The following is a 230,085-nucleotide window of genomic DNA, read 5'->3' as shown; positions in this document are numbered from 1 at the left end:
GCGCACAATTGTCCCGGTCCCCACCAGCAGGAGCAAGAGGGACAGCGCCAGCACGGAACTGCTGAGTTCAAGGACATGTGTGATTTCAATGTTGGTAGATTATAAATGACCTCTAAAAGTTGTACCAAATAGTTAGAAGTTGAAGGAAGAAGAGAGAGAAAAAGGAAGAGGAGTAAGGGAGGGAGGGAGGGAGGGAGGGATGAAGGAGAGAAGGAAAGGAGGGAGGAAGGGAGAAAGGGAGGGAAAAGAAAACTAGAAGGGGTCAACCACACTTCTTGGTGAGGCTTTGAGCACATTTTCCCGCAGGCTGCTAGGGATGGGTTTTGTCTTGTTTGCAAATCTCCTGACGTCCTTTCCAGAGAAACCGCTGCTGCTTCTCCAGAACCCTGAGCTCTGAGCTCCTCTGGGGCCTGGAGAAGGTGTAGCGGGGACAGGACTCAGCTTGGCCAGCCTCGTGTGCTCGTAGGAGCACAGGCACTAGCTGGGGGCTAGGATGCCTCATATCTGCTCATCTGTCACTGGGTCCCAAGGATGTCTGGGGTGTCAGGCAGCCAGCCGAGCTGAGGCGTGAGGCTTGCAGCTGCCAGGCCCTGCTCTCATCTCCTGGGGAGCACTGGGGGGTCGGGGAGCCTTGTGGGGGGTGGTCTTGTGCACTTCCCACACAGCGTGCCAATTACACTTTCTGGCAAAGGAAACAGCCAGGAGCAGTTTCTTTTGCTTCCCCTTCCTTGTGCTCAGCGTTTAGATGTCAAATCATTATAGGGCCAGAGGGAAGGCACCCTTGGAGGCTGCGGGAGGAGGGGAAGGCTGCAGGAGGAGGGGAAGGCTGCCTGAATATCAAATACCGTTTCTGTCCGTTGCAGCCACTAATGACCCCAGCTTCTGTGAGGCCGGTCAGCCCTCAAGGGAATGAAAGGGGACTCCTGAAAGGTGCTCAGTGTCAGTGGACCATGACACCCTCAGACACCTTCACCTGCTCATTGAAGCAGGGCCGCACCCAGCAGACATGCTGGGGTGGCATGCCCCAAAAGACCCCACAGCAGCCTTGCCCTTGTCCAATCCAGGCCCAGCCTCCACCCTCCCAGCCCTGCCTTGGCTCTACCCCCAATCCCGTGGGCGTGGCCAGGCTTCCCATACGCACCTGCTGTGTTTTGCAGAGCTAATTGCTTTAGTGACTCCTAAAAACTGTGTGGAGGGCACCCTTCCCCATTCATTAAAGTTTCATCACTAGCTTGTTAGGGGCTCCGATCTGGTTTTTGACTTGTCACCTTCTCCCAACCCCAAAGGCCGCTGAACCTCACCCTCTTCTCAGGAGATTGTGCCCTTGAATGACTTTACAGATCAAGACGGATCTTTTGTCTCCACAAAAGACTTTCTGACCTCGACATCTTCCTTTAAAGTGAGGCGGGGAAATGAGTGTGAGACCCATTTCTAGTAGCAGAAGCTGACCCCAGGGAATAAATGACTCTGAGCCTGGTCTTGATGCTCCCAACTCCTGCTGACCCTCCTCTGGGCTTTCTTCCCCTCCACTTTCTCTCCCCAAAGGGGAAGAATCCTGGTGCTTTCAGCCTGTGAGCCTGGTGGGGAGAAAAGGGCCTCTACCTCAACAGGAGACCCTCCAGACGTGACTCGGGCATAGACCACGTGGTAGGGAGTGGAACCATGGGGAGGACAGAGTGGAATGTTCACAGCCTCTAACTCTCATCCCGAGTGTTTCACAGTCACCCAGGGAGAGTGTTAAAAGTTTTAAAAATCCCAGTTCCAGGGCCCACCTGCCTCCCATGATGCTGGTCTGGGGGGACGGCTAGGTTTCTGCTCCCAGTGTCCTTCTGGTGAGCCAGACTGAGAACCCTGAGCCTTGCATTTTCTCCAGATGACCTCATTCGAGGGAAATCCCTAACCTCAATGCACTATAAGCTTCTCCCAGGGAACAGGTTAGATGCAGATACCCAGCCCCCCCTCCCCACCTAGAGAGTGAGATCATATGGGTCTGGAATGTGATGGCAGCAGGCATGAGTGCCCTTGACTGCCTCCCACCCAGGGAGTGCCATTGCACTTGGACCCAGGGACCACAGTGTGAGAAACCCAGCGGCCTATGCCTTGGAGCAAGCAGGGTGGAACCCTGGCCTCCCCTACCTTCAGGAGTGAGTGCACTGAGCCATGAGCCTCCAAAAAGCCTCCTATGTTGGAGCAAGTGGCCATGGCCACACCAGAGGGCAAAACCGGATAATCCAGTAACAGATCTTCTGGTGCAGGCCGAGTTCTTTTCCTCATTGCCCTGCCACCTAGACCTCAATAACGCCCCACCCGTCCCCTGGTAAAACCCCAGGCCCCCAAGGACAGCCAGCTCTAGTGAGAGTCCCAGGAGTGTCTTCTAGCAGGGATGAGTCCACAGTGACCCCTGGTGTGTGGACCACATACCTTCCTCCCTTGGCTCTTCAGGGAGACGCAAGGGGCCTCTTCTCCATCTTCCCACTTCGGTTTGGTTTCCTTGCTCCCTGTGGGAGGCGCGGGTGTCCTCGGTCAAGGCCAGCCTTCGGGAGTGGGGACTTGGTGCAACCACCAGCTGATCCTCTTTGCATATCTGTAGCCCCAGGCTTGGTTATGGTCAAGGTTACAGTGCCCTGCTCAGCCCCTCCAAGGGTCTGCACTGGGGGCCATGTCTGGGCTGACCCTTTGGAGAGCCCTTCCTGATCCCCCATGTCTCGGGGCAAGAAGTACGCAGAGACAGGCGTTAGAGATTTAGAATGACCTGGGTATGAGAATCCAGCCACGGAGTAACTGCCGGGATCTGAGGAGGTCCTGGAGGAGGTGAGCAGACCCCCCCTCAGACCCCCTCCCCGGCCCAGGCCACCGCTAAGATCTCAGGGGGCAGAGCAGGATGAAGGCCTTAAGGAACTGTGAGCGCTACAATAAGATTACCACCCCCAACTGTCTACTTCACCCCAAGCTTTGACTACACCCTCCCCGAACCGGCTCCACTAAAATAACTCTTTTCTAGATAGTTCTCATCACAAAATTCTGGATGAGTTCATCAAAGCTAGCTCTAGGTTTATCTTGAACGAGACCTCACTTCTTGGAACCAAGTTAGCCAGTGCCCAGAGAAAGGACTTGTGTAACTGCCCTTCCCCAGAGCATGCGCACGGTAGGTGTGACTAAAGGGGAAAGAAGGAATGTCAGAGAAAGGAAGGAGGGAAGGAGGGGATTGCACATCCTTTAGCGACTGGAGGGTTTACGGGTGTCCTGCCATGGAATCCTTGACTGTGGATTTGGGCAAAGCAGTCACAGTTCAGATAAAAGTCCGGGAAAGCAACACAGCATCAGTGACTTCTACTTTTGTTAAGTAAGAATGGAAAAGAAAAGAAAACTGCAGTCTTTTACTGTTTAAGAAAAAAAATTGAGCTTTATTGGAAAAGAACAACCCCTCCCCTCACTGTGTTTGTGTCCCACCCCTTCCCCCACCGCTGCAAACCAGTGAACATTTGGCTGAATGTTCATCGTGTTTGTGAAAAGCCACAACACAGTGGCTTGGGCAGGAGTTCGTGTCCCCATTTTAAAGATGAGAGAACTGAGTCCGGAGGAGGCAGGTGCGGTCCGTATGGACACTCCTTCCTGCAGCTGAGTCCCAGCTAGCTCTTGGGGCCCCCTTCCAGTCTGTGGCCTCAGCTGCCTGCTGGGGGATGTTGGGATGGGGCTGGCGTCTGTGATGTCTTGGGAGAAGGCTTCCACTGCCTCAGTCACGGGCTAGCGACTCTGCAGGGGCCATTTTGGTGATCCTGCTTGCGTAGACAAGGCTTGGCTGTAGCCAGACTGACAGAGGTCTGTCACTGCAGGTCCAGTGGTCAGCCATCTACGGTGCCTCGGGGGACATGGTTTGGGACTTGGAGCCACTCTCCCTGAGAGCTTGTCACTCTCCCATCCTTCTCATCCCCTGCCTAGTCTGAGCCTCCCCGGGCTTCCTCCTCTACCCTCTGATCCCTCCAGCTGTACCCGACACACGCCCCTCAACATGGCATGATTGACCCATCTTGGGTTTCAAAAAAAATTTTTTTTAAAGATTTTATTTATTTATTTGACAGAGAGATCACAAGTAGGCAGAGAGGCAGGCAGAGAGAGAGGAGCAAGCAGGCTCCCTGCTGAGCAGAGAGCCCGATGCGGGGCTCCATCCCAGGACTCTGAGATCAGGACCTGAGCCGAAGGCAACGGCTTAACCCACTGAGCCACCCAGGCACCCCGGGTTTCAAAATTTTTGAATTAATTTCCCAAATCTAAAGATGTCATCTAAATATCTGGATTTTGAGCTTTTCTCATAAGGATTAAAAAAAAAAGCCATTCCACCAGACCCACCTTCCCAATATGGCAGCGATTCCCGGGAGCTACAGTGATGCCCCTTCTGTGGTGCGCATGCCTGTCCCTGTCCCAGAGCCCTGGCAGCCGGGGGGCTGTGCTCCTTCCCTGGCTCGCCCCTGCAGCATCTCAGCTCATGTCCCCGAAGATGCTCAAGCACCTTTGGGGACCAGCGATGCCCATGAAAACCTGGGTCTGTTCGAGGCAGAGTTTTAGACGCTAATGGGGCTGTTTCAGGCACGAGAGGATGTTCATAGAGAAGATCTTTGAGGCCAGTTCTAGAAATCCACTCTGAGCACATGGCCTATTCCCCCTTTAGCTGGGGTGGGGTTGGCTGGGGATCCCCTGAAGAGCGGGCCAGCCTGCGTGAGACCCTGCCTGTCACTGTGAAAGAGGCAGAGTGGGTGGGAAGAACCCCAACTCAAAAGACTGGCTGGATTCCATCAGGCGGGGCTACTTTGAGCTGTTGGCCATGGGCCTGTGATTTCATGCTCAGAGACTCAGTTTGCTTTTCTGTAAAATGGGCCCAATGAGATCCGCTTGGCTGTAGCTCCAGGGTCTTGGGAAGTGTAAGCAAGGGGAGAAGTACAAGGGGAGACTCTTGCGCATGACATTCCCTGAGCAAATCCCCGCATGACTCAGTTCTCTTGGAGGGGGCAGCAGAAAGGCTTTTGACCGGGGATGGGTTCTCAGGTTGGGCCTTTGGGGAAGCCCAGCACTGCCCTGTGCAGGCCTGGCACCGGCCATGACTCCTGCTTCTCTGGGCTGCGTCTTACCGTTCAGGTTAGGCATTCGCCCCTTCCCCATCTGCAGTCCCAGGAGGCTGTGGCTCCAGAGCCTCTCGATGGGACATCCTGGACCCTGCACCTCTGGTTTGGTGGATGAGATTTGAGGAGGTGACGGGACCCAGCAGCCAGGCCCCCGAATGCAGGCTCAGGGGCTCAGCTCCGGTGGTTGAGGGTATGGGCTTTGGCGTCAGGCAGGCCCTAACTGAGACCTGGGTCTGCCACTTCCCAGCTGTGTGACCAGTGGGACCACTATGGGCCCAGCGGCCCAACCGCTCTGTGCCTCAGTTGCCTTCTCTGTAACATGGGGTTAATCAGAGAACCCACTTCCCTGGGGTATTGTAAGGATCAGAGTAAATGATCCAGGGGGTACAAAGTGCTCGGCTCAGAGCCTGGCACACAGTAGGCCCTCAAGAAATGGCAGCCACTGTTATGAGAATCTGGCCCCCCGGGACTCCCAGGGAAGGAAGTGTAGTCTCGAGGGCCGCCCTACCCCCAGGTCCGCTGCAGAGCCCCCATGGGTCAGCTGCACGCTTGAGGGCTGTGCCACCTGCCCTATTACTTCTCCTTTCCACATTTGGTGGGGTTACTCCATTCCTTCCAGACCTGACCTGCAGTGTGAACTTGGGCAAGACCCCCGCACCCCCTCCAGCGACCAGGCCTTAAATCTCATTTGCATAATGAGGCTGCCTGTGGTCCAGACAAGCTGGGCCTTGGAATGGCAGCTCTAGACCCTAACCAGATGTGGCAGCGGTAGGACTGATACCCTAAGAGCCATGCCCAGCAGTTCCTTCCCCCCCACCAGTGGGGACACAGGGAGTCTTTGGGACAGTTCTTAGATGCTTTGCATCTGGGACTCTCCTTGTCCTCAGGCCTTGAGCCCTGGTATCACTGAGGAGTCTAAATCATCACACCTATCATTTGTGGAGCACCTCCTATATGCTTAGCCTGCATTTGCTGACATCCTTAGGACACCCTTGCGAAGCAACCATGTGATTTTTCTGCTAAGTGACTTATACCAAGGTCACAGTTAATGTGTGGTAGGGTTACACACAGAGGGACACCTGAGGAGAGGGCAAGCTGTTAGCCACCTGACTCTCCCTTCCAGGAGCCTTCAGACACTGGCAAAGATGAGCAAAGACCAGTCCTACCCTCTCCTCTACCATCACCCCAGCCAAGTTCGGGCAAATGTGACTGAAGGGGAAGCTCTGGGAGGTGGGCCTGCTGGCCAAGCCTGAGGCCCCAGCTGCAGCAAGATGGTGCCCTGCTGGTCCCCCTCCTCATGGCACCAATCACGTTCACAATTACAGTCGAGTCCTGTTACGTTCTGTAAAGTCATTGCTAACAGTGAATTAGCACATACTGAACCATCGCTCCTAGGGGACGTAAAGGGTTAGGTTCCTGTGAGCCTCTGGTTGCAACATTTTCGTCTACCAGTCAATACCTCGCCTTATTGTGTGCGTTTCTGTTTGAAGACACCTGATTGATGATATTTTGTTGATTCATTAACATCGAGCTCACGGCCAACAGCAGCGTGATTCTGAACGTGCTGCCCAAACGAGACTGATCGAACACGCGTTTTCTCTGTGAGACACATCACAGCTTTCTGGTGCCTCTGAACGCTATACAGCATGTCAGCACCACATTGGGGTGCATTTTAAATGGTGAAATCAGCAACACAGGGCACAAAAATACAACAAGTGGGGCGTGAAACAGACTACAGCAAGGACACTTGTTCATAGCACAAGAGCTGAAACAAGAAGGCAGAACATTGCCTTGTTTGACTTCAGCCGGAAACCCGCACATCTAAGTGGCTTAAATTTCTTCCTGTTACACACATAACTACGATTGACTGTGAAAGCGCCGTGAGTATCAATTTGGGGGTTACAAATCTCTGCATTTTAGACATCAGGCAAACTCATAAATAAAGACTCTGTGAATAATCAGAATTGGCTCTATATACTTGTTTGTGCCTCTGATTATTTAGTTAACGTCCATGGCCACCAAAGCATGCTCTTACTCACCAAAGATTATTTTGTAATCCCAAAGGCCCTGCAGAGATAGACACTTGTTGGAGCGACTGAATGACAATGCCTCCTGGCTTCCCCATGTGGCCCGTGGCCTGGGCTAGGGCTGGCATAGGGCCCTCTCTAGTGCTCCAGGATTCTCTGCTGATGGTATTCAAAAGGACAAGTGGGCAGGGAGCCTCCCCGCTCATCGCATTGTGCTCAGGTTCATTAACATGTTGACTCTGGGGCACTTGGGTGGCTCAGTGGGTTAAGCCTCTGCCTTTGGCTCAGTTCATGATCTCAGGGTCCTGGGATCGAGCCCTGCATGGGGTTCTCTGCTCAGCAGGGAGCTTGCTTCCCACCGCCCCCCACTCTCTGCCTGCCTCTCTGCCTCTGTGATCTCTCTCTCTCTCTCTGTCAAATAAATAAAATCTTTAAAAACAAAAAACCATGTTGACTCTGCCCTCGGGGATGGGTAGTGGCATTTGGATAGACTCAAAACCAGGAATGTACTTGGAATGCTTTGGGTAACATGGGAGAGAGGGGTAACCCCTCTGGCCTTGGCCTGTGGGCTCCCAGGATAGTCCATGGGACCTGGGTGACTTAGGGTGGCTCTGTCCCCTGGCCAGATCCTCCCCAGATAGCCATGGTCGCCTGATTTCATTTCCTCTGACTCTATCCTCAAAAAGCAATGTCTGATTCTAATTTGTTCAGAAATTCCTAACCAGAATAGTCTAGCGCTGTCCACGTGACCTTATTTCCTCCCTTTCTCCCTTATTTCTTCTTTCCTTCCTTCCCTCCTTCATTGTGGAGAATTTGGCATTCAAGTATCTCACTCAGCCTTGCCGTGTGACTTAATTACTGCAGGTCTGTCTCTAGGAGCTGACCACTCCAAAATTGAGCCTGGTCAGAGCAAAGGGTGACCCAGACTTGGTACTCACTGTTCAGAGAGGTTCCTCTCAGAGGAGGCTGGCCTTTTCCTGGACCACACCTGTCCCAAATTCATCTCCAGATTCCTCTTTCCATCTGTACTCTCAAATATTTACTGATCAATTCTTATGTGCCAGAAGCCATGCTCAACTCCAAATAGGATAGACATCCTCCCTCACTCCCTTCACAGAGCTTTCAATCTAGTAGGGGAGCAACTGTCACACAAAAAATACATTGTTATCAATTTCTGGGGGAGATATATGAGGGAATAACAGAGGAGACACGATTGAGACCAGGGTTGGAGAGGGACTCTCCAGGAAGCCACATTCAAATGGAGACCCTCAAGGATAAGGAGGAAATAGCCAGGTGAAAAGCTAGAGGAAACATCTTGTGCAAAGGCCCTGGGGTGGGAGAGAGTGTGGGCCATCAGATGAATGGACGGAAGACAGTGAGGCTGAACACAGACAGCAAGATGGAGGCCCAGGGAGGGCAGGGCCTGGGGGCTCATTACTGTGAGGACACATCAAAAAGTTGGGAGATCAAGGGCAGGGAGGGCAATTAGGGTGTGACCGTCTGGTCACTTAGTGGAGATTGTAAACAGTCGCCTGGAGAGGGGGCTCTCATCACAGGACACAGTGGCAGCCTGTCGGACAGAAGCTGCTTGTGACACTCTTACCCACAAAAGTACTAAGGATCCCCTTGTTGGTCTACACCAGGGATCAGCGATACCTTCCTTGCTTTTGAACAATATCTTCTTAAGTGGGTGAAGGAACAGAAAGTAAAGTTGGGAAAAACAAGAGGGTAAAGACGGAGGCTGAGAGAGAAAGAGGCCTCAATTTTCCTCTCTCTGGGGGTAATTGCTGAATTGGTGCTCGTGAAGGCAGAAAAGGAATGGCTGACTTATGTCCCTCCACCAGAAGAGGGGAAAGAAGGGAGGCATGATATTGACTTAAACGCGGGGGATTTAAAAGGCCCCCATGTTCCCACTTTGTGCTTTGCTTCTAACAGACAGCCTGGGACCTTTGAAGTCAGTCTGGCCCAGTGGGGAGCGGGCTTCTGTGGAGACAAGATGCTAACAGGGGCGGGGGAAGGGGGCCAGGGGGCGGCGGAAACTCTATTAGGCATGCTCTAGCAAAAAGAAAGGCAAATCCAATGATAATGTACATCTGTTTCAGGGAATTTATAAGCTTTGAACATTTTTTATGGGCAGATAAGTGGGTCCTTTTCTTACCATAACTTAGAACTTCAAAGCTGAGTGTGTGGATAATGCAAATTGCTGAAATATGAGATTTTCCCTACAAAGAGGTTTCCAAAAAAGACGAGGAGGAAAAAGAAAGGGGGAGAGAGAGAGAGAGAGAACTAAGGCTAATTGATACCACAGTTTTTTTATGTACATGGCAAAAACGGGACAGAAATAGATTTTTATGAAATAAGAAATTGATGGGAGAGACAGGGAGAGGAGGAGGCCAGAGGCAGGTGTGAGGGCGGGGTCTAGGCAGGTCAGGTCAGCCTAGGCTGTGGGTCAGCTCTGGGGACACAGACCCCTCAGTCTTGGAGCCCTCACCCTTAGTGAGGAAGACAGGACAAATGGACATAAGGACACTTCAGAGGCAGCCAACGCAGTATCAGCCCAGCACCTGGTCCATCCAAGTTCCGAGGGGGGCACAGGGACAGGGTAGATCCTGGACATCCTGGAGAAATCGGGGGAGGCTTCCTGGAGGAGAGTGGCTATGCAGAGCAGGCATGATCCTGGATGGCTGCGAGGGTGACAGGTGCGTACCAGGTGACGAAACAGCTGAATCAGGGGGTCCGTAGGTTATGCCTCTGCCACCCTGTCATTTGCACACTCTGTGCTTTTCTTGTCTGCCCACACCGACCCCCAGCAAGTAGGCTGTGAGCTCCTTGAGGCCAAGGGCATAGTAAACACTCAATATATGTTGGAAGGAAAGAAGGAAGGAAGGAAAGAAGGGAGGGAGGGAAGGAAGGAGGGAGGGCACGAAGGATCAAGGATGTCTTTTCACTATTTCACGTTTTAATATTTATAACATAGCCAAATATGAATATCTGAGCTTCGAAAGTTGTTCTTTGGGCATTACGAATTTTGGTTCTTTTTTGCTTTCTTTTTTCTTCTCCCTCTCCTCCTCTCTTCCTCCTTCTCCTCCTCCTTCAGCACTTCCAGAGAAGCAGGAGACCTTCTGTATTAATTTTACTATTTGTCCAAGCCACCTTGGCAAAGCCCTCCTCTTTGCCAGTGATTGGCTCACGGCATGTCATGTGACCCTACTCTGGCCAATGGGATCTGAAGGGAAGTCTGCGGGCGGGCTTGCGAGATATCACGGTGGCAGCCATCTTGCGAGGTGATTGGAGACTGCAGCGCGGAGACAGAGCGCCCGGGTCCCGGAGGACATCGCCTGGTATCACTCCTACAGAGCCTGGCAGCTGCTCAGCATGGACACTCCAGCTGCTTGGCTTTTCTCAGGAGAAATTCCTTGATTTGAAGATTTGAGATCAAGTCGTTTCTTCCGAAGTGATCCTGGAAAATGCCAGTAGGGCAGTGAGGAAGTGAGGCAGGGACGCCGAGCCGTGTGGACGGTGGGGGCTTAATCCTGCTGGGAGCCCCGGGAGCCCACGTAGAACACCCCCCAGAGTTCCACACGCGCGCAGCAAGGGCGCCGGGGCGTTTATCCACCCAGTGCTGTCCGCCGTTCGTGCGCCGCTCCCGCCGGCAGGCAGAGCAGGCTCTGGTGCAGACCGACCTTCCGCAAAGCCTGGGAGGTGCCGCAGGTGGGAAATGGACTGGCCGACGCAGAAATGCTTTGCATGGGGGGACTGAGGGCACCAGCATCGTCTGTCCCTTAGGGTTGTCAGGCCCGTGCCGGGTGATCACGGAGGGCCTTTGAGGAAGAAGAGAGGGTTGGGACCTTCTCCTGGAGACCCACGGGCAAACATAAGGTTCGGGGCAGGTGTCCACGGGGGCCCTAAGAATGTGAAAGTGTTGGGGTGGCTTTGGAGGCGCCTGGGTTTGCGCCAAGGAAACTCAGTGTCTGCCTCCATCTGACATCTTGCAGCATCCTTGGGGGATTTCAGCACTCAAGTGGACACCCACGTCCTCCATTTTGTAACCTCCAGCCCTCTCCCCAAAGACCTCCTTTCCCCCGCCTTCTTTAGCCACCCCCCTTGCTGGCCTTCTTGTGGGCCCAGAAGTGCCCCACCTCAGAAGCCACAAAAACTGCCACCTCCCTCTGCCCTCCCTCCTGTCCTTCTCACAGTCCCTCTTGGTTCTTCCCAATACACCAGTGTCTTTTCTGGACTTTGTCTCCACTTCCTGCTTGCTCTAGAGTAGCTCCTGGTCTGGATTGCTACCATTCTCTCTACAGCACCTTCAATGCCATCACCTCTGTCTTTCGGCCCCACACACCTGACAAGAGCCAACTCTGGAGAAGTAGAGAACTCGGGATCAAGGGCTCTGGACTCAGAGGGACAATTGTCATTATCCTCACCAGGTTGCCATTGACTTTTCTATTCCTAAACCCAGTGGCTATTTCAGTAGCCACCTTTCTTGACTTCTTGGCTGTGTTTCATGATGGTGACCACATTCTCTCCCTTTCATACTCTCCCTCCACTCTTGGACTCTGTGCACCAGCTGTTTGTTGCTCCCCTGTACGCATTCTCCCTTTCTTCTTGGTAGTAGAACCTCTGGTTTTGAGTTCTAAGAATAAAGGCTATGGTTCTCAACTCTAATACAACTCAATTTTTTCCACTAAATTCTAGTCCGAAGGAGGACTAGCCCTGGGGATCTTTTTGAAGAGCTAGCTTGTTTATTCCCATTGTGCCTTTTCTCCTCCATCCCCTCTTCCATTCTGCTGCCTGGAAAGCCAACGCTTTGGACTGTGAGGACAAGGGCAATGCCACAGAGAAGGTAGAGTGGCTGGAAGAAGCCTGTGTTCCCGAGGAACCGGACTTCTCCAGCAGACCTAGACGCCTGCAAAGTGAAATCAACTTTTCACTTGTTTAAGCCACTTTCTCTTGCAACCAAACTGAGTTCTCAGTGAAATGACTTTCTGGACATCAAGCCCTGTTGGACATTCTCTAGCCCCTCTGGACCACATTTAGCAGGACCACTTTGGACCACTTTGCTGAATCCTCCTTTAAAAATGACTGCATTGAGGGACGCCTGGGTGGCTCAGTTGGTTAAGCAGCTGCCTTTGGCTCAGGTCATGATCCCAGCGTCCTGGGATCGAGTCCCATATCGGGCTCCTTGCTTGGCGGGGAGCCTGCTTCTCCCTTTGCCTCTGCCTGCCATTCTGTCTGCCTGTGCTCGCTCTCTCTCCTCTCTCTCTGACAAATAAATAAAATCTTTAAAAAAAAAAAAAAATGACTGCATTGAAACTGGGTACATGGGACCTCTCTGTACTGTCTCTGCAGAATCTGTAAGTATTGGCAAAATAAAAAGTTTCTAAAATGGGGGCATTGTTGCAGTCTTGATCCTGGCCCCCTTTCTTCTCCATGGCCTCACTTCCTAGGATCTCATCCATAGCCATGGCCTTGATGACCATCTCTAGGCTGTTAACAAGGGATCCCAACTGCGTGCCCCCAAACAAACTCGCCATCCTACCCCAAAACTTGTTTCATGCTTAGTAAAGGTCAAGGGGCCAGCTATCTCCCACCCCAGCCTCCGTGAGGTCCTCCTGCCTGCTTCCGGCCTCACCTTCCCACACACCCTCACTTCCCTCCCCACCCTGTACCACTGTACCTCCTTGTCCTCGAACAACCAAGGCCTCTGCTCCCCTTCTGTCCTGGGAGCTGCTCTCCTTTCCCTGCTGAGCCTTTTGCCCCTGCTCTTAGCCTGGCTTCCCTACCTCGGAGCCTGAGACAAGAGCTTGAGGGCAGATGACGTTTTGGCAGAGGGATGCCAGCAGAAGCAGTGAGGGGACAGGAGAGTGAGCTGCAAGGTGACAAGCTGACACGAGGAGGCACAGAACTCTACAGATGTGTACAGAGCCCAGCACTCTCAGAGTGTCCTCCTGCGAGATGATCTAGCCTCCTGATCTGCGTTTCGGGGGGCTTCTCCCCAAAAAGCCACCAGACGGGTGCTGATGCTTCCCAACCCCACCCATTGGCAGGCTGTGTGCTTGCAAGCAGGCCCCTACAGGCCTGGAGAAGGCCCGAGGTCCTTGCAGGAAGACTGGGCACAGCATGGGAAGTGATTCTGCTGGGGGGCAAGGCGAGTCTCTGCTTGAGGGGCTGTCCCTGACCGCAGGCCAGAACAGCAGGGGTCTGTGGGTCTATGCTGCCTCCTTCGAGACCAGATTCTCCAGGAAGTCCTCCCTTACCCCCAAGCCTGGGACAGATGTCCCTCTCAGGCTTCCCCACACATCCCTCGGAGTGCAACTACTCGTCTTTTCTGCTTAGCTCTAAACCACTTTAAGGCACAAATGAGATGAGGTGACAGGACTTAAAATAAAGCTGTGGATATGAAGTCACAACAGAGCAAGAGAAGCGTGGAGCTGCTTTAAATGTATAGAAAGCTGGAATTGGGTTTTAGGAGAGTCTAGACAGGCTTGGGGACCCACAGAGTTGGGGTGCGGAAGCAGCCTGTTCCTTGCTCTGGGCACTCTGCAAAGCCACGGTGTGAAAATCCCCTTGCAGGCAAAGCCCTGCACATGTGATCCTCCTGCCAACTTTGTGAGATAGGCTTTCCATCACGCCCATTTTACAGATGAGGAAGGTAAGCCTCTCTATTCCGCCCCCCTCGCCCCGCCCTGCCACACACACACATACACACGTTGATTGCAATCTGATTCCTGATGACCTGGGATCCAGCTTGACCAGGCTTCACGGCTTCCCATCTCATGGCGGATGGTGGCATGGGGCAGGGAGGGGTGTCAAGCTGGCCGGAGGACAGGCAGGTCTTCCCCTCACCAGTTAGACAAGCATCACGTACCGCCCGCCCCCGGGAGGCTTCAGATGCAAGGATGATGGAAAGCGAGAATACAATTTCCTGATAAAATAGAAGAGGCGATTAAGTTAATGAAGGATCATTTTGCTGGTTTGAAAACTATAATTAATAGGCATTAATTGTATATTTAGAATTTGAGCGTGGCGTGGGCTCGGGAGCTATCTCAAACACAATGACTCTGTACGCTGCATAATAAAGACAGGACCCAGATGGTCCTCAAAGCCCCTAACGAGAGCTTGGCACGGGGCTGCTGTAATGATAAAAGATACCACTCGCTGTTCTGCTCTTCCTTTAACGACATCCTTTCTGAGACGATGCTTATCATTGGTACTTTCATCTTCAGTTAAATAGCATATGGCCCCAGCTGATTAAAACCCCCTCCTGGTTTTAATCAGCGACTCGGGATCAGGTTTCTAATGGTGGCAGTGGTGGCCTCGCTGGGTCCCGTGGTAAGCTTTTGAACGACATCTAAGTCTGGAGCGGGGGAGATAGGAGGGGGATGAGGGGCTTGGAGCAGACCCTGTCCGAATCCTGGGTGTCAGCTGGGCCACTCTGGTCCTCCTGGGATGACCTGAGCCAGGAACCAGTTCCAAGGATGCCTCAGAGATCAGGCTGGGCTGGCTCAAGTTATGCTCAGGGGACCAGGCCTGGTTAATGTTGGCTGTAGCAGGGAGACTGGGCTGTCGGATCCCCTCATTCTTATAGAAAGCTTAAAAGGTTTAGAGGCACCTGGGTGACTCAGCCAGTTAAGCACCTGCCTCTTGATTTTAGCTCAGGTCTTGATCTCAGGATTATGAGTTTGGGCCCCAGGTTGGAACCCCACACTGGGCCTGGAGCCTACTTAAAAAGAAGAAAAAAAGTTCAAGGGACACTCTGCAGGGGCCACTCACCCAGGGAGGAAGAAGAAGGACCCCGCAGGGGACCTGAAGATGAGAATCAGACAGATGGCATTTGACTCCAGGCCCCACTGCCCAGGGTTGTGAGGTATCATCAGTCTGAGACTCACTCTTCTCATTATTATTGGATGACTTCTGTTCATTGATTTATGCCCATTGTACAGATGGCAAAACTGAGCCTCCGCCAAGGGTTGAAACCTGACTAGACTTGGTTGATGAGTCAGGAAGGATGGCGGCATAGAAATATGGGTCTGGGGAACATTTGGGAGGATCTGCCTGATTTTCCAGCACCCCACTCTCTACCCACCAGCTCCTGAAGGACTGGAACCGTATCTGTCCTGTGTATGTTCATCCACATCCACGCTGCTTACAGTGTCTGGTTCTGTCGATCCTTAGTAGGTGTTTTTGAAGAAATGAGGGATCCCATGGGCAGTGGCAGAATGGGCAGCTGCTGGGGTGTCCAGCAGGTAGGTAGCGGAGATTTCTATCAATCGCCAACTCTTCACATGCTTCTGGTGTGTCCCAGCCCCCTTGAAGCTAGCTGGAGCCACGAGGCTAGTTTTGGCCAGGGGACTACCAGTGGGAGTGACATGGGTGGAAATGCTGAGTCTGTGCATGTCTTTGCAGTTCTCTCTGCCCTGAGATAGCAGAGCCATGAGAGCCAAGCAGCCTGGTCTGTGGAAACATTGCGTTGTCCTAGAAAGTCTCCCGACTTGCTCTGGGCTTTGTGAGAACAGGAAGGTAACACGTCATGTGTTAAGCCACTGAGATGTCAGATGAGTTTGTTACTGCCACAAAATGCAGCCTTATCCTTACTACCTCGAGACAGTTACTGAACTTGAGTTAGGGCAAGGGTGCAGTCAGAGAGCTGTATGACCCTAGAGTTCAGGTTAAAGTTCATCTGGTCAACCTCTGCCCTCACTCACACCCTGTGGGCCCTCCCTCTTCTCTGGGTCAGTCCTGGCAGGCTGCTGCATGGGGTGCCCAGAAGGGGGCTGAGACAGATGAGCCGGGAGGGACGTGGAGGTGGTGGCTGTCCCTGACCTTGCTAGCTGGCTTGGTGGGCCCATGGGAGAGGCATGGAGGTTACTGTACCAACTTCTGGAGCTGCTGAAGTTCCCTGAGACACTTGTGAACCGGAAAGATCAATTGCTGGGCTCTGGGGTCCCCACATCTCTTCTTAATAAGCATTACTTTCCTCTCCTCGCTGCATAGAGTTAATCTAAATGTCTAAGCCAGTAGTGTTCAAACTTTATGCAGCATTGGAATCACCCAGAAGGCTTGTGAAAATCACAATGTGCTGGCCCAACACCCCGTTTTTGGTTCAGTAGGTCTGAGGCAGAACCTGAGAGATTGCATTTCTAACAAGTTCCCAGGTGACCCTGATGCTGGTCCAGAGACCATGCTTTGAGAACTGCTGGTCTTGGCATCTATGGCCTTGTTTCCTGAAGACCAGGCCCTCTCCCAGGGGCACCTTGCCCTGGCATTTGTGTCCATCCCATGAACTCTTGTTGCCACCAAATCTCCACATTACCAGACTCCCCTCCCACTGCTTCCAGGGGCTCTAACCCACCTAGATAACTGGGGATGTCCATAGAATGCCTGAACTTTCTAAGACAGGTCTTCTGAACTCTGGGGCTGGCTGACTAGAGTTGTTCCCTTTGTTCTAGACATATGGCCCCTCCGAGATTTGAATGCAGCTGTATAATCAGGACTCTTTTGGTTGTAAGTAACAAAATCCTAAAATAAATCTTAAAGAAGGAATTATCAGCTCTTGAAAGATCCAAGAGAAGTTCTAGGGCCTTCAGGCATGACTGGATCCAGGAGCACAATCAGTGTTGTCGGTGCTCAGTCTCCCTCTCCCCTAGCTTCAAGATTAAGTACTGAGTGTGTGTCCAGATAAGGAGATGAGAGTTAGAGGAACATATTCCTTGTTGCTGCTGCCTCAGTCCCTGAACCTATAAAATGGGATGGTTAAGTCAGGGAAAGTGATAGAGGTTGTGGGCATCATAGGGCTGTGAGGACTTTTGATCCATTCCTCTAGACTGTCTCTTGGGTGGGAAGATACCCAGGCATAGAGAACTCCAGAGGTGTGACTTACCTTAGGAACTCTCTATGTGGTATGCACTTGAGTGAGCCTCAGTTTCCCCATTTGAACTTGTGCCATTCAACAGAGACTCTTGCAGTATTGGTGTGTGATGAGCCTGGAAGGAACTGAAATTGTGCCTAGAAATGCGATGGAAGAAATTGTATTTGTCAAATCCTTGGGGTTAAGGAGGGATCATAGTAGAGAGCGAGGCACCTAAAGTCACATGTTCGGGTGTTAAAAGGATGATAGTGGGGCATCTGGGTGGCTCAGTTGGTTAAGCGTCTGCCTTCAGCTCAGGTCATGATCTCAGGGTTCTGGGATCGAGCCCCACATTGGGCTCCCTGCTCAGTGGGAGCCTGGTTCTCTCTCCCTCTGCCTCTCCCACAGCTTGTGCTCTCTCTCTCTCTCAAATAAATAAATAAAATAAAACAAAAAAAGATGATCGTGAAATTGTCATCTTTTGTCAGAATGAAAGAAAAATCCTCAGGAGTTGAAGTAAAAAAAAAGGGGTTTTTCTGCATCCGTACATAGGTGTGTTTTGATCTAGGTGCTTAAGATCATCAGGGCTCAGTGGACCATTTCTCCCTCCATTTTGGGGGCTCTATTTCCTTAGTCCCTCTTGGGCAAGCTCTCCAACAGCTCCAGGCTTGCATCCCCATCCCACCGAGACCAGTTGGAAGTGCTGTCCTCTCTCCTAGCTCTCGGTCCAATTAGAGCCCCAAGATTCCTTCTCCATGGTTCTGATTGGGTCATATATCTACCTTGGAGCCAGTCTCATTCACACACACAGCCCACAGCTGGGGCTGGGGCCATGCCTCCCGAATTAAATGACGCTGGAGGCATGGTGGTTTATTCCAAAGCAAAATTGGGATGCTCTGCCCAGAGAAGGAAATGCATGCTGGGAGGCCCACCAACTGATGTCAGCCACTGGCGCCGAATTATCAGCCTGCCTGAGGCCCCCTCCTCCATCCCTGATCCAACCTCTACCCTTATCTCTCCCCTGCTTAAATCTTAAATGCCACCCAGCCCAAGAAGCTCTGCCCTCTGATCCTCCTTCTTCCAGGAGAAAGGAAGGGGGGGGGGCGGTGGCGGCAACCACATTCTCTCATTAGTCTTTCTGACATCTTTTGTCACCTATCAGGGGAACAAGCAAGTCCTTTGATCACAGCAAAAGGAGAAAGAGTATTTAAAACACGGCCTGTGAAGATTTGCTGAGCAGAAGGTGGGAAAGGCAGTCAGTGGCAGTTTTCAAAGCAGAAACATGATTTCCAGTCTCTAGACTAGCTTGTCTGAAGATTGCTAAGGAGGATTTGCCTGCCGCCTGGGTTTTTAAATGGGCCAAGGAGCCCCGAAGTCAGGGGAGGGGGGTCGGACTTGGTGGAAGGGGGTTTCAGGAAGCAAAATGGCAGCCCAGGCTTTGATTCGTCATGAACCACATATGTTAAGGCTGAATTGTCAGCTGGAGGAGAGCACTGGCGTCACCACAGACCCTGTATGGGACTTCAGACATGTCCCCTCCCTGCTCTGAGCCTCAGTGTCCACTGTGTATGAGTGCTGGGACCAGAGTTCAAGAAATGCCCCCTTTCCCTCAGGATCCCCCCAAATGCCCCCCCCATATCCACCCCACCTTACTATGATTTACAAAGATTCCCTTTGCTGTAATGCTTTTAATTGAATAAGGAATATTTCTGTCACCCACATAAATGGGGGAAAATGAAATAATATCTGGTCCATACAAAGAAAAATAACCAAGAAAAGAGCATGTCATCATATCATCAAACCCTAGCTAGGTCATGTTGCCCACTGGAAAGCCCCGAGAGGACAGACAGACCGCTGCTCCCTTTGTAAAAATCCGGGATCGGCAAAAGGGAGGTGGGTTTCGGGTGGAGGCTTTCTCCTGGCCATGACTGGAAGGAGAGAAAGGGGCTGACATCACAGCCTGGTTCAGGTGGTTTAAAGAATGAGCTCACTGGGTGGGCTGCACCCCAGTCTGGGATGAATTGGTTCCAGGAGCGGGAGGCCCCGCCTACTGCTGGTTGCACATGCGCAGCACGGTCCTCCCTGCAGAAGGAGTGAGTTCATCCTCTAGGTTCCTGAGGGGCCTCGGGGATATCTGGGAGATTCCTGCAGCCTGTCTCCTACCCCCCATCCCCACCAACAGCCCCTCCTGGTTGCAGGGCTCTGCTACTGCTGTTTCTGAGGTGTCTTCAGGGAGCCAGGGAAAGACGCCAGGGATTTAGGGTCACTTTGTGTCCTACCCTGCCCCCTCCTTTCTCTGCAAGGGCTTCTACGTTTAAGGTTGGGTAGGGTCTAGGCTGGGTTTTTCAGAAGGAGATTGGAGGTGGGTAGGGAGGGGGCGGTGGGCAGGGCACAAGATTTGCTTCCCCTCCAACAAGGGGTACCTGCGACACCATTCAGTAATTATCCCTTGAGCACCTTTTATCTACCAGACACCAGGCTAGGCCGCGTGACTTAGAAGGCCTGGTGCAAAATGAAAATAGGGGACCCTTGTTCACAAAGTACTGAGAAATCTGACAGTGACAACAGTGACAACGGAGACTTACACCCAGCCCGAGGCCCTTCTGGGGAGGGGTCATGCGAGATTGCCCAGGTCGACCCTCCATGACACCAGCCCTGCCCCACCCTCCTCGAGGTGTCCAGGGCAAGTGCCTGATGAGCTGTGCCCCAGAGGGACTCCCTCACAATGAGAGCAAGCGCCCCCAAGATGATGTCCCATGGGGCCCTGGCTATTAAAGAAATACATGGAAGATCAGGAACCTCTCAAACAGAGAGGTGGGCTTTGAGGTGGGGAGTGAGATGATCCACCTCTGCGCGGAAAGTTCTCTCTGAGTGCAGTGTGGAGCGAGCAAGGGAGGAGGCCATGAGAAGCCAGCAGGTGCCGGAGCTGTCAAGGGGAGCTGGGGTCAGGCAGGAATTGGGAGGCAGAGAAGGGGTGGGGCCCAGGGCCTATGGGGAGGGCAAACTGAAAGGAGTCCCAGATGGATTCAAGGCCTGTCGTCTGCTCGCTCAGCCCCCAGGAGTGGCATCAGGTGCCCAGGGTGGGACAAGGAGGAGATAGACCCATCCCCACCACTGAAAAGAATAGCACAAAGGACTAGACACCTGCTTTTGGGGGGCCCATGCAGGGTGCAGTGGGATCCTGTGATGGCCCGAGATGGGATGATGCTGGTAAGCTGTCATTTGGCTCAGTCCTTGCACATTTATTTCACAAAATCCTGGGATGCCACTACCCAGTATGCCCCTGACCCTCTTATGTCGGGAGCTGAATTTCGTCCCCTGTAAAGATAGGTTCACATCCTAACCCGTGGTACCCAGGAGCATGACCTTGTTTGGAAATTGAGTCTTTGCAACTGTGATCAAGTCAAGATGAGGTCCTATTGGATCAGGAGGCGTCTGAATCCAATGACTGGCGTCCTTCTGAGAAGAAGCGAACTCGGACACAGACGTACGCAGAAGGGACAATTCTACGTGAAGATGGAGGCACAGATGGGAGTGGTATCTAGAAACAGAGGAAGCCGGAGGGGTGCCGCCTGAAGCCAGGAGCCGGGCACAGAGCTGGTTCCCCCTGGAACATCGGAGGGAACGTGGTCCTGCTGACACGTCAAGTTCACACTTCCGGCCTCCAGAGCTGTGAGAGAATTCATTTCTGTGGTTTTAGCCATCCGGTGTGTGGGTGTGTGGTGAGGTGCGGCGCGAGGAAATGGATACAACTTACAAGCAGAGAAACTGCAGCTGATTAAATGGGGTGGAGGGGAGGGCTGGCTAGAGGACAGCTGGGGCTTGAGGACAGCCGGCGCTCAAGCTCCCCCAAACTACAGGGACTGCAGTCAGGGAGGAGAACCTATCCAGAGGAGAATAACCAGCTGCTGTTTCCAGAAGCAGCCAGACAGGCAAAACCCAGAGACACTCAACGCTGGGCTCTCAGCTTCTTCCCTGGCCTCTCTGGCTCCCTCTGGACCCTGCAGAACATTCCGGAGCATCTTCTCACATCTGCAGATCCCTGCAGCCTGTCTTGTGGTTGCAAAGACACCAGGGAGAAGCTGCTCTTGTGGGTACCTGCTCTGCAAAGAGCTGGCTGCACAAGGGCTGCTCAGTAAAGTGAGAGGATAAGAGTCAAGGGAGACGATCCCGAGGAAAAGGGCCCAGGGTCTTAGTGGACCCCCAGCTAAACATGACCAAGTGATAAACAGGGTCTTGAGATTTGATGGCTGAACAATTCTATCCTAGTGACTAGGTGAGAAGCCAAGTGTACCATTTTGAAAAAAAGGATGTTAAAAAACATCAAGATTTATGCCTTTCTTTTTGGAGTGAATGCTTTTTTTTTTTTTTTTTAAATTCTTGAATGCTTGGAACAGAAGAGCAAGTCCAGGGATGCAAGGCAGGAAATCAGTTCAAGTCTTGGCTCTTCTACGCTAGTGCTTTGTGACCTTGAGTTTCTTTCCAGTCAGCAAAGTGACCTGACTGGTTCACCAGAGTGGTTCTCAAACAGTGCTCCTTCGAGCCCCACAGGTACCCCACGTTCTGAGGTAGAGCCCCCTGGCCTCCCAGCCTGAAGAGCTTGGCTTCGGTCTTTCTCATGTATTGGGTTTCTGTATCAAATTTCATTTGAAAAAGCCTCTGTGGCTTTAAAAGAAAAAAAAAAAAAACAACAAAAAAAAGACTTTGAAACCTGAACCGGACTAGCTCAGGAGTCTCCTCCAACCCCAATACTCCCAGATTCTCTGTCAGAATGACAAACTCTGTTCCTGTACACTCCATCCTGTTTAGAAGGTATTGCAAAGCGTCCTCTCTGCTGTTTCCTGTAAGCTGGCATCTTATTTATCCACAGGAGCTATGTTCTTCTGGGACAGGATTGCTGCTGAACACGATCTTCCTGCTGGGGAACTGGGCGGCCCTGAGGACCTGGAGAAGGCAAGCAGAGGGAGGAGGGTGGTCTTCCTGAGAGCCTGGAGGCACTGCGTCCTGCAGTTGGGGAAGCGCTCCTAGGGGAGCGGGCGGGGATGGGCAGGAGGATGGCACAGGAGAGAAAAGTGTGGGCTCCGACATCAGATCTCAGCTCCCTCTTACAAGCCAGTTGACCCTGGGCTGGCCAGCTGACCTCTTCATCTCAGCCTTCTTGCCTGTAAAGCAGGGGTGGTAAGAGCGCCTACCCCATAGGGCTATTGTAAGGGTTAAGTGGGATAAGAATGTAAGGGGCTAAACCAGGCGCCTGGCAGGAGTGCTCTCTGTGTACCAGGCACCAGGAGCCTCAGTGGTGATGGTGACATTGAGGCTGCTTGGAGCCTGGATGAGAATCCAGCAAAGGCAGGGGTAGTGGGCAGACTGGCCTTGATCGCTCCCCAGCCCAGGCATCTCCTTTCAGGACCCTCTTCCAGCAAGCGCCCCAGATCCTACAGCTATCTATAGACAGTGTCATAGTTAGCACAAGAAACACTGAATTCATACGTGTTGCATCCATCCGTTCCTTTACTGAAATATTTTTATCGTGAGATATAATGCAAATAGACAGCCCCTAAATGCAAGTGCACAGCTGAACCATTATTACAAAACAAATATCCTTGTAACCACTGCACAAGACTAAGAACAGAACACTCCCCACAGGCTGAGATCTGCAGTGTTCCCCCCATATCGCCCCTTCTCCGGAAGTAATAACCGCTATCTCGACTTTCATATTAACCCCTTCTGCTTTTTTCTTTCCTTTAGGGGTTTCGCAATCTAAGGAAGCATCCTTAAACAACCATCATTTTCTGTCTCTTCTTCTTGAACTTCATTCAGTGGCGTCCCACAGGCTTTATTCTCTCGTGTCCGACTGCTCACACTTGGCCTTGCTTGTGAGCTTCAACTGTAGATGTGTAGATGGTGTATTGTGGTAGTTTGTTTTCATGGCTATATAATATTCCAACTTACAAATATGAATGTCAATACCCCCATCTACGGAACGGTCTCACTGTTGATGGACATTTGGGTTGTTTCTAGATGGGGGATACCCTGGTGAGTAGTCCAGCTCAGAAATTCTGGTTTGTGTCTTCTGGTGAACATGCTTGCCTCTCTATCTGTAGGACATGCTCCTAAGAGGGCACAGGATGGGTCCTCCTGTAAGAATTTATGCTCAGCTTCAGCAGATGGTTTTCCTAGTGCTTGTACCCATTGCCACTCAAACAAGCAAGGTGGATTTTTTTCTTTCTCCTCCCACTCTCTCTCTCTCTCTTCCCTCCTTCCATTCCCCTATCCATCCAGGCCACTGGTTACCAACAGCCTCTGGAGGTGGCCTGGGTAGGTTAATTCATGGTGAAAAGAAGTCAAAGTGTGTGGTTATTCTCCCCCGATTCAGTAGGCAGATGCATGAGAACCCTTCAGCGCCAGCCCCGGCCGAAGAAGGTCGGAGGTTGCACCCCAACCCTCCCTCCTGGGAAGCCTTGTGGTGGGGCTTCTGAGGGTGCCTACGCCCCTCCCCCATACCTGGGAAAGGGCCCTGCCGCTGTACAGACGGAAGCTTACTCCAGCCCCGCCCCCAGAAGCCAGCAGGTTAAAAAATGTCCCACCGCAAGGGCAGGCCACCCTATATTTTTAGGGACCTTATTTTGTTAGCAGTTGCGGTTTCATTCACTTCCTTCTGAGAGCCCCTGGAGGTGGGGGGAGCGACCACAAGGGGGCCTCCTTCCGCCCCTTGGGGTCTGTGTGCTGCGGGAAGAGGACCCCGGAGCAGAAAAGGTAAGTGAGGTCCTGAACCCCAAGTGAGGGTCGCCTGGGGACCCCCAACCAACACTGGTGGGGAAGCGAGGGAGGGAGACGGGTGGCAGAAAAGGACGCAGCGAAACGTCAGCGTCTTCCCAGCGAAACTTTCTTCTTCGTATTATTTCAAACCCCTTCGAACGGTTTTTCAAAGTCTTTTTTTTTTTTTTTCCTTTTTGGAGAAACGCTCAATTTCCCTCCGCTTTTTTCCCCCCTCTTCTCCAGCATTGCGCGGAAGCTCCAGGAGCCGCCAGTGTGGCGGCGCCATCTGCCGGCCGCTTCTTAAATTGCGGGGTGAGATCCGGCCTCTGTCCCGCCTCCTTCCAGAAGTATCCGGACGCAAAGGGGGAAAAAGAACCTTTCAATAACCTTCAGTACAACAACAGTGAGCCAAAACCTACACTGGGTCTCCAGGCGTTTGCTGCAGTGTTGCCTGTAATGAGGAAAATTACATTATAAGATGGTTAAAATAAATTAAAAATAATATGAAAATTGTCATATATTATAGGAAAGTGCTCATGATAGATAAAAATTTAATCAAACTCGAATCATACTTTAACCTTATTGTCCACGTTATGATACTATCATGGTGGATACATGTCAGCGGGGGTAAGCGAAACACCAAGAGGGAGCCCTCATGGAAACTATGGACACTGGGTGATAATGACGTGTCCATGCAGGTTCATCAGTTGTGACAAATGTTTCATGCTGGTGAAGCATGTGATCATGCTTGTGTGGGGACAGGAGCTATGAGGGAAAGCTCTATACCCTCCACTCAATTTTTTCTGTGAACTGAAAACTGTTCATAAAAAACAACAACAACCACAAAGTCTATTTTAAAATTTGAAAAGCGGCTTACAAAACGATATGTTGAGACTTCTTTCTGTTGAAGGCTGGGCAAGTTAACTGTGGTGGCCGCACTTTGGGGACAAGATCTGCCTGGCCTGGCCCCTCAGGAAAGGACATGGGGGTGTTCGGTATATATCCTGCAGACGAGGGGCTTCACAAGTCCCTTGAGGGGGAGCGATTGGGGTTGCCCAGGAGGGAGCCTAGGAGCCTGGTGTTGCTAGAGCCATCTTGTCACCAGGAGGAGAGCTTGTCGAGAGAAAGAGGCAAAGCAGGGAAGCAGAACAGAGAAAGCCAGAAAGTGAAAGTTAGAGACCAGATGACAGGGTTTGATTCTTCGGATCCAACTTGGCTTGAAGCTCGTCTATTCCTAGACTTTTCCCATAATAAATTCCTCCCCTGGGTTTCTGTTGCTTGTAACCAAAAGGGTCTGTGCTCCCTAAACACAAGCTCCCAGCTTGCTCACTTTGCAACGAGCCAGTCACTGGAGATGGATGACGGCACAATGTGGCTTGCCAGGCATATCTGGCAACACTTGGAACCCTTCCTTGCAGTGGGTACTGCCTGCGTGGCACATCAGGGAAGAGGCATCCTGGGCCTGCCCCCTTTCTGGGCTCGGACCTCCACTAAGGGTCCCCAGGGACAGAGGGTCTCCTGCCTTGGGGGTGCTTCTGTTTTCCCTCTGCCTAAACTTCTCCCCTCCCCATGCTGCAGTGGCCGCCTCCCTAGCCTTCCCTGTGGCTCCCTTAAACACCTCCTCCTCTGAGAAGGCTTCCCTGACTACCTGGCTGAGGGAGTTCTGTCTCAGCTTCTGTTTGCTCAGTGAATGACTCCTTTCTAACCTCAATGAGGTCAGCCCTGGGGCTGTGCCATTCACCACTGTGTCCCCAGCTCTTGGCAGAATGTAGCAAAATAATAGGAGTGTCGTCAGTCACCGTTTACTGAGAAAATGAGAATATTCACAGAGAGATGGATAAGGGCCAAGAGACTATTCTGGGTGCAGACCATGAGGATAGGGCTCTGTGCAAGTCCTCCGTGGGGGAGCAGTGTTTTCTTGTTCATAAAAGGGGCACTCACAGTGACACCAACCGGAGGACATACTATAAGTTCACTAGAATTTTCCTTCCAGTTGGAGGGGGAGGCTCTGATCTGAAATCGGTTATGAAGCCACGAGCTGGAGTGTAGGTTTTGCCTCCCAAGTGAGGTGTTGAAGGCCGAGGATGTCAGGGCACCTGGGTGGCTCAGTGACTTACGTATCTGCCTTAGGCTCAGGTCTTAGGCTCAGGTCGTGATCTCAGGGTACTGAGATGGAGTCTGGAATTGGGCTCCTTGCTCAGCGGGGAGTCTGCTTCTCCCTCTCCCTCTGCTGCTCCCCCTGCTTGTTCTCTCTCTCTCTGTCAAATAAATAAATAAAATCTTAAAAGAAAAAAGAAAGAAAGCAAGCCAGCCAAGGATGTCAGTCAAAGTCAAAACCAGGCCCACGACCGAGGAGCTGGAAAGCCAGAAGGGCTGAATACAGGGCTGGGGGTTGGGGGACCAGGGCCCCAGGCCCAGCAGCAGGGAACAAGACCCAGATAGGAGGGGAGAATGCACAGACCACAATTAACAATCCAGTCCACATGGTCAGAAACTTGTTTCCTCTTGCGGTATTTTCCAGTCCTTCTGAGTAAATCAAAGACAAGTCTCAGCTTGGTGATGACAGGTCCCTAACACCTGTCTCTCTGTTTCTTTTAACAAAGAACCTCTGGCAGCCTCATGTTCAAGGCCCGTCGCAGACAAAGGCCTGTGAGGTGTACTAAGGGCAATAGGTTTCATTGTGTTGACTTTTAGAGCTACCTTTCTAATTATAGCAAGTGATTCTGATTTTCCATTTAGAGTGGTAATCAGAAGTTTCGTTTTCAAAGAAATTTCCATAAGCGTAAGGGGGACTGCTGGAAGGAAAACGGCAAGTGGATGATGGAACAGGTGGCGGCATTGTGGGGCCCCAAGGGGAGGGGGCGTGTGGCTGAGCTGGAGGATGCTGGGAACGAAGGCGCGCTTGGCTGAGTTGCTGCAAGGAGGGACAGGAAGCATCTGGAGAGCCTCTGAGTAAGTACCCCTCCCCCACTAGCAGGTGGGATTGCAACTGGGTTTGCTGCAGGGCGGGGCGGAGTTACAGCCAAAGGAACTTCCAGAGCCCACCCCGAACTGAGCCTCCAGGCCAGCCGGCCCTGGCCCAAGGCTCCAGACTCCGGGAGCACCCCCAGGTCTGGCTGGGTGACCCCCAATGGCCTCTTGGAATTCCAGCCCTTATTCTGTCTGTCCTGCCTGCCAGACCATGTCACTTGGATGCGGACATCGGAGACCTGGTGCTGAAGCTCTCCCTGTCTCCTGTGTGACCTTGAGGGAGTTCTTTCTCCAGGCCTGTTTCCACCTAGAAACAGAGATAAGTGAAATGATCTTGAAGGGCCCTTAAGGATGAGAGGACCAGGAACATACCCTTAGTACCTCCTCTCCCCTCTCCCCTCCAAAGTCGGGCTCAGTGAGAAAGGCACGGGGGGGGGGGGGGCAGTGTCACACTGACCCGAGTTTAATTTCCTGTTCTACCCATTGTGAATCGTGGGACCTTGGGCATGTTACTTCACTGTCAGGGTGTCTGTGTCTTCATCAGTAAGAAGGGATAAGAATATCTCCTGAGCAGAGCTGCACCGCAGTGATGAGGAAAGCCTGGGACACACAGCTGGGCTCTGAAAGCACTGGGGAGCTCTGGGTTTTCATGCACAGGCGGCCTGTGGCAGTGCCCATCCTCCCATTCCGGCTTGGGGTCAGGCAAGAGACCCACATCCCGGGCACAGGGGCTCACCGAGTAACCTGACCCCAGCCTACAGGAGGCCTTCATGGGAACAAGCCCCCTCAGGCTTAGGGCACCAGTGCCCAGAGTGGGGTTCCTGGGTGTGGGTGAGGCTGGCATGGTGCTCCCACCTGGAGCTCCCTGGGTCCTGGCTGGGGACACGTGGATGGGAAGAAGCCTGGGTGGAGAGAAGACGGGTGGAGCTTATGACCTTGTAGGTTCCTTCTACCCCATATTATAGGCTTTTAAAAAACTTCTCTCTATATACTACACACGCATATCACACATCTATTAAACTGCCTGTGTTGGGCACTTTTTCCTTCTGAGTGACTGTGTGGGGCACCTGAGATCGATGGCGTTTTACATTTGATGAAATGACTTACAGTCAGGAAGATCTTCACCATTGCAAATAGAGCCACAGCCTTTTATTTTTCCACAGAACACTTTAACCTTCTCTCTCAAGATGTCCAACATCTCCCATTCAAAGTGTCCTTCTCCCGGAATAAACTGAGAGACCCGAAGCTTTCTTTGTCCCTAAGTGTCAGGTTGGTTTCTCGCCTGCAGAGCAGAGCCTGGTAGGGCCATTCCAGCTTCTGCCACATGGTGTCACTGTTGAACCCATTCTGGTGCAGTTTGGTCAATGCCTGTTCACTACTAGAGTGGTCTCTTTGTCCAATCCAATTCCTACATGGGTCAAACTGGTGCCTCACACGAAGATGCGGAGAAACAGCCTCTTTATTTCACTCTCATAAGCCCAGCCAGATGGTTTAGGTTTTCAGGGACCTCCAGCCTCAAATACATATTGCCCCAAACCAGCCTGGACCATCGGCTTCAAGCCCAGTGTTGAACCTAGGTTATCGGTCTGGTCTCCCCTCCACTCTGGGCTCCTGGTGTCCTTTCCTGACAGCAGACTTCAGTCAAGGGCATTCCAGCCCATCGGAGAGGTTCCAAGAGCATTGTCCTTCAAATGCGGGAGGTGTTAAGCATTCAGTCTCACCCTGCTGGGTATCACTCCCCTCCCTCAGGGCCATGTCTGTGTAACTCATGGATCCTCGTCAAGGGCCACGTGTCTTATAAATGAAAACCCACCTGGACTCCGATACAGCATCGTGACCAGAGAATTGTTGGCCAATTCCCTTCCTACCAACGCCTTGTTTCACAGACTCTTGTGACAGGATGATGTTCTAGCCCAGAGTCCTCCCACCCTTGAAAGGGCGACATACACCCCATCCCAGGGACAAAGCTGGCCTCGAAGAGCCGTGGGTGAGCTTTTGTTTAGCCAAGTTGGGTCTACACACTAAGAAGGAAGAGCTGGAATGGTTAGGACCATGGTGGGGATCTTGGCAGGCAACCTCGAGGGAGGAGGAGCAGAAAGGGAAGACAGGGCAGCTAGTGAGAGCTGTCTGGAGGAAGGGGCTTAAGCTTTGTCCACAGCATGCAATGCAAACCACCCCCTCCAGCGACCCCCGAAAGCATCAGAAAGCTGGATCTCACTCTCCAGCACTTCAGCAGCTGGGTTTGTGGTTTCCAGATGAGGTGAGTCTGACATCAAAGGCACCCAGGACACAGGCAGAGGCTTCTGAGGACCCCCGGGGGTGGGGGGAGCACACCTCGGATGCAGACATGGAGGACCAGAGGAGGGGCTTGTCCAAAGTGTCACCCAGCAAGTTCAAGCCTCAAGTGGCTCCTACCACTAAACACTCCCCCGCAACAGTCCGTGTCCCCTCCCCACCACCCCGCCATGGCCACGATCCCCAGTCTCCAGCCTACCCGCCAAAGGGACTCAGTACAGATACTCCCGGACCGTGAGCTCCTTCAGCGTGAAGCCCCAGGGGCTGGGCTGGCGGAGCTGGCTCTCCTGCAGCTTCTCCTGCAGCGACACGAAGTCCTTGCCCAGCGTGTAGGCCAGGCGGATCATGGCGTCCAGCAGGGGGGCATAGTAGCGGTGGCCCTCCCGGGCCTGCAGGCACTGCAGTGCCCTCTCCCCGGCCGCGAAGGCCTCGGCGGGGCTCTCCAGGTCCCGGTGGCACACGAGCATGGCGCAGAGCGCCGGCACCATCATCACCGGGCAGTGGGCCGTCAGCTTCTCCTGCAGGGGCACCACGCGCACCAGGATGTCCAGGGCCCGGCCGTACTGTCCCCCGCGCAAGCAGCCGAACGCCTCCCGGAGTTCGGGCCGCGTGAGGAAGTCGATGAACTCGCGGGAGCGCCGCACACAGCGGATGGCGTAGAGCAAGGTCAGGTACTCCTTGAAGGCCAGCTTGCGCTCAGAGATCATCTCCTCGGTGAAGTTGCCTACCAGATGCTTCTTGGGGAAGGCGATGTCTTCGATCTCTTCCCTGAACGTCTTGAGGAGGTTTTTCTGGAGCATCTCAAAGTCTGAATAGCGCCGTTCCAGCACGGCTTTGTTACTGTCAAAACTCCCTGTCTGGATGACGACGATTTGGTACATCTGTGTTGCAGAGACAGAGAGAGAGAGAGAGCGAGAGAGCGAGCGAGCGCATTTGACTACATCCTAATGGGAGACTTTTCACTGGCAGAGTGAGCCCTGGCAAATAAAAATAATGATGATCATCATTTAAAGCAGACCCCGAAAATGGGTTATCGTTCTATGTAATTCTGTTGTAAATTGCCATCAGCATCCGCCGAGCTATAAAAGCGATCGGTGACAAGAGGCCACCTGAGAATAACAAACCCAGCCGCTCGGAGGCATCTCGTGGGACCAGGAGCACGGAAGCAGGGGGCGCGGGGGGGCTGGGGGTGCTCCAGGCTTTCCATCGTAAAAATGGGGCCTCGGGTTCCTGACTCAGGGAGCTTGGGTTTGAGCTGTGTTTCCCCAGCGAACAACCCGTGAGAGATGGTTTGGGGCCGTAGGCGGGCAGTGAAGTTCTATGGTAAGGAAATGATTGGTTTTCTGGTCTCTTTCAGTTAGAGAATCCTGATGAAGGGCTCGGGTTCCTTGGGTTATAATTCCAGCCCTGCTGCGATCTAGCTGTGCGATCTTAGGCGGGTTATTGCACCACCGCGGGCCTCAGTGTGCCCATCCATGAAATGAGAGGGTAGTCATGGCACTTCCCTCGCTGGGTGAGGATGGAATGGGTTAACACTGGGCACCCATGGGGGACTGGGTTCAACCTGCAGTCAGCACTTTAGCACCCACTGTTGGCATTCTGGTCCCAGTTAAGGGGCCAGGTGGGGAACGAAGGTTGAGCCTGGCTCCTACTTGGACCTGAACACCGCCCCCACCGCAGGCTCAAATCCCATTTTAACAGAGAGTGGCGCCCCCAAGCCCAGAGGTTGCGGCCAGCCCTGGTACAACCAGCTAGAATCTAATGACAGCACTTAGCTTTCCTTGGATTTACTTTCAGGATTACCTTTTCTTTGTGCTACGTGATACTGATTTCCCTTTGGAAGATACTGACTTCGTGTTTTTAGAAAGCGATCTGATTTATAGAAAAAGAGGTTAATTGTTATTACCTATCATTTTATGCAATATATAATTAATGATTGGGGATATCAAAAACTGTTGAAAGGACACAGATGGCAGGTTCTGGCTGACATGGAATAAATCTGGGTTAGTTCCTTCTCGGGATCGGCGATTGTGACTCACTGCTCTCCAGTTCTCACAGTGCTTAACACCATACCCAGCGCGCGCGCAATCTTGCTTTTTGACCGTTGTCTCCCTTAGAACTCTGTTGGTCAGACTGCACCGGCCCATTTCACAGTGGGGCAAGTTGAGGCCCAGGGCCTGGAAGGAAGTGATGAAAGGCTCGCCCTCCCCGCCCTATCTCAGCTTACCACAAACTTGGAGACTTTTCTCTCCTCGATGCGGGCGGACGCGACCTCGAAGAGCAGCTTGACGCGCCTCCAACAGCGTTTCTCCTTCCGCCAGTACTCCTGCAGCTCCCCGGTGGTCATGCTGGAGTTGGGGCTGGGGCTGCCCGGAGCGTCTGGAGGGACGGCACCCGTCAGCCCTTGCACCAGGTCGGGACGCTTTGGGGACGAGGGGCTGGGGACAATGCTGGGTCTGTCGGGGATGGGAAGTCCGAATCTGGAAGCGCTGTGCCTCGCCTCCTCCCCGGCCCCGCCCACCCAGACTCTGGTTCCCGCAAACCCGGCTGCAGCCATCCCACCGCCGGCAACCTGAAATAGCCCCGCGTTCCCCAGCTGGTTTCTCCATTGCGACACGCAGACGCGTGTGTTGCACCATCCACTTTCGGCCTGCAGATCAGCCACTGTGAGACCCATGCTCCTGAAAAGCAGGGATGGTGGCTTGTTCCTTTCTGTACTCCCTAGGGCACTGACACAGTGGTGGGGGTTGGGGAAGTGAGCACACGCATCAGCTACCAGAGGAGGGAGCTACTGAGAATGCGGGGCTCCTGGCTCTGCCTGGTGGGCCCCTCCCCGCTCTCTCAGCTCCTTTTCCACATTTCCTGCTTTTGCTTGCACGTGCTACTCCTTATGCCTTAAATGCCACCCTCCTATCTCCCTACCTGGAAAACTCACCGTGTCTCTTAGAGCTCACATGCACCCTGAGCCATTGTGATCATCTCGGGAAAGATGAAAATCCTTCCCCACCGAAATGCACTGATCATTGTGCATGTGATTTCAAGAGATATGGAGACTTGGGTGGGGGGTGGGGTGGGTGGGGCTTCTCTACTGGTGTCCTTCCAGATCCAGGCCATAGGTCACTTCTACTGCCCCCTGGCATTAGAGTTAGAGCCTCCCACCTTGTCCCTACAACCTTTTGGGTGACATCTTGAATTATTTTTCACAGATCTGTTTCCCCACCAAACTTGAGGGCCAGCAGTGTTGGGCTGGTTCCCCCACCCCACCCCCGCGGGGCTAAGGACAGAGCAGACCTTTCATAGGGAAGTATGGAACAACTGCCTGAATGAGTAAATACATTTGCTCCAGGAGATGGCGCTCTGGTGGACACTGTCAGCGCTGGGCAGTGCTGCTTGGCACTCACTGCTCAGAAATATCCCCACTGGCTTCCTACTGAAGGCACCTAGGGCTCTCATGCTGGGTCTTTCTTGAGCTAAATCACGCTGTTCTGGAGCTGCTCTTGGCGGATGAAGGATGGGACTGGAGGGCTGGTGAGTAGTAGCCTGGCCTCCTTGCCTCCTGAATGGGACAAGTCTGAGATATGTTCTATAGGGTTTGCGGAGGACCCTTGCTGGGACCAAGCCCAGTTGCCCAAAGCAGTCGTCAACCCTTGATACTGGCTTCCTGCCCTTTCTTTCTTCGCTCCTTTCCTCAATGTACCCCTCCCCGGCTATGATTCCTGGGACCATCTCCCAGAAGAACAACGGACATCAAATACTTGTGCCAAGTTGAGAAAGCTGCTCTCTCTCCCGTGGCCCCCGCTGAAGGACCCAATATTTATATTTTGAGTGTCTTCCAATCTCTATCTCTGACCACACTCCAAGCCCACCTAAGTGCCCTTCGGGTCCTGGACACGGGAGGTCTCGGCCTGTGGCTGATGCTTTCTGCCTGGTCCCTGCTGTGCACTTGGCTGTGGGTCCTGTCCATCCAGGGCTCCCGGGGTGCTCGGGACTGGCCATGCTCCAAGGCTGCCAGGGGGACAAAAGACAACAGTGAGTTCCTGCTGACGTTGGGGTTCCTGGAGGGTCCTGGGGTGCTAGGATCTGTGTCATAGTCCCCATGGCTGAGCCCTCCCCTCCCCACTTACCTGTCCACCCAGCTGCCACATGCGAGGCTTGGGTCTACTGCCCCTTTGCTGGACTGATTGGTCCAAGGCCTTCTGTTATTGTTACCATGCTTCTATGATCAAGTTCTCTGAATCTTAAGTGCGGTGATTTCAAGCCAAGGTAGTGGCTTTAGGGATTACTTGGGAGAAAGATGCCAACCTATCCTGAAGAACATCCCAATATCCCATTTATGTCCCCTGTGTAAATAAAATCTCAGTGCCCCAAGTGAGGGTCCAGGGACATATCCTTCCCTTCTCTCTCTCCCTCTTTAAGAAAACACTTACTGACAGTTTGTGGAACACACTTCGTAGGCACCTAAGTGCTTCACACCCCCTTAGTTCACACCCACAAAAATCTTCTGTGAATCCCAATCACAGAAGAGGAAACTGAGGTTTAGCCCAAGGTGATGAGGCTGATGAGCCCGACCCACGAGCAAAGCTGAAAGTCTGTGACGTGTCAGTGCGCACGCTCTGCCCTCAACACCCACTCGCTCAATTAACCAAGTCTGTGTGCAGGAGGAGTTTTACCTCCATCTTATGATAAAGTAACCAGGACTTGGAGCTGCCTACGATCCGAAGGCTCCTAGGTGATGCTCAGGACGTATGTGGTACCCTCCTCGGGGCCAGGGGGAGGGCAGCCAGCTGGAGTAGGGGGAGGGAGCTAGATTATGCTGTAACTCTGTCTGCAAACCAGACCCGTGAATGGAGAGGACCAGGTGCCAGCAATTCTCTGTGCCTCAGTTTCCCATAAAATGGGTCTAAGAATGGAGCCTGCCTTCATGAGGCTGGCGTGAGGGTTAAGCTGGGGAGACCATGCTCGGGCTCTGCACAAACCAGATGCTGTATCATAAATAGTCCCTGCTATTGATATGGGACACACAATAGTCCTTGCAGAAATATTTGAAGATCAGTGACTCTCCACTAAGGTATAAATTGGAATAGAATTTAACACGTCTGAGACAAATTAGAAATAGGATGATGAAAAGATTAGCTTGGATGGAGTCAGGAGCTGGGGCAGCCCTTTGGCAGAAAAATCCAAAATCAGGGCACCTGGGTGGCTCAGCCAGTTAAGTCTCTGCCTTCAGCTCAGGTCATGATCCCAGGGTCCCGGGATCGAGTCCCACATCGGGCTCCCTGCTCGGTGGGGAGCCTGCTTTCTCCCTTTCCTTCTGCTGCTCCCCCTGCTTGTGCTCGCTCTCCTTCTGTGTCAAATAAATAAAGTCTTAAAAAAAAAATCCAAAATCAGAAGGGTGAGATTTGAGGGAGCTCTAAGGAGCACATGAGGCAGAGCTGGGAAACAAACTCTGGTTGGCCCGCTCTGCCCTATTCCTGGCTCCGTGTCTGAATCCCCCGCATGTCTCGACCCTTCTGCTGACTATAGCCTTGAGGGGTGGGACTCCTGCTGCTGTAATGGAGTCCCAGGTCTGTCCCTGGGCATGACCGAGCCCATCCCAGCTCCATGGCTGTGGCGCCCCCTGGACAGGCCTGGCTTGGGGAGAGCTGAGGTCAGCTGGGGCCAGGGTTCCTCCTTCGGGGGACAGCTCTTGCTTGCTCAGGTGAAAGGAACCCTGGGCCACGCTCCAGGTGGTTCTGTGCTGTTGCCCAGTGCATGTCTCTCCAGGACCCTTCCTCCAACTTACTTTATATGGATGGGAAACTGAGGCACAGAGCAAGGGCATGGCTGGCCCAGGGCTGCACACACTTGAGCCACTAGGGCCTGCATGCCTCATTTGCTGCTTCTCCCCTTAAGGGGTCAGGACTTCCATCCTGACCAGCTGTGGGTCTGTATGAAAGTTACTTAGTATCTCCAGGCCTCAGTGTCCCCACCTGAGAAGTGTGGCTGCAGGCTCCATCTTGCCGACTAGACATGGAGGGTGGGGGACGCGTTCTCTAGAGCCTGATGGGTGTCCAGGCGGGGTAGTGAGTGGTCTTCATGCTCTATTACCTAATGGACTCTGGGTGCCCTAGGTTCTTGGAAACCCAATGCTTCCTGTGGGCACTCCTAACTCCTCAGTGGCTCATCTGTAGAATGTGTGATGGTGAGCCTCAGTTGTCCCAGCCCTTCCAGCTCTGCTCTCCTGTTCAGGCAGCTGGTGCCAGGTCAGAAGAAGGGCACAGTTTTCCCAGAGACCCTGTGAGACCCCAGGAATCATGGCCTTGGCTGAACGCACCAGTCAAGACCTGGAAAAGCTAAGCACGAACCCAGGGCTTTGAATAAAAATCAAATTCAGCAGTCAAAGCCACTTCACTTGTGTTTTCTCTTATAGGGTTGTCTGGGAGTCACCATGAGGGGAGTGAAAAGGAGAAAGGTATTCATTCATTGGTGCATGCACAGAGTCTTGGTCATCTTCCCCTTCCTCTCTAGGCCTCAGTCTCCTCATCTGTGAAATGGGGAAAACAGCCTGTCACTCCAAAAGCTCTTTGGGGACAACCACACATGGGGCTTTGTGGATACTTCTCTCCTCTGTCCATACTCTGTATAGCAAAGATTTCTAGATTTCTAGATTTGACTAGAAAATCCTACAAATGTTGGAGTTGGGTAAGGGTCCTGTGCTTGGCCCAGGAGACAGAAAAGCTTCCCAGCCCCCTCCCCATCCAGCTGTGTGTGTAGACATTCTGCTCCTTCCCTCCCAGGCCTCTCCTCCCTCTGAGGGCTTCCTGCCATGGCCAGGCCTTCTTCTGATGGCTATACCGGGCCACCTTGAGAGCCCATGCTACCTTCCTGAGGGGGCTGCAGAGGACTTTCCATCAGAGTGAGGGATCCCGGACACTGGGGGGCACACTCACATTTGGAACTCTCCCAGGTGCTGGGAGCTTATAACAAGCAGGTTCCCTGGCTCTTGACATAGGAGAGTCCCACCCGGCAGGTCTGGGAATGGGCCCCGGATTCTGCATTTTGCACAAGTGGCCAGAGGCTATGCTGACACGGGGGTTCCCTGGCACCACGTTTTGAGAAACGCAGGTGTGGTGACTTATTCCCCTGCCTCAAGAGGGGTCATAGAAGTAGCTCAAAAGAATCGAGGTGATGGAAGTTCGGGGAACTGCTTCCTGCTCTAACCCAATGAGCTAAGGAGAGCCCCACACAGAGCAGCTGTCACCAACCCTTCCCTACCCCGCCCTGCCCCCAACAGGTACTGAAGGAGGGCCGCAGGGGGAGGGGGCTCAGACCACAGTGAGGGCAGAGCCCCACTGATCAAACACTGACCTGAAGCTTCTCTGGTCCTGTGTGGGTCCAGGGGTCCGGGGGGGAGTGTCACATGGCCGCCTTCAGCCCCCCTCGGTTCCAGGCTCCAGCGAGCTGCTACTTTTAAGTTCCCCGTTTGAAAACAGGAAATAGGCTATGTGACCCGCTCTTGGTGCCCCAGCCCATTGGCTGATGACAGACAGTATATGAACCCCACTGACAGGTGGCCTCACAGGGCAGGGGTGGGGCAGGACGGGGCAAGGCAGGGCCAGCCCCAAGGGATCCAGTTCTGAGGGATCTAGATGGGCCTCACACAGCCTTGCAATGAGCTTGGCTGTCCCTCAGAGTCGCAGATAGTCTCTGGCATTCCAGCAGCATCCCCTATCCTGCTTTAATATTCATTATCCTCCCCTGCGAGCTAGGCCTGATGGGAGTCTTCATGCTCCACTGACAAGTGCAGAAACAGAGGTTTGGATCACAGAGCTGCAGGGATCAGAGCCAGTGCCTGGTAGGGAAGGGAATTGGGGTAAACTCACAGTTCCACTTGGTGCCTTTCTCTGGGCAAAACTGCATTCAACTCTCCCAACAGAAAGTACTGGGGAAGTCCGAGCTCTGGGCTGTGATATGATTCACAGCCACAAGTATTTGTGACCTTGAGGGTAGGAGACTGGGACAAAACAAAACAAAACAAAAAAACGAGCCTTGCCAAGAAGGCCATCATGTATCTCTTCTGAGCTAGGATCCCCTCCTTCCCCATTAGAGGCAGTCCCACTCAGAATTCTAACTGGGGTCCCTTCTTTGCTTTTCTTTGTAAATGACAACCTATGAACAGACCCCGAAACAACAGAGCTTAATTGTACCTACCTTGGAATTTTATATAAATCGAGCCACGCATAGAGTTTGTAGCTGTCTTGTTTCCTTTGTTCAACATTTCTGTGCGTAAGACGCATCCACTTGTGTGTGTGTGCGTGGCTGGAGTTTTTTCATTTTTGTTGTTTGTGTTGCTACATTACTTGAATACATCATTATTTCACCTTTTTTTTTTTTTTTTTTTTTTGGTCTGTGAATGCACATTTGGGTTGTTTCTGGTTTGGGCCACTGTGATCAATGCTGCTGGGGATAATCTTCCATGTTTATCCAAGCGCCCATGCTTCTGAAGGTGAAATCCTTGGGTCTTAGATTATGAACCGCTGAATAGCTTTGGACTCTGCTGGATTACGGCAAACGCTGCCCGCCCCCCACCCCCCGCCCCCCACTCCCCGTGGCTGTGGTTTTGGTGTTCCCAGGCACCACCCCAGCGCCTGTGACTTTTAGGTGCTCTGCGACGCCCCCCTACACTGGATGCGGTCAGTATTTTTTTTTATTGTAGTCCTTCTAGTGGGCGTGTAGTGGCGTCTCATTATGATTTTTTTTTTTTTTTAGTATGCTATAATTTATTTAGCCATTTTATTGTTGATGGACATCTGGATTGCTTCCAGTTTGGGACTGTTAAAAGTGCTGCTGTGAATATTCTTCGTATGTGTATTCCATCACATTTATATCAGTTTCTGTATGGTATATACCTGGGAGCTTTTTCTAGAGTGTTATACTCACTCCAGCCATGTATGTGAGTCCCATTACCCCCCACCCTCAATCCCACTCAGTATTCTCATTATGATTTTAAGTTGCCTTTCTCTAATGAGGAGTGACATGGAGCATCTTTTCGTGGCTTAGTTTCTATCCTTCTATCCTCTGTTCCATTGCTCATTTTAAAAGAAGAGTGAATTAATGAATTAATTTAGGGGGCCGGGGCAGAGAGAGAGAGAGAGAGAGAATCTCCAGCAGCGGACTCCATGCTCAGTGCAGAGCCCGACTCGAGACTCGATCTCGCGACACTGAGACCATGACCTGAGCTGAAATCAAGAGACAGACGGATGCTTCCCGGACTGAGTCTGTCCACGTTGCTCATGGCTTCTTTTCTTCATGGTTTGTAGGTGTTTTTCATGCGTTCCTTTGGATCTACGTGGTTTTCAGTATTCTGTCTCATCCTGTGGCTTGCACTGTACTCTCTAACTCTCTAAATATGGTCTTTGGATGAACCCAAGTTGCCACCTTGAAAGTATTCAACCTTATCAGTCTTGGCTTTCACAGGGCATGTGGTACCTTAAAACCGTGGAGAGATTTCTCTTCCATTGTTCTTTCTCGTTGATTCTGCAACACCTTGGCAAGCCACTGGGAGGTTTAAGCAGAGTTGGGATGCAGAAGGCACTTCAAACACTTCTGGTCCTTAGCAACCACGGAAGGTGTTAGCCCCTTCTGATGCTCTCAACACCTTTCCAGTGTGCCTTTCTCATTTGGGGTTCTTTAATGCCCGTAGAGTAGTTGTTCATGTATGGCGTGAGGTAGGAGTCCCTGTGCTTTCCCTCCATGTTTACCGGCCTTGTTTATTGAAATGGCCACCAGGTCCCGCGGCTGGGCAGTGCTGTCACTATGGAAAGGGTATCCATGTATGTCAGGGTGTGGGGCGCTCGAGGGGAGTAGTCTGAACTGTGTGCCTCTGGCTGGCGGGCCGGTGAGGGGCCATACCTCACACACCTCTGCCCCCCACCACCCCAGAGAGGGCCAGGCATGGCTGGGGGATGCCGGCTCTGTATCCTTCTCCCATCTGCCTGGGCCTGGAGTCTTCGAGCCTCTCACCCAGCAGCCAGCCGATGTGGGGGAGGGGTGTGTGGAAGCTGCTACTTCCTCTTCTGGGCGCAGGAGGTGTTCTCCGGAAACCCCCGAACACGCAGGGGTGTCTGGCTGGTGTGGGAAGGACTGAGCTGGCCCAGGGTGGCCACGGTTGGCCCCCGGCTAGCTGTTGGCTTCCGTGGGCCACACAGAGCTGTGTGCGGTAGAGAAGGGCAGGCGAGGCCCTGTTAACATGGGGGCAAAGACGGGGTGTCCCCCCACTGTCGGGCTGACACCAAAGCCTGAGGAAAGGGCACCACAGGAAAATGCTGGCATCTCAGAGTCTGGGTGTCTCTTCCAGAATTCAGACAACTTGGACCTTTTCAGTGACTTCCTCCCACAGGCAGAGCTAAGTCCAGACTCCCTCTGGAGGCCTCCTGACCTGCCACTTGCTCACTTCCTGACCTCGCCCTGTGCCACGCCCAGCATTACCACACGCCAGCCTGCCCGGGCTGCTCTCTTGACCTCAGCCTGCCTGGTGCCCTGTCCTCGCGGTCCCTTCAGCCAGCAGCAGCCCTCTCTTGGTTCTTTCCACAACTGGTTCTTTCTCATTCTATGGCTCGGTTGTCCCTCCTTGGCGTGACCCTCCCTGAGCCCTCTGTTAAGACCTACCATTATTTTGCTTCTTTGCCAGTCTCAAATGCCATGATGACGGGGACTTTGCATGTGTCAGCATTGTGTCCCCAGTGCCTTCCCCAGTGCCTGCCACATAGGGGGCGTTCGGCAGTAGTGCAAGACACGGGCGACTGGGTGCCTGCAGAGAAGGGGTGACTGGACCCATGACTCACGTGTGACCTCGGCAGGCCACCACTCCTCTCTGAATCTGCTTTCCTTAATTGCAACCTGCACCACTCCTAGCACCACTGGGCAAGTAACTGAAGGGGGGGCACTACCCCTCACCACGGCTCCAGGTGTCTGATGAGCTTGATACTCCAACACTGACATGCCCCCTTTGATAAAGGTGTGTCCCCACAAGGGTGGCAAAGAAAACCCGAACTGGTGAGGTGTTCATGGGTGATGCAAAATCGGGTCATGTCTATCTTGTTTTCCTGTAGCTGGGTGAACACACAGAAACCTTTCAAAACTCTCAAAGGTTCTGGGTCACCTGGGTGGCTCCTTTGGTTGAGCGTCCGACTCTTGGTTCCAACTCAGGTCATGATCTCAGGGTCCTAAGATTGAGCCCCATGTTGGGCTCTGTGCTTAGCTTGGAATCTGCTTGAAATTCTCTCTCCTTCTCCTCTGCCCCTCCCCTGTTCACACGTGCTCTTTCTCCAAATAAATTTAAAAAATAAAAAACAAAAAAAAACCAAAACCAAAAACAAAACTTCTCAGAATTTCTGCTACCGTATGATCCAGTAATTCCACTTCTGGGTATTTCATCAAAGACAAAGTGCTAATTTGAAAAAAGACTGGCATCTCCATGTTCACTGCAGCATTATTTTATAACAGGAAACAACCCAAGTGTCCGTGGACGGATGAATGGGTAAAAAAAATGTAGTACCAAGATATAATGCAATATTATTCATCCACAATAAAGAATGAATTCTTGCTATTTGCAACAGCATGAGTCGACCTTTCACATACTACATGGAATAGATCAGGCAAACACTTGGCAATGTCTTACATGTGGAAATTAACAAGGAAACAAAAGCTCATAGATACAGAGAATGGATTGGTGTGGGGGGTGTGAAATCAGTGAAGGGGGTCAAAAGTACAAACTTCCAGTTATAAAATAAATAAATCATGAAGCTATAAAATACAGTTAATACTATATATACTGTATACTGTATCATTTATTGGGATGTTGTTAAGAGAGTAACTCATCACAAGAAACAATTCTTTGGCTATGTTCTATGACTAGACTTACTGGGGTGATCATTTCATAAAATATACAAACACTGAGTCATCATGTTGTATACCTGAGCCCAATATTATTATAAAAATTATTTTTCAGAAAAAAAAAAAACCTTCAAAGGGGCTTAATACTTTATTTATTTATTTATTTATTTATTTATTTTTTAGTAATCTCTGCACTGAATGTGGGGCTCGAACTCATGACCAGGAGATCAAGAGTCAGTGCTCCTCTGACTGAGCCAAGCAGGTGCCCCAATACTGTGGGATTTTAAAACTGGGGACCACAGACTGGGCGGGGGGGCTTGCTATGGGTATTCTGAGACATAACAGGTCACGAAGATTCACACCTATATTTACTTCTAAGAGTTTTTTATTTTAGCTCTTACATTTAGGTCTTTGACCCATTTTGAATTCATTTTTGTAGATATGAGGTAGGGGACCAATTTCATTCTTGTGCATGTGCTTGTGGCAAATGGTGCAATTTTCCCAGCACCATTGGATGAAAAGACTACTTTCCCTCCTTCGCTCGTCTTGGTGTTCCTGTTGAAAAGCAGCTAACTTTTTAAATTTAGCCATATACCATGGTGTCTCGCTCTGCTAAAAAGCATACCTCTGTAGCATCTTTTAAAAATAAATTTCTATTGAAACACAACGAGCGTAAAGGAAAATGCAAATATTGTAAACGTCTAGCTTGATCAGTTTTCACAAGGAATTCACACCCATGTAACAGCCACTCAGATACCAAAAAAAAAAAAAAAAAGAGCAGTACTGGCACCCCCGAAATCCCCTTTGTCCCCACTGCTGGTCACAACCTCTAACCTCTTCCCCTGTTGTAACCTCTATCCTGGCTCCCATCACCCTACCTTAGATTTTCCTGCTTTTGAACTTTATATAAATGTTATCAGAGAGTATGATGCTTTTGCATCTGGATTCTTTCATCCAACATGATGTTTATGACTCTGTGACTCTTGTGGGCTCCAGTTTCATCCACTTTCCTTGGTTATTAGACTAGAGCATCATTGTTGGTACATTCACTTAAATATTTATCGCATTCCAGTTCTTGTTCTAGGCCTTGAGATAAGACAGGGACCAAGACAGAAAGGTTTCTGTTACAGACTAACATCAAAGACAGTGAAACAGGAAATATACACAAGGTGTTGTATGCAGAGAGCTGCGCTGGAGAAAAATGCAAAATAAAGCAAGGAAAGGTGTGCAGGGGGAGGGGTTGCCGTCGTACTTAGAATGGTCAGAGAAGGCATCCCTGAGAAAGTCACACTTTTAAGTAAAGGCCTGAAAGAGATGAAGGAGGGAGCCATGTAGATTTCTAGAGGAAAAACATCCCAGGCAGAAGGAATGGCAAATGCAAAGGCCCAGTGGTGGCAGCAGGCCTGGCATGTTCTGGGAACAGCCAGGAGACCAGTGTGGCTGGAGCAGAATGAATGAGGAGGTAGTTCAGAGAGGGAACTGGGGGCAAACAGCAATTTCAAGGACCTCCACTGGCTTTTCCTCTGAGATGGGACTCATTGGAAGGGTTTCAGCAGAGGAGTGATATAATTTCACTCTCGCACACACACACTCTCTCTCTTTTTTTAGACAGACTCCCTGCAGCTGCTGTGTTGAAGACTGTAGCTGGAATCACGGACAATGGCTGGGAGCTCTTGCCATAACCCAGGGGAGAGACAACGGCGATGTGGTCGTGGTGGATAAGGTAAGAAGTGGCTGCATTCTCTGTTCTGAAGGTCAAGCTGAAAAATGTGCTCCCAGGTTGGCCATGGGATAGGAGAGAAGATGAATCAGTTCAGTCGCTCTGTCGGCATTCTTCAGTAATTTCATCGTTACAGATAAGAGGGTGGTCAACATCCTGTAGATAGATCTGTGGACCATCAGAATCATTTCCCTGGGGTAGAGGCAGTCCTTCTAACTCAGCAGCCATCCCCCACCCCAGGCCACTGCACGCTGCCTGTGCAGGTATATACCTAGAGGCAATGCGGGGTGGTGATCAGAGCCAGAACCTTGGTGCCGGACACCCGGGAGCAAACCTTAGCTCTGCAGTCACTACCCATGGGTTAATTAACGTTTCTGTGCCTCAGTTTCTTCATCTATAAATTTTAAATAATGATAGCCAGTATCCCGTAGCTGAGATTGATTGGATTAATATAGGTAAAGCCTGGTGCATAATAAGCATCATGTAAAAATGTCAGATATTTTGGTTTACATGAGAAAATTTCCAAATATGAGCGTTTTTTTTTTAAAGATTTTATTTATTTGTCAGAGAGAGAGAGAGAGAGCGAGCAAGAGTGAGTACAAGCAGATAGAGTGGCAGGCAGAGGCAGAGGGAGAAGCAGGCTCCCTGCTGAGCAAGGAGCCCAATGTGGGACTCGATCCCAGGACGCTGGGATCATGACCTGAGCCGAAGGCAGCGGCTTAACCCACTGAGCCACCCAGGCGTCCCCAAATATGAGCGTTTTAAAAGGAATGTCTTAATACCTTCAACGGAAAACCAGTGTCACTTGCTCGGAAGAACTGGAAACCATAAAATGAAATAAATGTAATTTAATGGAAACAAAACAGCGCTGTTAAATTCTAGTTAGACATCCTAACAGAGCCGAGTGGACCGGGCAGTGGTAGACATTAGTTCCAAACACCGAGGGCTTGCTCCAGCTGAAACACAAGGTTTGCAGAGCTTTAAATGCTCGCTCTACTCTCACCTGACATGTAAACCCATCACACTTTTGAAAATACTGTTCTGGGAGTTCTCAGTATTTAAGGCTTTAGATGACTATGGGCTTACTGGTTGTCAAAGGGTGCGGCGGTTAACTCTGGCTCCCACAGCTTTCCTAGGTTTTCCTTCCACAGGATGTATGGGGCGTGTTTCCGGAGCGGGTCTCTGGTTCCCTCTAATACAAAGGTGTCTCACTAAGTGGGACACAGTCCGGGGTCCCATTGACTTGCTGCCCAGGCCTGTTCCTGTTCGCCCTCCTGCCTAGTCTCGGGAAACCTCTGGTCAGCCCAGGGTTGGGCGCGGGGCTGGGCCCCCCGGCCGGGACTAAGGGAGGGTGTGGCCCACCCCGCAGGTTGGGTGGGCCCATTGCGGGGCGGGGCGCCCGGGCCGGGGTTGTGCCCGTAGGGCGGGGTGGGTGGGTACAGCGCGGGGGAGGGGCGCCTGAACCCGGGGTCTAGGGCGTGCGGGGCGGGGTGTCGGGACCGGAGGGGTGTGGCCCGCCGGGCGGGGTGGGTGGGCAGAGCGCGGAGGCGGGGCGCCGGGACAGAAGGGGCGGGGCCTGAGAGGAGCCGGGGTGGAAGTCCGAGCCTTGAGGGTTGTGCCCAGACCGCAAGGCGGAATTGGGGCGCAGGTGATTGTGCGGTGAGTGCCCCTCTACCCTGCACGGGAGCGCAGGGAGCTGCGCCCGGGACTCGGACACTTGGCTTTTGAGCTGTCCCAGGCGTCGGGCTTGCGGGGGGGGATACCCTGGTTTTCCCTTCGGGAGTCCTGGGGTCTAAATGGAAGGTCGAAGGAAAAGGGGGAGTCTCGAGGTAGCGGAGCCCCCTGGCGGACAGCGGCTACAGAGGATGAGGAGGCTTGGGGGCGTGAGCAGGACTTCCGGGCCCCCTGAAACTTTGAGGTCTGGAGAGAGGCTGTGTGCTGCGATCCTGACGGGTTTGGAGGGGGAGCCTGCAGAAGGAGAAGTTCCGAGGCACAGGGCTGGCCTGGGAATGAGATTTCAGTTCTTAGAGGAAGCCTCCTCAACGCTCAGTTGAGACTCCTCTTTTTGGGCCGCAGTTTCCCCATCTTCATCATGCCTGTGAATGGGTGGGTATAGGTAGCACTGCCTGGATGGTCTCCTGCCCATATGGCCTTGTAACTCTTAGGGGAGCCTCCTGCCTCCTTCCTTCCCTTGGTGGGTGTGCAGACCTCTGCTCATCCCCATCCCTTCCCACAGGGGCCCACACCGGAGCCTGCCCAGCCTCGCATCCTCTGTGCCTTCTGCCCTGTCCTTTGGTCCTCATGTCAGGGAGCAGCCATCCGGTCCTACTGTTTGCTTTCCAGGAAACTAAAAAGCCTCCCCAGATCTCCTCCCACAGCTGGATCCCTGGCTGTGTGTCTGCTCTTGGTTGTCTCCCTCTTTCTGACCCTGTAGGCTTCTCCTTTGTGTGGCCTTGGTCTCCGCATGGACTGTTCTTGTCTGCCATGTCACCTGTCCCCTTGGTGAAGATCAGAGTGACACTCCCGTTGCCTCTGCTCTCCTGTCCCCATCACTGTGCCCTTAAGTTCGTTGGTTACTCAGATCCCCTTTGCCAGTTGGGGAGCTGAGGCTGGAAGGGACCCCTATTTAGGCCACCCACCTCCCACCTGGTGCAGGACCCCTCTGGCTGCATATGGTCAGTGATGATGACTTATGGGGGTGCCTGTTCATCGTCCTGCAGCTCTCGTTACACTGAGCTAAAATCGACGGCTTGCAGATTTCCACCGCTCAGTTCCACTTCTGTCTCCTGGAGCCATGTAGAGTCAATTCACTTTTTTATTCATTCAAATGATCTTTATCAATACACTGGGTGAGACACTGGGCTGTAGCAATAAAAAACAAAAAAAGTCCGGATGAAACTCCCTGCCTTAATGGATTTCATATTCTAGAAAGGAGTAGGACAGCAATCAAATAAGTATATACATGATCTATCAGGCAGTGAGAGGTGCTGTGGAGAAAAACAATGCAGACAACGGGGGTGAGGGCTGGGCTTGGGTATTGCAGGTTTATAAAGCATAGTCAGGGAGGGCTTCTCGGAGGTGGTGACAATGGAACAGAGCCTTGAAGGAGGTGAAGGGTGAGCTATGTGAACATCTGAAGGGAAGGACAGAGCACCTGTGGAGGAAAGAGCACAGAGTCTGTGCGAAGGCCCTCAGGCAGAGGCATGCCTGGTGGGAGCAGGTCCAGCTTGTTCCAGGAGCAAGGAGGAGGTCAGTGCGGGTGGAACAGGATAGGTGAGGAGTGTGGGGGTGGGGTGGGGTGGGGAGGTTAGTAGGAGATGAATGCAGAGAGGTAAGGGGTCGGGAAGTGGGGGTCCATTGCCTGGGGCCTTGAAGGCCACTGTGAGGACTTGGGTTTTTACTCCGAGTGCATTGAGAGCCACTGGAGGACTTTGAAGAGAGGAGTCACCTGCTTTGAGTCAGGGCAGGAGGTTGAGGGGGAGGGTAGTGACCTGACCGCCATTGCCATTCTGGGGAGAGACCCTGGGGGCTTGTATGCACAGCATAGAGGCCATGGGAAAATATCAGATTTTCCGATTTGGGGTCAAGTTTGAAGGTAGGGTCAGGAGGATTTGGATGTGAGAGAAAGGTGGAGTTGGGGATGACTTGAAGGTTTTTGGCCCGAGAGTCTGGAAGCTTAGAGCTGCCATCTCCTGAAATGGGGGCTGTTTAGGGGGAGGAGCTGGAATGCTGACTTGTGCCTACTATGTCTGAGATGCCCGTTATGGGTCCACGGGCAGGTGCCTAGGGGCAACTGGGAAAGTTTAATAGGTGGGGTTGGAGCTGGAAATAAAATTTGGGGCTGGCATTTAGAGCTGTAAGAGCCGGCGAACTCACTTAGGGAGAGAGTGGTACAGAGAAGAGAGACCCGACCTGGGAGCTCTGGGGCTCCCAGCAGCAGGAGCCAGCCAAGGAGACAGACAGACGGAGTGGCCAGTGGGATGGGAGAAGTCAGAGATGGGGTGTCCCTGATGGCAGGGAAGAGCGTGCTGCGAGGGGAGAGAGAGCCGTTCTGATAGATGCCTTTGGCCTAGCCAGCTGGTCGAGGGCTGAGAACCCAGCTGAGACAAGGACAGTCTGGGGGGCTGTGCCTGGAGGGGACAGGTGGGAAAGAATGGAGGACAGCAGTACAGACAACAGACGGGATTCCTGCTGTGATGGGAGGTTGGAGAATTTGGAATTGGAGCTGCTAGAGGAAGAGAAGCCTCTGGGTGTTGGTGGGAAATGGTCTGAACAGTTGATATAGGGGCAAGAAACAGGACTTTAGGGACAATTTTTATGAAATAGGGGATGATTGGTCATCTGTTTTCCCTCATGCCCAATTGAAGCCAAAGCAGGAGAAACTTAAGTTGGACATGATGGTGAACTTCCTGAGCTGGTTGTTTGAGGACCGCAGCAAAGCCAGGTTCTCCCCCAGGGACGTTTACAGCAAGAAAGGACAATGCCTGCTCAGAGACAGGGTTTTGACCAAATGCATCCTTGGGGATTCTTCCTGCTTTTGAGGTTTCTGGAAGGAGGCCAGGGAAGAGTTGGGGCTTTCCAGCTGCTGAGGGGGACAGAGCATCAGCCCTTAGAGCTCAGGCCTGCCTCTCCTTCCTGGTGTCTGCAGATCCTTGATGTCACTGGTTGGATGTGTGTGGCTCAAGCATTTTTCAGTTGCTCCAGACTTGGGGTGTTTGGGAAGGACTCCTGCTTACTCTCCCAGGTTTTCCCCGGGGGTGAGCACAACTGGAGGGTGTGTCTCAGGTCCAGGGAGTGGCTCAGTGCAGGTCATGGTGGATGCACAAGGCTTTACAGCAGAACTGATGAGAAGGACCTAGTTACGGCACAGTAGCTTGGCCAACTCTGGCTTCCAGGCCATCCTTCTGGGATTTCCCCGGGAAGTGGGGTCTGGGTGAATCCAGACCTGCCAGCGTTGTGCCACTCAGCCTTGGCCTTCCTGCTCAAGGCTGTGCCTGCTCCATCAAGCCTAATGATCTTTGCAGGGGGAGAGTGTGGTCTAGGTTCTCTGGATACAGAGGAGGGAGGAGCTGTCCATCCTCAGGCATCGGCTAGGTAAGAGGAGTGGGTATTGTCCGGTCTCATGTGAACTTTGCAACATCTTTATTTCCTGGCTGCACGCCTGCCCTCCAGGCATGGGGTCAGAGGGAGAGTGCCCACCCCATGTCTGGGCTCTTCCCAGAGGGTGGTGGTTCTTTTCCCCAGGTCCTGGGCAGGAGTGGCAGTGGTGTTGGGGTTTCCACAGCCAAGAGTCATGCCAGGGCCAAGCCCAGAGGTCTTCCTACCTGTCCTGTTCTTCCCTCTCCCATCTCTCCATGTCTGCCCTCCTGACTTCTCTGCCTGGCCGTGGGCCCAGGGCGGAGGCCTGCCTGGCCAGAGAGAATGGCCCTATAGAAGCCTCTAGATGGGGAATGCCCTCCCGAGCTTCCAGACATGCAGGCAACTTTGCCTTACCTTGTCTCCTCTCTGGCCAGCCCAAGGCTTCCAACCTGAGTGCTGGCAACAGTCTGAGTTGGAGATGACTCCTTTCCCTTCCCTTGGCTGGCATAGGAGGGCAGGCACAGAATGTTCCAGGCCCTCCCCTTCCTCGGTAGATTTTTGACTCATGAGCATTCCCACCGTGCCTCCCCGAGGCTCTGCCCTGCGCCAAGCTTAGGGATGCCAGGATGAGTAAGACCCAGGCTTCTACTCTGGCCGAGAAGGGGGAGAGACACATAAACAGCATACAGGAGAGAGACAAAGTCTCCAAGGGCCTTGGCGTCTCCTCCCTTGAGTAACTCAGAATGTCCGTGTTTTGGAAAAAGAAGGAGGTGTTCCTCTTCCTCTAACCTTTTGCTTTCGCTTTCTCTGGGCACTGTACCCGTCCATGTCCCTGATCCCTGTGACAGTCGCGGCATGGACCCACCCGAGAGACTTTCTCTGCTGCTTGGGGACCCTCCCGGGGCCTGGAGCTCAGAGAAATCAAAAACTTCCCCTCAAACTCCCAGAGCCCAGAGCCTGAAGGCTGAGCCCAGAGTAAGCCACCGGCAGAGACGACAGCATAAAATGTGTGGTGGTGAGAGAGTGGGAGGGAAGCGAGGGCCTGGGCCGCGAGATAGTTGGGAAGGAGGCGGTTTCAACTGGGGTCCGTGCTCCCCCGAACTTTGAACTGACTTAGTGTACACTTGGATTTTTGCTTCACCTGGGCTGAGATGTTTATAGCAATGTTCTGGTCTGCCCCCTGGGGTTGTGGTGGGTTACCCTAGCAGGCATGGGCTTAGGGGCCCTGTGGGGGATCCCAAATGTGGGGGAATTAAGGGCATGGATTCTGGAATCACACTGCTTGGGTTCAAAACCCAGCTCCACCTCATCTGCCTGGGAATCCCTGTACAAGTCCCTTGGCCTGTCGGTGCCTCGGTTTCTTAATCTGTAAAATGGGTCGATTGCAGCACCTGCTTCAGAGTGGTTGGGCGGGTTGAATGAATTCACATGTGGGAGCACTTAGACCAATTGGCAGCCCTTATGTGCTTAGTAAATATCAGCTGTTACTGGCGAGAGCACAGCCCTCAGCCTGAATCCAGCCAGCAGGGCAGAGCCTGCTCCTAGGGACCCAAAGAGAGTTATTTCCAGATCCCTTGGGAATCCTTGCTCTGACTATCAGCTCAAGCCTTACCAAGGCTTCTTGAGCCAGGGATGAAGTGCAGATTTGGAAACCAGGAGCCTTGCTTGAACTCCTGGCTGCTTCAAACTCTCTGTAGGACCCCGAGCCCATTTTTTGCCTTCTCTGGGCCTTATTCTGTACATCTGCACAAGGGGGAGCTTGGAATCCTGGACTGGGTCATGTCCCAGCAGAGCCATGGCCTCCTCAGAGTTGGGGTGGGGCTGACTCGTCACTCCCCACCCCTGCCCCCACTGCCCCCTGCCTGCCTTCAGAGGAGTTCTGCACTGACCTCACTCTCCTCCCCAGGTTATGAAATGTGTACCCAGGAGGCTTTCCAGGCTCAGAGGAGCCAGCTGGTGGGGTTAATTGTCTCGGGGTCCCTGGAGGGCTTCGAGAGCATCCTGGACTGGCTGCTTTCCTGGGAAGTCCTCTCCTGGGAAGACTATGAGGGCCTCAGCCTCCTGGGCCAGCCGCTCTCACACTTGGCCAGGCGCCTCCTGGACACTGTCTGGAACAAGGGCACTTGGGGCTGTGAACAGCTCATCGCGGCCGTCCGGGAGGCCCAGACCGACTACCAGGCTCGGGAGCTGTCCAGCTGCTGGGACCCCCACTCGCCCCACCCAGCCCGGGACCTGCAGAGTCACCGGCCAGCCATCGTCAGGAGGCTCCACAGCCACGTGGAGGGCGTGCTGGATCTAGCCTGGGAGCACGGTTTCATCAGCCAGTATGAATGTGATGAAATCCGGTTGCCCATCTTCACGTCCTCCCAGCGGGTAAGGAACTTGGGTCTTGGGTAATCAGAATTCACGGGAAAAGGGTGCTTAGTCACCAGGACGGATTTGTCTTGGGGGGGGTGGGCTGGCCTTCCCCCTAACAAGGTCACCCGGCAGGTAAAAGTTGTTCGGGACCCGTTCTCTGTGTCTTCAGGACTTCTCTGCGGAAACTCTCCCTCCTTAATCTCCCGTCTCTTCTCATCTGTGAAACATCAGTAAGGTTCTCAGGAGAAGTCAGTGACTTGATTCGTGTAACCCTTTCGGCAGTGTCTAGTGCATAGGAACCACTCGTTATCCGTCCCATTGGCCACCATTAGTTGTGTTACGACGATACTCTGTACGCTTTTTGACGGTCTTAAATTAACAGCTCAACATCAGAATTCATTAAGTTGTATTTTGTAATTAATTATTACATTATATTTAGTAGATAATTTAACATTTAATTGCTACTCGTTCATAATTAGCACACTGTGGACCAGTGCTGTTCACTTGTCTACGTTGGATTTCTGATACGAACTTGCTTTTGGCTGATAGACATTCAGAGCTGGGGTATAACTCCCTCTGAAAACACCATTCCATGAGATCGGAAAAGTGTCTTTTGGGTGGTTTTGAAACTCTTTATTCATTTTACCCTAAAGAGTGACCCTCAGAGCTCTTGAGATACAAATGGAACCGTCACTGACATCCCCTTTTATGTACTGGAGAACTAATGCCCAGAACAGTGGTTTGATGGCAGGGAAGTCCCGTGTTGGACCTGGTACTTGACTCCATTGTTCATTGTTAATGTATGCATTCATTTATTCAGCCAGAATCTATTTTTTTTAAAAGATTATTTATTTATTTGAGAGAGAGCAAGCACAAGTGAGGGGTGGCACAGAAGCCCAGGGAGAAGCAGGCTCCCCTGCTGAGCAGGGAACCTGATGAGGGACTCAATCCCCGGACCCTGAGATTGTGATCTGAGCCCAAGGTAGACACTTAGATGATGGAGCCACCCAGGCACTCTGTTGGCCAGATTCTGTTTAGATGCTTAGTATGTGCCGGGCTCTTAAAGCTTCTTGAAATAGACACTGAATAAATACTCATTGATGGAACACCTCAGTTATTGAATGAATGAATGAATGAATTGGAATTAAATGGCAGTGTGAGGATGAACCGAACTGGGGAATTTTCTAGTTTTTATTTGTCAGTTAAAAAAATGTCTTTGGTGATTAGGTGAGTCTAGGTTGGGACCGATGGGATAAGCCAGCGTGTCCTCAAGGCTATTTGAAAGCTGGCTCAAGGAAGCTGCATGTTTACAGAGCGCATATGCTATGGGCCCCTCTTGTTACTCATCAGTGCAGTTCTACCCTGGGCCCAGCTCCTCAAGCCTGGCCCTGTGGGGATTCCAGAAAGCATGTTTGTCATTGCACCTGCCCTGGTGTCTTTTGTGATCCGTTATGGAGAGTGAATCAGCCCCTTTGGGAAGTTCAAGGATTGTGTCTTGTCATCTTTGATCAAGTGTTCAACAGTGTAGTCTGGCGTGGATGCTCTGAGGGGTTTAGAGAAGGTAGCCTCGAGCCTAGAGGGGATAGGACATGCATCGAGGAGGTATTTGGATTGATGAGAAAAGGAAATAGGGTAATCATGGGCCAAAGAAGAAATCATAAGGGAAATCAGAAAATAATTTAGAACCAAACAATAATGAGAATCTGATTTATAAAAATGTATGGGGTACAGCTAGAGTGGAACATAGAGGGAAATTTATAACCTTAAATGCTAATATTAGGAAAGAAGCAAGGCTACATTTTAATGAGCTAAAACTCCATGTTAAGAAAGGGCTGGGTGGAAAGCAAAAGCACCCGTCGCTGGGACTGTGCAGAGCATGTGGCGGACAAGACCTCTGAGGGTTATAGGCATTTCCCAAGGGACTGGGTGGCCTGAGGTTTAAGTTTCTGGAATGCAGCTTCTCTCTAAGCTTTTTCTGAGCTCTCTGATTCTCCAACTTGATGGGTTGCCTTCTGCGGCTGAATTTCTGATTCATTGTGGCTGGCATTTGTGGTATGTCCAACTGACCTATCCCCCCAACCCAGGACTGCTTTGTTTACTCTCTAAACTGAACTTGTAATTTTCTAGAAGGAGGCGGTTGTCATAGATTGCAGGTTGAGGACTGAGAAAATGCTTCAGTTGAAGAACTAGATGCAGTGTTGCAAGAACTAGATCCAAGTTGTAGAACCAGATCCCTTAAAGACCCAAACAGTAGTTTGCTGAGTGAGTGCCTACCATGTGCCAGGCATGGTCCATAGCCCTTGAAGGTTGTGATCTCTATGCTACACTACAACCTTCTCGGTGTGTCGTGTTGGTTCTACTCTTTCTTAACAATAAAGGAACTGCCCAAACCACCCATCTGGGAAGTGGCCCAGCTAGAGTTCCAATCCAGGCCTGATTGTCCCCAGAGCAAATGCTCTTCTCTTTCTGACATGAAATGTGGGGCTTCGTGTGATGACCTTGCGCAGTTGGGTGTAAGAGTTGTCAGCAGACTTGAGGCTATCAAACTAGCAGCCCATCTGACTCATGTACCTGCTCAGGCTGCTAGGCCAGGGTCAGACTGAATAGCTTGACTCTTTTGTGATATTAACTGCAACACCTTTAACTTGGGAAATGTAGCATGCCTGCAAGAAAGTGTTTAATTTCATATGGTGTGATTTCGACATGTTCCCATCACCCACAAAAAGACATAGAATGTTACTAGTACTTTCCTCCACTGCTACCCGTAGCCTGACTTTCGTGTAAAATCATTTCTTTGCTTTTCTTCATAGTTTTGACACCTTATGCAATAATTCTCCAAACAATGTGTTTTGCTTTGAAAAAGTTCTAGCAAGCACAAGCATAACAGTGTCAAGGAAAGAGATGTCCTGCCTCTCCTTCTTGGATGCAGGCTTCCAGGGGCAGGGAAACTGAACAGGGCCTCAGAGACTTGGTCTTGGCTTTACCATTTGGAGGCTTTCTAAGGGCTCCTGCTGGGAAGTCAGTGGGCAAGGTCATTGAGTGAGTCCTGAGAGCTGGAGGGTCTGGTAGGGCAACGATGAGTCAGAGGCTGGATGTCCAGGAATAGTCGGAGGAAGTGGGCTGCTCTGTATGTTCAGTTGTAAGCTTCTCCAAGGCTCTTCCAGCTCCCAGGAATAGGGAAGCCAGATACTTCAGAAGGGTGAAATGGGTGTCCTCAGCTGATCCAGGCCACAGGGGTTGAGAGAAAGAATGATATTAGCCTGTGGTGCAGACGAGCCAAATATAGATAAGGATTAGAGCCAGGTGTGCCTGGACATCTAGGAAATAATTCCCCTGAACATGTGTGACTCTTAAGTCACATTGCTCCAATCTCCTTCTACTTATGGTAGAGCCATTATCCTGAGATTTCCCTTCCCTTCCTCTTGTGTTGGTTTTCCTCTATCCTGAGTTATCTAGTCTTCCTTTGTCTTGGTTTGTTCTATTGTGGGAGATGATATCTTCCAGAATCTGTAAAATGAGTATCTGGGAATTAAAATTTTAAGCTTGCATATAGCTACAAGTTTCCTTGCACTTGATCAACATTTTGGTTGGGTATAAAATTTGGGGTTGGTCATTATTTTCCCACATGAGATGCTTTCTTTGGGCATATGATGCTTCTTAGTTGGCTGCTCATGACTGAAATAGACTCCCTAAAACTTACCGGAAACTCAGAGCCTATAGGTGAAACCTGTCTACTTTGCGTTTCACTGTAGACGTTTAGGAAGTGATGGTATTTGTATCTTTAGACCATTCCTCCTAGGCTGGTCTGACTGCCAGAGTTGTGGGACCCCAGTGAGTAAGAGGGCTGGCCGGTGATTGTGGTGGAGAGAGGTCTCTGCGTTCAGTACTCATTGTGCACATGGTCATTTAAACCTTCTTTTGGGGGCATGATGCCCACGTCCTTTATTGTGCCTGCTACCTCCCAGTCCGGGGGCCCTGTTTTAGCCTTTCCAGATATAAATCTCCATATTCTGCCATGGCAGGGCAGGAACAGTTGCTGTTGGCTTGGAGTGGGTCAGGGGAACAAGAGATCTGTTTTTGTTTTTGTTTTTGTTTTTTAAAGATTTTATTTGTTTATTTGACAGAGAGAGATCACAAGTAGGCAGAGAGGTAGGCAGAGGGAGGGGGGAAGCAGGGGAGTCCTATTTGGGGCTCTATCCCAGGACCCTGAGATCATGACCCGAGCTGAAGGCAGAGGCTTAACCCACTGAGTCACCCAGGCGCCCAAGAGATCTGTTTTATAAACCATGTTGACTCAACCCTCCTTACTTGAATCATTTCCTTTGGTTCTGGAGGTACCTGATGCTCTTAATTCCAGAGATCTTTATAGAGTCTGAGATACATGTTATGTGGTTTTCAACTTGCCTACTGTTGGCTTAGGGTCCGGCTTTCTGGGCTCTTCTAAGTCCATTACTAGTCATTCCTTTGGCAAGTCCTTGAATGCATGCTCTGTGCCAGGCACTCTTCTAGGTGTTGAGGAAACAGCAGTGAGCAAAACAGACAACAATCCTCATCCTGGAGAGGCTCATGTCCCGGTGCAGGGCAATGGACAATAAGCAAAAGGAAGCAAATGACTGGGCACGTTGGAAAGTGATGTATGTGCTGTAGAAAATAACTAGAGTGGGTCTGGGGCTTGAAAGTTACAGGAAGTGGAGGTAGTGATGGCAATTTTAAATAGAGTGTTCGGGGAGTTCTCAAGAAGGTGATATTTGAGCAAAGGCTTGAAGGAGGTGAAGGAAGGGGTCATGTGGACAGCTGGAGAAAGGGCATTCCAGGCAGAGGGGACAGCCCCAGCAAAGGCCTGGATGTGGGAGCATGCTTGATATTTCCAGAAACCCTGAGGCTGGTATTCTGAGTGGAATGAGCAGGGGGAAGAGCAATAAGGGGGGAGGTCAGAGAAGTTAAGCAGGATCCCGAGGGTCACAGACAGCACTTTGGTCTGTTTGGAGCCTTATAGGTTACTGTTGACCTTGGGCTTTTACTCTGAGAAAATGAGGGACATGCTGGGACATTTGTAACAGGAGAGGTATGATCCGACTTTTAAAGAATGACACTCAGCCTGTGGTGTTGAGAATAGATTCTGGGGACAGGGACAGAAGCAGGGACACCAGTTGGGCAGCATTTGCCATTTTCCAGGTGGGCACTGATGGCGGCTTGGACAGTAGCATAGAGGAGGGGACAAGAAAGGGCTGGGCTCTCTAGCTGTGTGTCCACTGGGGTAGACACTGGCCACATGTGGCTATTGAGCACTTGAAATGTGGCCATGGAGTTAGGAATTGTGGTCCATGATGGGGATTCTGCTCTGAAGACCTAATATGAAAGAAAGAATGTAAAATATCTCAGTAATTTTTTATATTGATTACATGTTGAAATGGTAATATTCTGGCTATATTTGGCTAAATAAGATATATGATTGAAATGGATTACACTGGTTTTTACTTTAAAAAATATGGATACTAGAAGATCCAACATTACAAATACGACTCACCTTTGTGTGTACCCTCTGGGCAGCGAGCGTTCTACTTCTGTTGTGCTGTTCTGGTTATGTGTTCGTGTTCAAGCCAACAGGATTTGTTGGGCAGATTGTAGGGGAGAGCTTCCAAGGCGATTCTGGAAGTCTGGGGCAGAGCAGCTGGAAGGGTGGCATTGACATTAGCTTGGGAGGAGGAAGGCTGTAGGTTTGCAGGTGGGTGTAGATGAGGAGTCTGATTGTGGATATGTTAAGTCGGAGGTGTTTTGGGGACATCTAAGTGGAGACGGTGGGCAGGCAGTTTCGGGTGGACATGCGTCCAAGGTTCAGGGGAGCAGGTGAGGTTGGAGATGGAAATGTGGGTATCGTGCTCAGGGATGGTATGCCAAGCCTCACGGCTCCATGCAATCACCTGTCTTCCAGATGAATTCTCACTTCCAGAATTGTTTTTCCTATTCTTGCAAGCTTACAGATTTATGGCTTTTTTTTCTTTAAGTTGTTCCTTTTTAGTGGGAGCCAGATCGGGTGTGTGTGCGCTCTAGTGTTCGCTTCATCACGCAGCGTCTAGTGACTTCTTTAAACTCGTCTTGCTGTTTGGGGGTTTTTCTGGCCTCTAACTGTGGTGGAGAGGGAGACACCTATGAAACTCTAGTGATCAGTAGAAACCTTCCCACACCATCTCCATCCGCCTTTCTGGAAAGATACTTTTTTTATGTTATTTTGCTCTCCCCGTAGGCAAGGAGGCTCCTCGATCTTGCCACAGTGAAGGCGAATGGGTTGGCTGCCTTCCTTCTACGTCATGTTCAGAAATTGCCAGTCTCGTTGGCCCTGCCTTTTGAAGGTATATACTTATATGTTCTTCTCCGTTCATCAGAAAGGGAAAGAAAGGCTTTACAGAGTCCTGATTAAGAGCAGAACTCTGGAGTGAGACGTGCCTTTAGAATTTCACTTCCTGGCCGTGTGGGCCTCCTTAGAACTCAGTTTCCTGATCTCAAGGATAACACCGCCACTAGGATTAAAAGGATTACCATGTGTAATATTAGCGTTAGCTTTTATTACTTCTGGAGCTGGACAGTGATAACTGGAGCTTCACTAGCCAAACTCTTATTATCTGTGCTGCAAAGGGTACATTTTGAGATAGGGCTGTTATCTCTTGATTTCTGCAATTTACTGCTCACTATCAGAAACTGCAGGACCCAATGGATTTAGATAATGTGGTGTCTCTCCTTGCACACAGCCACCAACCCAACCCAACCCAGGGACGGGAGGGGCTTTGGATCCCACAGGTGGAACCTGGCAGACATCCTTGAAAGGTGCTTTATTTATCGTATCTGTCCTTGATGGCAACCTTGAGAAATCAGTGTCATTTTTTCCAATTTACGGATGTGAAAACTGGGGCAAGGAAGGTAGGGGTTGAGGTGGGGAAGATGGGTCTGTTTTCAAACCGTCTTCACCGCTGCTTCCCTTTTCGTTGGGAGAAGAGAGATCATCCGTTGTAAAGAGCAGGCACGAGCCTTGTATGTCTTGTTCCCCTGTCACCATAGGGATTGTTCATTGGCAGTGAGGGCCTCTGAGCTGTGGGTGGTGCTAGCGGAGAGATTTACTACTCTGAGCTCTACCCTCTGGGTGGCAAGCATTGCCTGCAGGAAGGATGGCTAGAAGCCGGTGCTTGGCGCCTCGATGTGCACTGTTTCCCTGAAAACGGGGCACAGACATCAGTTTCCAACTGGGGCTGCATGGCACAGAGCACGGTTCCCCGGGTTGGGCCTTGGTTAATGTCCACTGTTGATATCACGGGTCGTAACTCTGTGACATGGTGTCAGATTCCCCAGGGTGACCAATCCGAGGTTGACAATTGACCGGTGTTTATTTTTAAAATGAAAGATCCTTGTTTTTCTGGAGAATTTTATATTGGTGGTATCTGGAGAACCTGTGTTAGATCTCAGGGTATTTGAAAGGAAGGTGTATATTTTATGTTATCCATGTTCTGTGCTCCTGGTATATCCAGAGGGCTTTAAGAGCAATGATGCTCATCAGCTCTGGGCACAGAAGATGGAAGAGAAACACGGGACAACTGCTTTGGAGGACCATGAATAGAGCGTCAGTATGCTAAGTGTGCTCTGGGAGAATTACTTGTTAGCTTTTGAGTTGAGAACAAGGGCGCTGATCTTTGGTGGGAGCAGTGAACCCGTGATGCCCAAAGGTCCCCCCACCCTGGAGGCCCTGGACTACCACTTCCCCATTCCCTAAAAGGGGAACCGACTCCTGATACAGAAAGTAGTTTGCTTACGTTGGTTATTAGGATGGTAAAGGAAAAGCAGCAGCCTTGTGGACACACCCCATGTGTAAGAGGGTTGCCGAGGGTTAAGTGAAGAGGATGGGGAAGTGAATCTTGATCAAGGACTCTTGTCCAAGTGCTTGACCCCGGCACCCTACTGACCCTGACACCAAACAGTGCTAGGTCCACCTGGATTGTCCAGGATAAAATCCCTGTCTCTTTAGTTTAATCACATTTATCTAGTCCCTCCTTCGTAAGTAAGGTAACATATTCACAGATCCTGAGGATTGGGACATGGTACTACTGTTATGCCTACCAAACCCATCAGTATCATGATAACAAACACCATCTTTCAAGAGTTTACCATATGTCAGACTTTGCTCAATTCTACTGTATCTTGTTTCCTCCTGTAACAATCCTTCAACCTGTGGATTGTCCCTAATTTTGAAGATAAGTATACTGAGAAGGGGAAGGTTGAGTGGCTTGCACAAGGTAATGAGGGAGCCAGCTTTCAAACACAGGCATATCTGACTTCAGAAACTGGGCTGCCGGGCTCTTATACCTTGTGTTTTTCTTTAGAAAGATGCAGCTGAGGTTGAATGGCTCGAAGGCCATCCTAACCAATTCGGTTGGACAGGTGTCGGCAGGCAGGTCCTCTGACCCCAGCCTGATGCTCTTTTTTTTTTTTTTTTTAAAGATTTTATTTATTTGACAGACAGAAATGACAAGTAGGCAGAGAGGCAGGCAGAGAGAGAGAAGGAAGCAGGTTCCCTGCTGAGCAGAGAGCCCGCCCGATGCGGGGCTTGATCCCAGGACCCTGAGATCATGACCTGAGCCGAAGGCAAAGGCTTTAACCCTCTGAGCCACCCAGGCGCCCACCTGATGCTCTTTCTAATCTACAGCTCTTTTTTTTTTTTTTTTTAAAGATTTTATTTATTTATTTATTTGACAGAGAGAGAGAGAGATCACAAGTAGGCAGAGAGGCAGTGAGGGGAAAGCAGGCCCCCTGCTGAGCAGGGACACCCCCCACCCCGCCCCCATGCAGGGCTCAATCCCAGGACCCTGAGATCGTGACCTGAGCCAAAGGCAGAGGCTTAATGAGCCACCCAGGCATCCCTAATCTACAGCTCTTCCTGATGTCAGTAGTAATAATAATGCCACTAGCAAATATCTTTGGAGTACTGTGTTAGATGCTGAATGAAGCACTTGACATGAATTATCTTAATTGTTCCATGTAAATCCTATAAGGTAGGGACCCCCATTTTCCCACTTCAAGCCTGGGGGTGGGTGAGGGGATTCCGAGGCTTAGGAAGGTTATGCACCTGTCATCAAAGCCCATAGCTTGCGATTGCAGAAGCCGGGGCTGGCACATGCCGGCTCTTCTCTCCATGTGTAACGTCACATGCCCTTGTGCAGCCCTCGCTCTGCCAGAGCCCATCCTCCCCACTGTCCTACCTCATCAGCCTCTTCTTCGGTCTTCCAGATGCTGCATGTAAGAAATATATGTCCAAGCTAAGGACCACGATATCTTCTCAGTCTCGCTTTCTGAGCACCTACGATAGGGCAGAGAATCTTTGCCTGGAGGAAATATACACAGAGAATGTTCTGGAAGTCCGGACAGAACGGGGCCTGGCCGGACTCCCACAGAAGAGCCCTGTGACGCTGGGCCTGGAGGAGCTCTTTGGCACCCGTGGCCACCTCAATGAAGATGCAGACACTGTGCTGGTGGTGGGCGAGGCGGGCAGCGGCAAGAGCACACTGCTACAGCAGATGCACCTGTTGTGGGCCTCAGGGCGTGACTTCCAGGAATTTCTCTTCGTCTTCCCATTCAGCTGCCGACAGCTGCAGTGTGTGGCCAAGCCGCTGTCTGTGCAGACGCTGCTTTTTGAGCACTGCTGTTGGCCTGACCTTGGCCAACAGGAGGTCTTCCAGTTCCTCCTTGACCACCCCAACCGTGTCCTCTTAACTTTCGATGGCTTTGATGAGTTCAAGTTCAGGTTCTCGGATTGTGAGCGTCACTGCTCTCCGACCGACCCCACCTCTGTCCAGAATCTGCTGTTCAACCTTCTGCAGGGCAACTTGCTCAAGAACGCGCGCAAGGTGCTGACCAGCCGTCCGGATGCGGTGTCCGCACTGCTCAGGAAGTACCTGCGTTTGGAACTCCACCTCAAGGGCTTCTCGGAAGAGGGCATCGAGCTGTACCTGAGGAAGTGCCACCGTGAGCCGGGGGTGGCCGACCGCCTCGTCCGCCTGCTCAAAGCAACCTCACCCCTGCATGGGTTGTGCCACCTTCCTGTTGTCTCGTGGATGGTGTCCAAATGCCACCAGGAACTGTTGTTGCATGGTGGCGGGTCCCCAAAGACCACCACGGATCTGTACCTGCTGATCCTGCAGCATTTTCTGCTGCATGCCTCCCCACCAGACTCGGTGCCCTGCGGTCTGGCACCCGGCCTGCTTCAAGGCAGGCTCCCCTCCCTCCTACACCTGGGCCGGCTGGCTGTCTGGGGCCTGGGCACATGCTGCTACGTGTTCTCAGACAAGCAGCTCCAGGCAGCGCACATCGACAGCGAGGACATTTCTCTTGGCTTCCTGGTGCATGCCAAGAGTGTTGTGCAGGGGGGCACAGCCCCCCTGGAATTCCTGCACATCACCTTCCAGTGTTTTTTTGCAGCCTTGTACCTTGTGCTTAGTGCTGACTTGTCGCCGTCCTTGCTCAGACAACTCTTCAGTTGTCACGGGCCACGCAGCTCGCTGCTGGCCCGGCTGCTGCCCCCCATGTGTGTGCCACGCTCAGAGCACCAGGAGGGCAGCATGGCCGCTTTGCTGCAAGAGGCTGAGCCCCACAACCTCCAGATCACAGCAGCCTTCCTGGCGGGGCTGCTGTCCCGGGAGCACCAGGGCCTGCTGGCTGGGAGCCAGGTGTCCAAGAAGGCCCTGCTCCAGCGTCAGGCCTGTGCCCGCAGCTGTCTGTCCTGCAGCCTCCGCAAGCACTTCCACTCCATCCCTCCGGCCGTGCCGGGGGAGGCCAAGAGCATGCACGCCATGCCTGGCTTCATCTGGCTCATCCGGAGCCTGTACGAGATGCAGGAGGAACGGCTGGCCCGGGAGGCCGTGCGGGGGCTCAAGGTCGGGCACCTGAAGCTGACGTTTTGCGGCCTGGGCCCCGCAGAGTGTGCTGCCCTGGCGTTTGTGCTGCGGCACCTTCAGCGTCCCGTGGCCCTGCAGCTGGACCACAACTCTGTAGGGGATGTTGGTGTGGAGCAGCTGCTGCCTTGCCTCAACGTCTGCAAGGCTCTATAGTGAGTGTTGCTCTCAGCCAGTGGCGCTGGCTCGGTGTGGGGGAGTGCCGGCGCTGAGATGCATTGTGGGAGCTCGGCACTGGGCCCTGGGAGTCTGGGCCCCACCACCCCTTTCTAAGCAACTCCAGCCCAGTCCCTTCCCCAGTCTGGGCCTTAGTTTCACAGTGATGATGACCGCATGCTTATGGAGTGTCCTGCCTGTCAGGCGCTGTGTTACTCACTTCCTACAATTAACTCCTTTCATCTCGGTGAACACCCTGGGCTGTCTCCCCGTTATCCTCTGTATGAGGCCCAGAGAAGCAAAGTCCTTGGTCTACCATGACATCGGAGATGGCAGAGCTGATTTGAACAAATCACATCTTTCTGGTGACAAGTCCTTACTCCCCATAACCAGCCTGCCCCAGGGATAGATTTTGGGGGCTCCACGAGAACCTTGAAGTGACACGTCCTGTTTTGTGTATTATGTGTGAGTTATTAGGAACCACCCACAATTTAGAGGTGACTGAGTCCCCATGAGAGATTTTGAGATCACAATGAGATGCGAATTTAGGGATCCAAGAGCTGGAAGGGGCTGCAGAATGGCACCTGCCCTTTTATCCCTCATATGGTGTGGCACCCCCGTGAGATGATGCCATCATCTGTACTGCTTCTGGACCCCCTTCTGGAGGTGGGAGGTTCCCCCTTCAGGACGTCTCTCTTGGGCCAGGTGCACGCAGAGGGCATGCCCAGGTCTGGCAGCCAGGAGGCTGCAGGCTCCTCCACTTCCCTCCCTGCCGTGAAAGGGCATGTCCTGCTCCCTATTTAAAACCTCTGAGAAAGAGAAGTGGTAGCTTAACGTTAAAATCGACTCACAGCCTTCTGGGGTTTTTGGTCTATCCCACATGATGTTAATTTGACCCTAAGCAAGGGACAAACCTCTCTTTGAATAGATTAGGATGGCATACCTTCCCTGAGCCAAAGCAGCCAGATTTTCTTTTTCTTTGGAGCAAACATATGCATATCTGTTAGAAACTATGGTGGCCTGTGTTATCCCTTATATAGGGTCCATGCTCATAAGTTTATAAATATAAGGTAATAATAACACAATATGTAGCATATTTTGTAGGTGAACATGTATATTATAGATAGTATACGTTAAAAATATATCAGGAAGAAATAGTCAACACATTTAAATTGAGTGATTTGAAGAAAGTTTAATAAAGGGACTGTTTTGGGGTGCCTGGGTGGCTCAGTGGGTTAAAGCCTCTGCCTTTGGCTCAGGTCATGATCCCAGGGTCCTGGGATCGAGCCCCGCATCGGGCTGTCTGCACAGCGGGGAGCCTGCTTCCTCCTCTCTCTCTCTGCCTCCCTCTCTGCCTACTTGTGATCTCTGTCTGTCAAATAAATAAATAAATAATCTAAAAAAAAAATAAAGGGACTGTTTTCAGAGGCTTGGGTAGCAATTAGGAAGAGCCTAAAGGGATACAGCAAGGTCTTGGGGCCAGTGACTGTGGGGTGGGGGTAGGGATGGGACTGTCACCCTCTGTAGGCCTGGAGAAGAAGGGCTTGGGGGGCAGGTGTGGAGAAGGCTCTCTGATAGGAGTAGAGGCTATAGAAAGCTGGGAGAATGGGGCCCTGTCCCTTCTTCCTCTTTCTACTCACGCCTTGATCACCCAACCTGGAGTTGGGTGGCTGCTGCTGTCATCCGTGGGCATCAGCTCCTCAGGACCGAGAGCCAGGTAGAGAGGGAAAGTGGATCTGGCCAGGCAAATGAAGATGATTCTGTTTCCCCAGGAAGGAGGAATCCCCATATTTTCACTCAAGAAGTCTGAGGCCTGTCTGTGGGAGTCATTTTCCTGACAAAACATGAACATTTTTCTGGATGGTGGACCTGTCATTCTCAAAGGGGTCCTCAAACCCCAAGAGGTCGGGAACCACTGGCCTGGTTGATCTTTATAGACCAGTCCACCCATAGAATGAGTGGATCCTCTCTTTTCTCAGTTAAGGAAAGCCCGCGTCACTCCTGGGATGTGTCAAAGGGCTGAGGGGAGGCTCAAGGTCTGTTTCTATTTTCAGAGGAAGGTGAGGAAGGTCTGGTTCCAGTGCTCAGCCTATAGGTGCAGAGGAGCTTCTGGAAATGCAGATTCTAGGACCTGTCCCCAGTGATTCTCATTCTGTGGGTCTAGGGTGGTCTGTAGGAACCAGCTTGATTTTCCACGAGCCACAAAAGATCTTGACCAAGTTCTACTGCTCTTTACTCTCTGTACCAAAATTGCCAGCGCTGTGTGGGAGGGGAAAGGATGTGGAGGTTGCTGCTTGGGCCTTTCCTGTGTGTGTGTGTGTGTGCGCGCGCGTGTGTGCCAGAGAGAGACAGAGACAGAGGCTAGTGGATGGAGGTGGGTGGGCTCCTCTCCCCCATAGCCACACTGTCTCTCTCCCACTTGAAATGTTTCCATGCCAACAGAAACGCTCAGGCTCCAGGAAACGTGTCTACAAAGTGTCCCCATCTAGGTTTCTTTCGACCCTTGCTCTGACTCCCAGCTGTGGGCTTTCACGGTTTTTTGGCTGTGACCCACCGTGAAAGAGAAGGTACAAGCAGGCACACAGCCATCTAAAAGTGAAACAAAAACTTCACAAAATGGCTTTCCTGTGTAAACTCAGATACATTTCTGCCCTTTTCTGTTCTTTTTCCCTTTTAATAAAAATGCTGCTAGACCTTCAGAGTTGATTTTATGACCCACCAACGGGTCACGACCTGCAGCCTGAAAATTGGGGCTCTAGAAGCCCATAGAAGGCATGAGGGGGAGAGAAGCATGTGATGTCGTGCTCAGGGGTGGGCTTTGGGGCCAGACTTTCGGAGCCTTGATGCTTTAGGCGCTGAGCGACCTTTGCGTGGTCACTCCCCTTGTCTGTGCCTCAATTTCCTTCCCCTGAATGACATCATAATAGTACCTACGCAGTGAGCTTTCCTGAGGATTAAATACCTTTACTTTTGGGAAGTGGTTAGGTGAGCACCCACGCATCGGGTGCTGTATGCACACGAGCTGTCCTGGTTATAGGGAAGCTTCTACCCGTTTCGGGTGCTCCCAGGACTTTACGTGCACTGTCTCTTTAAACCTGACCTCCACATCCAGGTGGGGCTGGGAATGCCATCCTTTCCCTTTTATAGAGGAAGGGAACAGCAAATAGCCCAGATAGAAATGGCTGCTAAGGATCCGAATTTCCACTGAGAGATCCCAGAGCCCAGGTCGTTAAACTTTAAGTTAGGGTCTCTGGGATCTGCCTGAAGATGGGGATCATGGGCACAGCTGTTACCATACACAGATCCTGGGGCCCCACCGTCCCCCCCGCCACCCAGGAAAGGGGTCTGAGAGTCTGCATTCTAGAGATGCTTTCTGAAGATCTGGTGATCAGGCGAGTTTGGAGGGGGGGTGTTGCCCTTCAGTACCCACCATCACCTTCTGGGGGAGGCTCTGGCTAGTGCCCACCCACCTTGGAACCTTCCGGAAACTTCCTTCCGTGAGGCTGCTGTGGAGATCATTTCTGTGTTACAGAGCTGAAAACAGTGCCTCGGGCAAGGCCAGTGACCACCCCCCCCCCCCAGGGTCCCAGTGTTCTTTAACAGGAGCCATGGGCGCCCAGCTTGCTGGGCCGTCCCCCACCCAGGGCCTGACGTCGGCACCCTGACCAGGGATGGGGCTTTTCCCAGTTCTGGGGTGCTCAGGGCCTGTGGTGTTTCCCAGAAACCGGCCAGACGCCGGCACTCTCGGGCCTGAGTGAAAATCTCTTTGGGGGGGATTCTTGCTTCTTTGATTTTTCTCTCATCCACTCCCTTTTCAGATTTTTTATTTTGTCTTTTTTTCAGCTTGCGGGATAACAACATCTCAGACCGAGGCATCTGCAAGCTCGTGGAGCGTGCCCTGCACTGTGAGCAGCTGCAGAAGTTAGCGTAAGTCGGGCTTGGCTGGGGACATTGGTCGGGGCCTCGTGCCCCCAGCCATGCTCCAGGTTATGCCATGGGGGCAGTGGCTGTGAGCTGCGCCAGGGGTGTCCCCCTGGTCAGAGGGTGCGGGTGGCTCCTGTGCGGAGGGAACCGACCACCCTGGGCTTGGGTGGTCACTGACCGCTGTGCTTTGTCACCACGGCTCCTCTTTTTCGGAACCTTCCAGACTCTTCAACAACAAACTGACCGATGGCTGTGCACCCTCCATGGCCAGGCTTCTCTCGTGCAAGCGGAACTTCCTGGCGTTAAGGTGAGCACTGGCCTTTCCTAGTCCCTGGAAACTGCCTTTCTTCTGCTCAGCTGAGCCCACTTGGTCTGGTCTTGGCCCCGGGTTGGCCTCTGCTGGGCTGGCGATCTCCTGGCTACAGATAGGGCGAGTGTGCCCTCCGAGCAGAGCTTTGCCAGCGCTCTGACCTCCCCAGCAAATTCCAGACTGGCTCTGCTAAGGGCTTCCTGACCTTTGACCTTCAGCCCCCGGGGCTGAAGAGGGTTTCTAGGACCTTTTCCTTCCCTGTGTCGAAGAGTGTCATGAGCTCTCTGGGGTTACAGAGCTGTGGGCAGAGGCGTGCACAAGTCCCCTGTCATCACGGCGGTGACAGCCAGTCATCGAAAAGCTCTCAAAGGGTCCTGTCAGCGCTTGGTGGGTGCCGGCTTTGTACTCCAGTCCCTGACGTCTGCATTTTTGCTGCTCTTGGTCCTCCCGGCTGAACTGGAGTCTCTCTCCTGAGACCATGAAATCTCCTCTCCTGTTGGCCACTGGCTTGGCCTGGCTTCACTCTCTCTCTCTTTCTCTGGGAATGCCTTGCCTCCTGGATTTACGCGGCCGTGAAGGAAGGCAAAACCAAGAATTGCTTTCATCCGTTCGTTCTTTCTACGGCTTGGGCTGGATGTGGGGATGGGAGCTGCCATTTTAAAATTGCTAACTGTGGAGTTCAGGCTCAGGCCGGGCTACTGAGGCCAACCCCAGAGGGGCCTTTCTGTATAAAGGACCCTCTTCTGCCACCACCACCTGCTCCCGGAGACTTAGAATCCTGAGACCTGCTGTGGCCAGAGGCCAGGGAGGGCCGTGGGGTAGCGGGAAGGTGTTCCATGCAAACTTGAGGCCTGGGTTCTAGGCTAGAATAGCAGGAGAGTGGAGAGCATGGGGCTCTGGAATGAGACCAACCGAGGTCTGGGTCCAGGGTCCCTGAGATTCGAATCCTCATTTGCTGCCTGACCTTGGGTCTGCCCAGTGTCTCTGTGACTCTTTTTCCCCTTCCGTAAAATGTGGATAATAATGATAGCTTCCTCATAGGTTGTTACGATGATGAAATGAGTTAACATATGTAGAAAGCTGACAGAATAGAGTCAATATTTCAAGTAGTGAGCTCAGTGGCTAAAAGATGGAGTATCATCATGAAAGTTCTCTGTATGGATGTCCATCGGTAGTTCAGGTCTCTGAGGAGGGATTAGATGTGCCAGAAATTTGTCGGGGAAAATGCCAATGAGGAGCAGCAGGGGAGGGTGCTGGGGGAGGCTGGGGGAGTCAGCAGACCACAGGGCAGGTCTGGCCCTGAGTGAGGGGGAGAGGGAGGGAAAGAGGGCTGGGAGGAAGTGTCATTTTCCGTGCAGTTCTGAGAGCAAAGATGGCGGCAGCCAATCTTCCCACCGAGTTTGCCCAATGGGTCTCAGGTCTCCCGGTCACTGGCTGGGAGCCACCTGTGGGAAGCGGGCCTTGGTACAGAGGCGACCTTGTGTTTCCCAGCCCAGCAGCAGGGCCCTTAGTTACAGGGCCTGTGTTCAGAGGTATGAGAGGCTACCACGCTCCTTCTTGAAGGGGATGATGCTGCCTTCCTTACGACATTGTGAGCTACAGTGGCTTCAAAGGTCTGAAAGTTCTCTTGAAAGAGGAAAGTGTTTTATTAATTCCAGGAAGCCTGGGTTGTGAGCAAGAGTTCTGGGGCCCTCCCTGAAACTCTCAGAGTAATCTAGATGTGGCTGAAGCCTCCCCCCTCCAGCCCCTGATCAGCGGGTTCCCCTTCCCTCTCCCAGCGGCCTGGGCCTGCCCTCTTTCCAGAACAGGTGAATTCTCCCACCAACCACAGTGGACCCAGGAAAGCTGAGGGAACACAGAGTCTAGCCCCAGCCTGTGGCTGACACGGGAGGAAAAGGTGTGACAGTGAGTCACCCTCCCTCCCCTGGGGAAACCACCTCTGAGGACACCAGCCTATTGTGCCTCCTGCCTGTACCTGTCACACTGCTTTGCAAAACAGGTTTCCCCCACTTCTTTCCCTTTGCAGCTGGGAATTGAAGTAGCAGGAACCATTACTAAGTTCCCCCAAACGGGAATAGGAAAGCACAGACACTCCCTGTTGGGCAGGCAGGAGCGAGAGGACAGGATCCTGAGTCCTATAGGGAGGTCCTCAAAGCTTTTCTCCATGTTCTGTGTCTGGGACACATTTTCCCCACCAGTCCCTGGCCTTCTGGGCACTCACATCCCCCTGTCCCGCACTCTCTTAGCCTCCCTGCCTTCCCTTCCAGGCTGGGGAATAACCACATCACTGCCACAGGAGCCCAGGTGCTGGCCGAGGGGCTCAGAGCCAACGCCTCCTTGCAGTTCTTGGGGTAGGTCGGATTCTGGGTCAGAGGGACCTGCATTTGGATGGGGGTGGGGGGGTTGGGGGACTTAGAGGTAGGTGACATATTTCAGCCAGAAGGCCCCAGAGGTTGTGGGAGAGAGTGGGTGGCCCTTGGCTGCTTTGGTGTTTGTCTTTCACTCAATAAACAGGAAGTTCAGGATGTCAGCTGGCGGCGGTGGTGGGGGTTGGTGGTGGTGGTGAGCAGTGCCCATGAGCCGGTGGCCGCAGGAAGCCCTCTGGGCCTTGCTGGGGCCAGGGTCGTGGTTCTCATCTTCGTGTGTCCATCAGAACCACTTGGGAGCCTCCGAAGAATGCCATTGCCTGGGCCCCTCCCTAGACTGATTAAATGAAATTCCGAGGTGTGGGGCTTAAGAATCGGTCATTTTAAAAAGCTCCACAGAGGCTATGCAGCCAGAGATGAGAAGCAGGGAAAGAGATGGAGGTGGACGGGGCTGGAGACTAGCCCCAGCGTGGGAGAGGGGCTTCGCCAGGTCCTTCAGAACAAGCGTTGCCATGGGGCCGGGCCAGGCCTTCCAGGGAGGACAGATGAGTCAGATGCGGGCTGGGAGGGCTGTCCCACAGAACACAGGTCCCCAAGAGAGTGTTGCTGGGGTGGTGGTGGTCGGTGGGGAGGTGGTTTCCTTTGGTTGCCAGGCAGAGTGACCATCCCCCCAGGAGGGCATCCGCACAGCAACCCCCTCCTGTCCTGCCTCCCCTGGCATGAGCTAGGGTCTGTTGGATAAGAAATGGGAGTTTGAGGACCCAAGGCTCTAAGAAGAGAGACTAAACCCTTAGGGCCCAACCCATTTCATGCCCACAAGCTCGAGAGATCAGCTCCTTTCCAAGTTGCATGCTGAGCCCCATGGAGTCCAGCACAAAGGCAGCCCCAGCCCTACCAAGCTCTCTGGGCTTGGGGTCACAATTAGTGGATTGGAGGGAGGGGTGCATTCTTTTTCAACAGGTGTTTCTTAAGGCACCTGTCTGGACCAGGCACTGTGCTCAAACCTCCCGATGCTGTCCTCTGATGCGAACTGTTCTCAATATTGGTTTTTTTCTTCTTGCTTAATGATAATCTTTCATACCCTAATGACCTCATTTTTGAAAGACAAGCTGCTTAGTATTCCCCGGGCTGGATGGCTATAATCTATTTAACTGGGGCTCCTGTTGAGATGCACTGAGGTTGTTCCAGGGTTGGTTTTTTTTTTTTTTTTTTTTTTTTTCTGTTACAGGGTTTTCTGCAATCTCCCTGGGGCACAGAGCCGTGTTGGTCCATAGCCAGGGCTCAGGAAATATCTACCCGATGACTGAAATTGCAATGAACCTCTTAGTTTGGCCAGCTTTGCTCCCGTGTGCCCAGCCAGGTCTGGGCTCACTTTCCGTGTGTAAAACAGCCAGGTCGCAAGGTCTGAGCTGGGCGCCACCTTTGAAAAGGGACACATCCATCCCAACCCAGGGGGCCTGAGGGGGGACGACCGTGGAAGTGAAGGAGTTTGGTACCATTTAGGAATGGGGAATGCTAGGGAGGAGCAGAGAGAGAGCTGGTTTGTGGGAAAAGAGTGAGACTTGTTTTGGGTGGTCCCGGAGGGTAGTTCAGGGCCTGGGAGTAGCAGTCACTGGGAAGCTGCTTTGACCTAAATCTGAGGAAAAATGTCACAACCCTTTAAGTTGTTACTGAGAGGGAGTTCCCTGTCCCTGAGGGCATGCGCTCCTGTTCTGTAAATCTGACGGTTTGTAAATCTGGCTGAAAAACGTCTAAATGTAGTTTGGCCATCCTTCCAAAAATGTGGAGGTGGGTCCACTGTGCTGGGACCTAGGAGCCCCACTGAGACCCTTCTGTAATTGGGTGGTCCTAGCCCCTCCGGCTGGGGACGTAGAGGGGGAGGGCACTCCTCATGTGGGTCTAGAACACATAGCAGTTACTCACGGACTGACTGACAGAATCTGTTGCCCTTTTTAGGTTGTGGGGCAACAAGGTGGGTGATGAGGGGGCCCAGGCCTTGGCTGAAGCCTTGGGGGATCACCAGAGCTTGAGGTGGCTCAGGTAAGCTTCGGGATCTGCATGGCTGTGGGGAGCCAGCATGAGGAGGGAGGAGGAACCTGGGCCAGATTTGAAAATCCTTCATTTGCTTCAACTTTATTTTTACCCCCTCCCCCCCACCCTAAGAAAAAAAGACCCTTGGATTTGGAATCAGGACAGTTGAGTCTTTCTGGGTGACTTTGGAGTATCCCTTCTCCTCTTAAGGGTCTTGATTCTCAAGGGCAACTAAGTAGCTCAGTCAGTTAAGCATCTGGCCCTCGATTTTGGCTCAGGTGGTAATCTCAGGGTCGGGAGATCCAGGCCCATGTCCAGCTCTCCACTGAGCATGGAGCCTGCTTAAGATTCTCTCCCTCTTCCTCTCCCCCTCCCCATTCTCTCTCTCCTTCTCTCTGTGTCTCTCGCTAAAAAATTTAAAAAAAAATTCTAAAATGGGTCTTGATTCCTTATCTATAAGTTGAAGATTTGGGGCTGCCTCAGATGTATCTCAAGGACCAACTCCCGTCCATTTTTAGTGGCTGCCCAGGACATCATGTCGGGAAGGAGTCTAAGGCTGCTTCCTGGGCTTCATGAAGGAGAGCATGGTAATCAATCAGTCATGTCCGAGGTGAAATGGACTAGGGATTAGGGCCATACATGGTGTGCATCTTGCCCTTCTTGGCTAAGCTTATCTCTGTGGTCCCTCCCCGCCCTGACATGTTTTCGATCCTTGATTTCGTTCAGCCTAGTGGGCAACAACATTGGCAGCACAGGGGCTCAAGCCTTAGCGTTAATGTTGGAAAAGAACGTGGTGCTGGAAGAACTCTGGTGAGTTGGGGGGTATCCCCTGCTTTGGGGAGGCATTTAACAGCCTTTCTTCATTCCTGGGTCTCCTCCATGGAAACGGAAAAAACAGGGCTGGATAATCGATCAGTTGGGCTTTTGGGATTGTCTTTCTCTCTGTCCCCGGTGGCATAAAGCATATGGGTTTGTGTCCTTCCTCCGTGTGGCATAATGGAGGGGAGCAGAGACTCTGGAATCCAGCCGGCTGAGCTTCCAGGCCCGCTGTGATCTCTGGCAAGTCATCGAACAATCCCTGCATCCCAGGTTTCTTACCGAATGGATCTGGGGACACAGTAAAATGAGGGGATGACTGCTTCGAATGGTAAAGCATATGTTATTGTATGCAAAATGTCTTTTTTTTCATTTTTAAAGATTTTATTTGTTTATTTGATGGAGAGAGAGGATACACAAGCAGAGGGAGAGGGAGAAGCAAGCTTCCCGCCGACTGGGGAGCCTGGTGTGGGGCTCGATTCTAGGACCCCCGAATCATGACCTGAGCTGAAGGCAGTCGCTTAACCGACTGAGCCACCCAGGTGCCCCTGTTTTGTTATTTCTTTTTTTAAAAATTTTTTAAATTTTTAATTAATTAATTAATTAATTAATTTTAAAAATTTATTTGATAGACAGAGATTACAAGTAGGCAGAGAGGCAGGCAGAGAGAGGGGGAAGCAGGCTCCCTGCCGAGCAGAGAGCCCGATGCGGGACTTGATCCCAGGATGCTGGGATCATGACCTGGGCTGAAGGCAGAGGCTTTAACCCACTGAGCCACCCAGGCGCCCTGTTTTTCTAAGGCGAGTATCTAAGAACACTGGAAAGTAGAGTGAGGGTCACCTTGGAAGGTGGAGCGGGGTTTGGAGCAAGTTAAAAGGTGAACTGGAAATTGTACTTACATTGCTGACCTGAAATTGATTCTAGGTTTCCCGTCCTTTAGATGCCACTAGTCTGGTCTTCCTAGGATGTGTTCTGGGCAGTCCCTGGTTATATCAGGGAGATCAAATGCTGCTTTCTCCAGGAAGTGGAAGGGCATTGAAACCTCTGATCATTGTCACAAAATGGATATTTTAGTGGCCTTGGCGGTCAGCAGGGCTCCATAGCTCTGCTGACATCCCATTGGTTATATCCTGATTGACTGTACCCTTTGGAAATTCTCATTAGAGGCAGGTCTTACCCTTGGGTGTATCAGTTATGATGACATGGCTGGGCTGCAGGGCAGGAAGAACTCCATGTCCAGGGGCTCAGACCAGTAAAGGATTTATCATCTTCACCTTGGACCAGTCTGGAGGCAGGGGGGCGTGGAGCTGGTGTAATGGCTCCAGCAGGCCAGCAGGGGCCCGAAGACGCTTCACATCCTCAGTCTGTGGCTTCAAGGTTGGTGACCAAGGTTGGTGACCTCATGGTCACCAGATGGCTTCTGGTACCTGCAGCACTATTTCTGTGTCCCCAGATTCAGTCTGTATATCCAGGAAGGGTAGGAGGCACAGGCAACCGAGGTTTCTGTCTTGGAAAGACAACTTCCAGAAGCCCCATCACCAGCACTTGGCCATGTGGACATCACTGGCCAACATGGCCATCGTGGGGAGTGGGAAATGCAGCTTTTTTTGGTTTGTTTGTTTGTTTTTGAAACAAGCACAGGGCTGCCCAAATAGAATAAGGCTTCCATGAATAAGAAACGGAAAATGGCTGTTAGGTCACTGGGACATGAGGAAGCCTGGGGTGAATTCTCTCCCAGAGACACCCCCAGAATGAAAACCTTCACCCCCAACTCTCCCTGTTCTCACTTTTTCTGTAAATGTAGATTTTTCAGAAGTCAGCTTTTCTAACTGGGGGGGGGGGGGGAAGCAGATTAATCCTTATTGACATCCTCTTCCCTAATAAACGTTATTGTATCAACCGGGTTTTCTCTCTTGCTCTTACCAGCCTGGAGGAGAACTGTCTCCAGGATGAAGGTGTGTGTTCTCTTGCCGAAGGACTTGAGAGGAATTCAAGTTTGAAAGTTCTGAAGTAAGGACCCTTTGAGCAAGAGCCGGGATGACAATGACTGGCCTGGTAGGGGGCTGGGGGTGGGTGAGTAATCTGGGTAGCTTCCCACCCGGCTAACTCAGGGATCCCCCGGACACAGAGGGGGATTCCAGTGCGAGTTGTTTGCTGGGGAGGTGGTCCCAGCTCACGATGCTGAGAGGTCAGTGACATGACATGGGGGAGGACACGGACCCAGGAATAAGGGTGTCATCAGGCAGTTATGACCCTGCTTATCACCGAGGGCAGTGGGGGCTCAGACCTGCTAGGGAGCTCCAGAAACCCCTCCCCAGCCAAGGAGCGAGGCAGCCGGGATATTTATCCACCAACTGCCTGTCCTGCGTCCATGTGCTTGTGGGAATATGAATTTTCTAGAGCTTCCGGTTTGCCCTGCACATGGCTGAGTACACGCTGGGGGTCTGTAGAAAGTCCTCCGGCAGAGAGTGGAGGTTTTCCCAGCAAGCAGGCCCTGGAGTTAGAGGGGAAAGCTGAGGGCATATGGATGGGTTGCTGATGGCATCTGCTATGGGATTTACAGGACTTGCCTGCCCCCTCTCTGGGGGCGAGGGTCATCTCTAGCTCAGGCAGATGTCTTCTTCCATCATTGCCAGTGGTTTCTCTTATGCTGTGCAGGCAGGCACACTTGCCTTTATTCATGGGTGCATTCATTTATTTCTTTGTTGTGCATCCATGCCTACATTCATCCATTTATGTATTGATGCAAGAAATATTTCCGGAACACTAACTGTGCCAGGCACTATTGGAGGCCCCGAGGATAGAGTGGTGGAAAGAACAGAGCAGGCTTCATCCCCCTTAGCTCTTCGGTTCTAGTGGGAGAGGCAGATAATGAACAAGTAAGCAGATACACAAGATGATGTATAAGGGCTCTAAAGAGAATTCAAGGGAAAGATGTGTCTGGGAGTATCTGGAGGGGCAGGGTTGCAGCTGCCTGGGCAAGGCCTCCCTGGGAAGGTGGCATTGGAGTTGAAACCTGAATAACCAGAAACATTATTGTTCTTGTAATGCTGAGGTCTCAGGAATGTGCACCCCAGGTGGACCAAACAGCAAGTGCAAAGGCCCTGTGGCAGAAAAAAGCTTTGTGGTTTTGGGAAGGGCAGGCAGGGCCTACATGGTTGGGGGGGAGGGTGGAGGGAGGAAGGGGCAGGGTGGGTGGGGCACATAGGCCTTAGAGCCATGAGAAGGATCTGGGGTTTTATTCAAGGGGCATTGAGAAGCCTTGGGAGGATTTTAATCTGGGCAGTGACATGATCTGATTTACATCACAATGAGATCATACTTGCTGCTTTGTGTAGAACAGATGGGAGAGGGGTAAGATGGAAGTGGGGAGACAAGGCAGGAGCTCCTGCTCTCTTCCAGGCGGGAGATGAAGGAAACTTGGATGAGGCTGGTGGTGGTGGAGAAGGCTGGTGAAGGTGGGTAGGCTCTGGTTGAAGGTCCTGCGGAGGGTCCAGGAGCCACTAGCTGGAAGGCGGCAGCCTTGGCCAGAAGTGGTGGCCACCCCTAGTGGTGGGCTCGGCGGGGCCTCCCCTCGCCCCCTCAAGAAAGGGACAAAGGATGTGAGGAGGAGCCCAGGTAGGGGTCATCACCGGCTGGTGCATGGGCTTCTCGAGGATGGAGCCGTGCCTGCTGGGGTACCAATGGTCTTACTGGAAAGGGACAGCCTCAGACAGCTCCTTGTGTGACAGGAAGGGTGGCATCCGCCCTGGCAAATGTGGCCCATGGAACACGCTCGGCTTCAGAGGCGGGCAGACAGCTGCCTCTGGGAGAGTGTCTGCTTTGCTGCCAGCCCGCCAGCCACTCTGGCAATGCTTGTTTGTGTTGCTTTGCAGGGGCGAGGAAGTTGCCAAATGTTTGGGGGAAAACACTTCCACTTGTCACTTGGGTGAAACCGAGCTGGGAGGACTGGGGGATGCCTGGATTGTCTAAGGGGGGACGCCAGGCTTTGCACATGGGGGAGGGATCTGGCAGTAGTACCTTAGTTAGTTTAGTATTAACCAGGTGTGGACCTGGCATGTTTGTCCTCCGTCACCGACACAGACTTAGCCCAGGTGACCCCAAGGGCTGCCAGGGATAGCAGCCGGTCTTGTTCCCCGCTGCCTGGTAGAATGAAGCACCCCTGAATCCCATCATCCCTCATGGTTTCCCCATTAAAGCGAGCTTCCTGGGGCAACTGAGTGGCTCATTCAGTTAAAGCATCTGAGTTTGCCTCAGATCATGATCTTGGGGTCCTTGGATCGAACCCCCATCAGGCTCCCTGCTCAGAGAGGAGTCTACTTGTCCCTCTGCCCCTTCCCTCTGCTTGTGTTCTCCCTCAAATAAATAAGTAAAATCTTAAAAAAAAAAAAAAAAAAAAGCAAGCTTCTTATGTATCTTAAGGGGGGAAAAAAAAGGAAGAAAAAAAAAAATAAAAGCCTGCTTCCTTCTTTTTCCAGGCAAAGTGACTACCAAATGTTGGTTCAGTGTAAGGGCTCCAGTACCTGATGGGTTGTGTTTGGACCCCGGCTCCAACATTACCCACTGTTTCTCTGTGGATTTGTGTTTCAGTGGCACTGAGCGTAAAGGAGGGTAATAATGGGACCCTGCTCTTAAGGTCGTGAGCGTTACTGAGCTGACGGAGGTATTGGGCTGGTGCGTTGTAAGAGTTCAGCAGATACTGGCCCTTGTTATTATCAGTGTTGGCTTTGGGGCCACTTCCTGGATGGTCCTGAAATCCTGGAGGAGGCCTACACTTCCTGGAGATGTCTCGAAGGCCAAGCTGTGAGCTAAAAGAACAGCAAAGGGTAGTGGCTCTTCCCCCATTGTCCCTAACAGGGTGCCTTCTCCCCTCCCAACTGCCAACCTTGTATTTGCTTAAATTCATGTCCTTGTGTCCCTCATCTCCTCCCCAAATGGAAATATTGCCGTCTATTGATTATTTCCCGTGAGTTGAGTACGGGGCCAAATGCACCACCATTCCTTTTTGTTTGTTTGTTTTGTTTTGTTTTAAGATTTTATTTATTTATTTGACAGACAGAGATCACAAGTAGGCAGAGAGGCAGGCAGAGAGAGAGAGGGAAGCAGGCTCCCTGCTGAGCAGAGAGCCCGATGTGGGGCTCGATCCCAGGACCCTGGGATCATGACCTGAGCAGAAGGCAGGGGCTTTAACCCACTGAGCCACCCAGGTGCTCCCATTCCTTTGTTTTAACTCAAACTCCACAAGGTAGGTGCTCTTTTAGGTCTTACAGAGGAAGACCTAAAGGAAGTTGGCATTAATTTGCTGGAAATCCAAAAAGGAGCAGTATAAGCAGGATTGGAACCCAGGGAGTAAAACATACTTAACCTCTCATGCCAGATCGCCTTCCAAAGGGAGTAGCTACTTGACTAGATACACGAATCCGGGGAATGGGGGAGAGAGGGGTGCATTTCCTTGGGGGCCTTGAGCCTTTGTGGATGAGTTCTTTGGGAATCTCAGACAGAAGAGGGACATGTCAAGGGGGCAGTTGGACTTCTGTAGGCTGGCCCCCTCCCAAAGCCGCCCAAGAGGAGAACCGAGCATCCTTGAAGCTCACCCTTCCGTCTTCTTCTTTAGGCTGTCTGACAACCGCATCACCTACTTTGGGGCAGAAGCCCTCCTGCGGGCCCTGGAAAGGAATGACACCATCCTAGAAGTCTGGTAAGGCCCTTGGGCCATCCCCTTTACCTCGTTGAGCCTCCTTTTTCCAATCTGTAAAATGGGGCCAGGAGAAAGAGGGAACCTGAGCAATTTCCCTCTGGGCTCTGACATCCCATGCCATTCTGCTTGCAGTGGATCTAATTTCTGTCTGGGGAAGATGTTTTCCCATTTCCCAGCAGGGACCATGTGGTTCATTTTTAAACCCTGAGTATTCAGGAAGGTTTCCGTTCCCGGTGACAGTGTAGGAAGGGGTGTGGGAAGATGGACATGGACACATGAACTTGCGAGCATTGCACCTGCCTTCTCAGGTCAGGGCTGTTGTCTCTGGGTGGAGGTGACATTGGGGGGCGGGGGTGGATGGGGGGAGGAAGGTGCTGCTGCACAGTGTTTCCAGATCTTTATAATTAAAAGCCACGTTCCTTCATGTGTTTGGAAAAAACACTGAGTCTCACCTTCAGAGATGTATGTTCCTTCCTTCCACGGATGTATTTTTCACTCCCAGAGTAAGTACAAAGGTTTCCCCTGGTTTGGCGTGTAACAAGTGAATGTCCCACTGTACATGTTTCAGGCACTGAGTTACAAGCCAACTTTTCAAAACTAGGAGATTCCCCCATGGAAATCTTTATTTCTGAGTTTTCTTCCCAAGGCTTCCAACTCTGGGTCCCCACGGGAAATGCCAGCAAGTAAGCAGAGTAGAGTAGGGCAAACTCCACTGAGCTGGGCAGAGCAGCTCATGCCGATCGCATACCCAGCAAGCCTGGTGCCCTGCACCAGGCTCCTTTGACTGCTCTATGTGGCCTGTCTCGTCCCTGCAAACTTGTAACCCCTGCTTTGCATATGCTGACGGACCGGTCCCTCCCTCAAAAATCATATCAAGGCAACAGCAACAATACATACTGGATGATGAAGTTAAAAATAAAAACTTGTCGGAGTCTACCCCAGGAAGAGATTTTTTCCTTTCCGTATGATTGCATAAGCCTCGTAGACCGTGAGTTCCTCGGGTCCTGGGCAGAGCGTGGGTTTTTGTTTCTGTGTTTGTATTAAACCATCACATGGTCATAGGAAATGTCACATTCTGCGTCGAGGGGGAAGAAGCCAGCATCGGGTTGATATTTTAAGGGTTCTGATGTTATTTGCCACCTGTTGGCAGGACTTGGGAGGGCATGAGGGTTTGCTCATTGCATTCTTGGTAGATTCTGTTGTTACCTTAAAAAGAATCGCGGGCCTTGGAGAGTCTGGGCCGGCCGGGGCCGGTGCGGATTTTCTCTGCAGAGTCACAAAGTCTTGCTTCATCACACACAATGATTTTGTGAGCTACCCTGGGTGGACCGAGGCTAACGCCAGCAAGGCAGGGCTGCAGCGGGGCCCAAGGGCCAGGCCATCGAGGCCCAGGTTTAGAAAGTAGCAGCCTCCCATTAAAAGCACCATCCTGGGGCGCCTGGGTGGCTCAGTCGGTTGGGCATTTGCCTTCGGCTCAGGTCATGATCCCAGGTTCCCGGGATTGAGTCCCACATCGGGCTCTTTCCTCCAACGGAGAGCCTTCTTTTCCCTCTCCCCCTACTTGCTGTTCTACCTGCTTGTGCTCTCTCTCTGTCAAATAAATAAATAAAATCTTTAAAAAAAAAAAAAAAGGCACCATCCTGGCTCAGCACTCATCTGAACCTCTCTTTGCTTTGTCCCCTTTAGGCTCCGAGGCAACTCATTCTCTGCTGAGGAAGTGGAGAGGCTCGGCCAGAGAGACACCAGATTCTTGCTCTGAAGCCTGGGGGCCAATGTTGATCTCAGCATGTTTGTGAGCAGGCTGTGGGTTTGGACCCCTAAAGCTGGATTACAGAGCCGTGTCCTGCCCAGGTCAGGGCTGGTGGAGTGGGTCATCTCTGTGCCAGCAGAGGAAGGAGCAACAGGGTCCTTCAGAGCAAACTTTTCTGCAGCCGATTTTGCGTCCGGTTCTGCCCAAGATTCAGTCCACGGAATGTAGCAGAAGGGCAGCTCCTCCCTGCCTCCTGCTGATCTGACACAGGACAGCGGGGCCCATGGATGTTATCGTATCCTTGTGGATTCGAGAACTGGATCCGCAGGAGAGGCCCCTTCCTGCCTGACTCACAATGAGGAGGGGAACTCAGAACGCAACTTTCTGCCAGGTTTTCACTCCTGGGTGGTCATCTCTCCAGGCTGTTCCCCACATCTGGGCCCTCCCCCCATTCTGGATCCCCCTGCACGTGGGAAGGATTCAGAATACTCGATGTTTTCAGCTTTGACATTTAGAGCCACAAATGCAGGGTGGGAAGGGCTATAATTTACCTGCTGTCCTTCCCGATACTTAAGACATTATTGAAAGGGGACACGTGACAGCCACTTAGTTCCCCCAGACATTCTGGATTTTCAAGGAAAATAAGACCACACTACAGCTGATATCGCACACACACTTTTATTGCTGGGGAAATCAATTAGTCTTCAGTTAAGCTTTTGGAAACCGCTCTCCACCCAAACGCAGTGTTGTAGAATCAGTCCTGGCCAGGATTTGGAGCGATTCCCCCAGGGCTCTGGCTGGTGCCTGGGAGAGGGACTCTGACAGCAGACTTCCAAAATAGATTCAGAAGAGGTGGTTTGGTGTTACGTGATAGAAAGTTATGGATCAGAAGTTTACAGGGGCAAGATCAAAGACTTTTCCTTATAAGACAGATGTTTTCCTGGACTTTTTTTTTTTACCCCCCCCAAATGATGCATGTTGAAGCTTCTGTATGAACACTGGTTAATATTTACAAACCACTTTGTTTTATTCTCCCCAGTTTGTTTTTTATAAAAAATACAACCACGGATTTTACACTGTAAATAGTCATAGCGAAGAAAACGGTGGAGAACCCTCCCCCCACCCAAGCTGTCTTCATTGTGACCAAATATTTAAAAAAAAAAAAAAAAAAATCCTGAACGTTGTCAGATATTAAAGCAGCAGTTTTTTACTTGGAGAGGGAAGAATGATGTTTGGACCAGAACACTTATTGTTTAGGGCAAAGGCAATTCTTAGAACTAGGCCCTGCAAACAAAACGGCTCTGGGCTTTGGCTTAGAAATGCCTAATGCTGCGTGAAGTCTGAGGCTGTGCGTAAGTCTCATGGTGCCCTGTGGGGTGGCAAGGCCAATGTGGGCTCCAGGAGTCTTTAGCAGGAGAAGGATGGAGAAGGTTCTGGAACAGCTCTTCTCAGCAAGCAGCCTCCTGGGAAGGTCTTGCTGAAATAATTCTCAGCTGCATTTAATAAGCTCAGGGGGCTCCTCACCAAAGTGAGATCCACTCCCTGGCCAGGTTTTGTGGGCTTGGCTTGCGAAATGCAGCGGCATGTCCGTGGGATCCCGCGTGTGGGCTTGCCTGTGGGCTCTCTGCTCGTGGTGTTCGTTTCTGTCCAGTCCACTGTTCTGAGACAGAAGATTGGGAGGGAGGTGGGGATCGACTAGGCCAGCTTTCCCTGAGGAGTCAACACAGCAGTCTGTGCATGTGGCAGCATCATGGATTGTAAATTTCATTTTCCTGAAATTCCTTCAGCAATGATTTATGGGCCAGATATGGTAGGAGCATCGGTGGAAGAACAACAGAGACACAATCCCGGTTCTCAAGGCACTTAGGTTGGTGAGGAGGGGAGAGGTGGGCAGAAAACTAGTGAACTGGAAGATACAGAAAATAAGGTCCACTGTGGTAACTGCTAGGAAGAAAATAAACAGAGGCGCCAGGGTGACTCAGTTGGTGAAGTGTCTGCCTTTGGCTCGGGTCATGATCCCAGGGTCCTGGGATCGAGCCCCATGTGAGGCTCCCCACTCAGTGGAGCACCTGCCTCTCCCTCTGCTCTTCCCTTCCACTCACGTGGGTGCACTTTCTCTCTCAAAAAAAAAAAAAAAAAAATGAAGGTTCAAGATAGAGGGGAATCTTCAGATTGGGGATTGAGCAGAGACATGTAAGGGTTGGGACCCTAAGAATGAGGAGGGGCTGGCCTTGCCAAGAGTCAGGGGGCTTGTTTACCAAGGACAAGCTTCAGGAAGACCTGTCATGGAGAAGAGCCCAGTACATGTAGTAGCCTGAATAACGGCCCCAAATATTTAACTCCTCCTTCCTTGAACCTGAGAATGTTGCCTTATGTGGCAACAGGTACTTTAAAGATATGATTTAGGGGCGCTTGGGTAGCTCTGTTGGTTAAGCGTCCAACTCTTGATTTTGGCTCAGGTGATGATCTCAGGGTTGGGAGATTGAGCCCCACATCAGGCTCTCTGCTTAGTGGAGAATCTGCTTGAGATTCTCTCCCTCTCCTTCTGCCTGTTCCCCCTTAAGCTCTCTCTCTCTCAAAAAATAAAAAATAAAAATAAAGATGTGATTAAGATGAGGATCTTGGCTGGGGCACTGAGTGGCTCAGTTGGTTAAGCATCTGCCTTTGGCTCAGGTCATGATCCTGGGGTCCAGGGATCAAGTCACACATTGGGCTCCCTGCTTCTCCCCCTGCCTCTCTCTCTCATGAATAAATAAATAGAATTTTTAAAAAAAAAAGATGAGGTTCTTGGGATGGGGAGATTTTCCTAGATTATCTACATAGGCTGTATTTGTAACCAAAAGTGTTTTTATAGGAGAGAAGCAGAGGGTGATTTGACACAGAAGAAGAAGGCGGTGTGATCACTGAGGGAAGTTGCTAGACTGCTGGCTTTGAAGGTGGGAGATGGGGCCCCATGGGGGCAAGGAGTGCAGCTCTGGAAGCTGGAAAAGTCAAGGACAGGGAATTTCCCCTAGAACCTGTGGAAGGAACAGCCCTGCTGTCACTTTGATTCTGGCCTCCAGGACTGTAAGAGAAGTAATTGGTGTCATTTTAAGCCACCAAGTTTTGGATAATTTGTCACAGCAGCCACAGGAGACAAATACATTTAAGGCAAACTAAGGGGCGAGTGTCACTACATGGGCTCGGAGAGGTAGGTAGGATCAGTTCACGAAGCGCCTAGTTGACCATGGTCAACGGCTTGGGCTTGATCTTAGAATAGTGACCAGCATTGCAAAGTTCTAAGCAGGGTCAAATGTGACCCAATGACATTTAAAGAAGACCTCTTTTGCTCCTGGTTGGAGAAGGGACTGGATGGCATAGGGGAGGGACGAGCAGAAAAAGTAGACAGAACCACCTAGAAGCTATTGCAGGTGAGAGAGGCAGTTGTTTTAATGTGGTGTCAGCAAAGGTGGAGAGAAGAGGACGGATTCCAGAAACATCCTAGGAGTTGATTCCCAAAGGCTAACAAATGGAATGGATGAGAGAAGAGGGGGAGGGGAGATTCAAGTCCCATCGATTTTTGACTTGAGTCACTGGGGCACACCATCTTGGAGGTCAGCTGGGAAGACATATGGGAAGCAAGCTTGGAAGTGGGAGGGACTTTGTTTTGGATTGTCTAGTTTGGGATACCTGAGCGACATCAAGTGGAGACACCAAGTTATGCCCTGAATCTGAAGCCCATGGGAGAGGTCATTGCTAGGTTTAACAGCATGGGTGTCCTCAGCCTCTAAAGGGGGATGGGCTCATTGGGCCCGGATGTTATAACCCAGGGAGAGATTATGGAGAAGAGTTCAAGAGGGCTCAGCAAAGGGTGCCACTGGGACCTAGATATGTCCTTGCCGTCAGAGCTCAGAGTAGAAGCTTCTTAAATTTCCAAAGTCCAGCAGATCCACCAAAAGCATTCTGGGCCCAAGCAGGTAACTTGCGAACAAGTTAGTTCGACTTCCAGAAATCACTTTGCAGAACAGGAACAGATACATTCCAGATTTGTGGCTGAAAATACATAATTCTTCTGTGCAGGGGAAAAAAAAAGGTACCAGAGTAGGAGAATTTTTTTTAAAAGAGCTTCAGAGTTTCAATTATATTCACCATCATCCTAGAAGAAAAAAAAATGTCAATCTGAGTGTTACCCCCCCCCCCCCCCATAGTGCCAAAACCAGATACTGGAACGAATATACCCCGCAGAAAGTGTGGGAGGTGGAATCACATTCCGAGCAGGCTGAGTTGAGACTACATACAGCATCATTTCATTATTGCACCAACACATCTTCACGCCTCCATCCCCACTCAGGAGATGGGCGCAGCCCAGTGGGCGAAGCACACAGCGATGGCACACGCTGGTAGTGCCGGCACGCCAGGGAGCACAGAGGCCCGGGCCCTGGGTAGCAGGTTTCCCCAGGTAAGCAGCAAGGTCATGAATGACCTGCCCAGGATGCCCCTTGGAGAATTACATGGGGAGAGCCTTCAGCTGACTGATGGCAGACTGGCAATCCCAGATCATTGGATTCTCCTAGATTCCTTTTTTTTTTTTTTTTTTTTTTTGGCTCCAGATTTAATCCCACCTATCATCACTTCTGGAATAATCCACAAATTCAATCCTCTAGGCATCACCACCCCTCTGTTATCAATCACCGAGAAAATCCCTCCTCTCCCATTTTTACTTGGAACAACATCCTTCTTGACATCTTCAGTTCCACATACCTGTCCTTCTCACCGTCTCCCCTCCACCCCCAGGAAAGAAGGGCATCCTAAGGGGTGCACCCTTGCCTTGCCTGGATTACTGCATTAGTGTCTTAACTGGCTGGCCTGTAGCCCACACATGAGCCTGTTAACAGGTAAGTCAGATGAGCCACTGCTCTGGTTGAAATTCACCAGAACTTCCCAACTAGCTCAAGGTGAAAGTTAAGGTCCCCTGGTCCGCCCCTGGGGTTTTCATGGACTTCCCCTTTGCCACTCAGACACCCGTTCCCTGCGCTCCAGCACACGGCGTCTTTGCCGCTCCTTGACCATGCAAACTGTGTCCATACTTTTGCACCTGCCTATTTCCTCTTATAGGAACACTCTTCCCTAGACAGTGGCCTGGCTGGCTTCCTCAGGTCTTTGTTCAAATGTCAGCTCATCAAGAGACCCCTTCCCTGAGCCGTCTACCTCCAACAGTAGTCCCCAACCACTCTCTGCTCCCCAGCCCTGCTTACTAGTGTCCTCCCAGCACAGGCCAATTGACATACGTGTGTTTCTTCCTTCCCCTAGAATGTCAGCTCCATGAGAACAAGAGCTGTGCTTGCCGCAGAGTCCTCTGGGGCTAGAATAGTGCCTAGTGCATAACTGATGCTCAAATATTTCTAAACCTAACGGAGAATCGACCTGCTTAAAGGAAGCAGAACATAGAAGTTGGGCAAGATTATAAAAACAAGGGGTGCCGGGCGCCTGGGTGGCTCAGTGGGTTAAGCCGCTGCCTTCGGCTCAGGTCATGATCTCAGGGTCCTGGGATCGAGTCCCGCATCGGGCTCTCTGCTCAGCGGGGAGCCTGCTTCCCTCTCTCTCTCTCTCTGCCTGCCTCTCCGTCTACTTGTGATCTCTCTCTGTCAAATAAATAAATAAAATCTAAAAAAAAAAAAAAAAAAAAAAAAAAAAAAACAAGGGGTGCCGGGGTGGCTCAGTGGGTTAAAGCCTCTGCTTTCTGCTCAGGTCATGATCCCAGGGTCCTGGGATTGATCCCCTCATTGGGCTCTCTGCTCAGCAGGCAGCCTGCTTCCCTTCCTCTCTCTCTCTGCCTGCCTCTCTGCCTACTTGTGATCTCTCTTTCCGTCAAATAAATAAATAAAATCTTAAAAAAAAAGATTATAAAAACGAATTGCCTTTCTCCTGACACCATCAGTGTCTCCTTCCTAAGGGAGGAAGTTTTCTTGCCACGTGAGATCATTTTTAATGTGTTTACTGTCCCAAATGGGATCCCAGAGGTAGCACAGAAGTCCCAATGAAGAGCCTTAGACCCCTTTTCTCTGTGGGTATGTTTTTCAAATCACACAGAGATCATTTATCATTGATAACAGCAAATAGCTCCAAGAGAGGAGCAAGTATTTTTAGTTCAGCAGGATTAGGGGAAAGATGATTAAAGTAATCACTTTTATCTTATCAAAAAGAGCTTTTGGGTGACCGGAGTAAAAGCCCCCAGAGAGCATGTTCAGTTGCACCTGGAGACCCACCCCCCAACCACCCCCACTGCTAAGAAACAAGCACATCTTTGGAATGGCAGACTCTCTACCCATCCATGGACTGAAACACCAGGCCGGGCTGTACAGAGAAAAGGCCCATGCAGTCTCCTTGCCTGTGGGGACGCCTGGTGCAGTTAGCCCTGTGGTTCAGAGCTCATTCATTAGTCCCCTGGTTTGGAGTTATGCTGAATGCCCCTATCCCAGGAACAGTAGGGAAATGCCTGGAAGCATGGGAAGCTGCATGAACAGGAGTTGCCATTTCCTGGGATGGGGAAGGCAGAAGGACTTCAGGGGGAGTGGAAGAGTATCAGGAGCTCCCTTCTGGCTCTGTGGGGTGGAGAGGCTAACTAAGCAGGCAGTACCATCTGCAACACTGAATTTTGTGAGGCTGGAAGTAAGAGGTAGCCTGTGGTAGCCATTTGGGGAGCACGGGGTAGGGTCTCAGAAATGACAGTTAATCGTGTTACTGAGAAGGTTTGCTGGGGATCTGCGTGGGTGTTACTCCAAGTCATAGGTCCCTCCCAGGCCACCAGGTTTCCAGCTCTTGGGAGAAAGAGCTCCATTTAATCCAATGGCTTTTGGTTGGGTTCCTGCTGTGTACAATGAGAGCTATGCAAGATGGTTTAGAATCAGCGCTAACTACCCTATTAAAATCCTTCAGTGGCTGCATAGTAGCCATCAAAAGAAATGAAATCTTGCCATTTGCGACGACATGGATGCAACTAGAGGGTATCATGCTTAGCAAAATAAGTCAATCGGAGAAAGACAACTATCATATGATCTCCCTGATATGAGGGAGAGGAGATGCAATATGGGGGGTTAAGGGGGTAGGAGAAGAGTAAATGAAACAAGATGGAATTGGGAGGGAGACAAACCATAAGTGACTCTTAATCTCACAAAACAAATTGAGGGTTGCTAGTGGGGTTATGGACATTGGGGAGGGCATGTGCTATGGTGAGTGCTGTGAAGTGTGTAAACCTGGCGATTCACAGACCTGTACCCCTGGGGATAAAAATATATTATATGTTTATAAAAAATAAAATAAAAAAAAAAATCCTTCATCAGGATCCTGTTCCTAAGCTAAAGACCAAAACTTGACTCCCAAGGTCCTACCTGCCGGGCTCTTTTGTTCCCCCATTCACTGTGCTCTGCCTCTTTCACTTCCTTCAACGTGGTCATGCACAGCCTTGTTCCCTTTGCCCGAAGTGCTCCCTTTCCCCCTGGGTTGCTCGTCATCTTCCTTATTTCATCTTATAGGTGACTTCCTTGAACAGGCCTGCCTTCAGTGCCCGACTGCCTCTTACGTGTGCTCAGAACAGTTCTCGTTCTGGGGCTCACTCCACCCTCGGTAGCTCAGGAAGTGATCTTGGAGCTAGTCCTTTAAGGTCTGCCCTTCCTTGCCAGAGGGTATGGGTGGAATCTCTCTCAGACACCCCTGTGTTTCTTGGTCCATGCTCGGTAGTTCAGCCAGCAGTGGAACAGGCTGTGTGGCGGTGGAGGGGATCAACAACAGGGCCTCGGGCCATCTGCAAAGACCCTTGGAAGAGGGTGGACTTTGGTTAGGCCTGAAACAAGGGGAGGATTGGAAAGCAGAAAGGAGAGGCATTGCATTTGGAGAATTTGTTCCAACAGAGCTGGAAAGATCCTGACTCGAAATCAGGAGAATCAGGGTCTCAGCTCATCTCCTGGGTGACCTGGGACAAGTTATTTTCCCTCTCTGGACCTTAATCTCCTCTCTGTAAAAGGAGAGGCTGGCTTAGCAAGGATTGCAAATAATAGCACCATGACACTATTCCCCCATCTTATCCCCTGGCAGACATCTCTTTTCCCCGGAGAGCCTGAATACAGTTTTAGAATTGTTTTCAACACAATGTTCTAGGCAGTCATTACCAATTGATGGGAGATGGTAATTGAGATAAGCCTTGTTTATCGGGCCTGGCTTGGAAGAATATCTCTTGGATGAAGTCAGGCTTTGACACTGTCTGATTCAAGGAATGGGTCACAGGAGGACTGAGCAAGGGCTCTCACAGCTGGCGGGTAGGGCAAAAAGCAGCAGGCTCAGCAGCACCAAGCACGATCATCAGAAAGAGCTTCAAGGGGCACCTGGGTGGGTCAGTGGTTTAAAGCCTCTGCCTTTGGCTCAGGTCATGATCCTAGGGTTCTGGGATCGAGCCCCGCATCGGGCTCTCTGCTCAGTGGGGAGCCTGCTACCTCCTCTCTCTCTCTGCCTGCCTCTCTGCCAACTTGTGATCTGTCTGTCAAATAAATAAATAAATAAATAAATAAAAAGAAAGAGCTTCAAGACGTCTTCATCCAGGGGTGGCAAACTGACCTTTTGGGGGCCAGTAGAGAAAAAGGAGAGAAATGTGCCAGGTGAATAAACTACGGAATGGTGAGCAGTGTGACAAACAGGGGAAAGGGAGACTGCCCTGTCTTAAAGGATTCAAACTCTTTCTCTCCCACTCCACTCCATCTTCTCCTTCCTCCTCCTCACTGTACAGGTCAAGCAAAAATCGTCTTCAGGCTGAATTGTTAGCCCAGACAGCCAGATGGTGACCTCTGAGTCCTCCTGACTTTACTGGAGAATCTAGAGCCAGGAGGCAACAGTGTCGCCTAAGGCCACGCTGTGAGCCAGGCCTGTTGATTTCCATTTTATTGCTTTCTACATCACTGAGGTCATGAAACTCAGGACATAGGATAAGGATGAACGAGGGAAAGACAAAAGTGCATTGAGGCTTAGGTTTTCAAAAGATGTCCGTTTCATCCTCAGTGCTTAGGGCCAGGGAGGTGGGTGGCCTGTATACTAGTACTGTTAGTAATCACTCATGTGACTTCTTTTATGTACTTGCTGGTTTAAACTGCCCAGATCTTTAGAAATGTCACTTTCCATTGGGGAAATTTTCCCTCTCATGATTAAATACACACACCCCTCTTCTTTCCTCAGTATTAATCACCTTCTCCTATAATTGGTACTTAAAATGTCAAAGGAGAAGGAATTAATTAACAGGAGTATCCAGTGCAGCAAGGCATGCTCTGAAGCAAGGCTCTGGGACTGATTATAAAAAGCACTTCCTTAAATATTTTGAGCACTTTTGGGAATCAGAAACCTCCCTTCTAATTGAAGGATCCTTAACTACACCCCAAGTCCTGGCTGGTGGCCAGGGGTGCAGAGCTGAGTGAGGCAGCGGGTGGAAATCCCTTCTTCGCCACCCTAGGGAGACCTCCCTTCAAACTGGGATAGGTGGCGACAGAGGTTTCGAAGCAGCAGAGGTCCCGGGCAGAATCTGAGGGAGGAGAAGAGATTCAAAACGACTGAGCTCCTGCTGTGTATCGGAAACTTTACCTACAGGGTTTCACAGCGGTTCTGTAGGATAGGTGATGACTGTCATCTCCATTTTACAGATGGGGATACTGAGGCTTAGCGTGGTCGTGAGATTCTCACGTCAAGAGGCTACTAATTAAAAGCGCAAAGCATTCACATTTAAGTCTGATTCTAAAGCTTTGCTTTTTCATGGAATCCTATTCCCAGCTCGTGTCACCCCAGACCCAAACTCCCTGCAGGAGTTTTGACAGCTAAGTCAAGTGCCAGGACCCGGGCCTGGGAGGTGGAGCCGGGAGTAGCACGGCGCCCCGCCTCGGCTCCGGTGTCGGCCAATGGTGACGCGGCATCCGCAGCCTCTTGTCCAATCAGCCAGAGCTCCGCGCCCACCTCCCCCGCTCCTCCTTCCCTCCCCTCCGCTTTCCCTTTTGCTCGACCGAGCTTGACGGAGCGGAAAGTCCCTTCAGCCGGCTCCGGGCCGGCAGCCATTGGAGGAAGGTCTGTCACAGGGCTGCCCAATCAGAGCGTGCACAGGAACGCATCTCGGGCTGCGATTGGTCAGTTCGGCGGTTGCCCCTCGCCCCCGCTCCCACTCTCTCTCTCTCTCTCCACCTCCCGCCCCGGGAGGCTCGGAGGCGGGGCAGGTGGGGGCGGGCCCAGGTAGCAGGTTCGGCTGCGCCCGGGCCGCGCGTCGGAGGTAAATATTAAGGCGGTGGGTGTGGGGCGCCGGAGCCGGACTGGGACGAGGGCTAGCGAGACTGGGGAAGGGGCGACGCCCCGCTGCCGGAGGTGAGTGAGTGAGCGGGCGACTGAAGCGGCGAGAAGCAGGCGGCTGGGTCCTCTCGGGCGTCCCTCCCTGGCCTCGGGGCGCCTTCGGCCGCCGCCGCGGCCGTCGGGCCCTCGGCGCCGGCCCGTTAGTTGCCCTGGCCGGGAGCCGGCCAGGCCCGCGGGGTGCTGAGCCCGCTGACGTCAGCCCGAGCTTCCCCACCCCCGGGGCTTTCCCCCGCACCCCCCACTCTGAGAGGGCTCCCGAGCGGTGGGAGCGTGGTCGCCGCCGCCGGGACCTCCGGAAGACAGAGGACTCGGGGTGGGAGCCGCGCAGGAGACCGTCTCCTCCGTTGGCCCCCATGTACAGATGGGGAAACTGAGGCACGGGCCTCCCCTGTTGGCCTCGAGAGCCTTGGACTGTAATATCTTCTCTCTCGTAGCCCAGGGGCATATCGATCGGTCGCTTTGGGGGGTGTTTGTGGCTCCTGTCTAGGAGGAGCTGTCGGGGTTCTGGCCTCGTTAATGGCGTGTTCTGCTTTTTCTTTCAGTTTCCCCCTTCCCAGGGTGAGGATGGTTCTCTACAACAACCTGGAGTTGTTTAGTTGAAAGGTGTGCTCTGTCGAAACAAGGTATTCTTTTCCGTCCTTCTGTTTTCCTTTTTCATCATGTAAACGATCTGTGGGGAGATCAGGAAGTCTTGACAGAAGAGAGTGTTCCTGGATTTGTTTCTCAGCTGGGTCAGCTGCCCGGTTATTCATGTACTTGGCATCTTTTCTATTCCACCCTGTGGCATTTGCATGTTTCAGGATGGTTGTCATCTTTCAGCCACCGAGCCTTTCAATCTCTCAGCCCCCACCATCCCCGCCGCCATCCTCTCCCCAGTTCTCCCTGGAAAGTTGTATCCTTAGCTCAGCTAAGAAGCATTCCTTACCTTGCTTTTGAATTCGGGCTAATAGAGATCTTAATAAGATTGTTCCTTTGGCAGTCGTTGGCTCCCCGAGAAAAATCCGGGCCTTGAGGGAGGGTGTTCATTCAAGGGTTGGTTTTCTGCACACCCCCTCACGCCCCAAGTAGACTGAATGGCCCTGAGGATTAGGCTGCCAATTCCCCACTGCGTGGTGGGTGGATTGGAACTAGAACAGTATTAGGAGAAAACGATTGCTGGGAATTCTTGTGGAAGTTCGTGTACTGTGAATGTTGATATCCCCCAGAACGTTCTCCAAGGTTCTGCTGCAAAATGTTATGAAGAAGCCCTCCTGTGGATGGTAACTTTTGTGGAAAGCTGATAAGACCAGGGCACTATTATATAAAGCAAACATTCAGCAGCAGTGATTTCTTATGGTCCGACATGCCTGAACTGTGATTTCGCTTCACTTGGCAAAGTCCTTATCATAAGAAGAGAGAAAGGAGTAATTATCCTATTCATCGAATGACGAGTATTTTGTTCCTGATTTCCACAGTTTCATCTTAAATTTGTCAAGGTATTTTCCCTGGTTACACAGAATTTATAGGCATCACACATGGTGTGAAGACCTAGGAAACCAGCTTCAGAGGAACCTCAAAACAACTTGTTTTTGTAATTGTGAAATTTGTCTTGTTTTTCTCATGTGTGTAACAATGCAGTGGGGGTAAATATTAACCGTGACTTCATTTATTCGAAGTTTTATGTATGTATGTATATATATATATATATATATATATATACACACACATATATATATATATATATTTCCTTTTTTTTAAGCTGGAAGATATGCTTTTAATCACTTAAACAATTAGGATGAGGAAATGGATTTTTGGCTTTCACTTTTATCACCTGAGTTAAGCAGATCATTCGTTCATTTTACACGTACTGAATGCCCATTACATGTTAGGCAGTGGTTTGGCACTAGGAATACGAAGATGAAGGACTTGTGGGAGTTCCCAGTTTGGAAGTGTAGTGGCGGGGCTTAACTCTAGGGAGACTGCGGGGTTCCCTGTTCTGCCGTGAATATACATGCAGATACGGGAGCCAGACTCTTTTTTTAACTTTATAAATCCCGCTTGTTTTAGGAACGGGATACTTGTGCACTTGGGACATAGTAGGTGAGGAAAGATAAAGCTGACTCTTTTCTGGTCATGGAATCTCTGTTTTTCTGTTTTTAGCTGTTTAGTGGTAGAACAACTTATTCTTTTAGTGAGAGAGATTCTTCCTTAAAATGGTGATTATTCTGGCTATCTAGAAGCTTTTGGAAAAAGACCTGTGTGTCTTCTTTCTTTGGCGTTCACGCTGACCTTCTGTCTCTTTGCCACTTATAATTGGGGGCAGTATTTTCGTACTGTAAGTTTTATTCTGATTTAGATAGTCTTCTGTGGTTTTAGTTGGGATATTTGAGAAGATGCAAAAATGTTCTTGAATTAGATCTGTCTTTGTTTTCTCTAGTGAGGTTCTTTGAGCAGTATAACCTGATAGCTTGGGAATTAAAAAGACATTGTACTTTCTAGATAACCATTGTCAGTTGTATGTAGCTAATGCTGTTTGTGTGTACTGTATATTATCTTTTAGAAAGTGGTAATTCTGACCTTTAATATTTTCGTATAAAACATATTTCTTGACCATCTTTTCATTGCATTGATAGGAAACTGATGAGTATTTGTGTCTTGGTTTAATGGCTTTATTTTAATACAGTTAAACTCTCCTTTGTTCAGAATCCAGACCCTCAACAAGCTCTGATAACCGGATATACTTTCAAGTCTTTGTGACCCTGAACCAGTCCCTCATCTCCAATGTTGTCAAAGGAAAGGCCTTCTTCTGTTCCATATGGTTTAGGGTTAAATATATCATTGCATTGCTCTTCTGTGGTAATTTTCATTCAGTACTTAGAGTAATGATCAGGATATTCATAATCACTCAATTTTCCAGCCTGAAATAAGTGTGAAGGCATTTAGATGAATCACTTGTGGTATATTTACATTCAAAGTGTAATTAGAAGCAATTTTAAACCAATTAGACCTGAAAGGTAGTAAGAGAACATAAAGTAGGGCACTTATCATACCTTAAAAATGCCATACTTCTCAGCGTCTAACACTGTGCTGAGTGCACAAAAATACTAAACAAACTGAGAAACCTTGATCGATAAAGAACTCGTTGACAATGGCATTTGAATTTTTCCTGTGTCGTCTTTAGATTTTACTGCTTGGGGTTCTTAAGACTCAATCTAACTGTTGTGCATATCCAGTGAAAGAACGTTGTCATTCTACTCATTTCTGCAGTGGAGGAAAGTCTCTTTATTAACCTGTTTCTGCTGTAATGGCAGTATATTGAGATATTCGCTACCATTAAATTTATTATCTTGTATAGCTCTGGAGTCATAAAATTCCCCATTCACCTTTCTCAAACTATCAGTTGCAATGAAGAGAATCAGTGTTTAACATGGTAATTCTCTCTTAATGTGTGCTTTCTAAAAGAGGAAAGACCACAGCCTTTTTATTTTTGGATAATGCTTTTTACATGTTTTATAAACTTTTGCTCTGGCTGCTCCAGTGGTCTGACATGACCCCTGCGCTTATTAAGGTGAAGGCCTCTCCCCCTTCTGCAAATGCAGGTTAGAGCAAAGCTGCTCCCGTGTGTTCGCTGTAAAATATGGTTCTTAATAATGATTGGTAAATTGCCTTCCACCTTTTTTTATAATCCAAAGGAGTTATATTAAATTTTACTGTGGACTGTCTCTTAAACGATTAGCAAAAAACACTTCTGTAACCAAATTCATATAAACCATAGCATCCTAATGCATTACATACAGTAATTTAATTTCGTCTTGGTCATATTTCATTACCCACTGGTGGGTTTTGTTTTCCATCATGACATGACTTGTTAAGCTAGGGAACCAACGGAGTAGAAATCATGGGCATATAATATTAAGATTCAGGGATGTTCCTATTATTTGAAGATATAATTTTTAGGAATTTTAAGAAGTAATTTCTTTTCTAAAGAGAATTACCATACTTGAAAAGCAATTTTTGGCCAAAAATATTCAAATACATTTATAAAGAGAACAAAACAACTCCCTTTTTCAGAAATTTCTTTGTGATCATCTCAGCCTTCTGGGAGTAACCCAGACCCTGTCCCTGGAGCCAGGCCTCTGCGCTTCACTCCTGAAAGGCTGTTCCGAATTTATGTATACCTCTTTCAGTTATTGTTGTTTGTTCATCCCCTGGCTTCTCAGAACTGGTTAGAAGGAGTAAGGTAGAAAGCAACAAGGCCATAGAATGAGTCAAATGCACCCTGTAGGAAACCACAGAAAATGGCTGATTGCAAGGGAAAATCAGAGACTATAAATCTGTAGAAAGCAGACCCAGAAACTCAGAAAGCATAATGTCAAGCCTTTTAACAAATTCACAAACATCTTTGCGTCTTGAGAGTCACATGAGAGCTTATATTCATATTGATAATTTGATGATTCGGAAAAGAATACTTGTTGGCATTTGAGAAGAATTTTAGTCAGAAATAACAAATCCTTCATTTTGGCACTTTAAAGGAATGCAGCCAAATTAAGGGTTTAGGTCTCTGGGTAGCTTTCAGTGAGGGATTTCGGGGTTTATGATGGTGCCAAGATAGGGGTTTCCACAGGTGTTTTATGTAAGTGGCAGATATAAATTGATTCTGTTCCTGCTGAAGTAGACAGTGCCCTCAAGTGGAATTAAGACAAACACATTATAAAGAAAGGGGGGGGAAAGAGCGAGAGAGAGAGAGAGAGAGAACCACTTTACACCAGCTCTGCCCCTGCCTTTACTAAATGTTACACAGATATTTCAATAATGTTGTTTTAAAGAGTTGCCAAACTTTTCATCTTGTCTCGGGTAACTTGCATGTCTCATTCTGGGTTGTAGGGGGACAGACTTTTAAAAGCACTTGACCAATTCTAGAGTACATCATTATCTAAGGACGCATTCCACGTATAGATTTGCTGGATTATTTAATCATTAAGTTCAAATATTAAACTCAAAATGTGGTTCTTTAGTTTTAGGAGTATTTATTTCTAAATTCCAAGAATAAAATAGATAAATATGGTAGTGCTGTCAACCGCTGGTGTGAAATGGAATGGAAATGGATACCTCTACCTCAAAGAAGGATGGAGGGGCACCTGGGTGGCTTAGTTGGTTAAGCGTCTGACTCCTAATTTCAGCTCAGGTCATGATCTCAGGGTTGTGAGATTGAGCCCTGCATCGGGCTCTGCTAGGCATGAAGCCTGCTTAAGATTCTCTCTCTCTCCCTCTCCTCCTACCCCTCCCTGCCCCCCTCCCCCAAAAGAAGGATGGAATGAGTAACTGTATTTAGAAACTAAATGGCCACACTCATGTGACCGAGAATACATAAAAAATTTTTTCAGTAAGATAATTAACTAAATATTAATTTGATTTGATGAAATTGTATCATTTTTAACCATCAGTTAAAGTAGGGTTGAGAAGGTTATTTTAATTGTGAAAGATTAGTATTGTAAAAATTTTAGATGAAAATTTGAAACTGAGTAATGATCTTTTTGTATTTGTTTCAAGGATGACATAGTTAAAATTGTGGTATAAAAAGCTCGATATTTGTTACTGTATTACAGTTTTATTCCTTGTTATGTAGTCCAAGTTTTAATGGCTACAGAATTGATTTTTAAAGACATCTTTACTATAATCAGATTTAAACTATTTGAGATTTTGAGAAATTAAATGATGGCTCTGATTAATGTGATTAACATCTGCTTATCTAAGGGCAAAATGTGCATGATGAAGGAAATGAAATTGGAGAGCAAATAAATGATCCATTATCGAAATATGGAACATAGATAAACGAATCATGGTTAAGCTTTCAGAATATGATTCATCATTTTTTTGATAAAAGATGTTTATCATAATAATTAGGGTCGGTAACTTTTTACTTAAACTGTGTGTAGAGAAATAACAGCCTTTTTGATTTATGTGTGTTCTACCAAAATACAAGCTTATTCATTTAAGTTAGGCAGGATCTATTAAAAATGCTATTTTTTAAAGTTAAAAAAATCTATTTAAATATGTATATGTTATCTGTTATTCAAATTTGGTTTCATAAATTTCATTGCCTTGGAAACAAACACTGTTGTATTGTCTTTGAAGATACTTTACAATTGGCTTTTCTTAATTAAAGATGCAAAATTATGGTAGATACAAGTACTGTATGTCTTTTAACCTTTTTAGGTACTTTTGGAAGTATTTCATTTATGTGTGTGCTTTTACTAATAGATGAGATCTTAAGAAGTCTTTAATCTTAATTTTAGCTCATGTAGAATAAAGTGTAAAGTTTCTCTTTGCTTGTCCTCCAGGCATTTTGCTTTGCTGTCTTTTTACAGCATGGACACCAAATTGCTAAAAACGTGCTTTGGGACTGCCAGTGAATTTATCTTTTGCGGTTTTACTACAAACTTAGTAGTTCCATTTTTTTTGAGTTAATATTTTGGAGTTAATGTCACAATGAGTTCAGGCTTATGGAGCCAAGAAAAAGTAACTTCACCCTACTGGGAAGAGCGGAATTTTTATTTGCTTCTTCAAGAATGCAGTGTCACAGACAAACAAACACAAAAGCTCCTTAAGGTACCAAAGGGGAGTATAGGACAGTATATCCAGGATCGTTCTGTGGGGCACTCGAGGATTCCTTCTGCAAAAGGCAAGAAAAATCAGATTGGATTAAAAATTTTAGAGCAACCACACGCAGTTCTCTTTGTTGATGAAAAGGATGTCGTAGAAATAAATGAAAAGTTCACAGAGTTGCTTTTGGCAATTACCAATTGTGAAGAGAGGTTCAGCCTGTTTAAGAACAGAAGCAGACTAAGTAAAGGCCTCCAGATAGATGTGGGCTGCCCTGTGAAAGTACAGCTGAGATCTGGGGAAGAAAAATTTCCTGGAGTTGTGCGCTTCAGAGGACCCTTATTAGCAGAGAGGACAGTGTCGGGAATATTCTTTGGAGTAGAATTACTGGTAAGTTTGATAAACCATTTTAGTGGGCTGTGTGTGTGTGTTTGTTTCTGTGTATATTTGTATGCCCACGTGTATTGTTTTTTCCCCTTTAAATACAACAAAAACGTTTTCCAGAAATCTTCTGTAATTTTTAATATTCATAATTCTTAGGATTTACTTCCTAATGATAAATTGAGATGATGCAAAGATGATACATTGAGAACTTTTTATAAAATGACCTACTATAGTAGGAAATACACCGGTCGTGTAATTATTCAAGGCTTTCACATCTTAGAAATTTTAACATTGTCTGTGTTTAAAATGAACTCTACCAGTTATAATTGAATTACTCACCTCACAAATTGTTAATTATCTTGTGACATTAGCATCTGTAGGTTTCTCAGTTTTTCTTAGTGTGTGTGTGTGTGTGTGTTTTAAGATTTTATTTATTTGACAGAGATCACAAGTAGGTTGAGAGAGAGAGGAAGGGAAGCAGGCTCCCTGCTGAGCAGAGAGCCCGATCCCAGGACCCTGAGATCATGACCAGAGCTGAAGGCAGAGGCTTTAACCCACTGAGCCACCCAGGTGCCCCAGTGTGTGTGTTATTAAGTAATGAAAAGTAGCTGTAAGATTTTAGAAAAGTAAGGTGCAGCTACTTGAATGTGCTTTGGTCGTCCCTCATAATTATGTGAAAATCATCTTGGAATTTATTTCTACTAAAGAGAGAACTAAGGACTCTGTGATACATTTCCATAATTAATATTAATTCTCAAGAACTTAAATGTTAGTTACATTTTTACATTCTTGCATATAGAATCTCATGTCTTATTTAGTGATTAAATTTTTAAAACGGTGATTGTAAAACAATCAGAGGTTTGAATCCCAGTTATGCTATTTAATAGCTGGGCTGCCAGGTTACTTACCCAACCTACTTCTCTAAATCTTTTTCCTCATCTGTAAAATAGCAAAACCAGTACGTAACTGGTTTTGGGATAGAGGAGGTGTTTTTGTGATATGCTGATTCAAGAGTTAGCCTGGTGGTGGGCATATAGTAAGTACTCAGTAAATGGAGCTAATATTATTGTTCTTTTAAAGTAAAATTTTCTTTTTATGACAAAATTATTGTTCCAATCACAGTGTAGAATCTAGCCAGGCTCTCTCACAGTGGGATTATGATTTTAAATTTAATTAATTAGTTAATTATATTTCAGCATCAGATACAGCTTCCTCTTTATTCTTTTTTAGACACTCAGTTCAACAGCAGCTGCTAATAATTATATTTCTTGTATGTGTCATTTAGAATTTTCCCAGTGATTTTCCCGAAATCCCCAGAGTGGATCTTTTTTCTTATGGGTCATCTTCCTCCATCTCTTTATCTATCAATCATTTTTTTTTCCCTCTCCTTTGAAAACTAGGAAGAAGGTCGTGGCCAAGGTTTCACTGATGGGATATATCAAGGGAAACAGCTTTTTCAGTGTGATGAAGACTGTGGCGTATTTGTTGCGTTGGACAAGCTAGAAATCCTAGAAGATGATGACAATGGATTGGAAAGTGATTTTGCAGGTCCAGGGGACACAATGCAGATGGAACTTCCCCCTCTGGAAATAAACTCCAGAGTTTCTTTGAAGCTTGGAGAAACTATAGAGTCTGGCACAGTTATATTCTGTGATGTCTTGCCAGGAAAAGAAAGCTTAGGATATTTTGTTGGTGTGGACATGGTAAGAAACTTTTGGAGTGTATTCTCTTTGTGGGTCTGTCAGTTTTATGACCAATTTTAGGTACAAATTAAGCACTCTGAATATTTAAAATGGACTAATTTGGAGTAACTTAAAAAATATCTTCTAATTTATCTTTGGTAAAGGAACATTGAGATGGGACAGGAGTCTAGATATAGAGTTACACTTACTCTTTTTTCCAACTTGAATAAACTGGAATAATGTTTCAATCCTTAAATTTGTTCTATGATAGCTGACCAGTAAACAGAAAAAAAAACCAACAAACCAACCCACGGAAATGTGTTATCCGATGCCTTTTTTAAAAATTTTTTTATTTTGCGAAGGTTGTTTTCTCCCCCCGGCTAATCTGTGGTTCTCTTTTTATAGTATTTGCAAAATCTTATTGGCTGATCTGATTTTAATGAGTAGTGTAAACATCAGTTATGGAAAATAACCTGCGTAGAGGAAGAGCGCATTGCTTTAGAGGAAAAGATGATTAGAGTATCTCACTATCTCTTTTCATGGTGGTAAAATATATGTAACATAAAATTTACCATTTTCACATTCACAGTGCTGTGCAACCATCACCCCCATCTTCAGAGCTTTTCATCATCCCACACTGGAACTCTGTCCACATTAAATGCTACCTCCCATTACCCATCTCAGCTAGTAATCTGCTGGTAGCCAGGATTCCACTTTATGTCTCTGTGAATTTGCCTTTTCTAGGTTCCTCATATAAGTGGAATCCTATGGTGTTTGTCCTTTTGTTCATTGTTTTGTGTCATTTTTAAAGTTACCTTACAGTCATATTTGTTCATAATGGAAACATTCCAATAGGACAAGTTGAATGTTAACCTGTGGGCATGAAGAGAAGGAGAAGAAAGAATCTGAGAACATTTTTATCACAGATTGGAACTATGGACAAGAGTTTGTTAGGTAGAAAGAACGAACTCAAACAGAATTTTTAAACACTAGAATGAGTTAGGAGAGATCGTGACTAATAGACTCTTGTACTCACGATGTTTTTGTGATTATTTTTATCTACTCAGGCATACTGTTTGGTAAGTTATAAATGTTTAGCATCAGTTTATCTGGTGCTTGGAAATTCTAGGAAATGCCATTTGATACCCATTAGACAAACATTACTCTGTTGTTTAGACAAACATTTACTGAACGTTTGCCATGTGAAAAGTTAGAGACAGAGGAAAATGTGTGGGTCCCTCAGGACAGTTAATGATAAAGCACACCTTTCATATTTACTTGGAGAAGAGATTGTGAGCTGGGTGGGGGGAGGGTTAGAGAAAGAAGCCACTGGTCACTGGGGTTAGTTTCCCTTGCTTCAGGTCGTTTGGACCTCATACTTGGCGAAAACCCTGTAGGCCTTCCCCTTCCTTAGCTGGCAGTCCTGAGGATCACCTCATCTCCTCGGGGCAAGCTGCCTAGAGCTTTGCCCCACCAGCTTCTCCACTGCCTCTGTCTGCCCTTCAGTTGGCCTGTGCAACTGTACATTCCCAACCCCTCTAGTATGCTCCTTGAAAGGAAAGTTCTGGCAAACGCAATATTCTTCATCTCCATGTATTTCTGGTGACAGCATGTTGTTATATACACATTGGTGCTCAGGGCACTTGTCTGACTGGCCCATCTCTTAGTCTAGCTCTGTGAACAGCACTGTACTACTACATGCTAATTGGAATATAAAAGAATTAAATGTAAGAATCTGTTTCGGAGGGAACTCTTGCATATCCTTACAATGTCAAATGTCAATGTCTAATGTCAAAAGAACATTAAAAAATAGATTTTCTGTGTACAGAAGGGCATGCAGGGGTTCAAATGGAATATTTAAGTGCTCAGGGAGTGTAATAGTGATTAGAACAAGCTAGGGTTAATTGGAGGCAGATTTCTGAGTGAAACAATGTATTATTAATCAATCTTCCAGTGCAGATGGGTGTTATGTAGACTAGCATTTGTTGTAAAGTACGATGAATACTTTCCATTTCTTGCTCATCTGTGAGCTTACTATAACTTGATTATTCTTGGATCTCATTTTTACTAAAACCAAAACAAAAACCAAATAAACAAAGACAAACCAAAAACTTTATTACTGTGACAATTATTTCTGATATATTCTTTTTTCTTTTAGGAAAGATAGTTAAAATTGGCCAGAGTAAAATCTTTTGGGAGATCCTTTTCCGGAGAACGTAGATGTTCATACTCATGTTTTATTGAGAAGAGTTTAAAACTTTATTCTATTACTTGATTTCTAGGATAATCCTATTGGCAATTGGGATGGCAGATTTGATGGAGTACAGCTTTGTAGTTTTGCAAGTGTTGAAAGTACAATTCTCTTGCACATCAATGATATTATCCCAGGTATGTTTTCTTTGTGTTTTATATATTATATATATATTAATACAAGGCAAGGTTTCTAAGCTGTTTATTGTTATGAGAATGTAAATACAAGCTTCAAGATGCATTTTTGGAACTGGACTTTTTATATATTATGGAATTGTTATTAAAGAGAATATCCTTTCTTACCCCCAAGTGAAAACAGCACTTACAGATTTTTATTTCCAAAAGTAGGTGAGTGTGGGTTCGCATTTATACATTATCATTAACTTTTCATCACCTGGTTATTCTAAGTGGGAGAAAAAAGCCCTTTCTGATCATTAGAAGGGTCAGATAATATAGCGAGTGAGAAGCTGGTTTAAACTAGAAGAGCTTTAGGCAGAAGTTAGTCATGTAATGTGATCTGATCTACTGGGGAGAGGATTCTTGCTGGAGGTCCTATGAGATTTCTTCCAGTTTTGAGATGGTGTAATTGATCGGGCCTCATGGCTGTATAGTCAGAAATAGATCACTCATCTTTATACCTTAAAAAAAAAAAAGTTAAGGAGCGCCTAGGCAGTCAGTTGTGTCTGACTCTTGGTTTTGGCTCAGGCCATGATCTCAGGGTGGTGAGATGCAGCCCTGCCTTGGGCTCTGTTCTTGGCATGAGTCTGCTTGAGATTCTCTCTCTCTCTCTCTCCTCTGCCCCTCCTGCTCATATTCTCTCTCTCACTCTCAGATAAATAAGTAAATCTTTAAAAAAAAAATACCCAGACCATCAAGCAATCTTTTATTTTACCTCAAACATAGGGCACCTAATAGCTGCTGTCAACCAGTTAATAAATTCCTGTTGATGGTGAAATCAATAGCATCTTCCCTCTGCTCTTAGTAGGATCCCATTTACAGCCTAGTCAGCTGCTAGTAAGTTACTCATGAAACTGACAGGCATTCAGAGGTGGTGCCTTTTACTGAGCATTATGCAACTATGAGTAAATGTTAGAAAGCCTACATTCAGTAGCCACCAATGTATGAATCCATGAATTACATTCCTGACAAACTTATAAGGTCTTAATCATTCCCATTTTGCTGGTAAAAAACTGGGGCTTAGCTAGGGCTAAGACTGGCTAGGATCCAGTAAGTGGTAGAGCCAGAATTCAAATCCAGACCCGTCTGATTGTAAAGCTCTGCTTTTTAGTACCCCCTCACCCCACATCCTGTGTGTACACTTCGGATGTGAAGTCTTGCATAGAAAAGCATACTTCTCAGCCTCACATGGATACTTGGGAATATTGTTTCCATGGAAATATATTTTGTCTCTAATTCTATAAAAACTGAATTTTACTATAGCAGGGATCATAGCCAAAAAAAATGATTTTTCTGCTGCCATTGTTTTTCCCTTCCTAAATTTGACACAGAACACTTTTGGGTTCCCCACAGGTCATTTCAGGTCCTCAGTATCTTTTTTGTGAAAACGAAGGGGCCAATGCTAGATGATCCTTAGGATTCCTTCAAGCCTGTCCTGTTTGCCCTTCCTGTTCCCCACTGGCTTGGCAAATAATAAATGCTTGCTTTTGCTTAGCTGGGAAATGCTTTCTACTACAGCTTTTAGTTTTACAGCCAGAGTACATTAATTTATTTGGATGTATAGAATCCAGATAATAGCTTTATTTCAATTTTGGTTTGTAAAAGTCCGCCATACTTGGCTTTTCTTGAATTTTAGACAGAACATTCCTATACCTACCTCCAAGATTCTACAGTGAACGTTTTATTGTACTTGCTTTCTCATGTATCCATCCCTCTATCCAGGCACTGATCTGTCTTATTTTTGTAAGTATTTCAGAGTAAGCTACAGACATCAGTATACTTCCTCTTTAAAAACTTCACACTTATAATTAACTAGAGAAAAGTTTAGGGTTTTTTTCCTTTGAGATAAAAGACATAAATGTAATGAAATGCATGTTGTGTCATTTGAGTTGACTAATGCATATATCTTTGACTTAGAAACCCTTATGAAGTCATTAAAATAACAAATAATAAAAAATAATAAAAAATAGAATAATAATAAATAAATAATAAAAAATAATAATAAAATAATAATTTTATATTAAATAAATATATAATAATAAAATAATAAAAGAATAATAAAAAAGTACAGTAAAATATCTCATTTCCGTTCTGTCCCTCTACTTCTGTCACCTCCTTACTCCATCCCTTGCCTCCCACTGCTGTTTGTATTATTTTCTTGCGTATCCTTCCAGAATTTCTTTATACAACATACATATTTCCCTTCCATTTTTATATAAAAAAATGCTATATACACTATTCTGCACCTTGCTTTATTCTCTTAAATTTATGTCTTGGAGTTCTTTGTGTATCTGAGTAGAGAAGTGCTTTTTCTTTTTTTTTTTTTTTTTTTTTTTTACAGTACATAATTTTCCATTATATTTATTTAACCAGATTCCTACTGATGTATGTTTGGATCGTGTTTAACTTTTTACTATTATAGTTAATGCTGTGATAACCTTGTTCATGTATGTTTCCCACATGTGCTAGCAAATCGATAGGACAGATTCCCAGAGTGGGGTTGCTTGGTGAAAAGGTCCATGCGTTTGTATTGTTCTAAATATTATTAAATTGTCTTAAGTAGTGTATATAATAATTTATATTCTTTTTTTAAAGATTTTATTTATTTATTTGACAGAGATCACAAGTAGGCAGAGAGGCAGGCAGAGAGGGGGAGGGGGGAAGCAGGTTCCCCGCTGAGCAGAGAGCCCGATGTGGGACTTGATCCCAGGACCCTGGGATCATGACTTGAGCCGAAGGCAGAGGCTTTAACCTACTGAGCCACCCAGGCACCCCAACAATTTATATTCTTATCAGGCAGAGTAGGAGAGTGACTTTTTAAATATACTTGCCATGAGACTATGTTGTTAAATTTTTCTTCTAGTCTGAGAGGTGAAAAGTATGTTTCAGTATGGTTTTAATTTCCATTTCTCTTATGAATGAGGTTAAGCATCTTTTCATATGATTAAGGGTGATTTGTATTTTTCTCTGAACTGTATATTAATACCTTTGTCTTTTTAAAAATTGGATTATTGTTTTTTTTCCAGTTTCTTTTTTATGTGTTAAGGAAGTAAACACTTTTGTGATATGAGATGCAAATGTTCTCTTCTTGGAACTCTCATTTGTCCTTAGTCCTTTTTGCCTGGTTGCCCTCATTTTTAAAAGTTGTGGTAAGATTAACGTAACAGTATTTACCATTTTAAGCATTTATAGGTGTACAGTTCAGTGACATTAAATACATTTACTGTGATGTGAAACCATCACCACTATCTATTTCAAGACCTTTTTCATCATCTCAACCAGAAACTCTATACCCATTAAGAAAATCACTCCGCATTCCTCCCTTCTCTCAGCCTCTGGTAACTTCTATTCTCTATTTTCTGCCTTTATGAATTTGTTTATTTGGATACTTCATATAAGTGGAATCACTTAGTATTTGCCCTTTGTAAACATCTCATTTTACTTAGTGTAATGTATTTTGACTTGGCTTTAGGTGTTTTTACCATGCAGAATTTCAAAATTTTTACATAGTTGAATTATCAGATTTAATGGCCTGTATATTTTGAGTTACTCCAAGGTTATAAAGTAATTTCCCCATGTTTTCTTCCAGTACTCTTGTGGTTTTATTCTCTCTCTCTCTATGATCCATTTTTATTTCATGTGATATAGTGTGATTTATGGGCCAATTTAGTCCCTTCTCCCCCAGATAGTTACCCAGTTGTCCCAACATCTTTGATTAAAACGTTTATTTCTGGGGCTCCTGGGTGTCTTAGTTGGGTAAGTGTCTGTCTTCAGGTCAGGTCATGATCCCAGAGTCCTGGGTTCAAGCCCCGCGTTGGGCTCCCTGCTTGGTGGGGAGTCTGCTTCTCCCTCTCCCTGCTCATGCTTTCTCTCTCCTTCTCTCTCTCAAATAAGTAAATAAAATTAAAAGAAATTTCATCTTTTCCTACTCCTTTGAGATGCCACTTTTACCATACTCAATTCCTACATATACCATAATGTATTTCTGGACTTCCTATTCTGTCTGCTCGTGTGTCATTCAGTACCACATTGTTTTTAATGATTCTTTATAACATGTTCTTGTGTGAGCACTAGTCTTGCCTCATTGCTCTTCTGAATATTTCTGCTATTCCACATTGTCTTCTAAAAGGTTAATAGACACATTTAAGTCTACGAGTCCACCTAGATTTGATTTTGTGTAGGATGTGAGGTACACATACCCAGTTTGATCTAGCACGCTTGCTGCGTATAGACCCAGTTTTCATGTACTACAAATGGATCTCTTTCGGGGCTCTCCTCATTCCCTACATTAAGACCTCTAGGCCTTCATTATCCTAGCTTGACAAGAAGCCATTTAGCTATAAAAGTACATTTCTCCTCTTGCTCTTTTTCATAGTGAGTGTTTTGGCCTCTTCATTTTCAGTTTAACAATCGGCTTCTCAAATATTATAGGAGAGTTCCATCGAGATGTTGATTGGAACTGGAGTTAACTTGTAGAGTCATTTGAGGAGAACTGAAATCTTTATCATATTGAAGTTTCTAATACATGAACATTGCATTACCTTTCATTTACTTAATCTCTTTTTAGTAAAATTGTATACGTTTCTCCATTTCTTACATTCTGATATGTTATAAAGTAAAACACTTTTTTAAATTAATATACAATATATTATTTGTTTCAGGGGTACAGGTCTGGGATCCATCAGTCTTACACAATTCACAGCCCTCACCATAGCACATACCCTCCCCAGTGTCCATCACCCAGACAGCCATATTTTCTAATAAATAATTTTTTGTGATATAGAAATACAGTCAACTTTATTTATTTATTTTTTAAAATTAATTTATTTTTTATTTTTTATTTTTTATAAGCATATATTTTTATCTCCAGGGGTACAGGTCTGTGAATCGCCAGGTTTACACACTTCACAGCACTCACCATAGCACAAACCCTCCCCAGTGTCCATAACCCCACCCCCCCTTCTCCCAACACCCCTCCCCCAGCAACCCTCAGTTTGTTTTGTGAGATTAAGAGTCACTTATGGTTTGTCTCCCTCCCAATCCCATCTTGTTTCATTTATTCTTCTCCTACCCCCTTAACCCCCCATGTTGCATCTCCTCTCCCTCATATCAGGGAGATCATATGATAGTTGTCTTTCTCCGATTGACTTATTTCGCTAAGCATGATACCCTCTAGTTCCATCCACATCATCGCAAATAGCAAGATTTAATTTCTTTTGATGGCTACATAGTATTCCATTGTGTATATATACCACATCTTCTTTATCCATTCATCTGTGGATGGACATCTAGGTTCTTTCCATAGTTTGGCTATTGTAGACATTGCTGCTATAAACATTCGGGTGCACGTGCCCCTTCGGATTACTACGTTTGTATCTTTAGGGTAAATACCCAGTAGTGTAGTTGCTGGTTCATAAGGTAGCTCTATTTTCAACTTTATGAGGAACCTCCATGCTGTTTTCCAGAGTGGTTGCACCAGCTTGCATTCCCACCAACAGTGTAGGAGGGTTCCCCTTTCTCCGCATCCTCGCCAGCATCTGTCATTTCCTGTCTTGTTAATTTTAGCCATTCTGACTGGTGTGAGGTGGTATCTCATTGTGGTTTTGATTTGTATTTCCCTGATGCCGAGTGATATGGAGCACTTTTTCATGTGTCTGTTGGCCATCTGGATGTCTTCTTTGCAGAAATGTCTGTTCATGTCTTCTGCCTATTTCTTGATTGGATTATTTGTTCTTTGGGTGTTGAGTTTGCTAAGTTCTTTATAGATTTTGGACACTAGCCCTTTATCTGATATGTCGTTTGCAAATATCTTCTCCCATTCTGTCAGTTGTCTTTTGGTTTTGTTAACTGTTTCCTTTGCTGTGCAAAAGCTTTTGATCTTGATGAAATCCCAATAGTTCATTTTTGCCCTTGTTTCCCTTGCCTTTGGCGATGTTCCTAGGAAGATGTTGCTGCGGCTGAGGTCGAAGAGGTTGCTGCCTGTGTTCTCCTCAAGGATTTTGATGGATTCCTTTCTCACATTGAGATCCTTCATCCATTTTGAGTCTATTTTCATGTGTGGTGTAAGGAAATGGTCCAATTTCATTTTTCTGCATGTGGCTGTCCAATTTTCCCAACACCATTTATTGAAGAGGCTGTCTTTTTTCCATTGGAAATTCTTTCCTGCTTTGTTGAAGATTAGCTGACCATAGAGTTGAGGGTCTATTTCTGGGCTTTCTATTCTGTTCCATTGATCTATGTGTCTGTTTTTGTGCCAGTACCATGCTGTCTTGATGATGACAGCTTTGTAATAGAGCTTGAAGTCCGGAATTGTGATGCCACCAACTTTGGCTTTCTTTTTCAATATTCCTTTGGCTATTCGAGGTCTTTTCTGGTTCCATATAAATTTTAGGATTATTTGTTCCATTTCTTTGAAAAAAATGGATGGTACTTTGATAGGAATTGCATTAAATGTGTAGATTGCTTTAGGTAGCATAGACATTTTCACAATATTTATTCTTCCAATCCAGGAGCATGGAACATTTTTCCATTTCTTTGTGTCTTCCTCAATTTCTTTCATGAGTACTTTATAGTTTTCTGAGTATAGATTCTTTGCCTCTTTGGCAGTCAACTTTTTAAAAAAAGTCGTATTGAAATCTAATTCACATACCATATAATTCCTTCATTGAAGGTGTGCCATTCAGTTTATTTTAGTGTATTTACAGAGCTATCAGTATAGTCAGTTCTAGAATATTCTCATCACTTCACAAAGAAACCTTGTACCTTTTAGCTATCCCTCCACTATCTCTTCCTCCTCTTTAGTCCTAACCGACCACTAAGCCATTTTCTGTCTCTGTATGTTTATCTATTATGGACATTTCAGAGAAATAGAATCATATAACATGTGGTCTTTTGTGACTGGCCTCCTGCACTTGGCCTAATGTTTCAAGCTTCATCTATGTTGTAACATGTATCAGTACTTCATTCCTTTCTATGCTCCCATTATATGGATGTAACACATTTTGTGTATCCATTTGTTGCTGGACACTTGAATTCCTTCCATCTTTTGCTATATATGGTGCTGCTACCACTTTCATGTACAAGTTTTTGTATGGATATATGCTTTCGTGTTTCTGGGCATATATCTGGGAGTGGAATTGCTGGGTCGTTTGATAACTCTGTGTTTACTCATTTGTGGAACAGTCAGACCGTTTTCCATAGGGGCTGCACCACTTTCCATTCTTTCCAGCCCTGTGGAAGAGTTCTAACTTCTTCACATCCTTGCCAGCGTTTATCATTATCTGAGTTTTTGGTTCTACCCATCCTAGTGAATGTGTTATCTCTATTAACTTTAGTCTGCTGAGTTTTGTTGCAGACAATCTTATTAAAATCTTATTAAATACTCAATTTATCCTCATTACTTTTTTAGTAACCAGTCATTATCATCTGCAGATACCAATAGTTTAACTCCTCCTCCTAATCCTTGTATCTTTTATTTTTAAAATAAGGTTTCTTATCTTACTGTCGTAGTTCTAAGAACCTTCTAATACATGCTGATAGAAGCGGTCATATCAGCCGTCTTGGTCTTGCTCCTGCTCTCAAAGGGAGTGCTTTCAGCATTTCACTTTTAAGTGTGATCTTTGCCCTAGGATTTTATTGTCGTAGCCATCATTTTTCAGGTTTGAGAGGTTACCTACTGTTCCCTGTTTTCTAAGAATTTTATCATGAATGGATGTTGAAGTTTATCAGACTTCGTCTGTTGACATAGTCTTGTATTTCTTTTCTTTTTAATCTAATTTCCCAATATTAAATCAGCCTTACATTTCTGATATCAGTCTAACTTCATCATATTCATACAGTGCTTGGTCCAGCTTGCTCATCTGCACCTGTTTAAAAAATTTCAAAAAACAAATTGTAAAAATAGCCTGTATTTAAATTTAAAATGTTTTTTCCCTAGTGATAAAATGCACATAACATTTTTTCTTTAATGTACGTAACATTTACCATCTTAACCATTTTCAAAGATAGTTCAGTGACATTAAGCGCATTCATCTTGTCTTGTAGCCCTTAGCTATCATTCATCTCTGCAACAGTTTTCATCTTGTAAGACTGAAACTCTACCCCCATTCCACAGTAACTTCCCCGTCCCCACCCTCAGTGTCTGACAGCTACTTAATCTACTTTCTGTCTCTATGATTTCGACTATTCTGAGGACCTCATATAAGTAGAATCATGCAGTATTTGCCTTTTTATGATTGGCTTTTTTCACTTAGTAGATGTCCTCAAGGTTCATCCCTGTTGTTACAGGAGTCAGAATTTCCTTCTTTTCATGCTACATAATAGTCCATTATATATGTATATATGTATATGTGTAAATGTGTATATGTATATATGTAAATGCCACATTGATTAATCTGTTTACCTTTTGATGGATACTTGAGTTTCTCCCATGTGGTAGCTATTGAGGGTAGTGTTGCTCTGAACATGGGTATAAAGATATCTCGTTGAGATCCTGTCTTCAATTCTTGTGGGGATATACCCAGAAGTGGAATTGCTAGATTATATGGTAAATAGATTTTTAGTTTTTCAAGGAAGTACCACAAGGTTTTCCACAGTGCCTGAACCATTTTGCATTCCCACCAAAAATGCACAAGTTCTTGAGTTTCTCCCCATCTTTGCCAACATTTATTTTGTTTTCCTGATAGTGGCCATTTTAATTGGTATGCAGGTGGTATCTCATTGTAATTTTGATTTGCATTTTCTTAATGATTAGTTATGTTGAGCATCTTTTTATGTATTTATTGGCCATTTGTGTATCTTCTTTGCAGATAATGTCTGTTCAAATCCTTTGCCCATTTTTTACTTTTTTTTGATGTCATTTTAACCATTCTTTTTTTTTTAGGCATTCTTATATATTCTGTATATTAATCCATTACCAGATATGTAATTTTCAAGTATTTTCTCCCATTTTTTGGGTTTACTTTTTATTCATAGTACTCTCTTTATAATCCTTTTTATTTTGGTAGAATCAGTACTACTAAAAAAAAAAGAATCAGTACTAATATTCCTACTTTTATTTCTCATTTTAGTAACTCGAGTCTTCTCTCTTTTTCTCTTAGTCCATCTAGCTAAAGTTATCTCGATTTTGTTGATGATTTTAAAAATCCAACTTTTGATTTCATTGATTTTCTCTTTTATTTTGTATTTTGTTAATCTCTGATCTAATCTTTATTTCCTTCCTTCTGCTAGCTTTGTAGAGATCTTGTAAACTAGCTTGACAAAGCCAGTTGTAGAGTTAGGTTGTTGATTTGAGATCTCTGTTGTTTTTCAATGTAAGCATTTATAGCTGTGAATTTCCCTCTTAATACTGCTTTCACTGCATCCCCTAAGTTCTAGTATGTTGGGTTTTTTTTTTATTTCTATGAATTTTCTAATTTCCTTGTGATTTCTTTGATTCATTGGTCACTTTTCAATTAGCAATAATCGTGCCTTGGATAAACCTCATTGGCTACGATACTGCCACTGCGCAAAGCTTCATTGGTCACTTTTAAATGACTTTTAATTCCCATAAATTATGGGTTTTCTAATTTTACTTCTGTTGTTGATGATTTCATCCTCTTGAGAAGATACTTCATAGGGTATCTGTCTTTTTAAGTCTGTTGAGAATTTGTGGCCTAACATATGGTATATCCTGAAAAATGTTCCAGGTGAACTTGAGAAGAATGTGCATATTGGTGTTGGGTAGAATGTTTTTTGTATGTCTGTTCTATCTAGTTGGTTTGTTGTGTTGTTTAACTCTTTTGTTTGCTTATTTCTGTCTGGTTCTATCCATTATTGAGAGTGGGGGATTGAAGTCTCCAACTATTATTGTAGAACTGTTTTTCCCTTCAATTCACTCAGCTTTTACTTCATAGATTTTGCTGATTTGTTATTAGGTATGTAAATGTTTATAATTGTGTCTTCTTGCTGCATTGAACCTTTCATTAACATGTAGGTGTTCTTCTTTGTCTCTTGTAAATCTTTTTTCACTTAAAGTCTGTTTTGTCTGATATCAGTAGAGCCATCACTGCTCTCTTTTGCTTACTATTTGCTTTGGATATCTGTATCTGTCCTTTCACTTTTAATCTCTCTGTGTCTTTGGATCTAAAGTGAGTCAGTTATAGATAACATATGGTTGGATCATGTGTTTTTATCCATTCAAATTCTGTCTTTTGATTGGAGAGTTTAACCAATTCATAATTAAAGTAATAACTGATAAAGAGGAACTTACTTCCATCATTTTGCTATTTGTTTTCTATATGCCTTCCAGTTTTTTTCACCCTTATTTCCTATATTACTGTTGTCTTTTGTGTTTAGTTGATTTATTCATTTATTCATTATTCATTTATTCCTTTTTCATTTATTTTTGTATGTATTATAGTGATTTTCTTTGTGTTCACCACAAGATTACGTTTGACATCATAAATTTTTAATGCTCTAATTTAAATTTGTACTAGTTTAATTTCAACAACATAAAAAAACCCTCTTCTTCTTTACAGCTCTACCCCACCCCTTTCAGTTATTGATGTTATGAACTTACATCTTTATACATTGTACACTGTAGAGCATAAACTGGTTAAGTTTTATAAATGCATTGGTTTCTTAAATTATGTAGAAAACAAAATGTAGAGTTACCAGCCAAAGTTACAATAATACTCGCTTTTAGGCTAATTGTTTTTTAAAAAATGATGACTCTCTTGAAACATGTAAAAAACAAAAAGTAGTGTTACAAACCCTTGTTACAAAAATACTGGCTTTTATAATTGCCAGTGTATTTACCTTTATTGAGATCTTTATTTCTTCATATGTCTTAAGATTACTATCTAATGTCCTTTGATTTCACCTTACATGACTCCCTTGAGTATTTCTTGTAGGACAGGTCTAGTGGAAACAAGGTTCCACTCTGTTTTTGTATATCTGGGAATATCTTAATTTCTCCCTCACTTCTGAACGATCGTTTTGCCAGATACAGGATTCTCGGTTCACAGTATTTTTCTTTTAGCCCTTTGAATACATTGACCCACTGTCTACTGGCCTCCAAAGTTTTTTTTTTAAAGATTTTATTTATTTGACAGAGAGAGAGATCACAAGCAGGCAGAGAGGTAGGCAGAGAGAGGGTGGGGAAGCAGGCTCCTCACTGAGCAGAGAGCCCGATGTGGGGCTTGATCCCAGGACCCTGAGATCATGACCCGAGCTGAAGGCAGAGGCTTAACCCACTGAGCCACCCAGGTGCCCCATGGCCTCCAAAGTTTTTGATGAGAAATCTGTATATGTCTTTATTGAGGATCCCTTGTATATGCCAAGTCAATTCTCTCTTGCTGCTTTTAAGATTCTGTTTTTTGAAAGTTTGATTCTAATTTGTTGGTGTGGGAGTCTCTTTAAGTGATCTTACTTGGTGTTTGTGGAGCATCTTGGATGGTTTATATTTATTCCTCTCATCAAATTTGGGGTTTTCGCTCAGTATTTCTTCAGATATTCTCTGTCTCGGTCTTTCTCTTTTTTGGGATTCCTACAATGTGCATATTGCTATGCTTAATGTGTTCCACAGGTTCCTTAGGTTCTTAATTTGCATTTCCCTGATAATTTTTGATGTTGAACACCTTTTCATATCACCTCGTGGCCATCTGTATGTATTCTTTTGAAAACTGTTCAATTCCTCTGCCCACTTTAAAATTATGACCTTAGTTTTTTTGCTGTTGAGTTGTACAAAATGTTACATATTTTGGGTTAACCCCTTACTAGTTATAGTATTTGCAAATATTTTATCCCATTCTGTAGGTTGCCTTTTTATTTTTATCATTTGTTTCCTTTTTTCTGTGCAGAAGCTTTATAGTTTGGTGTAGTCTCATTTATTTATTTTTGCTTTTGTAGTTTGTGTTTCCTTTGTCCCGTCCAGGAAATTACTGCCAAGATCAATGTCAAGGAGCTTTTCTCTTTGTTTTCTTCTAGGAGTTTTACAGTTTTAGGTCTTACACTTAAGTCTTTAATTTATTTCAAGTTCACTTTTGTAAGGGCTGTGGGATAGGGATGCAGTTACATTCTTAAGTGTGTGGTTTTCCAGTTTCCCCATTACCACTTATTGAAGAGACTACCCTTTCCCTCATTGAGTATTCTAGGCTCCTTGGCAAATATTAATTGACAGTATAACATGAATTTATTTCTGGGCTCTCATTTTTTGTTCCATTGGTCTATGTGTTGATTTTATGCCAATACCAGATTTTGCAGTATAGTTTACAGTCAGGAAATAAAATGCTTCTGCCTTTGCTCTTCTTTCTTAGGATTGCTTTGGCTATTCAAAGGTCTTTTGTGGAAGTGTTATTTTTTAATGAATTTTTCCATTTAATCTTTGTTTTTAAAGTTTTTGGCACAACATTCTTAAAATCTCTTATTTTCTGTTAAATCTCAGCAGCATCTGCGGTTGTGTCCTTCTTTTCATTTGAACAGTTGTTTATGTCTCTCTCTTTTCTTCCAGGAGTTTTACTAGAGGTTTCTTGCTTTCATTTATTAAAAAAACAAAACAAAGCAAAATACCTTATATTTTTGGCTTTCTTAATCCTTTCTAGACATTTGTTTTCTATTTTAGTAATTTTTTTTATTATTTTTTCCTTTGGTTTTTTCATTTTTCTTTCTGACTACTTTAACAGTTTATTAATTTTTAGTTTTTCTAGTGTAAAGCGTCTCAGGCTATTGATTTTAGGTATTCATCTACCTACATTCCACAAAATTTATTATTTAGTTTTCTTGTTATTAAATTTGAAGCATTTTTATTTTTTTAAATGTAACCCATGAGCTATTTTAAAATATGATTTTAAGTTTTTAGGTGACTTTTTTGGGTAATTATTAATTTTTTAAATTCAATTGTTCTATGGTAAAAGAATATGATACCAGTCCTTTGACATTTGTTGGGCTAACTTTATGGCCTAGTACATGATCAGTTTACAGAGATGTTCTGTGTGGACTTGAAAAGAACATGTTTGCTCCAACTGTAGCTTGCATGCATTGCATGCATATTTTATATGTCCCTTAGATCAAACTAATTTATTATGCTATTCAAATTTTATGTATCATTATTGAGTTTTAAATTGCTAGATCTATCAGTTACTGAACAAGGTGTGTCAAAACTTCCTAACACAATGATGGATTTGTTAATTTCTTCTTAATTTTATAAGTGTTTAATTTTGAAATAGTTATTTGCTGCATACAAGTTTAGAATTTTTAAGTACCTAGAGTTTGGAATTGTTATATCTTCCAGGTAATTTGAACTATTTCTTGTTAATATAGTCTGTCTATATATAGAGAGAATAAGAGGGAGAAGAAGAGAGAGGCAGTATCTTCATTGCTAGTAATTCTTTTTGCCTTAAATTCTATTTTGTATGGCGTAGATAGATTTTTCTCTTGGTTAGTATTTTCCAGGTATTTCTCTTTTTAACTACTTATGTTTTAGGTATGTCCCTTAAACATCATGTAGTGGGATATCTGTTTTTCTTAAATCTAGTTTGCCAATTTTTGTACTTTAACTGAAGATTTAATCTATTAATATTTATCATTACTGATAATGGGATTTATTTTTACTGCCTAATTGTTTTCTATTTGTTCTAATTTTCTGCTTTACCTCCACTGTGTTGTTAGATTGAGATGTTTTCTCTCCCTTTCCTCATTTCATTTTCACATTCATTTCCCATTTTTTTTTTTAGACAGCATTTAGTTTAAAACATCTATTCGGATGATCTTTGTCTTTTCATTGTTGTTGTGTAATCTATTAACATTTAGTGTAATTATTGGTATTATTGGGTTTAGAACTATAATTTTATTTTATTTTATTATGATTTTTCTTTAAAAGATTTATTTATTTATTTATTTATTTATTTATTTATTTACAAGTGGCAGGCAGGCAGAGAGAGAGGAGGAAGCAGGCTCCCCGATGAGCAGAGAGCCCGATGCGGGGCTCGATGCCAGGACCCTGGGATCATGACCTGAGTTGAAGGCAGAGGCTTTAACCCACTGTGCCACCCAGGCACCCCTAGAACTCTACTTTTATTATCTATTTTTTATTTGTCTCTCTTTTTCTTTCCTCTTATACTTTTTTTGGCCTTTTTTGCAGATTGTTTGAAAAATTTTAAGAATTCTTTGTTAATCTATTGGCTTTTTAACTGCATATCATTGTCCTGTTGCTTTTAGTGCATTCTCTAAGGATTACAATATATATTCTTTTTTTTTTTAAAGATTTTTATTTATTTATTTGACAGAGAGAAATCACAAGTAAGCAGAGAGGCAGGCAGAGAGAGAGGAGGAAGCAGGCTCCCTGCTGAGCAGAAAGCCCGATGTGGGGCTCGAACCCAGGACCTGGGATCATGACCTGAGCCGAAGGCAGCGGCTTAACCCACTGAGCCACCCAGGCGCCCCTACAATATATATTCTTAATATTTTAGTGTAGTTAGGGTTAATATTATACAACTTTATGTAAAATGTAGATGCCTTACTACCATGTAAGTCTTTATCTGTTCCCCATCCTTTATGCTATTGTCAGGTATGTCACATCTATATACATTAAAAACCCACAAGAAAATGTATTTTTTGCTGAAATCATATATATTTTAAAGAAATTGAAAGATCCACATTATCCACATTAACATTTTCCTTCATCCTGAAGGACTTCTTTTGTTATGTACTGAGATACAGTTCTTCTAGAAATGAATTTCTCCTAATTTTCCTGTATCTGAAAATGTATCTCTTGTACCTTCATATTTGAAGGATATTTTGAGTGTATATATAATTCTGGTTTAATATTTTTCTTTTTGTTCTGTTTTCCAGTAGTTTTCTAGCATTTTCTAACCTCCATAGTTTCTGGTGAACATCAGCTGTCATTTAAACTATTATCCCTCTGTATGTAATGCAGTATGTTGTTTTTATCTTAGAACTTTGATGATTTCTCCTTGTATTTGGCTTACAGCAGCTTAACCAGGATGTCCCTCGCATAGTTTTCTTCATATTTATCTGTTTGGAGTTTAATAAACTTCTTGGATTTGTAAATTTATATCTTTTAACAAAGTAGGAAACATTCTGACCATCATTTTTTTCAAATGCTTTCTTTGTCCCTTTCAATCTTCCCTCTTTCTGTGGCTTCAGATGGATACATCTTAGAATGTATCCAATTTTTGGTATAGAGCCTGCAGTCCTTGAGGCTCTGCTAGTTTTTTCATACTTAACATATATATGTTCTTCACATAATTTCTACTGTTCTATCTTTTTACTGACTTCCCCTTCTCTTGTCCACATTGTGTTTTTAGGGGTATAATTCATTCATCCAATGAATTATTTTTTCAGATATTGCCTTTTAAGTTTTTAGAAGTATTTTTAAGACATCCATCTTGTTCTTTCTCATTTGTTTCTTTAAATAGTTTTTTCCTCTGGTGAGATATTGCTGTCTTCTTCAGTGTGAGCATATTTTCTTTTTCCTCATTAAACGTAGTTATAATAGTTCCTTTAAAATTCTTCTTCTCTGCCAATTCCAAAATCAAAATAGTCTATGGATTGGTATCCATTGTGGTTTTTTCTTTTGAGAATAGGTCACAATTTTCTTTTCTTTTCCTTTTTTTTTTTAAAGTATGTTGAGCAATTTTGGATTATATCCTTGTGTTGTGCCCTTTTTAAAAACCTTGGGTCTTCTTCATAATCTGCCTGTTGGGTTTTCTTTTCTTTTTTCTTCTTCAATCTCCATTGTCTGCAGATAGTTGTTTTTATGTAATTTGTCGAAGTTTAAATTTATTATTTCAGGGGAAGAGGTCTGGTGTAAGTTTACTCCATTATTACAGCTTTATTTTTAAATATATGTTTTGGAATGTGGAGAACATGTATTCAGGAAAAAAGGGGATTTCTCTGGGGAGGTATGATGGATTTTATTTTGCAGTTTCCCCCCCTTATTTTCAAGTTTTTATTTAGATGCCAGGTAGTTAACATGCAGTGTACTGTTAGTTTCAGGTGTAGAATTGAGTGATTCATTGTGTCCATACAACACCCTGTGCTCATCACAAGTGCTCTGCTTCATAATACCCACCAGCCATTTAAGGTTCTGATTATTTGAAATACAGTATTGTTTCACACTATATTGAATTTTTAGAGGTTTTTTTTTTTTTTTTTTTTTTTTTTTTTGTAATTGTTTTTAAGCTTTGGTACAAAATGTTTATAAGAAGGTCATTCCATTTCTAAGCCAAGCAGTTCTCAACCTTGGGTGATTTTGATCCCAGGGAATGTATTACAATGTCTGGAGACATTTTTGACCATCACATGTGGGGTGGGAGTACTACTTGAATCTGGTGGTTGGAGACAAGAGATGCTGCTACAAGGCAGTAGAGCGGCCCCCACAGCAGAACATGATCTGGTCCAAAATGGTGGTGTTGATGAGACTGAGAAATCCTGTCCTAAGCAAATTCTGTGAATTATGGTACTTCTGTAATGTTGACTTGCTGGGTAGCTAGGGAGAATCCCTTGTAAACTAAAGTTTCTTTCATACTAAAGTGTTCTTACAGGGGTAGCCAGTTCTGTGCTAATGTTGTTTCTCCAAAATCACATGGATAAATGTAATTTAAATTGTTTGACCAAATCAGATATGTTTGTGCGTTTCGTAAAACAGACTCTTAACTGTAGAGAGCAAACTGAGAGATACTGGAGGCGAGGTGGGCAAGGGGATGGGCTAGATGGGTGGTGGGGATTAAGGAGGGCACTTGTGATGAGCACTGCTTGTTCCAAAGTGGCAAATTACTAAATTCTACACCTGAAACCAATATTATACTGTATATTAACTAACGGGAATTGAAGTAAAAACTTGCAACTACACAAAAAGTTTCCAAAGGGTGCTTTTGAAAACTCAAAATCTTATTAGTGTAACCATCCTTTTTATTTACCTTCTTTGAATTTTGCATTTTATAAGTGAATGTAATTCCTTACATTGAATAAATTGGGAGACTAGGGAGAACTCTAGTTTAGTATAATAATTTAAGAAAGAAAAAGATACCTGAAATATGAAGTTGGCTTTTGTATAATTGGTTTTTCTTAGTCTGCAGTAGAATAAAGATTTGAAACGCCTCCTCCCCCACCCCCCAAACTCTAGAGATGTATTACTTTCTGTATATTTTTTCCATGTCTCAGTTTGGTTTGAAATGTAAATGATCTTGGGTTCTACACTAGCACTTAACAAGAAAATGAAAGGAAGAGCTACCATTTCTATTTCTCCTGTGATGGAATTATATATGACCTGACAAAGGGATTCTTTAATACTATTGATCTTCAAAAACATTTACAATTCTGTTTTATTTAAATAGTGATGTAGGATTGAAATAATAAAAATTAGTTACATGAATCTCTTGGGAATCACCTGTCAGGCACACTTTGATCTTCTAGATCAGTGGCTCTCATTGTCATTATTATTGGCTCTCAGAGCAGTGACAAGAAAGGAAAATAATGCTTTTTCTTCTCCTTTTAAAGCTTGATTTCATAAACCTTGAATAGAAGATAATTAAGAATGATACCAGCTTTTATAATGTAATACACAAATTATACTTTTTGCCAACAAAATAAAGCTTGCAAATAGACTTAAAAAGTAAAGTTGTCTAAATGAAAATTAGTTGCTTTGAATGGGTCTTCGTCTGTATTTCATATCATCATTAACACCCTTTTTGGAGAGAAAAAGAGAGTCGTAGTGTCTCCTTTAGTTCCTTAGTTTCTTTTTCTTGCCCAATTACCTTCATTTGTAGGACAAAATTAATATTCCCGGCATTTAAAGCTGTTTTGAAGCAGTTCAGCAGCTGGTATAAGATTAGGAGAGAATTCATCTCCATCAGTTGCTTCTTACAGTGGGCTTCTGAGGAATACCTTTGACTGCAAGGTGCAGGAATCTTCAGTCTCTTCTAAAATATTTTTCTCTCTTCATTTCTGCTTCAAATATTAGAAACCCTAACATAGTTAGTTTGATGTGTTCACATTCTTAAAGCTGTTGTGCTGGAACAGATCATTTAGTGCTACCCCTAAATTACACATTTCTGCTTTTTCTAGTCCAGCCTGTGTCTTCTTTTTTTAGTGTTGGAGGTTGGGAATGTAATGCTAATTTGGCTTTTTACATTATGCAGTGCGTGCACATTCGCACAGAATTTTAAAAGGGGTATGTGAGATCTTTCCCTCCCAACACTGACCCCTAACTACCTACTTTCTTTCTATGTCTGTCTTCTTTTTTTCGTGTGTGTGTGTGTAAGTTTTTTTTTTTTTTTTTAAGATTTTATTTATTTGTCAGAGAGAGAGGAGAGCGAGCGAGCACAGGCAGACGGAATGGCAGGCAGAGGCAGAGGGAGAAGCAGGCTCCCCGCCAAGCAAGGAGCCCGATGTGGGACTCGATCCCAGGATGCTGGGATCATGACCTGAGCCGAAGGCAGCTGCTTATTTTTTTTTTTTTTAAAGATTTTATTTATATGTGTAAGTTTTTATTTAAATTCCAGTTAATGTACTCTGTAGTATCTAGTAGTTTCAGGTGTACAACTTAGTGATTCAACACTTCCATACATCACCTGGTGCTCATCACAAGTGCAGTCCTTAATCCCCTTCACCTGTTTCACCTATCCCCCCCCCCCCCCAACCTCTGCTGTGGTAACCATCAGTTTGTTCTCTGCACTTCCAGCTAAGAGTCTGTTTCCTGGTTTGCTTCTTTCTTTTCTTTTCTTTTCTTTTCTTTTCTTTTCTTTTCTTTTCTTTTCTTTTCTTTTCTTTTCTTTTCTTTCTTTCTGCCTCCCTCCCTCCCTTCCTGCCTCCCTCCCTCCCTCCCTTTCTCCCTTCCTCCTCCCGTTTCTTTCTTTTTCTCTTTTCTCTTTCTCTCTTTCTTTCTTTCTTTCTTCTCCCTTTGCTCATTTGCTTTGTTTCTTAAATTCACAATCAAGATGGCTTATCTGTCACCCATAAGGATGCCCTTTGGGATTATTTCCTCCCACTTCTGCCTGCCCCCCCCCCGCCTCCAAATCCACTCGTCAATCCTCTTTGTATCAATATACATTTATTCACATTTTTTGGAATTGTACATATGCGCAGTAACTCAGGAGGTACTCTTTTTTTGTCTGACTTATTTTACTCAGTATAGTTCATTGTGACACATTCATGTGTCTTTTTTATTACTGAGAACTATTTCATTCTGTGGTAGTATGTAATTTCATATATATGTTTCATAAGTATATTATTTAATATATAAGTTTATATGTATTATTTAATGTATGTTAATATAACTATATATTAAATATATTTTATATGTATGCTTAATTCTTGCTAATATTTAGTCTTTGACCTGGATTCCTGACACAGAGCTCTTAAATCCCTTGGATTTTCATGGGTTACAGGAGTGTCTTCTGTTCTACTGGAGATGACTCTTGGAGGGCTTCTGCATGGGGGCGGTGCTGGTCATTGGAAAGACCAAGCCATGATTAGAAATTTGAATTTTGAGCTCCAGTCCCTATCCTCTGGAGAGGAGAGTGGAGGGAGGGGCTGGAAATGGAGTCAATAATTGATCATGCCCACCTGAGAGAGTCTCCATAAAAATCCCTAAAGTAAAAGGTTTGTAGAGCTTTCAGGGTGCTCAAAACCTGGAGATGCCGGGAGGGTTTTGCTTCTGGAGAGGACATAGAAGCTCTGTGCCCCTTCCCTACACCTTGCCCTAAGTCTCTCTTTATCTTATTGTTAATCTGTATGATTTATTACATCCTTTATAATAAAATGGTAAATGTAAGTGTTGCCCTTAGTTCTGTGAACCATTCTGGCAAATTATGGAACCCATCGAAGGGTTCCTGGGAACACCGATTTAGAGCTAGTCAGTCAGTAGTACCTCAGACAAACTGGTGACTGGTGTCACAATGAGAACAGTCTTTCGGACTGAGCCCTTAACTTATGGGATTTGCCCCTGATTTTCTCCTGAGTTTTATTAAAAATCAAAATAAAATTCACACAACAGAATAGTCACCCCTTTAAAATGTACAATTCTGTGACATTAAGAACATTCAGAGTATTGTGCAGCCGTCACTGCTGTCTAGTTCCAGAACTTCATCAGCCCAAATGGAAACTCTGTACTCATACTCAGTGTCTGGCAAACACCGATGTGTTGTTCTCTGTCACTGTGATTTGCCTATGGACATATGGACCGTATGCTGCTATATGGACATTTCATGTAAACAGAATAAAAATTATGGCCTTTTTTGTCTGGTCCCTTTCACTTAAGCATAATCTTTTCAACGTTCACCCATGCTGTAGAATGAGTACTTGAGCCCTTCTGATGGGTGCACAATATTCCATTATATAGTGCACAGTTGACTCTTGAACAACATGGGTTTGAACTGTGTGGGTCCATGGATTTTTTTATAGTACAGTAGTGTAAATGTATTTATTTTTTCTCTTCCTTATTTTCTTAATAATATTTTCCTTTCTCTAACTTAATTTCCTTGTAACAATAAAGCATATGATACATAAAACATACAAAATGGGTCACATTGTTAACATTGACTATTTATGTTATCAGTAAGGTTTCTCAACAGTAGGCTATTAGTAGAGTTTTGGGGGAGTCAAAAGTTATATGCAGATTTTCAGCTGCACGGGAATCAGTGCCCCAAACCCTCCTGGTGTTCAACGGTCCTCTGTATTTTATTTACCCATTCGTCAGTTGGTGGCCATTTGTATTTCTGGTTTTTGGCTATTGAAAAATGTTGCTATGAACGTTCATGTTACAAGTTTTTGTGCAGACATGCTTTTCAGTTCTCTTGGGTCTATGCCTAGGAATGAAATTGCTAGGTCATATGGTAGCTGTATATTTAATCGTTAGTAGAACTGCCAGGCTGTTTTCCAAAGTGGCTGCACATTTTATGTTCCCACCAGCAATATATGAGAATTCTGATTTCTTCACTAGAATTCTAGTTCTTTCTATTTTTTTTTAAAGATTTTATTTATTTATTCAACAGAGAGAGAAAGATCACAAGTAGGCAGAGCAGTAGGCAGAGAGAGAGGGGGAAGCAGGCTCCCTGCTGAGCAGAGAGCCCGATGCAGGGCTCGATCCCAGGACCCTGAGATCATGACCTGAGCCAAAGGCAGAGGCTTAACCCGCTGAGCCACCCAGGTGCCCCATATTTCTATTTTTTTTTAAGATAAACTGTATAGTTTTTAATTTTACATTTAACCCCGTGGTTCATTTTGAGTTAATTTTTTATGTACAGGTATTTTTCTTTTTTTTTTTTTCTTTTTAATGTCTAATTGTCCCACCACCAGTTGTTGAAAAAGACTTTTCTTCCACTGAATTGCTTTTGTATCTTTGTCAAAAATCAGTTGGGTATATTTGTATAGGCCTGTTTTTGATCATTTTTTTCTTTTAAGAACTTCCTTTAGATCTGCTGGTGACAAATTATTTTAGTTGCCCCTCAACTGAGAATATCTTGCTTTCTCCTTCGTTCCTGAAGGATATTTTCACTGATTATAAGATTCTGTGTCAAGAATTCTTTTCTCTCAGCACCTGAAAAATATTGTGCTACTTCCTTTGGGCCTCTCTGGTTTCTGGTGAGAATCTGCTCTCATTTGAATTGCCCTTTTTTTTTTTTTTTTTTTTTTTTCCTCCTATACGTTTTGTTTTTCTCTGGCTGCTTTCAGGAGCTTCTCCTTGCCTTTAGCTTTCTTAAGTTTAATTATGATGTGTCTTGGCATAGAATTTCTTTGGGTTTATCCTGTTTGGTGCTTGCTCAGCTTCTTGGATTGGTAAGTTTATGTCTCTTGCCACATTTGGTCAGTTTCAATCTGCCTTTCTTTGAGTACTTTTTCAGGCCTGCCCCCTCTTTCTCTTCTCCTTTTAAGTTTCTGATGAAATAAATATTAGATCTTTTGTGCAGTCCTACAGGGACCTGAGTCTCCTTCCTTCCTTTCTTTCTTTCTTTTTAAAGTTTATTTTCTCTGTGTTGTTCATACTGGGTAATTTGTATTGTTCTATCTTCAGGTTCACTCATGATTTCCTGTGTTTCCTCCATTTTGTTATTGAGCTCATCCACCAAACTTTGTATCTGGGTTGTTGTTTTTTTCGGTTCTAAGATTTCCATTTCACTCTTCTTTGTATTTTCCGTTTCTTTGCTGAGACTTTCTGTTTCTTTGTTGAGGTTTCTGTTCTATCATTTTTTTTTCCTGAGGGTGTTTGTAATTGCTTATTGAAAGCATTTTTATTATGGCTGTTTAAAATCCTTGTCAGATAATTCTAACTTTCTGTCATCTCAGTGTTGGCATTTATTAGCTGTCTTTTCAAATTCTTCTTGAAGGATGCCTGGGTGGCTCAGTTGGTTGAGCATCTGCCTTTGGCTCAGGTCATGATCCTGGGGTCCTGGGATCAAGTGCTGCATCAGCTCCTTGCTCAGCAGGGATCCTGCTTCTCCTTCTCCCTCTGCCATTTCCCCTGCTTGTGCTCACTGGCTCTCTCTCTCTCTGTCAAATAAATAAATACAATCTTAAAAAAAATTCTTCTTGGGATCTTCTGGTTCTCAGCATAATGCATGATTTTTGTTTGAAACCTGGACAGTTGAGTATTACGTTTTGAGACTTTAGATCCTCTAGATCTAGAGCCAACTTTTAGTCAGCTTTCTTTGACACTGCTCTGGCCAGGGAAGAGGGGGGTACATGCTACCTTGTTACTGCCAGGTGGAAGCAGAAGCTTTGCCTCCCTTGGCCTCTGTTGATACCTGAGACGGAAATTCCTCGTTCCTGCTTGGTAGAGTGTTGGTCTCCAGTGACAGTGATGAGTATGGCCTCATCGCTGCTGGGCTGTGGTCAAAGTTCTGACTCTCCACTAGACCTCCTCTGGTCCCACCTCAGCAGGTGGACAGAGATGGAAGTCTGGGCTCTCCATGTGTTCTCCTCTGATACCAAGGAGGTGGGAGTACTTGGTTTTCAGGTGGTGGCTCCAGACTTGGCTTTCTCTGACATCCTTACATGAGAGGAAGTCTAGGCTCCCCATTTGGCCTTTGTTGGAGTGGGTGGGGCCACCGTTTTTTTCTGTGGTGTTTGGCTGATGTTAAATGATTATTATCTAATATTTTTCTGTATTACTGGGTTTCCTCTTTTCTCATCCTTTGGCTAGAGAGAGGTGACTTGTTGGGGCTTTCTTCTGTCTGTACTCATTGACATTTCCAGTTTACTGGCTTCTTCAGCTCTAAGAGAGATACATGAGGCAAGAAGAAAATCCAGGGAATTTTCCACCGTGTTGTTCCTTAGGTCTGGAGCTTCCCACCTCATCTGCCTTCTCCTCTCCACCTTCCAGGGTCTTCTAATTTTTGTTTTGCATGTTATGTCCAGAATGTTTAGTTGTACTTACGAGGAGGAATAGGAAAAGGTATGTCTAGTCATCTTTCCAGAAGTGGAAGTTGTACCTGTTGTTGTAAGTTAACAATAATAGATCTTAGGCCTCATTTCATTCAGTTTATGAATTGCATACTTAATCTTTTGTTTAAATTATGCGTTGTGTTTCATTTTATGAATATACCATGTTTTTTTAACCAGCTCCCTATGGATGGGCATTTAGGTTGTTTTCAATCTTTTGCTCTTACAAACAGGGCTTCAGTGAATACCTTCATGTATATGTATTGGTTTACATGTGTTCCAGTGCAGCTAAAAGATAGCTTCCTGTCTTACTATCCATATCTTCTTAGAGAACTGTGTATTCATTTGATAGAAGAGTCACTGTCGCCTAAAGGAAATCAGAATATTTCTTTTTAGATGGATCTGATTGTGAAAAAGCCACTCCTTGTATGATGTGTGCTTAGATCTACTTTCCTACAACTTCATGCATCGATTCTAGTTTGGAGCTGGTGATTAAGATGGGACAAATCCAGTTCTTCTTCCTTACAACAACCCTTAGATATTAAAAGCTGAGTGTCTTTGGAACCTTCATCTTCTGTTCTCCATCCTAAAAAGTTTGAGTCCTTTTAGCCATTTTCCTGTGGCATGATTTCCAGATATTCTGAATAAGACCTGGTTTGTTGGAGATGTTCTTTAACAGTTGCGCATCTAGAGGGAAGTGGAATACTATAATTGACGTGTGGGCCAATGGTTGGTAATGACAAAAAAAACTTGACCAAAAAATTTTGGGGATAGCCCTGTCACAGTCTGAATTGTATTCCCAGAGACCATGGTAATGCCGTGCTTGCATTATGGAGAAATGTTTGCATTTATAAATCAATAAATTAATAGATACTGTACTTATTCTTGACTTAAATCCCCAGTTTTGTTCTTGCATATGTCTGCTTCTGAGCTGTGCTTGTACAGTTGATTTGGAGGGTCTCAGCTGGACTTTGCCTTTGTCTCTGTGAAATTTTATGTCATCAGAGCTATCCAGTCTTCCAACATTTTCAGATCATTTTGGATACTAATTCTGTCTTTGCATGTATTGTTTCTCTCTCTCAACACCATGCCATCTGTACTCATCTGACTACTTAGGTGGGATGTATTTTGCTCATATTCATACCAAATATTCATAAGATATTTTTTTAAAAGGTAACTTCCTGGAAGTAGAGTTATGAGGTCAAAGGCTATGTGTATTTACATTCTGACAGAGAATGCTAGATGGCCTTCCACAGAGATCGATTGTCAGTCTGAATCACCTTGCATGTTTTCTGTATAGCCAGGACTCCTGCTCATAAGAGACAGAGCCCAGAAGGTTAATTTGAAGCACTAAATCTAAGTATGTAACCCCAATGTCATCTGATGGGACCTTCTAGCTTTTTTCCCAACAAATTTTCGTATAAAATAATCTAAAATGTAAGGAAGGCATTTATTTTTATCAGCAATCCTGCCTCATAGACATCTTTGTGTAGTTGTTAAGTATAGTCTGTTGGTATCTGGTTTTATAATACCTCATTTTACCCAAGTAAACTTATATTTTCTCTAGTAGCTTTCTCTGTGGATATTAAACTCTCATTTGGGTCTGAATTATGCTCTCGTGGTTGATGATGTTAAGCAGTATATTAATTAAGTCATTTTTCTCAATTTAATCGGTTATTCAAATTCACAGACATTTCTTGTGGTTTGATTGTTATTGTTCACTAGTTTATTGTCATGATTTTCAACCCAAGATTCTCCAAGAGATTTTTGTTTTTCTGATTAAATTAACAGGAGTGATGGATGAGCTCCTACTTTATAACTTTTTATTGAATTATAATTGATATAGAATATTAAATTAGTTTGAGTTGTCCAAGATAATGATTCAGTGTTTTTATACATTACAAAAAAATGATTGCCATGATAGGTCTAGTTACCATCTGTCACCCTACAAATTTATTACAGTATTATTGACTCTGTTCTCTATGCTGTACATTACATCTCTGTGATTTTTTTTTAATAACTGGAAGTTTGTACCTCTTAATCCCCTTTACCTATTTTGTCTGCCCACTTCCCCTTGCCCCTGGCTACTGCCAGTTTGTTCTCTGTATCTAAGACTCTGTTTCTTGTTTGTTTTATTTGGCTTTTTTAGATTCTGCACATAAATGAAATCATACAGTATTCTTCTTTCCCTGTCTAACTTAACTTAGTGTAATACTGTCTAGATCTGTTCATTTTGTTGCACGTGGGGATTTCATTCTTTTTTTATGGCTGAATAATATTCCTGTGTGTGTGTGTGTGTGTGTGTGTGTGTGTGTAACAGATCTTTGTCCATTCATCTGTTCATGGACACTTATTTTGGCTATTGTAGGGACACATATCTACTTTTATCATTTTGAATGTCATCCTGCTGTGTGTATATATAATGGATATTCTTCGTCTGGTTTCTTTTACTCAACCCAGTCTCTGTGTTGTACACATCAGTAGTTTATTCCGTTTTTATTAGTCTGTAGTACTCTGCTGTAGGAACAGATTTGCTTAGAATGGATTATTTCAGCTTTTGGTTATTCTGAATGAGGCTGCTGTGCACACTTTTGTAAATGCCATTTGGTGGACAGACCACACTATCTCCTTTAATATCTCTTTAAGCAGAATTGTTTGAATTTCACAGAATTGCCTGCTGGATCAATTCCTTGTTTACTTTCTCATACCGTGCTCGCTTTGGCATCCTGAGATGGTAATCTCCTAAAATTCATTTAAGGTAGAAGGCTTTGGTTTTGGATCATGAACATAGTAATGACAGAGAAACAGTATTTGGCATGTCATTGCTGGAGGGCAAGTTAGATGTGACATGTGACCCTTCACCTGAATAGATCTATTCCTCAAAATCAGTATTTGACATTCTCTCAGGCAAAGTCTTTGGCAGAAGATAACCACTGTTTACAACCCCAGTGCTGTGTCCCCTATACCCCAGCAGAACAGCCACCAATGGTTTGTCCATGTGGCCCTCTGGTTCCACTGCGCTGCCTCAGTTAAGACCATTTGCTGGCTTTGTGACCGTCACCATTCACTGTGTCATGTCTGTAGGGTCTCTTGTGCATGTGCTTATCTTTGGAACATGGACTTACATGTTGCTAGTTACAGTTAACAGTGGGAATTCACTTTCTTTAGTCCATTTATGTGCTGTCATTTGGGAACTTTTGCCAGTGACTGAGGGATTTTAACTTTCACATTAGCTCTCCTGTGTACTTGGAGACACTCGAATGGCATCATCAGAGTATCAGTAAACAGCTTTTACTATATCACTTGGTTGAAGTCATGGCTACTTAGTATAATTTTTGAATTAAAGTAATTTTTCATTTGATCGTATTCTGACCCATGTAAGATCTAGTTTAACACTGAAATCTTTCCCCCCCTCCAACCATGATTTATAAACCTTACCAAGCATGATTTATATATAATTAATTCAGTATTATTTTCTTTTTCTAAAAAAGTGGCCTTTTTCTTATGTTTAAGGTGTAAAAATTTTCCCATTTTTTTCTTTCTGTTCTCAAAAATCCACTGTGGGTGTTATCGTTTTTGCTGACACAGCTTTATCAGGTATGATTCCTAAGTGTCATGTTGGACTTTACAGATATGTTGTTGAAATTTCCAGGAGAAAAACTTTCCAGATTGGCTTTCTACATTTGCTTGATCAGTATTTGTGAATATCTTATGAAAGTTGTTGGCCTTTAAGGTATAGAGTGGTCTGTAAAAAAACAACTTTGCCTAATTTATTACACCTATATTCCAAAAAGAAGTTTTGAAGTGTTTTCTTCAAAAATATTGGTATTTTTCTCTGGTTTTCTTCACCATTAATCTGTGTATAGTTCTCTGCATTTGTCCTGTTTATATGTGTACATGTTAGTATACTCATCAGTGTTTCTTAACATACATGATTTTTCAGACTTCTCCATATTTCTGACCAGATTTTTTCCAAACTGTGTTCCATGAAATACATTAATCTGAGATGCTAAAGAGAATGGGACAAAAAATATTATAAAATGATTACTGTATTCCTCTTTGAGAGATTCACAGTTCACATTGGCATGTTAAGGATTTGGTGTTATGCATTAAGGAAATTTGTTTACCTTTGTTGATCTCAGCATCTTCTAGAAATATTTGAGTGTAGAACACTTCATAACACACTGGGTGTCATTGGGATACCCATTGGGGAACTCTTACAAAAGACTATGGAGTTTTCTCTGTAGTGTTTCGACACATCAAATAATACTGATAAAAAGTGACTAAATTTTCAAAAAGTTACAACACTTAGCTGGAATCTATTTGGGTTTTATTTTCTTATGGTAATTACATTCTGAAATACAGCATTGATTTTTTTCCCAGTAACTCTCAGTACTTGTGTCGACCTTTAAACATTTGTAAAACTATTGTGAAAATGTTGCTGTCTTGTAGGAAAGAGACCTTTTTGGTTGCTGTTGTCATCGTTTGTTTGTTTCTCTTCTGTCAGAATTTGCTTTTATTCTTAAAACATATGTTTACTGTTTCAGATAGCGTGACACAGGAAAGGAGGCCTCCCAAACTTGCCTTTATGTCAAGAGGTGTTGGGGACAAAGTTTCATCCAGTCATAATAAACCAAAGGCCACAGGTACGGGTCAGGAGACTACAGTTCATAGATATTAACATGGTATCTGATTTGCCATGGCACTGAAAGAAGGTTGAAAGGTTTTATTCGAAGCACATGTAGGTTCTCTTCTTCCAAACGTTTTTCATTTTTCACTAAAAAAAATTTTTTTTAAAGATTTTATTATTTATTTGACAGAGAGAGAGATCACAAGTAGGCAGAGAGGCAGGCAGAGAGAGAGGGGGGGAAGCAGACTCCCCACCAAGCGGAGAGCCAGATGTGGGGCTCGATCCCAGGACCCTGGGATCATGACCTGAGCTGAAGGCAGAGGATTTAACCCACTGAGCCACCCAGGCGCCCCTCACTAAAAATTTTTTATAGATGCTCTTGGTTAAGCCAAGAGTTCCCAACCTTTTTTAAGTTGATGAAAAGCTTTCCGGGAGGACCTGTGTCTTTTGTTGGTTTATATCGCTGGTTTTTGGAACCCCCCTACCTGCAACATTTGTATGTAAAGTTTAGAGTTGCAACTGTACAAAACCACCTTATTTGGATAATGTTATAGAGGGTAAAGTATATAGAGAGTAATTATGTGGATTTTGCTAACAAAATTTGGCACAAGATAAATTCCAAACTGCTAAGCAAACATTTTTGTCTCTCTTCCAAAAACTCCCTCACAATGCATGTGGAGCTTTTTTTCTTTAGCTTCCACATATTTCATAGTTTTAAAGGACGGTGGTTACACAAGCTAAACAGCTCATTTAAAAAGCTGTAAGAATGTTTGTTAACTCAGATGTGGGTTAGGAGCAGAATATTTTTTCCTCAGTTATCTGGTGGACAAAACTACTTCAGCTCATTTTAAAGGAAATTGTATTTTAAGACATATTTTATGTGACTTTGGACCCTGGGAGACTTAGGATTAAATAGGATACACAAGTAATAGTTATTTTTTATATTAACTTATGGATCTAGATAAGATAGCTCACACTTGTTATTCTCACTTAAATATAAATAGCCTATAGAGTTTCTGAAGACATGTGCATTACTTGTTTTGTAGCGGATCTTAGCTATAAGCATAAAATATAGCATTATCTGCTTTAAATTGGAAAAAAAAAGTCAGATTTTATATGGGTTCTAGAAATCCCCTGCTCTAACCTACAGCGTGTCCTCTTAGTACTGAGGCAGGGTAGGGTCTTGAAATGTCTGTGATAGGGCCACACTAACTCTTTCTTACGTTAATTAATTTAATATGGAAAAATAATACTGCTTGAACATTTCAAAGGCATGAAGAAATGAAGCAAGGAATTTGATGACAAAGATTCCAAACTGTTTAAATTTTTTAAACTTAATTGGTATGCTGATTTATGTATACAACATTTGAAGATAATCTTCTGAAAGAAACGGTTTTAAAATAATAGGTTAAATTTGGGAGCCAAGAGGTTCATCACATGAAATTGGGGAATGGTGATACTGACACTTGGAAATAAGTCAGAGAAGGCGAAATAATTTTTAAAAGCAGTTTGTCTTTAAAAAAAAAAAAAAAAGGCAGGCTCTTCTTTTAACTTCCTCCTGTTTCCCTCCTATATTGATTCTTGGGTGGAAGAGTTTTTTGACATTGACAAAATGGTTGAAAATGCTAATAAAATACATTGTGTTTGTATACATCTATTGCTTTCTTAAGCAATTGTTAACACTGCATGCATGTTAATTTCTCTTAGGGAAAAGCTTTCACACCATATTGACTTTATTTTTAAAAGGAACTTTTCTTGATCCATAGGATCTACCTCAGACCCTGGAAATAGAAACAGATCTGAATTCTTTTATACTTTAAATGGATCTTCTGTTGACTCACAACCACAATCCAAATCAAAAAACACATGGTACATTGATGAAGGTAATCCATAATTTTAGTGTCTTTTATTAAGATCCTTCCTTTTAGCTTATCAGGGAAAAAAAAAAAGGGTTTTTCACCGGTATATCTCATTTTTGGAAACAGAATGAGTAGGCCATTCTTCAGTAATGTGACTGAACTAAAATACTGTATACAATTTGAACTGCACTGCTGTTAGATTAATACAACATTCAGAAAATGTATTAGTACCTTGTTTTCTTCCCTTAGCTGATCTTTAGGGTAAGATATCTAGAAGCAGTTGAATCATTTAAAGTTTTCCCGTCTGGGTCTTTGTTTGCCCCTTTCAAACACTCCCTTTTTACCTTTCTTTGGTTCAGGGGCATCGTTTTCTTCTGGTTTATTATTTTCTTTGTTCATCCCTTCAGTAAATACTCATTGAGTGCTTACTATGTGCCAGGAACTCTTCTAGGCCCAGAGTTTACAATGGTGAGAGAACAGACAGGGTCCTTGCCTATTCTGACTTTATGATCAAGTCATTAAAATGGACATTGCTCAGACCGTACTAGAAACAGATCTGGAATTGCAGTCATGGTGCGTGCAGGGAAGGCACATGATGCTGTGAGAGCATATAAAGGTGGGTTTTACTTACGGGGGCTCAGAGCTGTTTCTCTGAGGAAGCAGCATGAGCTTAAATTTACCAGAGGCATGCGAGATAACACAGGGAAAGGGACAAAGGCCCTTTTAGGCAGCATACTTAAGTCCTCATGGAAAGATGGAGCTGGTGTTTGCCAAGGACTAAAAAGAGCCCAAGTAGTTAGAACAAAGAGAGAGGCATAACATTTTATGAGAAAGGCGTACAGGGCCAGGCCATGTGGAGCCTGGTGTGCCCTAGTTAAAGGAAATGGGAAGCTGCTGAAGGATTTTCAACAAGGGGTGACATGACCAAGTTTGCTTTTTGAAAATCATTCCGACTGCACAGTGGACAATGGATTGAAGCAGGGACCATGGGGATATGAGGGCACCATTGAAGGTGGTTGCAGGGCCTGGAAATAGATTATAGCAGCTAGGGCGAGCCTTGTTGGGGAAAGGGATGGAGAGGGGCAAGTGGATGGCGTAGGAGACATTTAGGAAGTGAATTGATAAGCCTCACAGATAGACTGAAAGTGGAAACTGAGGAAGAAAGAGGTATCAGTGATACTCCGGGTTTTCTGGCTTATATACCTCATGATTGTAGAGGAAGGTGATGAATTTGATTTTGAATACGTTGAGCTCCAGGGGCCTTTTCAACTTTCCAGAGGTGATTTGTGTCCAGGAGACAGCTGGATATACAGGTCTGGAGTTTAGAAAAGAGTTAAGAGCTGGAGAAGTAAATTTGCAAGTTGCCCCCGTGTATTTGGTGATTAAAGTCCTGTGAATCATATCACCTGAGTTGAGAGTGGGCCGGGGGGTGCGGTGGAGGGTGCAGGATAAGACTGAGCCCTAAGGACCTCAGTGGCAGAGACAGAGGAGACTGCGAAAAAGCGACAGGAGGGAGGTGAGGGAAACCAGGAGGTTGTTGAGTCAAGAAGCTGAGGAGCTAGTGGAGAGCAGCATTGAATGCTCCTGGGAGGGCAAGAATTTAGCCACTGAATTTAGCCACCGGAAGCCATCGATAACCTCAGTTGGCTATGCTTTTGTGGAGATGTGAGGAGATAAGAGACATGAGTCCAGTTGCTTGAAATGGAATTTGGGCTTCATCCTGGACTTCTCTCTCTCGTTAGTCACATCCAGTTGTCACCGAGTTGTCTGGAGTTCCTCTTTTCAGTATCATTAGACTCTTTCCTGTCTTCTTCATTTCTGCACCCACTGCCTTAGTTCAGATCCTTTGTTGCTGTCCAGTTAACATAACAGCCTTCCGACTGGTTTGTCTGCCTCAGCCTTGGTCCTTCTGAATTCATTCTCAACGCTAATAACCGCCCTCACCATCATCCTCATCATCGCTGCCATCCTCACGGTGGCTGATGTTTCTTGACGGCGTACTGCACCAGGTGCCGTGTTACACGCTTTATCCGCACTACTTTGCCCTCATGCCAACTTCATGAGATAGGTATTTTTACTTTCTCTTTTGTTACAGTGGTTAAATGCCTTGCGCAAGGCCACACAGCTAGTACGAGTGGTGCCAGGATTCCAACCCAGGTCTACTTAGCACCAGGACTGCCGCTTTTGATTACTATACTGTGCTCTCTCCACATTCTGGTTGGTTTTTCTAAAGATATATCTTCTCGTGTCTCTCCTTTATTGTACATCTATTAATTTTCTCCTAGTCCTTGATGATAACAGTCCAGATTCCTTCCTTTGACCTCTTGGACTCTCTTACGGCACGGCTTCTTCCTTGTCTCTCTCATGTGTCCTGCATTCCTGCTCTCGCCATGCTTGGAGGGGAGCCATTTTGGAACGTGACATCCTTTTCTCTTTTCTTGGCGCCTGTTGTTCCTCTTGCCTGGAAATCCTTCTTCCTTTTCCTCCCACTCCATGCTCAGGCTTACTTCTATCCATCTGTTCAATCTCAGCTTGGGTATTATTTTCTCCTGGAAGCCTTTCCTGTCTCTCCTGGGTTAGGTGAGGTGTCATCATAATTGCTTGCCGCCTGTCTCTTCTGCCAGACTGGAATTCCAAGTGCCTCTCACAGGGCTTGGCATGGAGTACATTTAGTAATTGTTTGCAAATTAAATCAAAATAAGAACTCTGTAATGGCTTTTTAGCTATGATATGGATCATCTATATTATATATAAACAAATGTAACAGTCCAAGTCTGCTGCTACCTCACTTGGGCTATGATACTCACTTGGGCTTAGATACTTAACATATTCACTTAGATACTCATAGCAAATGATTTGAGTGAGCTCTCTGATTTCACCTTCTCTGTGCCTTCATTTCTACTTGGGGTAGGTTGTTGCAAAGGTAGGCAGGCACAGGGCCTCATCCCCAAGAATCCTTCCTAGCCATAGAACAGGAAGCTGCCTTCAGTGGTGCCTCTCCAGGAAGGTTCTGTCTCCTGATGGACCATTTTTGTTATGTTTTGGCCCATATGTTTAGCAGTTAGACATTTTCTCAAAGATCTTGGGAGTGCTGAGACGGCAAGGGCCTGGCAGGGTGCTGTGGTGAGTCACGGCCCTGCTGGCCTCTGCACGAGCACAGGGACTCACGGGGACTATCCACGGTGGTTGGGGTGCAGCCCCGCTCTATCCCTCTGTCGTTACTGGTAGCTTTGAGAATGTTTTTCCTATGAGCTGCTTTCCTTCTAAGGAAAGGAGACTGGTAAGACCGTGGGCTTGTCGTAACCTCGGTGACATTAATTCTTTAAGTTTATGCTATGATTTTATTCTTACTCAGTTTCTGTAGTGTGGTAGAATATTTTTAACTTCTTGACTATAGTCTAATGTTGTATACTAAGTGTATGTAAGAACGTGGATCCCAAACAGGATATATAAAGTCAGGAAATCTATGTGGAGTAGGCCTTCATCCTTAAATTAGAAAATAGAAGTAATTTCAGTGTAAAAGAACATTTCTTGTCTATAATTAATTTCATTTATATATCTAAAAAGCTTTTTTCCCCCCTACAGCATTTGATTCATGTATTCACTTAAAAAAAAAATTTTTATTTATTTATTTGACAGAGAGAGAGATCACAAGTAGGCAGAGAGGCAGGCAGAGAGAGGGGGAAGCAGGCTCCCCGCTAAGTAGAGAGCCTGATGCAGGGCTGGATCCCAGGACCCTGGGATCATGACCTGAGCCGAAGGCAAAGGCTTTAACCCACTGAGCTACCCAGGTGCCCCTATTCACTTTTTTCTTAAATGTTGAGTATTTTCTTGGGTTAGTGGCTGTACCAAGTGCTGTGGGTTCAACCATGAAGCCTCATGAAAAAGACTAACAGAATTGCTGTTGTTATGGAGCTTATGGTCTGGTTGGTATGGCAGATAGTAAATATGTGGACAGACAAGGTAATAATCGATGGTGATACATGCAGTGAAGGAAGTGAACAAGGTATGACAGCATATCTGGCGGGAAGCCAGCTCCCATAGAGTGTTGTGGGGAGGTCTCTTTGAGGAAAGGATATTTGGATTGAGATCTGGATGATGTGAGTGAACCTGTTAGAGAAAGAGCTTGGGAAGAACTTTCGAGGCAGAGGAGATAGGAAAGGCCTGAGGCGAGAAACAGCCCTTGAGGCCAGGGTGGCTCAAGGGTGGCTACAGCATGGTAAGCAAGGAAGATAAGGGTAAAAAGGTCTAGGTGGGAGCTAGATCATCCAGGACCTTGTAGATCTCAGTGATAAATTTGGTATTTATTTTAAGAACACTGGAAAGCCATTGGAAGCTTTTAAATAGGGGAATGCCAGAAGATCGTGGAAGATCTTTAGATCTTAAAAGGTCTCTCTTAGAGTTGTATGGTGGATAGTTTGGAGAGGGACAAGAAGAGGGTCAGACCGGGGAAGAGACTGGTTACAGGGTGAAAGATGATGGTGGCTTAAATTAGGGAGACAATAGGGGGAAGAGAAAAGGATGAATTTGAAATATATTTTAGAGATAGAGCCAAATGCTTTATGGATTTGGGTTTTGGGCTTGAGGGTTTGAGGGTTTGAGAAAGAGGAGAATAACTTTTAAAATTCCCATGTTAAGGGGCACCTGGGTGGCTCAGTCAATTAAGTAAATCTTTGGCTCAGGTCCTGATCCTGGGGTCCTGGGACGGAGCCCCATGTTGGTCTCCCTGTTCCATGGGGAGCCTGCTTGTCCGTCTCCCTCTGCCTGCTGCTCACCCTGCTTGTTCGTTCTCTCTCTGCCAAATAAATAAAACCTAAAAAAAATTCCTGTGTTAAATATCATTACTGAAGAATCTTAAATGGGTGAGGTATATAGAATACTAAGGTACGAAGTACAGTGAACACCCATGTAGTCGCTACTACTTTAAGAAAAAAACCATTCTCGCTACCTTTGAAATTCCCTTGGTGCTTTTCCTAGAACCCTTCCCTTCCTACTCTCCTCTGAGCTTCTGTCATGTCTAATTTAGTGTTTATCATTCTCTTGGTTTTCATGATAGCCTTATAAGTTTGTATATCTAAACAGCATACCGTTAGTTGTGCATGTTTCTGAGCTTCTGATAAAGGAATCAGACTGTACGTATGCTGTAATTTCCCCTCAATACTACGTTCCAAAGAGTCACCGCAGGAGTGGTATATGATTATATAGTTTATTTGTTTTCATCACTGTGTAGCGTTTAATTCCATTTCATTCATTGCTGTGAAATGTCTAAATATATAGCACAGTGTATGTCTGTAGTCAACCACCGATGGACATTTGAATTGTCTTTATTTTCTTGCTATTATTGACAGCTCCACTATTGTTAACAGCTCTGCTGTTAACATTCTTACATGTGTCAAGACTGTATACCTAGAAATGGATTCACTGGGACATGTCATATGCACATCTTTCCTTTACTAGATTGTGCCACACCGTTCCCAGGGTAGTTGTACCAGTTTACGCTCCCATCAGCATTGTGTGAAGGTATCATTTGCTCTTCATCCTGATCAATAGTTAATGTTCTAAGACCTTGAACTTTTGAAATCATATCTCACATTGCTTTTGACTTTTTTTTTCTTATCTACTTACTGTTCAGGGCAAGAATCTTTTCACTGATGTGTTGGCAATTTGGGTATCTTCTTCTGATTTGCCTTTCAAGCCCTTTGTCCATTTTTTTCCTAGGTTTGTTTTGTTTTGGGTTTTTTTTTTTTTCTTGGTCTTTTTTGTATTGATTTATAGTCTTTTGTCCAATTTTAATCCTTTGTCAGAAATATGTATTATAAGTATTTTCTCCTTGTTCAGCTCATATTCTCACTCTTGTTATGTTGCCTTTTAATGAATAAGCTCAATTTGAATGTCCTATTTGTCAGTCTCTTCCTTTATGGCTTATATATTTATGTTCAAGAAATTTCTCTCTGCCCTAAATCATAAAGAACATTTTTCTAAATGGTCTTCCAGAAGCTTAGAGTCTTGCCTTTTGCATTTGTCTTTAAACTACCTGGAAGTGATTTTTGTGTAGATCAGGCAGTACAAATTCAATTTAATTTTTTTTAAAGTTCTGATAACTGATGATCTCAGTATTGTTTATTGAGAAGTTCATTCCCTGAGGTCCACCTCTGATCTGTAGTGGCCGCTTGGTATCTGTATTATTTATCTTAAGGAAATAGCTTTTAGCTTTGGTTCTCTTTTTGTATGTTTGTTTTCTCTTAAATTATTTCCTGCTTTTGTAAATTTATCTGGTTTTGATTCTCTTTACTGTATGTTTGTCTTCTCTTTCATTAATTTCTGTTTTGTGTTTATTCTTTCCTCTTGACTGGTTTTTCGGAAGTTAATCTGTTCCTCTAACTTCCTAAATTCTGAGTTCATTAATATCCTTTTTTTCCTAAAATAAACTATGAAGTCTATAAATTTCCTTTGTAAGTACTAATTTAGCTGTGTTCCACAAGCATTTGTTGCTTCTTTCTTTATTTTAAAAATTTACATAATCATTTCTTTTTTGGTCCTTTAGTTATTTAGAAGTGTCTTTCTAAATTTTTTGTTATTTTTTGGTACTGTTTTCTAACTTAATTATATTATGGATGAAGAGTAAAACCTATTTAATACCAGTCAATAATGATTTTTTTGGTTTGAGCAATTAGGTGCCGTTTACTGAGGTAGAAATATCTGGAGGTGGGAGGAAAATCTAGAACACTGTTTGGAGAGATAAAGTATGTAATGCTTACAAGAATCCTTTTAGAGTCAAAATGGGCAGTTGGACTGGATGTGTGCATTAATTTTCAGAGATGTGGGCATATTTAATATTCTTGAATGCATTTCTCTAAATAAGAATAATTTTTTATAGTTGCTGAGGACCCTGCAAAATCGCTTACAGAGATATCTCCAGACTTTGGACACGCTTCACCACCACTGCAGCCTCCTTCTATGAACTCATTATCCACCGAGAACAGATTTCACTCTTTACCATTCAGTCTGACAAAGATGCCCAATACCAATGGAAGTATTGGCCATAGTCCACTCTCACTGTCAGTTCAGTCCGTGATGGGAGAGCTAAACAATGCACCTGTCCAGGAGAGTCCACCCTTGGCCATGACTTCTGGGAACTCTCATGGTCTGGAAGTGGGCTCTCTGGCTGAAGTTAAAGAGAATCCTCCTTTCTATGGGGTAATCCGTTGGATTGGTCAGCCGCCAGGACTCAACGAAGTGCTAGCTGGACTGGAACTGGTAATTTCATTTGACTTAAAAATTGCAATTCTTTCTGTCTGGAGTTTTGTGTAGTTTTCTCCCTATGATGCTTTTTTGTCAAAATGTTTTGTCCAAAAAGGCGTCACGAGAGAAAACTTTTATTACCGTGTCGCCCGACTTCTTTCCCACCCATGAAGCATCCGACCCACTTGTTACTGATGTTAGTTGATCTGCGTTCAAGTAATGAAAACAGATTTGTAGACTAATGTGTTTAGGCTCATTACATTAAACAGAATACAGTAAGGAAAGCAAGTCTGCTCTCAGCTCTCCTTTTCTTCCTCAGTCTCCCTCCCCCAGTCAGTTCTTATATATCATCGGTTTTAAGATTAATTGCCATTTTTAGAGATTTTTTTGAGATCTTTATAGAGGGAAAGATCTTCCCTTTGGAGATTAGGAAAGCGTTTGGCCTTTCATGATCTGGAAGGGATAATTTGAGTACACTTAACTTTGATTTATAAAATATATTTCTTAAAAAATTTGTTTGCATGCTAGTGAATGCTACTTTTGGGGAGGGGAAAGTTGTTAAAATAAATCACCTCTGCTCCTTAGTTTCCGTAGTTGTGGAAATGGTTAGTCAGTTAACGAGGGGAGGTTTAAGCACACATTCTGGAAGGAAATACATCGAGGACTTCACACTGGATTAAGGAATTCGTTTCTGAAATGATGAGCTGTGGGCCGAAGCACTGGTTAGTCGGTCCCTTTTTCCTGATGGAGTTCTCAGGATAGGCGTGATGGGGGAATTCTGAGAAAGGCTGAGCCAGAAACACATCTTAGCAGCCTTTCTTCCTTGTGTGCTCTGTTGTAAGGTGCAGAATAATACATACTGAAACGTTTCTTTTTCAGGAAGATGAATGTGCGGGCTGTACGGATGGAACCTTCAGGGGCACTCGGTACTTCACCTGTGCCCTGAAGAAGGCGCTGTTTGTTAAATTAAAGAGCTGCAGGCCCGACTCTAGGTTCGCGTCTCTGCAGCCAGTCTCCAATCAGATCGAGCGCTGTAACTCTCTAGGTATTCCAATGCCTTTCCTTTACCTACCAGTCTGGGGTGACCCTGCTTCTGATCTCAGGCCATTTGGCTGTAGGGGGTAGTGACAGCGTTTAAATATATTTCTTGCCCGTGTTCATCAGGCATGTAAATCAGTAAAAATTGCTACTTGGTGTGTAAGAAGGTTACAGTTGTCCCAAGAGGGGAATTTTGAAAAGAAAGTATCAGGAATAAAATGAGATTTGGAAGGTGAAAAATAGTGGGACTTATTTTCTTCCTCCTGTTTGTCGCCAGCATTTAAAAAAATGTTTTAAAAATATTTTATTATTTATGTATTTATTATTATGTATTATTTATATATTTATTATTTATGTATTTATTTATGTATTTATTATTTATGTATTTATTTTTTTATTATTTATGTATTTATTTGACAGACAGAGGGAGAGAGCACAAGCAGGGGCAGTGGCAGGCAGAGGGAGAGGGAGAAGCAGGCTCGCAGCTGAGCAGGGACCCTAATGCCGTACTCGATCCCAGGAGCCTGGGATCATGATCTGAGCCGAAGGCAGATGCTTAACTGACTGAGCCACCCAGGCACCCTGGTCGCCAGCATTTAATTTTTAAAAACACAGAAGTAGAAATTGAAATGTGACCTCTCTTGAAGTATTAAGTAGACGAATAAGTATCGCTTACCAAGGAGTCAGCATTATTATGTGAAGTAGTTTTAGATTGATTGATAGAGGACAGATCTCCTCATCATTCTTAACAGGTGACAGTTTCCTGATGCTGTCCCTCTCCAGTTTTGGATAATAGTTGTGAAGCATCTTGACAGTTAAGCAACTATCAGTAGGAAAGCCATGTTTATGAAAAACATTTTTCATTACAGTTGAAGTAGTACTGTGAAATTTTTTTTTATAATTTTTTTTAAAGATTTTATTTATTTGACAGAAAGCGATCACAAGTAGGCAGAGAGGCAGGCAGGGGGTGGGGAAGCAGTTTCCCTCCTAGGACCCTGAGACCATGACCTGAGCCGAAGGCAGAGGCATTAACCCACTGAGCCACCCAGGCGCCCCAGTACTGTGAAATTTTTTTGTTTTCTTTTTTGACTTGAGGATGTAATATCTCAGACAAATTATAAAATATTTGGGGAACAAAATATTTTACTTGGCATTTACTTTTTATACAGTACTTAATATTTTAAAGTGTTTTTTAAGTGGTGGAGGAAGTGAGGTTGAAATGGACAATAGCATTTTTGCAAGCCAAGCTGAAGAACAATGAACCCAAACCTACCTTTTACTTAATTTTAAGTCATGAAACAAATTTTGCCTCTGAATACAAAAATGTATTTTAGGATGAAGAGCTATATGGGAGTACCTATTGGAAGAGTTAAAAGGGTACTTTCCATTTTCATTTTTATGTTTACAGCATTTGGAGGCTACTTGAGTGAAGTAGTGGAAGAAAATACCCCACCCAAAATGGAAAAAGAAGGTTTAGAGATAATGATTGGAAAGAAGAAGGGTATCCAGGGTCATTACAATTCTTGTTACTTAGACTCAACCTTATTCTGGTAAGTTTCAAATGAATGCAATAGGGGTATCGTTCATGGGCACAGAGACGCATGAAAGCCGCGTAGTTGTTCCATGTGCATGAAAGAAACTGCTACCTGCCTTTGAGTAAAGAAACCAGGTGGCTGGGGAACAGGAAAGAAAGGGAGATTGACACTTCGTAATACCCTTTAGAAGCTATGGAACATGCTCTTGTGCTCTTATCCAAAAAACTACTATGAAAGTAATGCCGTGAGTGAGGAGGTGGTGGTGGGGGGGGGCGGGGGACAGATATCCCGACGGTGTCTGGGAAATCATGTGACTGAAGAGGATTAAGAGAATTTATTTTTGAGAACTATTTTCAGTAGAAGCACAGTTGCCCTCATATATGTAGTTTATTCCAAAGTTGAATGACTTAATGTGGCAGAAAGTTTTATACTGAGATCGAACCAAGTTCGCGGCCAGTTAAGTTGAGTGTAACTGACCAGCTCCATACAGCCGCAGTTGTAAGAGTTAGAAAGTCAGTGGGGTGTTAACATTTTAAAAGTGGAGAGAAGAATTAACGTGGTGGGCCATTCTTTTTGGCAGAATACTTAACATCTCTGAGGTGTGTGGACAAAAACAAGCCCAACAGAATTGATACAAGACTTTTTAGATTTCCTGAGAAAAATTTGTATTAGCCAAATTTCCTTTTTCTTTGATCTCAGCAAGTCACTGCTGTTAGTCACTCAAGTGATTTTTGGCACAAGTGATTTTGGCATTTAAAAGAAACTTCTATCTCTGCAGAGGGCTGTGTGGGGAGAGAAGTACGATATCTGGAGTGGGTTATATATTACGTGTGTGTATGCCTTGGGAAGTAGTTTCAAACTTCCTCCTCTGTTATCTTGGGCTCAGATGCGTAGGACCCTTTTCAAAACCTTTTACAAAAAAGTTCTCTTAATATACTTGAGGCATGTTTTTACCCTTTAACACTGTCAATCTATAGTTTGTTTTCTCAGTATTGGTATTTTTAACTTAGAAGGATCTCTAGACCCTGATTATTAAATGATGGGAACCTTAATGGTGTCTCTGGTACCTGTATTAACGGAAAGCACTAATTTGTGAGTTCCTTGCTCTCCAGACTTTGCGTGCTTTCTCTTCACATTCTTTTTAGTCTCTGTTTCCCAGGAAGTATGGTTTTAGTATCTGTTTAGTATCTTTTTAGTATTCTGTTTAGTATCTGTAATACGTGTATGGCATGAGGAAAAATATTCCTTTTATTTTACAGCTTGTTTGCTTTTAGTTCTGTTCTGGACACTGTGTTACTTAGACCTAAAGAAAAGAATGATGTAGAATATTATAGTGAAACTCAGGAGCTACTGAGGACAGAAATTGTTAATCCTCTGAGAATGTAAGTAGAAGATCTATAGTTATTTTGCCTTTAGATGGTGTCCTATTTGCTGTTTTTTGGTATAGTAATTAATTTATACCTGCTTTCATTTTTAATTAATGGGTGCAGATTTGTTCTCTTGATGAGGTATGATGATTGACCCTTTGCTGCCTTTACTTTTTAACATTTACTGCCTTTACTTATTTAATTTCTTAAATCTGGTTAAGGTGTAGCACATAGTGTATGCCATAAAGTGGCAAAACCAATTTGGTAGAGAATAGTCATTTTAGTAACTGCAGTAGGTTTAGAAAAGCTGATACAAAGTACGTGGTACTCTTATCTTCTGTTATAGCTGATTCTAGCAGTTACCTTAACAGTGATCGTGTTCTCTGGTCCAACTGGCCTAGTCTGGCTTCATAATTTTATCTGGAAAAAAAAAAAAGGAGCAAAGAAAAATTTTAATTTGCAGAGTAGCTAGTATTTAGTATTCTTGTATTAGCAAAAGATGCGATGTATTTTACTAACACATTTCTTAGTTACAGGAATATATTTAGGCCTCCCTGCACATCCCGTAAAATTGTGTTTGGTTATTTCTTAGTTTATGAATTATAAATATGTCTTTCTTTAGTCACAGGAAGCAATTTGTGATGGTACAAGCCCAAGTGACGAGACATCTAGTAAAGACACTTCGTAAATGGTAGTAGTGACGTGTGATAATGTCACATTATAAAATTTAAACTATGAAGTGTTAGGGCCCTAGACTATAAAGGATACCTATTCACTTGGGAATATAGGGAACAAACTATCTAATTTAAAGTCCATATTAATTTAAATCTTGGGACCCTTTTCTTATTTAACAATTAAAATTTAAAAATAGTTTGATCTAAGATTTTGAGACAAAATGCAGAAGATTGAATAATAAAGGGCATCCAGAGTGGCGTGTTGTATAACATGGCTAAGAAAGTAAATTATTAGCGAATAAATCTGCCTCCTTATATCTTTTCTTTACATTCTGTAATGATGAAAATGACTCTTTTTTTTTTTTTTTTGAAAATGACTCTTGTTTTCACCCTTTAAGATGATTATGAGTCTTGATTTCGGCACCAGTTATTTTGTGAGGAAAAATTTTAAGTTTACTGTCCATTCCGTCTCCCAAGTAATTGATAATGGAACAAGACAGATCAAATCCAAAACTCTACACCATTTCCTTCTTTCCTTCCCAAACATCTTAAGTCCATTAACAGACATTATTTGGATGCTGTCATCCAGCCAGTTAAGAATCATGCTTAACCAGACTCTGTCACCCTGTCCACAGCAAGGACCTTGGCAGGTGCCTTGTTGTGATCAAGATTCCCTGTGTCTGCAGCATTCCTCTCTCTAATATAGCTGACTGGTTTCATTTGGTACCGAAGCCTCTGCTTTCTCTTTTCAAGCTCCTCAAAGGCAGAGACCCTGTTTTATCACCTTATTCATTTTTGTATTCCCAGTGGCTCACAGGTTAGATTACTGTGTGAAGTGGTGGATGCTCAGGGTACATTGGTTACAGAGAATTAGCGAGTGAATGAATTGTCAATATACAAAATGGATATTCGATCAGCTAGTTTTGACTTGCTCTTGTTAAACTTGTGCTGGCCTCTCAGCTTTCTTCCAAAGGCATTTTTAGCATTAGAATTTTGTCAGGGATCCCCGTGGAGTGTATTCCTGTATTCAGATAAAGATGAGAGACCATATCATGCACATGATGACCTCCTTGACCGCACATTTTCAATTTTCAGTTTCTTATCAAGGCCCTTTACCATCCCCTTTGGCGGCCTTTTCAGTGTCTGGTATTAAAAGGACTGTCTCTCAAAGTTTGATTTTTTTTAAGTAAATGCTTTAATTTCTTTAAGCAAATAGAATCAGAAGACCAGTCATCGTAATTTAAAAATGCTTTTTCTTAGATTAGTATATGACAGCTGCTAGTCAGACATGGTAATTTAGTCTGGGGTTATTCTGGTGCTAGATTTTTAATTTACAAACCTCAAGAAGCAGCCTATAACTGTGATTTTGAGAATAATTGTCTAGCCTAAGAGTTTATCTATGACATATTGAAATTATATAAGAACTGTGTGATTATCAAAATAGGTTATACTAGTTTAATATATATGCCAGTATTAATTAATTGTTTTTTACTAACATAGATACGGATATGTGTGTGCAACAAAGATTATGAAACTGAGGAAAATACTTGAAAAAGTTGAGGCTGCATCAGGATTTACCTCCGAAGAAAAAGGTGGCTCTTAATTTATAGGATATGCAATAAAAGTGACTTGAGAGCATATACTAAATTATTGGCAGAAATGTGTGTCTATGTGGTTTTGGGGATTTTATTTTAAACTAAAAATTCCTTTCTGTGTGATGTACAATTTTTTTAAAGTTCTTTTTTTAAAGTTTTTACTTAAGTTCCAATTAGTTAACATGCAGTGTAATATTAGTTTCTGTGTAATGGACAGTTTTGCCCCCTTTTTGTAAATGCTTTATCTCTTCTAAATGTGAGCGATGGATGGGAAAATGACCCCCTTTGAGAAGCTGTCTAGTTGTAGTACATTGAATTCATAAAAGTTTTTGTCTTTCCTTCCAGCAATGGTATTCGTCATTGTTTCCTTTTAGGGGTGAAGGGTTGTGTAGGGTTCATCCCTATTTTTCCAGTTAACTTTCCTTGTTACAAAGGGTGTTAACACAGCAAACTAAAATTAGGTTTATGGTCAGAGACCATGTTTTAATCTATTCTTCGCTAATGGATTTACTCAGAGATTCAGCTCCTGACTGTGAACATGTTAGCTGCATATTGTAACCAGCTATGATGTTTAGAGACTTGGTAGTCATTCAAATAACAGGAAAAAACAAGATTATATTTCCAGTTTTACTCTACTTAGCCCCCAGAAGAAATTAAAATTATTTCATTATACATGAATTATTATACCTTTTCATACACAGTAAAGTTTATAATAACAAAATTGGGCTGTCCTACTTTGTCATAACTATTAAATATCCTTTATAGTTTTCATTAGGGAGGAAAACTTAAGATATGCTTTTAATTGAAAAAGTATCAATTATGAAAGTGAATTTAGAATCAGAATATAATTATTATAAATAAAAATGGAATGATTTAAACATTTTGTCTGTGACTTTTTTTTTAATTTTCTCCTAGATCCTGAAGAATTCTTGAATATCCTGTTTCATCATATTTTAAGGGTAGAGCCATTGTTAAAAATAAGGTAACTTTTAAATTGTTACAGAAGCATTGGAAAATAGGCGATCTTCATTTTCTCTGCCGTCATTCCATAGACATGATTTCTTTAGTGATTATGTAATATTGTATTTGTTTAGGAATCTTAATATGCTAGGTTCCTACAATGCAAATTAATTTAACTATTTAATTATGTAATTAATTAATTTAATTACTGTCCTCCCCATAGTATCATACTTAACTGGAAGAGTGTATCCAGTGTAAATTTGTGCTTTTAATTTTAACCCTGGTAATCAATATTATTACAAATCATTTTCTTACAAAACTGTATATAAATATTTTTGTAATTTAATTAATGAAAGATTCTAAGGGAAATTAAGATTTTAAGTGAAGCTTATTCTAGGAGTGCATGTGTGGCTCAGTCAATTGGACGTCCGGTTCTTGATTTCAGCTCAGGGGATGCTCTCAGGGTTCTGGGATGGAGCCTGGGTGTCTGGCTCTGCACTCACTGGGGAAGTGGGGAGTCTGCCTGAGATTATCACCATCTGCGCCCCCCCACCACCCCTGCTCAGCTGACTCTCTCTCTCTCTCTAAAGTGGATAGATTAATCTTAAAAAAAAAAAAAAGAGGGAGAGAGAGAGAATCTTATTCTAGCCCAGTCAAATACCATGAGAATGCTGTTTTTGATGATCTGTCCCTCAGAGAATTAGTTTAGCCTCATATTAGCTCTCTTGTTCCCAGTTTTGTGGCTTAGCCTTTTTTTCCTCCTCCATCTTGAATGAAAGTCTCTAATCTAATGTACTGAAGTTGTTAGCGAGATAGTTTTTTCCTCCTCCATCTTGAATGAAAGTCTCTAATCTAATGTACTGAGGTTGTTAGCGAGATGGATGAATTTTCCATATGGTTTAACGTTCGCAGTCTAAATGCTGGACCGTTTTATACTTTAGCTTGGGTTCCTCTGTTGAAAATCTTGCTGATTTACTCTTTACTTCCTAAGAGCTGGTCACAGACAAATACTCTTACACGTCTTTGTGTTGTAAGTGATATTGTTTGATGCCAGTGGATAGGAGGAAGGGAAAGGAGGATAGTGCCACAATTACAGTTTGGTATTGTTTGGAAGTTTTAATTAATGAAAGAAGACATAATGCATAAACGTCAAGAATACGTATTTATTCTCTATCCAAAGATGGTAATAGCTATATGTACATTTAGAAAATCCTAGAGAATTGTTCAGAAACTACTGGAATTAACATAAGAATTTGTAATTTGACTGTGTAGACAATAATCATGGAGAAATCAATAGCATTTCTGTATACCTTCTAGCAAATATGAAAAAGGGATGCTTTCATACTTCATGGAAGTTTAAAATTCCAAGAAATAAATTTTATTGAGATGGGTTTTTTCAAAGACTTGCCCAGAGCTCAAAGGTGATTTGATTAAATAGTGAGAAAGATTGTGTTCCAGGTAGGAATAGTAAATTACTTAGAGATGTTATTTTTTTACAGAGTCATTTGTACCTAAACAGAATCTTAACTTTTTTTTTTTTTTGAACTCAGTAAAGTGATTTTTAGAGTTCTTTACAGGTTGAAATGGGTGAAAACACTGAAGTTTGAAAGTTTTTTTAAAAAAAGAGTTCTATTATAAGCTATAAGGCAAAGCAATAGACATTAAACAGTGTGATACTATATAAAAGTAGACCAATAGACCTGAATAGGAAGCTCAAAAATAGAATCTCAGTATAAGTCAGCTTTCAGACACAAATGTGGAAAGAAAGCTGTGTTTAATATATGATGTGGGAAATGTAACAGGCTATTTGGGAGAAAAAGTCATTTTTGTTTTCCTCTGGAAGAGTTAAATTTCAGATGATGAAAACAATTGTCTTCCCCCCACCCCCGTAGCCCAACACCCTTTGAGAATGTCATAGACTCTCAGTAATAACAAGGATGAAAACAGCTGCGAATCTCAGGGGGTGAGGAGGGCTGGATACATGTAGGAGTGCATCTCGGTGCTTGAAGGTCTTGACAGGTTTGGAGAGGCTCCTGGGAAGTTCCGCCACCCCTCAGAGGGGTCACTGCTCCCCTCCCCTTTCAGCGGCCTCTTTGTGTGGGGAGGCACTCGTTTAAAGAGTATAAGAAGATATAAAAAGATACTTTGGACATTAGCTTTTCTTTCCCAAGTGTCATTCTTTACCTGCACGAGCTTTCTTTCTGAGGGAGAGTCTGCTGATGTAACAACTAGGAAGAGGAGTACGGTAAACTCCAAAATAGTGGAACAGTCTGAGAGACTGCGCAGAAGTCTTACAGGACTGACGAGACGAAGGCTGTAGCTACCTGGGAGGATAAATGCGGATTTGATAACAAACGAAATCAAATAAACGAAAATAGAATTCCCAGCAATAGAGTTTAAAAGTGTCTATATCTGTATATATGCTTTCTGGCTGAGAGGGGGTGTGTCACTGGATGCAGTATGTACAGCTGAAGAGAGAACTGCTCGTTTGGAAGGTAGATCTGAGGAAAGTACCTGGAATGTAGCCCCAAGGGAAAGAAGTTGGAAAACAAGAGAGGGTAAGAGATGTGGAAGACAGATTCTAAATGCAGTTCTAGGAGACATTAGAGAGAATGGGGAAGAGGCAATATTTTGATAGATGATAGCTGAAAATTTTCCAGAATTTTTGGCAGACTTAAGTTCTAAAGAAGAAAGATGCACAGGATTCCTGAGCAGGAAGAACCAGGACTAAATCACCTAACTCAGACACTTACTACAGACAGTACTTTAGAAAGACAAAGCTGCATTTAGAACAAAGGAGTAGTCTCTAGAAACAATGAAGAATTAAGGTCAGAAATGTAGGTTAATTAAGCCTTCATATTCAAAAACCAATAACAGTAGTACTGGTAATGATGAATCCTGTGGGGTGTTGAAGAGAAGGTGAAACTGAAGTCATAGCCACTGGTAAGAGGATAGTACATGGAGGCAAAGAAAGAAAAATTCCAAGAAAAAAAATCAGCAACAAGAAGCAAAGGTGCAGGCAGTGTTACTGAATGCCTCTCAGTAGAACATGGCCTCCATGTTCTATCCCACAGTGCTAGATGGTGCAGAATCGGTAAAGAATTTTTAGTGGCTACCCGTGAAGGTCTGTGTCACGAAGGTAGACAGACCAATTAGCATACAGTCCCATGAATGTTTTTATCTCCTCCATAGATAATATGTTTTCTCTTAAGGTCAATGCAGCATTTGTACCCTTTTGCTTTTAGATTTTCCTAGTGGAAAACGGCAATCTAAATTGTAGTTTTGTACCATCCCACCAGCTTCGTTGTAATTCTTGTGTATGGCTTGCTAATTACTCCAGGGTTTTAGCCTTCTAAAAACGGTGGTAATGAGATTTAGGGGCTTGGTTTTTTTTTCCTCCCCCACATCCCAACCAGGCTCCTAATCTGTCTGCCTCGGTATTGCAAAGCTGTTGGTCATCTTCTCATTTCTGGCTCCCTTCTCTCGATGTCTGCCTCCTGGGTTCCCGTCAGCCACGATTCCTCTTCCCCCTCATCATTATTATTTCTAACTGTTGCAGCTTCTGACCTCTACCACTTTATGCTTTCTTAGTTTCCTGTCCTATTTTTTTTTTCCCTTTTACCTATTGCATTTTTTTTTTTTTTTTATGCTTCTGGCTTTCACAGAAGAATTCTGGTCTTTTACAGTCATCAACAACCAAGTAAAATATTGATCTAGCATAACCTTCAGGTTTTTTGGTTATCATTTGTTTTTATTTGTTGTGGGTTTTTGTGAATCTCCTGGCTTTGTTAACAAGTAAGTTTTGTTTATTTCAGGAGATAAGTTGCTTTGGAAAGCTGAGGGCTTCTGGAGGTTGGTCTCTGAACAGCTGTTCCATTATGAACACTATGTTCATAAATTTCTATAAAAATCTTGAAATCTAGCTGTAAATAGGTTGATTGTATACCCAGAAACTCTGCTGAAAAGGTAAATAGTAAAGATTATCAGTCCTTTTGGTAGAGTTAGTTTTTTAAAGATGAATGACAATCTGTAGTAAAGTAATTAGTTAGTTAGATAATTTAAGATTTTATTTATTTAAAGAGGAGAGAGAGCACATGTGCGAGCAGGGGAAGGGCCAGGGAGAGGGAGCGAGATCTCAAGCAGACTCCCCACTGAGTGCTGATCCGACCTGGAGCTTGATCTCTCAACCCTGAGACCATGACCCGGAGTCGAAATCAAGAGTTGGACTCCCAACAGACCGAGCCACCTCAGGCACCCCTGTTGTGAAATATTTAAAAGGACAATGTGAAAAAATTGGTAAGACTGTGATGGGCGTGTAGTAGGAGCTTCTTGGTATTTGTTGAATAAATGAGTGACGGTCTAAAGAGACAGCATGCTTTCCTGAAAAGAATAGTCAGTGGTTGATAGGACACCAGGTTTCTCCACCCAGCTCTGCTTTAAGTTGCTGGGAAGCAATGACTATTCCTTAATAGAACTCAGGGCCTTCATTTTAGAAGTGAAACATTGGGTCTGTCCCATTCAGAGACATAAGAATTTATTTTCCTGTTTCAAGCACTAAATGCTTTTTAGATTTTGAACAGTTCATCAATAGTTTAATGGGTTGTTGATTAAAAATACTTTTGAAATTTGGACAGTTAAGTTGAACCAAGCAATTTTAGCTTCTGGTTATTTTTGTTCAGACAGTGCTTCTCGCTGCAAATTTATTCCTTTATTTTCCTGCTGACCACTAAGGGGACTTTTGGATATGAAAACTAAGATAAGAACTCATTTTTGCGGTTTTATGCAATTTACATGTAATTAATTAATCTGTATTATTGTCTTTCACCTGTTGTTCTCATGACCTGGAGACACCATCAATGTCATAGGATTTTCTGTCCTCAAATACTGCTGGGACAGCTTCATGTTCTGATTGAAGCATTTTGTAGAGAAGTCATATGTTTCTTTCTGCATGTTTTTAGATCAGCAGGTCAAAAAGTACAAGATTGTTACTTCTATCAAATTTTTATGGAAAAAAATGAGAAAGTTGGAGTTCCTACAATTCAGCAATTATTAGAATGGTCTTTTATCAACAGTAACCTGAAATTTGCAGAGGTTAGTGATACTATATTTTATGGGATAGTGCTTAGTAATCTTGAAACTACTACTAGATTTAATAACTTAATTTTACCCCACTGAGAACTCAGTAACTATTAACAAAACACAAATTTAAAAAAAAAGTTCAGTGTTTCAGTTGTGTCCTTGTAGAAAATGTCTTAGAATTAAGATTGGACTTTCTAGATTTTTGGTGCCAAAGAAAATATAAAGTTAATTTGTAACTTGGAAAACTTTAAGTAGTTTTTGAGGGAAAAGAAGAATTGTGGTTTTTTTTTTAAACTGTCATTTTACCCAGTTTAACATTTTACCTAAGCATGTTAGCCAAACATCAAAAAAGAATGTTTACTTTTCCTTCAACAAGAGACAAAATAAATTCACTTATATTGGTTTGTTAGTGAACTAGTGATAGAAATTATTTTTCTTTTATTGTTTTCTGTGTCTTCATGATCTTAGTGGTACATGCTTGTGGTTTGTTTTTATTGAATTTATTTCTGAAAGAATGTTCTGGTAAGGCTTTTAACGGCTATAGTTATTTGTTGAAACAGAAGGAATGGTGTCCTTGGGTGACCACAGTTTCTTTATTATACTTGCCAAAACAATTTTTCTAAAATGTTTATTTTAAATATAAACCCACAGTGGAGTGTTACTCTAGAATGTCATCATATTGTTAGAGCCCCAGGGTTGTTGACCTGCCCGACCTCTGGGTGTCCATGGAATGGATCCTGGACCACTTGAGAACCTGTGGCTCAGTGGTGCTCTGGCCATCGCATTCATGTTTGGATCCCGTGTACAGGCCATCCGTGTAACGGCAGAACCACTACTTGGCATGATGACCAGGACTGCTTTGGTTTCATAGGGAAATTTTTTTTTAGCACTTCGATTCTAAAAATACGTTTATCTTGTTTTTAGGCACCATCATGTCTGATTATTCAGATGCCTCGATTTGGAAAAGATTTTAAACTGTTTAAAAAAATTTTTCCTTCTCTGGAGTTAAATATAACAGATTTACTTGAGGACAGTAAGTATAAGATTTTTTAGTTTGTTTTGTTTATTTTTTGCAAATAGGCCAGTCTCATTAATTATGAGTCAGAGTCTAACAGGTTGCGGTTCTTCTAAGAAGCAATTCAGTATCTGAAAAGCCTAGAAATACTAAGCTAGTACTTCCAGTTCTAGGTGTTCCAAGAAAATAATCAGAGATGCAAGTCAATATTCTATATGCAAATATATTTATTGTCACATGATGAAGAAATTAGGAACAAACTATTTGAGAGAAGAGTAGTTAAATGAATTATGGTGGTTATCTCTTGCTAACTGAAATTGTAGATGCTTACAGCTTTCTTCTTTATGTTTTTTTGATTCTTTGAATTTTCATCAGATGTTTTCACACAATTCATAATTATGATTTGTGTGAAAACATTCTAGAATACAGTGTTTTTAAAAAAACGGTCACTTGTCACTGTTTTTAGACAATTGAGCACCTGGGTGGCTCATTTGGTTAAGTGTCTGCCTTCAGCGCAGGTCATGATCCCAGGGTCCTGGGACTGAGCCCTAAGCCCCGAATCAGGCTCCCTGCTCAATGGGAAGCCTGTTTCTCCTTCTCCCTGTCTCTGTCCCTGCTCTCTCTCAGTTGTACTCTCTCTCTCTCTCTCAAATAAATCTTAAAAAACAAAACAAGACAAAACAAAAAACCAACTGTCACTTGATCATAGAAAATGTCTTTTAGGGGCGCCTGGGTGGCTCAGTGGATTAAGCCTCTGCTTTCGGCTCAGGTCATGATCCCAGGGTACTGGGATCGAGCCCCACATCGGGCTCTCTGCTCAGCGGGGAGCCTGCTTCCCCCTCTCTCTCTGCCTGCCTCTCTGCCTACTTGTGATCTCTCTCTATCAAATAAATAAATAAAATCTTTAAAAAAAATGTCTTTTAAAGATATCCCGAGTCCATGGAAATACAGCATAACATTTATGGGGACAGACAGGGGTGGACTTGTTGAGTCTAAGTCCTCAATGAAGCTTACCTTTACCTTTAATTTTTTTAATGGAAGAATGCATGTTTAAAGGCCCCGTAACCTCTCTCCCACCCCTGCCATTTCAGCCCCCAGGCAGTGCCGGATATGTGGGGGGCTCGCCATGTATGAGTGTAGAGAGTGTTACGACGACCCTGACATCTCCGCCGGAAACATCAAGCAGTTCTGTAAAACCTGCAACACTCAAGTAAGTTTGACGTCCCTGAATGGAGGTTCTCTCCTTAAATAGGAAGTTACTGGTAGTTGGAGACATTTCAGGTTTTGGAGAGTTTTCATGATTAACTTGAATTCATAATCAAGAGGTGTGGCTCATGTGTCTTCTGATTCCCCGGGGGGCTGTTGAGAAGTACTCTGTTGCTGTTTATAGGGTTGAGTTCAGTTAGAGGAGGTGGGGCCCATCTGCTGGAGACACTGAGTCTGGCTCATGAGTGATATTCTCTTCATGGTCCATCTCAGGTCCACCTTCACCCCAAGAGACTAAACCACAAATATAACCCGGTGTCACTTCCCAAAGATTTACCTGACTGGGACTGGAGGCAGGGCTGCATCCCCTGCCAGAAGATGGAATTGTTTGCTGTTCTCTGCATAGAGACGAGCCACTATGTCGCCTTTGTGAAGTACGGGAAGGACGACTCGGCCTGGCTCTTCTTTGACAGCATGGCTGATCGGGATGGTATTTTATTTTATTTCTATTTATTTACTTTTTAAGATTTTACTTACTTATTTGAGAGATAAAAGAAGAGAGAGAAAGGGAGAGCACCAGCGAGGGGAGGGGCAAGGGGTAAGAGGGAAGCAGACTGCCCGCTGAGCAGGGAACCTGACCCAGGGCTCGATCTCAGGACCTGGGACCATGACCTGAGCTGAAGGCAGATGCTTAACCGACTGAGCCACCCAGGTGCCCTCAGGATGGTATTGTAAGAACTTCTCTTCTACATGTGGCACCGTTTTAGTTTGTAATGGGATAGAGTTCATAGAGTATAGTCTGTTCTGAGTAATAGAATAGTGTCTGTGGAAAGCCTCTCAGGAGTATGTTGGTGCCGGAGTCTTTCTATCTTGAATGCATATGCGACCCTGTCACTGAATTGAGGAATAATCGCATTGTGATATTTTGACACACATGTGGTTTTTATTAAAGGAAGAATCCTAAACTTCTTATTTTAGTGCTGAGAGGTTTTCCTTTCAGCTTCCGTCTCCTTTTACTCTCGGGCTCCTCTCCTTGTCCGTACCTGCCATAGTCACCGTGTTGTCTTCTAAATGATGAAGCAAAGAATAGAAATTAATTTCTTCTTTGGAAAAATAAGCCTATTCTGCATGTAATGTTTCTTCCCGAAATGGGGAGTGTGCTGCCTCTTCTGGGCTGTGTTCGAGGACGCTTCGGCATAATTTAACAAGCACCTAACGAGCGCGTGTGCAGGAACAGGGGCTCTCACGTAGCTGGAAAGCATCCAGGGGTCAGACATTTGGAAAAGCCTTTGAGAGGCTGGGCCGGGAGAGCCTTTCTGGGAGCCCCTAAAACCACCCCAGTGTCGTCCTTCAGTCTGACGATGTGTGAAACAAAGCCTTGCGAGCCTGGCACAAATACGTATTTAAAATTTAGGGAAGTGAAATATCACTCATTTCGCTAGATGTGCTCTAAACCTGATGATCTCATGGTGGAGTGTCCAGGTCCTTCTGTCTGGGAAGGGACACAGGACGTGAGGAGTTGGTTGTTGTGTGATTACGTATATGGAACCCTATTCCCTCACTAATTGCAGAGAAGCCGATAAAATAGGTTTTGGACTTCACTCAGGATATGCTTCCTTTTACTAATTTTATTCCATTGGCCCCAGGATCCTTTGAGAAACCAAGAAGTGAGAACACTAAGACTTAAAAGGACCCTTGAATTTCCAGGAATCAGAAGTAAAATACGGTCCTTCAGATCTTGGAAGGCAGCCGCCGCTAAATTTAGAGTTGTAAAATCACTTTGGTAGGTCAGGGCGGCCAAGGGGCTTAGAACTCGCCTGCCCTAAATAGTGTTCTAACTCTTTTCCTCAGGTGGCCAGAACGGCTTCAACATTCCTCAAGTCACCCCGTGCCCAGAAGTGGGGGAGTACCTGAAAATGTCTCCCGAGGACCTGCACTCTCTGGACTCCAGAAGGATCCAAGGCTGTGCACGAAGACTTCTCTGTGACGCGTACATGTGCATGTACCAGAGCCCGACCATGAGTCTGTACAAGTAATGGGGCATCTGGGCAGGGGCGGCGGCCGGAGGCACCGTGGTCCGCTCTCATTTGCCCCGAGCTGCCGGTTTTGTTCCGCGTCCATTGCCGGCAATGGATGTCTTTGTGGTGGTGACCCTGCCGAAAAGGAGTCCTGTGTTTAAAAAAACCCATTGCTTTTGTGTTACCGAAGTATTTAATAAGAAGCATTTTGCACTCTAGAAAGTATGTTTGTGTTGGTTTTTTAAGAAGTCTAAATGAAGTTATTAACACCTGAAGCTTTAAGTTAAGTGCATCGATCCTACGATATTTTTGGAAGCATAAAATTTTAATTGTGACAGTTTAAAACCTCTTTTAGTCCATTGAGGATGTAAATAAATGTGTCTTCTTTATGGACCAAGGATATGAAATCATTTTTCCTTTTAGCTATTGGTTGCCTTGAGGAAGAAATATGTTGGCTTTATTCAGAGTCTGCTTTCAAACCAGTTATGATAATTGTGCCGAGTTTGATTTGTTAATTCTCTCTTATATAATGCTGCGTCCCGCATGCACGCACCCTGCTGAGCTCCTGTGTCTCTGCCGTAGTGGCCAGAAGAGTACTTCCATCCCTTTAATGGTGGTGTTTTCTATTTGTTCTGGTTTTGAGGCATCTCAGTGATTTTTGTCATAAAACGTCTATTTTTGATGTAATTTTCCTGGGGGATTTGAATATATAGCAGTTGAAGCTCTTCATTCACACCAGTAACTGTCAGCTGAGAAGTTTGGTTGTTGTTGTCGATGTTGTTTGGTTGTTGTTGTTAAGGCTCTCTAAGTATTTTATGGAACAGGGCACGGTGAATTTTATGAAAGGGTCGGGGTGATAAATAGATTTCTACACAAATATATTGCTCATCAGAAAATAAAATTGAATCTGGAAAACTCATGAAAATCTCCCTGAAGAGATGTATTGGCTTTCTAAACCTCTCCTGTTTTGAGGAGGACTGTCCGGAGCGTAAGCGAGGTCGGCCGGTCCGCTCACTGAATCCGGCTTGATTTTGCGGGAGGTCATGGTAGTTACGGGTCCGATACGTTACGGAAATGTTTGCGGCAGCTTCGTCGTCCTCCTGGTGAAATACTTAGAACATGGATGTGTTCTTAGCTCATGTCCACAGCACGTGTCTAGAGCACAAGTGGATGTTGTAGACTAGAACTGCAGATTGTAAACGTCCGTGCCATGGAACGTGCTGTGGTCTGTGTTTTCTCTGAGTGTCCTTTTGTGGTATTGTTGTCCTTCTGGAAAGACTTCTTAACCACGCAGAAAGACAGAAGAGTTGTCATGTGTATCTAGCATATGACTTCCTAAAACATTTAGTGTCAAATGAAAGTAGAAAGAGTCTTTACAAACCCCGCAGTTAGTTTCTTTTAAGTCATGTTTACCTTTGGTCCTGTCATTCCATTTTGCTAATATTTATTAGCTTTATAAATTGTAGTAAGGTACAAAAACCCTTTCTTTCATCTTGTAATTTTTTCATTTTTGAAATGAAAAAGCACATAAATTTTGCATGAGGTTTTGCTGAATGCTTGAGTGGGGCTGGGAGGTGGGTACTGGGTCAGGGGTTGGGGGTGCGGAACCCAGGCCAATGTGGCTGGCGCCACTCCTGTCCTCCTTGGGAAACAAGGGAGGGGCCTGGGGAGCACGATATCTGAGGTCTCCCCCGGCTCTGACCTTCTGCAAGACCGATCACCCCTCAGTAAGGCGGTGTTGAGTGAATAAATGGATGAATGAGCTTATCAATGTGATTTTAAAAAAATTATCTGGAGGAATGACCAGGAATCTCTGTCTAGGTAAGAATGGATTTAACACTTAAAAAAGAGAAAGTTCCTTTTCTTTGAAACAAAACACACGTTCAAGAAGGTCTGTCCTGCCCAGCCTCTTGTGGCAGAAGGCTTGAAGAAGACTCATCTGTTTGCATGCACGGGGTTTCCCCCAGGATGTGGAGGCTCTTTCCTGGGGGAGGGGCCGCATCCTTTAATGATTTCTAAGATCTCCTTCAAGTGGAACCTTATGTCCTTTCACTGTTACCTGGGGGAGGGAGCACTCAGTAAGGGGAAGCTGGGGCCAGGTGTGGTGTTCTCTGTGGAGGGGTGAGGCTCTTCCCCTGGCCCTGGATGGTCCTTCTGGGTGGTCCCCTCCTCGTCCCTGTCTCAGTAGAGCCCATGTGGCAAGTGGGCACTCTCCATACAGGCACCTGTATGTTACCTGTATGGTGGCACCTGTATGGCACCGGTGGCTCATGTACCTGGTGATTTATTTAATTTTTAGCCTTAAATTTCCTTTAATATTTTCCTGTTGGCTTCTAAAATGTTTTGGTTATCCCTTTTTCCAAATCCTATCTAAAATCTAGATGGCAATAGAGTAGAATTATTTATAACATGGTTTATGCTTCATAGCTACAAATAGAAAATGTAACAAGTCCTTTTCGCCCACCTCCCAACTAAATTCACACTTGTGTGTGTGTGTGTGTGTGTGTGTGGTGTGTGTGTGTGTGCGTGCGCGCGTGCGCGCATGTGTTGCAGGCTTAAGGGGGAAGAGAGAGAGATGGAGGGGGGGGGAGGGAGAGGAACCCTGTCGTGAGGTAGAGGCTAAGTGTGTTTGTCCCTCACAAGCAGCTTTATAAAGGAGTTACAGTTTGACTCCATCCCTGAAAGAATGTTTTGTAAGACTGAGAAAACACATGGAAAGCCAAGAGAAACAGTAACAGAAGTCAGTGACATATAGTTGTTAGAATTGCTAAGGATGACCTCCTTAGAATAGTTTAGGATTTTTGTAATTCATATTTGCCAAAGCATCGTAGGTGAATGGCTTCTTTCTGTCCCTTGGATTCATTTATTTTTTCACCTAACCCATAATTCAGTAACAAGAGAAAGGCATGGTAATTAATCTTATGCAACTTGTATCGTCATGCCGAGTCCTGTTGTTTGAACTTGGCGTCTTCTTAAGTTCAGGCTTTACTCCCCCCAGCCAACTAGATTAAGCTGCACCTGCTCGGCCAGTCGGAGACAGAGAGGTGAGCCGAGAATACAGCATTAGGCCTTAGCTAAGCAGCTGCCCGCCAGTGAGTACTTAGTGGACGTTTATTACTGAGAACTGTGCCAGAAGGGATAGGAGACAACATCCTTGCCTTCGAACAGCTTAGCGCCTACTTCTGACCACAAGGTTCCTACTCCTGGTCAGTGTAAGGACACTAGGTCTGGGACTCAGTAACAGATCTGGGTCCACCCCTTTCTCTGGCTCTTGCTCTGTTAGCTTTAGATGACTGCTTCCCTGCTTTGGACCTTCATGTCCTCTGTATAACAACGGGGTTGGACTATCACATTTTATGGAAAAAAATACAAACTTCTGGGTCCCAGGCCACACCCGCTGGATCAGACTCTTCAGGAGTGGCGTCTAGGGGGGCTGTGAGTAAAAGGCTCCACCAGGTGAGCCCGATGACCAGCCAGATTTGAAAACTACTGAGCTAAAAGATCTCAAAAATAGCTTTTATGTGGCTGTGTGGTTGTGTAATGTTATGGCATTTATTATTTTACATAAATGTGGGTAATTAGATTTTTATCACATTGTTTATCTGTGTTTACGTATGAATTTATATAAGAAATACATTTGAGTATATATATACCTCAACCTACTGTTTCCTAGAGGTGTTAGCAGTCTTTGGAACACACACACATCTTAAGGGGATATTTGATATTATTTACCTGGACGTTTGTCTTCCATTTTATTTCTTTAGGGGAAACTGAGGCTCTCTGTGGGTACCAAAGAAATGGAAAAACAAAACTCTTGTGCAAAATTAAAACATTATTTCGTATTATCTGTGACTTGATGAAAATTTGAACGTCAAATGAGAAGATTTTTTGTCTGGGGTAAAAGTCCTCTTATCATGAAGCAAAATGTCCGTGTTAAAGTAGGTGGAGTATAATGTTTCAAATTAAAAATAAGATCTCCTTCCCTGGGAGTTAGTGATGTTAACAGCACACCCACAGTTCCCCGTCAATGAAAATAATACTTGAGTCCCCCAAGGCATGCTGGGGGCGTGGAGGAGGAGAGTGTATTCAAATGGAAACCAGTGTGCCCACGGGAGGGTGGAGGCTGGAGGACGACGGAAGGTAACCCCCTCCAAGCCCATGTGGTGCATGGGGCCCCACGAGAAGGCAAGGCCTGGTCTCTGTGTGCCTCCTGCGGTCTTTGTCACTTGTCAGAGACTAGGCTTGTCTAGGGAGAGGCTCCCTGTAGGGGATTTCCCTTGCACTTGTCTGTGCTCCTTCCAAAAGTCTCACTGGAGAGAAAAGAGAAGCTTCATCTTACTGTACATCCTGAGGCAGCAGCAGGGTCTCTCTTGAGTCAGGGAGCAGTGCTGCACAGCCGGCCAGCAAACGTGGTGGAAGGCAGGGGAAGGAAATGCGGGGGGAGGGGGGAGCCATTCCTTCTCCCTGATGCTGGTCAACGCCGGCATTTGTGGGCGGTCACTCCGGAGCCCAGCTTGATTTCCTGACCCTCAGGTTGGACCATGTTCATTTGCTCACATGTCAGAGTCTCTCATTTGCTCACAGACGCTGGGGGGAGGGTTGGGGTGGGCAGAGGCCAGTGACGGGGGTGGGTGCTCCTCCCAGGGACCACACGCCTCCCCTCTCTCTTGCAGTCCTAAACACTGTCTGCTCCTGTTTTGTGCTTTTTTCTGGAGAGATTATGTTGGAGACTCCACCGTCCTTGGTTTTGTTTTACGAAATTGCCTATAGTACTGTCGAATTTTAACTCCAGAGTGTCCAATGTCCTGTCACAAACATTCACTTTTTTTTTTTTCCAATCCCATTTGAAACTTCCCAGGGAAGTTGTGGTTATTCATAAATTGGTGTAAAGGAGCACATTTTGTACTGCATTTCGCATATCTGTTGTCTTGTTCAGCATTTTTTTTTTTTTTTTGGTCTAAAGAACATGCTGTATTTATGAAGATATTCTTTAAAAAATAACACCCCATAAAATAACCCTTTACTATCAGATTGCTCTGATTTAGCCTTAATTTTGTTAAATTTTTTAGAGATGAATGAAGTGCTGCTGTGGAAAGAAATGTACTATATATTATTTCTGTATCATTAAAATTAAATTTTTATGGTTCCTTTTCCTCGATTTCTTTGGGGAAGGGTTTCGGGTTACGGGAAACTGGGATTGAGTACAGCCTCTTATGTTGTTGCCGGTGCCAGGTGGGTGCCCCCTTAGCGGGGAGAAGCTGTACCTGGAAGTGCAGCCTCTGCCCTCATTATGGCCGTTCTAGAAAACCTCACAGACTTTTCCTGCTCTGGGCCATGTGCCAGTGTGTTGCCTCCTGACATCACGGTTCCCAGTAGCCTCTTGAAGTAACTGGGCATTTCCGAGCTCTGGCCCTGATGAGGGCTGAGTTCTGCCAGTCTCTAAACCACGCCAACTAGCAGTTGCCCTCCTGAGCCTCGTCGTCTCTAAGCATGGGCACAAAGCTGTCAACTAGAATAGTGCGTCCCGGTCCTCCACGGCTGCCAAGGAGGCCGTTCAACACTCTGCTGTCCTCTCTGACCCAGAGAAGTGATCACAGGATGCGACGCAGGCTGACACTGTCATCTTCTAGAACAAGGCTTCCTCAAGAATTCCTTGGAGTTCATTCATCTCCCTTACTGCCAAGGTAGGGAAGCCAGAATGGTCTAAGTGATACTGATAATAATAGTACATTCAAGAACCTTCTTGTTTCAAAAGCCTCTAGCAGGACAAACACACCGTGATCCAGAAACAGTGCCATTTTAGCATCCTTCGGTCAGACTCCAGGGTTTGTGTGCTGTGTCCTAGGTGCCATTCTTAGGGGGTCTGGGTAGGTTAGTGTGGCGGTGAGGGTGTAGGCTCATGTGCCCACCTGTGGGGAGGGACCACCCAGTGAAAATGAGTCCCGGTCAGAGGAGAGCTGAGCGGCTTGGCAGAGAAAGCACTAGCCCATTCTAAGCCTCCCTTCCTGGGGCCAGGATGGGTGCTCTTCTGACTCTTCTGGGGAGGCAGGTCATCCCCCATGAAAGCCTGCAGCTCTCAGTCCCACCTGTATGCCAAACTCGAGCACGGAGACTTCAGACCTAGAATGCTGGTCCCTGCCCAAGCGATTGGGATCTGTAGGCAGGGCCCGTCAGGCACTGGGTATTTTTCAAAGCTCTTTACATCTGTCCCTCTTGCAGCAAAATTGGGAGCCACTTGTCGGGAGGACTGGGGTTTTTTGAGAGATATAATCTACTTGTCATTCCCTGGTGGAACTCTCTGCTCCGAAAAAAGAGGATTGTGAACTTGGCCAAGCTCCCAGGGGACGTAGAGAATCCCTTGTGGGGCTCCTGGCCCTGACTCTAGAGAAGGAGCCTTGGAACTATATGTTGGATGTGTTCTGGAGGCAGAAGAAAGCCCTAGGAAGCAGGATGAATTTCACTCCTTCTGAAGAGGGCTTGAACAGAGGTACCCTGCAGGGGCATGATGATGATGCTCTTCTCTCCATTCAGGGAATATTCCAGATGGTGTGGATTCTTAGATGTCATAAACAAGAACCAACCCCTCCTGCCTGGCTGATTAGGTAAGAAGTAGAGGAGTTCTCAGAAAAAGTCTTGGGTTTGGGAGGTCAGCCGGTATGCCACACTGTGGACAATCACGTCTGGGCACATTGCCAGCTTTGGAAGACTTCTGCCATGGGAATTGTCACTGGAGGGCCAAGTAGTCCCTGACGGCTAAGCTAGGAGTTAGGTGAGTGAAGACTGATCTGGGCAGCACGAACAGAGAGGAACCCAGCCAGCAGTGACCTTCATCCCAGACGCAAACTGTACCCGCTGCGTGGACTCTTGAACTTCATGCATCAAACTGTTCCCTGACAACCCCGTGTCTGTTTTAAATACTGCTTTTTCCAAAGTAGCTTGTGGTCACCAACTTGGCCTGGGCTGCCTTCTTGAGCGCCCCTCCCCCACTCCTCCCCTCTTTGTGAAGTGCTGAATGGAACCGTGGAGGTCTAAGTTTGTGGGTGCCAATCAGTGGCAGGCACGGTCTCACCAGCCTGTGTGGTAAATGAGGTCAGGTCTTAGACCATGATCCGTGGCTTCCTTGCTGCCCGTTCTGAACAGCTAAAGGGAAGCAAAGCTGCTCCCTGGAGTGGGGCAAGCTGGGGTTACCATCTTGCCATCTACATTCCATGTAATTCTAAACAAGTGTGTGTTTTACTCTTTCTGGCCATCTCTGCAAACTTCAGACTATTTTGTTTAGCTGTATTTCCAAACCATGCCCTGTAGGTCGCCCCTTGTGGGTGACCACTGCAGATGGAAAGCTGAAGTGCAGTCCAGGGTTTCTGCTCAGAGGTCGAGTCCTCCCAGAGGCCTTCTTCACAACCCATGTCAGCCAGTGGTGTGTTGGTAAATGTTTAACAACCAGCTCTCCAGGGAGAGAAAAAGCCCTGATCTGTAGCCTTTGCTGATTTTGCGGTGTAAATCCTCTCACTGTGGCCGGTGGCGAGCTCCCAGTGTGCCTGCCGTCTGCAGGTGGATTTGGAAAGAGATGCAAGTAGGATTGCACATACATATATAGCGTTTCCACTGACCGGATAGAGACCCAAGTACTTGAGCCCAGATCGGGGCAGCAGCCACAGCCCTTAGACCAAACCCAGGTCACCGCCTACTTCTGGAAATGTTTTATTGGAACACAGCCATGTCCATTCCAATTACACATCTACGGCTGCTTTTTCCCAGTGGTTACCACGGAAACTGTGTGCCCCGCTCTGCCTAAAATATTTACCGTCCTGTCCTTTACAGAAAACGTTTGCTCACCCCTAGCACAGATAATTGTAAAATGTAAGATAATTCAGAAGCGATGAGTTTTAAACCGAACTTATTTAATGAAATTTAACGATAACTTTAAAATATAACTTATTAGCTTACGTAATTAAACTTGGAGAATAGATGTGTTTAAGAACTGGCTCTCAAAATGCCTGAAAATGTAGCAATCAGCTTCTGCGAGCCAGCTCCGGGTTACCAGTGGTCATCGAAGGTGCGAATGTGCTCACTGTGTGGCCCCAACACTGTTCATTCTCTCCACGGCACCTCTGGTTTACTGTGGTCATTAGGGCACTGGTCCTAATGGTTTATTGTGGTCTCTCTGCACCAGAAGCAGGGACTTTTTCTAGGTCCCTCAGTTCCCTTTTCTTAGCACCTTGAACACAACCCTGCACACAGTAGGTGCTCAAACATTTCCAGAGTGAAAGAAGGAAATTTTAGCCTTGAATGCGTGGAAGCCAGCCCATTCAGGGTGTTGACGCGGCCTGAATTAGATCACCACCCCTACGTCTTTAGAGATCATGCAAGAGGTCCCCGCCTCTGGTTCCCCGCATAATGTTTCCGCTGAGACGTAGCGCGATCGTACGATTTCCCTCCTAAGTGTTTATGGACTTGAGATGAACCCATGCCTAGACAGTGCTTAGCACAGCCTCGTACTCAGCAACCCCTCAGTAAATGGTTGCCAACAAGCCGCCGAAAGCCGTCATGGTAGTATAATCATGAACTTGAGAGACAGGCTGCCAGTCTAATCAACACGTCTCTTTCCACCTTGCTTCTCCCTCCGCGATCTGGTTTTCAGGTCATAGTCTCAAGTCTTCAGATGGCTTTTCCAGATTCAGATTTTCTTATGCAAGCCGGTCCTCTTGGCGCAGCACTGCCATCTTGTGGTCCTAGTACGTTATGGCAATGTCCCGGGTTTTCACTCCCCACTCCGCCAGCAGCCAGGTCCCAGGTTTGGGAAGCAGCAGGTGGTTGTTGAAAGCAAATGTGGCAATGAGTCAGGGGTTACATACCAGGTTACTAATTACATCCAGGAGGGTTTAGGCTTCGTCTGTGTCATTTGAGGATAGCTGGCTCATTTGGGGCATTTCTGCTTGGGCCTGTCCTCTCCCCCTCTCTCAGTCTTTCCTGTGTCTCTCAGTCTACCTTGAGCTTTCACGTGGATTTCTGTTTATTTCAGATGAGTTAGTGCCATCTACTGGGCGAAGGCTGTAAGGTCGGTTGTGAGATCTCTCAGGGATCTGCAGAAGAATGAATTTACAAACCTGTGGTTTTATGGGAAGAACACAGGCAGATAAAAGGATCCTGATGTCAGGCCCCTTAATTGTCGCACATTTCTCTCTTCACTAGAAACATTCTTCTATGAAGGAAGGAGGCTCGGGGAAGGACTGTGAGCCTAGTGACTACTATACTGAGGTTAGTACACCTACAGTTGTTAGGGTCTCTGTGTGAAAACCGGTCACTCTCTCATCAGTGTTTCTGAAAGGGTGGTCTGCGGACCACCTTGCATCCAGGTCAACCAGGGCCTTAAGAAGTCGAGCTCAGAGTCCACCCCCCTGCCACTAAACCGTGCAGAACCATACTCTCAGAGCAGGCTCTGGGATCTGCGTTTTGAGTACCACCCCCCTTCCCCTGCCCTAAAAGAAAAGTCTTTTCTACCTTTGTAGAAAAGACTGCTTTCTTTCAGCAAAATCTGGAAAGAATTTGCACTTGGATTTAGGCTTTAGTAACCTGCTCTGTGTGCTAGTGAGAACACACATCTCTTAGCAAAGCCATGGCTCCCACTTTCGCTCGTTCTGTGTGGTGGATTGTTAACACCCCAAAGCCCCTGGGCCGGTGCCTGGCACATCACAGGTGCCCCTCCTGACACTGCTGCCCCTGCCAGCCATGTCCCCCCCGCTTCCATAACCCCCATCCTCTCTCATTCCTGCTCTGCACCTGTTTTGAGACCCGGCCACACACCTGTGTGCAGGTTTAACACCAGGCTGTGTTGGGAAGATTCTAGGACTGGTGGTCACCATCTTTCTGGATGACTTTTCTCTGAACCTCAGTTTCTCCAGTAATACAGGGGGATTGGACTCTAGTCTCTACTGTCCTTTCCAGCTTTGACATTTTAGGGTTCTCCTGCTTTATAAGCCCCCCTCCATGTTGCACTCACAATGGCGTTTGGCTCTGGCTTCTGTACGGACGCCTCCTCGGACTACTGACTAATCTCTTGCTTCGTTCTTCCTCAGCCCCCAATCCTAAACAGTTATACGCAGATCGTGAATGACATGGGTGTTCAAGACAAGCAAGCTTATTTTATTTTAAAGCGTTAACGTTTTGTATGCCCTATAGAGAGCAATTCTAGTGCTAGGACATTTTTTTTCTAAGGACATGAGGCTCATAGGAGCAGCTGAGATTAGCTCTAAGAGTCTGGGCAACATGGTTTGTAATTGACAAACTTGGAGGTGCAGGACCTTGATGAATTCATGGTGTGGCTGGATTACGTATGTGGTACTCTGTGGCCATCCAAGATTCTTCTGGAACACCATCTTTTTTTAATGACATAAGCAAAGGTCTACGATGTATGTTTTTTTAGTTGCAAAAAAACCAGGTCGTAAAAACTTACCTAACACATCTGACTTGGCTTATAGAAAGATTTCTGTGAATGTCCTGAAAAGTTTGCGAGGAGGGACCCCACTTATGTTTTCAAGCTTCGCCCATGTCAGAAGGACCCCAGTTGAGACCCACGGCTGACTGAGTGACAGGGCGTGTAGGGAGGGTGGCTGGGCAGGGGCCATTCATCAGACGGACATACTGGCTAAGGGAAAGTTTGGGAACTGTGAGTCAGATACTGTGAGGATGTTTGGGACTTTGGGGTAGGCATTTGGGAGGTCATTTAGCTTGAGGAAGACCCCGGTGCACTGCCACCTGTTTTGCAAGCAGATGACTCCCTGCCCCGCCCCACTCCTGGCAGCCCTGGGAGGAAGGCCACTGGGAGTGCATGGGGAATGGGAAACCAGAGGGCTTTTCCAACCCCAGGGAGAGAGTGGATGGCAGCTGGCACCCGAGGGTGAAGCTGCCAAGACCTCACCACGTTAGAAGTGTGGCAGGAGGGCACACTGGGGGTACTGCCCATGGCTGGATCCAAACAGAAGCTGTTTGTCCCAGACCCCGCAAGGCTGAGTGAGGGGGTCTGGGTGGGGCAGCATAAACCTCCAGGATCCGCCTGGGGAGACTGGGGCAGCTGAGTGACTGTCTGATGTACAGTGGTGAGCGAAGAGAACTCACCACGCTCTGTGCATTTTGGTGTGATGCAGACTCAGGCGATGGCCCTCGGGCTTCCTCTGCTCCCCTCTCTCCTGGGTGTTCCATCCTCTCTCTCTGGCCACCTGGAAAACACCCTCATTGCCTTCCCCTTACCCTCCTAGTGGCCGGAACACAGAGAGAGCTTCATTTTATAGGCGGAGAAACTGAGGCCAACCGGCTCTGCTGGGATGCTCCTGGGGGTACTGCATGGGCTCTGGGAGCCTGAGCCAGCCTCTCCTGGGGCTCTCCGCGGAGGCCGAGAGCACAAAGGCTGCTGCCTGCCTTGTGGAGGAGAATGGAGAGGGAGAAGGAGGGCAGCCCCCCCATTCCCAGTGATGCTGCCCCTTCCCAGCCTCGTGTGCTCAGGGCTTGGGACGGGGGCCCTCCTGACCGAGGCGGCGAGGTGGGAGCGGCAGCGTGAAGGACAGTGGTGGGCAGGAAGGTGTGTCTTGGATGCCCGGAGCAGGGGAGCAGGAAGGAAGTTAGGGGTCAACTGCATTCCTGTGGGTGGCCTAGGGGCCTGGGGTGGGGATGAAGGCATGGGGGGGCATTGGGGTGGAGGCTGGGGAGCAGGAGGAGCCGCACTGGACTGTGTGGCCCTGGGTCCTGATGGGAAAAAGGCTGGGCTCTACCCTGAGCGAGGCGTGTCTGCGCCCTGTGCCTTGGTGTCCCCGTTTGGTGAGCCTCGGACCCTGCGTTCCTATGTGTACTTGAGCTTGCCAGAGCCTCCTCCCAGTTCCCAGATGAGGACCAGGCAGAGCCAATGGGACTTGAACTCGGGGCTGCCTGGCTCCAGAGGCCTGGCATTGGCTCTAAAATAGGAGTAGTGTTGGAAGGAGGGGAGTCCCAAGACCGTTCCGTTGGCTCCCACCTGTTCCTGCTTCACGCCTGCCGGTCTCTGCTCCAGCCGGCTGCCCCTCCGCCGGGAGCCGAGCCTGCCAGGTGAGGGCCCGATCGGATGCTCCGTGGGTGTGTCCTGCTGCTTGGAACCATCCTCTGGGACCGGCGCCCCTGCATGGCAGGGCTGGGCTGGGGTGGTATTCGAGGATCCCCAGGCCCCCTGCTGCAGGCAGGGCTCTGTGTGGCAGCTGAGAGGAGAAGCCCGGGTCCCCAGACTTGTGTGCCAGGCCTGGGGAACACTCTGCTGTCCCCCCACCCCGCCACCCACCCTCTGGGCGCTCGTCTGCATGGGCTCCGTGATCTGCCTCCTTCATATCAACTTCAGGGACCCTTCCAGCTCCCCCCAGTTCCTCCCCTGACCCTAGTGGCAACCACTATTTTGACTTCGGTCGCCCTGGCATTTTACCAGGTTTTGGACATCATGTGAAGGGAGACTCAGCTCCGGGACACTTCGTGTATGTCTGTGATTTCCACCCGCTCTACTTGGCTACGGAGGGCCCTGTTAGATAAATATACCGTAATTGGTTTACCAGCTCTCCTGAGGATGGACATTCGGGCTGTTTCCAGGCTGGGGCCATTATGACTCTGTGGCCAGGAACCTTCCCGAGCATATGTTCTTTGAGGCTGCTCGTGCCAGCCCAGCTGTGGATGCCTCATAGTAGATGTGGGGTCACTGGAGACAGGTGTGTGTTGAACTAGTGGATTGTGCCACACCGTTTCTCAAGGTGGCTTTCCAATGTGCACCCCTCCACCCTTTCCTTATTTTTCAGTCTATGTTACGGTGATGAAACAAGGAGGCCATCAGACCGGGGGACGGCTCCAAGGCCCGGCAGCCTCACTGAGCCAGCCAAAGCCCAAGCCGGAGACCGTGTGCTAGGCTTAGAGGACATGAGACCCAAAACCCGCCAATCACAAACAGCCAGCGAGGCTCCCCCAAACCAGGCAACTGTCCAAGCAAAGCCCTGGCCAATCCCAGCGGGTCCCCCTCTTTGCCTCTGCACTATCTCTGCAGAAACCTCCTTCCTGGGCTGGAGCACCCCTAACCACCTTCGTTCTGGCGCTGCCTGCTCCGAATGGCTGGGCCCTCCAATAGACCCTTCAAAAAAAAAAATTTTTTTTATGTGCCTCAGTTTACCCTGACCACCAATTTTGCGGAACTGTTGTTTACATACTGTATTTTAAGGAAACAGATGAGTTTTGACAAACTTTCTCTTTGGGTTAGAGTTTAGTTACTTTGTTCAGTTACCTCCAGCTCAGTGTGTGTGTGTGTGTGTGTGTGTATGTGTGTGTGTCTCTCTTTTCTAAACCCAGGCCCAGCGCAGAAGGAGAAAACTCTCTAGAAGTTCAAACTGGCAAGCTGGCCTTGTCTTCAATACCATTAGCCTCAGGGCCTGGCTCTTCGGAGAGGTTGAGATTGGGTCCAACCCTTTGTTTTAAAGTTGGGGAGCCTACGGTCTACACCATGGGGCCTCCCAATACTCCCGGGGCATCTAGTTCATGCAGTGAGTTAGAGACAGAGCTGGATTGGAACCCGGAAGAGCCTGAAGGCTTTGGGCTGGGCGGATCTGGTCCTGGATGCGAGCTGGGTTTCCCTAAGTGACAGGGGCTGGGATGGCCCTAGTGCTGACCTTCCCTGGGATTCTGGGGCTGTCAGGATTCCCCAGCCTGGCAAGGGGCCTCAGCTGCTCCCTCTGCGGCCAGCAGTCTGTCTCTAGCTCCTAGTTTGATCATATCGTCTGTCACCCATCACCCGTAGCTCACAGGTGCCCTCAGCAACAAGGCCTTCCAGCTGCAGACCAGCTCCCCCCTCCCCCTCCTGCCGTACCCACCTGCCTGCTTCCTGCCTCAGGTTAACACAGGCGGGAAGGATTCCAGACTTCTCCTGCAAAGATGCTGTTCTCACTTTCCTGAGTGCAGAGGAAGGCCCTGCGGCCTGCTCTTATCCCCTAGGTGATCACACCCCCCAGACACCCCCAGACAGCCCCAGACTCCTGGAACGGCCCCAGTGCTTTATGCTTCTCCGTCAGGTCTGGTAATGGGGCCACCAGTGAAAGCTACGGTGTCCCCATCCCCTCTGCACCCCTCACAGGACACCCCTAATGGTGGGGGGGGGGTCTGGTCTCTGTTTCCTGAAAGCCTGAATGATCCACAGAAAGGTCCTTCTTCCTGAGCATCTCCCAGCCGAGGATTCTTCTGTGCTCATGCTGTTTTGGGTGTCAGAACTCCCTGGTGCCCCTTCATCCACAGGCCTCTGAGGGCCCATGCGGGGTAGGGAAGAATGTTCACCACCTATACAAGGGGGAGGGGGTCCCGGGCCAGGGTTCCTCAGATACCAGGCAGATAACAGAAGGAAGGGAAGCAGGTTGGTGCTGTGCAGGCAATGGGAGAGGCAGAGAAGCAGGCCAGAGTGGTCTGATTTTTCAAAGTCAGGAATTTCCAAAAACAGCGAGCTCTCCCAGTTTGTAAAAAGGTGGCACAAAATGGAGTGTTTGGGTTTGTTTTTAAACACTATATGTCTCCCCCCACCCCTGCCCCTCGTTTGTGAGCGCTGGCCGGGACCCTGGGTCCCAGCCCCTCTGAATCCATGTTCCTTCTGCCCCGGGGCACTGGCTGGCGGCAGCAGGCTGCAGAACCCCGAGGCTGGGGGCTTGAATTCCGACTGCCTCTCCTCGCCCCTCCCCTCCACCCTCCAGCATGCCAGCTGTCACATCATAGCGTCCCCGTAGTGGGATCACCTTCCTTTCTGGGAGCCGGAGCTGGCATATGAAATTTTGATCAGATTGCCTTTTGAATGAGTTGACTGTCATGAATAATAGGGCAAAGGGCGCCAGCATTGTGTCCTAACTATAACTGTTCCAATTAATTACGGGTTTAATTAGCATACAGCGGGAACAGCCCTGGAAAATCATACTTCATGGGTTACAGATGCGCTGGCAGCTGTTACATGAAGGGTGATACCGGGCTGGGGTAGAGATAGTTATTAATAAATTACTCCCATTGTCAGAGACCCTTATTTATACAAATTAGCAGGGGATACATAATCAACTTTAACTGTATAATTTATAATAATTGATTTCATTTTGACTGACCACTAGTCAGTTACCAAATACCCTCGGAAGAAAAATTGCCCTATTAGGGTAAGTTTAATCCTAAACATAGCTAATGAATCCTATTACTTTAAGGTCATATTTGAAGCTTTTGTTAATTGTCAGAACCATTTTAAATTGATTAGAGTTAAATTAAATCAATGTAATGTTTAGAAAAACAATATTTCTAATGGATGAGGCCAGGCTGACCTCGAATAAACATATTTATCAACCGATTCCCGGTGACGAGAAGGGGAACAGCTGGGCCCATAATTCACATTTGTCTATAATATGGGAAATGTCACCAGGCAATTAGTTATGTCAGGTAATGAATAGGGAGCATGGGGACTCCCCTCTGGCAGCTGGGGTGGATGGGGGTAGAATGTTCTGGACACAAGTGGCTGATCCCCTCCTGATGGCCTCCCTGTCCCCCAACCTCAGAGCAGGGATCGAAGGCGGCCTCACTGGCCCTTTTCCCCAGCAGTCGCCTGGCCCCAGAGGCCGCTCCATCCCCTTCACCTGCCTATCTCTGGACACTCTGGTCTGCCTCCAGGAGCTGGACCACACCTCTCACCCCTCCTCCTCCCTCAGGATTCACATCAGTGTCATTGCCGCAGGAAAGCCTCACCTGATCCCAAAGACTCCATCAGGTCCCCCAAGTATGAGCTCTCAGGGCAGCATGGGCCCCCACCCCCGCTGTCAGAATAGGTGAATATCCCATGGCCATGGCAAGCTCTGCAGGAGCCACCACGTGGCCTTTCCCATCACGGGCTCCCATATGTGGATGGCGAACAGGTGCTCCGTGACCACTAGCTGAATGCATGAAGGAATGGGTGACCCAGGACGCTGGCCTGCTGCTCTGTGTGTCCTGGCTGACGAAAAGGGTGCCATCAGGCACTCCCTGAACATTTACCCAGGCCAAGCGCTTTACATGTCGGCTGCTAGGTTTTGTAAGGTGGGCACTGGTACCCACGTTGTGCAAAGCCGCTGAGTCACCCATGTTGTCTCGGCCAGAACTCAATCTCAGGTCCCAGAGATCACCAGAGCCCTTTCTGGGGCCTCTGTCCAATCAGGAGGGCTGCCTGCAGGAGGTGGTATGGGGAGACTTGAGGGAAGGTTTGGAGTTCCCCAGGGGGCGGGGGGTGCTCTAGGCTCACTCCCGAGGGAACAGGATTGAGATGGCTTACTCCAGAGCAGATGGAGGAGAGGAAAGAGATGGCTTACTCCAGAGCAGATGGAGGAGAGGAAAGAGATGGCTTACTCCAGAGCAGATGGAGGAGAGGAAAGAGATGGCTTACTCCAGAGCAGATGGAGGAGAGGAAAGAGATGGCTTACTCCAGAGCAGATGGAGGAGAGGAAAGAGATGGCTTACTCCAGTGGCCCCCTGCTTACTTGCCCAGTCCAGAGGGATGGTTCCTGCGGTGGGGCGGTGGGCAGGCTGGAATTCCCGGGGGGGCATCTAGACGTCGTGTGGGTCCCCAATCAGAAACTTATTCAACTGTTGACTTCGGTGGTTCACTCTGGCCTCAGTTTCTCAGGCTGTAACATGGGCTCCCGGCCACTCACAGCTCAGAGGGGGGGCCTGGAGCCCAGCCCTGCTTCTGCTACCCTGGCCGGGCCAACACCGAGTACAGGCCGAGCTGACTGGTTGCAGGGGTGGGGATCTCCCGCTTCATTCTGCTTCTGCTTGGGACCCCGGGGCGGAGTGGAGGAGGCAGGCAGGCTGGGATCTTTGGACCCTACTCTCTCTGACCAGAGACCCTTGAACACACAAGGGGGCCCAGGCTCCCTGCCTGGGGAGATAGCTTTGAGAAATCAGTTGGATGTGACTTTGTCGTATCCCCTGAACCTGGCAGTTCCCAAAGCTCTTATGTCCCCATCACCGAGAAAAGCAAAGCATCAACTTCACGAGCCTCTCCTCCCAAACGAGAGAACTTGGGCCAAGAGGGGCTATACACCTTGTCCCCCACCGCAGGGCCAAGGGTGGGCTGTGCCAGAAGTCAGCCTCCTGCCTCCGATCTTTCTAACGCTGCCGGGTTCTCCTTTCCTCTAGGGTGTGGCCAACCCTCTGCCCACTCGTGCTGATGACCAGACTGATGGAGGAGAGGAGGGAGCAAGGCCCCCAGCAAGCCACGTGTGTGAGTGACATCCACAGCAGACGGGTACCGCGTGCTCTCCTGGGGCCCAGCAGTGTTTTCTATATGCTTTCCAGATATTGTCATAATTAATTCTCACAGAAATTAACAAGTGTTTTTGGCTTAATCATCCCACTTTGGGGATGTTTCCACTGAGGCACCGACAGGTTAATATTCCGCCCAAAGCTGCAAAACTCATAAGGGGCAGAGTTGGGATTTGAACCGTGGTCTTGTTCCAGGGCCCGCGCACGTCAGCCCTGTTTGTCCTCTGGTCAGGAAGACGATTTCTGATGAGCTCCAACAACCCCGTCTTCAGTCACAGCTTCCTTAAATGGCTGTAGGTTTTTCTCATCAAGAAGCATTTCTAAAAAGCAGATACACCCCAAGCTGGAGTACTTTGGGCAACAAAATAATGAGCTACTGGGCTGGATTATAACCCAAAGGATAGAGTCAATACCCAGGAGTCCACACTGATACACATAAATGATTTATAAATTCCCCCTTCCCGAAAATGACAAATAACACAGAGCTGGGAGGTGGGCCTCCCTTTCTTCGAGTCAGGACTGGCCTCAGGGATTGGCTGCTGCTACTTTTTTTTTTCATTATGAACATATAATGTATTATTTGTTTCAGGGGTACAGGTCTGTGATGCATCAGTCTTACACAATTCACAGCACTCACCATAGCACATGCCCTCCCCAGTGTCCATCGCCCAGCCACCCCACCCCTTCCACCCCCTTCCCTCCATCAACCCTCAGTTTGTTTCCTGAGATTAAGAGTCTTTTATGGTTTGTCTCCCTCTCTGGTTTCATCTTGTTTCATTTTTCCCTCCCTTCCCCTATGATCCTCTGTCTTGTTTCTCAAATTCCTCATATCAGGGAGATCATATGATAATTGTCTTTCTCTGATTGACTTATTTCACTCAGCATAATACCCTCTGGTTCCATCCACATCATCACAAATGGCAAGATTTCATTTCTTTTGATGGCTGCATAGTATTCCACTGTATATATACCACATCTTCTTTATCCATTCATCTGTTGATGGACATCTAGGCTCTTTCTATAGTCTGGCTATTGTGGACATAGCTGCTATAAACATTCAGGTGCACGTGCCCCTTCGGATCACTACGTTTGTATCTTTAGGGTAAATACCCAGCAGTGCAATTGCTGGGTCATAGGGTAGTTCTATTTTCAACATTTTGAGGAACCTCCATGCTGTTTTCCAGAGTGGTTGCACCAGCTTGCATTCCCACCAACAGTGTAGGAGGGTTCCCCTTTCTCCGCATCCTCGCCAGCATCTGTCGTTTCCTGACTGGTTAATTTTAGCCGTTCTGACTGGTGTGAGGTGGTATCTCATGGTGGTTTTGATTCGTATTAGGCATTGGCTTCTGAGGAACAGAGCGTAGATGGGAAAGAACAGCACATTCCCGGGGGAAGCTGGCAGACACTGCTGATCACGTGACCAGGTGACATCACTCGTGTGAAGCCCTGGGGCCCTCCTGTACCTGACATGGTGACGGGAAGGCATGTCACCTCTCTGCTGTTCTTCCCTCAAACCTATAGCCTCGTCTGATCACAAGAAGACATTAGAAACACAGACACCTGACTGCTCCTCCTCAAAAGTGGTCAAGTCACGAAAACCAAGGAAAGTCTGAGAAACTGTCACACACTTGGGAGATGTGCTGATTCAGCACACTAGGGGATCCTGGGTGGGGACCTGAAGCAGAAAGAGGACATTTCTGTGACACCTGGTGATCACCGGATAGTCTCCTTTTGAGTTAGAGGATTGTGCCGGGGTTAATGTTTCGATGAGACAAATAATACCCTAGTTTCTCTAACATAGAGGGAGATGGGACGAAGGGTATATGGGAACTGGATGGTCTTTGCCAATCTTTTGTAAATCTAAAAATATTCCCAAACAAGAAAAGTTCATTAAGAAATTACTGATATAGGGCCCCAGGATGGCTTAGTTAAGTGTCTGCCTTCGGCTCAGGTCATGACCCCAAGGTCCTGGGATTGAGCCCCACATCTGGCTCCCTGCTCAGTGGGGAGTCTGCTTCTCCCTTTCCCTCTGTCCCTCCCCCTGCTTCTGCTCTCTCTCTCTCTCAAAAAAAAAAAAAATCTTAAAAATAAGCAATTGCTGATATAACCATATAGTTTTAAAAGATGTCCAATAGTATAAAAGTGGAAAGTGAGCCTCCCGGCCACTGGTGCTCCTCAGTTACCAGTTCCCTTCCCCAGGGTTAGACATTTTTACCAGTTTCTTATTTCCTTCCAGAAATCTTTTCGTGAAGACACACAGGCAAATAAATATCCACCTGCCTTTTCGGGGCACAAACGGGACACGGTCTGCCCTTGGTCCCGCGTGTGCTCTCTTCCCTGAACCCCATAACTTTAGTCTCTGTACGCAGCTGGGTTGTGTTCTGTTGTTTTTGTCTAGCATTCATTTCGACTTTGAGGTTGCTTCCAAACTGTATGGTTTTTGTCCTTCTTCCTTTTTAAAAAATAAGGATCGGTATATGATAAGAGAGACACTTTCTGCGTGCTTTCATCATGTAATAAGCTCTCTCCAGCTGTCTTGAGGGCCTGGAGCCAAGGGGTCATGGAAGGGAGAGAGCTTTCCTTTATGGGCTCCGCGTCTCCCGTGCCGCCACGCCTCTGTCATTGGAGGGACCCGTGTGTCGCTTTGAGAAGAGGTGGCTGCGGTGGGTGGGAGTGTGGCTGGGAGCAGGGCTCTGGGCAGGCGGGCGGCCAGCAAGGCAGTGGGGGCCGCAGGGAGGGGGGATCCCATTTATTGTCTATGGCTCTTGCGTGTGTCAGGCGCCTGCTAGCCCCGTATTGATCTGTGTCTCCAGCGAAGGAAGGGCACTTTGAGGAGCAGACTCCAGAAGCAGAAAAAGTTCGAGTCTGACATTTCATTCTGTAGGAGGGAGGGCGTGGAGCGGTGGCAGGTCTGAGAGCTAGCGGACACCGGAGACCTGAAGACGCTCCTGTGCACGGTGGGCCCAGGCCAATGGGGGCCGGACGGCTTGGTTCTCACAGGTGGGGGGAGGCACTATGAACTGCAGCCTTCTGTCCGAGTCGTGGAGGTTGCAAACTCACAGTCTGCGGGATGTCTGCAAACAATTGGGGAAGGTGGCCACCGTTTAAAAGAAAAAAGTGAAAGCTGTCACGTAAAATCTGGATATCCAGCTTTTCTTGGAAAACTGGAAGAGTAGGCCTGTTGGGGCCTGTTTTCTAGAAGGGTGACCAGGGCTTGGAGCTGACAGCAGAGGGCTCCAGGGACAAGTCCTTTGCGCTGTGGGTCTCCATGTCCCCACATGGCCACTGTGTCTGAGGCCTGGACATCAGCGGTAACTGAGTGTGCCACCCCTGGCATAAAGAGAGGGGCCCCTGGGGTCCACAGATCCCATCTCCAGGGAAGGTCAAGGCTGGTCTTATTTTAAGCAGAAGGAAGAGAAGGATGCAGGGACGTGACCTTTCCTGGGCACTGACATTATGTGAGGCCCATTCAAGGCATGTCACAGACACATAACTGATTCTCCCAATGCCCTGTTGGTGGGTTCTTAGTTCCATTTTACAGACGGGAGAACAAAGGCTCAGAGAGGCTAAGACTGTACCTATCCCTGACATGCGGGGCAGGGTCTAGCCTTAGGCAGGCCTTCTGTAAGCTTGCCGTCTCCAAATAAGGCCACATTCTAAGGTGCAGGTGGCGAGGACTGTCACAAATTGTATTTTGGAAGGCACAAGTCCACTCCCAACAGGTGGCTTGAAGACTCAGCTTTATTTGGCCAGATGAGTTCCCGTTACCGGGCTCTCTCCTCAGTGCCACGGCGTTCGTTTGACAACATAGGTCGGGGATAAGTGGTTTGTCACCGTCCCCCTTTCCTGCTTTGTTGGTTAGAGAACTTCTTATTGAGCCTGGCTGTGGTCTCGGAATCCTAGACACGGTTCTCCCGATGGCTGCTTCTGCTCTGTTCCTCAAGTCCGACCCTTGGCCTTCTTTCTGCTTGGTCAGTTCTGTCTCCTGTGCTTGGACGCCCTCAAGGCCCCATGCAGGTGTCTGCTTTCTCCCTCTGGGAAGCTTTCCCTGATCATCCATGTGCCCTAGAAGCACCAGTTCTGGAATTTTCCCTGTAGGAAAGGCTCTAGTTGGAAGGAAGAGACTTGGGGATAGATTTGTGCCAACTTCGCTCACGAATCAGAGACGCTCCATGGTTTCCCTCCAAGTAAGGGTGAGGGGCTGACGGGGAGGTAGGTAGGGCCCTGCAGGTGGGGTCCGCAGCCCGCCCTCCTTTGTCACCCCTGGGCTTGTGTCCCTAGTCCTCCCTTCATTTACCTCATTTGCTGTGTCTCAACATTGTTCTGTTTGCCTGTGCAGTGGATGAGAACCTCCGTCGGATGGAAGATGACAAGTCAACCTGTTTTGCCTTTGAAGGAAGCCTGCAGCCTGTTCCTGAGGTGGTCTGGGGGAAGGTGGGCCTGGCCCAGGGTGGAAGGGAGGCATTCTCTTCTCTCCGGGATTGCAGACCCTGCAGGGATATTTATTAAGACCCGCTTCCTCCCTGCTCTGAAGAAGTGGGGGTATTAGCCTCGTCCTGCTAATGACTTGGGTTTGAGGTTTCAGTCTCAGATGGGGAGCCTTCCTGAATGGCTCTGCAGAGGAAGGGTGGAGAACAGGACAGATTGCTCCAAACTCATTCGTCCAAAGTAGAGCCCCGGCGTGATGAGCTCAGTAGTGGCTCCCCAAAGAGTTTTTCCACCCTGAACCTCAGAATGTGACCTTATTTGGAAAAGGGGTCTTTGTGGGTGTAGTCAAGGTAGGCTTTTGAGATGAGACTGTCTTGGATTTGAGAGGGGCCTAAATCCCGTGAGGAGTATTCTGAAAGGGGAGAGAAAAGAGGAAGACACGCAGAGTCACACAGGGAGAAGCCCACTCGGAGGCAGAGGCCAGGATGAGAGGAAGGCTTCCAGAAGCCAAGGAGCGCTGGCTCCCAGAGGATGCTGGGAGATGCTGGAAAGCCTTCTCCTTCAGGACCCAAAGGAGCGTGGCCCAGCTGATAGCTCCCTTAGGACCCTGGCCTCCAGAACAGCAAGGGAACACATTTCTGTGGCTTTCAGTGAGGCAGAGTATGAGGTAGAATAAGAGGTTCCTAGCAGACATCTCTGAAGGGGGGTGCATTGTCCTTTGTGTCCCTTCAAAGCTTCCCAAGGAGACCTGGACCCCGTCTTGTGCCAAGCCTTCTCTGGGTCTGCCTCCTAGCATGTCAGACCCTGGTGTGGCCTCCGTCTGAGGGCCTCTGGGAGGGAACACAAGAGAACACGCTTTTGGTGGGAAGCTGTGGGGAGAGGGGCAGTACGGGGAGTTGGCGGAAAGTGGTGGAGTGGTCGTTGGGAAGAGAAAAGGGGGCTGGAGCTCTAAAGCCTGGGGTCCCCCAAGGTGAGATTGCCATTCTTGTTGGGTGGGGTGTGGGGCCCAGAGAAGTTTGGATGGCAAATCCTCTGGGTTGGCCACAGACCCTAAAATCCCACTATTGAATCCTGGGAAGAGCTGTTTTCTCCCCAGGTCCTGTCGTCCTTTCATAAATCGCATCCATAATGGATGGTTGGTGACATCCGACTTTGGTTTTAGAGGCACAGTGAGAAGTTGCTTGTGGCTCCTTCTTGAGTACACAAACCTAGATTTCTATGAGATTTCTCTCTTCGTGTTTCATAGGTGCCTTGCCTGCACCCATTCCCATGACAATGTTTCAACCAAATTGCTGCTACAGAGTTTTCATTAGGTGCATTCAATTTCTGTTCGAATTTTTCCCCACTCGTATTTCATGAGTTGAATATTATTTAGGTCCTATTACGGGAACACTGGCATGATGGGTTTGAGAGCATACACAAATGATTGTCAATCATCACGCAACCCAAACTGGGCGGCAGAAGTGAGATTGTGACCCACTGAGACCGTCTCAAACTTCCACGTGCAAAGGAGTCATCGGGGATCTGGTGAAAACGCAGGTCTGACTCAGAGCGCATGAGCTGGGGTATGGGACTCTGCATTTCTGTCCCGCCTTCCACAGACATGCTGATCCTGCCGGCCAGGGGGCCTGGGGACCATGTGCGGAGGAAAAGGCAGAAAGAGCAGCATCTGAGCCTTGGCTGACAGTCACTGGCTTCCATGGTGCAGAGATGTGGAGGGAGAGCCTCGGTTAACCAGACCGGTCAGTGAATAGAGGTGCCCAGGACTGCAGCACGGAGCTGGTTTCTACGTTCCCATACTTTCCGCATCTGCTGAGTCCACTCCCGGTCTGGCAACCATGAGGAGTAAATAGCTAAGCACCTGTGAGCTTCACGGTAACAGCGTCAGCTCAGGACTTAGCATGTACTTGGAGCTCCTTAATCTTTTGTTAGGTTTATTGAGGTAGAATATGTGGTAGAAACCATTTCAAGAAGTGAACAGTTCCACGAGTTCCACTCACGTATCAGCCGCCACCCAGATATGGAACATTTGCTACAGCCAAAAACTTTACTCGTCAATTTCCTCCCCATCCCAGCTCCTGGCAACCGCCAATTTCATTAGTGTTCCTACACTTTTGTCTTTTCTTGAAAATCATATAAATAAAATCCTACAAATTGAGTACCTACCGTAATGCTCTGGAGATTCTTCCATATTATTGCAAAGATCAGCAATTCATTCTTTTTTATTCTGAGCAGGCTCCCATCACAGCCATTCCTTGGTTAAGAGATGTGGAGGTTGTTTCTGGTTTAGGCCAATATAAATGATACTGCCCCAAACATTTGAATATAGGACTTGGTGTGGACGTGTTTTCATTTCTGCCCAGCGTGGAGGGGCTGGATCATAAGGTCAGAGTACATATTATGACTTTTTCAAAGCCCTGCAAGAGGTTTTCCAAGAGCATGCTGGTTGCTTCATATTCTTATCACCATATGGATTAACAGTCTTCACTTAGCCACTCTAGTAGGGCTTAGTAGTATCTTACTGTGGGGTTAAATTGTGTGTCTTTAATGAGTAATAACATTGAATATCTTTTCATGAGCTTACTTGCCATCCATATCTCTTTCTTGATGTAGTATCTCTTCTCATTTTTGCCCATTTTTTTCTTGGATTTTTTTTTTTTTTTTTTTTTTTTTTTTTTTTTTTGGTCTTAGTATTGAGTTGGAAGAGAGTTCTCTATGTATTCTAGATTCAAACATTTTATCTGGTGTTTCTCAGTGCATTTTAATGTCAACCCCCTTTTCACCTCTCAGGAAACTTCTTAGACATTTTTTTTCCTAATGCCCTATCATGAAATGTACTACCATAGATATATTGTATATTTGTTTGTGCACTATCACTATTGAGAATGTCACACACCACTGTGACATTTAAAAAATTTTTAGGGAGCCTGGGTGGCTCAGTTGGCTAAGCATCTGCTTTCAGCCCAGGTCACAATCCCAGAGTTCTGGGATTGAGTCCTACATCGGGCTCTCCGGTCAGCGCAGAGTCTACCTGTCTGCTTCTCCCCTGGCTCCTACACTATCTCTCTCTCAAATAATAAATAAAATCTTTTTAAAAATTTTTTAAAAATAAAACATTTTTAGTTTCCAAAGAACCAATTTTTGCTCCCATGCTTTAATCAGATATGTGTTTTTGCATATATTTGCTCTCAACCTCTGGCTTGTCTTTTTATTTTCTTGACACTATCTTTTGAAAAGCAGAATTTTTAAATTTTAATTTTGAAGAACTCCAATGATTTCTTTTTCTGATTTGAATTTTTTGTTTTCTAACGATGATTTGTCTAAACCCAGATCACCAACATTTCTCCTATGTTTTCTTCTAGAAGTTTCGTAATTTTAGCCCTTCATCTAAGTTTCCAATCCATTTCAAGTTACTTTTTGTAGGTGCTACAATATAATGGTCGAGGTTTTTATTATTATTATTATTTTTTTTTTTATTTAATTTTTTTTATTTTTTTCAGCATAACAGTATTCATTATTTTTGCACCACACCCAGTGCTCCATGCAATCCGTGCCCTCTACAATACCCACCACCTGGTGCCCCCAACCTCCCACCCCCCACCCCTTCAAAATTCTCAGATCGTTTTTCAGAGTCCATAGTCTCTCATGGTTCACCTCCCCTTCCAATTTCCCTCAACTCCCTTCTCCTCTCCAACTCCCCTTGTCCTCCATGCTATTTGTTATGCTCCACAAATAAGTGAAACCATATAATAATTGACTCTCTCTGCTTGACTTATTTCACTCAGCATAATCTCTTCCAGTCCCGTCCATGTTGCTACAAAACTTGGGGATTCATCCTTTCTTTCTTTTTTTTTTTTTTTTTTTTTTACAGCTTTATAAACATATATTTTTATCCCCAGGGGTACAGGTCTGCGAATCGCCAGGTTTACACACTTCACAACACTCACCATAGCACATACCCTCCCCGATATCCATAACCCCACCCCCTCTCCCAACACCCTCCCCCCATCAACCCTCAGTTTGTTTTGTGAGATTAAGAGTCACTTATGGTTTGTCTCCCTCCCAATCCCATCTTGTTTCATTTACTCTTCTCCTACCCCCTCGACCCCCCATGTTGCATCTCCTCTCCCTCATATCAAGGAGATCATATGATAGTTGTCTTTCTCCGATTGACTTATTACGCTAAGCATGATACCCTCTAGTTCCATCCACGTCGTCGCAAATGGCAAGATTTCATTTCTTTTGATGGCTGCATAGTATTCCATTGTGTATATATACCACATCTTCTTTATCCATTCGTCTGTTGATGGACATCTAGGTTCTTTCCATAGTTTGGCTATTGTAGACATTGCTGCTATAAACATTCGGGTGCATGTGCCCCTTCGGATCACTATGTTTGTATCTTTAGGGTAAATACCCAGCAGTGCAATTGCAGGGTCATAGGGTAGTTCTATTTTCAACATTTTGAGGAACCTCCATGCTGTTTTCCAGAGTGGTTGCACCAGCTTGCATTCCCACCAACAGTGTAGGAGGGTTCTCCTTTCTCCGCATCCTCGCCAGCATCTGTCATTTCCTGACTTGTTAATTTTAGCCATTCTGACTGGTGTGAGGTGATATCTCATGGTGGTTTTGATTTGTATTTCCCTGATGCCGAGTGATATGGAGCACTTTTTCATGTGTCTGTTGGCCATCTGGATGTCTTCTTTGCAGAAATGTCTGTTCATGTCCTCTGCCCATTTCTTGATTGGATTATTTGTTCTTTGGGTGTTGAGTTTGCTAAGTTCTTTATAGATTTTGGACACTAGCCCTTTATCTGATATGTCGTTTGCAAATATCTTCTCCCATTCTGTCAGTTGTCTTTTGGTTTTGTTCACTGTTTCCTTTGCTGTGCAAAAGCTTTTGATCTTGATAAAATCCCAAAAGTTCATTTTTGCCCTTGCTTCCCTTGCCTTTGGTGATGTTCCTAGGAAGATGTTGCTGCGGCTGACGTCGAAGAGGTTGCTGCCTGTGTTCTCCTCGAGGATTTTGATGGATTCCTTTCTCACGTTGAGATCCTTCATCCATTTTGAGTCTATTTTCGTGTGTGGTGTAAGGAAATGATCCAATTTCATTTTTCTGCATGTGGCTGTCCAATTTTCCCAACACCATTTATTGAAGAGGCTGTCTTTTTTCCATTGGACATTCTTTCCTGCTTTGTCGAAGATGAGTTGACCATAGACTTGAGGGTCCATTTCTGGGCTCTCTATTCTGTTCCACTGATCTATGTGTCTGTTTTTGTGCCAGTACCATGCTGTCTTGATGATGACAGCTTTGTAATAGAGCTTGAAGTCCGGAATTGTGATGCCACTAACTTTGGCTTTCTTTTTCAATATTCCTTTGGCTATTCGAGGTCTTTTCTGGTTCCATATAAATTTTAGGATTATTTGTTCCATTTCTTTGAAAAAAATGGATGGTACTTTGATAGGAATTGCATTAAATGTGTAGATTGCTTTAGGTAGCATAGACATTTTCACAATATTTATTCTTCCAATCCAGGAGCATGGAACATTTTTCCATTTCTTTGTGTCTTCCTCAATTTCTTTCATGAGTACTTTATAGTTTTCTGAGTATAGATTCTTAGTCTCTTTGGTTAGGTTTATTCCTAGGTATCTTATAGTTTTGGGTGCAATTGTAAATGGGATGGACTCCTTAATTTCTCTTTCTTCTGTCTTGTTGTTGGTGTAGAGAAGTGCAACTGATTTCTGTGCATTGATTTTATATCCTGACACTTTACTGAATTCCTGTACAAGTTCTAGCAGTTTTGGAGTGGAGTCTTTTGGGTTTTCCACATAGAGTATCATATCATCTGCGAAGAGTGATAGTTTGACTTCTTCTTTGCCGATTTGGATGCCTTTAATTTCCTTTTGTTGTCTGATTGCTGAGGCTAGGACTTCTAGTACTATGTTGAATAGCAGTGGTGATAACGGACATCCCTGCCGTGTTCCTGACCTTAGCGGAAAAGCTTTCAGTTTTTCTCCATTGAGAATGATATTTGCGGTGGGTTTTTCATAGATGGCTTTGATAATATCGAGGTATGTGCCGTCTATCCCTACACTTTGAAGAGTTTTGATCAGGAAGGGATGCTGTACTTTGTCAAATGCTTTTTCAGCATCTATGGAGAGTATCATATGGTTCTTGTTCTTTCTTTTATTAATGTGTTGTATCACATTGATTGATTTGCGGATGTTGAACCAGCCTTGCAGCCCTGGAATAAATCCCACTTGGTCGTGGTGAATAATCCTTTTAACGTACTGTTGAATCCTATTGGCTAGTATTTTGGCGAGAATTTTTGCATCTGTGTTCATCAAGGATATTGGTCTGTAGTTCTCTTTTTTGTTGGGATCCTTGTCTGGTTTTGGGATCAAGGTGATGCTGGCCTCATAAAATGAGTTTGGAAGTTTTCCTTCTATTGCTATTTTTTGGAACAGTTTCAGGAGAATAGGAATTAGTTCTTCTTTAAATGTTTGGTAGAATTCCCCCGGGAAGCCGTCTGGCCCTGGGCTTTTGTTTGTTTGGAGATTTTTGATGACTGTTTCAATCTCCTTACTGGTTATGGGTCTGTTCAGGCTTTCTATTTCTTCCTGGTTCAGTTGTGGTAGTTTATATGTCTCTAGGAATGCATCCATTTCTTCCAGATTGTCAAATTTGTTGGCGTAGAGTTGCTCATAGTATGTTCTTATAATTGTCTGTATTTCTTTGGTGTTCGTTGTGATCTCTCCTCTTTCATTCATGATTTTATTTATTTGGGTCCTCTCTCTTTTCTTTTTGATAAGTCTGGCCAGGGGTTTATCAATCTTATTAATTCTTTCAAAGAACCAGCTCCTCGTTTCGTTGATTTGTTCTATTGTTTTTTTGGTTTCTATTTCATTGATTTCTGCTCTGATCTTTATGATTTCTCTTCTCCTGCTGGGTTTAGGGTTTCTTTCTTGTTCTTTCTCCAGCTCCTTGAGGTGTAGGGTTAGGTTGTGTACCTGAGACCTTTCTTGTTTCTTGAGAAAGGCTTGTACCGCTATATATTTTCCTCTCAGGACTGCCTTTGTTGTGTCCCACAGATTCTGAACTGTTGTGTTTTCATTATCATTTGTTTCCATAATTTTTTTCAATTCTTCTTTGATTTCCTGGTTGACCCATTCATTCTTTAGAAGGATGCTGTTTAGTCTCCATGTATTTGGGTTCTTTCCAAATTTCCTCTTGTTATTGAGTTCTAGCTTTAGAGCATTGTGGTCTGAAAATATGCAGGGAATGATCCCAATCTTTTGATACCGGTTGAGACTTGATTTAGGACCAAGAATGTGATCTATTCTGGAGAACGTTCCATGTGCACTAGAGAAGAATGTGTATTCTGTTGCTTTGGGATGAAATGTTCTGAATAGATCTGTGATGTCCATCTGGTCCAGTGTGTCATTTAAGGCCTTGATTTCCTTGTTGATCTTTTGCTTGGATGATCTGTCCATTTCAGTGAGGGGAGTGTTAAAATCCCCTACTATTATTGTATTATTGTCGATGTGTTTCTTTGATTTTGTTATTAATTGGTTTATATAGTTGGCTGCTCCCACGTTAGGGGCATAGATATTTAAAATTGTTAGATCTTCTTGTTGGACAGTTCCTTTGAGTATGATATAGTGTCCTTCCTCATCTCTTATTATAATCTTTGGCTTAAAATCTAATTGATCTGATATAAGGATTGCCACTCCTGCTTTCTTCTGATGTCCATTAGCATGGTAAATTCTTTTCCACCCCCTCACTTTAAACCTGGAGGTGTCTTCGGGTGTAAGATGAGTTTCTTGTAGGCAACATATAGATGGGTTTTGTTTTTTTATCCATTCTGATACCCTGTGTCTTTTGATTGGGGCATTTAGCCCATTAACATTCAGGGTAAGTATTGAGAGATATGAATTTAGTGCCATTGTATTGCCTGTAAGGTGACTGTTATTGTATATTGTCTCTGTTTCTTTCTGATCTACTACTTTGAGGGTCTCTCTTTGCTTAGAGGACCCCTTTCAATATTTCCTGTAGAGCTGGTTTGGTATTTGCAAATTCTTTCAGTTTTTGTTTGTCCTGGAAGCTTTTAATCTCTCCGTCTATTTTCAATGATAGCCTAGCTGGATATAGTATTCTTGGCTGCATGTTTTTCTCATTTAGTACTCTGAATATATCATGCCAGCTCTTTCTGGCCTGCCAGGTCTCTGTGGATAAGTCTGCTGCCAATCTAATATTTTTACCATTGTATGTTACAGACTTCTTTTCCCGGGCTGCTTTCAGGATCTTTTCTTTGTCACTAAGACTTGTCAATTTTACTATTAGGTGACGGGGTGTAGACCTATTCTTATTGATTTTGAGGGGGGTTCTCTGAACCTCCTGGATTTTGATGCTTGTTCCCTTTGCCATATTGGGGAAATTCTCTCCAATAATTCTCTCCAATATACCTTCTGCTCCCCTCTCTGTTTCCTCTTCTTCTGGAATCCCAATTATTCTAATGTTGTTTCGTCTTATGGTGTCACTTATCTCTCGAATTCTCCCCTCGTGGTCCAGTAGCTGTTTGTCCCTCTTTTGCTCAGCTTCTTTATTCTCTGTCATTTGGTCTTCTATATCGCTAATTCTTTCTTCTGCCTCATTTATCCTAGCAGTGAGAGCCTCCATTTTTGATTGCACCTCATTAATAGCTTTTTTGATTTCAACTTGGTTAGATTTTAGTTCTTTTATTTCTCCAGAAAGGGCTTTTATATCTCCCGAGAGGGTTGCTTTAATATCTTCCATGCCTTTTTCAAGTCCGGCTAGAACCTTGAGAATCGTCATTCTGAACTCTATATCTGACATATTACCAATGTCTGTATTGATTAGGTCCCTAGCCTTTGGTATTGCCTCTTGTTCTTTTTTTTGTTGTGAATTTTTCCGCCTTGTCATTTTGTCCAGATAAGAGTTTATGAAGGAGCAAGTAAAATACTAAAAGGGTGGCAACAACCCCAGGAAAATATGCTTTAGCCAAATCAGAAGAGATCCTGAATTGTGAGGGGGGAGAAAGGGGATAAAAAGGGGTTCAGAAAGAAAGAAAAAAAAAAACTATTAAAAAAAAGAAAGCCGATACAGAAAAAAATATAAAAAGAGGAAAAAATATATATATATTAGATAAACTATTTAAAAAACGTTAAAAAAAAGAAAATGGTAAAAGTTAAAAAAAATTTAGCAGAAGAAGAGAAAAAGAAAAAAAATTGAAAAAGAAGAAAAAATTAAATTAACTGCAAGGCTAAAAAATCATGGGGAGAAAGCCATGAGTTCCGTGCTTTGCTTTCTTCTCCTCTGGAATTCCACCGTTCTCCTTGGTAGGTGAACTTGGTCCTGGCTGGGTTTCCCGTTGATCTTCTGGGGGAGGGGCCCGTTGTAGTGATTCTCAAGCGTCTTTGCCCCAGGCGGAGTTGCACTGCCCTTACCCAGGGCTGCGCTGAGTCATCCGCTCGGGTTCGCTTTCGGGAGCTTTTGTTCCCTGAGCGCTTTCCGTAGAGTCCGGAGGACGGGAATAAAGATGGCGGCCTCCCGGTCTCCGGCCCGGAGGAGCCGAGAGCCCGGGGCCCCACTCCTCAGTGCGCCCTCAGAGAACACGCCCAATGACTCCCGCCACCCTGGCCTCTGGCCGCGCTCCGAGCTGACCGAGCCTGCGACCGGTTCAAGGCAACCCCGAGCTGAGAGTCACTCCTCGGCTCTGTCTCTGTAGCCGGCTTCCCCGTTCTAATACCGGTAAGCTCTGCGACACTGAGACACCCCCGATCCTTCTGCGACCCTGCGGGACCTGAGGCCGCGCTTACTCCGCCTGGGCTTCACCCCAGTTAAGCCTCTGGAGCGATGTCCCTCAGCGGAACAGACTTTTAAAAGTCCTGATTTTGCTCCGTTGCTCCGCCGCTCGCCGGGAGCCGGCCCCTCCCCCCGCGGTCTATCTTCCCGTCGCTTTGGATTCACTTCTCCGCCAGTCCTACCTTGCAGAAAGTGGTTGATTTTCTGTTTCTGGAATTGCTGTTCTTCTTCTCTTCAATCTCCCGTTGGATTTGTAGGTGTTTGCAATCTTTAGATAAGCTATTTAGCTGATCTCCCGCTACCCGAAGTATTCTCAGCCTGCTACTTCTCCGCCATCTTGACTCCTCCCCCTATTATTATTTTTTTATTATTTTTAAATTTTTATTATTTTTTATTATTTTATTTTATTATTATTATTTATTTTTTATTAAATAATAAATATATTATTTATTTATATAATATATTTATTATTATTTATTTTATTTTATTATTTTATTATTATTATTATTTTGAAAGAAATGACCAATTTTTTTTAGCACCATTTATTAAAAATACTATCATTTCCCCATTCTCTCTGGCAAAAATAAATTGTGTATGGGTCTATTTCTGGACTCTTAATTCTGTTCCACTGATCTATCATTATGTAAGTATGATACCATCTTGGTTATAGTAAATAGCCTTATAGTAAGTCTGAAATTAGTATGATTCTTCCAAAGATCAATTTTTTTTTTTTTCAAAATTGTTGTGGCTATTCTAGGATCTTTATCTTCCATGTGATTATTTTCCATGTAAATCTAGAATTTGCTTCAAAATTTCCACAAAAAAACCTGCTGGAATTTTGATTGGGATTGAATGGGATGTCTAGAAATATTAGGAGAACAGATATTTTAATAATATTGAGTCTTCTGATCCATGAACGTGGTATGCCTTTGCATTTATTTTGTCCCTAATTTTTTTTCCTCTCAACAATGTTTTATGGTTTTTAGCACACAAAATAGCTAGATTGATTTATAGCTATTTCATATTTTTTGAAGCTATTATAAATGGTATTTAAAATTTTTAATTTCCATTTCTAGTACACAGAGATATAAATGATTTTTTTTGTATATTGATCTTTTATCCTGTGACTGTGCTAAACTCACATAATAGTTCTAATATTTTTTTCATTGATTTTATGGTAGAAAAAAAAGTGATGGTAGAATTTTTTTTTTTTTAATATAGGTAATCCTATTGAATGTGAAAAGATTCCTTTTATTTCTTTTGTCTTCCTTATCGCACTGGCCAGGCTCCCTAGTACAATGTTGAAGAGAAGTGGTGTGGATCTCCATTGTTAGATCTATTGACATGACCATTTCATTTTTCTTTTCTCAGTCTGTTTGATGATGTGGCAAATTTATACATTTTTGAGTGCTAATCCAATTTTTTCATTTTTGGGATAAAACCCACTTAGTCTATATATTGCTAAATTTTATTTGCTTGTTTTTAAAAAGTATTTTTGAATCTATGTTCATGAGGGACATTGATCTCTAGTTTTCTTTTCTTGTAATATCTTTGTCTGGTTTTGATATTAGGCCTCATTAAATTAGTTGGAAAGTATTATCTTTTTATTTTCTGGAGCAGTATTATTTCTTCCTTAAATGTTCAGTAGACTTCACTAGTGAAGCCATCTAGGCCTGGAGTTTGTTTATGGGAGGATTTTAAACTATGAATCAAATTTCTTTTTTTTTTTTTTAAAGATTTTATTTATTTATTTGACAGAGAGAGATCACAAGCAGGCAGAGAGGCAGGCAGAGAGGCAGGCAGAGAGACAGGAGGAAGCAGGCTCCCTGCTGAGCAGAGAGCCCGATGCGGGACTTGATCCCAGGACTCCGAGATCATGACCTGAGCGGAAGGCAGCGGCTTAACCCACTGAGCCACCCAGGCGCCCCTGAATCAAATTTCTTTATGGAAAATTTTCTGTTTCTATTCAAATAAGTTTCAGTAGTTTTTTTTTTTTTTAAAGGCATTTGTCCATTTCATCTAAGTTATCAACTTTATTGGCATCAAGTCACTCCTAATATTAATTTATCATTTTAATTTCCATAGTAGCTGTAGTTATGTCCCTGCTTTCATTCCTGATCCTGTCCATTTGTAGCTTTTCCCTTTTTTCTTAATCATCCTACCCAAAGGTTTATTGGTTTTATGGATCTTTTCAAAGAATTGTATTTTGTTGTCTTGATTTTTTTCTATTGTTTTTCTGTTTTCTTATTGTATGGATGTCTGCCTTAATCTTTATTATTTCCTTTCTTCTGCTTTGGATTAACTTTCTCTCCTTCTTCTTGTTCTCTAAGATAGAGCTAAGGTCATTAACTTTAGACCCTGCTCCTTTCCTAATGTCAGCACCATGTGGTCTACCAAGTCATATGGGTCCCAAGGCAGAGCTCCTAGGACAGCCTGGACTTGGCAGTAAAGCCTTTCCTCCTTTGGTCTCACTGAAGACCAGCAGCCTTCCACATAACTCAATGAATGGGCAGGAGCAGTCTTCCTCCAGCATCTAAATGGGTCTAGCAAGCATTGAGCTTCTTTCCTAGTGGTAGGAGATACACAGGACAATCCTTTGTGCTTTGTGTTGGAGGGGATGTTCCACTGCCCCAGGTAACTGGATCCTTAAAGGCTTTGCTGGTACATACCTCTGAATCATTTACTGCCCATCCTTTGGAGAATATGGATCTTACCAAGGCATCCAGAAGACTTACCTCTTCTTGCTCATCTGGTTGGTTTAACATGATGCCATTAAGACAAGGAACTAAGGTCAGGTTTTGTAAAGTGTCCATATGGCCCAGGTCACTTCAGATTATATTATGCTATGAATCAGTATTACTATATTCCAGGACTGTTGTAGATGAATGCTATTTTCCATTGGATGTAAATGCAAACAGCTTGGCCTCCTTGTTTGTATTCAGCATGTGTAGTGGGTTGAATGATGGGGTCTCCCCATCTCCAAAGATAATCCATTTGGAACATGTAATTGTGGCCTTCTTTGGAATAAGGGTCTTTGCAGATGTCATTAAGTTAAGGATTTCAAGCTAAGATCATTTGGATGAGGATGGGTCTTTTTTTTTTTTTTTTTAAAGATTTTTATTTATTTATTTGACAGAGATAAATCACAAGTAAGCAGAGAGGCAGGCAGAGAGAGAGGAGGAAGCAGGCTCCCTGCTGAGCAGAAAGCCCGATGTGGGGCTCGAACCCAGGACCTGGGATCATGACCTGAGCCGAAGGCAGCGGCTTAACCCACCGAGCCACCCAGGCGCCCCTGGATGAGGATGGGTCTTAACGGCAAAGATTGGTGTCCTTAGAAAAGAAGGGGAAAGCTGACACACAGGGAAGAAGGCATGTGAAAAGGGAGGCAGAGGCTGGAGGGAGGTGTCCGCAAGCCCAGGATTGCCAGCAGCCACCAGAAGCTGAAGCGACAGGGAAACCTTCTCCCCTAGAGTCTTCAGAGGCAGGTGGCCATGCTGGCACCTTGATTTTGGACTTCTGGTCTCCAGAACTGAGAGAGTATGTTTCTGTTGTTGTGAGCCATCCAGTTTGTGGTCAGGCACCACGGCAGCCTCAGGAACCTAACACGGCATGGGAAAGGACACCTTTGCCAGCTCAGAAATTGCAAACCACACACCCGAGGCTGGGTCGATCTGCTGTAGTAAATGTACCCCATTTGGCACAGGGACCGCAGTCCGGCTACTGCTGGGTTGAACCTTTCCTCCACCATCTGCAGCTGGAGCTCTGGCATCTCTACTTCATTGAATGTGAGCGGATCATTTTTTTTTTCCAAGCTGCCAGGAGCCCCCCCACCCAAGCTGTGTATTATTAGATCCATTTCCGGGAGTTGAATTCTGTGTCAACCAATGTGGCCTTAGGCAGCATCTCATTCTGTGCCCCTTCAGCACCCTCAGGATCCACCCCTGGACAAACTGTCCCATCCAGCAGGGATGTATGCACCAGGTCCTGTGGCTCCCATGGCTTATAAACCCTCCGGTCCCTTAGTGGGCTTAGCACAGGTGACTCCTATGGAGATCCGAACTTCGCCTGGTGGCCAGGAGGAGCGGTGGCAGCAGATCCGAGGAAGGGCCCACACCGTTCCAGAACCCCAGCTGAGGCTTTTTGGATCTTCTCCTTGCAAGGGTGAGGGGGCAGCATCTGCAGACCCAGAGAAGTCGGAGTTCCCAAATGCATGGACTCTGCTGACTCCAAGTTCAGAGTCCAACACCTTCCTTATCAGGAGCCCCTCTTGGGTGTAGAAACCTCGCCCATGCCAAGGGTTTAGATTCCTCTGCGGCTCTCTTCCTGGTGGTCAGCTCAAACATCAGAGCTCTGGCACCAGGCAGTGCCCCCCCTTCCGCCTGTGGCCCAGGCCACAGGTGGACCACGAGTGGCTGCCTTAGCGTCCTTGCTGCTTCCTACTGCATGCGACAGACATTTCTCCGCTCCCCCCACTGACCTGCTGTGGTTTCCAGACAGCTAGTGATTTCGGAATCCCATCCCCTGATTCTGTTTCCTAGGACCACTCCTGGTACCAACCATATTAGCTCAGGTCCCAGAGAGGCAGAAGAGGAAATGTTCTAGAAAATACACTGCTGACAAAAATTCGCTCTCACCATGGAGCTGTGCATTCCAAGACTATAAGACGCACCACCTCGTAGAATAATTAGTCTCGAATTCTGCTCTCTTGGAGTTTTGTGGGGTCTCTAGGGTGCTGCTGTCCCCTCCCAGTGCTCCTTCCTGCATCTCTGCTGAGCAGGGTCGGCTGGTCATGACCCCCAGCTGCCCCTTCACTGGTGCACTGCCCTCAGCGGATGGGAGGGGGCACTTGACCCTGGAGGCTAAACCCCAATGCACAGTGAGGGCAGCCCGCAGCCCGTGACTGGCTGATCAGGCGGTCCTGCAGACTCTGGCCTCAAGGTAGACAGCTGCAGTGTGATTTCTGCTTCGGCGCTCCCTCCCTTTGCTGTGGCTCAGGCAGGACTGGGCTCTCCGGAGGTGAAGGTCATGCCCTGTTCTTTTTGTCTCTCTTATCTTGCTTAATTCGCTCTCTTGACAGCCTTTGCCCGAAGAGAGAACCTTCTCTTTTGGGCTTCTGTTGCACAACATGGAGGTGATTCGGTCTTCTGCAAAATCTTCAAAATCACTTTACTTCCTCTGTTCCCTGGCCTGGAGTTACTGATGTTTAGGTGTGTGTGTGTGTGTGTTTTCACACAAATTCTAGCATGACCCCCACCCTTTAATACATGCTGGCATAATGTTGTTAAGCGATTAAAATATATTTTGAACTGCACAGTCAGGTAATAATAATGCACGTTAGCCGCCAAGCTGATTGTCAGAATCTGAGATGAGGGGGGGTGGCTGCATGGGACGCCGGGTCATGACAAAGGACGGCGGGTCCTTCTTTCCAGCCGGCAGGAGAGCCATCGCTGTGCTGCAGTGCACAGAAATGCCGTCTCTGCTCACGTGGTCTGCTAGCTTGGAAATGACACGATTCCTAAGGAGTTGTTCTACTCCGTGGGGAGGGAATTTCAAATTTCGCATGTCACCTGGAGATACTATTGTTCTTATTGTTACACGATTTCAGAATCACTTCATTCAACGTCACGTCAAGTACAGTGCTTTCTAGATTCCTTTTATATCTAGCTTCTTGATCAGGTAGGAGTTTATTTCTATACGTGATGTGAGGTAGGGATTGATTTTTTTTTTTCTTTCCCCAATGGAGGGCCCGATGTCACAATCTCATGTATGGAAAACTCCATCATTTCCCTGATTTCCCCTACATACCCATCCATGTCTCTTTCTGGACTTTCTCTTCCACTTCTCCAGTTTCTTTGCCTAATCATATCCACCTCACGTGATTTTAAATACTTTGTGGTCTGTTTTAGTATTCGGTAGAACAGATGCCCGAACAATTGTTTTTCTTTTCACATGTTTTTCTTGGCTCTTCGCTTGCATTTTTTCTCTTTCAGGTGACATTTGGCATTGTCTTGTCTGGTTCTATAAAAAATCCCGCAGGGACAGTGATTGGGGGTGGTGGTGGATTTATAGTTTAATTTGAGGAGATTTGACATCTTTACAATATTGAGTGTTTCCATCCAGGTCTATGGTTGTGCCTTCCCATTCATTCAGGTCTTCTTTTATGTCCCACTGTAAATTTTTATAGTTTTCTTCTCATAGATCCTGAGCTTTTCTTGGTAGGTTTATTCCCAGGTATTCTATATATATTCTATACATATATATGTAGAATATATATGTATATATATGTATATGTATGTATATATGTACATATATATTATATATGTATTATATGTATATATAGATATCTATATATATAGATATTTCTAGTTTTTGGTTTTCACTGTGAATGAACCTGGAGGGTTTCTGGGATTGTACTTACATCACGGCAGGATTCTCGAGGTTTGAATGGAAAGAAATGTTTCCAACTCCTGAGCGAAGAGGCTGTACCTCCTCTTGACAAGTCAGAAGGCAAAACTGACTGCAGACCTGAGTTCGTTTTCTTCAGCGAGCAAGCAGTCCTCGGCTTCTGATCCGGGCTCGAATGTGGTGGCAGCCTCCTGTCTGGCGTGCGGGGGGCAGCTGGGCTCCCTCGGCACCCGTGATGCCCGACGCTGAACACGGTTATTGTAACCAGTCCCTCTGCAGCCGCTCTGAACACAAGGGGACTTTGGGTCTCCGCTTCCTTTCTCAGTAGCTCTGGCTCCGGTGGTTTTCTCTGTGATTTCCTCCGCTCCTGCCAACCCCCTCCCGGCTGCTCCCCATCCTGCAGGAATTATGGAAAACTTCTCCAGCATGGTCATAGACTCCCTCTGTCTCTTCTAAATATGGCTTTCCCTTCCAGGGGGAAGGAAGGACAGGGAAAGATGTTCTGGGTGTTCATTTTTCTTAAGTCGGGTTTGTTTTCGCGGGGGGAGGGGGGTAAGTCGAAGATGCAGGGAAGAGGTGTTAAGTGATGGCAGCTCGGTCCCTTCGGGAGGAGCGGGAGGGGCTGGGTTCAAAGGTAGCCCAGATCCAGGGCAGGCACAGGTGTAGGTGTGTTCATGGTAGAACGTGAACTGTGTCCCCATTTGTTCCTTTGGTAGTTCTCAGGGAGGTAGGATGGATGCGAGGTTATCACGAATTTCTGGTCAAGGCAGGAGGGTTCTCTGCACAGGCTGATGGGACAACCACAGATCCCACCTGTCCCCAGCTGGGTGGGGGGCTGTGCAGGGAGCCGAGGTGTGCCCTGGGTTGCTCACTAGACAGGCTCTGGCTGCCTACCTGTGTACCTCACTGCCAGAGAAGCAGGAGCTGTTCGAACTGGTGAGGGAACCAGGCTTTTGGAGGGCACAAGCCGCATCTTCTCTCACTGGCCCTGAGCTGGTGCTAATCATCCACACTGAGCCAGATCACAAGGCAGGACTCTCGGGAATGTCCCACGGAAGCCAAGGCTTCGGCAGAGAAGGGAGAAGAAACCTGTACCAGCTCGGACAAGTTGGAGAACTTTAATGTGTGACTCGTTCTTTTCCAAAATTCCTCTCCCCCCCCTTATTTAATTTTTTTTTTCAGAAAACGTGTGATTTTATATGCTTTTCTCTGCATGTATTAAACAAATTGCACAGCTGAATAGCTTTTCTTAAAACCTGGACATTCACCAAAAAGAAGTTTGCCAGCACAGGCAATTAAGCTTTCTTCTTTGAACAATGGACTGACTGACTGGCACATTTGAAATGCAAGCGTGTTTTTTTATTCCACTGTTCATCCTTCAAGCTGATAAACAGCAACAATGGGAAACAGCTGGGACAGGAAAACATTCGAGTTTGTATTTTCAAAGCAAGCAAGAAAGAAACCCGTCAGTGTGGGCCAGATCCCGTCTTCCGCCTGAGGGCGAGCCGGCATTTGGGGAGGGAAAAATACTATACATATTTCTAATCAAACATTACATATTTATTAATGTGCAGCTGGTGCATTGTATTCCGAGGCTTGGTGGGGGGGGTGTCTTCCCCCACCCCCACGCCACCCGCCTTGTTCTTATAATGTGTCTTGTCTGGCAGGCTGGCATTGTTCTCCAACTGACGTTACTTTATAAGAACCCAGAGCTGCGTACATTTAATAGGAGTCATGGAGACAATTGCTCTCGGAGCAGCTCGGGTCCCCATGACGTCGGTGCCATCTAAACCTTACTTTCTGTTCTGAGCGCCGGATGGGTGGACAATGGAGGTATTTTTGGACAGGTGCACTGGGGATACCATATACGGGGAAGTCCCCAGTACCTTTTGCTACCACCCCTGCCACCTCACACTGGGGGTCCCTTCAGTGAAAGACACAACTCCTGCCCACATGTCTGTGCCCTTTCGGAATGCGGGAGCAAATTTATTTTGATGCTTATTGAGATTAAACTTGCCGTGCATTTCGTTGGGAGCAAGGGTTGCATCTGTTCATTAGGTGGGGAGGTTCACCTTGTCAATTTCCATTGAGCGCTGGCACGAGCGATCACTTTATCATCATTTGTCAGCAGCCTGGACAGGTTTTACTCAGCTCTGATTCCTCCCGGGCCCTGCTGTCATAACTTCATTGGCTTTATGGCCGCAGCTGAGCTCCCTTGTGCAATTGTCTAATACATCTACTTTACCTTAATATTGGTAATATGTTAAATGTAAAAGAACGTGGAAGAGAGACTAAAACATTAAGCTTCAGGCAAGCCACACACTCCTGTGACAACCCCAGGCCCACCCTATGCTAGTGTCCCCATCCGTCTTTAGAAATCCCATTATACTGGGTAAGGAAGGGGAATCCATCTCCTAGAGCTTGGAAACACTGGAGCCAAGACTTCAGCCTCTCTGTGGTCTCGTGGATCCAGAGTTCAGTCGGGGAGGCTGGAAAGGGTTCTGGACCAGGGGATGGGGGGCACTGGCTGTTGGGGCCCGGGAATGGCAGTATCCTTCCCTCCCTGGGCTTCAGTCTTCCCATCAGGTTGCTGAGGGGAGCCAGCAGGAGGTCAAGGCTTTTGCGCTCAGATTCCCACTGGGGCCTGGTGGCAAGAGAGAGGAGCAAGTGGGCTGGATGGGGACTATGGAGGCCACCACTGCTCACCTGTCACCAAACGCTGCTGTGGGTGAGAGCCAGCCTAGCAGACACAGATGTTTGGATTTTTAAAGAGAAACTGGAATTCTGAATTTGTATGTCAACTGTTTTAATTGTTAGTGTTGGCACTGAATTAAAATTTTAAAACCCCACTCTGCTGATACAATAAGATGTCTGTTGGCTTTGATTAATGATGATGACGATGATGATGATGATGGCGGTCAATGATAACTAACGTTGCTGAGGGCTTGTCATGGGCCCAGGGCAGGCTTTATCCTCATGATGATGAGATAAGACAAGAACTGGTACTATCCCTGTTTTACAGGTGAAAAAGTAGAGGCCCCCTAAGTAACTTGCCCAAGGTCACTATCAGCATGTGCTGACCAGGTAATTTGTTTCCAGGATCTTGGACATCTACTGACAAGGGCCTCTGTGGGAAATGTGGCTTGTGTATGAAGACAGATTTGCTGGCAAAGGCCGATGTCTTTCAAACTTCCGTTTAGAAATAAATCTATGTTGCCCTTAAAGAAGATACCTTTCTCTGGACTCTCCCACCTCTGTGTTATTGCTGTCCTTCAAAATCTGGGTTTTCCTTAAGTAGTGGGGAATAGCCTTGTTCACGTCCTAGTTAGAGGGCAAAGGTAAAGGACGTGGCTTGGGTTTCCTGACTTCTCTACAATGTGCCTTCCTTCATACATAGCCAAGAGCTCTGCTTTAGGTTTGATGGAATGTGTGAAAATCCAAGCTGTGTCCTCCACTCCCTACAATTCAGCCACCGGGCCTCCAGATGGGACATTGACCTGAAACTTAGTAGCTCCTTAATAAATATTCGTGAGATGAATGATGAATTAAAAATTTGAGAGTAGGGTGTTATAAACAATTGTTTCTTTCTTCCTCCCTCCTTCCCTCCCTTCCTTCTTTCCTTTCTTTCTTTCCCTTCAACTGTGCTTAATTTTTTCCTGTCATTTTCTCTGGTTGTCGTTTTCACAGACTGTCACAGACACACACACATGCACACACTGTGGTTCAGCACACACCTACGTACATGCAGTGCTTACCTGCGGCCCAACATAGGTCTGTGCACACACTTATGTGTAGTTCAACCCAGTTGTGCACACACTTCTATATGGCCTGGCACACATGTGTGAATGCGTATACCTACATGTGCAAATGCACACACTTACATGTGGTTCGACATCCACACGTACACATGCTTGGTGTGGTTCAGACACTTGGTGGGGTGGGAGTGGCACTGCGTCCCTCAATGATCCTGAATCCCGCCCAGGCTTAGAAGTTTGTGTCCTGCGCCCTAGCCTCAGGGAGAAGGGTGAGCGTCTGTTCCTGTTTCTCACCTGAGCCAGAATCTGGGACTGCCCCGCCCAGTGCACGTCTGACATTGGCTGACGTTCTCAGGAGGTAACAGTGTTCACTGGTCAGAGTAACATTCCCCAAAGAAACCTTTGTGCACGGTTCCACCCAGTGAGCCCGTCTGGGAAGACTGGTCCAGCCCTTGCAGATGGGTGATAAATGGAGGTGGTTTTCTGGGGTGCAGTGCACAGCAAGTGTCCTTCGTGAGTGGACGTGTGTGTACACGCACACATCGCACTGGGCGCTCACACGTGTGTGCAGGTCGTGATGGGATGCCTCGGGAAGGAAGGAAGGGCCCCTCTTATGCACCTGTCCAGGTGCAATGCGCCCTCTGCTGGTTTAACCAGGGAACCGCGGCAGCCTCCTGCTGACCCTGGGGCCACCCTGTTCCTACAAACCCAGAGAAATGGTGTTCTCTTCCTGGGCGAGGTGGGAGACAGAGGCTTGGGAAGTCAGAGGCTTGTGGAATGGAGGCATCCACCTTTCACCCAGACTTGGACTCCCATTTTATTCCAAGGATTTTGTGGAGGGCTTGTCCCTTCCGGGGTGAAGTGGTGAATGTTCAGGCAGGTGGCAGGAGATTCTGTTAGGCAGGGACCATGCAAGTTCACAGGGTGGGGGTGCAGGGACTCCCTCCTGTCCCTCTGAACCCACTTCAAATGCAAGGATGGAGAAATGGAAGGAGGGGCTGATGAGGAGGGGAGAGTAACTGAGGATAATAATAAGGCAGCCTGGGGCGCCTGGATGGCTCAGTCGTTAAGCGTCTGTCTTCGACTCAGGTCATGATCCCGGGGTCCTGGAATCAAGCCCCACATCAGGCTCCCTGCTCCGCTGGGAGTCTGTTTCTCCCTCTCCTACTCTCCCTGCTTCTGTTCCCTTTCTCGCTGTGTCTCTCTCTGTCAAATAAATAAAATCTAAATAATAATAATAATAATAAGGCAGCCTGAACACTTACTAAATACCCATTTCTGTGCTAGGTGCTTTTCATAAATAATTTCTAATCCTGACAGCGACTCTGTGGGTTGATAGCGTTACTGTCTAGGCCCATTTCTCAGAAGTTATAACTGAGGCTCAGAGATGCTAAATCAATCCGTGCAAACTTACCTAGCATGTTCATGCAGAGCGGCTTATAAACCCGGGACTACATGATTCCAGAGCCCCTTTCTGTCCCCACACCAGTTCTCAGGCTCCCCACCCCTGAAGGCTGGAGCCACCCCTCAAGGACCGAGCTCTCCCGTTTCCTGGTGCCTAAGTCCTGTAGAAAAAATTTAGTTCAGTCGCCAGCCTGGCCCGCTCGGGACCCCACAAGCCAGAGAGGTCCCTCCACCGTTTGGGGAGGGCGAGCCCCACCTTTCCCAGTTCTCTGTCACTTCTGGGAGAAGTTGGGAGCCGGCCTCTGCGTACCTTCCTGCGTTCAAGGTTATCCAGATAGGGCTGCCGGCCTCATTTGCATGGTGGCGCGGTGCGAATGCCCAAGCAGCACCGGCCAGCGGGGCGCGCAGATAAGGTCTGCAGGCCCAAGTTTCGGGGTTGTACTTGCATTATCACGGGCTTCCTTAAGCTCGGATGAATATGTAAATCTCTCGCCACCGCCTCCTTGTTCCGCAGTAATGGGGGCCGCCTCCGCCCGAGCAATTCCGAGGGTAAAATTGATTAATATTTGTTTTCAAAATGACACGCGGTGATGTATGGGCCCTTTTACAACTTAAATTAATACTTTAAAGAGATGAATGGTCTCTACAGAGGGTGTTAAAGTTCAAGCCCAGGGAATTTGCATATTTATATTACAGCCAACTGATAGTAATTGTGGGAACAGACTGTAATGCTGTTCGTTTGTCACTTTCAGCCGGGTGTGTTTCAGCCCGGGACCTCATTAACTCCGGGAGCCTCAGCCCCTCCACCCCGCAGGACACGGGCTGGCGGCTCTGGGCACCAAGGGCCTGTGTCCAGGCCACAGTTCTGCCTCTTGGTCCCCAGCAGGCTGAACACCCCCCTCAGGTTTGGGCACCTGTTTTGGGGGAGGCAAAGACATACGGGCAGATGCCTGGAGCTTATAGACCCCACGTTGTGCTTGTCTGAGATCCCTCTCCCTTGTAGCCCGGATGTGACCCCTCCTTACCATCTGTGATGCCCCTGGTAGCCACTTCCCACTCTCACTAGCATCCTGCCTTCCTTCTGCCTTCCTGAAGGTTCTACCAACTCGTTTCCCACCTCGTCTGAAGGCGAATGGTTTCTTTAGGAAGTGATCTCAGGAAGCAGTGGTGGTGAAGGGAAGGAAGACCCTAGAATTACATCATTGAGCAGGTGGGGCTCAGTCCTGCCGGGGACCTGGGGCAGTGCTCTATGGCAAGTCTGGGATTGTTCTACCTGAAGGTGAGGAAGCTAGTGCACGTCATTCTCAACTTCCTTTGTCATTGGCTGAGGGCTGCTCCTTGACCACTAATCCAGAGCACCCGCTGCTAGGTGCTGGCTGGTGGCAGAGACCCCCGGCTGGAGTCCCCAGTGTCGCCACTGGGTGGGGAGGCCTGGACTAGAGTGGGGTGTGGGATGGGGAGCCCAGTGTCTCCTAACTGGTGTCCCTGCTCCTGTCTGTGCCTCCCCAAACTCCATCTACCCTCCACTCAGTAGCCAGGCCAATCCTCTTGAAGCAGAAGTTAGGCCAGGTCATTCTTTTGCTCAAAATCCTGCCCTGGCTCCTCCTGTCTCTTTGGAGAAAAGCAGACAAGGCCTTGCACATTGGGCCTGTCTCCTAATCTCTCCCCCTTCCTCCTTCTGCAGCCACAAGGGCTTCCTGTTGTTCTATGAATACACCAGCCATATTGCTGCCTCAGGGCCTTTGCACTGAATGTCTTCTTTGCCTAGAATGCCCCTCCCCCCATCCCCTGGGCAGGGCTCAGTCCCTCACTTCCTTCATATCCTTAATCAAATGTCATCTTCTCAGGGGAGCTTTCTCTGTTCACTCTACTCATTATTCTGCCTCCTTACCAGTTCCCTGGGCCTCTGCCCCACACTTAATAGGTCTCTTTTCTGCTTTGTTCTTCTTTATAGTTCTGCTCATGCTCTGATAGATAGCATATTTTTCTTGTTTATTGTTTGTCTTTTCACTCTGGGTTGTAAGCTCTACAAGGGCTGGGGAGTTAACCGCTCACTGTTGCATCCCCCAGGCCTTGAAACAGTCCCTGGGGTGTTGTAGACCCACAAGATATCTGTATTGAATGAATGAATGAAGGCAGGCCCAGAAGTGGCTGCATGGTAGGTCCCACTGCCCAGGTGGGATAGCGAGGGTTGGTGGAAGTGAGAAGGTCCAGCAGGCAGGGCCAGCTCCATGAGTTTGGGACCTGTTTCAGAGGTCCCGATGCTTAGCCGGGCTCTGTGCTTGGTTTCATGCTTTGTTGTAGCTGTCTTGAAAACTGTCATCATCTTAGAACAAGGGGGTCTGCACCGGGTCCCATGGATTATGGAGCCAGCCCTGCTGGCGAGTTCCTAGAGCTTAATTCATTCTAGAGCTGCTAGGCATGGGGTCTGGGCAGGGACCTTGCAAGGATTTTTTAGATCATACTGCTACCGGCGATGCGTGGTGGGCCGCTCAGAGGGGTTTGGGAGGATGGAAGGCCTGGTGCTAACCATCCCTGGATGAGAGAAGCCTGCTCTGGGGTAAACACAGTGTTTCGTTATTTCTCATGGGTATGAACCCCCATGTGTTCAAACGGGCACACACAGACCCGGGGCGTGCATTTTATTATAGATGTATTTTTAAATATCCTACATTTTTTTTGGTAGATTACTTGCAAAATTGGCCTGGTCCTCCACCCCTCCCTCTGTCCAGGGCAAGGCGAGCATGCTGTCCTCCTGTTACAAAGTGCGGCCCGTTTATTCCCCTCTCCCTTGAACTTCTGAGTTGCTCTGGCCCGAGCACAGTTGCAGTTCCCCGTGCTGGTGTGAGCTCTGTCTTTCTTGGACGTTGTTGCCACCAGAGAACAAGCCTGGGCTGGAGGGTGAGGGCCCAGAAGATTCAGCCAAGTTCTCCTAGTGGAGATCTGTGGGCGGAAGCCCGGGTGAGGCAAGCTAGAGGACCACAGACGCGTCAGTGAGTCCTGCTGTGCCTGGCTTCGATCCGAGCTGCCCTTTTGACCTGTAGAATTGTGAACAGTAATAGATGGCTGTTAGATAAGCTGCTGAATTTTGGGTACTTTGCTGTAAATCAGTATTGTGGCAATGGGTAATCAATACATGACTTGTATCTAACTAGGCAATTGCTTACACAGGAGCGAATGGCCGTGTGTTTGCACGTCCTCATTGAACCATCATCTCAGAACCCCTGGCGAGTGGTGTGAGCAGAGAAAGGTGCCAGAGGAGCAGGGGAAGGCTGGATCTCAGCCCTGCCCTTGCTTTTCTAAGGGGAAGCAATGTGTGGAGTGTGTGTGCTGTTGACCCCTGTCCTGCCAGCCCTGGGCCCTGGGGCATCGGGACACAGAGGGGATGGGCTGCTTCCCGCCTCAGGGATTGGGAGGGCGTGTGATGGCCGAGGGGCTCCAGATCCGCCCCTTCCCAGTTTAAGCAGAGGAGACACAGATTTGGAAAAACTGGGAAGCAGGCAGGAGAAGGCAGGGTAGAGTGGGATGGAAACTGGGAGCTTCCTGGAGAGGCTGGGCGTCCACACCCCTGAGCACCTGCCGATTTGGACAGGATAAGCCAGTCCTCGAAGGAGTAGCTGCTGGGTGAGGACACACACACATACAGTACGAACGGAACAGAACAGAAGGTAGACGGCACTTTTTATGAACAAATAACTTTTCGGGGGGCACCTCGGTGGCTCAGTCAGTTAAGAGACTGCCTTCAGCTCAGGTCATGATCCTGGAGTCCTGGGATCGAGCCCCGTGTCCTAGCATTAGGCTCCCTGCTCATCGGAGAGCCTGCTTCTCCCTCTCCCTCTGTGCCTCCCCCTACTTGTGCTCTCTCTCTCTCTAATAAATAAATAAAATCTTAAAAAAAAACTTGGTTTGGGAGGAAATTTCCAGCTCACACCAAGTTGCAAGAACACAGTGAGCCCCTGTTTACTGTCACCTGTAGTCACCAGTCACCAGCAATTTGCCACACTGGCTTATCTCCCTTCCTATTTGCATATAGTGTTGCGAGGATTCCTGCTGCCTTCTGAGAGGAAGCACACAGCTGATGACCTACACAAACATACGCACTTCAGAAAGATGAAAAACTTGCATTTTCCCTTATATCCTGATGACTAATAATCATGTTTAGGAAAGTTAACACTGACCCAAGGGCTGTGAACCAAGGGCTGCATTCCCATGTCCTGTCTGCTTTAACCAGGGACAGTGCCTCAGCCCCGTGCCCCATTTCTCCCTTTTGTCTCTCATAACACTGGTGCTTTGGGTCATTCAGGACAGTTCTAGAGAATGGCCCTCCATCTGGGATTGCATGACCATTTCCTCCAGATGATGTTTAAGGTTTAGACGGCACACTCAGCATTGTTTAAGATTACAGAATGTGTGTCTTGATAGAGGTCAGGCTTTTTGACCACCAGCTCAGACAACCCCCGTCCAGAGTGCCCTCTGGCCTCCCAGGTTCCCAAGAGGATTTCTTCCTTTGGGTTCCTTCGGTAGAGAGACGCGATTGAGAGACCAGCATCCAGAGTCAAGAGTTCTGGGCTCAAACTCCAGTTCCAACACTTACTCTGTGACCTTGGGTACATTATTCAACTTCTCTGGGCCTCACTTTCCTCCATTTATATATATACATACATGTATACATATATATGTATATATATGTATATATATATATATTCCAGGTACTATCCAAATGCATTCCATACATTCAGATAAGTGGTAGGGACTATCATGGGATAATAGTCCCTACCACTTATCTGAATGTATGGAATGCATTTGGACAGTACCTGGAACAGAGTATGTGCAGTGATTAATGCAGTTTTGCAAAGGTGTTTGGTTCTCTGCCTTTCAGGAGCCTGTAGAGTTGCATGTCCTACTCTCTTGAAGGTGGGCGTTTGGAACTAGCCGTGGCCAGTGAAGTGTTTGTGGAATAATGGTGTCACTTTCTGAGTCAGAGTATTGGATGGCAGGTGTAAGACTCCCCGGAACTCTCTGGCACAGTGAGCGGCAACTTTTGACACATTCGCTGCTTTGCATACCGGGGTCCTTTAGTAACTATTATAAGCAGAATTTCCTTCTCCTGCTACCTCCATGTCACCTGCAATGAACAGCAGCATGCTCAGGCAATAAACCTTGGCCATTTTAAGCCACCGAGATCGTGGGCTTGTTTGTAACTGCAGCATAATCTGGTTTATCCTGATGAATACATTGGACCATGGCTGTTGGACATCATCACCATCATTATTATTCTTAATATCGTTGTTAATATTAATTTAATTATGATTAAAATGTAATTTAATTAATGATGATATTAATTAGTAAATAATTAATATCATCATTATTATTTCTTGTGAGCCTCTTACTCAAAGCCTCTCTGTTATGTTGTGCTGATCTATTTAGACTCCGGCTCTCTCTTCTCACCCCTGGTTGTGAGTTTCTTGAGCACAGTCTTCATATCTTTCTGTCTCTGGGACCCTAAAATTCCAGCCCAGGGCCAGTTGCAGACGTGGCGCTCAGTGTTCAGCGAGTGATTGTTTAAATGTCACTGGAGAAATCCGAGTTTATATGTAGCTTTCAACTGCTTGGCTTCGATTTCAGTGTTTTTAATTGCACAAACAATATTGTAGCACAACCATAAAAATAAAAGGCAAAAAAAAAAAGTCATTTACAATCCCTCTAAATTGAAGGGCTTGTCCATGCTTCTCTTGTTCATCCCCATGAATGGATGGGTTTTGTAGTGGCATTTTCATGCTTTTCCCCCTACTTAAAATTCTACTGTCAGGGAGACACATTTCCATAGAATTTTTTTTTAAGATTTTATTTCTTTATTTTTAGAGCGATGGGGATAAAGGGGGGAGAGAGGGAGAGCTGGGCGAGGGGCAGAGGGAAAGGAAAAGAGAATCTCAAGCAGATTCCAGGCCGAGCCTGGAGCCCAACTTGGGCGCGGTCCCAAGACCCTGAGATCATGACCTGACCGGAAACCGAGTCAGACACTCAACTGACTGGGCCACCCAGGCGCCCCTCCATAGAATTTATGAGAACTTTATTCTAGAGGTTGCGTGTGTTCTGTGGGGTGGGTGAGCCCCTGTGGCTTACTTAGTAAGGCTTTTTTTTTTTTTTTTTCTTTTGAACATTTAAACATCTTCCAATACTTTGCTGGTTCAGCCCACGCTGCCTTGGAGGTCTTGTCCATGGCTCTGTTCCCCCTTCCCTGCTACAACTTCAGGATAAAGACACCTCAAGATCCATTCAGACCCCCCCATTTGAGTAGAACGTTCTAGCATATTGTGCTGCCCCTCCACCACAATAAGAAAAGTATAATAGAGGCCCTTATAAACCATTGCTTCAGTTGCTAGATGAGTGAATAATGGCATTAAAATAAGTTCTGCCACTTTTAAACTTGGCCTAAAATATTCTTTCTCATCAGATGAACCATCTTCTGTCTTTTGAGCCCTTCACCCTTATGGTATGGTCTTGGGATTTACTTTTCCTTGTTCCCATTGGAAACCATGGGGGCCTCCATGCCCCCAGATTAGTGTAACGTTGGTTGTGCCTTTTAAAGTAGCCCATTCTTTGCTTTCTGAAACCGCTGACTCACTCTCCAGCATTAGCTGTGGGCTTCTTTTCTTGGGACTCTTTGTCATGGAGAAACAAACTTTTATCTTTGGAGGAGCATCATCTTAAGGGTAAATGGCAGGTGTCCTGGGGGTGCCTGCCACTCACTCCGCCCCCCTCCTGCTCTGCCTGCTGGGTGACACAGGAGGCCGCTTTGTGTCTCATCCAAATGGCAAATCGGCCACTTGATGGCTCCTTGCCCATCCCAGTTAGGTAAGTGGCGAACGAAGGTGCCACCCAGGAAGCCAAGAGCGGAGCATGCACGGTGGAGAAAGGCAAAGCCCTGCGACCCTGCGTGCTTTGAGCGCAGGATCCATCTCTGTCCTGCTTTTTACTGTCCCCAGCACCCAGCTCCTCCCCTGGCCTAGAGCAGTGGTTCCACGCTGGATTGTGGAGTGGATCCTTGAATGATAGGAGAAGGCTTCTGGAAAGAGGGGGCCTGGGTCCAGGGTCTTGTCAGGTGGAGCCTGGGGAGCGGGGCGGAGGATGAAGAGAAAAAGGGATTGTCAGCTCTGTTTGGCCCACAATAGAGACGGGTGCGTGCGCCTGTGTGTCTTGGCTGCAGGTCCACTTGGGTTTGAACCAAGAAATCCATCATTCATTCATTCATTCATTCATTCAGTACATATCATAGAAGTGTCTAATATGTACTTGGCTTTACCCTAGGCAAACATTCCAGCCCCTGTGAGGCTGACATTCTGGTGGGGGACAGACACTAACGCCATAAAAAATTCATCATAGATGAGTGAAATAAGTCAGTCAGAGAAAGACAAATACCCTATGATTTCACTCCTATGTGGAATTTAAGAAATGAAACTGATGAGCATAGTGGAAGGGAAGGAAAAATAAAATAAGATGAAAATCGAGAGGCAGACAGACCAGCAGACAGACCACATGAGCTGCTGAACTCTAGGAAACAAACTGAGGATTGCTGGAGAGGAGGGGGTGGGGATGGGGTAACTGGGTGATGGGCATTAAGGAGGGCACCGGATGTGAGGAGTGCCGGGTGTTGTATGCGACTGATGGATCCCCGACCTCTACCTCTGAAACGAATGAAAAACCATTCAGCGTAGTCCATGTTAAGGGATGAAAAGTGCACGAAGGAAATGAAACACACACCCACTGCTCTCCCACTCCTCGTTTTGTTCTCTTTTTTGCATTTCAGTTTGTTAAGAAAATTATACAGGAAAGAAAAAGAATACACTTGCACTGTAAAAAATCATACAACACAGAAATAGTACAGAGCCCACTCAAGGAAAGCCCCTTTGCCAGCCCTGATCCGACCCACCCTCTGCTCCAGAATATAGTATAACCTGTGTCTGTTTCCAGACCTTTCTCTGGAAAGGTCTCTTTCTCCAATATGTATATTTGAGCTTTATTTAAATTCCAGTTTGTTGACATACTGGGTTATGTTAGTTTAATATTGTGATTCAGCCCTTTCCTACATCGCCCAGTGCCCATCATGACAAGTGCCCTCCTTTGTCCCCATCATGTTTCCCCCATCCCTCACTCCCCTCCCCTCTGGTAAATATCGGTTTCTTCTCTACTGTCTGTGCGTTTGTATAGAATCTATGGATCTATCATCTATCTCTCATCTGTACATAGATCCCTATTCCTCCTACACAAATGTGATTATGCTCAATGTATTGTTCTTGTTTTTTTTTTTTTTTTTTTTTAATGCAACAATACGGTGAGGTCTTTCTTTTGGGACATACATACATACAAACCCACTCCTCCCTGGTGAAATGCTGCAGAGGGTTTCTGAGCAGGGGTGTCATGCAACTGATTGAACCACTTGCCCACTGTGGGACCTCTAGTGTGTTTCCAGCGTGCTGAGATTACAGATGATGATTGCTGGAGCGAACACACTACCTGCATCTCGGTGGGGATGCGAGAGCATCTTGGTAGGATGCTAAAAGGGGGATCAGGAGGTTCCAGCAAAAGTGGGTCTTATATTTTGATACATGCTGCAGAATTGCACTCCAAACGAACTGCTCTAATTTGCACTCAGAGGGTCTGTTTTCCCAAACCTCACCCAGCCTGTGCCCTTTATTCCCCTGTGAGTTGTTTGCCAACTCAGCTTTGTTCCTCACAGGTCAAGGTGGAACAGTATTGCTAACAGGGACTGTGGGGGCCCCAGTGGCTCACGTGGGCTCAAAGGTACCTCACAGAAGGTCAGAGCGGGAAAGCCCACCTGAGATCATACAGTCCAGCCCGCTCACTGTTGCAATGGGGAAACCAAGTTCCCACAAGGAGACAGGACTTACTCTGAACGCATATCTCCTCTCTTTGCTCAGAGGATCCTTGACTCCTCCTAGGACAAGCATCTAGGTAGGTTGTCCAGATTCATATTTTCTAAGAAGCAGTTAGAACATAATGATTGAGAGCATGGGCTCCAGAGTTAGATGGCCTGGTGTCAAATTCCAGTTGTCATTTAGAGCTGTGCAACTCGGGACAAGTTACTGAACTCCTCTGAACCTCAGTGTCCTCAGTGAAATGGGTCCAATGGGAGCACCTATCTTAGGGGCTGTTGTGTTAGCTGAGTTCATACATGTGGATCACATGTTGGGGGAGGTAGATGCACACTGTAGGTTCTATTCACTAATCTTCTTCCTGGAAGGAAAATTCTGTTCATTCAACATTAATCCTCTTGGCACTTACACCATGTCATGGACCATGCTAGAGCACACAGCTATCAGAAAAAGTGAGATACTTAGTTCTTTATCAAGATTGTTTTGGCTATCCATCTTGGTCTCTTGAAATCTATATTAATTTTAGGACTGGTTCATCAATTTCTATAAAGAAGTCATGTGGGATTCTGATGGGGATTGCATGGAATTTGTTTTTGAGTTTGTGGAATATTGCCATCTTAGCAATGTTATGTCTTCCAATCCATGAACATGGGATGTGTTCCCAATTATGTAGCTCTTCTTTAATTCCTTTCAATATATTTTGTAGTTTTCAATGTGCAAGTCTTGCATTTCTTTTGCTAAGTTTATTTCTAACTCTATTTTACTTTTTAGTGCTATAATTTATATAATTGTTTTTAAATTTTCATTTTCAGATTTTCATTGCAAGATATAGCAGTACAATTGATATTTATATATTGATCTTGTCCCCAACAACCTTGCTGAACTTTATTAGTTCTAAGCTTTTTAGTGGATTCTTTAGGATTTTCTATGTGCAAGATCATGTCATCTGTGAATAAAGATAATTTTACTTCTTTATTTCTAATCTTGATACTTCTTTTCTTTTATTCCTTCCTTCTTTCTTTTTTTCTTTTTTTTCTTTGTTTTGTTTTTGTTTTGGTGGTTTTTTTTTTGTTGTTGTTGTTGTTGTTTTGTTTTTTACTTGCCTAATTGCCCTGGCTAGACTCTCTAGTACAATGTTGAGTAGAAGTGGTGAACACAGATGTCCTTGTTTTGTTCTTGATTTTAGGGGTAACATAACCAATCTTTCACCATTTTAAGTATGTTTTTAAATACTGTGTTTTAACACCATTTTTAGATGTTAGCAGTAGAGTTTTTAGAGATGCCTCTTAGCAGATTAAGGAAGTTCTCCTCTTGAGTGTTTGTGTCATGAAAGGGTGTTGAATTTTGTCAGTGCTTATTCTGTGTTAATTGGGATGGTTATGTAATTTTTCTTTTTTATTTTATTAATAGGATGAATTAAATTAATTGATTTTTAGATGCTGGCCCAACCTTGCATTCCTGGAATAAATCCTATTTCATCATGGTGTACAATTCTTTTTGTATGTTGCTGTATTCAGTTTACTAACATTTTTGTTGAGGAATTTTGCATCTCTATTCCTAAGAGATATTGGTTTTAAGTTTTCTTTTCTTGTGATGTTGTCTCTGTTTCTAGCCTTTGAAGATCCCCCCAGAGCCTGGATGAATCAGCCATCCAGGCTTCCATGCTTGGGCCAAATTATTGGCTACCTCCGGGGAAGGGCACCAAAACACACCTTTGCAAACATCTACACAAGTGCCTGGGGAGATAGGACCCACTGACATTGGCTGAGTGCTGAGCCTTGTACACATATTCTCTCCTTTGACCCTCTCAACTAAATGTTGTGAGTGCTATCATTGATGCCCAATGCACAGATGGGGAACTGTCCTTTGTAGATCTATGGGCTTGACTTCCTCTAGAACAGATGCTTTTGATGACATCTTGTTGTATCACGAATGGGCAATGGACTGAATGTTTATGTCCTCCTGCAGATCCATGTGTTGAAATTCTAACTCCCAAGGTGATGATATTAGGATGTGAGGGCCTTTGGGAGGAGCTCATGAAGGTGGAGCCCTCAGGAGTGGGATTATAAAAGAGTTCTCAGAGAGCACCCTTGCTCCTCCTGCCCTGTGAAGACGGTGCAAAGAGAGCTGTCAGTGAACCAGAAAGCAGGCTCTCTTTAGGCACTGAGTCTGCTGATGACTTGATCTTGGACTTCCAACCTTTAGAATGGTGAGAAATTAATTTCTGTTGTTTACAGACCACCAGGTCTGTGGTATTGGGTTGGAATAGACTGAATGGACTAAGACAAAATGTACAGTCAGATTGAATTCATTTTCTTGTTTTTATTTCAAAGGGTAATGTAACAAACATCCCTAGTCGCACTGCTTGACTGTGGCTGTTTTTCATATCTGCTTCCAGTTGGTTTTTCCTCAAAGAAATAAGGCATTAGAAATTAAACCAAAGCTCATTGAACCACTTCTCCCCAACTCCACAGAGACCATGACTCACCCTAGTTGTGGTCGTTAATATTTTAGAGAGACCAATTTAGACCATGCTCTTTATGCATCAACATGTACCTAAAAATTGCATATATCTTTTTGCACATGTTTTTAATATTTTTATTTCAAACATTCAAATATTTACATAGCAGCATGAATTTACAGTTTTTAAGCCATTATTTATTTTACAGAAATGGGATAATTTTATGCATACTTTCCTGCTTTTTGCTTTTCTTACTCAGTATTGTCTTAAGGAAATCCCTCTAATTCTGGCATGGCTCTAGTTCATTCTTTTTAATGGCTGCCTAACATGGATATTTTCCATCTGTTTGCCTTTTGATGGGAATCTAGTGTCCCATCACAGTGACCTATTGTGTGACAAGCACACATGTATTCTTAGGTAACGGTGTTTTTATTTTTGTAAGATACATTTCCAGGAGAGAAAGTGCCAGGTCAAAGAGTAAATATATATTTTTATTACAGTGACTGTTTCTGGAATGGACCCCAAAAAGTCTGAAATAATTCCCACTTCTGTTAGATTTGAACAAGAGTAACCACTTCCCCATACCTTCCCTGGCAGCTGCTATCACCTCCCTTAAAATTTTTGCAAGTTTGACGTTTAAAAATATCTCATTGTTATTTCCATTTGCATAGCCTTGAGTTTGAACCCTTTTTCATATGTTTATTAACCTTCTGGATTTGCTCTTCTGTCTTTGCTTATTTATGTCCTTATCCCACTTTAAAATTAAAAAATCATTTCTTCTATTTTTAATGGCTCGTTAGTATATTGTAAATACTCTGCTCTCTGGTTGGCAAACATTTCCCTAAATCTATTACTTGTCTAAATTGATTGTGTTATCAGAGCCCAAAATACGTTTTAATTTTTATGTCATCAAAAAATTTTTGATGGTAAAAAGTTATTTTTCTTTTTTGACTTTGGGGTCTTTTAATTTAAGCAAATCACCTGTATTTATATTTGCAGTGGTTAAAAAGCCCAAGTGAGTAGTGTACTGCTGGGTTTTCTATGTAAAGCTGTTGGTAGTTACCAGTCCACTTTGATGTGTTAGGGTCAATTCAAAAATAATAACACTAATAATAGTGTTTGCTGATATTTATTTGGGCCTTACTATTCATCAAGTTCCATAGAATTGTACATGCACTATTTCACTGACCCTCAAAACACCCTGGGAGGTGGGTGCCATTTTTATCTCCAATTGATAGATAAAGAAACTGAGGTACAGGGAGGTTAAGTATCTTTCCCAAGATTACACAGCAGGTACATGGTACAGCTAGCTGGCTTCCAGACCCTTGCTCCCTGCTCTGGAGTCCATGCTCATGACCACTGGACATGTTGCTACAGAGGGAAGCTGGGTTTGCACAGGCTCAGAAATAGCCTTTGGTAGAAAACAGGCCTGTTGTGGGCACAGGTACCTGGAGGATGGCCACTGTGGGCTCATCGAGAAGGCTGCCCTTAGTGGGAAGGCAAGTTATACCTAGGATGGGTACAGGTAAGCCCAGATAGGCACTTACCCCATGACATGGGACACCAAGGCAGGGGTGATGGTTGGTGACACTCCATTTGAGGCCTGGACATGTGTCCATACAGCTTAATGGTCCTGCAGTAACCATGGGTTAGGTAGCTAGTGACCCACACTGTGCCTGCTTATGCTGGTTAATGTTATGTGTCAACTTGATGGGGTCATGTGGTGCCCAGATATCTGGCCATAAGTTATTCTGGGTATTTCTATGAGGATTTTTTTTTTTTTTTAGATGACATGAACATTTATTTGGTAGAGAAAAGCAGATTGCCCTCTACAATGTGAGTGGGCCACATTCAATCAGCTGCAGGTCTGAACAGAACAGAAAGACCCTTCCCCAAGTAAGGTGTGATTCTCCAGCACAGTGCCTAAGGACTTTGTCTGTGCCTGAGCTCTACCTGCTGGTCCACACTGCAGATCCTGGCTCACAGACCCCTAATCACATGAGCCAATTCCTTATAATAAATTGTTTTTTATGTATGTATTGCCATCCTTTTGGTCCGGTTCCTTTGGAGACCCTGACTAATAGACAACTAGATTGAAAGTATTGGCCATGCTCCTTGCACAGTATGCGGGGTATCGTCTCTAGTTTTAACGGGAGAGCATGTGTGAAGTTTCTTCTTTGTTGGGCCAAGGTTCCCGAGTTACAGAGGCAGACTTTTTCTCTAGCAGCAGCATGAGAGATTTGGACTAGACGTGTGAAGAACTTCCAGAAGGTGGAAGGTGCTAAGACACATTCAAGAGGGGGAGGGAAAAAGGAGTTCTGTTTCTTTGAGGACATGGGCATTGAGGCAAAGGGCAGAAGAAATCTTTCCAGAGCTTTTCTGGGTCTTTGGGACTGACCCAGAAGGCACAGTTGTTGCCTAAAATGTGGCCATCTAGAAAGGATCATGGTTTCCTCCCAATGCTCAAGACTGAACACCCCCACTAGATTCCAGAGCTGGTGAGGGGTTCCCGGGTGTGATTGTGTGGGATCGCCAGGCTTAGGTGGGCCTCCTGGAGTGGACGTGTCCTTAGTCTTCAGCTACTGTGGACTCAGATGGACATGGGGCTGCAGAGGGCCTGTGTCTTTTGTCTCCAATATCAACCTTCTGGTAGGTTGTTCTGTAGAGCTCAGAGAATCTCAGGACAGGGACAAGGGAAGGAAGGAATTTTCTGTCCTTCAAGTGTTCCAGGCCCAGGACAGGTACGTTTCCTTTACTGAGGCTGTTAACCTTCACGTCCTCTTTGAGGTAAGTCCCCATTTAAAAACACACATTTGGGAGCACCTGGGTGGCTTAGTTGGTTAATTTCATTAAGTTCGATTCTTGATTTCAGCTCAAGTCATGATCTCAGGGTTATGAGCTCGAACCCCATAGCGGGCTCTGTGCTCAGTGGGGAATTTGCTTCTCTCTTTCTCTCTCCCTCTGCCTCTCCCCTTCCCTCCCCTCCACTCACACCCACACTCTCTCACAAAATAAGTAAATAAAGCTTTAAAAAATAATCCCACGTTTATATTATCATTCCAAATTTACTGCTATTCTGTAAGATGGTTAAACAACACATAGGTATATAGAGTAAAAGGTGAAATTGCCCCCCTCCTGTCCCACCCTTTATTCCAATCCTTGATGATGTACAAGGCACCCTTTGGAACTTTCTGTAATGTAGGTCCAAGCAGACACACACAGGGTTTGGAACATTGTTTGGTACAGTATATCTAACCTAAAATTCACCTTCTTAGCTGTTTTTAAGTGGTCAGTCCCCGTGGTTCGTCCTGCTGTGCAACCATCCCCAGCACCTGTTTCTAGAATGTTTGCATCTTCCCAGACTGAAACTCCATCCCCATTACACACTCCCGTTCCTGCCACCCCTGGCAACCAGTCTTCTGTGTTCTGACTCTAGGCTGGAGATTAGACTCCTCCAAAAACCCTTACGTAAGTGGAACCCCACAGTATCTGTCCCTGTGGCTGGTTTATCTTCTGAGCCCCATGTCGTCCACTTTCATCCATGGGGTAGCAGGTGTTGGGACCTCTCTCCTCTGGAAGGCTGCGGGGTATTCCCTGTAAGGACTGACCGCATCTTACTCACCCGTTCAGCTGTGGCTGGTGGCTTCTCTGTTTGAGCTCTTGTGAATCACGCTGCCAGGAACACGGATCTCCAACTGTCGGTTCACACCCCTGCTTTCACCTCTCTTGGGCTTATACCTAGAAGAGGAACTGATGAATCATATGGCAGTTCCACCTTTAATTTCGGGGGAGCTACCATGTGCCACTGTGGTGGGCCAGGTTTACATTCCCATGAGCAGTACACGAATGTTCTAGTTTCTCCACAGCCTTGCTAACTCCTGCTCCTGCTCCTCCTCCTGCTCCTTCTCCTCCTCCACCTGCTCCTCCTCCTGCTCCTCCAGCTCTTGCTCCTGCTCCTCCTCCTCCTGCTGCTCTTCCTGTTTCTCCTCCTCCTCCTCTTCCTCCTCCTCCCCCAGCTCTTGCTCCTCCTCCTCCTCCAGCTCTTGCTCCTGCTCCTCCTCCTCCTCTTCTTCCTCCTCCTCTCCTTCTCTTCTCCTTCTCCTCTTCCTCTTCCTCCTCCTCTTCTTCCTCCTCCTTCTTCTCTTCCCCTTCTTCCTCCTCTTCCGCTTCCTCCTCCTCCTTCTCCTCCAGCTCTTGCTCCTGCTCCTGCTCCTCCTCCTCCTTCTCCTCCTCTTCCTCCTCTTCCTGCTCCTCCTCTTCCTGCATCCTCCTCCTGCTCCTCCTCCTCCAGCTCCTCCTCCTCTTCCTGCTCCTTATCCTCCATCTGCTCCTCCAGCTCCTGCTCCTCCTCCTCTCCTTCTTTTTGGATACTAGCCACCCTAGTGGGTGTGAAGCGATACTGCACTATGGAACATATAAGGTTTTAATTTCAGAAAAGTGATATCTCCCAATGCAAATCAGTCATTCCATTTTCCCCTAAGAACGGCATGGCCCCCTTCACGGGGCACACACCAGTTGCTTCTTTCATGGTCACTACTCTTCTGTTTCAGACGAAGAAACCACAGTCCGCTGGGTTCAGAGGGGACAGCGGATGCCTCTGGGGAAGGGCTGCAGAAGTGTCCTGTTCCAGCTGCTGCGGGGCTCTGACTTCTGTCAATGCCGCCCCAGTGCTGGGCCCTAGGACATCCACTCTCTCGCGGTGTCTGTGCATTGGACACGGGGACACTTCATCTCTGCTCCAGCTCGTCTGGGGCCTCGGAAGGACGACTCAAAGGCTGCTATATTTTCTACTGCTATGCTAACAAAGGCTCACAGACTGCAAGGTTCAAAATCACACACATTTACGATCCTACAGTTTTTACAGGTCGGAAGTCCAGCAGGCAAAGCTGAGAGAGTCATGAGGCTGAAATCAAGGGACAGGCAGGGCTGTCTGTGATCTTCCTGGGAAATCGCAGGGGAGAATCCATTTTCCTGCTCAACCGGGTCACTGGCAGAATCCGGTTCCCGGTGATGATAGGACTGAGGTCCCCTTTCCTTGCTGGGCTTCTCAACTTCCAGAGGCCGCCTACATTCCTTAGCTTGTAGCTCTGCTCCTCCTTTTCCAAAGCCAGTCACAGGCTTGAAATCTCTCCTGCCTCTTCCCCTGCTGTGTCTCTGACATCTCTCCGGGTGCAGGGGAAAGTTCTGGGCTTGTACAGGATCGTGTGGTCACAGTGGCTCTGCCCGCGCAGTCCAGGCTGCTGTCCCCGTCCCAAGCTCCATGCCCTTAGTCCCTCCTGCAGTCCTTCCTGCCATGCAATGGAACAGTCTCACAGGCTCTGGGGGCTAGCATGTGGAGCTCTTGGGGGGGTACTTGTTCTGCTGGGGACCAGACTCATTGGAAGGTTTGCTCACATATGTCTGCTGGTTGATGTTGGCTGTTGGCAGAGACCTTACTTACTGGGGCCATCAGCTGGGATGTCCAACATGGTCCCCTAGCGACCTGGGCTTCCTTACAGCATGGTGCCTGTGTTCCAAGGGTGAGTGAGGAGAGGGAGAGAACGGTGGAGGAGGGTGGTGGGGAGAGGCAGAAAGAGAGAGGAGGAAGACAGGGAGGGAGGAAGAGAGAGTGAGAGGAGCCTTCTTTGCATGCCCCAGTCCTAAGCAGCCACATGGTATCACTTTTCTGTCCTCCATCCCTTGATGGGAATTGACAAGGTTCTTCAAGAGCACATGGGACTGAAAATATTTTGGAAAATCTGGTCTGCCATACCCTCCTAGTTAGCAGCAGTAGCAATGATAGCGGTAATAGTAATAATAATAATACCACCAGTAGTGGTAGTATTCATTGAGTTCTTACAAAGTGCTGGGCTGCGTTCTAAGCATTTTACCTGCATTTTGTCATTTTAATCATCACAAGCTACCCTGTGACGTAGATACTCTCATTATTCACATTTACAGATGGAAACTGAAATGGAACTTCAGGAGAAACTGAGGCACAGGCGGGGATCTTGAGAGAACTCAGGTCATAGGTTTGGGGAATGGATCTCTGAAGAGGTAGAACGGGTTTTAGAATCTGGGCTCAGGAAGTAGAGGGAAGAAAACCTGCTGGGAAGGTCTGGGGTGAGAGCACGGGTCCCGCCCTGGTGGCCCCATACTTGAGCCAGGCTTTGAGGGATGGATCAGGCACACAGCAGCAGTGCTGCGGGGGAAGGATGTCCGGTGTTTGGGGCACAGGCTAAGCAGAGGGATGGAGTCGAGGCATCCCATGGTGACAGGGGACGTGTGGGTTCTTTTGCCTGGAGGAGAGGGGATTGATGGGATGTTGGGGAGAGTCAGGGAGGACCTGAAGTCAGCTGGGACATGCACATTTCTGCTGGAGGCTGGGGAGCTATGGCAGGTGTGAGAGCAGGGAGGATGGCAGAAAAGCCTTTTCTGTTCTGTAGGACAGTCTTAGGGGAAGGGACAACAGCTGGCCTGAAGTCTTGTCTTTATCTCCAAGCAACTCCCCCCTCCCCACTTTCTTCTCTTCTGTCCGGGAGGCAGGAAAGAGTTCCCCACAGGAACCTGCTGAAGGCCGGCTGGGCAGTAGGCTAGTGGGAAAGGCACCGTGAACTGGGCTGCTGAGACCCAGCCTTGGGTTTCCTCCCTCCCCTGCTCAGCCGGGAGACACCTGCTTTGCTGTGCTCAAGGGATGGCAGCCGGGCTGGGTGTCCACCCAGGTTCCACGTGCTTCTCTCTCTCTGTGTGTCTCTGTCTTCCTTTATCCCTTTTTTCTTCTGCCCCAAGTCTGAGCCCCTTTCCCAGATGAAGAAAGGGAGGCACTGAGAGAGGCCCCTTGAAGAAGTTGACTTCAGGGCCTTGGGGAAGTTGGTGTGCAGAATTCATTCCCTTATCTGCAAAAATAGGATTAAGTCAGAGCTGGAATAGGCTCAAATGAGACCATGTGGCCAAAGCATCTAGCAGACAGTGTTCCATGAACAAGCCCGCAGGAATCGTGTTGCGCCCTGGGTCAAGGGCAGGAAGAGCTGTAGCCCCTTGGTCAGCGGACGACAGGCTGGTGGGAGAGTCCTCATAGAGCATGATGGATGCCCTTGCCCTCTTTCCGAAAACCTAACCCTTAAGAACCTCGGTACTCTAGGTGGCCTTTAGGCCACTCCCTGCCCCCTCCCTTTCCTCTCTTTGGGGATTCTTTTCCCTCTTCTGTGCGATTCTGCTGGGAGAGCCAATCAAAGATCCTGCCCTACGGACTCAAGGCAGGTCATGTGACTCCGGCTGACCAATCAGAAGACCTCACCTGCCTGAAGCAGTAATTGGTCCAGAACTGGGCATGTGATTCAAGGAGGACCAACCAGAGTTCCTTTGGGGGGAGATGGTGATTAGCACAGGGAGAGAGGGTTTTCCTAAATCAGAAGCTGAAGACGGTGGGAGGACCTGCTGTCATCATTGGAACAAATCTGCTTGGTATTTTAACTGAGGCAGAGGAGAACAGAACTGAGACTTGGAGAGAGGGAGAGGGAGACAGGTTTCTTGAGGAGGTGAAACCTCTGGATCCAGCTGTACCTGAAGGTGGAGCTGGTCTCCCAGTTGGATGAGCCAATTAGTGCTCTTTTTTGCTCGAGCCAGTTTGGATTGTGTTCTGGGACTCAGCCCCAGGAGTCCTGTCTAACCTTGAGTCACACTTGGTGCCCCTTCCTCCACCATTCATCTGCCCATTATCTCCTTGCTATCTCCCTGCCTATTCTTGCTCCTCTTAATCTACGCCCCTCCAGGGGTCACCGTGTGTGTGTAGGGGGAAGGTGTGGGTTGGGGGAAAGAGGTGGGGAGGGAAAGGGAGATGCAGTGGAAGGAGGCAGTGGAGCAGGGAAGCAAAGATGCGCCATTCCAGTCAAGGGAGCCTGAAAACTGAGGCTCACAGGGTAGCAAACGCAGGGATTTCCACAGCTTGCTTAGCTGACGGGCCATGCTGATGCTTACTGTCCTCCACGGGGTCCGCGTGGCATCCCTGCCCTTAGCCTATTCATTTTAGAGAGGAGGAAAACTGAAGTCGACAGGGCAAGTGACTTGTTCAAGGTCACACAGCTAGGAAGTGGCAGAACCGTGGCTAGAATATGGGTCTTTTGGCTTTAACTTCCCTCCTCGCGAAATCTCAGATGTCAGAAGGGAAAGGCCCTCACCCAGGCTTTCAAGTATGCAGATAAGAAAACCCAGGGCGCTGCTGGGAGAGAAGCTGGGTCCTTGTCTCCCCGGTAGAGTGGGGATTAGGAAATGCAGGACACAGATGCATGCGCGCCCGCGCGCACGAAAACACAGACACAGACACACACACACAGCCAACACGTTCTCAGGTGTGTGCTCAGGGCAATGGGGATGGGTAAAGCAGAGGTTAGGTTAGGAGCATCGGCAATATCTCCTTCAGAAAGTATTTGAAACAATGAAATGGAACCGCGTGGCTTCCCATGCAGAGCACTGCTTCCTTGCCTGCTCCCTAGAGCCACGGGGTCCCCTGACCACAGCCGTATCTCTAAATAATGCGCGTCTGCCGCGATTTCCTGATTCATCAGTTTCAGACATTATCTATTGACTTTCTGCTGTGATAGATGAGGATTCCCCTCACACTCGGCCTCCCCTTATTAATGCTCAGTGCTTCCGCTGGTTCTCTTTCCGACTTTGAGGACTCTACCTCCCCCTCTGATTCTTGGTCCTGCAATGCTGGCCGCCCCTCCTGGGCTCCCAAAGCCCCTCTTGGTCAGGTAAGGTTCCCCTGCATCTCCACAGACACCCCTCTTCCAATGTCCCTAGCGCATGCCTGCGGGGACGCATGGATCACGGATGTCATAGGATCCTGGGTCTTGGGCTCCTTTTCCCATCACTCTGTTCTTCCTCATGTGTTCTGTCCCTTGGTCCAGGCTCTGCCACAGTCCCCTGCAAGGAGTGGTAGTGTCAGCCTAGCCAGTGGTGCTGCAGCCTTCCTGGGGACATTCAGCTTCTAGGGGTCCTGCGGCTGGCTGTCTCTGACACTGCCCCCCCATCTTCCCCAGCAGCACTTAGACACAAATGAGGGTCTCCAGGGGGCTTTCTCTGATTATGAAATTGTTTGGCCTCATTATGTCATTAGAAAAAGAGAACCAAACACACCCAGGACAGACGGGTAAATGACAAGTGTCAGCAGCCAGAGCCCAAACCTGCTCTCTGAGTTTGCAACTGATGAGTGCCCACCCCTTACCTTTAAAATATGAACAATGGGGCCTTGTGTGGGGGTTGTCGCTTCTGCTGGGCCTTCTGAGTCACTGCGTATTTTTATGTGTCCTGTAATATACAGTGTGAATCATTCTCAAGCTTGGGGGTATTTTGGGACTCGTGTTGTTTTCCTTACAATTGCAGAAAAATCAAATATTACAGAGGTGATAAAAAAATACAGCAAATTCATATGACCCAACCCAGCATGTGTACAATCTCAGGGCTGGGAAGGAAGCTGCCGCGTGAAGTCATTGTGAAGGGTTCTTTGGCGGTTGTGGAGGGTTAAGACTGAACACCAACCATGACCCCTTTTTGCAGAAGTCAGATAAGAAGCGGAGTATGATACCCTAGGAAATCTTATGCCAAAGACAGAAGGTGCCAGTGTCTTGAGCCAGTTCCTGAGGGTCTAGGGAGGAAGGAAACGTTCTTCTCTCAGTGGGAGCTGTGCCTTCAACATTCTGCAGTCTTTAGACTGGGTGTTCTGGGGGCATGCGGGGGGCAGATGGAGGGGGATGGAGAGGATGGAGCTGAGGTTCTGTTTCCTCCAATGGGCCGAGGCTTCAACTTGCAGTGTGCCTTGATGGAGCCCTCTTCCATTAAGGGACAGGAAAAGATGCTGAGCGGACCCACACAGACCTTTGCAATAGTGGAGAAACTGAGTCACAGTGCAGGAAGCTCCTGTGAGGGGTCACGGGACCAGCACCTGACAGGGATATGCATCACCTCCCTGCATCTGAATGTCTTTCCTGCTGCCATACTGCCTCTTTCCGGGCATTGACCTTGTATACGTCACTTCCCTTCTGTGGGCCTCAGTCTCCCCATTGTAACCTCCGGCTAATGTGATTAGTAAGTGCTGATGTAGCCCAGGTGCTCTGCTTCTCTGAGGGGCATCTGCTTATCAGGCTCTGGACCACCGAGGTCAGGGCCCCTGTCCTTTGGGAGTGTGAGTCTGCAGGCCCTGGGGGGCAGGTCCTGGGGAGCCAGGTGTGGCCCAGGTACCAGGGGTTCCAGCCTTAATTGCATTCTGAGCACATGTGTACCTCTCTGAGCTGCGGGGCCTGTCTCTTTCTATTAGTTTAACAAGCCCTGGTATTAATGAGATTGCTCTATAATTGAACCTTTTCACGGGTCCCTCGGTAATGAAATTATGCTAATTTGCATTCAGCACCACCAGGCATCCATCACGCGGGATCAGCCCGGAGCGGCCGGTGAGGCGGCGGGAAGGCACCGCTAATTATCACCGAAATGAACAAACCCGGCAGTATTATTATTTCATCTTCTGCCCCTTCCCTTCCGCTTTGCCCACCTCCCGGGGCCCCATCCATATTTTTGTCTTCTCCCGCACGTGACCCTGGGCCGGGTCTGGGGGAGGCGGGAGGGGGCTCCGGGGGTGGGGAGGACACCGCGTCTCCACTGTGTGGCAGCATGGGCCTGGGAACTGGGAAGGCTCCAGCTGCTGCGTGTGTGTGTGTGTGTGTGTGTGTGTGTGTGTGTGTGTACGTGCGTGGCCAAGCACGCTGCTTCTCTGCGTGTGTGGTGCTCGCGGCTGGGTGTGCAAGCCCCATCTGCACTAGTGGGCGGGGCTGGGGCCAGAGCTGAGCCCCTGGGTGTGCGTTTTTGTGCTACTTGCGAGTGAATGCCTGTCTCTGCCGATCTGGCCGCTGGTGGAGGTGTGTGTGCGCTGGGTCAGTCTTGTGGCCGGGGTGAGAGTGTATGTCTTGGATGTCTGGCTGAGGACGTGTGTCTGAGTCCCTATGGGCGTGCCTTTGCTTCCGAGTGTACATAGCAGGGTAGGAACTTATGCAAAAATCTGCGTGGGAGCGTGTGGTGTAGACATCAGTATATTTATGCCTGGGTCTGGGTGTATCAGGGCGTGTCCATAGGTATGTGTCTGGGATGTGTGTGGTGTACGTCTGGTGTGCAGGGTGCGAGCCTCAGTGCGAATGGGGCCGCCGCGTGTGTCTCTTGGTGCCCATGCTGGTGTGTCAATTTCCAGGACCTTCTAGCTGTCTCTATGCGTGCATAAGTGTCTGGCCACGTGGTCTGGGAGCTTCCAGCTTTCCTGGGAAACCCAGTGGCCTGGGAATGGTGGCTCTTTGAAGGCTGCTGCACCCGGAGGGTCTCACAATGAAGCTACAGGGAAACTAGGAGGAGGATGAGACATGGGGATGCTTCTCCTTATTTTTTGAGCATTAAGGGCTCCTCCTGGGTTCCTGGGTGGATCAAGAATGCTTGAGACTGATTTTCTGGTCAGGCCTCTTGGATGGCGGCTAGGAGGAGGAGGAGTTTGATTTGATTTAGAAAAAAGAATTTGATATTTCTTGCTAACCAAAGTCTGTGCGGTAAGAGTCTGGCTTCACTGTGAAGTATGACTTGAGTGTCCCTCTGTGCCTGGCCCCCTGGCCCATGCCACTCAACCTCTCCCCAGCTGTCTACCAGGGCAGGATATGTCCAGCATACACAATGAAATCAATATAATTTACTCTTTAAAATGTATAGTAAATTAAATATATTAAAGCATAAATTTTAAAGAAGCATAAATAAATTATATTGAATTATATCATATATATTACATTTAAATTAAAAACAAAGAAAGATACTCAAAATACTTTGATACTTTGATACTTAGATACTCAAAGTACCCACAAGTGGGTCATCTACTTTGGGCGAGACTCTCCTTTCTCTGAGACTCAGTTTTCCCAGCTATAAAATGGGAATGGGAAAGACATCGGTTAATGGGATTTCTGAGATCTTTCTAGAAATGAAATTCATAGCTCTAAGAGATTATGAACTCTGTTTCTCAGCAGAGAGCTCTTACTGTACAATAGATAAAAGTCTGGGCTTTGGAGACAGTCACCTCTCACCTTGAGCAAGTTACTTAACTTTTCTGAGCCTCTTTTTCCTTTCCTTGAAAAAGATAACAATATTTCCATCTTACGTATTTGTGTTGAGACTAAATAAGATCAGTAATGTGCTGGTGTTTAACAACCAGTTTGATGAAAATAATTGTGTGTGTGTGTATCTGCATACATAAGTAAAATAAAATTTACTTACACGAAGGGCTGCAGCCCACAATTTACAAGCAATAATAGAGCATATGGTACTTTTTATTGTAAATTCCAGATAGCCAATTGATTCTCCCGGAATGCTTTTGTTAGTTTTTCACAAACTCTCCCATTGGTAAATAACCTGTGCTTGCAATTGACACATGAATGTAGTTCTGGAAATTTGAAACAACTAAAATGTGTATCAAAACTTTTCTCCTTTGTCAGTGACACAAGTGAATTCTTGTTGGGTTGAGCAATAGTTTTTGAATGTTTAAAGGCTATGTCCTTGGGTGCCTGGGTGGCTGAGTCAGTTAAGCATCTGCCTTTAGCTCAGGTCATGATTCCAGGGTCCTGGGATCGAGTACTGCATCAGGCTCCCTGCTCAGGGGGAAGCCTGCTTCTCCCTCTTCTCCCTACTTGTACTATCTCTCTCACAAATAAATAATTAAAATCTTAAAAAAAAAGATTATGTCCTCAATGTTTTGTGCTATTAGAAATATAGTGGCTATAGATATGGCACAAATTTAATGTGCATCATGAACTTTTTCTTCTTCAGTTTCTTAGGTTTACACAATCAGTAAAAGGACAGATTAGCCCCTGCTTTGTAGTGTTAGCCAATTGCCATGGTATAAATATCCCACCATGGCCAATTTCAAGTTACCGATTAATTTCAAGTTACTGACCAATTTCAGGTTACTGAACTGGAGTTGGGAAGAGAAGCACAGTAGCACACAGGTGTATAGTATTTCTACCATAAATCTACAATAGTTATAAATAATCTCAAAAGCACAGACAACATAAAATCATTAGGAAGTGACGAATTTTGAGTATCTTTCTTTGTTTTTAATTTAAATGTAATATATATAATATAATTAATATAATTTATTTATGCTTCTTTAAAATTTATGCTTTAATATATTTAATTTACTATACATTTTGAAGAGTAAATTATATTAATTTCATCGTGTGTTTAACAATCTGCTTCAATTTTGGGGAGAAAATTCAATAATGGACTCTGGCGAGCTAGTGTGAACTAGTTCCAGCACAAGTCATGGATGCAATAAAATAATGCACATATGGCTGTATTTTATTTAATTTTTTAAGATGTATTTATTTTAGAGAGAGGGAGAAGGAGGGAAGGGGGAGGGGCAGAGGGAGAGGGAGAGAGAGAACATTAAGCAGACTCCCTGCTGAGCATGGAGATCACGCAGGGCTCCATCTCCCAACCCATGAGATCGAGACCTGAGCCAAAACCCAGAGTTGGGAGCTCAGCCGACTAGGCCACCCAGGCACCTCCAGATGACTACATTTTAATCACTCAGTATAAAGCAGCCAGCTGTAAATATTTAGCATGACTGCTACTACTGCTTATGACCTGCTTATGACCCACCCTCAGATACCTGCGTTGTAACATGCTGCCTTTGTCGCGTGTTCTTCATTTGTGAAACTGAGTTCATGATCCCATTTATTTCCTATAAGCCTCAGTGAAATCTTCAGATTTTATGGGTTCTAGAAATTGGGTAGGGCCAGGTAGGGCCACAGAGAAGGTAGCAAGCATAGGTGTCTTATACCCTGATGTGCACGTGTGTTTAATAAATGCTCCTAAAAGTTGGCAATGACATTTCAAACACAGGAATGCATAGATGGTTTTTTTTTCCCTCAAGATTTTATTTATTTATTTGACAGAGAGAGACACAGCGAGAGAGAGAACACAAGCAGGGGGAGTGGGAGAGGGAGAAGCAGGTTTCCCGCTGAGCAGGGGGCCTGATGCGGGGCTTGATCCCAGGACCCTGGGATCATGACCTGAGCCGAAGGCAGGTGCTTAATGATTAAGCCACCCATGTACCCCTGGAATGCATAGATCTTAAGTCTATAATTGGATGAATTTTATGCTCGCTTCGGCAGCACATATACTATAATTGGATGAATTTTGACAAGAGTTTAACTAGCACCCCAATCAAGATAGAACATCACCTCAGAAAATTTCCTGATGCCCCCTCCCAGTGCAATCCCTTTTTCTCCCATGGTGGGAGTCAAAGTTCTCTTTCCCAGAAACACAGATTTTTTTTTGTCTACTTTTGAACTTCATAGAAATGCAATCACATATATGTAGTCATTTGTATCTGGCTTTCTTTGCCTAGTGTCATTTTGTTTGAGATCTATCCATGTCTAGTGACAGCATTTCCTTAGCTTTACTTGCTGCATATCCTGCAATACATTTATAATTCACCTGTTAGTGGACATTTAGATGGTTTCTGAGTTGGGGGCTATTATGACTAAAATTTCTATAAACATTCTGGTATATGTATTTTGGGGGCACGCATGTCTTCATCTACCTTGGTTAAACACTCCCTTGTGGTATCTCATTGTGCTTTTAGTTTGTATTTCCCTGTAAGTGAGTGATGTGGAACATTCCTTTGTATGCTTATTGGCTATTCATATATGATCTTTTGCAAAGTATCTATTCAAATCCTGTGTCTATTACTTACAGGATGGTTTGTATTTTTATTATTGAGTTGTAGTCCTTTATATATCATGGCTACTAGTCCTTCCTCAGGTATGATTTCCAAATGTTGTTTCCCAGCCCATGATTCCTATTAATATTCTTTTCTTTTAAATTTTTTTTATTTTTTCAGCATAACAGTATTCATTATTTTTGCACCACACCCAGTGCTCCATGCAATCCATGCCCTCTACAATACCCACCACCTGGTGCCCCCAACCTCCCACCCCCCACCCCTTCAAAATTCTCAGATCGTTTTTCAGAGTCCATAGTCTCTCATGGTTCACCTCCCCTTCCAATTTCCCTCAACTCCCTTCTCCTCTCCATCTCCCCTTGTCCTCCATGCTATTTGTTATGATCCACAAATAAGTGAAACCATATGATAATTGACTCTCTCTGCTTGACTTATTTCACTCAGCATAATCTCTTCCAGTCCCGTCCATGTTGCTACAAAACTTGGGGATTCATCCTTTCTTTCTTTCTTTTTTTTTTTTTTTTTTTTTTACAGCTTTATAAACATATATTTTTATCCCCAGGGGTACAGGTCTGCGAATCACCAGGTTTACACACTTCACAACACTCACCATAGCACATACCCTCCCCGATATCCATAACCCCACCCCCTCTCCCAACCCCCTCCCCCCATCAACCCTCAGTTTGTTTTGTGAGATTAAGAGTCACTTATGGTTTGTCTCCCTCCCAATCCCATCTTGTTTCATTTACTCTTCTCCTACCCCCTCAACCCCCCATGTTGCATCTCCTCTCCCTCATATCAGGGAGATCATATGATAGTTGTCTTTCTCCGATTGACTTATTTCGCTAAGCATGATACCCTCTAGTTCCATCCACGTCGTCGCAAATGGCAAGATTTCATTTCTTTTGATGGCTGCATAGTATTCCATTGTGTATATATACCACATCTTCTTTATCCATTCGTCTGTAGATGGACATCTAGGTTCTTTCCATAGTTTGGCTATTGTAGACATTGCTGCTATAAACATTCGGGTGCACGTGCCCCTTCGGATCACTAGGTTTGTATCTTTAGGGTAAATACCCAGCAGTGCAATTGCAGGGTCATAGGGTAGTTCTATTTTCAACATTTTGAGGAACCTCCATGCTGTTTTCCAGAGTGGTTGCACCAGCTTGCATTCCCACCGACAGTGTAGGAGGGTTCCCCTTTCTCCGCATCCTCGCCAGCATCTGTCATTTCCTGACTTGTTAATTTTAGCCATTCTGACTGGTGTGAGGTGATATCTCATGGTGGTTTTGATTTGTATTTCCCTGATGCCGAGTGATATGGAGCACTTTTTCATGTGTCTGTTGGCCATCTGGATGTCTTCTTTGCAGAAATGTCTGTTCATGTCCTCTGCCCATTTCTTGATTGGATTATTTGTTCTTTGGGTGTTGAGTTTGCTAAGTTCTTTATAGATTTTGGACACTAGCCCTTTATCTGATATGTCATTTGCAAATATCTTCTCCCATTCTGTCAGTTGTCTTTTGGTTTTGTTCACTGTTTCCTTTGCTGTGCAAAAGCTTTTGATCTTGATAAAATCCCAAAAGTTCATTTTTGCCCTTGCTTCCCTTGCCTTTGGTGATGTTCCTAGGAAGATGTTGCTGCGGCTGAGGTCGAAGAGGTTGCTGCCTGTGTTCTCCTCGAGGATTTTGATGGATTCCTTTCTCACATTGAGATCCTTCATCCATTTTGAGTCTATTTTCGTGTGTGGTGTAAGGAAATGATCCAATTTCATTTTTCTGCATGTGGCTGTCCAATTTTCCCAACACCATTTATTGAAGAGGCTGTCTTTGTTCCATTGGACATTCTTTCCTGCTTTGTCGAAGATGAGTTGACCATAGAGTTGAGGGTCCATTTCTGGGCTCTCTATTCTGTTCCACTGATCTATGTGTCTGTTTTTGTGCCAGTACCATGCTGTCTTGATGATGACAGCTTTGTAATAGAGCTTGAAGTCCGGAATTGTGATGCCACTAACTTTGGCTTTCTTTTTCAATATTCCTTTGGCTATTCGAGGTCTTTTCTGGTTCCATATAAATTTTAGGATTATTTGTTCCATTTCTTTGAAAAAAATGGATGGTACTTTGATAGGAATTGCATTAAATGTGTAGATTGCTTTAGGTAGCATAGACATTTTCACAATATTTATTCTTCCAATCCAGGAGCATGGAACATTTTTCCATTTCTTTGTGTCTTCCTCAATTTCTTTCATGAGTACTTTATAGTTTTCTGAGTATAGATTCTTAGTCTCTTTGGTTAGGTTTATTCCTAGGTATCTTATAGTTTTGGGTGCAATTGTAAATGGGATGGACTCCTTCATTTCTCTTTCTTCTGTCTTGTTGTTGGTGTAGAGAAATGCAACTGATTTCTGTGCATTGATTTTATATCCTGACACTTTACTGAATTCCTGTACAAGTTCTAGCAGTTTTGGAGTGGAGTCTTTCGGGTTTTCCACATATAGTATCATATCATCTGCAAAGAGTGATAGTTTGACTTCTTCTTTGCCGATTTGGATGCCTTTAATTTCCTTTTGTTGTCTGATTGCTGAGGCTAGGACTTCTAGTACTATGTTGAATAGCAGTGGTGATAACGGACATCCCTGCTGTGTTCCTGACCTTAGCGGAAAAGCTTTCAGTTTTTCTCCATTGAGAATGATATTTGCGGTGGGTTTTTCATAGATGGCTTTGATAATATTGAGGTATGTGCCGTCTATCCCTACACTTTGAAGAGTTTTGATGAGGAAGGGATGCTGTACTTTGTCAAATGCTTTTTCAGCATCTATGGAGAGTATCATATGGTTCTTGTTCTTTCTTTTATTAATGTGTTGTATCACATTGATTGATTTGCGGATGTTGAACCAACCTTGCAGCCCTGGAATAAATCCCACTTGGTCGTGGTGAATAATCCTTTTAATGTACTGTTGAATCCTATTGGCTAGTATTTTGGCGAGAATTTTTGCATCTGTGTTCATCAAGGATATTGGTCTGTAGTTCTCTTTTTTGTTGGGATCCTTGTCTGGTTTTGGGATCAAGGTGATGCTGGCCTCATAAAATGAGTTTGGAAGTTTTCCTTCTATTTCTATTTTTTGGAACAGTTTCAGGAGAATAGGAATTAGTTCTTCTTTAAATGTTTGGTAGAATTCCCCCGGGAAGCCGTCTGGCCCTGGGCTTTTGTTTGTTTGGAGATTTTTGATGACTGTTTCAATCTCCTTACTGGTTATGGGTCTGTTCAGGCTTTCTATTTCTTCCTGGTTCAGTTGTGGTAGTTTATATGTCTCTAGGAATGCATCCATTTCTTCCAGATTGTCCAATTTGTTGGCGTAGAGTTGCTCATAGTATGTTCTTATAATTGTCTGTATTTCTTTGGTGTTCGTTTGTGATCTCTCCTCTTTCATTCATGATTTTATTTATTTGGGTCCTTTCTCTTTTCTTTTTGATAAGTCTGGCCAGGGGTTTATCAATCTTATTAATTCTTTCAAAGAACCAGCTCCTAGTTTCGTTGATTTGTTCTATTGTTTTTTTGGTTTCTATTTCATTGATTTCTGCTCTGATCTTTATGATTTCTCTTCTCCTGCTGGGTTTAGGGTTTCTTTCTTGTTCTTTCTCCAGCTCCTTTAGGTGTAGGGTTAGGTTGTGTACCTGAGACCTTTCTTGTTTCTTGAGAAAGGCTTGTACCGCTATATATTTTCCTCTCAGGACTGCCTTTGTTGTGTCCCACAGATTCTGAACCATTGTGTTTTCATTATCATTTGTTTCCATAAATTTTTTCAATTCTTCTTTAATTTCCTGGTTGACCCATTCATTCTTTAGAAGGATGCTGTTTAGTCTCCATGTATTTGGGTTCTTTCCAAATTTCCTCTTGTGATTGAGTTCTAGCTTTAGAGCATTGTGGTCTGAAAATATGCAGGGAATGATCCCAATCTTTTGATACCGGTTGAGACTTGATTGAGGACCAAGAATGTGATCTATTCTGGAGAATGTTCCATGTGCACTAGAGAAGAATGTGTATTCTGTTGCTTTGGGATGAAATGTTCTGAATATATCTGTGATGTCCATCTGGTCCAGTGTGTCATTTAAGGCCTTGATTTCCTTGTTGATCTTTTGCTTGGATGATCTGTCCATTTCAGTGAGGGGAGTGTTAAAATCCCCTACTATTATTGTATTCTTGTCGATGTGTTTCTTTGATTTTGTTATTAATTGGTTTATATAGTTGGCTGCTCCCACGTTAGGGGCATAGATATTTAAAATTGTTAGATCTTCTTGTTGGACAGTTCCTTTGAGTATGATATAGTGTCCTTCCTCATCTCTTATTATAATCTTTGGCTTAAAATCTAATTGATCTGCTATAAGGATTGCCACTCCTGCTTTCTTCTGATGTCCATTAGCATGGTAAATTCTTTTCCACCCCTTCACTTTAAACCTGGAGGTGTCTTTGGGTTTAAGATGAGTTTCTTGTAGGCAACATATAGATGGGTTTTGTTTTTTTATCCATTCTGATACCCTGCGTCTTTTGATTGGGGCATTTAGCCCATTAACATTCAGGGTAAGTATTGAGAGATATGAATTTAGTGCCATTGTATTGCCTGTAAGGTGACTGTTATTGTATATTGTCTCTGTTTCTTTCTGATCTACTACTTTGAGGGTCTCTCTTTGCTTAGAGGACCCCTTTCAATATTTCCTGTAGAGCTGGTTTGGTATTTGCAAATTCTTTCAGTTTTTGTTTGTCCTGGAAGCTTTTAATCTCTCCTTCTATTTTCAATGATAGCCTAGCTGGATATAGTATTCTTGGCTGCATGTTTTTCTCATTTAGTACTCTGAATATATCATGCCAGCTCTTTCTGGCCTGCCAGGTCTCTGTGGATAAGTCTGCTGCCAATCTAATATTTTTACCATTGTACGTTACAGACTTCTTTTCCCGGGCTGCCTTCAGGATCTTTTCTTTGTCACTAAGACTTGTCAATTTTACTATTAGGTGACGGGGTGTGGACCTATTCTTATTGATTTTGAGGGGGGTTCTCTGAACCTCCTGAATTTTGATGCTTGTTCCCTTTGCCATATTGGGGAAATTCTCTCCAATAATTCTCTCCAATATACCTTCTGCTCCCCTCTCTGTTTCCTCTTCTTCTGGAATCCCAATTATTCTAATGTTGTTTCGTCTTATGGTGTCACTTATCTCTCGAATTCTCCCCTCATGGTCCAGTAGCTGTTTGTCTCTCTTTTGCTCAGCTTCTTTATTCTCTGTCATTTGGTCTTCTATATCGCTAATTCTTTCTTCTGCCTCATTTATCCTAGCAGTGAGAGCCTCCATTTTTGATTGCACCTCATTAATAGCTTTTTTGATTTCAACTTGGTTAGATTTTAGTTCTTTTATTTCTCCAGAAAGGGCTTTTATATCTCCCGAGAGGGTTGCTTTAATATCTTCCATGCCTTTTTCAAGCCCAGCTAGAACCTTGAGAATCGTCATTCTGAACTCTATATCTGACATATTACCAATGTCTATATTGATTAGGTCCCTAGCCTTTGGTACTGCCTCTTGTTCTTTTTTTTGTTGTGAATTTTTCCGCCTTGTCATTTTGTCCAGATAAGAGTTTATGAAGGAGCAAGTAAAATACTAAAAGGGTGGCAACAACCCCAGGAAAATATGCTTTAGCCAAATCAGAAGAGATCCCAAGTTGTGAGGGGGGAGAAAGGGGATAAAAAGGGGTTCAGAAAGAAAGAACGAAAAAAAAAGAAACTATTAAAAAAAAGAAAGCTGATAAAGAAAAAATATAAAAAGAGGAAAAAAGATATATATATTAGATAAACTATTTAAAAAACGTTAAAAAAGAAAACGGTAAAAGTTAAAAAAATTTAGCAGAAGAAGAGAAAAAGAAAAAAAAATTGAAAAAGAAAAAAAAATTAAATTAACTGCAAGGCTAAAAAATCATGGGGAGAAAGCCATGAGTTCCGTGCTTTGCTTTCTTCTCCTCTGGAATTCTGCCGCTCTCCTTGGTATTGAAACTGCACTCCTTGGTAGGTGAACTTGGTCCTGGCGGGGTTTCCCGTTGATCTTCTGGGGGAGGGGCCTGTTGTCGTGATTCTCAAGCGTCTTTGCCCCAGGCGGAGTTGCACTGCCCTTACCCGGGGCGCGCTGAGTAGCTGAGTAATCCGCTCGGGTTTGCTTTTGGGAGCTTTTGTTCCCTGAGCGCTTTCCGTAGAGCTCCGGAGGACGGGAATGAAGATGGCGGCCTCCCGGTCTCCGGCCCGGAGGAGCCGAGAGCCCGGGGCCCCACTCCTCAGTGCGCCCTCAGAGAACAGCGCCCAATGACTCCCGTCACCCTGGCCTCCGGCCGCGCTCCGAGCTGACCGAGCCTGCGACCAGTTCAAGGCAACCCCGAGCTGAGAGTCACTCCTCGGCTCTGTCTCTGTAGCCGGCTTCCCCGTTCCAATACCGGTAAGCTCTGCGACACTCAGACACCCCCGATCCTTCTGCGACCCTGCGGGACCTGAGGCCGCGCTGACCCCGCCTGGGCTTCACCCCAGTTAAGCCTCTGGAGTGATGTCCCTCAGCGGAACAGACTTTTAAAAGTCCTGATTTTGCTCCGTTGCTCCGCCGCTCGCCAGGAGCCGGCCCTCCCCCCGCGGTCTATCTTTCCGTCGCTTTGGATTCACTTCTCCGCCAGTCCTACCTTTCAGAAAGTGGTTGATTTTCTGTTTCTAGAATTGCTGTTCTTCTTCTCTTCAATCTCCCGTTGGATTTGTAGGTGTTTGCAATCTTTAGATAAGCTATTTAGCTGATCTCCCGCTACCCGAAGTAATCTCAGCCTGCTACTTCTCCGCCATCTTGACTCCTCCTCTCCTATTAATATTCTTGATGATGTCTTTTGATGACCAGATGTTTTACACAATGGAGTCTAACTTATTATTCCTTTCTTCCAATGCTATTACTGTTTAGGTCTTGTCTGATAAAACTTTGCTTACGCTGAGTTAGTGAAGATGTTCTCCTGTACTTTCTTCTACATTTTTAAGGTTTTGCTTTTATGTTTAGGACTATGTTCTTTATCAGTTTTTGTGTATGGTGTGAGTAGGGGTTCAAGTTTCTTTTATCCTATGTGTTTATTCAATTGTCTCAGCACTATTTGTAGAAAACCTTTCCTTTTTTCATTGCATTGCCTTGATAACTTTATTGAGAATCAAATGATAGTATATGTGAGAGGTAATTTCTGTGCTCTCTATTCTATTCTATTGATCTATTTGGATATGCTTTTCATGACCATACTGCCTTGGTTACTGCAGATTTATAGTAAATCTTGAAATGAAATAGTATGAATCCTTCAATTTTGGTATTTTTTTCCTCAAGGTTGTTTTGGCTTCTCAAGGGCCTTTGAATTTCCATCTAATTTCAGAATCAACTTGTAGATTTATACCAAAATAAACTGCTTATCATTTTGATTGATATTGTGTTGAATCTTCATATTAACTTGGGGATAACAAACATCTTAGCAATTTTAATGTTTCCACTCCCAAACATGCTTTATCTCTCCATTTAGTCAGGTCTTCTCTCATTTCTCTCAACATTTTTGTATTTTTCAGTTCAGAGTTTTGTCCATATTTTATTACATTTATTTCTAATTATATTGTGTTTTTATATGATTATTAAAAGTATGACTTAAAAATTTTTATTTTACAACTGCAGTATTTTATTTACTACTATATAAAAATATAATTAGTTTTTATATATCGATCTTACATCTATCTACAACCTTACTAAATTCCCTTATCAGTTCTACTGGAGTTTTTGGTAGATGCCT

General features: G+C 46.0%; 3 protein-coding genes and 1 pseudogene across 26 annotated transcripts; 2 read left to right on the top strand and 2 right to left on the bottom strand.

The window, feature by feature from the left end:
* Window positions 1-27,843: 27,843 nt before the first annotated feature.
* SNX20 (sorting nexin 20) lies at window positions 27,844-42,407 on the bottom strand. 7 transcript variants are annotated; one of them, XM_047711314.1, is made up of 6 exons: window positions 36,363-37,362; window positions 34,985-35,538; window positions 32,882-33,020; window positions 31,559-31,696; window positions 31,243-31,394; window positions 27,844-29,896 (listed from the first exon to the last, which is right to left on the bottom strand). In XM_047711314.1, exons 2-6 carry the CDS (start codon window positions 35,024-35,026, stop codon window positions 29,228-29,230), a joined length of 1,140 nt encoding a protein of 379 aa, XP_047567270.1. In that variant the 5' UTR covers window positions 35,027-35,538; window positions 36,363-37,362; the 3' UTR covers window positions 27,844-29,227. The 7 variants fall into 7 exon arrangements, with proteins under 7 accessions (XP_047567270.1, XP_047567272.1, XP_047567274.1 ...); XM_047711316.1 differs by lacking the exon at window positions 34,985-35,538 and having other exon boundaries at window positions 36,363-37,361; XM_047711318.1 differs by lacking the exon at window positions 31,559-31,696 and having other exon boundaries at window positions 36,363-37,114.
* A 13-nt stretch (window positions 42,408-42,420) lies between these two features.
* On the top strand, window positions 42,421-79,973 carry NOD2 (nucleotide binding oligomerization domain containing 2). 7 transcript variants are annotated; one of them, XM_047711308.1, is made up of 12 exons: window positions 42,421-42,612; window positions 49,595-50,061; window positions 56,291-56,396; window positions 59,317-61,132; window positions 64,977-65,060; window positions 65,281-65,364; window positions 67,635-67,718; window positions 69,690-69,773; window positions 70,491-70,574; window positions 72,507-72,590; window positions 76,195-76,278; window positions 77,965-79,972. In XM_047711308.1, the coding sequence occupies exons 2-12, from the start codon at window positions 49,603-49,605 to the stop codon at window positions 78,035-78,037; spliced, it is 3,042 nt and encodes a 1,013-aa protein (XP_047567264.1). In that variant the 5' UTR covers window positions 42,421-42,612; window positions 49,595-49,602; the 3' UTR covers window positions 78,038-79,972. The 7 variants fall into 7 exon arrangements, with proteins under 7 accessions (XP_047567264.1, XP_047567265.1, XP_047567263.1 ...); XM_047711309.1 differs by lacking the exon at window positions 42,421-42,612 and adding an exon at window positions 43,902-43,907; XM_047711307.1 differs by lacking the exon at window positions 42,421-42,612 and adding an exon at window positions 44,183-44,268.
* Window positions 79,974-88,209: 8,236 nt separating this feature from the next.
* Window positions 88,210-158,194, top strand: CYLD (CYLD lysine 63 deubiquitinase). Of its 12 annotated transcripts, none has more exons than XM_047710625.1 (19): window positions 88,210-88,298; window positions 88,918-88,998; window positions 94,696-95,347; window positions 96,742-97,044; window positions 99,306-99,411; window positions 126,418-126,426; window positions 127,377-127,475; window positions 129,226-129,342; window positions 136,196-136,575; window positions 137,440-137,605; window positions 139,007-139,148; window positions 140,393-140,515; window positions 142,675-142,766; window positions 143,685-143,751; window positions 148,688-148,820; window positions 149,733-149,841; window positions 150,915-151,033; window positions 151,303-151,519; window positions 152,881-158,194. In XM_047710625.1, exons 3-19 carry the CDS (start codon window positions 94,844-94,846, stop codon window positions 153,063-153,065), a joined length of 2,871 nt encoding a protein of 956 aa, XP_047566581.1. In that variant the 5' UTR covers window positions 88,210-88,298; window positions 88,918-88,998; window positions 94,696-94,843; the 3' UTR covers window positions 153,066-158,194. The 12 variants fall into 12 exon arrangements, with proteins under 12 accessions (XP_047566581.1, XP_047566590.1, XP_047566583.1 ...); XM_047710627.1 differs by having other exon boundaries at window positions 88,219-88,298; window positions 88,918-88,978; XM_047710626.1 differs by having other exon boundaries at window positions 88,244-88,390; window positions 88,918-88,978.
* On the bottom strand, window positions 108,845-108,963 carry LOC125090094 (uncharacterized; annotated as a pseudogene).
* Window positions 158,195-230,085: the final 71,891 nt, after the last annotated feature.

This window comes from Lutra lutra, chromosome 17 (assembly GCF_902655055.1).
Source record: "Lutra lutra chromosome 17, mLutLut1.2, whole genome shotgun sequence".
NCBI lineage: Eukaryota > Metazoa > Chordata > Mammalia > Carnivora > Mustelidae > Lutra > Lutra lutra.
Note: the sequence above shows the minus strand (reverse complement) of the source record. Positions and strands in the feature narration are given on the sequence as shown.

What these genes read in the sequence shown, in the direction of transcription:
- NOD2 (XM_047711308.1), top strand. Translation starts at nt 49,603, where the DNA reads ATGTGTACCCAGGAGGCTTTCCAGGCTCAGAGGAGCCAGCTGGTGGGG. An exon ending in GAGCAGCTGCAGAAGTTAGC is followed by an intron (nt 65,061 to 65,280) that starts GTAAGTCGGGCT and finishes GGAACCTTCCAG; the next exon opens with ACTCTTCAACAACAAACTGA. An exon ending in TCAAGTTTGAAAGTTCTGAA is followed by an intron (nt 72,591 to 76,194) that starts GTAAGGACCCTT and finishes CTTCTTCTTTAG; the next exon opens with GCTGTCTGACAACCGCATCA.
- SNX20 (XM_047711313.1), bottom strand. Translation starts at nt 33,113, where the DNA reads ATGGGGACTATGACACAGATCCTAGCACCCCAGGACCCTCCAGGAACC. An exon ending in AGGACCCGAAGGGCACTTAG is followed by an intron (nt 31,697 to 32,881) that starts GTGGGCTTGGAG and finishes CCTGCTTTTCAG; the next exon opens with GAGCATGGGTCTCACAGTGG. An exon ending in GGTGGGATGGCTGCAGCCGG is followed by an intron (nt 31,395 to 31,558) that starts GTTTGCGGGAAC and finishes CCGTCCCTCCAG; the next exon opens with ACGCTCCGGGCAGCCCCAGC.
- CYLD (XM_047710625.1), top strand. Translation starts at nt 94,844, where the DNA reads ATGAGTTCAGGCTTATGGAGCCAAGAAAAAGTAACTTCACCCTACTGG. An exon ending in TAATAAACCAAAGGCCACAG is followed by an intron (nt 127,476 to 129,225) that starts GTACGGGTCAGG and finishes CTTGATCCATAG; the next exon opens with GATCTACCTCAGACCCTGGA. An exon ending in CAGCATGGCTGATCGGGATG is followed by an intron (nt 151,520 to 152,880) that starts GTATTTTATTTT and finishes TCTTTTCCTCAG; the next exon opens with GTGGCCAGAACGGCTTCAAC.